Source organism: Schistocerca cancellata, chromosome 5, assembly GCF_023864275.1.
Source record: "Schistocerca cancellata isolate TAMUIC-IGC-003103 chromosome 5, iqSchCanc2.1, whole genome shotgun sequence".
NCBI classification, from domain to species: Eukaryota; Metazoa; Arthropoda; class Insecta; order Orthoptera; family Acrididae; genus Schistocerca; species Schistocerca cancellata.
This window is the reverse complement of record NC_064630.1, coordinates 322477870-322766227: the sequence shown is the minus strand read 5'-3', so window position 1 is coordinate 322766227 and position 288358 is coordinate 322477870. Positions and strand designations below refer to the sequence as shown.

The window sequence follows — 288358 nt, the reverse complement described above, 5'->3', positions numbered from 1 at the left end:
ATTGTCTCTGTTGTCTGCTGGTGGCTGATATTGGATTACATATCTCTTGCAATAGTGTTTGTGGTGACCGTCTTAGTAAATGTATCTTATATGCACTCTTACATGAGCTGTCTTTCGCTAGTAATCTCCAGTTCCTTTCGTGTTCCCATGGCGGTATAATAATTTCCTTGGTTGCTCTCTTAGTGTTTCCAGATTCCCCATTCCTTGTCACGAGTCATACTGGCATTTGTTGCTAACCTTGCCACTGGTGCACCCTGTTTGGCTTCTCGTACCTCTGCCCACTCATCCTGTATCCTAATTCTTCTGAGTGCATAGTCAGTTATTATGTGGTGCTGGTTCAAGAAATCTCATCCTAATAAGCCATCGAAGGATAGATCCCTGTTTGTTCTTATGACTTGGAAATCCTGTGCAAATTCCATCCGTTTCATCATGTGTAGAGTTATCTTAACTCTTCCTTTGGTTCGAATTTCTTTGTTGGCAGTACTACGAATTGTACCAAGCCTCCTAGGGTCTCAGTGTTTTCCCAGTTTTAATATCATTACTCTCAAGCTGTAGGGGCACCCTTTAAGCAGGTTTCTCTGTTGTTTACAGGAGTCTAGAGATCATAATTGGATGTAGTCGTTCTTACATATGCAGTGTATGGTACATATAATTCTAAATGCAGCATAATGTGACTGCTACATTATGCTCAGTGTCTGTTTCACTGTGAGTCTTACTTACGTATGGTGGTCCAACTGCTCTCTGTGCAGTCTTAGTGCGATGACATGTGAAACAATGCTGTGACTTTGCCTGCATACAAGGGGAACGTGCCTTGTCAAGTTACATTGAGTGCACCTAACTGGAAGGTGACATTCTGACCTCAGGCCATTTTCTCTGAAAGGCCAAGAACTGAAGTCCATTATGGGCTGCCTAGTTCATGCTTGTCTTGGTGTTTGAACCTGAGCACGATTAAGATTATGTAGCTGAAACCTTCGTTTACAGTCTCATGCTAAATTACCTTCTTTTCTGCAATTGAAACATTCTCTTTGTGGTATGTTGGCCTGTTTCAGATTTGTGGATACTTTACGTTTCTCCCAGCCAGACATAATGGCGCATTCCTCTGGAGAGGCTCATCACATAGTCCGTGGATGAAGACAACTTCGTCGAGTTTGGCTATCAAAGCATTGCTCCTGGGAACTTCATCCTCATTCATTACTCGTTTCATTGTTTCTCGCAAATGAAATTGCAAAGTGTCTACTCATGCGACCCATTGAACGACACACTCATTTCATCCTTGCCTGTTGCCAAACCTCTAGCAAGCATAAAAATCTAATGTCCTCTTATTTTCGTAATTCTCTATTGAGATCTCATGCACTGCAGACCACGTGTCTGTGTGATCATATACTAATAACATACTGTAGACTGATCTTGTGATCTGCCCTATTACATCCTTTAAAAATATCTTATTAGTGCTGGGGTCTCCTAACTCACGAACACTATCACAGTTGTCTAAACTTCCGATAGTTGTTCGCTATCACCATCGAATTTCCTAGGTATTAATTCAGTGGCCTCACTGTAACTCAATAACTGGCATTCAACATTGTCTAGTATCGTATTGTCGGAATCTATGGCAGCTTCCATGTCCACTAACCTCACGATGCTGTTGGTGACAAGTCAGTTGTGGTGTCTTCTTTCTTGCTTGCAGGTGCCCAGTATGGTGAACCTATAGTTCACAACAGTACCTCGGGTGTGTCAAATGCTGTCCTTAGTCTGGTAAACATCTTACTTGCAACGATGGATCAGTGGTGGTATCTGTAGCCATTGGTTTCGTGAGCCTCTAACTTATTATGGACTGTCCTCGGTGGTATCTGCAGTCATTGGTCTGGTGAAGCTCTAGCTCGTGATGACACGTCCGTGGTGGCGGCAGAGGTTCTTGTTCTGGTGAGCCTCTGGCTCACAATGACGCTTTGTCAGCAGTAGCTGCAGTCCTTGGTCTGGCAAGCCTCTAGTTCACGATGGCACTTCTGCAGTGCTAGCTGCTGTTCTTGGTCTGGTGAGCATCTAGCTTGCAATGATAACTGGATCACAGACTACTTACCTCAAATCCGTTAACCTGACTTGGGGCCTAGCTAAGTTCTTCAAAAACACTGTGTTTGCCTACACCTATGTACAATGTGGCGCACTATCGTCCTTCCCAGTATAAGCCGTCATCCCACTCGACCAACAGCCAATACAACCGCAAACCATAGTCAGTCAATGGTCAATACCTCACCCCACACAAGGCACCAACAATTTCTTGCTCGTCTCTCGTGTCCTGGGAGAAAGATAGAAGGACATCTTACGAAAGAGGCCGGCCGATGTGGCCGAGCGGTTCTAGGCGCTCCAGTCTGGAACCGCGCGACCACTACGGTCGCAGGTTCGAATCCTGCCTCGGGCATGGATGTGTGTGATGTCCTTAGGTTAGTTAGATTTAAGTAGTTCTAAGTTCTAGGGGACTGATGACCTCAGATGTTAAGTCCCATAGTGCTCAGAGCCATTTGAACCTTACGAAAGACAGGGGGTCTTACCTTAGTCAATACCACTGGGAACAGAAAGAAGCATGGGCTACTTGTAGTACTCCAACGGCTGTTGATCTATAAGATGAAAGTATTTCAAAGTACAGAATTCAGTGTACGTCTGAAGGAAGCATGGTAGAAATCAAAGTCAGAATGGATTCATGATAATGGAATTCAACTCCAGGCAGCACTCCAAGGCTAATACCTCCTTAGCTTATACTATGTCTAACTCTGAATTCATGCCCATAGATGCCAGCTAACTATTCCTTAGAATCTATCTCATTATCAGCGGAGTGCAGACCTGCTCCACTTTGGATCGTGGACAGACTCACACTAATATTGTTTTTTTATTGTTCTTCAAGGTTGCTTCCTTGAAGCATACAGTATTAGGAAGCATATTAGAACATCTTGTCTGACATCTGTTCGTGTTTGGCGTGGTTTTAGTCACATATGCAATGCAAGCTTCATTTTTTTTCTGTGTGCAAGCCTCATTTGTCACTCAGCACTTGGACATGTTCATTCAAACGATGTCGCAATGCTCCTAGCTGCAGCTTCAGGACATTTTCTGAGTCTGACACTCTTTAACTTCTTATAGAGTCAGGGTTTGTGACAACCGTTCGATCAAAGCTGCACTCATGTACCACAACATGACTTGTATGATTGCTCTACTTATCAGTTACCTGATAAACAAAATGCTTACATCAAAGACATAGCCGCTTCATCGGGAAAATTGGTTTTTGGCGAAGTGATACGTCTTCTGGGCGAATTCGTCGACACCAATCCTCTGCAGTCCGCCACGCAAGATCAGCCAGACTTTCTATGTCACTTAGTTGAGGACATCGTTTTTTTTTTTTTTTTCGTCCACATCAAGGTTCCATACATGACACATAACTCTGTTATGTGTATCACGACTTGGCCACCTGCTCACATGTAATGCTACGCACAGTGGTGTGAAATCTTCTCAGCAAGCTCCCTATGTGGACCCATACCGTGTGTTACAAAGACGTAGACATTTAATCCTTTGACAAGACCATGACTGTCTCCACTGACTGTGTCAAACTGGCATATATCTTTCATGATGCAGTCTCCTGCTGATATTTTGAGACGACATCTTCATCTCTCTGTGCTAGCGCTGCAACCATGAAACACAATCTCAAACTCAACTGCAACTGGAAGCTCAACAACCGTCTGACTCAGTTCCACAATCAATGTGCAACAAGCACTCTGGATGACACGTGCATCTCCCTGCACATTCCAGAGATGATGCTCCATTTACACAATGTGGGCTGATGTAGCGATTGTCATCTGCCATCATCGGCTGTGTGTTGTCGTCGTGTTTATCAAACATAATTGCGAGTTGCAGTACCAGTGTTCTTCTTCATTCCTTGCTTTTCGATTACTCTTGGATGAAGTGTATATACATAATGGCGCAACAAGGACAATACCCCACTCTGCATTGTTGCCAAATATATTCAAGATGGCAGGTCCAAGATGGGGGCTATAGATGTGGTCAAGTCACGATTACGTCATGATGAGAAGTTCAAATTTTGGCGGGAAAACAGGTCAACTTGCAACCTCCACTAATGTAACCCACACCCCTTCCTTCCCCCTCTCCCACCTCACCACTTCTCCCCAAGAAAATGGCGGGAAAATTTTGCCTGGAAAAAAGGTCACCTGGGCTACCTCCACTAATCCAAGCTATCCAGCCACCACCACTTCCTTGGAATTGGCAGGAAAAGGACTCAGTCTGTTCTGGGCTGCTGTAGACCCTATAGGTTGGACATAAGTCATTATTTTGCATGCATTGTTTATTCAAACAATTTACACAGTACCGCTACAAGAGGCCATTGTCGTCCCTCCCCTTATCCCCAACCATGATGTAATCCAAGATGCCGGTCTGGGGAAAAATGGCGGCAGAAGGACTCAGTCTGTGTCCAGCTGCTGGAGAGGAAAGAGTGTACTTTATTTAATTTTCAGTGGGAAGCTGGAACAATTGATTTAGGGATGGATTTCACATAGTTTGTTATTATGCTGATACAAAATGCTCGCCCTGGACTGCTTGGAGTCACAATAAATAGCTTACAGACCTGCAGACTACTCGTAAATTACCAAAGAAATGCACTACACTGATGCACAGACACGCAAACAATCGTAAATTGTCAAAATAATGCGTGTAAAACGCTCTGCAAACACGCTCACTAATTGTAAACTGTCGAAATAATGCATTGCACTGCCTACAGACAGGTCAACAAAATATTTCACTACACTGATGTACAGACACATTCACTACATGTAAAATTGTCAAAAAGTAATGCATGTATAACGCTCTGCAAACACACAACGCTTAAACAGCCGAAATAATGCAGTGCACAAACACTCACTGCATGTAAATACCCTTTTGAACTATCGTTAAGAATTTAGCCTGCAACATATCAGCGATCTGTTCCCTACAGTGGTCCAAGGTGGAATGATGAATGGATGTGTGTTGAGTGTGCACACCGCTCCAGCCTGTCCCATATGCAAGACGCCTCTGGCTGCACGCACATGTTTACCATTGCTGCTGCACTGATGCAGAGCTTTCATACCTGTGGGTCCAGCACTGGCCTAATGGCAAGTGAGATATTTGCATAACGACTTATCCTCACAGGCGCAGCTAAAAGATTGTCAGTGTTATACTGACATCTAATGTCTATGTAAATAACAGCCAAGTCTCCCTCCGGATGCGCTATGTAAACCTTTTGCGATGCTATCAGAAACAGTTTACGAAAATATCCCAGAACATCACCAAATGCATTCTTCCTGATGCTCCTAACGAGGCACCCCATCCATCATGTATTACCCTTCCAAGAAATCGTAACTTCCTTATTTCAACATACGTCTCAGAAACGGTAAACGTTCACTCATGCTCTAATCGCAAAAAGCCTTCGTCATGTCTGTGCATGCATACTAAAACCCCGTTAATCATAAAAGCAGTCTTGTTGTTCGGAAAGAGAGCACTGTCTAAGCACAGACGGGAAAATCAGAATAATTGCGCAATCAGAATTCGAAGCACTGTCCTGCAGAGAAGAACAATGTCTGGAATTTTCGGTGTCCTACAGCTGCTGATCAGGGGATGTCCTAATGCCACAATGGTAGATGAGGACAGTATCCCATCAGAGATGGATGGTATCCTTCAACTTGTCTTCAAACACTTCAACAAAGAAGACATCACGTTACTCTCAGAATTTTCCTTAGATACCTTCCCCCACCTTGTTCAAACCTGTCTGTAGGGGCCTCTATTGGGGCATTCTGATTGGCTCTTACTGAATTTACCCGCCAAATTGCTGTGCTACTGCCATTGTGGGAGCACTGTCTGCCATTTTTTCTGCAGACGAGACTTTCAGTGGCAAAACCAGTGTGTACAGATCGCCATATTGCACTGACAGTTAAACCCTGCAAAAGTGGTCTACAAATCTTCAAATACAGAACGACACTTCCTCAGCGACACTGCTCTGCTACTGTCGAGGAAAGCTTGAATATTTCAACATGGAGACGATCTCCAACCCCTTTCCATTCGAACGCCTCCTGCCGTAAGCCAGAAACGTGAATCGTTCCCGCCACATGCCACCGCCAATGCGCGGCACACACGCCGAGACAGAATCGTCCTAAGAAATGGGCCACATATGTATTTAATCGATGTATGTACAATTAAATATTACGATTACAGCCTCAATCGGACGACATTCGACAATGAGCAAAGTATCGGAAATACTCCCTCCGGACAACTGTGGCGCTGGAAATAGAAATATCTGTACCATTGTTATGACCTGACAGAATTTTCAAAGTAAAAAAAAAAAATCTTTCATTCCCTTTGTGGCTATTGCAGTATTCCATATCAACTCCATACCTTCCGTTACAACAGGACATGTTCGTTTTCTTTCGACATGTCCGAACATACACACACACATACTTTATAAGACTGATGCTCAATGCATCTCCTACTACTGACTATAATACTTCGCCAATAACTGAATGCTGGCGGTACGAAACAATACTGAGCGAAAATCAGCGTTGGTGGGCATGTCTTATAAGTTTTTCTAGTAGTGATACCACTGTGTCTTAGAAAGAGAGGCATAATCGCCTTACGAGCCACCAGATGTTAAAAGCACGATCGCAACGATCATGTTATTGTCACAATCAGTCTTGGTTCTACAGGTGCTCACAAGTATCGTTAACGATTCCCATGTTAAAAACTATACTAGCCTTATATAAATCGGGGTATGGCATTACCTCTGGATGAAGTGGTTTCCCCACACAAATACTGCGACACTGAATATAGAGGGTGATCGCCAGAGTGTGTATTAACAGACCGAAAGTGCGATTATACGTTTCCAACGGTGTAAGCTCATAATGAGATCACCAAATTTAGAAAGTGATTCAGTAAGGAACGTTATACGAAGCCAGCATTTTCAACTCCCTCATGCCACCACCAGATATTTTTCCAGTATTTGTCACACATTCTGTCTCAATGCCACTTCAGAGATTCTGCGGTATATCCACTGGGTTATAAGCGATGGTTGATTGAGAATGATCACATACAGTGATGGTGTGCTGATTTAGGTCCTAAGAAATGTACGCAGGCTTTTCAGATCTCTGGTGTTACGCTTTCTGGTAGAAATGCTGTCTGCAATTTGGAATCAAGTCTTTCCATTCAACCACCTACCTACGTTGAATCCTATGGAGAATTCTCTTCATAATTACAGCCACTAGTGAATCATATTTGTGAAAATTCCAACATGATTTCAGATAGTCCCTATGCATCTTGCAACTGCTCCTCAGTGATCGCTCCAATTTAAGTCGGAACTGAAGGAGGTCAGAGAGAGCTATATCTATCACATTCTGCAACCCGTGTAGAAACAGGCTAAGCTGACTTCGTGCATCAGGACGGTGTTTTGACCATTTGGTGGAAATGGGAACATATTGTCATACACTATGTGATCAAAAGTATCCGGACACCCCTGAAAACATTACGTTTTTCATGTTAGGTGCAGTGTGCTGCCACCTACTTCCAGGTACTCCATATCAGCGACCTCAGTAGTCATTAGACATCGCGAGAGAGAAGAATGGGGCGATCCACAGATTTCCCAGACTTCGAATGTGGTCACGTAATTGGGAGTCACTTGTGTCATACATCTGTAGGTGATGTTTCCACATTGCTACACAAAAGGGTACAGGCCGACCTCGTCTGTTGACTGACAGAGATCGCCGACAGTTGAAGAGGGTTGTAATGTGTAATTGGCAGACATCTATCCAGACGATCACACAAGAAATCCAAACTGCATCAGGATCCACTGCAAGTACTATGACAGTTAGGTGGGAGGTGAGAAAACTTGGACTTCGTGGTCAAGCGGTGTAAGGGGCGTAAACATTGGACGATTGAACAATGGAAAAACGTTGTTTGGAGTGACGAATCACGGTATACAATGTGGCAACCCGATGGCAAGGTGTAGGTATGGCGAATGCCTGTTGAGTGTCATCTGCCAGCTTGTGTAGTGCCAACAGTAAAATTCGGGGGCGGTGGTGTTATGGTGTGGTCGTCTTCATGGAGGGGGCTTGCACTCCTTGTTGTTTTCCATGGCACTATCACAGCACAGGCCTATATTGATGTTTTAAGAATCTTCTTGCTTCCCACTGTTGTAGAGAAATTTGGGGATGACGATTGCATCTTTTAACATGATAGAGCACCTGTTAATAATGCACAGCCTGTGGCAGAGTGGTTACACGACTATAACGTTCCTGTAATGGACTGGCCTGCACAGAGTCCTAACCTGAATCCTCTAGAACACCTTTGGGATGTTTTGGAACGCCGTCTTCGTGCCCGGTCTCACCGACCTCTCCTCAGTGCAGCACTCCACGAGGAATGGGCTGCCATTCCCCAAGAAACCTTCCAGCACCTAACCGAACGTATGGCTGCGAGAGTGGAACCTGTCACCAAGACTAATGGTGGGCCAACACCATATTGAATTCCAGCATTACTGATGGGGGGCGCCACGAACTTGTAAGTCATTTTCAGCCAGGTGTCCGGATAATTTTGATCACATAGTGTGGCTCCGCCAACCATGTACAATGTGTAAGGTCAGCGCCAAACGAAGCCAGACAGTATGAACAGTTACAGTGGCGTTTTTTATTGGGAAAATTAAGAAGACTCAGCATCACACAGGTACTGCAGTCCAAAGCAGACCCACTTCTCTCAGGGTCCATTCACGTCTATCAACCCAATATTCTATCATCGTTATTCTGTACCATCCAACAGAGAAAAATTACGAACAATAATAACTCCGCTAACTTAAAAAAAATGGCTCTGAGCACTATGGGACTTAACATCTATGGTCATCAGTCCCCTAGAACTTAGAACTACTTAAACCTAACTAACCTAAGGACATCACACAACACCCAGTCATCACGAGGCAGAGAAAATCCCTGACCCCGCCGGGAATCGAACCCGGGCGCAGGAAGCGAGAACGCTACCGCACGACCACGAGCTGCGGACCGCTAACTTCATCTGATAGAGAACTCGATGAGTTTTTGCCGCGTCTCTCTCTTTCTCTCTCTCTTCCGATGTATCGAAAACAAATACCATATGCATGCTGACATCGAACATATGTGGCGATTCTATTAAATATATAGTTATTGATCCATTGCACAGACCAGCGTAATGTGTCAATGCCTGTACTGTAGGAGGAGGAGGAGGACCGTATCCCACAGATTATCAGTCGCAAGAGAGGCTCCCTGTGACACTGTGTCGTTGTCTGAAACATTGTTTTTCTCTTCTGTCATACGCTTTGTACACTGCCACACATTTTGTTCTTTCTGTCAAGACTTCGAGGTCTATATCAGATTTTAATCTGACGTAAACACGTTCTGATCCATTGCATCTCACAGAAAACTAGACATCGCATGGTGTAAACCATGTTGCTACTGCTTCCACAACACGCACACACACACAAACACACTGAATGATTGAAATAAATGACAGTCACAACATAAGGAAAGTTGAAGAGTTTTGCAGCGTTGTGGAGCGTTTCCAAGCTGCTGTCCAAAGGTGACTGACGGCCTTTACATTTAAACTCATCTGTCACAGTGATGGGATACCTGATGGCTCTCTGTTCCATTTCGATTGATTCCTCATATTGCAGTCATGTACGCGATCACTGTTTCGGTGCTGTAGAATATGTGGGTGGACGTGACTGGATGCATTCGAGTACAGTGCTATACTATGCCATCTGACCAGAAAAATAGTGGCTTTCCTCTAGGAGTTGGCAGCTGTACTACACTTACAAGCAATTTTAGAACACAGAACGAGAAGTGATGTTATGATCGCATGGACAGAAATGACATAAAATTGATAGAATTACGAAAAATACATATAAATTGAGGAGAAAACTCCGAAATGCAGGGAAATTGAGGAAGTACTTGCTTGTCTTCTGGTTAGCGTAGGACAATTCTTGTACGTGTGAACGAGTACGCGACAGCAAGAGGTAAACGAGAAAACATTCCCATGGAAGCACTGGGAACCAGAGAAACAGTCATTTTTTTTGTCAAGGTAGCATTCTACTGTATGTGTATTGTAACAGTGATACACGCAATTTGACTGCTATCTATGATGCTTTCCTGAAAACAGAGAACCATCTGCCTCTAAACTTACTTGCATTTAGATAAATGATGACAGAGAGTGGATGGAGTGATTGGAGTTTTAGTGAGGTACAATTTAATGGTAAATTGATGATGCATTCTAGTGAGAGAGGGGGAGATGTTGCTGCAGGTCATTTGATCATTTTTTCCCATTGTTCTGTTAGGATGCATCAGTTTTGTGACATAACCTGCATTCGACTCGTACACAACGGCGTGCGACTTACAGCACTGTCTCCTAGCGATCGGTAACAGCAAACCTCTTGGTCATCAGTGGACCTCCATCTCATGTGTGATGAAACGTGACCATCCTGTTTCGACGCATTCCTCTAAACCAGGGCTTCACAACATAAGTGCTCGTGGAGCAAGCTGTGAGCAGCAAGGCGCGAGCACGCTACCCCCACTACCGGACCAGAGCGGAGAGTGGGGAGAGTCACGTGAGGCACACAACAGCTGCCGCCAGTCAATGTAAATCCGCGGCCACCTGCAGGGATGTCACTCACGAATTATTACTGCGACAAATGAAACAAATAAAGGAGAATGTTCACGTGTCACATAATTTTATTAGCTTAGTGTTGTATGCCTCTACATTCGTATTAATTTGTGAACTGTTATACAATAAAAGGTGTCACTGAAGTGTGGGATTCTCGGTTATCTTGCACTTTTTGCCCTTTACAATTGCGTCTATGTTCGGAGTAATTGTTCTTGTGCATTGTAAGCGCAGCGTGCAGTTTAAATTTCGATCAGACAATGCGTACTCAGGCGCGTCTTGTTACATTTCATTGCAGAGAACAGTTGTTCACAAACATATGTGGAACCGAACTTTGATATTATTGTAGCCGCCAGTTTGTGCAAGCGAGGAAATCTATCCTGAGGGAAGTGTCTGTAGAATTCCAAAATGCTTTTCTTGTTCTGAAAGTTGTCTCTGTATTCTCTGTCACACTGCAGGTCAATAATTTCTAGTTTCAGCTCAGGACGAATCTCTTCAATATTCGCTGAATATGGAGAGGAGAACAGGTAAAAATGACTCTCTAGTGCTGTCAGATCTTGAAAGCGTTGATCAAATTCTTCCTTAAGGGCAACTAAACTATGCGAATAATGTTCACAGTCTTTGTGAACATCTTGCATGGATGATAATTTAGGAAAATGAGCTAGATTTCCTGTTTCCAGCTGACTCACCCAAAGTGTCAATTTCATTTTAAAAGCTCGTATTCGATCTATGAAATGAGTAATTAGCAGATCTTTACCTTGTAGTGAAATGTTCAAAGGATTCAGACGGCTAGTTAAATCTGCTAAGAACGCGAGATCACATTTCGACGAAGGCTCTTTCAATTCAGGAACACACATGTTATTTATTTCCATGAACATATTTATCTCATCTAATAGGCAAAAAAATCGATTTAATAATTCGCCACGACTAAGCCAGCGGACCTCGCTGTAATAAGGCAGGCTACCCTACTGGCTTTCTACATCCTCAAGAAAGCTTTTAAATTGCCTGTGTTGTAGCCCATGCTTCCTTATATAATTGGTTGTACGAACAACACTCATCACATTTTTTAGGGTGATACTCTTTGCACATAAGTTTTCCTGGTGGATCACACAGTGAACGCCGCTTATTTCATTCGGCACGGTCAGTTTTTGCATTTTCTCCTTAAACAGCGCAACGAAACCAGATTTTTTTCCCTGTCATCGCTGGTGCACCGTCTGTAGACACTGAAACTAAAGAATTCCACGACAATCCTATATTTTCAACACTTTCTTCAACACTACTTAAAATATCACCTCCGGTTGTAGTGTTCTTCATGGCTACTACATCGAGGAGCTCCTCCCTCACCTGAAGATCTCAATAATAAATATGGCAAGCTGCGCTGTTCCAGTGATATCAACACTTTCGTCCAGAGCTAGGGAATACGCCATAAAATCTTTACAGATACTTGCAAGCTGGCTCTGGACGTCGTCTGCCATGTCCTGTATGCGTCGCATAATGGTCATGTTAGATAATGGCACAATCCGAAACTGTTCGACTTGAGATGGACACAAATGTTCCGCTGCAACTACCATTCATTCTTTTATTAAATCGCCATCAGTGAAGGGGCGCAGCGATTTTGCCAAAAGCAAAGCAGTTTTGTAACTCACTCTGCCTCAGTTGATTTTTCTTCGTCGTCCAGATCTTCTTCGGATAGCTTCCTTTTAAGTTTAATAACTTCCTGTGCACGATCTGGTCCATCACATTTTCCACTTCCGTAGTCTTTCGCGTGGTACGACATACAATGTCGCTGCAAATTAAATTTCCTAAAAGAAGTCAGCGTTTTGTGACATACTAAACATTTTGCAACACCCTCTTTTTCTGTAAACAGATACAATTCCTCGCAATGGGGGTTGAAGTGCGAAAGCATGGTTGGAGTTACACAACGGCGACTTGACATGATTCTTAATCAGCGAAGCGACTGTTAGAGCTGATCGTAGTACTTTAAACGTTACACAGTCGGCGCGAATTCAATAGGCACGCTGCGGCCCTATTCAAACTTGCGCGCGCATTTCCCCTCCCTCCCCCCCCCCCCCCCCCCCCCCCGGTCACTACACAGCGACGACCTTGCATCTGCTCGCGAGCACGTGCCTGAGCAGACGCGAGTACGAGTACTCGCGCTCAAAACCGGCCAGTTGTTAAGCCCTGCTCTAAAAGAACGAAGAGTCTTCAGCTTCATAACTAACGTGATTCTAAGTTAGCGATAGGTGTCTGTGAGGTACTGCAATCTCCGTGTATACATCTGCTTCACAGATGTCCTGTTTACAGAGTTAGTGGCAACATGACATGCAATTTCACATGTTAAATGCCGCTGCTATGTGTTTATCTGTTTCCTTGTAAGAGGTATTCTCCGTGATCATTTTCTATGGGAGTGATGCGAACATAGTACAATTTTTGAACTGTGATCGGATGTGAACAGTGGACGCTATAGACCACTGGAAAGCTATATTGTGCATGTACCACACGGAATCGATGTTTTAAGGAAGTAGCTTTTTCATTTTACAGTTTGTCACCATAGTTTATCGCAGAGAAACCTGAATGACGGATGTATGTCATGCACCCGAAATACATTTCTTACATTTGAATATTAACAGCTTTGCATTCCACACCACTAAAAGATCGGAAACTGCAACAGTCTAACATTATAGCCTATTTTAAATGCAGAACTGTGATCCCAGACACTAGAACAATACTTTAGAATTGATAGCGTACTTAATTTACGTAAAATGCTTCGAACTCCATACGTCTGTAGTTCCATTATGCATGAAAACCGACCATTTCTTGTTCTTCTTAACCGTCTGCTATAACATCACAACACTTTCATATCTATGCCGATAAGGGATGCTAACCTCATCTACATGCGAGCATCTAGAGAAATCTTATACACTTGAATAGGTGCGGAACAGCAATTATGGACTCAGCATGCTCCATTTCTGCACGAGACGCGGCGTGTAGCGATCTGCTTCTGATCAGTTGCAGATGAAAACGGTGGCAGTGCTGCAGGGCAGGTTGGTGAAAGACAATGCAAGCAGATCTTTCAATCTCTAACTTTATCCTAAGAATACGTGTCCATTGCTGGATAGGATGGACGTAAGTCTTTATTTTGCAGTCAGTCTTATTTAAACAATTTGAGGCAGTAGCTCCATCCACTGTGTTCACAATGAGGTCCAGAGTCCAACTGACCTACTACACAGTACTGTCACCAGAGAGCGCTGTCATCCCATGGTGTTGTGGGGAAAATGGCGGGAAAAGGACTCAGTCTGTGTCCAGCTGCTGGAGTGAGGAAGGAGTGTACTTTATTTATTTGGGACAATTTATTTAGGGACGGATTTCACGTAGTCTATTTCTGACACTGATACAAAACACTTTCCATGGCGTGCTTGGGGTCACACTACATAGCCTACAGCCATGCAAACTACTCGTAAATCATCGAAATAATGCAGTACACTGATGTACAGAAACACAAACAACTTGAAAACTATCGAAATAACGCATTGCACACCCTACAGATCTGCAAACTACTCGTAGATCACCGGAATAATGCAGTATACTGATTTACAGACAGGCGAACTACTTGTAAATTGACAAAATAATGCTCGTAAAACACTCTGAAAAAACGCTCACTGATTATAAACTGTCGAAAAAATGCTTACAATTTGTTTTGGGACAGACTTCACACAGTATATTTATTACACTGATACAAAACACTCACCCTGAGGTGCTTGGGGTCACAGTAAATAGTCCAAAGACCTGCAGACTACTCGTAAATCACCAAAATAATGCAGTACACTGATGTGCAGAGACGAAACAGCTCGTAAATTGTCAAAATAATGCATGTGAAAGACACTGAAAACACGTTTGCTCATCGTCAACTGTCGAAATTATGCATTGCACAGCCTTCACACCTGTTCACAAAATAATGCAACAGACACGAAAAAAAGTCGTCAATTGTCAAAAGCTAAAACATATGTAACGCTATGCAAACACGCTCACAACGCATAACCAGCCATAGATAATGCAGTGCACAAGCACTCATTGCATGTAAAATACACTTTTGAGCTATTTCCAAACTCAACTTATCAGCGAACTCTTCCCTACAAACGTCCCAAGGCACACATGCAGGACAGTGAGTTAACACTGGTCCAATATGTGAGACGCCTTTGGGCCACGTGCACCTGTTAACTATTGCTGGCGCGATGCCTCTCTACCTGCAGTCCAGTGAAGACCTAATTGCCGATCGACTCACCATCGTAGGTGCAGACGAAAGGTTGTCAGTGTTATACTGATGTCACAGGTCTATGTAAATAACAGCCAAGTCTCTCTCTCTGAACGCACAATAGAAATATGCTTCAATGCTTCCCAGAATAGCACAGGATGCATTGTTCCTATCGATCCTAACGGGACATGTGAGATGTGTCTAGCCATGCACATCTTTACCTGCCCAGCGTAGCTGATGCATCACCGTGGAATGTTCGCATAGTGACTCAGCATCGCAGGTGCAGTCCAAAAGGTTCTCTATGTAGGAGCTTTCGTGATGTCTCAGCTTGCCTGCGTGGAAATTCTTATCCTGAGAGTACCTGTTTACGAAAATAGTCCAGAATAACGCCGAATGCATTCCTCCTGATGGTCCTAACGTGGCACCCCGCTCCTATGTCCCAGCACAAAGGATGTCTTGCGAATGAATGGATCGTTCTGATCAGCTCTTACTGAATTTACCCACCCAATCAATGATGCTGCTGGTGTGGAAGCACTGTTCACCTTTTTCTTTCCGCAGACGAGACCTTCAAAGGCAAAACTATTTTGTACAAGTCGCCATATTGCACTGACATTTAAACCCTGCAAAAGTGGGCTACGGAAAGAGAAAGACTCTTGCTCAATTACTTTTTTATGCCACTGAGTACGGTCGCTTGAATATTTCAGCGTGAAACAAATCTCCATGTACAATATCGATGTAGTAAACACACAATTCGTAGCCTGCGCCATACAGAATCGCCCCTCTTGCGTCACGTATACAGCTATCGACCGCCATACACTCAACATATATCGCGAAGACAGACAGCATAAGCACATGCACCGTATATACACCTTGTGGCACTAGATATTTCCTGCGAGGTCCGGCGGTCATCCAGTGTAGCCGATGGTCACAAGTCATCTGCTCCCAACGCATGACCAGAGCGCCCTCAGTGGCAAAAGTCTCTCTCCGAACTGTTGTACAAAGTTGGGCTCGTTTCCACTCGGCACAAAGGAGTTACTGTTTCTGGCCCCGACCTGCATGCTTGCTTGCGGTTCTACACCCATCTCCAGACTCTGGGATTACAAGAACACATGTATTTTCACATGGTTTGCCAGGACATTATACCATTTACGCGATACTTCTCGATATCGAGCACACAGCAATATTGCTTGCATGGCAGTATCGCGCGCACAGTATAATGCCAAAGACATAGATTCGAAATTATTTCTCTAGCAACTCGAAACTTTAGCGATGTGGAGCGTGCTGTAAACTACTGAGTAATAGAAACTTATCCCGCCTGTGAAGACCTTTATGTGAAAACTCGAAGAAAATAGAGGAAACTGGTATTTCCACTCGCGAATACCGATGTCGGTGATGTAACAGATTCCAAATCACTCTTATAATTTACTAAGGTGTTTCTCATGTCTAGAGAACGAGCAAACGTGTCTTCCACCTGTCTTTCACCTGCTAGATGCAAACACCGCAATCGATGTCCCCTAAACTAAGTAGAGGGATGAAATGTGCAGAAGCAGTAAACTTGACAATTTACATGTGGGAGGGGGGGGGGGGGGGGAATAATGGTCCAGCACAAACACACTTCCATATTGAATCTTCTCAAATTTCCAGACGATCACGAAAGCTATCCAATACATACTAAGGATTAGTTCGCTATTCGGCCATCTAGAGGACGGCACGGTTAAGTCAGCTACATTCCTGCATCCCAACAGGCCTCTCCGTTCAGACGGCTCCTGCAGTTACTGGGAAACGTGAATCATTCCCACCACACACCCCTAGACAGAATCGTCCTAGAAAACTGGCCACATACATATTTGACCACTATACTTACAATTAAATGTTACGATTTCGGTCTCAATTGAACGACATTCGACTATGAGTGAAGTATCGGAAATACACCCTGCTGACGGCTGTGGTTCTGGACATAGAAATATCTGTACCATTCTTATGACTTGACATACTCTTCCCTTTGCTATACAGTTTTCCACATCAAATCCATACCTTCCTTACAACTGGACATAGTCATTTCCTTTGCACACACGTACTTTACAAGCCTGATGCCCAAGGCGAACCCATCGTGCATCCTCTACTACTAAGTATAATACTTCACCAATAACTGATTGCCAGCGATACGAAATAATACTGACCGAAAATCAGTGATGGGTGGACATGTGTCATAAGTTTTTCCTCTGAGTGGTACCACTGTATCTTAGAAAGAGATGCCTAATCGCCTTACAAACCGCCAGATGTTAAAAACACGACCATATTACTATCACAATCGGCCCTGGTTCTAAAGGTGCACACAAGTATCCATGTTAAAAGCTATACTGATTACCTCCAAATGAAGTGGTTTTTACAGACAAATACCGAGACACTGAATATAGATGGTGATCGCTGGAGTGTATATTATCAGACCAACAGTGCGGTTACAAGTAATAAAATTACCGAATTTAGAAAGTGATTCGGCATAGGAATGTGGAATAAAACCAGTATTTGAAATTCCCTCATGCTACCGGTAGATATTTCTCCAGTATTTGTAATGCTTTCTGTCTCAATGCCACGTCAGAGGTGTGGTGATATATCCACTGAGTTACAGGCGATCGTTGATTGAGAAGGATCACAAACAGTAGATGGTATGCTGATTGAGTTCGTAAGAAATGTACACTAGCTTTTCAGATCTATAGTGCTACACTTTCTTATGCCTCTTGCAACTCCTGCCATTTCTGCAGCTTTGCAGATGTGGTCGTTCCAGTTTAAGTTGGAACTGAGCAGAAGTCAGAGAGAACTGTATCTACCACCTTCTGCAACTTGTGTAGAATCAGGATGACCTGAGTTAGTGCGACAGGACCATGTTTGACCATTCAGTGGAAATGGGAACATGTTGTCGTAGCTCTGCTGACAGTGTACAATGTGTAGGGTCAGCGCCAATGAAGCCTCCTCCTGCAACACAAGGTAGTATAAATGACAGTATGAGAACTGGGAGAAGGACGAGGACTTTGCTACTGCATTGTGGTGCGTCCCCAAACTACATACTGACACTGCAGGCCGAAGCAGATCCGCATCCCTCAGGGCCCATTCACATCTATCACCCCAACATGATATCATCGTTATTCTGTACCATCCAACAGAGAAAAATTACGAACTATAAAAGCTTCACTAACTTCATCCGATAGAGAACTCGATAAGATTTTTACCGCATTTCTCTCCTCCCATGTATTGAAAACAAATACCGTCTGCGTGCCAGCATCGAGCACATGTGACGATCCTATTAAATATACAGGTATTGATCCAGTGCACAGAGGCATCTTGCATATGGGACAGGTGTGAGCACCCCATCCAGTATGCGTGCCTTGGAACCTTTGTAGGGAAGAGTTCGCTGATACGTTGTGGTCATGGATGGATAAGACATGTGCAGATGTAAAGGAAATAACTGAAAAAGCTGAAACTGGGATGATGGATAAGGGCAGAATCCTTGCTGAAAACCAATGTCAGAGTGCAAAATTTATGTAGATACAGTAGAAGAAGCTCTAAAAGTGAAAGAAAGTCAGTTTCTAGCTAAAGCAGATTCAAGTTTAAAGGAAGCACAGGAAAGGATACGATGCAGTATTGCTAAAACAACTGACATTCCAAAACAACATTTGACAGAAAACAAACCCATGCTTTTAGGGAAGTTAGATACATCCACTGGTTACCCACAATATGTGGCTACCCATCAAAGGATAACTACGAAGGTTGCAGAATGCAGTAACACTTGCCGGCAGCTGTAACTGTCGAGCAAGTGCTATTGCCATGTGCTACACCACAAGCAAACACAAACACAATTGTCACTGACAGCACAGCATGTTTGTCAAAATTACTTGAAGATGAGGGATTACTTAGGGATCGACAATTTCTGGTATTTGCCTCTGAAGCAAAAGAACAAACCCTGGGGGTCTTTATCATAGCATTTCGAAATCTTTCACCTCATATTTGGACTGAAGCCCGTAAAATTAGATTTGTTGTTGGATTCACACAGGGTGACGTTTTGCTATGGGCTAAGGACATGGCGGAACGTTGCCACTACTATGAACAATTTGAGAGAGCCTTCTGGATAAATATTGGTCTGACACCGTACGAGAGAGACTTAGATGTGAAGTATTCAACCCAGCTCCATTCAATAGCAAACATGGAAGTTTAAGGGCCAATTTTGAAAAATATTTGAATAAAACCATATACTGTACGAACCTGGTATCTCAAGCAGAGATGCTGAAAATTTTAAAAAGAAGTCCTCCTGCCCACATTAGGGAACAACTCATTATCAGTCTGGAACACAACACTGAATACTTTCTATCTGTACTGGACTCAATAGATTTAATACACGAAGAGAGACCAATAGAATCCAAGCCTGTCAATACACAGATATTGCCATAGAGATTCATGGACCAACAAGTGAACAACAGATTCGTAGTACTGCATGGACGGCAACCTTACCCCACACAGACCTATGATAATGGTAATCGTTATCACAATGGCAATGGAGAAAGGGTAGAACAAAAAGAAATGGGCAAAAATTTAATAAAAACAATTACAACAGTCAAGTAGCGTTTGGCCAGCCTGTACAGTATGTATAGACACAAGCTACCGGTAATAATCAGCCGATCGCTTGGCAAACACAAAACAATACCAGACTGCCGGATAATCCACAGACAACGGAATTCGGCCAGCAAAGTAACGCACATATGCCGAATAATGCGCAAATACGAAGAGAATTTCAATCAGGAAGCTCACAGGGTTCTAATGGACATAATCAAATACCGAAAGTCGATACAGTAGAAGTTACGCCTAACCCAGAGACCGATGTCACCGTAACGCCAGAAAACTTGAACCGGTCACGGAGGAGAGTGTGGGCACGAGCTTGATCGACACTTGCTTTATGAGATACGATCGTGGTAGTGATGTGAAAGATGAACTGTATCAAAGTAATGAGGGTACAGAGGAAAACTTGATACAGGGCAACGTACAAGCTACTATTAAGGCCAAAATATTTTACCTTGATGTACCCATTATGCTTGACACAGGTACTACGACTAATTTGATGCCACAGGGATTCCTTTAAGAACTGTAGAAACGTGGGACTTACCCATACTGCCAGTGCAAAACTGCAAGGTACAAACTGCGACTGGTCAGAAATCGAAAGGAGTCAAAATACAGGCCTTAATTCCCATCCAATTAGGACAGTTTTCTGTACAATCCAATTTTTTTGGTAATAGAGAAATTAATAAATGATTGTTTAATCGGTACAGATACATTTAGGACATGTTGTTGTTGTTGTGGTCTTCAGTCCTGAGACTGGTTTGATGCAGCTCTCCATGCTACTCTATCCTGTGCAAGCTTCTTCATCTCCCAGTACCTACTGCAACCTACATCCTTCTGAATCTGCTTAGTGTATTGATCTCTTGGTCTCCCTCTACGATTTTTACCCTCCACGCTGCCCTCCAATGCTAAATTTGTGATCCCTCGATGCCTCAGAACATGTCCTACCAACCGATCCCTTCTTCTAGTCAAGTTGTGCCACAAACTTCTCTTCTCCCCAATCCTATTCAATACCTCCTCATTAGTTACGTGATCTACCCACCTTATCTTCAGCATTCTTCTGTAGCACCACATTTCGAAAGCTTCTATTCTCTTCTTGTCCAAACTAGTTATCGTCCATGTCTCACTTCCATACATGGCTACACTCCATACAAATACTTTCAGAAACGACTTCCTGACACCTAAATCTATATTCGATGTTAACAAATTTCTCTTCTTGAGAAACGCTTTCCTTGCCATTGCCAGTCTACATTTTATATCCTCTCTACTTCGACCATCATCGGTTATTTTACTCCCTAAATAGCAAAACTCCTTTACTACTTTAAGTGTCTCATTTCCTAATCTAATTCCCTCAGCATCACCCGACTTAATTTGACTACATTCCATTATCCTCGTTTTGCTTTTGTTGATGTTCATCTTATATCCTCCTTTCAAGACACTGTCCATTCCGTTCAACTGCTCTTCCAAGTCCTTTGCTGTCTCTGATAGAATTACAATGTCATCGGCGAACCTCAAAGTTTTTACTTCTTCTCCATGAATTTTAATACCTACTCCGAATTTTTCTTTTGTTTCCTTTACTGCTTGCTCAATGTACAGATTGAATAACATCGGGGAGAGGCTACAACCCTGTCTCACTCCTTTCCCAACCACTGCTTCCCTTTCATGCCCCTCGACTCTTATAACTGCCATCTGGTTTCTGTACAAACTGTAAATAGCCTTTCGCTCCCTGTATTTTACCCCTGCCACCTTCAGAATTTGAAAGAGAGTATTCCAGTCAACATTGTCAAAAGCTTTCTCTAAGTCTACAAATGCTAGAAACGTAGGTTTGCCTTTTCTTAATCTTTCTTCCAAGATAAGTCGTAAGGTCAGTATTGCCTCACGTGTTCCAACATTTCTACGGAATCCAAACTGATCTTCCCTGAGGTCGGCTTCTACCAGTTTCTCCATTTGTCTGTAAAGAATTCGCGTTAGTATTTTGCAGCTGTGACTTATTAAACTGATAGTTCGGTAACTTTCACATCTGTCAACACCTGCTTTCTTTGGGATTGGAATTATTATATTCTTCTTAAAGTCTGAGGGTATTTCGCCTGTCTCATACATCGTGCTCACCAGATGGTAGAGTTTTGTCATGACTGGCTCTCCTGAGGCCATCAGTAGTTCTAATGGAATGTTGTCTACTCCCGGGGCCTTGTTTTGACTCAGGTCTTTCAGTGCTCTGTCAAACTCTTCACGCAGTATCTTATCTCCCATTTCATCTTCATCTACATCCTCTTCCATTTCCATAATATTGTCCTCAAGTACCTCGCCCTTGTATAAGCCCTCTATATACTCCTTCCACCTTTCTGCTTTCCCTTCTTTGCTTAGAACTGGGTTGCCATCTGAGCTCTTGATATTCATACAAGTGGTTCTCTTCTCTCCAAAGGTCTCTTTAATTTTCCTGTAGGCAGTATCTATCTTACCCCTAGTGAGACAAGCCTCTACATCCTTACATTTGTCCTCTAGCCATCCCTGCTTAGCCATTTTGCACTTCCTGTCAATTTCATTTTTGAGACGTTTGTATTCCTTTTTGCCTACTTCATTTACTGCATTTTTATATTTTCTCCTTTCATCAATTAAATTCAATATTTCTTCTGTTACCCAAGGATTTCTGTTAGCCCGCGTCTTTTTACCTACTTGATCGTCTGCTGCCTTCACCACTTCATCCCTCAGAGCTACCCATTCTTCTTCTACTGTATTTCTTTCCCCCATTCCTGTCAATTGTTCCCTAATGCTCTCCCTGAAACCCTCTACAACCTCTGGTTCTTTCAGTTTATCCAGGTCCCATCTCCTTAAATTCCCACATACCAAGTACAAATTGGTACACGAAATGGCCAATTTTATTTCACAGCAAATAACTGTTTATTTGCAATAGACCTAATTAGGGGATGTACTAATAGGTGTAAAACCGAAGTTACTCATGACTTTCAGGTTCAGTTGGTAAATTCCACCATAGTTACGTTTGTCAACACAAACAATAATGAGCAGTCGACAGCAGAAGAGGTAAACGTCGACACAGTGCACACGAAGGTAAGTGTATCAAAGTTCCTGTCTCAAGAACAGCAAGCGGAACTTAGGGAACTGATACTTGCTTATATACATGTTTTTGAAAAAAGACAAGGTATCATTAAGGATTTTGTGAACAAAATGGATGCATATCCTCACGAAACTTTTTGTTCTACTTCATACCCTATACCATGGACAAAGAGGGAAGCAGTAAGAAAAGAGATTAACAGGATACTTGAATGGGCATAATACAACCATCATTTTCCTCTTATTGTAGTCCTATTTTAGCCTTGAGTAAGCCAGATGCCAAGGTGCAATTGGTGCTCAATTCACGTAACATTAATAAGATTATTGAACCAGTCTGACACATGTCCAGACAATTTTGAGGAACAGCTTATGAAATTCCATGACGCTAGACTTCTTACCATAATCGATCTCTGGTCCTCATATTGGCAAATAAAACTGCATGAAGAAAGTTGGATGTATACCACATTCATATGTATGGGCAGAAGCTTCGAATTTCAAGTATTACCGTTTGGACTGAATGTAAGTGCAGGATAAAGTGCTATGGCCCGAATTTTCAGCAAGTAACAGTATACATGGACGACCTTTTAGTTGCCACAGTCACTTGGGCAGAACACTTCAGATAAATTGAACAAGTATTTAACCACTTTTCCGAATATCGAGTAACAGCAAATCTCAAGAATAATTATTTCGGACAAGAAAATGTAAAATTTTCAGGACACATAATCTCTTTGGAAGGCATACTGCCACATCCTAAAAAACGTAATGCTATTAGAAACTGTTCTGTTCCTCAAAACAAGAAGCAATTAGAGGCATACTTAGGCCCACTCTCATTATCCAGGAAATTCATCCCTAACCAACTTATGAACAGTAATGCTTTACTTAGTCTTCTCTGGAAGAACAGACCTTGGTTATGGGATGAACAATGTCGAACCGATTTCAAGAACATCAAGCATGCATTATTAAATGCTAATATTTTATGTCAACCTGAAATGAAGAAGGATTTTTGTTTATGCACCAACGCATCCTCTCAAGGTCTGGGTGCATGCCTTTTTCAGATCGTTTAAGAAGAGTGGAAACTCATCCCTAAAATAATTAGCTTCCCCAGTCGCACCTTATCCGAAGCTGAATGTTCATATGCAGTTTGGAGTTGGAGGGTTTGGTTGTAATTTGGCCCTTTAAAAAGTTTGAATATTTCCTTTGGCGTAAACACACAAAAGTATACCATGAGCATCATTCCCTAACGTTTTTGTTAACTTGTAAATTACTACACTGACGGATAGCCAGGTGGGGTATGTATCTTCAAGAATTCGATTTTGAAGAAGGGTACATAAAAGAAAACCAGAACATAATAGCTGATGCTCTTACTCGATTACCACAATGCTTAGAGGAATTTTAGGACAAGAAAGTTAAATAAGAGCTATGTTGATGGAAGACAAAATACTCCATACACACTATATCCACATGGAGCAATTACAGCAGAAAGACACACGCTGGGTTAAGGTAAGAGCGAAACTTACACAAAACGATGATGAAAAGTTAAAAAGGTTTTTCACTATTCCCAAAGGTGTTCTGTTCCATAGAAACCATCTTGTAAAAGAACTGTGGTGCATGTGTTTGCCAGAGGAATATGTGGATATTTTTTTCTTATACTCAGAGAATACTGGGGGCCATTATGGCGCTGCAAAATGCTCTGAGAAAACAGATAAATATCGTTATTTCCACAACCTTAGACGACGAGTACTACATCTGATAAGAAAGTGTATTGTCTGCCAAAAAGCAAAACATTCTAACATCTCCAAACAGATAGAGCTACATCTCACTGTGGCTAAAAAACCTCTAGAAAAGGTATAGCTGGATGTGGCTGGACCCTATGCCAAAGCTAAGGGGGCAGCAAGGTATATAGTAGATCTGTATGATATTTTCACCAAATACATAAAATTGTGTTTTGCACAGAAAATTACAGACAATTCAATTATAAGATGAATCAAAGAGGATTATTTTGCATGAGCAGGAAAACCAGAAGTCATATTAACAGATAATGCCTCATATTTTGTTGGAAGTAAATGGAAAGAGTTTGTAGATTAAAACCAAATCAAACGTATTTTAGTTTCCAAATTTCATCCCAAAGCATCCCCCATAGAAAGAGTGTTTAAGGAATTCAGCAGGTTTGTAAAGACCTATATACCTTGTAAACATACCAAGTGGATTGAATATATCACAACATTCCCCATACATCAACTGGATTTACACCAGATTAGCTGACGTTCAATTGCAAACAAGTAGACAAGTAGGAGAAACCTCTGTCCAAGGTACCAATACAGGAGTTATCACTGGACAATAAAATATGACAAGCAGTAATTAACCTTGAAATCTGGGCTAAATATAGGAAAGGAATTTATGACAGAAAGCTGAAACATACAACACAATTTTATAGAGGACACAAGGCATTACTTCGCACACATCCCAAATACACAAAAATTGCAAGACTGAACCATAAGTGGCAATTACTATACACCAGACCATACACAATTACTAAAATCCCCTACACGGGAGCGTACAAATTAGCACACGCTAATACAGGTAAAGGGCCTTTACCCATACAAAGACATGAGAATGTTTATATATTGAAGAAGGGCTATATACCCTCTAAGCTATATATATGTATAATAATACTAGATTTAGGGTGCTGGAAAGTCGCATGCCAGAATTTATGTTGTTAGTTGATAAGGAAAATTTTTATTTGTATTTTTTCTTATATGTCAAATGTGTAAACGATAAGGCTGTAACAAAGAAGAATTTTAGTTTTATGTGTCTAGAGATGATGATACTCTAAATTTCACTCTTTGCCTTGCGTGTAGACCAGTTGTAAGCAAATAAACGAACATGTGAAACGCAGAGCAAGCTACTCAACAAACCACAAGTGAAAAAAGTGGTCCAACTAAAACATTCATATTTCTTTATGTACTACACGAATATGTAACAAAAAAAGAGGGTTCCTATTTTTAAAAACGCAGTTGATATCCGTTTGACCTATGGCAGCGCCATCTAGCGGGCAAACCATAGCGCCATCTGGTTTCCCACTTCAAGCTAGACGAGTTTCGTTCTTTGTAGTTTTTTCGTTTGATGCTTATTTCGTGAGATATTTTGCCCTGTCACTATCAATGGACCACCATGTATACACAACACCTAAGGTAAATTGACGAGTTGTTTCGTTGTAAAGATAACGTTTTGATAGATCTGCATAAAAAAGAGGAAATACGGTCTTCAATTTATTAATTCCTATATCTTCAACTGTTTGTTTCTGTAAGTGGTAGTGTGCGGACGTATGCTTGGTTCCGACGTACCACCATTTTTAAAAAACGTGTATCTCAACCGTACATGAAAACTGTTGTAAAAATTTATTAGTTGGTAAAATTAATTCACATATGTGAGATGTGCGCCCCTGTGTATTCATCATTTCGCCCGCCGCCGAGATCCTGCACCTGGAGGTTCGGATCAGACAAGAGGAATTTGCGGGAGCAGTGGAGGAGAGATCCTGCACCAGAATTGTTATAATCAAGACTACGCACAATAGACTTAATGTGAAGCAGTACGTAATGAAAATTATGAATATTGACCTTTGAATGTATTGATACTGAAGGTCTGTTGATATTGGTATCAGTTACAGTAACCCAGGATTGTATACAGATTAAGAAATTACCTTCCAATTTCTTTCAACTGTTCTTTCCAATCAATTTTTGCCCAGTTATTCAAGCAGCAATTGTTAATCAGTTTCCATTATTTGCCTGCCTACATATGACACTATTCAAGCAACAGCCATCAGAGAAGGACTATACCTGAAACAATACAAGAAAGGACTAGGCCTGGAAAAAATTCTTGGATTCTGTGGTGTGTTTATGCAGGATACATTACAGAAGACTATGTGGAAACCGGGAGAATGTGAAATTGTGAATTTAGATTTTGCTGGAGCACCAGGAATGCACTGGGTGACGTATGCTAAGAAAATACAAATAATATAAACTATTTCGACTCATTTGGAGACTTGCAGCAGCCAGAAGAGTTACAACGACACTTCACTAGTAGAAGACGTGTGTTCTACAATTTTCATCGCTACCAAGACTTTAATACCTACTTATGCTTGCATCTGCTCATCATGTCCCTCCTAACACTTAAGAAGAAGCATGTATATAAGGAGATGCATGAAGCAGCCACCCATCTGTCGGGGTTCAGATGCAGTGTTGTATACTTTGACTTAAGAAAAAAACAATCGTTATTATTACGCGCCAATTACTTTCCGCCGATTGATTTCAGCAATGGGGAAAAATGGTTCAAATGGCTCTGAGCACTATGGGACTTAACTACTGAGGTCATCAGTCCCCTAGAACTTAGAACTACTTAAACCTAACTAACCTAAGGACATCACACACATCCATGCCCGAGACAGGATTCGAACCTGCGACCGTAGCGGTCACGCGGTTCCAAACTGACGCGCTTAGAACCGCACGGCCACACCGGCCGGCAGCAATGGGGAGTGGAGTATTGCGCTGATTGGACTGGAGATTTACAGCAGCATTCTGAGTATCACAGAGGCTAACAATAAACTTCACCTGGAAATTAATGGTGGAAAAGCAATTGTGGAAAATGAAACTAGTGCATACATTATTGAGGATTTAAACAAAGTTTTAAAACTGTCTGGAAAAGGGGTTGCACTACTTGCAAACTTCAATACTCATAAATCCGAAATGAAGAGAAGGAATGCAACGACTGACTTTAATCAGAAAGGATCAATAGGATGGTTACTGGATTTTAAGAAAGAACAGGTTTTGAGGAATAAATTCTAGAGATCTGACAAGTCAGTGGATGCACTACCTATTAGTACAATCCACGTTGAGTGTAACATTACAGCAAACTCTTATCTCAGCAACAGATTTGTTCATACAATTTATGGATTCTTCCCATCAGTGGGAAAAGGATATAGGATCACTGAGACCCACACCAACGGTATTTACCTCCCAATAACAGTTCACGCTTTGGACTATCTGGGGCTGTATATTGTGGAACAGGATAAGCAGCTTGTCGATTTTCGCAGGGAAGAAATCATTGTACAGCTACATCAAAAGCAGAACCAGCAGTGACCTTGAACGTGCAGAGACCAAAAAACGGCGACCGCCTTCAACCAGCCAGGACCTGTTGGAAGCAGAATCGACGACCTTGAACCTGCTGTACTGGGAGCGTCGGCAGCGAGTTCCAATCAGTCAGGGATCGCAGCAGCCCTGTACTGTCAACAAAGTCAGGATTGGCATAAGGCATGAAATCAAAGTGCACAACACACAGTGCTGCACGTCAGAACAGAACAGTAAAGTGATAACATGTGCAAACTCGAGTTTCTTAAATCAGTAGGTCTGAAGCCGAGCAATAAGGTCATTCGATATAATGATGAGTGTATCATAAGCCAGAAATACTTCTCATATAAACCTTATGTGTCGACCACATTTAACAAGAACGATGAAATTAGGATTGTCATCCAACACCAAGATGCTTTAATCCTCTCATGCAGGGATTTCATATATCTTATTGGATTCTTTATGAAGATGGATGGCATTGCTACAGTAGCATCAAACCTTCCACATAATGCTTTAGTGTTCATGTTTCATGAGATACGATGTAAACTTAATGGGATCGAGATTGACTGTACAAGCATTTCAGGCATATTATCAACTCTTAAAATGTATACCTCTGCTTCTCCTTCGGATTTGACCGATTTAGAAAATGCTGGGTGGTTCATAGACGAGGCAGCGGATAGAAAAGTAGAAGAATACAAGAGATTTATTCCTTTAAAACTACTTATCGGATACTTTGAAGACATGAGGCGAATTGTTCTGAATGCTAAACAGGAATTTCTTCTGGAACAGAGTGCAACAGATAACAGCTCATACATTCAAGGAGCTCAAGAGAAGAACGATATGGCCACAAATAAAGTAATACGAAAAATGCCACACATCACAGTAATGGATGAGCAGCTTTTGAAGATTTTAAATTCTGAATCCCAGGGTATTACTACCATTGGCTTTCTGTTCTTAGGAGATTTTTGATTACCTATTGATACTGACTGTAAGCAGGCAAACGTGGACTATTAAAACCTCCACTCAACTGCAGACGCCCAGGTTCACCTTACTTGCATTATAACACCAATAGGAAAGAGAATATAGGAAACGATTCCACCAAATTTGATAATTACAAGTTAACTAATGCCAGGGTCTACCTGAACTCCGAATTCTAACTGCATGATAATTTACAACTGCAGTGGGATGAAGATGTACGCAATCTAGCATATGACCTGCATGCAAGGTTCTGTGCTTCATACTATGAAGACGAAGGGTGTCCACTCGTTCCATAGAGACTGAAGGAGCTGGCGCCAATCATAGTCATAGAATGCCCAAAAGGGAATGAGATAATTAAATTTGGACCTATAGATGTACGAATTGAATTTGAATTTTCAGCAAATTGCCCAAAACACACTGCAACATATGTCTAATGCTACATGACCATGTGATTAGACACTGCCCACTCACCAGTGTTGCACAACGAGCTGTATAAATGAACAGGTGCAGCGTCATACCCAGAGCATTCAGCAATGGTATCTCAAGGTATGAACATCACTGCAGACGCTCAGGGTTTCTAAGATGATGAGCGCAGACAGTTCATATTTTAAAATGTTGTATTCACAGCGTACACAGAAGATGTGGGAATAATAGAGACATTCTCAGCAAACATTGCATCACCGACGTCTTTCAAGGATGTGAAGTGTGCTAAAACAAGGAAGAGTGCAGAGTGGTTAACACATTTCTACTGTGGATTTCACTGGGAATAGCCTGGCATACCTTATACAGATATGGTGACGTCACTTTGATTATTCGATCACATGGCTACCATCATCTACGTGAAGGGGAAGGAGAAGATCCCATGGATGCGTCGACTCTTCAAGTTAGCTGGTATTCAGGACCTGCAATTCTACAGGAGTCCTGCTCTCCATTTACTCACTAAGAAGGTGTGTGAAAATAGTGTTGCTGTGTCTGCTTATGAAACTGTAAAGTTACTTTTATGTTGGACGAGAAATAAATGAATGTTTACCTCATAAAATGTGTGTCCCTTTTTTTTAATGATTTCACCCAGTTCCCACTAAATAGTATAGAGTTTTACCAAGATACCATGCCTGTGGTTTTCTTCAAGCATGGGTGGCATAATTTTACACATGTTTGGTATATGTCTATGGAAGGGGCCACAGTCATGTGTCTCCTGCTCTTGTAACCCAATACGGGCACCACAATAGGCGTAATCCCATGCAAGCGTGTTGTTATCTTCCGTCTGAAACTTCACCTTCTTAGTAGCAGTTACCTACAGAATAACTAATGTCATTTGTGTCATATACATTCCATTCAGTTCACCCAGAAACAATTAGATTTTTTAAAAATAAAGTTTGGTTCTTGAGATACAGTTCAGTTCTTGAGGTACGAATATGTCTTGAGATACATTTGACTCTGATATTTCAATTTACCTGCTGTTACTAATAACTAGGGAAAAAAGAACCTCCCAACAGTACCACTGGTTGAGAATATTTCTTACATTTTTTCCTGTTGCATTGGATGAGCATATTCACCATTTTTTATAAATCTGCACTAAAAAACTACTGCAGAAATACTTTTTTTACTAAAGCTAAATTCTGCAGCCCTAATAGCATAGGCTGAACAATAATTGTGATGGATTGTAACTATATACCCTTGAAAACTAATTAGCTCTTGGACAGCTAGTGGCAGATGAAACATAAAAATTATCCTATGTACATGATGCACATGATGCAAAGACATAGTCTCATGTGCCTACACAATATACATATGCTGTGTATGAATAAATAAATATTTAGATGCCAATATTTGTTTATTTTTAATTTTTTTCTTTTTTTAGTTTTTTCAAAGCATGTACACACACACACACACACACACACACACACACACACACACAGATGTGTATGTGAGGGTGTACATAAAGTCCGGGAACACTTTCAATTATATACTGCACAAGAGCGAAACATTGTACAGATATCATACATATGTCGTATTGAAGAGAAACCTTGATAATTTTCTTTCATGTATACTGCCACAGCATAGTTAAGTAATTTGCTGATAGTCGGCGCTAGTTGCAAACATGGTGAGTGCAGGTGTGGAGCGTGCTTCTTGGGTGTTGGAGTTCTACAAAAACAAGTGTGCTACAGCTGTTCAGTGGACGTTTAGAACCAAGTATGGTAAGAAGCCACCAACAAGGAAGGCTATTTACCAATGACACAACAAATTCATTACAATGGGTTGCTTGTGCCCAGCAAAGAAAAGCAGACTTCCCAGTGTGAGTGAAGTGAATGTGGAGTGTGTACTAGAGACATTCATAAGGAGTCCAAAGAAATCGGTGCATCATGCATCACATGAACTCAAAATGGCTCTAGTGACTGTGTGGAAGGTCCTGAGACAGAATCTGTCTATGAAAACATTAAAATTGGAGCTAGTGCAGAAGCTCAATGATGATGACAAAGATATTTTGAATTTTGTTTGCAGTTGCAACAATTGAATGAGGATGGAGATGGCATTGTTGATCGCTTAATTTTTAGTGACAAAGGCGCGTTTCACACTAATGGGAAAGTGATCAGGCATAGTTGTCGACTCTGGGGTACAATTCATCCACACGAATGCATTGAATTTGAGCTTGATTCCCCAAACGTAAATGTTTTTTCTGCCTTGTCACGTCGAAAACTGTATGGGCCATTCTTCTTCACCAAGAGCACTGTCACTGGGTATCCCTACTTGGACATGTTGCAGCGATGGCTGTTGCCTCAAATGCAAGTGGACTCTCCATTCATCTTTCAGTAAGATGGGGCTCCACCCCATTTTCATTGTGAAGTTCGTGGGTACCTGAACAGAGAGTTGCCACATTGATGGATTAGCTGTGCTACAGAAGGGGACAGCTGTTTCATGAAATGGCCTCCCCAATCACCAGACCTCACTCTGTGTGACTTTTTTCTGTGGGGACACATTAAAGATCTGTACCACATCTACCACATGATGTAGCAGAGCTCCAGGAAACAATACGAGAAGTGGCTGCCACAGTCGACGATGCCATGCTGGGACAGGATGGCAAGAATTCGATTACTGTATTGATATCTGCAGGTCACTCGTAATTCACATAACGAATGTTTGTAAAACAAACTTTCAGTTTCTCTTCAAAATGCAATATCTATGACATCTGTACAAAGTTTAGTTCTTAGTTCTTGTTCAATAAATAATTGAAAGTGATCCCAGACGTTGTGTACACTGTGTTTATATATATATATATATATATATATATATATATATATATATATATATATATATACACTCCTGGAAATGGAAAAAAGAACACATTGACACCGGTGTGTCAGACCCACCATACTTGCTCTGGACACTGCGAGAGGGCTGTACAAGCAATGATCACACGCACGGCACAGCGGACACACCAGGAACCGCGGTGTTGGCCGTCGAATGGCGCTAGCTGCGCAGCATTTGTGCACCTCCGCCGTCAGTGTCAGCCAGTTTGCCGTGGCATATGGAGCTCCATCGCAGTCTTTAACACTGGTAGCATGCCGCGACAGCGTGGACGTGAACCGTATGTACAGTTGACAGACTTTGAGCGAGGGCGTATAGTGGGCATGCGGGAGGCCGGGTGGACGTACCGCCGAATTGCTCAACACGTGGGGCGTGAGGTCTCCACAGTACATCGGTGTTGTCGCCAGTGGTCGGTGGAAGGTGCACGTGCCCGTCGACCTGGGACCGGACCGCAGCGACGCACGGATGCACGCCAAGACCGTAGGATCCTACGCAGTGCCGTAGGGGACCGCACCGCCACTTCCCAGCAAATTAGGGACACTGTTGCTCCTGGGGTATCGGCGAGGACCATTCGCAACCGTCTCCATGAAGCTGGGCTACGGTCCCGCACACCATTAGGCCGTCTTCCGCTCACGCCCCAACATCGTGCAGCCCGCCTCCAGTGGTGTCGCGACAGGCGTGAATGGAGGGACGAATGGAGACTTGTCGTCTTCAGCGATGAGAGTCGCTTCTGCCTTGGTGCCAACGATGGTCGTATGCGTGTTTGGCGCCGTGCAGGTGAGCGCCACAATCAGGACTGCATACGACCGAGGCACACAGGGCCAACACCCGGCATCATGGTGTGGGGAGCGATCTCCTACACTGGCCGTACACCACTGGTGATCGTCGATGGGACACTGAATAGTGCACGGTACATCCAAACCGTCATCGAACCCATCGTTCTACCATTCCTAGACCGGCAAGGGACCTTGCTGTTCCAACAGGACAATGCACGTCCGCATGTATCCCGTGCCACCCAACGTGCTCTAGAAGGTGTAAGTCAACTACCCTGGCCAGCAAGATCTCCGGATCTGTCCCCCATTGAGCATGTTTGGGACTGGATGAAGCGTCGTCTCACGCGGTCTGCACGTCCAGCACGAACGCTGGTCCAACTGAGGCGCCAGGTGGAAATGGCATGGCAAGCCGTTCCACAGGACTACATCCAGCATCTCTACGATCGTCTCCATGGGAGAATAGCAGCGTGCATTGCTGCGAAAGGTGGATATACACTGTACTAGTGCCGACATTGTGCATGCTCTGTTGTCTGTGTCTATGTGCCTGTCGTTCTGTCAGTGTGATCATGTGATGTATCTGACCCCAGGAATGTGTCAATAAAGTTTCCCCTTCGTGGGACAATGAATTCACGGTGTTCTTATTTCAATTTCCAGGAGTGTATATATATATATACATATATATTCGGCAATACACCAATCTTGAACTACAGAAACTTGGCACCAAGTGCTCCAATTGACCGTGGGAGTGCCCCGTTGCCATTCTTCAGTTGACAGTCAGCGCTATGATTGTTGGTTCACACATGCAAACGTCCCTCACCTCATCACAGCCCCAATAGGCCTTGCTGTTTGTCTCCACCTCATTTTAGAGGTATTCACACGTAAGATTCGCTTCAGAATGCACATACGTCACCTGCGATTTAGTCATACAGTAAGCATGGCGGCACAGTATTCGTTTGAAGAACAACGGGATATGTCTTTGTTTATGGACAACGATGGTTGTATGAGGAATGGTAGCCAGCACGATGCCACCCACACCGGCAGATGTTTACAGCAATCACCAGCGACTTGGCAAAGCAGACTCATTAGCAGGATATCATGGTGATGCTGCAGACCTCGAATGCGATGGCATGCTGCGTTTGAAGAGACTGTTCTCATTAGAGATGGGGGATCCGCTCTTGAACTAATTCATAGAGTTGAATCTTTCAAAGGAGTGAACAACCAGTGATTCAGAAAAAAAGAACGGTAGCTCCAAACGTTTCCCACGGTAGAGAGAGAGAGAGAGAGAGAGAGAGAGAGAGAGAGAGAGACGGAGCATATCAGCAGCGCCTCTGCTGGTCAGAGCACAGTGCACGCCACACAACACAGCCAGCGCCGGCCTCTGCCCTGCTTCTACCTTGGCTGCGTGCATTGTGCAGTGCCCCATTGGATTTTGTGTTTCACATATGCCGTGCCGTCTCTGTGCGTCGTCTGCCGCGCACAATGTCTGGCGCAGCTTAACTTCGCGTCGCACTCTGTTGGCGATCGTTTCAGTCGCACATCCTGCCCTCTGGGCAGTTGATGCGAGCAACAGGACAGAGAGCCACCTAGCGGATAACATAGGAACTACTTGCAACAACCTGCTCGCAAGGGAACGGACGATTTGTCTCGGAGCGGGTGAGTTCACCGCTCTCCCCACCCTCGGAACTCGCCCGCTCAACGTTCACCCCACTGTCTCGACTCTAGCCAGAGCATTGAGCAAAGCGACGCAGGTGTCACTGTGGTCTCTGCGGTCTCAGCTCACGCAGTAATACAGCTCGCGGCTCGACCTGCTCGACTCAGCACCTCTGCATCGGAGTTCGTCCCTACTGGATATTGTTCTTCGCAGTAATACCGCTATGTATATTACATTATTATGTTATGTATACATCAATTGTTTTTATTTTATTTTTATTTGTTTAAACTGATTAGATTAGGTTCCTGATGACTCCTCTTACTATAGGATTTTTATTATGGACACTCGAATTTACGCTTTAATTACGAGCGAACTGATAAATGTATCGCAAAATGTGATACACCAATATTTTCCTTGTTTTATTCTGCATAAGGCTATATGCAGCACTTTCGTTTTACAGTCAAATTTATATTTTTTTTTTCTTATTCTGGTACGGATTTTGCGATTTTAGGCGTCTTCGGAAGGAAACGTTCACTTTAAAAATATATGGCTTGCGATGTATTTGTATGAGGTTAATGAAATTTTAATACATTATAGCCAAATATATTGTTAATGTAAATCTCAAGTTACAACATTTTCCGATCACCCAAAAAACCACGATAGTGCAAAATAAATCAATAATCAAAAACTTTGTCATATCGTGGAAATTTCAATAAACAATACAAAATTCTCACTCATTATCTGTGTTACTTCAAAATAGGATCAAATAAGATCAAAATACAGGTATAGTACTGGAATAAACCAAGTTTAAAGGGCAATGTGCCTTCCATTTATTTTCTATTGTAAAAGAGTGGTGAGTCATGAAAAAGAGCTAATTCATTTCAGGGAGTGAACAGATCTGATCCAATCTCTGAAAAGAACAGTTTTGCCCATCTCTAGTTCTCATGCGCTTCGAGGAAGCACCTACTACAAGTATTCGATTGTTCGGAATGTCATGGGGGTCATTCTTTGGTTACTATGGGATGTTGTGAGAGATGACAGCCAGCATCCATTTAGTTTCTGCACTGTCCAAGACCTAAATCCTGTGGCGGACTATGAACACAAGTTAGGGTTTTGACGGTGGTTTCTGCGATGTGTTGGCTGAGATCCCGGCTTCCCTGCCATTGTGTTGTTAACTCACAAGTGCACCTTCCATTGGGACGGCTTTTACAACACTCGAAATATTCATTACTGGGCAAGGGAAAATCCTCACATCACATATGTACAAGGACACCAGGAACAATTTTCGCTCAACATTTATGGACTCATTGTGGATGACCATCTGACTGGGACAGTGAATATACCTCCTCAACTTACCAGGGTAAATTACCTTCACTTCTTGCAAGAAACTCTACCTGGCCTGCTGGAAGATATTCCCTTGTACGTATGGCTACACATTTGGTTGCAGCATGATCAGATGCCTGCACACAACAGTTGTGCTGTGTGCGGATATTTAAATGAACTCTCTGATGGCCGGGTAATTGGCAAAGGTGCTCATAGGACACAGACCCCACAATCACCAGGCCTTACGCCACCAGACGTTTTCCTGTGGGGATTCTTCAACGTTACAAATTGTATGTTTGCTATATCGACACGGTATGTGGTGATATATTGTCAGGTGGAGATCGGTTTCACGCTCTAGTATTCAACCTTTCATCCTCAGTGGCAGAGCAGAGTAATTGAGTAAGAATCTTTCCGTACTTGACGATCTGTGTGCCGCTTTTTCAGGGTTTAACTGCCAGTTAATATGGCGATCTGTACAAAATAGTTTTGCTGCTGAAAGTCTCGTCGGCAGAAAAAAAATGTGGATAGTGCTTCCACATTGCCAGCATCAGTAATGTGGTGGGTAAATTCAGTAAGAGCCACTCATAATGCTCCATTCATTCACAAGACATTCTGTGTGCTGGCACATAGGAGCCTCTTTATGGTGGTGAGAACGTTTGCGTTTTGGAGATTTTTGTTGAAAGCAGGACTTAACGATTTCCAGGAAGGGTAACACGTGATTTACAGGGTGTTACGTTAGGACCATCAGGAGGAATGTATTCAGCGTTATTCTGGGCTGCCGGCCGCAGTGGTCTAGCGGTTCGGAACCGCGCGACTGCTACGTTCGCAGGTTCGAATCCTGCCTCGGGCATGGATGTGTGTAATGTCGTTAGCTTAGTTAGGTTTAAGTAGTTCTAAGTTCTAGGGGACTGATGACCAGAGATGTTAAGTCCCATAGTGCTCAGAGCCATTTGAACCATTTATCCTGGGCTATTTTCGTAAACAGGGTCTGTTAGGACAAGAATTTCCATGCAGATAAGCTGAGACATCACGAAAGCTCCTACAAAAGCGACCATTTACTCTCTCTGTAGCACTTTACAATTTCCGAGAGAGAGACTTGACTCTTATTTACATAGCCATGTGACGTCAGTATAACAATGAGAATCTTTTGGATGTGCCTCCGATGGTGAGTTACTAAGCGAACATTTTGCGGTGGTACACCAGCCACGCTGCACAGATAAATGCGTGCATGGCTAGACGCAGCTCGCAGGTTCTGTTAGGATCGATAGGAACAATGCACCCTATGCTATTCTGGGAAGCATTGGAACAGAATTCTATAGTGCAACCTGTGACGTCAGTATAACATTGAGAACCTTGAAGTTACATCTGCAAGGGTGAGTCGCTCAGCAATTAGGTCTTTTCTGGACCACAGGAGAGAGGCATTGCACCAGCAATGGTAAACATGTGCTCGTCCAGAAGGTGATTTGGCTCTTATTTACATATACATGTGACATCAGTATAACACTCGAGGAATTCTAACTGTATACCGGAAAATAGACAAGACAGCGGCCTGTGAACAATGGCTCACATCCCTGTGTTCATCTGTCCGGCAGTGGCTCGCAGCGGCGTCGCATGTGTGCACATTGGAGCCTCTGATACGTTGCGGTTGATGATAGTTCGAAAGTGTTTCCTACAAGCAATGAGTGTTTGTACACTAATTATTTTCGGCTGTTTAAGCATTGTGAGCGTGTTGGCAGACCATTATATATGCATTATTTTGACAATTTCATGCATAGTGGATATGTCTGTTGCATTATTTTGTGAACAGATCTGTAATCTGTGCTATGCATTATTTGGACATTTTAGAATTAGTGAGCGTGTCTGCAGAGCGTTTTACATACATTATTTTGAAAATTTACGAGTTGTTTTCATGTATGCACATCAGTGTACTGCATTATTTTGGTGATATACGAGTAGTTTGCAGGTCTGTAGGCTGTGTGTTGTGACCCCAAGCATTTAAGAGCGAGTGTTTCGTTTCAATGTAATAAATAAACTACGTGAGATCCATCCCTAAATAAATTGTTCCAAAATAAATGAAGTACACTCCTTCCTCTCTCCAGCAGCCCAGAACAGGCTGGGTCCTTTTCCCACCATTTTTCTCACAGACCGCCGTCTTGGATTATGTCATGGAAGGGACGACAACATCCTGTGGTGACGGTACTGTGCGCTAGGTCAGTTGGGCTCCAGACCTCATGGTGAACACACTGGATGCAGCTACAGTCTGAAATTGTTTAAATAAACACTGGCTGCAAAATAAAGACTTACATCCATCAGCCGGCCGCGGTGGTCTAGCGGTTCTAGGCGCTCAGTCCGGAGCCACGCGACTGCTACGGTCACAGGTTTGAATCCTGCCTCGGGCATGGATGTGTGTGATGTCCTTAGGTTAGTTAGTTTTAATTAGTTCTAAGTTCTAGGGGACTGATGACCATAGATGTTAAGTCCCATAGTGCTCAGAGCCAACCATTTACATCCATTCTATCCAGCAGGCCAGCACAGGCTGAGCCCTTTTCCCACTAATTCCAAGGAAGAGGTGGCGGTCGGATGACGTAGGTTAGTAGAGGTAGCCCAAGTGACCTTTTTTCCCTCCATTTTCACAGGTCAGTGGAGGTAGCACAAGCGACCTTTTCCACAAAAATTTGAACTTCCCGCCATTTTCTTAGTGTGGGAAAGTGGGAGGGGGGAAGGGGAGGTGGTTAGGTTAGTGGAGGTAGCCCAATTGACTTATCTTCCCACTTAAAATCTGGGCTTCCCTCCATGACGTCATAGCGGAATTGCCATATCTATCCCGCCATCATGGATTCGCCATCTTGAAGAAATTTGGTAGAAATGCAACATGGCGCCATATGAAGGTTGTCCCCCTACTGACGAACCAGGTAGTGTGAAACTACATTACTTTTTGTCAGTGGTAGGAAGTGTAGTTTTTTGCCTCATTGAGGAATTGTTCCCTAACACTACTCTGGGTGAAGTTTCCTATGAGAGGAAGAGGATGTAGATGAAGATGAAACGGGACATATGATACTGCGTGAAGAGTTGGACAGAGCACTGAAATACCTGAGTCGCAACAAAGATCTGGGAGTAGACAACATTCCATTAGAACTACTGACAGCCCTGGGAGAGCTGGTCCTGACAAAACTCTACCATCTGGTGAGCAAGATGTATGAGACAGGCGAAATACCCTCAGACTTCAAGAAGAATATAATAATTCCAATACCAAAGAAAGCAGGTGTTGACAGATGTGAAAATTACCGAACTACCAGTTTAATAATTCATGGCTGTAAAATACTAATACGAATTCCTTACAGACGAATGGAAAAACTAGTAGAAGCCGACCTTGGGGAAGATCGGTTTGGATTCCGTAGAAATATTGGAACACTTGAGGCAATACTGACCCTACGACTTATCTTAGAAGCTAGATTAAGGAAAGGCAAACCTACGTTCCTAGCATTTGTAGATTTAGAGAAAGATTTTGTCAATGTTGACTGGAATACTCTCTTATTAATTCTGAAGGTGGTAGGGGTAAAATACAGGGAGCGAAAAGCTATTTACAATTTGTACAGAAACCAGATGGCAGTTATAAGAGTTGAGGGACATGAAAGGGAAGCAGTGGTTGGGAAGGGAGTGAGACAGGGTTGTAGCCTCTCCCCGATGTTGCTCAATCTGTATATTGAGCAAGCAGTAAAGGAAACAAAAGAAAAGTTCGGAGTAGGTATTAAAATCCATGGAGAAGAAATAAAGAAATAAAAACAGCAAAGGACGGAATGGACAGTGTCTTGAAAGGAGGATATAAGATGAACATCAACAAAAGCAAAACGAGGAGAATGGAATGTAGTCGAATTAAGTCGGGTGATGCTGCGGGAATTAGATTAGGAAATGAGACACTTAGAGTAGTAAACGAGTTTTGCTATTTGGGGAGCAAAATAACTGATGATGGTCGAAGTAGAGAGGATACAAAATGTAGACTGGCAATGGCAAGGAAAGCATTTCTGAAGAAGAGAAGTTTGTTAACATCGAGTATAGGTTTAAGTGTCAGGAAGTCATTTCTGAAAGTATTTGTATGGAGTGTAGCCATGTATGGAAGTGAAACATGGACGATAAATAGTTTGGACAAGAAGAGAATAGAAGCTTTCGAAATGTGGTGCTACAGAAGAATGCTGAAGATTTGATGGGTAGATCACATAACTAATGAGGAAGTATTGAATAGGATTGGGGAGAAGTTTGTGGCACAACTTGACTAGAAGATGGGATCGGTTGGTAGGACATGTTCTGAGGCATCAAGGGATCACCAGTTTAGTATTAGAGGGCAGTGTGGAGGGTAAAAATCGTAGAGGGAGACCACGAGATGAATAACTAAACAGATTAAGAAGGATGTAGGTTGCAGTAGGTACTGGGAGATGAAGAGGCTTACACAGGATAGAGTAGCATGGAGAGCTGCATCAAACCAGTCTCAGGACTGAAGACCACAACAACAACATTAAACACTCAGCTTCAAAAAATGGTACTTCATACATGTACACTATAAGGTACTTCAACTAGCTACCATTTGTGTAAAGTAGGACAGTGAAAATAACTTGATATTCAAGGACAGTTACAAAGATAGCATTCCAGGCACTCCTTTCACATTCTATGACCATGAAGATTCAGTAACTAGTCTCCTGTTCTCCTTATATATATATATATATATATATATATATATATATATATATATATATATATATATATATATATATATATATATATAACTTTTCTGCTAATCTTACTGTTTTAAACTTTGCTTGAGTAAGCACAAATAGTTCGCAAGCTTCAGTGAATAATAATAGGTTAGAGACAATGTTGCTGCTCTGAAGCATTAATGAGCATGTGATCCACACAATTTCACTAAAGAGTGGAAAGTTGTTCTGGTGGTGTTACGGTGTTTACAAAAAGGTTAATTCCAAATAGAAAACAGGATGGAACTTTTTCCTATTGTAATGTGGCCATGTGAAATTGGGACACTACTCTTTTATCAAAATATTTTGCTACAAAAAATCTGTAAATACAAATAGTACCTACAACTGGTGTTATCTTACAATTTGGTTAAGTCTATTGTGGCACTGTGTGCTAAAAAAATGAAACAGTCCTTTCCGCTATTACAGCAGTTGTATTAAATGTCTGATAAAAAAGAATATTTTGTAATAACTCATCGTTTTAGTAAGACTAATTTGCGTAAATAATGTGACAGAATTCACAAAGTACTAAAATCAAATGATTATTGCTACAAAAATTTATTTATTTAGAGAGTGCTTTGTCAGTTTCCCAATCAAATACATTACTTTCACTGATTTTAACTATAGTTTTGCTAAGATAACTAATAAATTTTAGCCACAACATTTCTGGAAATTTACATCATCGTTACAAAATTTTAGATACTGAAAACTGAACGGATTTTATGAGGCATACATAATCTATGTACCTAAATTACAGAACATTTAATTGCAATAATTCTATACAATGGATCCATCATTTTATATATACAGTATAATACAGTCATATAGCACATATATATTCGAGATCCTGTTTTGTTAACATTTATAAAAAAAATTAACAGCAATAATACTGTAGAAAACAAAATATTTAGATAAAACAATGCTGTTAAGAAGTTAACACATTTTACTTTTTCTTTTTCTCTATACCTGTGTACATTTTTTAAGTGTACTATGCCTGTTTGCTTCAGTTATTTTCGTCTGAAACAAATTCTCTGACTAAATGAGTTTCTAATAGCAGTTATCTGATTGACTGTTTAACCTTATACTTCGATTTGGCATTAGTGATGGGTTGTGGTATAGAGTTGTACAACTTTACTGCCATATAACCATTGCTTCCCTCATATTGAGTTGTGTTATGTTGCAAAATTCTTAATTTCTTGGTGTTTCTGGTGTGTTGGTGATGTACATCTTCATTTTTGTTGAATTTATCTTTATGATCCCAAACAAGGAGCAGAATTTTATATATGTACAGGCTGCAGAAGGTTAGAATCTTATATTTTTTGAAAAGAGGCTTGTAACTATTTCTTGTTCTTTTGTTTCCTATTATTCTAATTGCTCTCTTTTATAATTTGAATATTTTAATTGCTTCAGTCCAGTGGCCCCAGATTTGTATACCATAGCTCATTATAGCATTGAAGTATGAAAAATACACTATGTACACATCATCTTCAGTTATTAGTGGCTTAATTTGTCTCTGCTAAGTTTATTCCTTATATTAGAAATATGATCTTTCCATCCTAAACAACTGTCCATGGTGATCCTTAAAAATTTAGCACTTTCAACTACTCTTACTTACTCTTGCAAATTCGTCAGTTCCTTTGTTTTTCTTTTTGTTTATAAATAGGATTGCATTAGTTTTCTCATAATTGAGAATTAACCTATTCCCTTCAAGCTAGTGGGTGATCATTTCAACTGTTTGGTTCCTTTCCTTATGGTGTCCTGCAAGATCTCACAATTACGCTTGTTATGTCATCTGTGAAGAGTATCAATTCATTGTCTACGTTACAAGGTAAATCATTTACGTATATAAGGAAAAGGAGGGGTCCTAGAATACTACCCTGTGGCACCCCATGTTTTATATCTTGTAGTTCTGATAGCTGTTTCCCTCCATTGTGTGACACTTCCTCTGCTTGTTTTCTGTTCTGCAGAAATGACTTTATGATATCAAGAGCAGTTCCTCTAATTCCATAATGGTGTAGCTTCATTATTAATATGTGGTGATTGACAAGATCAAAAGCTTTAGATAAGTCACAAAAAACACCAACCGGGATCTGGCCTTGATCTAGGCCTGCAGAGATTATATTAATAAGTTCAAATGCAGTTGATACTGTAAGTTTTTCCTTCTGGAACCCATACTGTCTACCACTTATGACACAGTTTTTATCAAAAAATGCCATTAACCTAACAAATATTATTTGTTCTAGGATCTTTGACAAAATGGAAAGGAAGCTAACTGGCCTGTAATTATCTGGGCACCTTTTTTGAATGGTGGTAGTGTAGTACTCTGGCAGTCTTCATTCTATCTGAGATTCCTTTTTCGACACATGTGTTGACTAAGTGACAGAGGGGTTTAGCAATTTCCTAGTAGTTAGCTTCAAAATTTTATTTGACAGGCCATTTATGTCAGTGTTATTTTAGAATACAGAGAAATAATCTCGCCTGTCAGTCACATGCTGCAGTTTCTAACATACAAGACAGAAAAGATGTAGTACAGCTTCCTCTGATACATGAAAGCCGGATACAAATTCGGATAACTGGGGCAAGAGCTTACTTTTTTCTAATTTTCATGAACAGTTCATCCCAAATCTCGTTATCTCTGTCTGAATCTATCACGATTCCTGCCATCTTAAAACTTATTCGCCTGTTAAGCTTTCTAATCAGACAGGAATCCCCGCTTATGTTATCCCAGGTTTATTCTTTGGTTAAGCTACATTTCCCTAGTGTGGAAATTAATTATAGCATGTTGCGGAAAAGGATTGTATCTTCTGCTTTCCGATTCAGGCTGCAAGATACTGTGTGAAACATTTTCCTAGGCGTGGGGCGGTGCATGTGAGAACATAAAAAAATGAAAATCCTTTCTTTTAAAATTTGACAACTGTACATGGTAGAGTAATATGAGATCCACCTTCTGAAACCCTTTTTTTATTTTAATGAAAATTTTGTGCTATTGAAATAGCGAATTAATTAAGCTTTTAAGAGAAGATGATTTTTTGCGAACTATTTAATATTTAACAGGCCTTACCTCGTAAACAATGTGTCATACAACAACATAATTTTATAGCTGCATTCAGTAACATCCAAATAGTTGGTAAGAGACAAACTTTTCCCCATTACATTTTTTGTGGAGGATGAAAGTGAGAAAAAGTTTCAGAAAGATTTGAATTTATTTTTACAATTTGTTGAAATTCGGTGTGTGCTATAGTTTCTGCTAAACGAGAGCAGTATTATGTGGTTCATTGGCTCAACACGTTCTGCAAGGAGGATTTTGCTAGCTGCGGGGCAATGCGGCACGACAGCAGTAACAGAGACAGAGAAAGGTCAAATATGCAGCGCAGTGCTCGAACTAAAAAGCTGTTAATTTTGGCACTCCAAAACTGCATGGAAGTTATGGAAGAGGAGAAAGACTTCATGTTATTGGGAAAAGTACTCAGGAGCCACTAAGCAGTCAGGCAAATGTCTTTACATCATGAGGAAGTGATGTGTATCATTTTACTAACAAAACATTTGCTCTATTATGCGGAGGATTGCCAGTTCCCACTGTCATGTGTCAGAAATTATTGGACTGCCCAAGGGCAATGTGATATCCTTGCTAGGTGTCAGCAGTTATGTTATCGCTTGGGGATTCACTGTAAATAGCGGATTCACTGACTAATTCAAAGAACAGAATTTTAATCGTCTTTAACAGTACTGATTACAATAACAACAACATCCAGCTCATTATAACTATGGTTAAACTTTCAGTACAAATATATTTGCAAATGTATTACACTGGACATAATCATAGTCATTTCTTCTTATTTGTTTCCTTCATTTTTCTTCCGATTTCTGTCCAAATTAACTCCTTTTTCATTTAGTTTTTCAACTCGGCGCCAGTCATGTTCCACAAAATAGGCTGCTCATCCTCTGAGACAGAGAAGCGGTCAGCTGAAATTTCTGGTGAATGTTTCAATAATTAGACTGGAAGAATTACTTACCCTCTTTCTGCCAGTGCAGGCGAAACAAATACTGTAACTGTCGCCTAATAGTTGGCTGCTGCTCACTTCAACTCCCCCACCCCACTCTAACCAAGCAATCGCTGCGAAGTGCGGGACAGACTCCTCCCAAAGCACGCAAGCATTTCCCGCACATAGAGCCTGCAGCGGCAATGTGTTGTCCACTGTGATCACAGTGGTATCGATACCGGAAGATTCTGCTGACGACCGACATCGGCAGAAGATGGCGGATCTTTTCAAATCAGTACGCCACTACGTGGGTGGTCACAATGCAGCCGACCTCATCGCCTGAAGATACAGATTTCGGACAACAATTTGTGAAATTCAAATCAATTTTTTTTCATAATGGCCAACACAACACGAAATGTGGGCTTTGGAAATCTGATAAATTTAGTCAAAGTCATCCTGAGAATGAAATACATCATAATTGAGATATAGTTTGGAATCTGTAGACTGAATGCGGAGTTTTATTAGAAACCACAAGCAGGCCAAATCTTTAGGTGTATATTATAATCGCGAAAAATAATTTGTTCAAGTGACAAGGATGGTGTATCTTATGATAAAATTCACTGTATTGGATCTTTTTGGGTTTGGTAGGTGGATGTTTGATGTCTATTAATCAAATGTATTGAAACAGACTTAAGTTAAACGTAACTTTAGAATTATTCTGGGTTCTTACAACGCATTTCTCACGCTATTCCGGGATTATAGCTTAACTGGCTACTAACCGGAGATTGTACAACCAGATCTTGACTGAACAAATAGCCGGTTCGAAACACGGGTCTCGCACTAGATTTGCGGCGATCTGCTGTCCACACGCTATGATTCGTCTTTGCAGACGTGGGTGATACCGAAAGATTTGAGCAATTTTGGTCAAATCCCCAACTCAGACTATCCGTTTTGCGCACATATCAAATGTACGCATGTCTTTTGTGCATACGCAGCGATACGTCTGCGCAGATATTATGTGAGGAAGCTTTTGCGGAGACAGTTCGTAGCGTTTGTACGTGCCTCACAAATGTTGTATTAGAGGTGGGCCAAACGGTTATTCTCGAGTAACCGTTATCACAGTTCCAGTTATTCTTTGATAACCGTTACTTTTAACGGTTATTAATAACAGTCAAGTTATTTTTCGCTAGCAAATACCGAATACTTCGACAGTTAAATAACGACATAGTTGGAATCCATCAGAATCCTTGAACGCCATGCTCTCTGCCTCGCCTATCGCATCCGTCTCCCCTCCCCCACGCGGATCCTGTATGATCTCCCCTTCCCCCACCTCCTCCTTTTCCTTGAGAGGATACGGATCCTGTACACCTCTCGCAAACTCGATCCTCCTCATCTGCTTGTCTCACCCACCCTCTCCCACCCTCACCCACTGCCGCGCCTGTATTCCCACATCCCACTCAGTCTCCATGTCTCCACCCTCCTTACCCTCTCCCAAGGTGGCTTCCGCCAGCTCCCCCTCCCTGATGATGTCCTCCTCCCCTCCATCTACCCCTCCTATCAACTTTGATTCTCCCCCCCCCCACTTCCTGTGTCCTTTCGTTTAGTCACCCTCCCTCCCTTCTCTCTCCTTTTCCCCCATCCCCCTTCCTCCATCCCTCTTCCCCTGGGCTTCCCCTCCCCCTTCCTCCCTTCCCCCTATCTCCTCTGCCCATGGCATCTCTGCTGTCCCCTCTCCCTCTTCCTCCACCTCTCTTGGCAGGTCCCCGGACTCGCACACGCTCCATGGACTTTTGCGCGCCGGAGATCATCGCCATCAGTGTCTCGTGTGTGTCGTCATGTTTAGTGTTTAGTGTTCACCGTCGCACTCCATCGTTCACCTGTGCCATCGCCATCTTCAGTGTTTGTGCGTCGTATCAACAGTTTGCCGTGTGGATTATCGTCGAGTGTGAACGGCTCCGTGTTTGTCTTTATGTGTCTACTGTTTTATTGCCCACCGTTCTGTAACTAATGTGTCTTCTCACTGTTTTTTCTCATTGTGTATTCTATGGCTGAAGTAGAGTGCTGCTGACAGCCTGCCTGTTGTACAGGTTTTAAAATAACAATAAAGAAAAGAAAAAAGAATCCATCAGTTTAGTTATCAGTATAACTGCGAGTAGTGTGAAATAGCAGGAATGTTGTATGAATCGTGTCATAACCTTAGCTTATTAACTCCGGGTACATTTTAGTTGATGTTAGAACGATTATTAGTGTTTCATATTATATGTTTGTAGGTTATCGGTCGCTATTAGAAATATTATCTTCGCAGCTGCGACAGAAAGTACGCGGAACTTCGCCAAAGCACTGTTTAAGTAAAATGTTAACAACGTGCGTTTTTAAGTATGAAGTAATATGTAAACTGAGTACGGTAGGTTAAATTCGAAGCTTAATTTCTTGTGCTGCTCACATAATAGAATAAAGTGTACAGCCTTGTAATACAACAAAAAATATACGTAATGTGGCAGATTCGTTTACTCCTGTGCTGTAAAAGCTAGTCCTATTGGGGAAAGCGTGAGTACGCTAATCCAAGTTTTATGTCAGATTTGGAAACTGCTCGATTTCTCCAGTTACAGTATGTTTATAACATATGAAGACATGCAGATCGAAAAGGTTGACAGTGTTACATTTCTGGGACTACAACTCGATAATAAATTCAGTTGGGAAGGGGCATACCACATTTTTTCATTCTATTATTTCATAAGGGAGCATATTCTGTGGTAACTTATCAAACGTAGCAAAAGTTTTTCGCATGTAAAAGCATGTAATAAAAATCGTTTGTGGTATAAATTCAAGAACATCATGTAGGAACCTGTTCAAGGAACTTTGTATTCTAACCACTGCTTCCTAGTATATTTATTCCTTAATGAAATTTGTTACAAGTATTTCCAACCAACAGCTTAATACATAATATCAGTACTAGAAATGGGAACAGCAATCTACATAAAAACCTAAAATCACTTACCTTGGTCCAAAAGGGGTCCAATATTCAGGAACATGCATTTTCAATAAACTGCCAGCAAGTCAGCAACCATTAAAAACTTGGTTTCAGATAAAGCACGGTTTACAGCGTGTTTGAAAGACTATTTGATACAGAAGTGTCTGATTCCACCCGTCATCAATATGCCGGAAATGGCTATTTTAAGTGTGTCTATGACGTCACTACATACACATGGCAACAAACACGAAGATACATATAAATAATACAATAACATAAATACAATCGAACCAACGGGACAACTGCGGGAAGTTGGGTGTTTTAGGGTGAGGGCAAGCTGGTAAAAAAAAAAACACACCATGATCCCAAAACACAAAATGAAGAACAAAAAGAAAAAAAAAATACAGCATTCTGCTACACCAACAAAAATCTGCAGGAATCGGACACTTTCATTGAACAATATAGATCAACCATAGGTGACCATACCAAAACACCAATACCCACAACTAAAAGTACGAAAATTGGAATCGGACATTTCCCTTGACCTAAATAGGTCAACCTCAGATGACGATACTGAAACATCAACACATACAACTATGAAAATGGGAATCTGTCATTTCCGGTGACCTATATAGGTCCACCACAGCTACTGATGCCAAAAAACTGCGAAAAATAAAACCACAATCCCAAAAGTCCACAAATCCCTACATAAATTAAATCTCATTCAGTACTTCATAAATACACAAAACATCACAGCTAGAAAAAAAATTTAATTACCACCAGCAAATTCCGGCACTGCAACCTAGATCGACAGCCCCCCCTCCCCCCCCCCCCCACACACACACACAAAAACCAACTCATAAACACCGTGCGTAATGACATTCACACACCACAACACCTTTATGTTGAAGCAGACAGGTGGAATCAAACGCTTCGATTGACCCCTCCGTCTACTCTGTAGATGAATATCGTAACAGAGACTGATAGACCAGCTTAGGTAAAAATTCTGCTATATTTCAGTTTTGGTTGCAACAGTCAAGATCGGGTATTCTGTGTATGATAAATTTATTAAAAGTGCGTAACTGTGTTTTATTCTGACTGTGTATCAATTCTGTAAATATTAGCAGTTACTGTGATATATTCACATATTTTGACAATCTCCTGACAAATGATGAGGATAATAATTATTATATTCCACTGTATTACGTTATACTTTCTGACAAGTTATTTGTCATTCGCGATGGCCATCGGCCATTTCCGAAGAAGTACGTAAATATTTGTTCGCTCCAGTAACTATCGTTTCTTTAATATCACCGGGGACTAAGACTGGAGTCACTGTATCAGGAACACAGACACACAGTTATTCCGTTACCAACTCCCAGGTTACTTGTAATGGTAGTCCGATAACTGCCAGAGAGCGAGAACTGTGAGCCAATAACCACGGAGGTAATTATTCTTACCTCCATGCCAATAACGATAACTGCCACAGGAAAATACAGATCTCTGACCGTTATTTCCATAGTCGCTCGAAATCCTTATGGTACCTCTCTTTATACAACCCGTCCAAGCTAAATTGACATATGAGGCGGTGGCTTAATGGAACAACCGTACTTGTTAATGCCTGTACTGCAGCTCCTATCAGCCACCGCTCGGACATTAACCTTATTTAATTGTTTGTGCTAAAAGTAACGAAAGCGCACGATATAGTACACAGTTCCTATCAACAGATGGCGCACAGTCTCACTGTTACTCCCATGGACTATAGAACGCCTTCCAAATGGTCTACCCTCTCCTTAGTTCCTACCCAGATCTCCGATGAGTTGACGGGAAAGCGTAGTACGACCTTCGGTCAACAGATGGCGCGAGGCACTGTTGACATTAGGCAGTTATTGAAATAACAGCCTGTATCAGAGGAACCGTTATCCCATTAGCTGTTACTTTTTACTAACCGGCTATTTCTATCAGTTATGTTATTTTTTGCCACCTCTATGTTGTATTAATGTTGGTGACACTGCAAATGACATGTGTGCAATGTTAAAACTAAAATAAATGGCGGTATTTAGAAGATAGTGGAGCTATGACACTTGTTTGTGTAGGTGATAACGATTTTCACATGTGTCATCCCGAAAATAGTCGTCTCTGGGAGAAATCATCAGTTACTGTTGCATCATGTCAGCTGCTAAAGACATTTACAATTTTAGTGCAATACAAAAGAGAGGAAACACAGAGAGTATCACACCTCATAAAGTAGCCGTCGTGCTTCTGGTACGGGAGTTTTGTCTGCTGAAAGTAAAAGGTAGGATAAAGTAAACTCAAGTTAATTACAAGATTATCATACTAAGAAACCTGTGAAACTAAGGAAATAGAAATAATTATTTTGCAGGATATAGTATTGTTTGCGTTTCCACAGTTTGTCTTTATTTCACTGTCATCAGTAAATTAGCTTACTATGCCTTCTTTCATTCACTGCTTTCGTATGGCATCATATTCTGGGGTAAAAATGGTTCAAATGGCTCTGAGCACTATGGGACTTAACATCAGTGGTCATCAGTCCCCTAGAACTTAGAACTACTTAAACGCGTGGGATCGGACACTTCTGTCGACCCAATTTCTGTTTTAGTTTATTATATTTATATTTCTGATCTGCTCGTTCTATCCCGTGAGATTTTTTTTTTAAAGACAAAAAACACTAATCAGCTACTGAAGCATCTTTATCTTCTATGGGTTGCAGGGGTTACAACCCCTGGGGAGGTGGGTGGGTATTCATGCATGGCTGTCTTCACTTAAACGTTGTAGCTACGCAAGGCGTCTAAATTTGTTTATATTTAGTTTGCCCCCCCCACCCAAAACACCCCATTTCCCGCGCTTGTCCCGTTAGTGTCAATAGGCTTCTTGTGGAAAGTGTGTGTGTTTGTTTTTGTTTCCGCCATATTTGTGACGTCATGGGTCAGAGCAGACTGGTGGGATCGGACGCTTCCACCCACCTCCCCAGGGGTTGTAACCCCTGCAACCCATAGAAGATAAAGATGCTTCAGTAGCTGATTAGTGTTTTTTGTCTTTAAAAAAAAAAATCTCACGGGATAGAATGAGCAGATCAGAAATATAAATATAATAAACTAAAACAGAAATTCGAGGAAACAGATAATTAAAATAAGTAATAAGTGTTTTGAAATTTAAAAAAAAATCTCACGAGATAGTACGAACAGATCAGAAAAGTAAATAAAATAAGATAAAACAGAACTGGAAACAGCCACACTCAAACCAAACTCCGTGCCATCATGACGTCACACACAACACTCTTACGTCACGGGTCAAAGCCGACGCGTGGGATCGGACACTTCTGTCGACCCCTTAAACCTAACTAACCTAAGGACATCACACACATCCATGCCCGAGGCAGGATTCGAACCTGCGACCGTAGCAGTCGCGTGGTTCCGGACTGAGCGCCTAGAACCGCTAGACCACCGCGGCTGGCTATTCTGGGGTATTTCATCATTGAGTAGAAAAGTATTCATTGCTCAAAAACGTGTAATCAGAATAATTGCTGGAGCCCACCCACGGTCATCCTGCAGACATCTATTTAAGGATCTAGGGATCCTGACAGTATATATATTCACTTATGAAATTTGTTGTTAATAATCCAACCCATTTCAAAAGTAATAGTAGTGTGCATAGCTATAACACGAGGAGAAAGGATGATCTTCACTATGCAGGGTTAAATCTGACTTTGGCACAGAAAGGGGTAAATTATGCTGCCACAAAAGTCTTTGGTCACCTACCAAACACCATCAAAAGCCTGACAGATAGCCAACTAACATTTAAAAATAAATTAAAAGAATTTATAGATGACAATTCCTACTCATTGGCTGAATTTTTAGATATAAATTAATGGGGAAAAAAACTTAAACATTAGTGTCATGCAATATTTTGTGTACTGTAATATCTTATACAGACATCTTTTATTAACCTGACACGTTCCACAACATTGCAAAGTGTCGTATTCATGATCTATGGAACAAGTATTAATCTAATCTAATCATGGTGAGAGTCACCTCAACCAATTATTGTGGGGGAGGGGGGGGGGGGGAGAGAGAGAGAGAGAGAGAGAGAGAGAGAGAGAGAGAGAGAGAGAGTCAAACACCACCAGCGACTTTTAAGACCATGCGAGGAAATTAACTATAATCTTAATAGGATTGAACTTTTTCTCCATCTAGCCTATTCTGATTTACGTTTTCCGTGCATTTTGTAAATTGAATCTGACAAATACGGAGACCATCTGTCGTCCACCTGTTTAACACAAGTGTATACGTTATTTTATTTAATTTAATTTTCCACCTTATTTCTTTGGTATTATAGTCGATACGTCAGAGTATGCATGACACAATTTTTCAAGTGTTTGTAAGATTTTGAATGTACACCATATAAATAAATTTCCATACATAGCCAACATACACAAAGTAGTATCATAAAATACATATACAGCATCTTTAGACGATTTTACATGGAATTTGTTGAAGAATCTCCTGTTTAAGGATTTTTGTGTACTTGAATCTAAGAACTCTCAATTGTAACAACAGGCTGAGACCAGGTAACATTTTAGATTTATAGGCCCTACTGTGTGGGACTTAAAATACACACCCAGCTATTTAGGATCTTTGTCACTGAAGTCTGTCCGTTACAGTTATTTTTACACATTTTTTTACAATTATATATATTTTCGTTCAGAAAAACTGTGCAGTTTATTTTTAAGAATATAATATATGTACAGAGCAGGCACTATTAGTGTTTGTAATTTGTTGAATATATTTATTATTGTCTGCATTCGTTTCCTATGTCATGAAACTGTCCACCATCAATCCCATGAACTTGCTACAATGAACTTCTGAAATACTTGAGTCGCCAAGCTCAATATCACGATCATCTGCTTTGACTGCCCTATTTGCTTGTAGCGTCGTGAAAGTTGTTTTACTTTAATTTGTAAAAAGGTTGCACCCTTCCCCCAAAAAATATATTTGTGCCCTATCCATTTGTAAACATGTCTTCATTTACTAGGTCCTTCGCAGATTTACTGGTGGCTTTAGAGATGTGTTATTGTTATTAATGTTTGTTTCGTTAACAGCTTCTGACATATCATTTGCAAATAGAATAAATAGTGATGGTCCCTATACCGGAACTTGTGGTACTTCTTTGAATGTTGAAGGCACAGTTTCCAATCTGTTGTGTAGGAAATACGGAAGTGTCCGATCCCGCCCGTTTGCTTTGATCCATGACGTCACAAATATGGCGGAAACAAAAACACACACTTTCCACAAGAAGCCTAATGACACTAACGGGACAAGCGCGGGAAATGGGGTGTTTTGGGTGGGGGCAAACTAAATATAAATAAATTTAGACGCCCTGCGTAGCTACAACATGCAAGTGAAGACAGCCATGCATGAATACCCACCCACCTCCCCAGGGGTCATAACCCCTGCAACCCATAGAAGATAAAGATGCTTCAGTAGCCGATTAGTGTTTTTTTGTCTTTTTAAAAAAAATCTCACGGGATAGAACGAACAGATCAGAAAGATAAATATAATAAACTAAAACAGAAATTGGAGGAAACAGACAATTAAAATAAGTAATAAGTGTTTTTAAATTTTAAAAAAAATCTCACGAGATAGAACGAACAGATGATAAAAGTAAATAAAATAAGATAAAACAGAACTGGAGACAGCCACACTCAAACCAAACTCCGCGCTGTCATGACGTCACACACAACACCCTTACGTCACGGGTCAAAGCCAACGCGTGGGATCAGACGCTTCTGTCGACCCATTGTGTATTTATACTGCACATTGTTGTCTATTTTTCGACAAAGGTCTTGATAATATTATGCTATTATTATTTGCTCTGCGTTATATATGGTTAAATTTTTCTAAAAGAAGACTGTGACACAAATGATCAAATGTCTTTGGTAGGTCGAGGAATAGGCTACAAACTTGGTGCTGTTTTTTCAAAGCAAATACTACATATGCTGTGAAATCTGCAGCTGCTTTCTTTGTGGGTTGACCTTCCCTGAAACAATGCAGTGTTTCTTTATTATGTTCTGTTTACTCATGAAATTTATCATTGTATCCTTTATGACTATTTCTGTAATTTTAGACAGCAGTTGTAATAGTGATACTTGTAGTTGCCACGATTCCCTTTGTCTCCATCTTTATGTAAGAGAATTTATTTTCTTTAGGCAATTTGGAAATACTTGTATTCCTTTCTCCAGCATATCACTTATAAGGCACTTGGAGGTTCTGTTAGGTTTTTAGAAATAGCCTACATATAATATTTTAGGAGACATGCCATCCAATTACTCTGAATTTTGCAAATACATATCTCGGGTTTGCTGCCAGATCATAGTGTGTGATTTACACAATACAATCCAGCGGGAAAACCCGAGAAATGTATTTGCAACAATCCATCGGGAAGGCCTGAAAAGTCAGTTTCTTTTTTTTTTTTTTTTTTTTAAAAAATCTAATTATATTTGACTTAAACCTCAACAGTTGAGAGGAACATATCATCTGTTACCTTTACGAAGCTGTTTGTATGTTTCAGTTTCAGACCAGCCTATCCATTATATGTATGTAATACTGATTGAAAATCCTACATACTTCGTGTGGATTATTTCCTTGTTCCGTCCTTTGGAATATGATGTTAACATAAGCTGGTACTTTTCTGTTATGCGTTTGTGTTTATGTGTGCCCGTACGGTGTTGGTGGCATTTGAGGAAGTTATAATTATCTGTTTATAATAGCTGGCTTTTGTCTTAGTTATCCTGCTGCAAGCTTTCTTTATATCTCCACAGATCTCACCCTGAAGGCCTACTCCATTTACTTCTTCCCTGCTCTGAATAACTATTGGAATTTGCGCAGCTGAATAAGTATTAAGGAGAAAAAAGGACATCTTACTAATAACTATATTTGCACATTCAAGAACAAACAAAATTACAGCGAACACAGCAGAATAATTAGCGCACACAAAGAGTGTTAGACAATGTCAAAGAGGTCTATTTTACACAGTGCACTTTGCGCCGTCACACACGAAATATATTGTTCACACAATTCCAACAATTACTAATGCTGTGATCAAACTTTTTACTGAACTTTTCTTGTCGTGTCTCCTATAATTTTGGACAGTTGATATTTATATAATAAATTATAGTTTCAAAGAAAATTGCCCAACTCTTTTTTACCATAAATCCCCTCACAGTTTTCTGTTTTCACTAAACTTCCAAGATATGTAGGTTTCCTGGTTTGGTCTGTCTTAGTTCTATCACTGTATCTTCGTTGCCCATGACATTATCATGGACTCAAATTGGACTCAAATGGTCAGAAGTTACTGTGTCCATGATTTGTGTGCTCAGTCTGTTCAAAGATATGTTAGTGATTAAATAATCTATAATAGTGTCAACTGAATCTGCACGTCTTATTGGGCTCTTTGCATGGCTGCAGGTTGAATGAGCATGTGCTATAAAGAACTGTTCTTGCACGGTCATTTCGTTGTGTTAATATTAAAGTCATCTGATATTATTAAAAATATCTTTAGACCTACATGTTATTTTTTTCCTTGTGTTTAGCTGACAAATCATACATCATTATAAAATGATCCATAGATGACTAAATTACTAAGTGTACTGAGCTACCAACAAGATCCTGTATAATGTGGTACAAATGTGTAAAAAGTAAGCCTCAAGCAAATATCAAAGAAATAAGAGTACAAAGAAGGTATGTCATGCAACAGTTATGAGAGAGAATATAAGAATTGGGAAGCATGACTGTTTAACCATTGCTTGTGTGAGACTCAATGACTGTACCAGTGATTTTCTTTCTTGAACAAGGTGTTTTTAATAAAGAACCATGTGATGTTTCAGTGTGTTTAGATGATAGACATCAGTCTCTATTCTAGTTGTGTGAGAATGGTAATATCTGCTGTAGGAACTCATTCTTTATTATATTGCGTATGGTGGAATTTTGGCTGATTTACTTTGGGAATTGATGTGACTAGTTTTTCAGTAGCAATTGCTGAAAACCATTTATTAAGATAATCTCATTTTCAAGATATCAAATGTTATGACACACAGATGGTACCGCATAACATAAAAAACTGCATTTGTTGTAAGTTTTTTGTAGTGTATCACCATTAACAATGTTAGAAGTTTAAGCCAGTACTTTGCACTCATAGTGGTAGGTCACTGTGTTGTGAGCTTTTGCTGGCAAGGGAATGTGGGACAGTGCATAAGCAGTTATTGGAGTGAGGATGGAATAGATAATAACTTGCTTTTACAATGTGGTTTCAGGATTGTTATTTGGTCCAGTCATCCTGCCGTATTTTTTCCCATTCTTTTTGTGAATCACAATAGATCATGGCATTGTTATGGCCATCTTTGTTGCCCATTGTACTTCATTAACCAAATATTTATTTTGTAAGATTAGTAATTATTCTCATTGTTGTTGTTGTGGTCTTCAGTCCAGAGACTGGATTGATGCAGCTCTCCGTGCTACCCTATCCTGTAGAAGTCTCTTCATCCCCAAGTAACTACTGCAACCTACATCCTTCTGAATCTGTTTAGTGTATTCATACCTTGGTCTCCCTCTATGATTTTTTCAACCTCCACACTTCCCTCCAATACTAAATTGATGTTCCCTTGATGCCACAGAACGTGTCCTACCAACCAATCCCTTCTTCTAGTCAATTTGTGCCACAAATTCGTCTTCTCCCCAATTCTATTCAGTACCTTCTCATTAGTTACGTGATCTACCCATCTAATCTTCAGCATTCTTCTGTAGCACCACATTTTGAAGGCTTCTATTCTCTTCTTGTCTAAACTATTTATCGTCCATGTTTCCCTTCCATACATGGCTATACTCCATACAAATACTTTCAGGAAAGACTTCCTGACATTTAAGTCTATACTTTATGTTACCAAATTTCTCTTCTTCAGAAATGCTTTCCTTGCCATTGCCAGTCTACATTTTATATCCTCCTTACTTCGACCATCATCAGTTATTTTGCTCCCCAAATTATGTGTGACATCCATCCCAAAAAGCTAGATCTCAAGTTGTTGTAGAATACTAATAGTATTTAGGGAAAAATAAAAATATTAGTTTGTTCTCTGTTTGGAGGGCACTGCTGCTCCATAGAAGTGTACTGAATTAATGACTACCTAGTCCTGTTACTAAAAATGTCTTTTGCTCTAGTTACTAGTTTTGGCTTTTATACTGAAGCAGTTTTGATTCTGCTACAAAAAGCTTCAGTATCAAAGCTGAAACAGTTCGGGGTGTAGAAATAAAGAAGTTTTTAGCATTTGGAGCAGATATTCATTAATTAAAACAAAACTGCCTCATTATAGCAGTGGACATTAATCTAAATGTCTGCTCAAAATGTTAAGTGCTACCACTGTATCTGCAAATACGTGGGGGGACTCAAAAGTAACCGGACTCATAATGCTGCACATCGTGTACTTGTAGTAGCAGGTTGCGCCACCAGAGGGCTGTAGTAGGAGCTCTGCTGAGTCATTCTGCCATGCGGCATCACCCAACAGTGAGAAGTGTGGTTTCTTTGGGAGTTCTTTGAGTGTGCGTACAGTGCAGATGTGACACGAGGAAATGGGTATTTCTTACAAACAACGTGTGGCAGTGAAGTTTTGTTTCTTGCTCGGCAAGAAAGCAGCAGAAACTGTTGCGATGATTCAGACAGCCTACAAAGACCATGCTCTTAGTAAGACGCAAGTGTACGAGTGGTTTTCTCAGTTTAAAAAGGGAGGAATGGTGGTTGAAGATCAGCCCCATTCTGGTCGACCATCAACTGCTCGAAGTGAACACAACATCGACAAAATCCATGATCTCATCCGTGAAGATCAACACAGGACAATCGACCAACTCGAGAACTTGTCCGTGTTGTCCTGGAGCTCAATTCAGCGCATCTTGACCATCGATTTGGGGATGCGAAGAGTGGCAGCAAAATTCGTGCCGAAGCTTCTTACCGGAAATCAAAGGGATCGTAATGTTCAAGCCTGTCTCGAAATGAAGGACGCGTTCAAAGGTGATCCACATTTTTTCAACAAAATCATTACAGGTGATGAGTCATGGTGGTATGGGTACAATCCAGAAAGTAAACAACAGTCATCACATTGGAAGTCACCTGGCTCACCTCGACCAAAAAGAGCTCGACAAGTGAAATCAAATGTGAAAACGATGTTGATCATTTTTTTTTTTTTTTTTTTTTTTTTGCCTCAAAGGGATCGTACACTCTGAATTTCTCCCTGAAAACCAAACAGTAAACCAACAATTCTATTTGGAGGTTATGAAACGGCTTCGCAGAAGTTTGTCGTGAAAACGTCCGGCTTTGTGGGATTCTGGCGTGTGGTTCCTGCATAACAACAATGCTCCCGCACACACGGTTCTCAGCATTCGCCAGTTTTTGGTCTCAATGAAGACTACTACCTTGACCCACGCACCCTATTCGCCGGATTTAGCACCCTCAGACTTCTTCCTATTCTCGAGGATGAAAAGAGACTTGAGATGGAAGCGTTTTGCGGATGTGGAAGACGTAAAACGCAATGTAATGAAAATGCTAGCAGGTATCAAAGAGGACGAATTTAAAAGGTGCTGCAAACACTGGAATGAATGTTTGGACAAGTGTATTAATGCTAATGGGGAGTACTTCGAAGGAGATTAAGGTTGTATTTGAAAACAATAAAGTATATGCTTTCTAAAAAGAAATTCTGGTTATTTTTGGGTCCCCCCTCGTATGTGATCTGTACCTTAGCTCATTCAAAAAAATCAGTAACACAATGTTATAATCGCTACTTTGTTTACGGCATTTCTCACGTTTCCTATGTCACTGATCAAAGCCGACGACTCGTATTAAACATTCCTCTGTATCCCTCCCCATGCTGCGCAGGGTGATACAAGACATAGCTACCTAAGTCTCCCCACCTTTAGATGCTGGTCTATGTGAGGTCATTAGTTTTGTGAGACGGGCTCCTGGAGTGGTGCACTGGGAGGTTCAGCTAGTCCCTAGATTGAGCTATGATGTTCATGTCACTGGATACCACAGGCCATTCCATTTGGCTGATTCCTGACTTCTGGACTATGTTTAAAATGTGTTTGGGAGGATGGTCATGCATTAGCGTTATGAAGGATGAAATCTTCTCTGTTGAAATGTTAACTGTAGGTCTGTACAATAGGGTGGAGGGTCCTATGCTGACACTCTGCAGCTCTCAAATTGCCTTTCATAGTGATAAGAGGCGTCCAACATCCGTACACAAAATGACACAGAACACAACTGACTCACACCCCTTCTGAACCTGTGAGACAGCATGCTTGAGATGTGAATTAGTAGCATGCCATCTCCACACTCTTCTGTGATGATCTTAAAGTGTCAGGTAAACCTTGGAGAGAACCTGGCACCATTGATCTACATTCCATTTCATGTGTTCCCTTGCACACCCCTTTTGTGCCCACGGGGCTTTTGTTCGTATTGGATACCTGAGGCCAAATTGATAGTGTGGATATGGTTACATACTAGGTTACATACTATCTAGGCCCACACAGCACACCCACTTACCTTAAAAATACTGCACACAATGCAGTTGCTTTGCCCTTGGAGTGTGTATGAGCCATTATTTGTAGGTTATGCTAATCTGTTGGTGCTTGCGACTGCAGATGACCACTTAGGCTTATCTTCAGTCATTCAGTATCTCATCATACCAACTGAATGTTAGATTGACGTTGCCGTGGTGTATAGAAGTTCAATGGGCTGCATCCCATGTTTACAACCCGTCTTGCTGTAAAGTGATAAAATATGCACAGCATAAGCTTGTTGTGACCTCTGAGGCAAGTTGACAAACTGAACAGGTTACAGAAGCCACATTGCCAAATTTGTCATTGGAGACATACTGAGCTGTACAGAACTGCACTAAGGACACATGTTTGCTTTTAACAATGTAGGAAAAGATAGATTGCTACTTATCATAAAGAAGACATGTTTAAGTTGTAGACAGACACAATTAAGGTACTCACAAAAAGCTTTCAGCCATAGTTTTCATCAGCAAAAGCGAGACACACCATTCATACATACAAGAAAGCACACATCATGCACATGACTGCCAGCTGTGCAGTTCAGGCCAGAATGCAGCCATCATTTGGGGATAGAAGCAGCAATCTGGAGGGGTGGGGAAGGGAAAGGGATAGTAGTTTATGGAGGGGGGGGGGGACGAATGCTGTCTGGCAGAGTGTGCAAGGACTAGAATGCTAAAAGGTGCAGCATCAAGAGGTTCTGGGCCAGAGAGGTGAGGAAAAAAGGAGCAAAAAAGGGAAGGAGTGGGGAAAGACGGAAGGCTCCATTGGCAGACTGTGGGAGATGAGAATGAGGAGGAGACAAGACAGAGAGGGTGGAAACTGTTGGGTAAGGGTATGGGGACAATATGTTACTGTAGGTTGGGGAAGGGATAATTAGGGGAGTGGTGAATGTGTTGTAAGGATAACTTCTATCTGCATAGTTTGGAAAAGCTGGTGGTACAAGTTAGGATCCAGATGGCTCGGGTAGTGAAGCAGCTGTTGAAATCGAGCATCTTATGCTTAGCTGCATGTTGTGCCACAAAGTGGTCTACTCTGCTCTTGGCCACAGTGTGGTAGTGGCTGTTCACCGTAGTGGACAGCTGGTTGATAGTCATACCAATACAAAAAGTTTTGATAGTCATACCAATACAAAAAGTTGTGCAATGATTGCAGCAGAGCTGGTAAATGACTTGGCTGCTTTCACAGGTGGCACAGTCTCTGATGGGGTAGGATAAACCTGTGACAGGACTGGGACAGGAAGTGGTGAGTAGCTGAACTGGGCAGGTCTTGCCCCTGTGTCTTCTTCAGGGATATAATCATTGTGGCAAGAAGTTGGGATTGGGAGTGGCATAGGGATGGGCTAGTTTGTTGTGAGGGTTGGATGAGCAATGGAATACCACTTTAGGAGGGGTGGGAAAGATCTCGGGTGGGATGGCATTTACTTGTATCACCATTAAACAGTTAACTGTATTTAGTGATTTCCTGTGATCAAAAGATGATTGAGAAAGATATTTAAACAATGGAAACTCCAGGTTGGACTATTAGCAGTGTAGGAAAAGATAGACTGCTGGTCACCATAAAGACGACACTTTAAGTTGCAGACAGACTAAAATTAAAATGCAATTACACATTAGCTTTTATCCGTAGCCTTAATCAGAAAATGAAAGAAAAAACACACCATTCATTCGCACAAGCAAGCACACTTCATGCACACATGACTAAAAACTCTGGCAGCTTGGATCCGAATCTTGTGTTTCTTCCGTTTTCTGACAAAGGCTGTGGTCATAAGCTTATGTGTAAATGTCTTTTAATTGTGCCTGTCTGCAACTTAACGTACCATCTGTATGGTAAATGGCAATCTATCTTTTCCTACATTGTTGAGAACGATATTTGCAATTAATCGAAAAAAATACACGATGAAAGTCATGAGGGTGGTGCAAGTGTTTTTGGCCAATTTATGTATTGGTCAGACTCTTCAGTGAATGGTGAACTGTTACTGCTTTAATTCTTAAATCTGAAGATCTCCTACACTGTGGAATGTTCCTTTCCTCTTGTCTTCAGAGATGCTGTTGCATCATGTAAAATCTCATTTGTAGCAGTGGCCAGAATCCGTGCACTGTGTTGTGTACCGCACAATATTGTCACATAGAAGAAGGTGTGAGTAGATGAATGACAAACACGAATTTCATTTAATGAAGGTTTATTCAGCACTTGCAAGAGCGCGAAGCGAACTGCCTCCGGCCAGAACACATACTTTATATATACAGCTAAAGAACATTCCAGTACAATGATTCTTGCCATTTGTGGATACTTCTAGAAAGTACTCGAACCAAATACAGAAATTAAATTGTTTCAGTTCAGGTGAGTTTTGAACTCACGACCCTCCATGGAATGATCTAGTATTGTAACCACTACACTATGGTGACTGCGCTACTCGGCTTCTTCTGCGACCTTGCTCCTTCCTTAAGAGAACAGCGTCTCAGTTTTATGTCCTACTAGTCTGGGAACGGGTCATCGGTCCTGCATACTGAGACACCCGATGACTGATGTTCGCCCTTGCGTTTATATTCTTAGACCTTCCTTTGCCGCTACACTCTTCGTTACCTTTCCGCTTGTTGCCTGTCGCTGGAGCTTCGAATTTACACTAGGTTGCACGATCCTTATAGGGCTTCATTCAAAGGATGTGTGCCATATCCCTGATCTTTCGTTGTCTTGTGTCAGAGTCAAAATCTTCAGCTTCATAAGTAACATCAGACAACTGTCTTACAACCTTATAAGATCCAAAGTAGCACCTGAGCAGCTTCTCAGAGATATCAACCTTCCGAACAGGAGTGAAGATCCAAACGAGGTCACCAGGCTGGCAGACAACAGGGTGGTGGCTCGCGTCATACCTTTGGTGATTGTTTTCTTGAGCCTGCAGCGTGCAGATTTGAGCTAACTGCCGAGCTTCCTCAGCTCTGGTTAACACCTGGCTGATGTAGTCATTGTCCACGTCATCAGGATGTAACGGGAACACAGTGTCCATCGTCGTCGTCGCCTCACGCCCATGCACCAGGAAAAAATGGCGTAAATCCTGTGGTGTCTTGTTTGGCTGTGTTGTAGGCAAACGTCACGAAAGGTAACACGTCATCCCAGTTGTTCTGCTCAACATTGACAAACATTGATAGCATGTCGGCCGAGGTCTTATTAAGGTATTCAGTAAGCCCGTTACTTTGCAGATGGTAGGCAATCGTCACGTGCTGAGTAATGTTGCACCGACGGTTTATCTTTGTCACAAGATTCAATTGAAAAACTTTCCCTCGATCTGTAATTAACGACCATGGAGCACCGTGTTTTAATACAATGTCTTCTACGATGAGTTTCGCTACCTTGAATGCTTCGGCTGTTTTCACGGCTTTTGTAATGGCATAGTGCATCAGATAATCACTGCAAACAATAATCCATCTGTCGCCATTAGAAGACGTTGAAAATCATATTAGGAGGTCAATCCCTACAAGTTGGAAAGACATTTCGGCTGGTGGAATTGGTATGAGTTGGCCAGGTGGTTTCTGAGGAACTGCCTTTCTCCTCTGGCACTCTCGACAGTGCGACACATAATGACAGACACTCCTAAATAAACCTGGCCAGAAAAATCTCTTGCGGATCCTATCGTATGTCTTAATAAATACTAAATGTTCGGCCTCAGGTGTGTTATGGAATTTCTGTAGAACATCTAAGTGAATGTGTTTAGGAATCACTGGTATCCACCTCTTTCCAATTGGATCAAAGTGTTTCTTGCAAAGTAATTCATTAACAACCTTAAATTGTCCTGTCCCAGCCTCTGACCGATTTAAGGCAAGCATAATTTGAGATATCTTGGTGTCCTCCTCCTGCTCAGCAGAGAGATCCTGGACTGCAGCAAGACAGTCACTACTTTCTTCAGAGTCGTGATGGTCTTGCACAGGGTTTCTTGAGAGACAGTCAGTATCTTGGTGTTTTATTTCACTTTTGTACACTATTGTAATGTCACATTCTTGTTGACGCAGTGCCCACTTGGCGAGTGGTCCTGTTGGATCCTTAAGACGTGTCAACCAATAAAGTGAATGATAGGCTGTAACAACTGTGAATGGCCTTCCATAGAGATACTGCCGAAATTTGCACATGGCCCAGATCACAGCAAGACATTCTCTTTCTGTAGTTGAGTAGTTTCTCTCGGCTTTTGTAAGTGTCCTAGAAGCATAGGATATAACATTCTCTTTTCCATCCGAAATCTGCACCAGGAGAGCACCGATCCCATACCTACTGGCATCTGTGTGTAGTTCTGTAGGTGCTCTCTCATAATACAGACCACGTACGGGGCCAGTCGTCAGAGCTTTTCACAGCACATCGAGAGAATCTTGTTGAACACCACCCCAGATAAATTTAGCATCGGCTTTTAACAACTCTTGGAGTGGCCTGGCTTTGATACAAAAGTCTTTGCTAAAACGGCGGTAATAAGAATACAATCTGAGGAAGCTTCTCACATCTCTAATACTTTGAGGAATAGGAAATTCCGTTATAGCTCTCACCTTTTCTGGGTCTGGCCACACACCTTCGTTTGACACAAGGTGCTCAAGTATTTTGATTTCTTTTGCTCCAAAGAGACACTTTCTTGGATTAAGTTTAAGTCCGGCTTGTTGGAGATACTTAATAATCGCCCTCAGACTTTTTGTGTGTTCATCAAATGTCTCTGAGAACCCTATAATGTCATCGAAATAACGAAGACACATTGTCCACATCAGATGCCTTAGAAGATTATCCATCATTCGTTCAAGAGTTGCTGGTGCAGTACACAAACCAAACGGCATTACCTCAAACTCATACAGGCCCTCAGGGGTGATGAATGCAGTTTTTTCACGATCTGCCTCATCTACTTCGATTTGCCAGTATCCCGAGTACATGTCCTTGGTTGAGAAAAACTTAACCCCCTTCAGACAGTCTAGTGTATTGTCAATTCTTGGAAGAGGTAAACGTCCTTTTTAGTTATCTTATTAAGCTTCCTGTAATCAACACAAAAGTGCCAACTACCATCCTTCTTCCTGACGAGAACCACTGGTGACGATCATGGGCTCTGTGAAGGCTGAATTATGTTATTCTTCATCGTTTTCTCAACTTCTTCGCAAATTATTTGACGTTCCGTTGCTGACACATGGTATGCTCTCTGGCTTATTGGTTGATGGTCTCCAGTGCTAATCCAGTGCTTCACCGTCAGTTTGTCTAATTTGCTCTTCACCTGTGGATTGAAGCATTCAGGGAACTCTTGAAGAATTTCATGTAGCTTCTTCTGTTGTTCTTCTGTGAGATATGGTGATAGTCGAGCTAGAAGATCTTGTCTCGTAGTGGTAGTGCTAATTTCTCCCACAGACTCGACATAGGTGGTTTCTATGATGCTCAGCTTTTCTGCAATTAATGGCTCAGCATTTGCTATGCACATGCGTCTTGGAAGGATCTGCGGTTCTCGGTGACAGTTAATTATCCACAATTCACTGAATCCGTTCTTAAACAAGATGACAGAGGCTGGGATGACAAAGTTATTCTTCAGTGGTATGCTTCTCCTACATTCCACTACAAGATCCATGGGTTGATGCATGGCATGACACATGATAATTACCTTTCTAGCGCTGACCGCAGGAATAATCACTTCATCCAGTATACATAGTCTCCACACACTCCCCCCCCCCCCTCCCCCCTGCGGGTACAGGAGTAAAAATAGGCCCGCAGTATTCCTGCCTGTCGTGAGAGGCGACTAAAAGGAGTCTCCAACGTTTCTGCCTTACTGTGATGGTCCCCTAAGGGGTTTGACCACTACATTTCAAAATTTTCCGTTAGTGTGTACCATTTGGGAAGGGCGCCTTACGTGGTGCATCTTAAATCCATCTTGCCCTAAGATCTGGCACACCCGATATTGTCATGGAGTTGGACTTACACCAAAGCTTCCAGCCACATCAGCTGCAGTGTGTTGCAGGTAGCATACATTCCCTCCATTGGGCACTTCCATCTTCGCCCTCGTGGTATACATGGATATTCGACACCCCACATCTAGCACGGTAGCCAGTCTGTTGTGGTGGGGTCATCATGTACCCTCTTGGTGGTAGCCACCTGACTACACAGGGATCACACTGCTGATGCCTGAGCTGCTACCTTCCCACTTATGCCGAGGAGTAGATGCCTATCCCTCTGGGGCATCAGGACTCCCGGCAAAGGCCATCCAAGTGGTCTTTGCTGTGGCTGGGTGGCGCCCGTGGGTAGAGCCCCTTGTCGGAGTGGGTGGCATCAGGGTGGATGACTTGCAATGAAGTGTGGTACATCATCTCTCGCTGGTGGGCCTCCACCAGCAGTCTCTAAGCGATCGAGGTCTAACCTCAATGGCAAGAAATATGATTCGAGATCATTTCCCTCCCTTGCCTGTCCATGGGAGGAACTTATGGCTAAAGACGGCAGTGCAGATTATTCACACCGGTATCTCGTCTGTACACAAGTTGATGGTGAATCATTTATGTCGACGAAGCCTCGGTTTTTTGTGGAGCATTTAGAGGACAAGTTCGGGGAGGTGGAGGGATTGTCCAAAATGCGCTCTGGGTCAGTTCTAATCAAAACAGCATCCTCTGCCCAGTCACAGAGGTTGCTCGCTTGTGACAAGTTGAGGAATGTTTCCATTACCATCACACCCCATAAGGGTTTAAACATGGTCCAGGGTATTATATTCCACAGGGATCTTCTTCTGCAGTCAGATGATGAACTGTGCGCCAACCTAGAACGATGAGGTGTTCACTTCGTCCGGCGTGTCCATCGGGGTCCGAGGGATAATCAGGTAGCCACCGGTGCCTTCATCTTAGCCTTCGAGGGTGATGTCTTACCCAAAAAGGTCAAGGTGATGGTTTATCGCTGTGATGTGAAGCCATATATCCCTCCTCCGATACGGTGTTTTCAATGCTGGAAGTTTGGCCATATGTCATCCCAATGTACTTTCGGCATCACGTGTCGAGATTGTGGACGTCCTTCGCATCCCAATACTCCATGTGCCCCGCCTCCCGTCTGTGTTAACTGCGGAGAACACCATTCCCCCTGCTCGCCGGACTGTAGGGTATTCCAGAAAGAACGGAAGGTAATGGAATATAAGACCCTGGACCGCCTGACCTACAATAAGGCTAAGCGGAAATATGAGAGGCTCCATTCTGTGCCAATGACGTCAACCTATGCCGCTGCTGCTACAACGGTTCTCCCATTTTCTGTGTTGCCACGTACGGTTGGCTCTATGATCTGTCAGAATCCACCTGCCCCCCTTGATTGTGGGGGTCACTTCACTCCCTGTTGCTACTTCTTCGGCTCCTCTCACCAGGAAGGGGTCCCTTGGGGTCCTCCCTTCACAAGCTCAGACCAATGGAAAAGCGGACACCTGCCAGTGGCTGAAGCAACCACAGGTCGCTGGTCATAGGGCTTCACGGTCGTCCGTCCCTGAGACTGATCCGGTGAAGCCCTCCCAGCCGGAACAACCGAAGGCTCAGTGTGAAAAGCTGAAAAAGAAAAAGGCTCCCAAGAATCCAGCCATATCGGTGGCACCCATCCCACCGCTTCCTATAAGCTCAGCGTCTGAGGATGAGGTCGAGATTCTGGCGCCTGCTGAGGACCTCGATCTCGCCGGACCCTCGGACGCAATGGATGTCACTCGCACGGGTACTGAATCGGTGGCAGCCAGTGACCCAGTGGCGTAATCTGTCTCCCCAGTCCCTTCACGCCTTTCTCAGCCATGGACAGTAATCCTCCAGTGGAACTGCGGCGGTTTCTTCCACCATCTTGCTGAGCTCTGACAAACTTGGTTTCCAGTGACGCGAACCCCCACCCTCCGTGGCTATCGGGGTTATTATAAGAACCAGGCAGCTTATGAACGGGTATCTGGTGGCATCTGCATCTATGTCCTTAACTCTCTTCACAGCGAGTCTGTCCCTCTACAAACACCTTTAGAGGCTGTCGCTGTACGGCTGTGGACGCCTCGGGCTGTTACTGTCTGCAGTCTGTATCTTCCACCAGATGGTGATGTCCCGCAGCATGTCCTGGCTGCACTGATAGCCCAATTGCCGCCACCTTTCCTGTTACTGGGTGACTTCAATGCCCATAACCCTATGTTGGGGTGGATCAGTGGCAACGGGCAGAGGCAGCACTATTGAGCATGTATTGGCACAGCTCGACCTTTCCATTTTAAATGATGGTGCCTTCACACATTTCAGTGTGGTGCATGGCACGTACTCAGCCATCAACCTTTCAATCTGCAGCCCTAGCTTCTTACCGTCTGTCCAATGGTGTGTGCATGACGACCTGTGTGGTAGTGACCACTTTCCGATCTTTCTGTGACTGCCACAGCGTCACTCTTCTGGGTGCCCTAGCAGATGGTCTATGAATAAGGCTGACTGGGACTTGTTCTCCTTCATTGCCGCTATTGAGCCTCTTTCTGATGAAGCCATTGATGCGGTGGTTCACTCGGTAACGACCGGCATCGTTACTGCCGCAGAATCTGCCATTCCCCGTTCTTCTGGGTCCCCTCGGTGGGGGACTGTGCCTTGGTGGTCGCCTGCGATCGTCGAGGCGATTAAAGATCGCAGGCAGGTGCTCCAGCGTCACAAGCGGCATCCCTCATTAGAAAACCTCATCGCCTTTAAACAGCTCCGTGCGCTGGTACGCCGCATCATTTGCCAACACAAGCAGGAGTGCTGGTAACAGTATGTCTCCACCATTGGCCTCCGTATCTCTCCATTGCAGGTTTGGGCCAAGATTAGGCGCCTCTATGGCTATCAGATCCCCGTCAGCGTCCCTGCATTGTCACTGAATGGAGCAGTTTGTACTGACTCTGACATAATTGCAAACCACTTGGAGCAGACCCATTTTGTTGTCAGTTCCACTTTTGTGAATTACCCACTGGCCTTCTGCGCCATTAAAGAGCGGTTGGAACATCGGAGCCTTTCGTTTCACACCTGCCATCCTGAATCCTACAATGTTCCATTCAGTGAGTGGGAATTCCACAGTGCCCTAGCCGCTTGCCCTGATACAGCTCCCGGGCCAGATCGCATCCACTGTCAGATGCTGAAACACCTCTCAGTGGACTGCCAGCTACGCCTCCTCGACCTTTACAACTGTATCTGGGTCGGGGGTGAGTTTCCGTCGCAATGGCAGAAAAGCATTGTTATCCCCGTTTTGAAACCTGGCAAGAACCCATTGGAGGTGGACAGCTACCACCCCATTAACATCACCAATGTTCTTTGCAAGTTGCTTGAACGCACGGTGAGCCGGCAGTTGAGTTGGGTACTCGAGTCTTGGGGCCTTTTGGCTCTGTCTCAGGGTGGGTTCCGTAAAGGCCGCTCTGCCGCTGACAATCTGGTGAGACTGGAGTCAGCCATCTGTACAGCCTTTGCCCGCCGTCAGCACCTCGTCTCTGTCTTTTTTGGCATGCAGAAAGCATACGATACGACATTGCGCCATCACATCCTCTCTACGCTTCATGGTTGGGGTCTTCAGGGCCCACTGCCGATTTTCATTTGAAATTTTCTGTCGCATCATACCTTCCGCATGCAAGTCGTGGCCTCCTATAGATTTCCCCCCCCCCCCCCCCCCCTCTCCCCCGAGCTCAGGAGAACGGGGTACCACAGGGATCTGTCTTAAGTGTCTGCCTGTTTTTAATTGCAATCAACGGGCTCGCTGCGGCGGTGGGAACGTCTGTCTCAGCTTCCTTGTATGCTGACGACTTCTGCCTGTACTATACCCCCATTGGCATTTCAGCTGCTGAACGTCAGCTGCAGGGCGCTATCTGCAAGGCGTGGTCTTGGGCTGTAGCGCATTGCTTCCAGTTTTCGGCTGCCGAGACCCGCGTTATGCATTTCTGCCGGTGACGCACTGTTCACCCTGAGCCGCGGCTTTATCTTGCCGGCGAACTTCTTGCTGTGGTGGAGACACTTTGGTTTTTGGGTGTGGTTTTTTATGCCCGGTTGACTTGGCTCCCACATATTCGGCAGCTTAAACAGATGTGTTGGCGGCATCTTAATGCTCTGCGATGCTTGAGCCACATCAGCTGGGGCGCTGACTGATCTACCCTCTTAAGGCTCTACCAGGCGTTAATCCAGTCCCGTCATCTATCTAAATGTTATATTATTCTTGAAGACTCAAGTTTGCCAAGATCACTAGTAATTCTTTTATTAGTATTACCCATTTCGGCAAATCTACACTGTCATCATCAGATCTGAAGGTTACAAAAACAAACATCGAAAGTGAAAGTGGCTCAGACACTCACTATTTCATATAACCACTGTGTACAATACCACAACATTAGAATGTACCTTATAACATTATTAGATAAACGTGCTTTATACAACACTGATGGTTGTATTATGTTATTTGAGATCTGTGATTTAAAATATTACGTAAATAGTCTTAAAAATATTTTAATGAGGTTGGAGCAAAGACATAAATGGAGTGTAGCACGTTTGTCGATATTTATTGATTATCGGACACCACTATGTAAATACCCGTATATTTACTTATTTGTGAAAATATTACACTGTCAAAGTCGCCATTGTGGTGTCAAGTGATTAGTGTATACTGAGACATCAGCACTTTGGTTGTATGTTTTAATTGTGTGGTATTTTGTTTGTGACATGCTGCTGTTCCCTGCCACTTTTTGTTACAGTTTAATACAGCATCACTATGTGCCTTTCAGTGTTGTAAAAAACCTCTTCATCTAATGATGTCACAAAGTACGTCCTAATGTTGCAGTAGTGTACACAGTGGTTATATGAAGTCATGTGTGTTTGAGCCATCTTCACTTGGGATGTTTATTTTGTAACTTTCACATTCAATGACAGCATGGGTCTACCAAGCCAGTAATAAAAGGAATTAGTAGCAATCTTGCCAGACTTGATTCTTCAAGAATGACATTCGCAAAAGCACTACACTTAAAATTTACATGGAAATAAATTTAATTTATTGTTTCCAGTTAGACCTATTCAGATCCATCACTTTTATTAAGCACCACCTCCAGTGAGGTCATACGGTGCCTGAAGAGGGTACCTTCCGCTTGCAGATGGAACAATGGAAAAACGATCTATAAGCTTCTGCATGAGCTCTAATGTCTCTAGTCTTTGCAGTCCTTACACGAAATGTATGTTGGCGACAGGATAGTTCTGCATTTACCCACTAATACCATTTCTCTAAGTTTTGTTAAGAGTTTTGTGAAAAGAATGCCAGCTTCCTCCCCAAGATTCCCAATTAAACTCGTGAACCATCTCTGTAATAATGATGGTTTGATTAAACTTGCGGGTAATAAATCTAGCAGCATGCATCTGAATAGCTTCAATGTCTGTCTGTACTCTGACATAGTGGGGCTTCCAAGCATTTGAGCAGTACTTGAGAATGGGTTGCACTAGTGTTCTATACGTGGTCATCCTTCACAGATGAACCACACTTTCCTAAAACTCTCCCAGTTAATGGATGTCGACTATTTGCCTTGCCTACTAATGTCTAGACATGCTTGTTCCATTTCATATCACTTAGCAGAATTATGCTTAGATACAGAGTCACCCAGAAAAATGTATACACTCTTTGTCAGGCTCTATCAAGATATCGATGTTGTCATTCAGTTTCAGTTAAGAGTGTGTTGTAGTGTGGTCTTTGGCTCAACACATTAGTACTTTCATCTCGGTATTGAGAAAACGAGATGGCTGGAGTGTGCTTGATATTCGAGCGACAAAAATGTATTGTGAAGTGGTTTTTTCAAGTTTGATAATGCCGTTGAAATGCAACATTTGTGGAGGTGGGAGTTTGGAACAGAACTGCCAACCCGCCTTAACAATAAAAAATGCATCACTGACAAGTTTGAATTGCATGGAATGATTTGGGATATTCACAAAGGAAGACAGCATACAGCTACAAGTTCTGCTTCATTGGCTCTCGTGTTAGAAGCGTTTGTTAATTCTCGATAGAAGTCTGTTACACAATGTGCATGTGAAGTGGCGGTTAGCAGTAAAAGTGTAAGAAGAATTCTGAAAGCTGCAAAGTGGGAAGTTTACATTCCACAATTACTGCACGCAATTAATGAAGATGATCCTGATCACCAAATGCAATTTTGTGAATGGTATCAACAAATGGTAACTGATGAGAAACAATTTGTGATGAAGGTAGTGTGGACTGACGGGGCACAATTGAAACTTAATGGAACTGTGAATTGGCATAACAGTGCACTGGACACCAGAAAATCTGCATGTTTATGCGAATAAAGTGGTCAATCTACCAGGGTTCATGTGTGGTGTGGACTGTCATCTAGGGGCTTAGTGGGAGTCTTTTTCTTTGATGCTACTGGCACTGGAGAAGCATACCTAAAAATGTTAGGCACATCAATTTTTCCAGGTGTACGTGAGCTTTATGGAGCGGGTGAAGAGGTCTTGTACCAACAGGACTGGGCATCACCACACGAAGTGGTTCCTTCATCTTTGTAATCAAATCAAAGGCTCAAGGACTAAAGTCGTATTACTGTTTGTTTTTGGAGCATCACCTATGACCAGCTTTGCAAAAGAAGCAGTGACACTTTCTGCACAACCCACCCATGATTTTGCACGACAATGCGCAGGTGCATACAGCGCAAGCTGTGGCTGCTCTGTTCGGATGATGGGACTGGGAAGTTCTGTACCATCCACCGTACTCCCTGGACTTAAGTCCTTTTCACTTTGATTTCATTCCAAAGATGAAGGAAACTTAGTGGCATTTGCTTCAGAACTGTTCCAGAGATTCGACAGGCAGTAGACCGCTCCATTCGCAGTATCAACAGAACAGGCTCTGCTAACGGTATACTACGTCTTCCACATTGCTGGCAACGGGTTCAACACAGTGTTGGTGACTACTTTGAAGGACAGTAACAGGTGCAAACATGTAACTCTTTTGTAACGGTTATGAATAAATAGTTGCCACTATTTAAGTTCCAACCCTCATAATTATAGGCTGATATTGTCAGTCTGTTGTAGAATTGTGAAATATGTTTTATACTCGGGAATTACTTGTATGACATCCTTGAGGAATGAAAAGCTCTTCTATAAAAATAAACATGGAATCTGCGAACAGAGATATTGCGAAAGTCAGCTCGGGTTATATACCAGTCATACTATGTTCCGGTCCTGACACATGCATCTGAAACCTGGGTTATGAAAGGAAGAGAAAAAAGCAAAGGACAAGTTAGTGAGATGAAATTATTGAGGAACAGTATTGGAGTGACAAAGATAGACGGGTTAAGAAATGAGAGGATCAGACAGTTAATGAAGGTTACAGGAGGAGATACAGAAGTCAAGGCTGACATGGTATGGGTATGTTAAGTGAATGGAGGAGAAGAGGACTCAGGAGGACACACGGAGATGAAACTGGAAGGAAAGAGACCAAGAGGAAGACAGAGAGACAGATGGCTGAAAGGAGTGGAAGAATGCGTCTGGAAGAAAGGAGAAGACTGGACCAAGGTGAAGATGGAGAGATGGCGGCAAGACAGAAGACAGTGGAGAGGCTTATGCTCCAAACAGACTCGGCCAGAAGCTGGAAACTCTCAGAGATGATGATGATGAACCTGAAACAAAAATATTGGAAGTCTCTGAATAGATTATTTGTACAGACTTTTTGTCTTCCTTTTGCACATAGGTGTCTGGGAATGTAAGCCTATAAAAGTTCATATTTGCCCTTTATCAATAAATTTTGATTTATTTTTAGATTTTGATTTACCTATTGACAAGTAGTGAATATTAAGTATTTGGTACAACTCTGGTTCACCTTGGGTAGGTTTATTCTTCAGCAGAAGACATAATGACAGTATTTTATCCATGGTGGTTTCCATAAATGTCATTGAAGAAATAACCACAACCAGCCACACTTTTTGATCGAATGATGTATTTCACCAGTGAAATAAATCAAGCATTCAAAAGGTGTTTCTGGCTCCAGCTTAGTTTTTTCTTCTGAGATACTGGCGTAATATGTTGGACTGGCTAATTCTTTCACAACTGGTCATGTACTTTGTTTGTTTGTTTGTTTGTTTGTGGCTGTTAATCTCCTTGATCTCTTGGTTTAACGCATCTGAGAATGTCCTTCAGTGTTTACAGTATTGTCAGTAGTTAAGTCCACAACTGGGATGCAACTGTCCTTCAGATTATGTCACAGCTCTCATTTTGACATTCTAATCCCATTAGTTATACTTACTGGTTATTTATTAGTACTGCAATTACACTGGCAATTTTTTAATGATAAAACTATATAAAAGGTGATTAAGATTTGCAGAAATGTGTTGTGTACATCATTAAAGGTGTCTGTGTTGTTGATTACTTTCAAAGACTGCCCTTAAAGATTGACCTCAAAGGTCTGAATTAAAAGTGAGTCCATCTCTTTCTTGTGTGTTTACTGCTTTGGGGTTTGATTCTGCTTTGACTTCTTTCTATGTAAATACACACATCAAAATAAGTGAAGCATATAATTGGTTCTCTTATTTTGAAATGAGATAGATGTCCTGTATTGTATTTTTTGATAATACAGAATATTGCGCAAATAAAAACTGCACTATATTTTCTCTTTGAACCAATTATGAAATGAAAAAGGAACATTATTTAAAAAATGAAAAAGTTGCAATGTCTCGCAGTGTGAAAAAAAAACATAAAATGGTGTGTTCAGTGTACTGTTCAATAGTGTGTTGGTCCTCCACAAACCTTCTGTCATTCTCAAATGTGACAGGGCATGCTCAGTACCAGTTCATTGCAGATGGCTTCAGACGTATTGTCACACTCTTCAGTGGCAGCATTCCGGAGAGCTTCAATTGTTAATGGATGATGTTGACAACTGGAAATTGGTCTTTTGATCAAGCTTCCTGCATGCTCTATGCAATTCGTATCCGGTGAACATGCTGGACACTCCATCCTTCAGATCCCACATCGTGCCAGATAATGACACACAACAAACACAATGAGATCAGGCATTATCATCCTATAGAGGGAATCTTTCCCCAACAGTCTGTGCAAAACCACAAAATGCCAGAGAATGTTGTTTTCATACACTGTAGCAGTCTTGTTGCCTTCAGTTGGAAAGAATTGTGTGCAGCAGCCATATGTGACACCTGTCCAGAATACAATTCAGCCAGCAGATTGTTGGTGATGTTCCACAGTCGTTGAGGGATGATTGCATTTCCCAGTTCACCCAATGTCCAAACAGAGTTGTTGCTGGGGTGCAAGCCTATTTGCACTTAGTGTGTGAACAGTGTTTTGATCCATTGATCTCATGTCCAATTTTCATGTACTGTAGTCCATCTTACACGAGCACCCCTCTGATGTGGGTGATGTGATGGAGTCAAGAGAGGTCTTCAGGTGTACAATCCTCCATCATGAAGTTTGCTGCGCAGACTTTGGGTACTTACGATAACCACTGGGGCTTCACGAGCTCGTGGTGTAGAGTAGTTATTGTCTTTGTAGGTTGTCTCCCTGCAGTCATAATTACATACTGGTTCTGAACAGTTGTAATTTTGCGTGGATGGGCTTCGTGGGGTCAATCTGCTATTGAAGGCATTTTGTGAAGCTTTTTCCTCAGTCTAAAGACAACACTTTAATTAATGCGAACAGTATTTGCAACATCAACTTGTCTCATGTTTTGTCCCATCAGTGTGATTATTTTGATATGGTCTGCCATAGCGAGCCTGTCACAAGGCACTGTGCTGCACTGCAAGGCACATAGACACCTGTGCATTCACAAGAAATCAGCTTTGGTGTACTGCATGTGTTTACAAGCCATGATTGCATGGCCCCTGAGACAGAGAGGCAACATTGAACAAGTTTGCATTATGTACACAACCATAAACAACCACCTTCCTACCCCCTTACGGGTCCAGGGATTAGAATAGGCCCGAGGTAATTCCTGCTTGTCGTAAGAGGCAACTAAAGGGAGTCTCAGACATTTCAGCCGAGATGTGATGGTCTCCTGTAGGGTTTGACCTCCATTTTTCAAAATTTTCCCGAAGAGCGAGCCAATTGGGTAAGGGCACCTTACATGGTGCATTGTGTCCATTGTGCCTTGAGATCTTTAGCCCACTTTCTCGTCGTCACACTGCAGTCCAGCTCATTCTCCATCTCTTGGGCGAGGATGCCTTCCTGGGTGTGTTATACACCATGCACTCTGCAGTGTTGCTTTTTGTGCTGACGATGACCATGGACTTCTTTGCACCTCATATCCAGCACGGTAGCCAGTCTGTTGTGGTGGGGCCGCCATGTACCCTGTTGGTTGTAGCCCCCTGACAACACAGTGGTCGCTCTGCTGAAGCCTGTGCTGTTAAATCCCCACATAAGCCATTGAGTAGATGCCCATATCCCTGAGACATCGGGACTCCTGGTAATGGCCATCCTGCCAGGTGGCCCTTGCTGAGGCTGGGTGGCGCCGTTGGGGAGGGCCCCTGATCGGAGTGGATTGCATCAAGGGGGATGACGTGCGTTGAAACATACCACGTCATCACTTGCTGGTGATCAAACACCAGCAGACTCTAAGCGTTCAAAGTCTCACTACAATCAAAGAAAGTATGATCCTACATCATTCCCCTCCTTGGCCACACCGTAGGAGGAATGCCAGGCTAATGATGGCAGTGACCCTTATCCAACCTGGTAGATCATATGTATGAGAACTGATGGGGTCTCCTTTGTTTTGATGAAGCCACAGTTTTTTGTAGAGCATTTAGAGGACAAGTAGATGGCTTGTTCAAAATGTGATCTGGGTCAGTCTTGATGAAAACAGCATCCTCTGCCCAGTCAAGGGCTTTACTCGCTTGTAACAAGTTGAGGGATGTTCCTGTTACCATCACACCACATAAGAGCATAAGTATGGTCCAGGGTATTATATTTCACACGGACCTTCTTTTTCAGTCTGACAACGAGCTGCACGCCAATTTAGAACACCGAGGTTTCATTTCATGTGGCACATCCATCGGGGTCCGAGGGATAATCAGTTTGCCACTGGTGCCTTCATCTTGGCCTTTGAGGGTGACACCTTACCCGAGAAGGTCAAGGTGACAGCCTACCGCTGTGATGTTGAACCATACATCCCTCCTCTGATGTGGTGCTTTAAGTTCGGCCACGTGTCTTCCTGCTGTACTTTCAGCGTCACATGTCAAGATTGTGGACGTCCGTCACATGCCAGTAATCCATGTGCCCCGCCTCCCATCTGTGACAACTGCATAGAGCATCATTCACCTTGCTCGCCAGACTGGAGGATTTTACAGAAAGAGAGGAAAATCATAATACAAGACCCTGGACCTACACTGAGGCTAAGAGAAAATGAGCACCTACATCCTGTGGCTATGACCTCCCCATATGCAGCTGCTACGAGAACAGTTGTTGCCCCATCAGTTCCGAGAATTCCAGTCAGCTCTCAGAGCCAGAGGGCTACACCTGCCCCCTTGATGGTGGGGGGCACTAACCCTGGTTGCTCCCCCACCACCTACCTCAGAAGAACTGCCCCCCCCCCCCCCCACCAACCATCGAGAACACTGGTCCCCACTTCTCGGCCGAAGAAGATGAGTCTTTATCGGCTCCTCTCGCCAGGAAGGGGTCCCTTGGGTCACTCCCTTCCCTGCTAGTGGGAAAGTTGACACCTGCCAGTGGCTGAAGAGACCAAAAGTAGCTGGTTGTAGGGCTTCACAATTATCCTCAGTCCTGGAGAGTGAATCAGTGAAGCCCTCTCAGCCAGAGAAACCCAAGGAGCAGCGAGAAAAGTCCAAAAAGAAGATATCTAAGACCAAGGAAATTACGGTGCTATCCACACCGCAACTACCTACAAGCTGTGCATCTGGGGATAAGGTGGAAATGTTAAGCTTTACACCTGCTTTCTGCATTGCCCTCCAGGAAACATGGTTCCCGGCAATGTGGACCCCTGCCCTCTGTGGCTTAAGGGATATTACAGGACCCATAGCGACTATAATCGAGTGTCAGATGGAGATTGCGTTTATGTCCTAAACGGAGTCTGCAGTGAAACTGTGCCCCTTCAAACCCCTCTTGAAGCTGTGGCTGTCAGAATAGGGACGACACAGGAAATAACTGTCTGCAATGTGTATCTTCCTCCAGATGGTGCAGTACTCCTGAATTTATTAGCTGCACTGATTGATCAACTCCGTAAACCTTTCCTAGTTTTGGGAGATTTAAACACACACAACCCCATGTGGGGTGGCACCATGCGTACTGGCAGAGGCAGAGATGTCAAAACTTTTACTGTCTCAGTTCGACCTCTACCTCTTAAATACTTGTGCTGCCACGCATTTTATTGTGGCTCATTCTAGTTACCTGGCCATTGATTTGTCAAACTGCAGCCTAAGACTCCTCCCATCTATCCACTGGAGTGCACATGATGACCTGTGTGGTTGTGACCACTGCCCCATCTTCCTATCACTGCCCCCGTGTCAGGCCCCCAAATGCTTGCCCCAATAGGCTTTAAACAAGGAGGACTGGAAAACTTTCACCTCTGCTGTCACCGTTGAATCTCCCCCACACGGTAACATCGATGTGATGGTTGAACAGGTGACTACAACAATCATTTCTGTGGCAGAAAACATCATCCCTCTCTCTTTAGGATGGCCCTGGCGAAAAGCAGTCCTTTGGTGGTCGCCGGAAGTCACTGAAGCAATTAAGGAGTGTCGGTGAGCTCTACAGCGGAATAAGTGGCACCCTTCCCTGGAATACCTCATAGCCTTTAAATGGCTCCGTGCCTGCGTTTGCCAACTTATCACACAACAGAAGGAGAAACTTCCTGGCAGATTAAAAGTGTGTGCTGGACCGAGACTCAAACTCGGGACCTTTGCCTTTCGCGGGCAAGTGCTCTACCAACTGAGCTACCCGAGCACAACTCACGCCCCATCCTCACAGCTTTACTTCTGCCAGTACTTCGTCTCCTATCTACCAAACTTTACAGAAGCTCTCCTGCGAACCTTCCTCATTGCTATAGATGGGCTTGTGGCGTCCTTCAGTCCCTTGGTCACCCCTGCTCTTTATGTGGATGATTTCTGCATTTGGGTTAATTCCTCTTTGATGGCCTCTACAGAGTGGCAGCTCCAGAAAGCTATACGGTGTGCCTCTGTATGGACCCCCTCATACGGGTTTCAATTCTCTCCTTTAAAATTGCAGGTGGTCGACTTCTGTCGCCATACTACAGTCCACCCCGGTCTGGAGCTCTACCTCGACGCACAATGATTACCTGTGGTCCCACAGTTTCGTTTCCTGGATCATCTTTTTGACAACAAGCTCACTTGGCTGCCTCATATCAGACTTCTGAAGGCAGGATGTTTCCGTAAACTCAATGTCCTTTGCTTTTTTGACCACTCCTCTTGGTGTGCGGAGCGCTCCACCCTTCTCCGTCTTTATCAGGCTGCTCCTTCCACACTGCGCCTCCTGGATCCGTTCCACCATTGTGGTATCTGTTTGGCCGCTGGTGCCTTCCCTACTAGCCCTGTTGGTAGTCTCCTGGTTGAAGCTGGGATCCCCCCCCACCGCTTTCTGTTCAGCGGTCCCAGATTCTGGTTTCTTATGCAGTTGCTGTCCGTTCCTCTCCCATTCATCCTTCCTATTCTATCCTGTTCCCAGACCAATGACGTCGCCCACCTGATTCCCTCCCTTGGGCGGGTTTACTGGTTGGGCTCTGCCTTGCGTCTCTTCGCCGCGATTTTCAGCTTCCTTCTTTGTCCTGTCTTCCATGTCCCACCCCCTCCCCCCCTTGTGGTTAGTTCCCCGGATTCAGATGGATCTCCGGCAAGGTCCAAAAGATTCTGTTGCCCCCAATGGCGTTCTGTTGTTTTTTTCCACCGATTTTTATGGGAGATTCGGGATGCTGTTGTTTCTTACACCGATGGCTCTAAATCTGCTGATCATGTGGGATATGCCTTCACGTCCTCTGTTGGCATGGAAAATCAGAAAATCATCTCCTGCCAAGTACATGTGGGGTGTTTACTGCAGAATTGATGGCAATTTCCCAGGCCTTTACCTTTATTATGCCGTCCCAACTCAACCGCGTTTTGTTGTGTATAGACTCAATGAGTGGCCTTCAGGCTATTGACCAATGTTTTTCCCGCTATCCCTTGGTCTCAGCCACCCATAACAGTCTCACTGATTTTCACCATGCTGCTTGTTCCGTTGACTTACTTTGGGTACCTGGCCAGGTAATGAGCTTGCTGATCGTTTGGCTGGGGGAGCAGTCACTTACCCCCCCCCCCCCCCTCCCACCTTCTCTGTAACCCCTCCTCCGGTGGATTTATGGCTTCACATCAAATCCCACTTCGCACAATCAAGGGCCAACTCTTGGGAGGCTACCTCCCTGTCTAATAAATTCCATGCGATTAAGGTGACACCTGTCCCGTGGTGTTCTTCCTTCCGCCTCTCCTGAAAGGACTCGACCACCCTTTGTCGTCTCTGCATCGGCCATACCAGGCTGACCCATGGTTTTCTTTTGTGTAATGAGCCACCCCCACTTTGTGGTTGTGGAGCCTTCCAGTCAGTAGCCCTTATTTTGGTGGAGTGGCCCCTTCTTTTGGCTGTGCGTACTAAGTACAGACTTCCCCACACTTTAATATTGGCAGACGATTCCCGGATGGTTGAACTCCTCCGTGAAAGTGGTTTTTATTCTCACTCTGGAGTAGGGGCAGGGCGGTGTGAGTTGGGGTGTCTCCCACTGTAAGCTGTGTTAGGAGATTCCTGACTCCCCTCCCTGGCCAAGATCCTCTTTCCTTTCCCTTTTACTCTGTTTTTATCACTTTTTAGATCTGGTTAGTCTCCTTTTACAATATGCACTTTTACATTCTAGTGGTTGAACGCTTTTGAATAGCAGGTGGTCTTGCCTGCACTACATCAGAGGTGAGGTATTTCCTGCCTCTAGCATAGCCTTAGGGTTGCTCACTTGCTGACTTCCCTCATTTTGTTTTCACCATTGACAACACGACTGCACTTTTATGTTTTTTTAGCTTTTTACCTTTTATCTTTTTGACTTTTCCGAGGTTTCTGTCTGTCTGAATGGACCACATTTGAAACAAGGGACTGATAACCTTGCTGTTTGGTCCCTTCAGCCCCAATCAACCAACCAATCAATGCTTGATTTTTATGGAAGAGATTTCAGCCCTCTATCTGGCTACCCAGTGCATCTGATGGCACAGGCTCTTTAATTGTGTATTATGTTCCAATTATTCTCTCAATGCCCTCCAGGGCCTCTGTACTCTATACACATACCACTCCTTAGTACAGTGAATCCAAGAATATCTCCACTCACTTGTCGATGATGGAGCCAACATGATATTCTGATGGATCTCTGATCACGTTGGAGTGTCAGGGAATGAAGCTGCCGAAGCTGTTGGCAAGGCTTCAGTCAGACTACCTAGGCCTTTCAGCTGTTCTGTCTCTTCAAATGATCTCTGTGATGCCGCATGTAGAACCATTGTCACTCTGGCGTGAAACACTGGTCTTCTCTATATGGGAACAAACTCCTGGAAATTAGACACCTCCCAACGGCTTGGATGATTCCCTCTTGGCCCGACGAGATACGTTTAGCTTGTCTGCGTATTTGGCACTGTCATTTTAATCATCATCATTTGTTAAGTGGAGACTCCACACCACTCTGTTCTTACTGCAACCAACCAATAAGTGTGCCATTTTCTGACCAGTGCTGATTTTATAACCGTTTGCATTTTAATGTATGTATGCCATCTGAATTATCAGATACTACAGCAGATACAATATAAGCTGTAGATCAAATTTTAATTTTTATTCATCATCGTAATATGGCGAAGGAAATTTGACTTTCAACCGTTTGAGCAACCTTCTCAGAGGGAATGTGATAGTTTTTAACTGTCCCTCTGTTCTGTTGATTAGGCTCTTGAGTATTATAGACTTCAAATTCATCCGGTAATTGATCCCCCTGCGGGTTCGGGGGTTAGAATAGGCCCGCGGTATTCCTGCCTGTCGTAAGAGGCGACTAAAAGGAGTCTCACATGTTTTGGCCTTACGTGATGGTCCCGGGTTTGACCTCCATCTTTCTAAATTATTCCGAAGAGCGAGCCAATTGGGGAAGGGCGCCTTACGTGGTGCACTGTATCCGTCGTGCATTGAGACCTTTAGCCGGCTTTTTCGTCGTTGCAATGGTGTCCCGCTCGTTTTCCATCTCTTGGGCAAGGATACGTCCCTGGGTGCGATTCCCACGCTGCACTCTGCAGTGTTTCTTTTAACTGCGACGACGACCTTGGACAGTTTTGCACCTAAGATCCAGCACGGTAGCCAGTCCGTTGTGGTGGGGCCGCCATGTACCCTCTTGGTTGTAGCCCCTTGACAACACAGGGATCGCTCTACTGATGCCTGCGCCGTTAACTCCCCACGTATGCCAAGGAGTAGATGCCCGTCTCCCTGGGGCATCAGGACTCCCGGCAATGGATATCCTGCCAGGTGGCTATTGCTGCGGCTGGGTGGCGCCCGTGGGGAGGGCCCTTGGTCGGAGTAGGTGGCATCAGGGCGGATGACCCGCAATGAAGCGTGGTACATCATCTCTCGCTGGCGGCCAGCCGCCAGCAGTCTCTAAGCGTTCTCGGGCTCAATTTAATGCTGAAAAGTACAATCCGAAAACGTTCCCCTCTCTGGCCACGCCGTGGGAGGAGCGTAAGTCTCAGGATGGAGGTAATAGTTATTCGCCCCGATTCTTAGTTTGTACGAGAGCTGATGGGGAGTCTTTTCTCTCCACAAAGCCTCAGTTCTTCGTCGAGCATTTAGAGGACAAGTTTGGGGAGGTGGAGGGCTTGTCAAAAATGCGCTCTGGATCGGTCCTGATCCAAACGGCATCCTCTGCCCAGTCACGACGGTTGCTTGCTTGTGACAAGTTGGGGGATGTTGCTGTTACGATCACGCCGCATAAGAGTTTAAATATGGTTCAGGGAGTTATTTACCATAAGGACCTTCTTTTGCAGTCTGCTGACGAGCTGCGCGCCAACTTAGAGCGCAGGGGTGTAAATTTCGTCCGGCGCGTTCATCGGGGTCCGAAGGAAAATCAGATAGCTACCGGTGCCTTCATCTTGGCCTTTGAGGGTGATACGTTACCGGAAAAGGTCAAGGTGATGGTCTACCGATGTGGCGTCAGGCCCTATATTCCTCCCCCGATGCGGTGCTTCAAGTGCTGGAAGTTCGGCCATATGTCTTCCCGCTGCACTTCCAGCCTCACATGTCGAGATTGCGGACGCCCGTCTCCTCCCAATACTCCATGTGCCCCGCCTCCCATCTGTGTCAACTGCGGGGAGCACCATTCACCTTGCTCGCCTGACTGCAAAGTCTTTCAGAAAGAGCGCAAAATTATGGAATATAAGACCCTGGACCGGCTGACCTATACTGAGGCCAAAAGGAAATATGACAGACTCCATCCTGTGAGAATGACATCTTCTTATGCAGCTGCTACGACAACTGTGCTAGCCCCATCAGTTTCGAGACTTCCAGCCAGCTTGATAAGCAGTAAGACTCCTCCTGCCCCCTTGCCTGTGGGGGGCTCTACCCAACCGGTTGCTCCTGCACCACCTACCTCAGGAGCAACCTCCTCCCACCCGTCGGGGACGTACGTCCCTGCTTCTCAGCCGGAGAAGCATCTAACTTCTTCGGCTACTCTCGCCCGTAAGAGTTCCCTTGGCACCCTCCCTTCCCAGGGTTCCACCAGCGGGAAGGATGACGGCCGCCAGTGGCATAAGTCCTCACCAGCGGCCGGGCATAGGGCTTCACGATCCTCCTCTGTCCCGGAGACTGAATCGGCGAAGCCTTCCCAGCCGGTGCAACCCAAGGTTCAGCGAGAGAAGTCCAAGAGAAAGACCTCTAAGGCCAAGGAACTTGCGGTGGCGCCAACCCCACCGCACCTTTCGCGCTCTGCGTCTGAGGATGCAGTCGAGATTCTAGCGTCCGCTGAGGACCTTGATCTCGCTGGTCCCTCAGACGCCATGGATGCCTCTCGTACGGGTACTGAATCGGTGGCAGTGAGTGAACAAGCGGCGTAAATTGCCTTCCCAGTCCTTTCACGCCTTTCTCAGCCATGGACAATATCATCCTCCAGTGGAACTGCGGCGGTTTTTTCCACCATCTAGCTGAGCTCCAACAACTTATCAGCCTTCACCCTTTCTTCTGCATTGCTCTTCAGGAAACTTGGTTTCCAGCAATGCGAACCCCCGCCCTCCGTGGCTATCGGGGTTATTATAAGAAACGGGCAGCATATGAAAGGGTGTTGGGTGGCGTCTGCCTCTATGTCCTTCACACTCTGCACAGCGAGTCTGTCCCTCTCCACACACCTTTAGAGGCTGTCGCTGTTCGAGTGTGGAAGCCACAGGCTGTTACCGTCTGCAGTCTTTACCTTCCACCGGATGGTGATGTCACGCAGCATGTCCTGGCTGTGCTGATAGCCCAATTGCCGCCACCTTTCTTGCTATTGGGCGACTTCAACGCCCATAACCCTCTGTGGGGTGGGTCAGTGGCAACAGGTCGAGGCGCCATCATTGAGCATTTATTGTCGCAGCTCGATCTCTCGATTTTAAATGATGGTGCCATTTCAGTGTGGCGCATGGCACATACTCCGCCATTGACCTTTCAATATGTAGCCCTAGCCTCTTACTGTCTGTCCAATGGAGTGTGCATGACGACCTGTGTGGTAGTGACCACTTTCCGATGTTTCTGTCACTACCACAGCGTCACTCTTCTGGGCGCCCTAGCAGATGGGCTATGAATAAGGCTGACTGGGACTTGTTCTCCTCCCCTGCCGCTCTTGAGTCTCTCTCTAATGATGACATTGATGCGGTGGTTCAATCGGTCACCACCGGCATCGTTACTGCCGCCGAATCTGCCATTCCCTGTTCTTCTGGGTCCCCTCGGCGGAAGGCTGTGCCTTGGTGGTCGCCTGAGATCGCTGAAGCGATTAAAGATCGCCGGCGGGCGCTCCAGCGTCACAAGCGACATCCCTCCTTACCACCTTATCGCCTTCAAACGGCTGCGTGCGCGGGCCCGCCTCCTTATCCGCCAAGGCAAGAAGGAGTGCTGGGAGCGGTATGTGTCCACCATTGGCCTCCATGTCACTCCTTCGCAGGTCTGGGCCAAGATTCGACGCGTCTACGGCTATCAGACCCCTGCCAGCGTCCCTGCGCTCTCACTGAATGGAGCAGTTTGTACTGACTCCGACGTCATTGCCAATCGCTTAGCAGAGCATTTTGCTATGAGTTCCGCTTCTGCGAATTACCCCCAGGCCTTCCGCTCCATTAAAGAGCGGATGGAACGTCGGAGCCTTTCGTTTCGCACCAACCACCCAGAATCTTACAATGCTCCATTCAGTGAGTGGGAATTTCGCAGTGCCCTAGCTGCTTGCCCTGATACCGCTCCTGGGCCAGATGGCATCCACTGTCAGATGCTGAAACACCTTTCAGTGGACTGCCAGCGGCGCCTTCTCGATCTTTACAACCGTCTTTGGGTCGAGGGGGTGTTTCCGTCGCAATGGCGGGAAGGCGTTGTCATCCCCGTTTTGAAACCTGGAAAGACCCCTTTGGAGGTGGACAGCTACCGCCCGATTAGCCTCACCAACGTTCTTTGTAAGCTTCTCGAACGGATGGTGAGCCGGCACTTAAATTGGGTACTGGAGTCTCGGGGCCTTCTGGCTCCGTCTCAGGGTGGGTTCCAGAAAAGCCGCTCCGCCGCCGCCAATCTGGTGAGCCTGGAGTCGGCCATCCGTACTGCCTTTGCCCGCCGTCAGCACGTGGTCGCTGTCTTTTTCGACATGCGGAAGGCGTACGATACGACATGGCGTCATCACATCCTTTCTACGCTTCATGGATGGGGTCTTTGGGGCCCTCTGCCGATCTTCATCCGCAATTTCCTGTCGTATCGTACCTTCCGTGTGCAAGTCGCAGCCTCCTATAGTTCCACCCACGTCCAGGAGAACAGTGTGCCACAGGGTTCTGTTTTAAGTGTCTGCCTGTTTTTAATAGCCATTAACGGGCTCGCTGCGGCCGTGGAAAATTCTGTCTCTGCTTCCCTGTATGCTGACGACTTCTGCCTTTATTACAGCTCTACTGGCATTGCAGCTGTTGAACGTCAGCTACTGGGCGCTATCCGTAAGGCGCAGTCTTGGGCTGTAGCGAATGGGTTTCAGTTTTGGCAGCCAAGACCCGCGTTATGCATTTCTGCCGGCGCCGAACAGTCCATCCTGAGCCGCGGCTTTATCTTGCCGACGAACTCCTTGCTGTGGTGGAGACCCACAGGTTTTTGGGGGTGGTTTTCGATGCCCGGTTGACTTGGCTGCCTCATATCCGGCAGCTTAAACAGACGTGTTGGCGGCATCTAAACGCTCTGAGATGCTTGAGCCACACCCGCTGGGGCGCCGACCGCTCTACCCTGTTGCGGCTCTACCAGGCGTTAATCCAGTCCCGTCTGGATTATGGGAGCCTGGCTTATGGCTCAGCATCCCCATCTGCGTTATGGGTGCTGGACCCAATTCTCCACAGCGGGATACGCCTTGCCACTGGTGCTTTCCGCACCAGCCCTGTGGACAGCGTACTAGTGGAGGCAGGTGTACCTCCACTGCGGTTCCGGCGCCAACGTTTGCTGGCCGCTTATGCTGCCCATGTTCTAAGCTTGCCCGGGCATCCAAATTATCGTGTCCTGTTCCCGCAGTCAGTCGTCCATCTGCCAGACCGTCGGCCCCGGTCGGGTTGTCCGATCGCCGTACGCTTCAAGGAGCTTCTCTGCGGGCTTGGGTTTTTCCCTGTTCCACCTCCTTTCCGGGCACCTCTGCGTACACCCCCGTGGTGTGTTCCTTGCCCTTGCCTTCGGCTCGACTTGGCACAGGGCTCGAAGGACTCGGTCCCTCCAGAGGCCTTCCGCCGCCGCTTTTATTCTATCCTGGCCACGTATCAGGGCTCTGGAATTGTTTACACCGACGGTTCGATGGTTGCTGGTCGTGTCGGGTATGCGCTAACTCTAGGGGACCATTCCGAACAACGGTCCTTGGCGGCTGGCTGCAGCGTTTACACTGCTGAGCTAGTCGCCATCTTTCGAGCCCTAGAGTATATCCGCTCCTGCTCAGGTGAGTCCTTCGTTATCTGTAGCGATTCCCTGAGCGGTTTACGAGCTCTCGACCAGTGTTTTCCTCGTTCTTGTCTGGTGATGGCTATCCATGAGTCCCTGCATACTCTTGCGCGTTGCGGCCGCTCTGTGGTCTTTGTGTGGACCCCCGGTCATTTCGGTATCCCGGGCAATGAACATGTTGACCGCCTGGATGTTGGCCTCCCAGAGGCTGATTTGCGGGCAGTCCTCCGCCGAAAAGTTTTTGCGCTTTGGGACGCTGAATGGCGCGATCGGATTACACCCAATAAACTCCGTGCCATTAAGGAGACGACGACTGTGTGGCGGTCCTCCATGTGAGACAACCGCAGGGACTCAGTCGTCCTTTGTCGGCTCCACATTGGCCACTCCCGGCTAACACACAGTTATTTACTGCGCCGGGAGGACCCTCCTGTATGTCGCTGCGGGGCGGCTTTGACGGTGGCCCACATTCTGTTGGCCTGCCCCCTTTTAGCTGTGGTCAGGCAGACATTTGCGCTGCCTGATACGCTCCCTGCCGTTTTATCTGATGACCCTGTTATGGCTGCCTTAGTTTTACGTTTTATTAGGGCAGGGAGTTTTTATTCTTTCATCTGAGTGTTTCTGTTTTATTTTATTTTTTGTGTTGATTCTGGCCTTTGGCCTATGATTTTAAACTGATCTTTTAATGTGTTTCTAAGTGGTTGGCTTTTCCTTTTTTATTTCTATGGTCGGCCAACCACTGTCACACTCTGTGTGGTTTTAGTTGTCCTTGTCTCCGTTTCTCTTGTTCTGTATTGTATGTGCTCTATTCTGTTCCTCGTTTTTATTCTCTGTGGGTGTTCTTTGTATTTGGAAAAAGGGACCGATGACCGTAGCAGTCTGGTCCCTTTCATCCCCCAAACCAACCAACCAACCATCCGGTAATTGAATTTTTTAAGTGAAAACACAGGTGCTGATTTTTTAAAGTGAAGACATGGGTGCCTATCCCTCAGCTGTTTTGCATACTAAAGCAACAAAAAACAACAAACTGACAGATGCCTCCATTTGTTGTTAATTGCAGGACGGTGACCATATTCATTGTTGTGAGGCTTGCTGCACTGCTTTACCTCTCTTAGTATCCCCTCCTGGGAAAATAGATATTAATGACGTGCTTGTGCAGAGAGAGAGAGAGAGAGAGAGAGAGAGAGAGAGAGAGAGAGTGTGCGTGCGTGTGTGTGTGTGTGTGTGTGTGTGTGTGTAGAGGTACTATCCAACCTAAAAACATGTGGCTTGTAATAGCTATAATTGTTAACCTCCAAAGGATGTAAATACTGATGTAATGTTGTTAGTACACTTTCCTCAGTGAGCAATAGCAATATCTACATGTGTACCTATTACTGTGGTGATTGACTCATAATTAAGGTTTACCATGTTCATCCCTTGAAGACTGATTCACAGCATCTCATATTCACAGCCCGACCAGAGAGACTGATGGATGAAGGCAACTTTTACTCAGTGAAACCATCCCACCGCAGAGACTTCTGCATGTTAATACTGAAACTGATCCAGGTACGTAACTTTTATATGAGAAGTGAAATGTCTGTGAAGCTTGCCACTGACATAGTCAGAAATGCAAAAAAAACGTCTTGTGTTTCCTACTGCTTCAATTTGCTGAGAGACTGCAGTATTTCGGAAGGGATACACTCTCTTGCCATATACTGGGACAGTGATGGTGTCTCTCAGTGAGTCCTATTCCCATACACTTTTATAATCACCCTGATGTGAAGAAAAATTGTGAGCCAGAGGGAAGAAGTACTTTCAAGGAATGAAGAAAAAGCTGAAACAAAAAACAAAATACACACACACACACACACACACACACACACACACACACACACAGAGAGAGAGAGAGAGAGAGAGAGAGAGAGAGAGAGAGAGAGAGAGAGAGAAGGAAGTGTTGATCACTAAATTCAGAACAGGCATTGTTCTTTGACCCACAACTGTCCTCTTTCCATAAAACAACAGTATGCAATGGTTTAAGGATTGGTCAAACAGGCAGCCCACGTGGGCAGTGAATGCAGCCCTCTGTGAGTTCTGCCTTGCATGCTGTGGCAACATCCTGGTCAACCAGGAGGAGACTGCCCACATTATACCACTCTTGCTCATGGTGGGCAGCTGGCAGGCTATAATTTTTCTGCTGTGAATAAGGCAGACAAGTGTGGACAAGCCTGAGATATGTCAGAAGATACTGAAAGATTGGTTGGTGCACACAAATGTTTTTTTCTTCCCCCCTTCACATAATAGAATCCATTCCAAATACAAAAAGGTGGCAGTGGGGAAGGAAAAAGGCACAAACCAAAACCAAATAGAATTAACACCCTACTGCTTAATTTATAAATAAATGAACACTTGTGTAATGTATTGTACTGTATGTTAACTGGGGGCCTAGAAATGATGGAGAGGCTCCGTCCCCGCCGCAGCCGCAGTGGTCCACAACCCCACGATGACTACCACAGTCCACTTCACCCCTCCGTTGCCCCACACTGAACCCAGGGTTATTGTGCGGTTCGGCCCAACCAGCAAGGGGTCCATGTCAGTGTGACAGGAGGAATTACGTGTGCATTACATGTAAGTTGGGAGTTCACAAGAGCGGACCACATTTATGAAGGTCACAGTGAAAATTCAGAATTCTTCTGTAAGAGCTGGAGCTTTCGTCTGTATATGTCACTGTTCATCTCATCGGCTAAGAGAGAGGGTGGAGCAACTCCTACATCTCCCCTCCCACTCCCCCTGTGGGTCTGGGAATTAGAATAGGCCCGAGGTATTCCTGCCTGTTGTAAGAGGTGACTAAAAGGAGTCTCTCATGTTTTGGCCTGTATGTGGTGGCCCCCTGTTGAATCTGACCTCCATCTTTTTAAATTTTCCCAAAGAGCCAGCCAACTGGGTAAGTGTGCCTTATGTGGTGCACTGTGTCCATCGTGCTAAAGAGCCCACTTTCTCGTCATCGCACTGCAGTCCCGCTCATCCTCCATGTCTTGGCGAGGACACCTTCCTGGTTGTGCTTTCCACAATGCACTATGCAGTGTCGCTTTCTGCACCGAAAATGACCATGGACTTCTTAGCATGTCATATCCAGCATGGTAGCCAGTCCATTGTGGTGGTGCCCCCAGGTACCCTGTTGGTTGTAGTCCCCAGACAACACAGGGATCGCTCTGCTGATGCCTGTGCTGTTAACTCCCCATGTATGCACTGGAGTAGATGACCATATCCCTGAGACATCGGGACTCCCGGCAATGGCTATCCTACCAGGTGGCACTTGCAGAGGCTGGATGGCGCCTGTGTGGAGGCCCCTGGTTGGAGTGGGTGGAATCAGGGTGGATGACACACCATGAAGTGTAGTCCATCATCTCCTGCAGGTGGTCTTCCACCAGCACTCTCTAAGCGGGAAAAGTCTAACTTCAGTGCTAAGAAATATGACCCCAAATCATTCCCCTCCCTGGCCACACCATGGGAGGAATGCCAGGCTAAGGACGGCAGTGAAGCTTATTCGCCGCGGTGCCTCTTATGTACAAGAGTTGATGGGGAATCTTTCATGTCCATGAAGCCTCATATTTTTGTGGAGAATTAGGAGGACAAGTTTGGGGAGATGGAGGACTTGTCCAAAATGCGCTCTGGGCCAGTCTTGATAAAATCAGCATCCTCTGCCCAGTCACGGGCATTACTTCCTTGTAACAAGTTGTGGGATGTTTCTGTTACCATCACGCCCCATAAGAGCTTAAATATGGCCCAGAGTATTATATTCCACAAGGACCTTCTTTGGCAATCTTATGACAAGCTGTGTGCCAATTTAGAGTAGAGAGGTGTTCATTTCGTGCAGCGCGTCCATTGGGGTCAGAGGGATAATCAGGTTGCCACTGGTGACTTCATCTTGGCCTTTGAGGATGACACATTGCTCAAGAAGGTCAAGGTGATGGTCTACCACTGTGACGTCAAGCCATATATCCCTCCCCTGATACGGTGCTTTAAGTACGGGAAGTTCGCCTATATGTCTTCCCGCTTTACTTACAGCATCACATGTCGAGATTGTGGACATCAATCACATCCCAATACTCTATGTGCCTCGCCTCCCATCTGTGTCAACTGCGGAGAACATCATTTACCTTGCTCGCCAGACTGAGGGTTTTTCAGAAAAAGAGGAAAATCGTGGAATACAAGACCTAGGACCGACTGACCTACACTGAGGCTAAGAAAAAATGTGAGCACCTACATCTTGTGGCTATGATCACCTATTAAGCTGCCGCTATTGGAACAATTGTCACCCCATCAGTTCCTTGCATTCCTGTCACCTCTCAGAACCAGAAGACTACACCTGCTCCCTTGACAGAGGGGGCCACATTCCTCCCTGTGCTCCCACACCACCTACTTCGGGAGCAACACCCCCCCCCCCCCCCCCCCCACCCTCAAACCATTGGGGATATCAGTTCCCACTTCTGAGCTGGAGAAGTGTAAGTATTCTTCAGCTCCTCTCACTAGAAAGGGGTTCCTTGGGTCATTCCCTTCCAAGGTTTCTGCTAGTGGGAAAGATGATGCCCGCCAGTGGCTGAAGAGACCAATAACAGCTGGTCATAGGGCTTCACACTCATCCTCAGACCTGGAGACTGAATCAGTGAAGTCCTACCAGCCAGGGAAACCCAAGGAGCAATGAGAGAAATACAAAAACAAGATCCACAAGACCAAGGAAATTGTGGTGACACCCACACCGCTGCTGCCTACAAGCTCTGCGTCCGAGAATAAGGTAGAGATTCTGGCATCCGCTGAGGACCTAGATCCCACCAGACCCTCGGACACAATGGATACAGCCTGCTCAGGCAATAAGTCGGTGGCAGCAGGCTACCCTGAGGTGTGAACTGCCTCATTGAATGTTCCATGACTTCCCAGTCTCATGATGACGTCACCCTCCAGTGGAATTGCGGCAGTTTTTTCCACCATCTGGCTGAGCTACAGCAACTGTTAAGCTTTACACCTGCTTTCTGCATTGCCCTCCAGGAAACATGGTTCCCGGCAATGTGGACCCCTGCCCTCTGTGGCTATAAGGGATACTACAGGATCCATAGCGACTATAATTGAGTGTCAGGTGGAGTTTGCATTTATGTCCTAAACTCTGCCTGTAGTGAAACTGTGCCCCTTCAAATCCCTCTTGAAGCTGTGGCTGTCAGAATAGGGACGAACCCCCCCCCCCCCTCCCCCCATGAACCATGGACCTTGCCGTTGGTGGGTAGGCTTGCGTGCCTCAGCGATACAGATAGCCGTACCGTAGGTACAACCACGATGGAGGGGTATCTGTTGAGAGGCCAGACAAACGTGTGGTTCCTGAAGAGGGGCAGCAGCCTTTTCAGTAGTTGCAAGTGCAACAGTCTGGATGATTGACTGATCTGGCCTTGTAACAATAACCAAAACGGTCTTGCTGTGCTGGTACTGCGAATGGCTGAAAGCAAGGGGAAACTACGGCCGTAATTTTTCCCGAGGGCATGCAGCTTTACTGTATGATTAAATGATGATGGCGTCCTCTTGGGTAAAATATTCCGGAGGTAAAATAGTCCCCCATTCGGATCTCCGGGCGGGGACTACTCAAGAGGATGTCGTTATCAGGAGAAAGAAAACTGGCGTTCTATGGATCGGAGCGTGGAATGTCAGATCCCTTAATCGGGCAGGTAGGTTAGAAAATTTAAAAAGGGAAATGGATAGGTTAAGGTTAGATATAGTGGGAATTAGTGAAGTTCGGTGGCAGGAGGAACAAGACTTCTAGTCAGGTGACTACAGGGTTATAAACACAAAGTCAAATAGGGGTAATGCAAGAGTAGCTTTAATAATGAATCGGAAAATATGAATGCGGGTAAGCTACTACAAACAGCATAGTGAACGCATTATTGTGGCCAAGATAGATACGAAGCGCACGCCTACTACAGTAGTACAAGTTTATATGCCAACTAGCTCTGCAGATGACGAAGAAATTGAAGAAATGTATGATGAAATAAAAGAAATTATTCAGATAGTGAAGGGAGATGAAAATTTAATAGTCATGGGTGACTGAAATTCGAGTGTAGGAAAAGGAAGAGAAGGAAACGTAGTAGGTGAATATGGATTGGGGCTAAGAAATGAAAGAGGAAGCCGCCTGTTAGAATTTTGCACAGAACATAACTTAATCATAGCCAACACTTGGTTTAAGAATCATGGTAGAAGGTTGTATACATGGAAGAACCCTGGAGATACTAAAAGGTATCAGGTAGATTATATAATGGTAAGACAGAGATTTAGGAACCAGGTTTTAAATTGTAAGACATTTCCAGGGGCAGATGTGGACTCTGACCACAATCTATTGGTTATGACCTGTAGATTAAAACAGAAGAAACTGCAAAAAGGTGGGAATTTAAGGAGATGGGACTTAGATAAATTGAAAGAACCAGAGGTTGTACAGTGTTTCAGGGAGAGCATAAGGGAACAATTGACAGGAATGGGGGAAAGAAATACAGTAGAAGAAGAATGGGTAGCTTTGAGGAATGAAGTAGTGAAGGCAGCAGAGGATCAAGTAGGTAAAAAGACGAGGACTAGTAGAAATCCTTGGGTAACAGAAAAAATATTGAATTTAATTGATGAAAGGAGAAAATATAAAAATGCAGTAAATGAAGCAGGCAAAAAGGAATACAAACGTCTCAAAAATGAGATAGACAGGAAGTGCAAAATGGCTAAGCAGGGATGGCTAGAGGACAAATGTAAGGATCTAGAGGCTTATCTCACTAGGGGTAAGATAGATACTGCCTACAGGAAAATTAAAGAGACCGTTGGAGATAAGAGAACCACTTGTATGAACATCAAGAGCTCAGATGGAAACCCAGTTCTAAGCAAAGAAGGGAAAGCAGAAAGGTGGAAGGAGTATATAGAGGGTCTATACAAGGGTGATGTACTTGAGGACAATATTATGGAAATGGAAGAGGGTGTAGATGAAGATGAAATGGGAGATACTATACTGCGTGAAGAGTTCGACAGAGCACTGAAAGACCTGAGTCGAAACAAGGCCCCCGGAGTAGACAACATTCCATTGGAACTACTGACGGCCTTGGGAGAGCCAGTCCTGACAAAACTCTACCATCTGGTGAGCAAGATGTATGAAACAGGCGAAATACCCTCAGACTTCAAGAAGAATATAATAACTTCAATCCCAAAGAAAGCAGGTGGTGACAGATGTGAAAATTACCGAACAATCAGTTTAATAAGCCACAGCTGCAAAATACTAACACGAATTCTTTACAGACGAATGGAAAAACTAGTAGAAGCCGACCTCGGGGAAGATCAGTTTGGATTCCGTAGAAATACTGGAACACGTGAGGCAATACTGACCTTACGACTTATCTTAGGAGAAAGATTAAGGAAAGGCAAACCTACGTTTCTAGCATTTGTAGACTTTTGACAGTGTTGACTGGAATACTCTCTTTCAAATTCTAAAGGTGGCAGGGGTAAAATACAGGGAGCGAAAGACTATTTACAATTTGTAAATAGAAACCAGATGGCAGTTATAAGAGTCGAGGGACATGAAAGGGAAGCAGTGGTTGGGAAGGGAGTGAGACAGGGTTGTAGCCTCTCCCCAGTGTTATTCAATCTGTATATTGAGCAAGCAATAAAGGAAACAAAAGAAAAATTCGGAGTAGGTATTAAAATCCATGGAGAAGAAATAAAAACTTTGAGGTTCGCCGATGACATTGTAATTCTGTCAGAGACAGCAAAGGACTTGGAAGAGCAGTTGAACGGAATGGATAGTGTCTTGAAAGGAGGATATAAGATGAACACCAACAAAAGCAAAACGAGGATAATGGAATGTAGTCGAATTAAGTCAGGTGATGCAGAGGGAATTAGATTAGGAAATGAGACAAAGTAGTAAAGGAGTTTTGCTATTTGGGGAGCAAAATAACTGATGATGGTCGAAGTAGAGAGGATATAAAATGTAGACTGGCAATGGCAAGGAAAGCGTTTCTGAAGAAGAGAAATTTGTTAATATCGAGTACAGATTTAAGTGTCAGGAAGTCATTTCTGAAATTATTTGTATGGAGTGTAGCCATGTATGGAAGTGAAATATGGACGGTAGATAATTTGGACAAAAAGAGAAGCTTTCGAAATGTGGTGCTACAGAAGAATGCTGAAGATTAGATGGGTAGAACGCATAACTAATGAGGAAGTATTGAATAGGATTGGGGAGAAGAGAAGTTTGTGGCAAAACTTGACCAGAAGAAGGGATCGGTTGGTAGGACATGTTCTGATGCATCGAGGGATCACCAATTTAGTATTGGTGGGCAGCGTAGAGGGTAAAAATCGTAGAGGGAGACAAAGAGATGAATACACCAAGCAGATTCAGAAGGATGTAGGTTGCAGTAGGTACTGGGAGATGAAGAAGCTTGCACAGGATAGAGTAGCATGGAGAGCTGCATCAAACCAGTCTCAGGACTGAAGACCACAACAACAACAGGAAATAAGTCTGCAATGTGTATCTTCCTCCAGATGGTGCAGTACCCCTGAATGTATTAGCTGCACTGATTGATCAACTCCGTATACCTTTCCTAGTTTTGGGAGATTTTAACACACACAACCCCATGTGGGGTGGCACCATGCTTACTGGCAGAGGCAGAGATGTCAAAACTTTTACTGTCTCAGTTCGACCTCTACCTCTCAAATACTTGTGCTGCCACGCTTTTTATTGTGGCTCATTCTAGTTACCTGGCCATTGATTTATCAATCTGCAGCCCAGGACTTCTCCCATCTATCCACTGGAGAGCACATGACGACCTGTGTGGTAGTGACCATTGCCCCATCTTCCTATCACTGCCCCGGCATCAGGCCCCCAAACGGCTGCCCCCGGTGCGCTTTAAACAAGGCAAACTGGGAAACTTTCACCTCTGCTGTCATCGTTGAGTCTCCCGCACTTGGGAACATCGATGTGATGGTTGAGCAGGTGACTACAACAATGGTTTCTGTGGCAGAAAACACAATCCCTCCCTCTTTAGGGTGCCCCCGGGGAGGGTAGTCCCTTGGTAGTCTCCGGAATTCGCTGGAGCAATTGAGGAGCGTCGGCAAGCTCTACAGTGGCATAAGTGGCACCCTTCCGTAGAGCACCTCAAAGCCTTTAAATGGCTTCGTGCCTGTGTTTGCCAACTTATCAAACGATCGAAGCAGGAGTGTTAGGCGAAATATGTCTCGACCATTGGGTGCCATACGTCACGTTCCCACGTCTGGGCAAAGGTGAAACATGTTTTCGGGTACCAGACCCCAACAGGTGTCCCTGGCATTAACATCAGTGGCATGTTATTTACCGATGCAAATGCGATAGCTGATTACTTCGATGAGCACAACGCTTGAGCCTCAGTGTCGGAGAACTCCCCCCCCCCCCCCCCTCTCCGCCAACCCCCCCCCACCCCCCACCCTCCCCAGCCTTTCGCACTCTCAAATGGTGGCTGGAAGAGAAAGCCCCCTCATTCACTACACACCACAGTGAATCTTATAAGGCTCCATTTACAGTGTGGAAGCTCCTCAGTGCCTTTGCTGATTGCCCTGATGCTGCTCCTGGGCCACATCGGATCCACAGTCAAATGTTTAAACATTTCTCATCTGGCTACAAGTGATATCTCCTCGTCATCTTCAACCGGATCTGGTGCAATGGCGTCTTTCCATCGCAATGGTGGGGGAGCACCATCATTCCGGTGCTCAAACCTGGTAAAAACCCGCTTGATGTGGATAGCTATTGGCCCGTCAGCCTCATCCACGTTCTTTGTAAGTTGCTGGAACGTATGGTGTGTCGGCAATTGGGATGGTTCCTGGAGTAATGTGGCTTTCCGGCTCCCAATCAGGGCTGCTTCCGACAGGGTCGCTCTACCACAGATAGTCTTGTCTCCCTTGAGTCTGCCATCTGAACAGCTTTTTTCAGACGCCAACATCTGGTTGCTGTCTTTTTTTATTTACGAAAAGCGTATGACACGACCTGGCGACATCATATCCTTGCCACATAATACGAGTGGGGTCTTCGAGGCCCGCTCCTGAATTGTATCCAAAATTTCCTGTCGCTTCATTCTTCCCGTGTCCAAGTTGATGCCTCCCGTAGTCCCCCCCCCCCCCCCCCCCCTCCCATTATCCAGGTGAATGGGATCCTGCACTGCTCTGTATTGAGTCCCTCTCTATTTTTAGTTGCCATTAATGGTCTGGCAGCAGCTGTTGTGCTGTCCGACCACCTTCTCTCTATGCAGATGACTTCTGCATTTCGTACTGCTCCATCAGTACTGGTGTTGTTGAGCGATGCCTACAGGCAGCCTTCCACAAGGTGCAGTCGTGGGCTCTAGCCTATTGTTTCCAGTTTTTGTCCACAAAGTCGTGTGTTATGGACTTCTGTCAGTGTCGTACCATTCATCCAGAACCAGAACCTTACCTTAATGACGATCCACTCGATGTAGTGGAGACATATCGATTCTTAGGACTGGTATGCAACATCCGACTGACTTGGCTTCCTCATCTCCATCAGCTTAAGTGTAAGTGCTGGCAACACCTTGATGCTCTCCGCTGCCTGAGCAACATCAACTGGGGTGCAGGTGGCTCTACACTGCTGCAGCTCTACAGAGCCCTTGTTCAATTCTGCCTTGACTATGGGAGTCTGGTTTATGGTTCGGCGGCTCCCTCAGCATTGCGTTTACTCAACCCAGTGCACCACTGTGGCATTCGCCTAGTGGCAGAAGCTTTTAGGACGAGTCTGGTGACCAGCGTCCTTGTGGAGGCCGGGGTTCCTCCATTGCAGGTTAGGCGTGCACAACTGCTGGCCAGTTACGTTGCCGACGTTCGGAGTTCTCCTGCACATCCGATTTGCCATCTCCTGTTCCCACCCATGGCGGTTAATCTCCCGCATTGACAGCCCATGTCATCAGGGCTTCCAATTGCAGTTCATGTCCGATTCCTTCTCTCTGAACTGGAGTCCTTGCCTTTACCACCTATGCTTGCGGTCCATTCACATACACCTTCATGGTGTACACCCAGGCCGCGTCTTCGGCTGGACCTTTCACATGGCTCTAAGGACTCAGTTAACCTTGCGGCTCTCCACTGCCTCTTCATCTCAATTCTTGACATGTAAGAATAAAAAGGCCACGAACTGGTTTACACCGATGGCTCGATGGCTGATGCTCACGTCGGTTTCACATATGTCCGTGGAGGACATATTGAACAGCATTACTTTCCCGATGGCTGCAACGTTTTTACTGCCGAGCTGGTGGCTATATCTCGTGCTTTTGAGCACATCCGTTCATGCCCTGGGGTGTCATTTCTTCTGTGTGTCATTTCTTCTGTGTGTCATTTCTTCTGTGTACTTACTCCTTGAGCAGCCTACAAGCTATTGACCAGTGCTACCCTCGTCATCCTTTGGTAGCGACCATACAGGAGTCCATCTATGCCCTGGAACGGTCCAGTCGTTCAGTGGTGTCTGGACAGCAGGTCACGACAGCATCCCAGGCAACGAACTTGCCGACAGGCTGGCTAAACAGGCTACGCAGAAACCTCTTATGGGGATCGGCTTCTCTGCAACTGACCTGCGTTCAGTACTATGCTGCAAGGTTTTGCAGCTTTGGAAGACAACGTGGAATAACCACAGCACGCACAACAAACTGCGTGCCAGTAAGGAGACTACAAATGTGTGGCAGTCCTCCATGCGGGCCTCTCGCAGGTACTCTGTGGTTCTCTGCCATTCCACAGTGGCCATACTTGGGTGACACACGGCTACTTCCTGCGCCATGATGATCCACCTCAGTGTCGGTGCGTCGCCTGGCTGACAGCGGCCCACATCTTGGTGAGCTGCCTTGCGATGGACTCTTCAGTTACCGGACTCGTTTCCATTTATTTTAGTTGACAACGCCTCATCAGCTAATTTAGTTTTACTCTTTATAACTGATGGTGGGTTTTATCATTCTATATAAGTTTTAGCGCATGTCCTTTGTCCCTTTGTGTTCTCCACTCTAATGCTTTTAGGATGGATATTTTAATGTGTCGCAGAGTGACTGGCTTTTCCTTTTTATTCTCGTGGGCAGCCAGCCACAGTCATCTGCTCTCTTGTTTTTACCCCTTCTACCTGTTTCTTGCTTTTCTCTGTGGTTTTCTTTTCCTGTTTTGTCCCTGGTAGTGTTGGTTGCCCTTGTCATTCTTCTGATTCTTCCCATCTCTTGAAGATACACTTTGTGGTAGTTTATACACAGAATGACATCTTGCTGTGGGCCACTGATAATGCAGAAAAATGCCACATTTACGAACAGTTTGAAAGGGCATGCCTAGACAAGTTCTGGTCCATTGCAGTAAAAGAGAGAGTGAGGCACGAAATGTTTAACTTGGTGCCAGTTAGCAGGAGACAGGAGGGGGTTGGGGGAGGGGGGGGGGGGGCTCAGTAGATATTTTGTGAGGTATCTAAATAAAACCCATTACTGGACAAACCCGAGATACATGTACATTTCCTAAAATTTTTGAAAAGCCAATTACCGGTTAACATACATGACAAATTAATGACCACTCCTGGGCACAATAAAGAGAAGTTCCTCTCAGTTCTTGATTCCATTTATCTTATCTGCGAAAAGAGACCTGTGCAACCTCAAAGTGACAGTGAGCAACACAGTGGAAATGGCAATAACAACCAATGTGGTTGGCAGCCATATCCCCCTCACAGCAATACCAACAGGAACTAATTTGGTAACAGAAACGGACAAAAATTCAAGTAAGGATATCAAAATAACCAAGTACAGAATTTCAGTTGGTCAGGATTCAATGGCCAGAGAGGTTATAGTTGGCAAGCGTACAATCAACGCCCCCTATAGAGGAAAGCCTGAGCGCATGCTCAGTGATGTCACGCACAGAGTCTGGTGCTGGTGCTTGCAGTTAGTTTCGCCGCAGCAGTAGACTAAAGGGATCCGGATGACAAAAATTCGTAAAGAAATCTGATATACCTCTCTCATGAATTAAAAGATTTCCTTTCTTAAATGACCCAGTTCCTTTGTCTGTAACTTACTTCTGCATACCTTCTGGCCCCAACATAAAAAGTGGCTGTAATAACTTTCACTACCTGAGGCATCAAAACTCCCAAATGAGTGGACCCATTTCATTGTAGTTTGTTTTATTTTATTTTATTCTGGTATTGTTACATTCCATCCTGGATTTTCCATTGTTTGATTTTATTTTATTTTAAAGTTGCTTTAATGGGGATTGTCACGACTTGTTTGATGACAGTCTGGTTAGCCGTTCAAAGATCGTCAGCTATCCAAAGTGAAAGTGTTTGCCGCCAGTGTGCTCTTTTCCAATACCATTCCTAACACTGTAAGTGCTTTAGTATAAATTGTAAATTTGGAAAAGGCCTAACTAAATGTCTGCAACAGTATATATTTATCTTTTATGGCTGACCACCATTCACCATTCTTCCATTTTGTAGTTGCTGTGGAAGACGACTTTTAATGACAAAAATTTTGATTGAAAGCCACCCGCGAAAGTGTCTCGTATGCTCTCATGGACTTTCTATTAGGTTTTCAATTTTTTTTTTTTTAAGTTAAATATTGCATCATTCTGATGCAGGTCTAATAATGTGGATGGCATTTTGCAAAGTAGCACACTGGCGGCTAACATTTTACGGACATTGTTCACTGTTAATGCCATTGCTTATTCCTTATGTAGCAAAATCTTATTTCAAAACCTGGTCAGATGATATACCTGTGAATTAAAAAAAGAAATGTGAAAATTGGGCAAATAGTGGCCGAATTATAACAGCACCCCCTATAGAGGGGCATTGGTAATAAGCAGTTGTATGAGTTGTTTCAAAAACCAACACTGCCATGAAAGAAATGTTCTACATACGTTTTAGTCCGCCATTCAGCAACCTTGTATTCATGCTTTTTTTAAATTTAAAGAAATTTCCCCTGTTAATAGTTTTGAAATGAAATGCAGTTCTAATGAGTGAGATGATCTCTCTTCTCAGTTTGTGCACCTTTCCCTAAGAAACTTCCTTTCTATTAAGGAAATCTCACTGGCTCAAGATGAGTATGTAATGGTATTGCCAGAAAGTTTTGGTAAGCCAATACAAATTTCAATGAATTCTCTTTTCTCCTTAAGTTAACTAAATTTCAATGTATGTATTCAAATTATATGAGGTCTCAAAATACAAATTACCAGGTTAGAATTTCCCTGCTCTCTAAACTGAATACCTTTGAAGAAAGAATGTTTCTGTACTTACAAATATATACTTTTGAAAGAAACTGTTTGCATGAATTACATGTAAATAAATTTCAACTACGAAGTAAGCTTTCAGTTCATCTGTTGAGAAGTTTTATGAAGAGATGTGACCTGTGATGAAATAATTGTGGAAAAATGAACACTTACCTACATTTGGATCACTTTTGAGCTACACTGACCAGTGGCTTAGATACTTCATCCTTCCATAAGTTGGGGGAAAGGGGTGGGGGTGGTGGTTCTGCTCTGTTTAGTTGCAATACATTAACAGATCATCATTCCAAAATATATGTACTGGTAAACTGTTAGAAACAGTTTAATTGTTTAGAAGTGGAACACAAGTTGCATCTACTGACCGTGCTGATGTGAATGAATGCAAATGAAAGTAGAAAAATTCTGTGTATGAATGAATTTATTTATTTCTTGTATTCATCTTCCATATACTCTTGTTGTCAATAATCACTAACACATGGAATGAGAAAAATATTGGATTATATTGGTTCACAATAAAAAATAATAGACGTACAGCATGAATACTATGTAGGTACAAAATAATTAAGACTTATGGACACAAAGTCAAAACATTAACAAAAAGCACATTCTTGAGACAGAAGTTTCATAATTTCAGGAGTAATAATGATAAATTTTGCACAACATTAATTAATAAATTGTTATTTGATCATCTCCAGGGTAGTAATGGAAGGTCTTTAAGTAACTGGGACACTAAAAGAATGCAAATAAAACACTGCACCATAAAGTTATGTGTAGGAGGAATGCATTTGAAAGCACTGTAGTAGAAAAATGGGAATGCATATAGACATTATATTAGGTCACTCTGTAAATTGCAAGTAATTACCATCTCTAAGTGTATGTTATGTGGCAAAAATGTGTCTAGTGGTGTTGGAATATGATCAGTATTGCATAAGTTGGATCTGGACACATTAATTAGATTAGGTGAGTGAAAAGCAATTGTGATCGGCTTAAGCTTTGTGAATATTTTTTTATAAACAAAGATAGTCAAAAAGCCAACAGGAGGGCATATCTGACAGTCCACCTCCAATGTTTTCCTTCTCAGCCAAGATGAGCCAGCAAGAAGGCACTTTATGGCTCAGAGCAAGCATCTATTTAAAGAGCTCAGTCATTAGTCGGCATGAGGATTAGTAGCACTCAATAGTGCCTGTAGTGTAATAGAAGTGAGAGCTGTCCCACAATTACATTACTATTAGATGAGGAGACGTGCCAATCATCATACACAAAGAAGGCCATGAAATTACTGCAAAGGCCTCCCCTACCAGCTTCTCCATTTGTAATGGTAGTAAAATATTCACAAACATGATCTACAGAAGAAAATGTTTTTAGAAGAATGGGAACTATAATTAATCACCAAAACAAATTAACCTTCTTTGCAAAAGAAGTGGAGTCTGCTATAGCACAGTTTGTGTAAGTTGTTTTTAAAATAATAAAAGAAGATGATCAAAATGGCATTGTCTTGGCTTCATCAAAGGCATGTGGCATGTTGGACCACATAACTTTATTACACAAATTAGAAATACTATGAATAAGACCTGTAGCAAATAAGTGGTTTAAGTCATACTTGGAAAACCAAGTGAAATTATTTTTAGGTTTCACATACTATAAAAAGATTACTATTGGTCCTCTCTGCCTGCCATACCCCCTCTCCTCCCCCCTGTATGTATCATTCACCAGTCAAACTTCAACTGAGAAAGAAGTAGTGTAAGATTCTTTATATTAAAGATTAATATCTTCAATATATTAAAATATTTATAAAAACTCTCAGCCATAAGTTGCAATTAGGTCAGTTTTATTGCTTGACTAATTTCAGATTAACCTAAGTAGTTCAGCTTAAGAGGCATTTGTTGATGTGGCAATATTACTGATGACAGGTGTTGTATTAATGATTTAAAAAGAATGGAAGATAAAGATTACAAAATTATGTCATAAGAGTTTGCAGCTTTCGCTGATTGTTTTTTGAATTTTTTTCCATTAACCTTTTTACAGTAGTTATTTAAAAATATGTTGACACCAACCCAAACAACACTTTTCATTATTGCCTGGGGTGAATGTCCATTGCAGCATAGCCCATCAAATAATAAAAAGTCATTTTTGTTAAGAGTAGCAAGTGCTACTGCACAGGCAATAGCACGTTTATTCATACAGGCAAGAAAATCTCTTTCATGGTCTTTGAGAAGTCTGCTATCGACAGTATAAGTGTAGACAATCATATTTAAAATAGTGTCTGATGGGTATTTTAGTCCCCCATGGTCAAGTCTTTTTATCAGACTAAAATGTTCATTTACTGGCAACTCCTTTTCAATCACAATTTCATTGAGGCAGCTCTCGCACTTCAGATTCTTAATCACTGCATGAGCAGAGTAGCCTGCAATGAAAGTTAAAGACGTTGCAATATCTTTCACTGAAAGAACATCGTCCGCATTTACACTGACGTCTATGTTTAATGTGTCTGTTTCTTCAACTTCAGAAAACATAAATTTTTTTATAGCCCTTACTGTGATATTGCCATAGGAAGGAGAACATAAAACTAAAGGCATTACACTTTGAATTCGAAGCTTCTTTTCTGCTTCATAGACTTGTCACTGGAACATTGTATTGGGAACCTGCAAGCTGTCTATACTTTCCAAAATGCTGCTCAAGCACATCTGTTTGAAGCTAGGCTGTCAGTAAATAGCTCATACCTAGCTCTTCAGTACAATATTGAGCAATTTCTACAATGGCATATGTTGTATGCTGAACAGCAAAAAATGTTTCTTTTGTGAGAAACCCACTTGACAGACCCTTTGCTTACCACATGTCAAGCCAGTCTAGAAAATCTAGCAAAAATTTAATAGAAACACTATCAGTTGTCAATGGATACATATAAGGATTCTGCTTGTGTTTCCCTTTAAACACTGATTTTACATTGATGACATCAAACCATTTTGTTATTATTCGAATGTATTCCGCTGTTGATGGTGCATGTCTCAAATCAAATTTATCACTAGCTACCTCAATGCCCTCTGACACATGTCGATTGAATATCTGCAACACTAGTTTCATGCTCTGTTTTTCTAACGATGTAGGGCAAAGCGATTTGAGAGGCAATGTGTGACAATATTTTACTAAAGAACTGGAATCTATGTCATAAATCTGTTTCAGCACTTTAAAAGAAGCTACAGAAAACTTATTTTCTTCCACTTCTTTTCTAACTGGAAACTGAGGATAAAACATATCTTTACCACAATTTTTTTGGTTCAACCACACATTTCTAACGCATTTAACAATGTGTATTGCATCAAGTAAAAAGAAAAGTGGTTGATTAGGATCAGATGGATGTTTAAAAACTATATTAACAGTTTCATCCACAGAAAACATGGACATGGTTTTGCTATTGATTTTGTTGTTGTCAGTCACCACACAAAAAACCCTATAATCTATTAATTCAAGGCCATTTATTATAGCCAGTAGCACATCATATAATACATTAGATGAAGTGGTTTTCACTGGTAAAATGTGAACATCATCCCTGTATACAGTCTTGACAGTCTGCCACATAAATACAAACGCTGAATTTGCAGCATGTTTCGAGTTATATGACATGCCCAAAACGCTACCTTCTTTATATTCCAAATAAGAATTTAGATGAATTTCATCTACACTCAAAACAACATCGACATCATCATCGCTGTTCAAGTATTGAAATTTGTGTCTTGCATAGGACAGGAAGTTACTTCCCCCAAGCCTTTCATGAAATGGATTCACATTAAATTTGCTGCAGATCCTATGCAGAGTGCTTGGATGTGTCATTTTCATTAATGAACTGCTACATAAAAATTTATAAACATGAGAAGAAATTGAAAATAGCAAACAACACAGTATCATAAATGTAGAACTAAACCTATGGTTAAAGTTCTTGACATTTATGAGACTAACTTGTTCATATATAAAGTCTAACAACTCCTTTTCACTCTCCTGTACACTGTCTTTCAGCACTCCTAGACTGTCTTTCACTATTTCTACAATACTATCTATAGAAGCTTCTGAGTGCCCACAATCTGTCTTTGAAAACTCATGCAGTACACTGACAATTTCATGGATATTGGTTACAATTACAGGGAAAGATCTTTTTCCTAATGTCTTAATTTGTACATTTTTCTTAAACAATGAAACATTTAAATTACTATCTATTATGACAGAATGTGTACTATCTATTATGACAGAATGTGTAACGAATGGTGCTGGTTTTCTTGTTATCTTCAAAAAACACACAAAATCTTTGTTTTTTTCAATCACACTCCACTCATTGGGCAGTTCCACTTCCTTCGTATGTAACATCAACTCTTCTAAAGAACTGAATCTGAATGTTTTTGCATAGTCCTTCTGTGACCCTAAACGATATTGTAATGCTGCAGCTAACTGCTCATTTTCAATCCTCTGCTTTTTCTCCTCTGGCCCTTCACGTCTGCTTTCTTCCTTTGAAAGGTAGGAAGGACAGTTTTTGGGAGTAGTGATGGAACTGCATCTGGTCTTATATGTGGTTTTCGAAGGGGGCTCTTAATAACTGACCAGTCCTTTCATCCACAGTTTGTGTTTCCCAAATAACATCATCCTTGTGGAAGTGAACATGACATACCTGTAATTAAAAATGAAAAAAAAAAATGAAAAAGGTGCCTACAAATGAATGTGATGACAATATTAATAGTGTGAAAACAATTTATGTATATAAAATTAGTTTCTAGTTCTAAAATACAAATAGACTCCCAGCTGAAATGCAGAGGAATACTCAAATGATAAATGTGACCACGGCACAGTAACTCCATAAAACAGTTACACTACAATATCACAACACACGCAGTCACACGTCATGGCAACAAGCTCTTCAGCAGATGGTGAAATGAAGAAAGTACTTGCCCCATCAATAATTACAAACATTGACTAAGGTTTGTAGTATAATTCAATAACGGTGATAATTTTTTTTTTTGTAATTTAGCCTTGAAGCTCATATATTTACTAGAGGGGTGGGATTTTTGCTTATTCTCTTGCTCTATTGCGCCCCCCCCCCCCCCCCCCCCCCCACACACACACACACACACACACACCTCGAAAACAAGAAACCACGACGACGCCAAACTCACACAGGTGTGGACTATAGAAGCAACTGTTAAACAGTAACAGAATAATTCAAAGTAATTCTCAGACTGTGTATTCTGTAGTACTATGAAATACTTAATGGTAGTGCTTTTTATGAGATAGACACTGTTTTGCTTTTGTGTTTCAGCTGCTATTCCCTAGTCAATATATCAGTTCATAACTTACATAAAACTGACAATGTAATGACCTAATACATTGCCAGTTATGTGCTACCTATTAGGCTAAACACTAAACATGAGCACACAATTGTGTTCAGGTACTTTAGTTGTGTATCTGTAAGACAGCTGTGTAGGCCACTGGCCTGTATCTGAAATTCCAGACCCAGAATGTAAGAATTTGTAAAATACACAAGTAATTTTTTTTTCATGTTCTCACAGTTTCTCCCTTTGCATTTTGTGATGGCCTATTAATCCATTCATGTACTCATTCAATTCTCCTGTATATGGTTTTAAAGCAAAATATTAATTTGTGCATCATAAAGTCAAAAGCTCACTATATTCACTAATAGTGACAGTCCTTGCATTGAACTTCAAATTCCATCAATATTTTATTAAAAACAAGCGACTGGGACACTGCTTTTACTTAATTTTCCTTGTTGTTGATCAGGCAACTTCCTGAAGACTTTTGCAGCAGAAATAAACAGAACTAAATACTAGAACCAGAATACATCGAAAGTTGTCTGTATCTTAAGTGCATGTACTTAATCATAAACAGACTTTTATTCCTAATAATAAACAGTAAGTATAAAGATATACTTAGATATTTAACTACTTAAGTATGACTGTGCTTAGGCTATACTACTTGAACTTGCAGAATACAGAATTCGTATAACCTAAGCCAGCTAAACTGTAAAATTGCCAGGACAAGAAAACGAAACACTGTTTTCTTTGGCACTTATGCAGTTAAGATGTGATATATTAGTCAAAATGTCACTGACCTTCCACACTGCATAAGTGCCTATTCTTTGTTAGCACACTTAACCTCTTTTAAGAAATAAATAAAACAAATACTCACTCTTGAACTTGAAGAAAGAGTAAAGTTATCTCAACGAATACTTGACAACCATTTCTTCCTCATTGCTTCATCGTCTGGAAATTTAAACACAGTTACGTTTGGTCCACCGTCATAATTTCCTCTACAATTCGACACAGAGCAACAAAACTGCATTTTGCAGACAACAAAATTTTCACAGGCAAGAAAAACAGATCACCAGTTTAGTACACAGAAACTAAACAACCAAATCACGTACACTAACGCAGGAACACCATTCACTATAATAGTAAACTGACGCAAAACTTTCCGCACGACTGTTCACAAGCACTGTTCCATGAAACTGTTGAAGAGACTAGATGTGCAGCCATCTTGTGACGTCACACAGTAGATGAACAGGCTTTCTTTTACAGGGGGTGCTGGTACAGTGCGCCACCAACAGAGGGCAATGACACAAACAGCAACTGGGAAGGGCAGAATGCAACCAAGTGACAAAATAATCTGCCACTGCCTGACTCTAATCATTGCAACCAAAATTACATTTCGAATAGCAACCAGGGACATTGAAATTTCGAATAGAGAGCCACACAATATACTAACTGTCGAAACCAGATGTATAATGTGCACATTGTTCAGGTTAACCCTAATGAGGTAGTCAGTGCTCAGTGTGATTTGGAAAACTCGAACCAGTCCTGATAGGTCCCTGTTCGATGACCAGTAATAAGGGTGCGGGCATGGAACTAGTTAAAAACTGTTTTCTTAGACACGATAAATGTGATTATATCAAAGACAACCGGTGGCAGGAAGATATAACCAACTGTGTAGATTAAAATGAAGATGGTGTACAAACTGTAATCAGTGCACAAATACTTGATTTAAGGGTGTCCATAGTACTGGACAATGGAGCTACCATGAATATAATTCTGCAGGGTCTGTTTGACAACGTACAAAAAACGAGGACACACAGGCCTACAGATGCTTCCAATCCAAAATTGTAAAATCCAAACAGCTATCGGAGGCAAGTCTAAAGGCATAAAATTGCAGGCATGGATTCCTATTCAAATTGATAGTGACTCTTTACAAGCATTTTTCTTGTGGTTGAAAGGCTAACAGTAAACTGCCTTATTGGCATGGACACTTTTAGGAGGTACCAAGCACAAATTGACATTGGTAATGCGAAGTGTCAAATGCTAGAGAAAGTAAACCAAAACACACTGCTGATGTTAGAATACAATTCTTCTATCCTGCCGTCATGTTTGTAAACAACTGGGAATTGAGCAATCACGGGAAGAGGAAATAGGCCCCGAATTCGTGCGCACCAAGGTGAGTCAGTGTGTGTTATGAAAGAACAAAAGGAAGAACTATGGGAGCTTTTAATATGTTATGCTTATGTTTTTGAATGACTCCTTGGTATAATCAAAGGATACAAATGCAAAATGGAGGTGTACCCACATGAAACCTGCTTTTCACCTTACCCATTCCATGGGCCAAGGAGGAGGCTGTGAGGAAAGCGATCAATGCAATGCTAAACTGGGAAATAATACAACCATCCTTATCTCTGTACTGTAGCCCCATTTTGGCCATAAGATGGTAGTGACCGCTTCATGCTCGACACATGAGGAATAAATAAAATTATTGCACCTGTCAGGCTGCGGCCTGACAACCTGGAAGAAAAATTTCCAAAATTCAATAGCATTAAGTACCTCACCATAATAGATCTCCCGAGCCTCATACGGGCACATTGCAATACATGAAGATAGCCGTAAGTTCACTGCCTCTGTACATGGGGGTAGAAGCTACGAGTTCTGTGTTCTCCTTCTTGGTTTAAACATCTGTGCAAGTGTACTATTTTTGCTTTAGATAGAGTCTTAGGACCCGAATTGTTAAGTAGAGTCTCTGTGCACATTGATGATTTACTGACTGCTGATGATTTGCTGATTGCTACCCCCACATGATCAGAATACTTAGGCTCTTGGCTCAAATCTTGGATACAAATCTTGGAGTCACAGCCAACCTAATGAAGTTGCATTTTGGTAAGGAAAGGGTTAAATTTCTTGGACACACAGTATCAGCTCAGGGTGACCCTAAGAAGCTCAATGCTATCAGACTGTCCCCTGTACTTCAAAACAAGAAACAATGATGCCTTATAGTTTCTACAGAAGAACCACCCCTGGTTATGTGCCAAGCAATGCCACACTGATTTTGACAACATTAAAGCAGCTCTTTCGAATGCCAACATCTTAAATCATTCTGACATGACCCACAATTTTTGTCTGTGTACAGACGCGACCTCTCAAGTATTGGGCGCTTGTTTATTCCAAATCACTGACACAAATGGGGAGCTTATGCCCAAGGTATTTAGTTTTGCTAATAGGACTCTATCTGAAGCTGAACGAGCATATTCAGTGACCAAATTGGAAGCTCTGGCAGTAACGTGAGCTTTCAAAAAGTTAGAATATTACCTGCGGGGAAGGCATACTAAGGTTTATTGTGACCTTCAGTGTTTGTCCTTCCTTCTGCCTTGTAAACTGTTACACAGGAGGATCGCTAGGTGTTGTTTATATTTACAAGAATTTGATTTTGTAATTGTGTATGTCAAAGGTAATCAAAACGCAATTGCTGACACCTTATCAAGGCTTCCACAAGGTCTACACAAATTCATGGAATTCATGGAGAGCAATTCAGAAATCAGGGTTTTGTTGATGACAGGTAAAACACAACAGCCACACTACATAAGGATGTGTAAAAGCATGGAGCAACGCAGCAGAAGGATCCCAGATGGCAAAAGGTAAGGCTAAAACTGCCTCATAACAATGGTGGCTGGTTGAAACAATTTTTTATGATTTACCAAGGTGTACTGTTTCATCAACAGCACCTAGAGCAGAGCCAGTGGTGTGTTAGACACAGCACATGGAAGTGGCAAACTAGAGTGAGGACAGAACTGCGCAAGTGCAGTAGCTAGCTTTAAGGTTTATAACATCCATGCACCTGCACAGCACAGTGTAAGCCAGCGGATCACCACCAGGTGCCTATCGTTACATAGCAAAAAATGCCAGGTGATCTACACTTAGAGAAACTATATAATGTGGATTGAGTTCTAAAGGAATAAAATGTCTACAGTACCGAGGTAACCTAAGATTAAGAAATTAGGTAGACCTATCCTAAGGAATACATATACAGAGACCGAAGTAAACACTACCTTCTGAAAACTAGCTACACACTATGTTACTATATACAAACGATTTACATTTATACAAGTGGCTATTTACATGCCACATGAAAGGGAATATCTACATTAGGAATGGAGAAACATAAACTAAGCCTCTGAATATACTAAGAGAGATATGATCATGCCCCCCCCCCCCCCCCCCCCTACACTTTCCTTTCCAGGTGCAAAAACGTATGTCCAAACAACAACAGCAATATAAACATGTGTACTCTTATAACTCATAAAAAGATCGATAGGGAATAAATTGCGTACTGACAGAAACTGACTCTATGGATATTGAAAGTGTGATGCGTTAGTAGCCAGTGAGCAACTATGCACTTAGTTTTAAATTAATATTAAGTGTACGTCCAGCAAACGATGCAGAGTCATGTCCTGGCTAAAATAGGGAACACAATAGTTAGGTGTTTGGTACCAAAGCAGAAGGGCTGCACTGAAAATAAATAATTACATGTATAAAAATATGCGAGAGTCTGATGGTATGAATGTGTGTAAAAAAAGGTACAGTACACTGAATGTATAAAAAGGTTGAACTTAGGTCTTGTGCCAATGAATAAAAATAGGTCAGACCAAGCATTACAGGTCCACATGACTGAGAAGAGTGCCAAACAAGAGTTACTACAGTACATTTGCACATGAACAATAGTAGTCGCAACATTGTTTTACACTTGTTCATTGCCATAATTCTCGTACAGACATATACAACAAAAGACACAACTGTGATATGAAGTAGCAAAAGGAAGTACATCACAGACACTGAAGTACACTGTTTAGAGTCGATGATGATTGTTGTATAGGGGTCATTCCATGTCAATTCAATGCACCTCTCAACCTTGACCCTCTCGTATTTCTTTCAAATTTGGCGCATTCAATGACCCAGATAAGAGATGGAAAAATACCATTTTGCAGATGTGTATTACAAGAAAGTTACAGGTCTGGAAAGTTTGGAATTTGTGCTAAATTTACATGCATATGTCACTACACAAATGACTGTAATTCTGGTTCTAATTCAGTTACAGCAATGAAAATGGTACCATTGGAAAGCTAACGGATAGACCTTTATATTGATCTGCCTCATGGCAGATTTCCAAGAATTTTCATACTGAAGGTCATTGACCTTGACCTTTGACCTTGAATATCTCACAACACATCATCTTCAATTTTTTTGAAAAAAAAATTAATTGCTCCAGTATGTTACTATAAATATGGTAAATATCAAGATGGCACACCAAAGGCATCATGCACAAAAAATTATTTTGTCAACGTATGTACGCCATCAACATGCAATAAGCAGCTATGTATCCAGTTTTTTCTATAACACCAGCCAATAGCAGTTACTTTTATTCAGACCAGTTCTTTAATATTTCTAACTGTGCACAGCCAGTGAGAGAGACTTTTATTTCAACCAGTCAACATTAGCCTCTTTTAGTGAACAGCCAATCAGAGAGACTTTTATTTCAACCAATCAACATTGGCCTGTTCTGGTGAACAGCCAATCAGATAGACTCATTTCAACTAGTCAGCATTAGTCCACTGATATCTATATATTATGCAAATTTTGTTTCATATGTTTTACGTCTGTGGCTTGTTTAACAAAGTGCAGTGTAAATGTGTCATAAAGTAATATTTAGTACAAAATGGATTTCAAGTCAAAATTGTATTGTTGCAATCTGTTTAAACACTGCAGATGTTACCTCAGTTGTGCTGAACTTCCAAAGAGTTCGAGTATAAGGAAAACTATGAAATAATTTTCTGCTTCAGATTACGTGGTACAGAGAGCAAAACAGTTAGTAGCAGAACATGGTATATTAGTGACACCAAATCCAAAGCCAGGTAAGACATTATGTGAGAAAACTGTTCAGTGTGTGGGTGATTTTTACTGTGATCATGACGTGAGCTGTATGATGTCAGGAAGAAAAGACTTTGTGTCTGTGGAAGAAAATGGAATTACAGTAGATAAACAAAAGCAACTAGTGTTGTACGATCTTAAGGAACTGTATGCATATTTCAAAGATAAATAATCTGGATATAAATATTGGCTTCTCCAAATTTTGTCAGTTGTGGCCAAAGCACTGTGTTCTTGCCCATGCCAGTGGAACCCGTGCTGTTTGTGTGTGTGTGTGTGTGTGTCTTGCCCCAGAATTTCAAGTTAATGGTTGTAAACTTAAAGCACTAACAAAGAGTGAAGAACACACATTACCATCATAAAAACACTGTGTACCTTTTGTTACATATAATCCTGCACTACCAGCATGTTTCTTAGGTTCATGTCCCTATTGTCCAGGCATGACAAGACTAACAGATTATCTGTATGGTCTGTTTGGTAAGAACTGCATTGACAAAATTGCATATAAGTGTTGGTTAACTACAGGCAGCGTAGTTCTAGAGGCTATAACAAAGCTAACAGATGATTTCATTGAGGTGTTTGCATCAAGGTTACAACAGCTCCTACTGCACTCATTTATCTCCCAGCAGCAGTCACATTTCAGTAAAATCATTAAAGAAGGTCTCAGAGTAAATGAGTTTCTTGTTCTTTGTGACTTCGCAACAAATGACTCCTTCACCATTCAGGATAAGGTACAAGGATTCCACTGGAAAAATTCACAGGCCACATGCTTACTACAGAGACTCAAGCAGCAATGAAATGCGACATGTGTCATACATGGAAATAACTGACTGCCTTCAGCATGATACAGTGTGTGTTTATTCTTTCCAGACAAATTTCATCAATTTCTTAAATTGCCAGTTTTCAGATCCAAAGCACATTTATTACTTCTAGATGGATGTGCTGCCCAATACAAAAACAGAAATAACTTTATGAATCTGTCATACCATCAAGAAGATTTTGATGTTACAGCAGAAGGGCATTATTTTCGCTACAGTGCATGGTAAAGGACTTTGTGAAGGGGTAGCAGAGACTATAAAGAGATTAGCAAGACTTGCCAGCCTCAAGTGACCTTATGAAAATCATATTTTGACATCACGACAGTTGTTTGAGTGGTGCAAGGAAAATATTCCTTCATGTGTCATCCATTATACATCGGTTTCCCATCATGATGAAGATACGGCCAAGCTGAAACAACGTTTCAAAAATACAAGGACGATTCCAGGTACCCATAAGCTTCATTGCGTAATACCTGTTAACAAAGGTTTAGTAAAGATAAAGACATATTCTGGTTCTTTAGTGAGTAGAGAAGAGTCAGTGATTTCTATGGTGAATGAAATGCTGTTAACAAATATACATGGATTTGTTGCCTGTATGTATGACAGTCATTGGTGGGTTGCGTGTGTCTTACAAACCTGTGAAGAAACGAATGAAGTAAAGGTCAACTTCTTGCATCCACATGGACCATCTACATCATTTGTGTTTCCTGCCAAACCAGACACTTGTGTCATCAGAAAATGTGACATTATCACAAGAGTTGAGGATGGGATGTTTTCAGATATTCAAGGTCAAAGGTCAAAGTCAATGACCTTCTCAGAACCTTGCCATGTAGCATATCAATGTAAAGGTCTATTCGTTAGCATTCCAATGATACCATTTTAATTGCTGTAACTGAATTAGAACCAGAATTACAGTCATTTGTGTTGTGACATACGCATGTAAATTTAGCACCAATTCTAAACTTTCCAGACCTGTAACTTTCTTCACAGTTGTAATACAAATCTTCAAATTGGTATTTTTCCATCTCTTATCTGGGTCATTCAATGCACCAAATTTGAAAATGTTACTTTACTGCGTTGAATTGACATGGAAGGACCCACAACACAATACTGTACTGTCAGAATGTATCGATAGATAGTAAACACAAAGTAAGTGGATTAACACAAATAGATAGTCGTGAAATGATATATTCAGTAGTTCTCTCATGATGAACGAAGGATTGCAGTAGTAGAGTAAAAATGAATGCTTCTTCCTGTCCATAACATTTCCTGTAGACCAGTATATACATCCTAACAAACTTGTCAGAGGTGTAGCTAAACATAGTTGTGTAGTCTTATCATGATTTTATGTTTTGAAGCTTTCTTTCCTCAGCATCTGTAACAATGAATACTTATGCCAGATGCAGTCTATGAACACACAAATTGTGCACATCATGTGAGAAAATGATATTGAAAAAAAAGCAATCTGTGTAGTGGTAAAATGAGATGAGACTATGAATACAGATTGTTCTCAAATGAACATTCAAGAGGGTAATGCCCAAGAGCAAAATGGGTTAAAAACAATAATGTAAAAGCTGAAAGATGTCCAGTGATGTAAAATCATAAGAAATGTACATAATATTAATTGTTCTTGTAGGTATAATTTCTGTACAGTGTTTATGTGAATTTTTGTAAAATATTTGTGTAAATAAATGTAAAGGCCATATGAAAATATGCATGTATGGAGTAAGAAATATGCAAATCTGGCATTTCAATGTATTTTAAAATGTAAGTGAGGTAGGTTACTGTAACAATGATGAAATGTAAAAACTATGTATATGATGCCATGAAAAGCTGAATGTTTTTCCGGGACTGCATATCTGAACTAATTACTGTAAATGTGCTATGAACATTTTGTGAGGGTTTGAAACCCTTAATTCTGTATGCTCCTGCAAATAAACATGGGCCAGTGCTGGGCAGTAATGGAACATTTATATCCTCAGTGGGCTCGGGTATGGATGAGACCTTCTACCACAGAGTGATTATGGAAGCTAATAAAGGCATTGGAGATGTAAGTTAAAACCATTCAAGTGTCTTCAGGATGCTGGTAGTATGAACCTGGTTCAACCACTGAAACATGTGGATTAAGACAGAAACAGTTGTCAGGGCCATAAATTAACCTCCTCACCACAGCATCAATGGTTCCACTATGCACACCATTTTGCAGCTATGGGATGAACACTTTTATTGACTTGGGTAGATAAGTGAAATTGTAACACACTCATGGACAGCTCAACTTAATTACAGCATTAAAAAACTCAAGTGCATGCACAGCATATGTCACATGAGGTGTGTCTGTGCTGGACAGTGCTGCAGTAGCAGCAGTTTGATTCCTGTAATCAAACAACAGACTCTGAATTCAAAAATAGTAATGATTTGTAAAGTGTACATTAAACAAAATTGACCAAAAACAGATATATGTTATGTAATGACACTTCCGGGAGTAAAAGAGGTAAACTTGGCCATGAATGAAGGTCTCAGTACCCTGACAGCACAAGTGTTTAAAGCACAAAAAAGGTGCAAATAGTGTAATACACTGCCGCTGTACACTGATGTCCAGTGATACGGATCACGCCAGTATCCAGTGGGGGGACCTGCACATATAAATAAATATTTGTAATGATTCTTATTTGTGCCATCGCCTTGCAGCAAAGATATTACAGAAAGGTATGATCATATCTAGTAATCTGTCAGAAAATTGAAAGCTATACTATCAGTTTTTTCATGTACATCAATTGTTTTTTCTTTCTAATCTGTGTCTGTCGGTTTTTGACCTGATGCAATAAAGACATATCTACTTGCACTCTCTCAGTATTGTCAGTTAAAAATTATAATATACGGAAGTCACAAGTTTTCATTCTCCTACTGAGATACATCCTAATTTCCACATCCCAATGCGATAAGTACATTTGTACGTGGACTTTTCTGGAGAAGTCACTGTGAAGAGAGAATAGCTGACAGAGCCACACAGACATTGTTGCACATCATTGGGGGGACGAGGTAAATATCTAGCTGTACACCAAAACTCAAAGGACTTGATCTTCAATCAGTGCTCCAGAATTGCCACAACCTTTCTTAACCCACAAGCATCCATACCTGTGTGTGTCTCTGGGCATACAGTTTCTGCTGCAGCTAAACGTACATTAGCATTACTATGTCAGCTCTGAACAATTCACATTACCTTTCTCCCTAACCACTGTAACTTCCACTATCCCTTTCCCCAACTGCCTTTTCATTGGATGGTTTTTGTAGTGCAGATCCTGCTTGGACCCGGTCTTGTGATCGGGACCAGAGTTTCCACTTTCATAATTTTCTAAAACTTTTCATTAAACAAACAAATGGTTCCCATTGTTGGATTTGACATGCCACCAATTTTCAGAATTCTCCTGAAGTGTGGGTCATGCAGGGAGGGTCGCCCAATGTGGTGTATGTTCCATCTTTGTACCTTCCCAGTTTGCATCCTTCCCTATAATAAGGTAATATATCCCAAACCCAGCACATTAGCCACCATGTTGTTACGGGGATTATAAAGTACCTGCTCTGTGGCAACCCCCTGAACACGCTGGGGTTACACTGTTAGTGCCTGGGCTGTAAACTCCCCATGTATGCCAACGAGTATGTGCTAGTCGCGACAGGGGCACAGGGACTCCGAGCAATGGATTACTGGCCACGTAGCTGTTGCTGAGGCTGGATGGTGCCTCAGAAGAGGCCCTCTTTATAGTAGGTGGCTCCATGGCAGATGAACCGCAGATGAAGTGGATGAAGTTGATCTCCCACTGGTAGCCGTACAGGCCCAGCAGTCTCTATGAAAAGACAGTCCTCTTTTAATTTGGAGAGATTTGACCATAAGATGTTCACTTTACTGGCTAGGTTATGGGAGGAATGTAGTGCTAAGTAGCTAGCAGAAAAATACTCCCCCCAATACTTAGTATGCACAAGGACTGATCAGGATTCCTTCTTGGCCAGAAAGGCTTTATTCTTTGTAGGAATAGGACAAGTTTGGGGAAGTTGTTGTCATCTCCAAAATGAAGAGGTGCATCAGTTTTGATCAAAACAGCGTCCCCTGCCCAGTTGTGGGCCTTGCTCACGTGTAACAATGTGGGTGATGTACCTGTGACTGTTGCTCTCCATAATAGTCTTCATACGGTTCAGGGCATCATTTTTCACTGAGACCTGCTCTTAAAATCTGATGATTAGCTACATACCAGCTTGGAGCAATGGGGTGTGGCACTTTTTCCATCATGTATGTAGAGTGCCAATGGACAATAGGGTCACTAACGGTATCTTCATCTTGCTCTTTGAGGATGATTCATTGCCTGAAAAGGTCAAGGTGATGGAGTACCATTGCGATGTGAAACCATATGTTTTTCTCTCTCTCTCTCTCTCTCTCTCTCTCTCTCTCTCTCTCTCTCTCTCTCTCTCTCATGCAGTGTTTAAAGTGCTTTAAGTTTGGGCGCATGTCTTCATGTTGCAACACTAGCCCTCCTTAAGAGTTTGAGGGCGAGTGCTGCATACAAACGCTCCTTGTGCCCTCCCCATCCGTGTCAACTGCGGAAAGCACCATTTTCCCTGGTCACCAGATTGCACTGTTTTCCAGAGAGAAGAAAATACAAAACTCCTGAAAAAACTAACTTACCAAGAGGCCTAAAAGAAGTATGAGCTGCTGCACGCAGGACATATAACAGTATTGTATACTACAGCTATGACGACATCGCCCCTTTTGGCGATGGTACTCCCGCCGCAACAATGGCTGTAGTTGTATTCTTGACTGCTTTATTGATATCTTCACACAGCATGGAGCCAAGGGCAACAGCAGAGACGAAAGCATCCCAGTCAGCACTGCTGAGAGCCAGTCTGGGCAGGCATCCATGGGACTGATGCTGAGGGGACATGAGGATTGGAAAATGGTCACTGCCACACAGGTCATGATTGGCTGTCCAGTGGAAGGATGGATGGATGGGAAAAGACCAGGGCTGCAAATGGAAAGGTCAACACCTGAGAAAGTTCCGGGTGCCACACTGAAGTGTGTGGGGGTACCAGTATTCAAGAGGCAAAGGTCAAGTTGTGCCAGTAAGTTTTCGAGGTCTTTACTGCAGCCAGTGATCATGGTTCCACTCCACAAATGGAATGGCCTATGAAATCACCCATGATTGGGAAAGGTGGAGGGCACTGAGAAACCATAGCAAACAGTATGTTCTAAGAAATGTCACCATTGGGGAGATAAACATTGTAGTGCCATTACCCTAAAAGCCACAGCCTCCTAAGGTGTACTAAGAGGCACAAGTTCACTATATAGAGTGTCGAGAACATATGTACAAACTCTGCCCGACACACTGTCATAGGTTGCACAATTCTTATAATATCTCCAGTATCCAGAAGGGCCAGTTACACTTCCTATAGTGGGCCTCCAGGGCCACTCAACCATGCCTGCACCCCAGCCTCTTCCCCAACTGTTGGGAACTCCCCTCTTGCTGCTTCCCCCCAGACCTACTTTGGGACCAGTGGCTTCCCACCCTTTCGGACATTGGTCCCCACCTCCCAGCTGAAGACAAACCGCCATCCTTCGGCTTCTCTCCCCGGAAGGGGTCCCACAGGACACTTTCTTCCAAGTTTTCCTATGGTCTATAACCGGACACCAGCCAGTGGCTGAAGGTGCCACAGACTGCTGGTCGCAAGGCTTCATGATCATCATTTTTACCTGAAACTGATTCAGAGAAGCCCACATCATCATTGAAATCCTCTTAGGAGAGGAAAGTCATCCAAGAAGAACATTGCAGTGACCCCCATTCCACGAGATCCCACCTGTTCCACTCCTGTGGCCGACGTGGAGATTGCAGTGACCCTGAGGCCCCAATTCGCGCCACCCACTGGAACCCAGAACTTATGTATATTAGTGCCATAACTCCTCAACCAGTGGCAGCTGGTGACCCTAGAGCATAACCTCCTTCCTTCGTCCCTTCATGGCCGCAGGGTACATCGACATTATCCTCCAGTGGAATTGTGGTGTTTTTTGTGTCACCTGACGGAGCTATGACGTCTTTTAAGCACATCACCTGCCTTCTGCATTGCCCTTCAGGAGACTTGGTTTCCAGCAACACAGACCCCGGGCCTTCGTGGGTACCGAAGATATTATAAGAATTGTGCTATCTGTGACAGGGTGTCGGGCAGAGATTGCACATATGTTCTTGATACTCCATATAGCAAACATGTGCCTCTTAATACATCTTTGGAGGCTGTGGCTGTTAAGGTAACGGCACTCCAATGTTTACCTCCCTCCCGATGGTGAAGTTTCTCAGAACATACTGTTTGCAATAGTTTCTCAGTTCCCTCCACCTTCCCTAATCTTGCATGATTTCAAAGGCTATTCCTTTTGTGGGATGGTACCATGCTGACTGACTGTTGTAAAGACCTCGAAAACGTACTGGCACAACTTGACCTTTGCCTCTTGAATACTGGTACCCCCACACACGTCAGTGTGGCGCCCCAAATTTCTCAGCCGTTAACCCTTCCATTTGCAGCCCTTGTCTTCTCCCATCCATCCACTGGAGAGTCCACGATGACCTGTGTGCCAGTGACTACTTTCCGATCCTCGTGTCACTTCCTCAGCATCACTCCCCTGGATGCCTGCCCAGATGGGCTCTCAGCAGTGCTAACTGGAATGCTTTCACCTCTGCTGTTACCCGTGGCTTCCTGCCACGTGGAGATATCGATAAGGCTGTTCAGAATAAAATTACAGCCATTGTTGCGGCAGCTGATATTGCGATCACCTTTCCTCAGGCTCATCTCAGCAGAAGACAGTATCTCGGTAGTCTTCAGAAATCGCAGAGGCCATTAGAGTTTGTTGGTGTGATCTCCAGTGCCATAAGAAGCATCCATTGATGGAGCACCTCGTTGTCTCAAGCAGCTCCATGCCCGAGTCTCACCACCTAATCAAACAGTGGAAGCAAGAATCTTGGGAATGGTACATTCCAGCATTGGACCATGTACCTCTCCTTTACAGCTTTGGGCTAAGATCAGATGTATCTATTGATACCAGACAAGGTGTATCTGGTATTACCTTGAATGCACTGTCCACACTATCCCAGATGCTGTTGCCGAACATTTTGCTCTGCTCGTGTCTCAGCATTATCAACCTGCCTTTTGTGTTCTGAAACAGTGGGCGGAGCAAAAGCATTTATCTTTTACTATATGCCACCTGGAGCCATATAACCCTCCATTCAGCGAGTGGAAATGCTTCTGTGCCCTAGCCCACGGCCTTGATACAGCACCAGGGCCAGACCGCATCCACTACCAAGTGATAAAGCACCCACTGGTGAACTGTCAACATTATATCCTTCCCATCTTCAATCACACCTAGACTGAGGGCGAGTTCCCATTGCAATGACGGAGAAAGCATCATTGTCCCAGTGCTGAAACTGGGAACCCTCTGTAGATGGACAGTTATTGGCCAATAAGTCTCGCCAATTTTCTCTGTATGTTGCTTGAATACATGATGAGCTGGTGGCAGTGTTAGCTCCTTGAGTCTCAGGATTTTCTGGCTCTGCCTCAGGGTGGTTTTTGCCAAGGCCGTTCCACTGCTGGTAATCTGATTTACCTGGAGTCTGCCATCCGAACAACTATTGCCTGATGTCAACTCCTTATAACCATATTCTTTGACTCTCAAAAACGTTTATGACAACACATCCATGCTACCTTACACAAGTGAGGTCTCCAGGGCCTGCTCCCGATTTTTATCCAGAACTTTCTATCACACCGTACATTCTTATTTAGAGTTGGTGCTTCCCACAGTACACTCCATATCCAAGAGAAAGGGTTCCCCCAGGGCTCTAGGACTCTGTACTGAGTGTCCCTCTCTTTCTAGTAGTCATCAATGGTCTAGCAGCAGCTTTGGGGTCCTCAGTATCACCGTCATTGTACGCTGTCAACTTTTGCCTCTACTATTGCTCCTCTAGTGTGGGCATCACTGAACATTGACAGCAAGTTGCAGGCATGGACCCTCACCCATGGCATTTGGTTTTCAGCTGCCAAGACTTGGGTCATGCACTTCTGTCAATGTCATACCATACATCCACAACCAGAACTTTACCTCAGCAACCTATTACTCAGTGTGATGGAGACTTACAACTTCATAGGACTGATCTTCGATCCTTGGTTGACGTGAATTCCCCACCTTTGCTAGCTTAAGCAAATGTGTTGGTGCCACCTTAATATATTTCTCTGTCTGAGTAACATGAGCTGTGGTGCTGATCGCACTACCCTTCTGCCATGTTACAAAGCCCTGATATAATTCTGTTGTGATTACAGGAGTCTGGCAAACGGTTCAGCATTGTGGATACTGGATCTGATACACCACTGCGGTTTTGACTTGCTACTGGAGCCATTCGAGCTAGCGTTGTGAACAGCTTACTTACGGAGGCTGGGGTCCCTCCTTAACATATCATGCGGCAACAACAGCTTGTCAGTTATGCTACCCATGTTCGCAGCACCCCTATATGTCCTAAGTACAATCTTCTCTTTCCCAACATGGAAATCCATCTCCAACAATGGCGGCCCAGATCAGGGATAATGATTGCAATCCATGTCTTATCAGTCCTCTGAACTCCAATTGTTTCCTTTTCCACCCTTCCTCTGGGTCCACATCTTCACAGTGCATCCCTCAGCCACAGCTTCATCTTGACTGATCACAAATTCTGAAAGAATAGGTCCCTCCTGAAGCCCACTGCCACCAATTTTTCTCCATCCTAGGTGCACCCAGGGGTTCAGAAGTAGTTTATACTGATGGCTCGATGGTTGCTGGTCACGTGCACTTAGCTTATACTCACAAGGGACATATTGAACTGCATTCCTTGCCGGTGTGTATTCAGTGTGGAGTTGGTAGTCATCTCTTGTGCTGTTGAGCATATCTGTTCGTGCATCAGTGGTTTCTTCCCCATACACAGTGACTCCTTCAGCAGTTTGCAAGCATTCGACCCATGTTACCCTTGCCATCTGTTGGTCATTGCTATTCAGGATTCCCTGTACACCTTCGAACAATGTACGTGCTCAATGACCTTCACCTGAAACTTGGGCCACGTCGAGATCCCGGGAATGAACTCACTAATAGCCTGACCAAACTGGCTACCAGTAAACAGACTCTTGAGATCAATATTCTGGAAATAGGCCACTGGTCGGTATCATTCCTTCAAGTTTTAGGAATCTGGAATACGGAATGGCCCACTATGACTTCACCAAACTAACTACGGGTGATAAAGGAGACTATAAATCTGTGGAGGTTCTCCATACAGGCCTCTCACAATGACTATACCAACCTCTGCTGGCTCCATGTTGGCCATACCTGGCTAACTCGTGGTCATCTACCATTTGATGGTAGTCCACATTTTGCTGGGCTGTCTCAACCTAACCACCCTGAGACGGACTCTTAATCTCCCTGATTCTCTTCCCCTGGTGTTAGGAGATGGTGCCTTAGAAACTGACTTAGTTTTACGTTTAATTGTGAATGGGGATTTTACCACTCTCATTAAGGGGGGGGCCACTTAACCTTATGGTCGGCAGGTCACTGTTGACTCCTCTGCCCAGATCAGGCTGCGGCTGTCTGAGCTTCATGGTACAGCCCAATCCTCAACCTACCTGCTCTTATACCCTTCTTCCCACTCTCTTGTGTGGTCTGTTAGAGTTGTCCATCTTTTGTCTCTTTGTGCTTCTCTTGCCTGTCCATGCTGCTAGTCTTTCCTAGACAATTTCTGAGTGGAGTATCTGTGGTAAGTGGTGGGGGCTGGGGATGTGTGTCCCCCCTCCACCCCTCCCCTCCCTCTCATTGCACCCTGCTTTCAAGGGCTTTCGGTTGCTCTTTCTTCTTTCTGTCCCTTATTTTGACTTCATTGACATTTTGTAGACATTGGGGTTTTCTTCCCCATGGTTTTGCGCAGTAAGCTGTCCCTGATCTACAGTCATGTAGACTTGTCTGTTTGAGGAAAAAGGAGCTCATAACCTAGTAGTTTGGTCCTTTTACTCATCCAACCAACCAACCAACCTCGACATATTTACCTAAATAACTTAATTTTTGTTCACAGATAACTGATAGTAAAAATGGCCATATCTAAAAAGAAATGTAGACAATACAGTGTTGGATATTTTAAGTTTAATCTAATTCAAACATTGCCAGGCAAACAATTACCTGTGTGACGTTTTTGGAGTAAAGTGTTAAGCAATGAGGCTATGAAACCATCCAAGTTTGAAGATCATGTCAGAAGGTGTCACCCTGATGAATGGGCAAAGATTTGAAACATTTTCAAATACAAGGGAGGTTCAATAAATAAAACAACACTTTTTTTTTCCTTAGGTAGTTTTGGTTGCAAAAATGAGGAATTCATTTTGGGACTTTGTGGAATGTGCCCGCATCAGCCCTAATAGTTTCATGAAATTCTGATAGGTGGAGGGCTGTATGTAGCCTTCAAAATGGCATCTGTAATGGAGATGAGTTTCAAGCTGAGAGCTGTCATTCTGTCATTGAGTTTCTTTTGATGGAAAACCAAGCATCGCAGGTATTCATAGATGCTTGCATAGTGTCTATGGAGACGTGTCACTGAGCAAAAGCATGGTGAGTTGTTGGGCGAAGCGCCTGTCATCATCGCAACTAGGTTGTGCAAACCTGTCTGATCTTCCGCGACAGGCAACACATAACTGTGACTCCTGCAATGTTCAAATGTGTGGACACTCTTATTTTAGGTGATCGATGAATCACAGAACACCTCAATGCGCAACCCTGTGTGTCTGTTGGTAGTGCTGACACATTCATCCACCAATTGGGGTATTAAAAGGTGTGTGCCTGCTGTTTCCTTGCCACGTAACAGAAGACTATATAAAGCAATGAAGGATCGTCAGTGCGGAATTGATTGTGCAATTTGAGGCTGATTGTGACAATTTTTTGTCAGACATTGTCCCAGATGATGAAACACGAGTTCATCACGTCGAACTGGAAACAAAACTACAATCCCTGGAGTGGTACCATACCACCTCTCCTCCAAAGAAAAATTTCAAAGCCACACCCTCAGCTGGTAAAGTCATTGTGATGGTCTTCCGGATCTCTGAAAGGGTTATTCTGTTTGATGTCCTCCCTCATGGTGCAACGATCAACTCTTAAGTGAATTATGCTACCCTTAGGAAATTAAAAATCAAGAGACTTCACCATTTTCATTGCTGCAAAAATGCAAATGAACTTCTCCTCCTCCATAACAATGCAAGACCTTACGAAGGTCGGCACAACCAGTTCAACTCACAAAACTACTTTGGCTTGTTCGTCCTCGTCCACCTTATAGCCCAGGTCTCGCATTTTCCGACTTGTATCTTTTTGGCTTAATGAAGGATTCAGTGGTAGATGATGGGAAGGTTATTGATGCAACAATACATTGGCTCAGACGCCGAATAGTAGAGGGCTACCGTGCAGGCATGGAGGCCCTCTCAATAAAGGTGGCATAAGGCCCTCACATTGAATGGCGATTATGTTGAAAAATAGGGTTTTGTAGCCAAAAGAGGGGTATAATATTGTGTATTGGGATCGCTTTCAGAAGAAAAAAAAATGTGTTGCATTACTTACTGAATGCCCCCCATACTTCAAGAAAAACTTACAAAAGAGACCCCACAGTAGGCATTATGTTCGTTTCGAGATCACAGGCAATGATTGTTTACTGGGTCTTAAAATAGCTTGCTGCTTACAGCAAAATCTGGAAAGTTTGTAGTAGCTGGGAACAGTTAGTTTTTCCAGTCACTGAAGGATTTTAAAAACTGTTTACACAAACCTACTTATGATGTACCCTAAAGAATTCCTTTGAGCAACATCACAGTTCTAAGACATATTGATGAAATGATTAAGATATGGAAAACATCTTGTGTAATTATATGGGAATGGTACATTTCTCCATACAACTGGACTAATCAACAGTATCTGGCAATGAAGCATCATTATTGACTTAAGTTTGTTTTGTTGTGGACCAAGAAATCCATGAAGAATTGCTCTTCATGAGAACTGTGACAAGACACTAAAGGTGACTCAATATTTATTATTCTGAACAGCTATTTTATAGAAAAAGTGATCCTTTTATCAGATATATCAGTGGCAGCAGTGGCATGGTTTCTCCTCGTCGTCCTCCTCCTCCTCCTCCTCCTCCTCCTCCTCATCCAAAATTGCCATGTATCCCAGAAATTGTGGGTGTATGCGATTTAAAACAAAATATATGTGGGGTGTTTGCAATACAATGTATCATCCATTGCAAAACATTGTTGCTAAAAATCTAAGTGGTAGATTGCATCAGTTGCTTCAATTTGTCATTAAAGCACTAATCAATGCAACATGTTGAATTCTGGGTTATATGCACAGTCGAAGTAATCTGGCTGTCAAAAGGCGTGTATTTGACAAGGTTTTTCTCACTTTTTGAGACTATTTTACAGTTTTTGCATGTAAAGATCCAATATTAAAAGAAAATTTAATAAAGAGGAAAGCAGACATTGCTTATTTAACAGGTTTGTGTACTAAATTTAATTAGGTTAATTTTAGGTTACAAGGTGACACTCTAAATTGATAGAAACATAGGCCGTCATTTCAGCTTTCCTTGCCAGAATGAAAATAATAGAGCAAGACATTGGATGATGCATGTTTTCCCAGTTTCCCAATTTTTCATAGGCAGACAGCTGGGATGATGATTCAACATTGTTCAAAATTTGAAAGATCTGCACTTAAAAACTTTGGAACTGTTTGGGGATGTTTTGGCTGTGGAAATACTACAGTGGGTTATTGTTCCATACACTAATGTTTAAGAAACAGATTATGAGAGCAACTGATTGGGATAAGCACTAACAAAGAACTTAAAATACAGTTTGGAAAGAGATATCAGTAATTTTGGCTTCAGGAAGACATACATATTACTTAACCTGTGTTTGGACTACTGCGAGAAAGTTTTAGATAGCTTTGTGTCTTTATATGTTGTGGAAAGGAGTTTCAGTGCAGTTGCCAATCTTCTTAAAGAAACAGATTGGAAATCGCTGACTAATGAGATTTGAGGATAAACCTTACTAAATTGGAGCCTAATGTTGAAAATTTCCTAATAATAAAGATCAGGTATATTGCTCCCATTAAAAGCATTTATGCATTAATTCTACTAAATTTGTATTTAGTGTTGATTATGTTAACAAATATATAAAATTAACATTTTTTAGTTTTTCACTCTACACTTATGCAGTTAAACCTACACTGACAAGCCAAAACATTATGACCGCCTGCATAATAGCTCATTGGAACATCTTTGTAACGCAGTATGTCACCAATTCTGTGTATCATCGATTCTACAGTTCGCTAGGAAATTTATGGAGCTACGTGGCACCAAGTGTATACACACAAGTCATGTACTTCTTCTAAGTAATGGGCCACTGATGTGGTTACACAGTAATGGCGCTCGACAGTGACCCAAATGGGAACTATTGGATTCACATCAAGCAAATTTGGTGGCCAAGATTTTAATGTGAGTCCACTATCATGCTCCTCAAATCACAGTTGCACAATTCTGGCTTTGAGACAAAGATAGTTACACTGCTGAAAGATGATGGTGTTGGAAGACATCAAGCATGAAGGGATGCAGGTGGTATGCAGCTAACCTTCTGTCTTAGATTGCTATCTGCGATACATGGTCTAATCTCGATAATCCTGACTCCACTGCAATTGTAATTGATGATGTCATTGGGGCAACGTGTGGACATGCAGGGGTTGTCTGCTGTGGAGCCCCATGTTCAACAATGTGCACTGAATAGTGTGCTCCGAAACGTGTGTCCACCAGAATTTTGCTCTTTCACCAGAGGTACCACAGATCACCATCTGCCCTGCTTCACAGAGCAGACAAGCCTCCAAACCCCATGTCCTGTGAAGAGTCATAAACATCCAACCACTCAGTGCCTAGTTGTAGTTTCACTGTCCTACCACTTTCTGTAAATGTTCATCACAGTAGCTTGTGAAAATTGGACCAACTTTGCTAGTTTCAAGCTTCTTGTTCAGACTCTGTGTAATATTAATCTGCCCTTTGGCAAAGTCATTTATCTCAGTGGATTTCCCCATTCGGAGTGCATATCTTTGCTAGGGTAATCGCCATCCACCTCTGCTTGGCTTACATACTTTTCTTACTACATCATGTGCCCACAATTCCATGAGGAGGCACCCAATTTGTGCAGTGGGCAGTGGTCATAATATTTTCACTTATGAGTGTATAAAAGTGAATATCTTTGTAACAGCTGACAAAAAAACACATTTTAAGTTGATAAAATTGGAAAAATTCAATATGTGAAAGTCAGGGGTCTAAAAAAAGAAAAGGAAAAAGGAAAAAAAGTGCTCAGTCTACGAGACTCATTGTTTTTGGACCTCTTTACTAAATACATGTATATATTCATATTCAGCGAAGGTACTAATAACCATGCCATTGAACATCCTGAAACAGGCATCATTGATGTCATATGCTTCCTTCCTAATGTTACATTCTTTTGGTATGGATTTGATTTCTTGCTTATTAATTAATGTTTGAATATGCAGTCACTGATGTAACACAAAGATTTTTAAATAATAGTCATTAATATCAGTTAGTTAACAATCTGACTTTATAAAAACTAAATTTTGTTATTTTCCCCCTGTTGTCACAGTACCGTATGCTCTTTTAAGCGCTCTTTGTTATGAATAGCACCAATATTCCACCAGCGTTTGTTTTCCAGCAATGAAAATGAATGTTTGGGAGGATTGGCCCTCCCCACAGGTTTTGGCTGGAGGGCTTCCCTAAATATCAATATATCCAGGTGATCTAAATAAATTGATGACTCATAAAAGCTGTATGATACTACAGTAATCTGAATTCATTATCATCTTTGATATTGTCCTCCTCCTTTCAATGGACTGACTGGTGATGAGAAGGAATGTTATGGAAAGATCCCTATGTGAGACAGAATTAGGACAGACTGTTGACATTTGCAGAGGTTATGGGGAGAGTCAGCCTGGTTTATTCACACAGTGGGAGGAAGCTTTCACTTCTCTTTGGTTACTATTTTTGCTATATCTAGTTTGCATTTTTTGCCAGCACAGCAGACGAAAAATGTGTAAAATCCAATGCTTACAAAGTGTGTGTTTCCACAGGGTCCTGATCTGGAGCTGAAGGTTTTCAAAAAGCTTCTCACAGAGGGGAGATACTCACTACTTCCTTCACTTTATCGGAGCTTTGAAAATGAATTACTGGAAATTTACAAGAAGGGAGTTGGCAGCATATTAGATTTAATAAGTAGTGTAGGTCGGTTGATGCTAGAACCTTCCGTTATGATGCCAATTGTGAACAAGAGCAGTGTAATTGGTAAGTTCTTGACACACTAAAATTGTTCAGATAAGTTAGTTTATGAAAACATCATGTAGTTGCGATTTTTATAAAAGAATACATAATGTGAGGTTTATTGAATGCTTTCATAAGTTTATTGAAGTTTAATACTTTTAGTCACTATAAATGATAGATTCAATAATTTCTCTACCATTGTCTTTTGAAGTGTGAGATGTAGTGATGATCAGCATTACAAGCAATTCTAAAAGTGAGATGCAAAATGAATATGATGTATCGAACCTGTAACAGCTATGTACACAAACACTAGTACGTGAGTATACAGCTGTAGTGTTGTTAGATTTGTTTATTCAGAGGGGTCCTCCTCCTCCTCCTCCTCCTCCTCCTCCTCCTCCTCCTCCTCCTCATCCAAAATTGCCATGTATCCCAGGAATTCTTCACTTCCACTACCACCTCTCAGTCCTGAAAAAAAAATCACTCAAACCTTAAACTGAGTTCTGAGCTATCCATGAACTGAAACCAAACCCACTATCATTATTTTTCTTGTGTAGAAGACTCCACGACTGTGATACTTGATCACAAATTGTATGTGTCACAGGTACTTCATCAACTCTCAGATATGTTGACATGCAAAACTGTTCCTAATGATCCCGTTTTTTGCTTGCATATGCAGAAAATCCTGGAAACAGTGGACACTTAACAAGGTCTCACACCTCCTTCCATATAACATCTTACTTCTTGTGCTCCATGTATCCCCATCTTTTGCCTACATCTCAAAATACGCTAAATAATCACCTCAGCCATTCAGTTCTAGCAGCCTTCAAACCCCTTAACAAATGCAACTCAGCCCTTCAGCACTTCCAGCGTATGCCACAGAGCCAACCATCATATGTAAAATAAGCAAACTGCTTTGTAGGATGTGTGAAATCCATTCCTATCCCTTTTCCACCTCGAACCCTCCTTTTCATAATCAGTGGAATCTTGCTCTACATTAACATCCCACATACACATAATCTATTAGCTCTAGAACACTAGCCCACTCTCTACCCAGCTAAAACTCTTCCTAAAATCTCATCTGTCGCTCTAACCAACGTCATCCATACCCACAACTACTTCATATTTTTGAGGGCTGACCTAAAAATAAATCATGATGACCACTACAGGAACCAGAATGGCCCTGTCCTGCATAAGTCTTTTCATAGGTTGTATGCGAGAGGCATTCCTGAAGAATCGGAAGCTGTCCTCCCTTGACTTTGTATTAGTTCACCTATGACATCTTGTGACCTTACTCACTGTGAACAACTCCTCACATCCTGCAACAGCATAAATTCACTTGATCCTTTTAAAAATCCAAAGCCATCATCTTTGATCATCGGGTCATTTCCAAACCTCAGTCTATTTGAAACCATTCAATTACCAACAATACATCGGACTCTTCAACTATCTGAAACACATCTATTTGGTCTCAGTACTATCTGATCTACTTAATCTGGCCTACTTAATTAATATCATAATAATACTTCTCCATGATGAAATGAGGATTAATGTATTGTATGTAATGTGCTTTTGCCTGAGCTTTAGCAAGCGGGCGCCGGCTAATATGGTATGTGGCCCTTCAAAATGTATTGTTGCTTTTTGTGCCTCCAGCACTCTTGGAGTCACAGTTGTAAGGCACCTACTGTAGTGTTACTACTGAATAAATTATCAGAACCAGTCTTCAATGAAAGATGCTTACATACCCTCTTCCAGTGCTCACAAACCAAGAATGTACACCCATGGAAAGCATCTCTTATGGAAACCATGTGTTCTTTGTTTCTTCAGATGCATATCTGATGCCCAGAGTGCACCCATTGTTAAATTGTTATTCTGTGTGATCCTCTGTGTTCTAACTAAAGAGTTGGAAATGGTTGATAAATGAAAAAAAAACTTGTAGTATTTGTTGATCAGAAACTATGTGCTGTGTAGTGTAACTGAACTCTGGGTAGCAGCTAGAACTGTTTGTTTGGTGTTATGGGTAATAAAAATTACTGTTGGGGGCGGGGAGTGGGGGGGGGGGGGGGGGGAGGACACATTGAACAGAAATTGATAGTGGTGTGCTTTCCAAGGTAGTTGAAGTGGAATAAAAGTAAGGAAGACAGTGTTGAAAGGCACGCATAAAAAGGTTGAAGAGGCTTTATTTTTGTGGCATAAATAGCTAAGAGGAAAAGGTTTGTCCATTATTTGGCTGCCATTGTTTAAAAACTATCTTTCGAAGTTAATTGACGAGGAGGGTATTACTAGCAAACATTTGTACAACTGCGACGAGAGTGGTTTAAATTATGAGAGTTGAATGAAAAGTAATGCCTCCACCTTCATTAATTGGGTTTGGATGGGATTATTTTAATAACTCAAATGCAGAAATAATCCTCAGAATGTGATATTTAATTACCAGTATTCACTTTTCCACATAATCACCAACCAATTGGATACAGTTCTGCCAACAATGAACAAGTTTTCTGAAGCCATCACGGAAGAAGTTGACACTCTGTTTCCACAACCACAGTCTCTCAGTTCTCTCAACGTCGGTTTCCACAACCACAGTCTCTCAGTTCTCTCAACGTCTTCATCAGAAGCATAATGATGTCCCCACAGATTGTCTTTCATTTTCAGGAACAGATGGAAGTCAGATGGTGCTAAATCTGGACTGTGTGGAGGATGCCGTATGGTGGTGAGTTTCAGTCTCTGAAGTTCTGCTGTGGTGGCATGTGAAGTGTGTGGTTTGGCATTATCATACTAAAGGAAAACATTTCCCTTTTTCTTTCGGACCCTAGTTAACCATCGTTTCAGAATTCTCAGCATTGTGATGTAACGCTCTGAATTTATTGTTGTTCCACGATCAAGGAAATCAACATGGATAACACCATCTGCATCCCAGAGCACTGTAGCCATGATTTTTCCAGCTGAGGGCTACGTCTTGAATTTCTTTTTCTGGGACAAGTCTATGTGTCGATATTCCTTAGACTGACATTTCGTCTCTTGTCACAGTTGAATGGAGAAAGGTGTCACCTTCATTCTCGTAATGCAAGAGGAGTTCCTGGCAAATTTCAAGTCTGTGCACTTTCATTTCAGGAGCCATCATCCGGGGTACCCATCGTGCACAGATCTTCTGATAGCAAAGCAAAGCAATAATGTGACCCACACATTCTTGTGAAATGCCGATTGTGCTTGCAATTTCTCTTTGAATGATGCGACGATTGTCCTGAATCAATCTGTCAGCATTTTGTTTGTGAAACTTGGTGGTTGCTGTCACAGGATGTCCAACTCTTCGTTAGTCACGCAGGTCACATGTTCCTGCCTCTACATCTTTAAGCATGCTTGCCCAACGATGCACAGTACTCACATCAACACAATCACCATAAACTACTTTCATAGTTTGATGAATCTCCTTTGCGGTGCTGCCTTCTGCTGTCAAGAAATCAATGACTGCACGTTGCCTAAATCACTTTGACCGACCGTCTGTGCAGAGTTCCATACTTTACGCTGTAACAACACAACTGTTCAATGCTAAGGCTTCCCACTAACTGGAGCTGTAGAGAAGAGGCTACAGAACAAGCCAGTACCTGCCACATACCAGCGCTGTCAACTGTTGAAGAGTTACAAAGGTGGAGGCATTACTTTTCAGTCAACCCTTGTAGATGTTGCTCCCTGCGAAAATGCATCAAAGAAGGAAGCTGTGGCATGTGGATGCAATAAAAGCAAGGAATGAGTTACCATATTGGCTTGTAGTAATGCAAGTGGGAACCATAAGCTTAGACTTACATTAATAAGAAAATCACAGAAACCTAGAGCTTTCAAAAACCTGAAGAATCAGGATTCGCTATCTCTACATTGCTCTCATCAAAAGACAACATGGATGAATTCAGAAATCTTTAAAACCTGGTTCCAAAATGATTTCATACCAGCCGTAGAGAAATATTTGAAACACAGCAGTTTACCAATGAAAGCTCTGCTGCTTCTTGATAATGCACCTTCACATTCAGCCAGTTACAATCACTTAGATGGACATATTTTTGCCACCAAATGTCACTGCTCTTCATCGGCTGGTGGACCAGCGCTTCCTTTAAATGCTAAAGAAATAGTATCACCACTATCTTCTCAGTTCGTTGATATCAGTGGTTGATGGTAATGAAAACTTTGTAGCCATTCTGAAGAGGATTGACTTGCTAGAAGTCATGAGATGGTTGACCAAAGCATGGGAAGAGATTCTAAACGTATCATTTATAAGGTCTTGTAAAATTCTTTCACCACGGAGGTGGTCATTTTAACTTTGAATCCATGTGTGAAAGTGGAGTAAAGATGAAAACGGTGATATCATTTAGTTGCTCAAAAATGTACCAGGCTGTAAGGATGTTGATGTAGAGGACGTCACAGAATGGATGGTAAATGATGAAGTGGATCAACTAACTGACAATAATATTGTGGAAATGGTGATGCTGGGGGAAGTAATACAAGAGGAGGGGGCAAACGTAGATTACAGGAGAAATCTCATCCCATATTTGGAAGGGGTCAAGAAGATTGACTGACTGATGCAGTACATGGCGAGTAGGAGAAAGCTATGTCAGATGGTATCATCTGATTGCACCTACATTGACATTTGCATCTGAACTCTGCAAACCAGAGGTTGTCATGGCAGAGGATACACCCTATTGTATCAGTTATTAGGGTTTCGTCCTGTTCCATTCACATATAGAGTGTGGAAAGAATGATTGTTTGAATGATTGTGTGCATGCAGTGTAATTAATCTTACCCACACGATCACTATGTGGGGGATACATAGGGTGTTTAGTATATTGCTGGAATAATCATTCAGAGCCAGTTCTTGAAACTTTGTTAACAGACTTCCCCGATATAGTTTACGTCTCTCTTCAAGGGTCATCCAGTTCATTTCCTTCAGTATCTCTGTGACACTCTCCCATGGATTAAACAAACCTGTGACCATTCATGCTACCCTTCTCTGTATACTTCCAATATCTCCTGTTAGGAGATATTGGAAGTATACAGGTCCCACACTTCAGCAATTCTAGAACCTGTCGCATGATCGATTTGTAAGCAATCTCCTTTGTAGACTAATTGCACATCCCCCATATTCTACCAATAAACTGAAGTCTACCACCTGCCTTACCCACAACTGAACCTACATGATCATTTCATTTCATATCCCTACAAAGTGTTACTCCTGGATGTTTGTAGAGTTGGTCCATTCCAACAGTGACTCATTGATATTATAGTCAAAGGATACTACTTTTTTTCATTTTGTGAAGTGCAAAATTTTACATTTCTGTACATTTAAAGCAAGTTGCCAGTCTCTGCCCCACTTCGAAATCTTATCAAGATCTGACTGAATATTTATATAGCTTCTTTCAGATAGTACTTCAATACAGATATAGATAGTACCTCATTATAGATAACTACATCATCTGCAAAAAGTTTGATTTTCCTATTAATATTGTCTGTAAGATCATTAATATAAAAAATAAACAGTGAGGGTCCCAAATCACTTCCTTGGGGCGCACCCAAAGTTACTTTTACATCTGACGATGACTTTCCACCCAAGATAACATACTGCGTCCTCCTTACCAAAAAACCGTCTATCCAGTCACAAATTTCACTTGATACCCTATATGAGATCTGTTCAAAAAATTCTGAAACATTCGTAATTTCGCACCATTGTTGTGGTGGAGGCGCATGCCTGTGTTTAATGTCTGCCTATTATTGTTCAGTGCCTTATTGAATAGAATGTTGTGTTGCACAGTTTGTGAATTTCGAGATGGCAGAGTTGGAGGAGCAACATGTCTGCATTAAATTTTGCATAAAACTCAAACTTTGACAGAGACACACCAAATGATGCAGGAAGCCTATGTTGACGAGTACTGAAGCCATACTCGATGTGAAGAATGGTTCACACAGTTTAAAAATGGCCATACAAAAGTTGAAGATGACTCTTGTTCAGGATGCCCTTTGAAGTTCACTGATGATGCTCATGTCAGGAACATTAACAAAATTGTGCGTGCCATTCAAAGACTGTCTGTCCAAGAGATTACAGAAGAATATAACATTTCAGTTGGATCAAGTCATGAAATCCTGACACAGCATCTTAGAATGCATCGTGTTGCCGCCAAGTTCATCCCACAGCTCATGAGTCAAGACCAGAAAGACCTTTGCCTACAAATCTGTGAAGAGCTATTGGATCATGCAAATGAGAACGATATGTTCCTTAAGAGAATTATAACTGGTGATGAGATGGGGGTTATGATGTTGAGACCAAGGTTAGGTCTTTGCAGTTGGTTGGGAAACATTCTCCAAGACGAAAACCAGGTTGTCAGGTCAGGTCAAGTCAATTGTCAGAGTCATGCTGATGGTATCTTTAGCTTTGAAGCGTTAGTTCATCATGAATTCATTGCAACAGGGACAAACTGTTAATCAATGGTACTGTCTCAATGCCTGTGAGAAAATGTGAGAAGAAAACGGACTGAAATGTGGTGAGACAATTCATGGCTCTTGCATCACGATAATGCATCCGCACATTCATTTGTGTTAGTGTGTGACCGTTGCACAAAAAACGAAATCGCTGTTCTGCCTCATTCTCCGTACTCTCCAGACCTGACCCTGCAGACTTTTTTTAAATTTTTCAGTTTCATAGTTGAAAACCGTGTTGAAAGGACTAAGATTTGCTATGATAGATGAGATAAAAGAATGTTCGCAGATGGTGCTTCGCGCATTCCAGCAAGAGCCATACCAAGACTGCTTGTGGAAGTGGAAACAGCATTGGGAGCATTTTATCAATTGTGAAGGAGAGTATTTTGAAGGTGACCATTCACAATAAGCAAGAGGTACGCATAGAAAAATTTTGTGGACAAAGTTCTGGAATTTTTTGAACAGAACTTGTATAATTGTGCTTTTGGCAATAAGTGTAGGTGTGCTACCGAGTCAAATGCTTTTCAGAAATCAAGCAATATTGCATCTACCTGACTGCCTTGATCCAAAACTTTCAGTATGCCATGAGAGAAAAGTGTGAGTTGTGTTTCACATGATCGACGTTTTCAAAATCTTTGCTGGTTGGCAGAGACCATTCTGTTCAAGATACCTCATTATGTTTCAGCTCAAAATATCTTCTAAGAGTCTACAACAAATCTGTGTCGAGGATACTGGACAGTGGTTTTGTATATCACTTCTACCACCCTTTTTGTAGACAGATGTGACCTGCGCCTTTTTCAAGAGTTTGACATGGTTTTTTGTTCGAGCTATCTACGATAGATTATAGTTAGAAGAGGGGCTAACTCAGCTGCAAATTCAGTGTAGAAACTGACAGGGATTCCATTGGGCCCTGGAGGTTTGTCCAATTTCAACAATTTCAGCTTGTTCTCAACATCACTGGCACTAATACTAATTTCATTCATCTTTTCAGTAGTAGGAGGATTAAATTGGGGCAATTTTCCTGGATTTTCTTTGTAAAACAATGTTTGAAAACGGAGTTAATCATTTCAGCTTTAGCTTTTTTCTACCTTCAGTTTCAGTTCCTATCTCATTTGCTAGCACCTGAACGCTAACTTTGGTGCCACTAACAGCCTTTACATACGACAAGGTTTTTGATGGCTTCTGTGACAGATCATTTGACAGTATTCTGCTATGGTAGTCATTGAGGACATCATGAATTACTCTCTTGACAGCCAAACACATTTCATTCAGCATCTCTCTGTCCATAGCCCTATGCTTTGTTTTACACTAATATCTTTACAGTAATATCTGTTTCTTTGGAAGTTTCTTTACAGTGACTGCGTACCATGGAGGTTTCCTCTCATTATGAACTGTTCTTCTGGGTACATATCTATCCAGTGCATGGCCAACTATTTTTTAAACTTGAGCCAAATGTTCCTCTACATCCTCCTGCCCTGTGCTGAAAGTTTAAAGTTCCTCATTGAGATACAACACTACTGATTTTTCATCGAGTTTACTGAACATATATATCTTTCTACTTGTTTTAGTTGTTCTTTGTACTTTGTTATTAATTGTCGCCACGGACGTGTCATGTTCATTGATACGAGTTTTGATGTGGACATCCTCAAAGAGGTCAGGTCTGTTTGTTGCAGTTAAATCCAATATATACCCATCTTAAGTGAGGTTCGTAACTACCTGTTCTAGATAGTTTTCAGAGAGTGCATTTAGTAAAGTTCCACGAGATGTCTTATCACAGCCACCACTAACAAAGCAGTAATTTTCCCAATTAATTGTTGGACAGTTAAAGTCTCCACCAATGATTATAGTATGGTTAGGGAACTTACGTACAAGTGAACTAAGGTTTTCTCTCAAGGTTTTGGTTACATCAGGAGATGAGTCTGTTGTGTTATAGAAGGATCCAATTATCATTTTATGCCCACTCCTGATGCTGAGTCTTGCCCAAACAGTCTCACATGCAGCTTCAATTTCTACCTTGGTGGATTTGAATTGCTTGTCTACTGTGACAAATACACCAATTCCATTTCCCATTTACACATCCTTTTGATATACACTTAAAGTTTCCCCAAAAATCTCCCTGCTATCAATTTCAGCTGTACCTAGTATTATGTGAGCTTCACTGCTTTTCATGAGCGCTTCAAACTCTGGCACTTCGTTGCAAATGTTTCTGTAGTTTACCATTAGGATTTTAGTACTCTCATCTGTGAGAGGCATTTCTTTCGATCCTACACTGATACTTTTGGGTTTCCTACAGCTATTGTTATCTGGATTGGATGGAAAGTTGTTTAATAAAAAAAAAAAAAAAAAAAAACACCTTTTGTGCACCCCACACGCAGTCAGTTACCTAAGTAGCTGCCTCTGATGTGTAGCGCACACCTTACCCATTCAGCAGGACCCTGCTGTTCGCAGCCTAGCTCGTCGCAGAAATTTCTCGTTCACTTATTCAATTTGACTCAGAACCAAAGAGCCACAATCGGTGGAGGGATATTACAGCACAGAAGAGGGTAAAACGAAGGAAAGAGTCATCTATCAGAGATTTTTGTAAAACCTCGGGCCTTTAATCCTTTTTGGTGTGCCTGGCTCTTCACATGTGTGTTAATCATACATTCTGGATGTACAATCCAGATTGTTTTCTGTAATAATATTTGAAGGGTACATTATTTGCATAACAAACACTTATAACTAGCATGTATTACATAAGAAGTCAGAAAATATTAATAATATTGGTACAAAAGGGGATTTTGATTGGTATAGGTGGGGTAGGAAGGGAAAGTGTAGAGACTTCCAGCCTATCCAGCGTTTTTGTTATCCGACTTTATCTTCTGCCACATTAAGCCAGGTAGTCAAAAATCTGCTCCTTACGTCCATTTGACAGTCACTATTTCTAACTCATCAAATGCTCCATTCTACATAGACTGGGCATCTGTGACAATTGTATCTGCTCCATCACTGAATCCTTGAAAACCTGTACCAAAAACCTCTTTCAGTCTTACCTCTCCAGCAACTACCCCACAGATACTGCCCACAAGCAAATCTCCCGAGCAGTATTTTCCTCAGCTTCTGACAAATACAGCTTCCACTTAAAAACAAAAACCACCTCAGAAGCACCACCCATACCACCCAGCTCTATCCAGACATTGAACACCACAATACATCAATACGTTACTTCCCCAAGGCTATGAATTTCTCAAGTCAAGCACTGAAATAAAGTTACTCCTCCCCAAAAACCCTTCCCACACCACTCACTCTCGCTTCGTGCCACACTGCTAACTTCCACATTCAAATCACATGATGTTCACAGTTAATTATTCCTATCCAGAGCCACTCTGTCTGCATTTGTTCCATTGTAAAACCTTCCCCATTAATCTACCTCTACCACTTACTACAGCCCCCTCACTAGCAACGTGTACACCAAAAATAAAGCAACTTGTGGAATGATGCATGTGTGAACCAGATAACATTTGTTCACTGCACAGAGTTTTATGTATGTAGCAGTGACCACAACTAAACTAGTTGGGGTAAGTGTTTAACTGTTATTTCTTTTGACAATATTATGAAAAGGATAAATTGCTACTCACCACATAGTGGAAATGTTGAGTCTCAGAGAGGCACAACAAAAAGACTACTAAACATGTAAGCTTTCGGCCAAGGCCTTCTTCTCATAACATATGCACGCACACACATTCATGGAAATGCAACTCACACACGTGACCACTGGCTCTGGCTGCCGAGGCCAGACTGTGAGCAACTGTGCATGATGGGAGGAGCAGTCTGGATGGTGGGGGTAAGGAGGAAGCTGTGGCAGGGAGGGAAAAGGAGAGCAGGGTACAAGTGGGGGACGGTAAAGTGCATACAGAGATGAAGTGGAAAGAGGGTGGGGCAACTAGGTGCAGTCAGGCGGTTAGATGGAGGTTGGGGTGGGGGCAGAAATGGAGAGAAGTAAAAAGATGTGTGGGTGCACTTGTGGAATAGAAGGCTGTGGACTGGGAATATGGAAGGGATAGGTGGGTGAAGGGCACCAACTAATTTCTCTATTGTTACTGTTCTCCATCCATACCCTGCTATCCCCCTCCCTCTCCACCCTAGCTTCCTCCTTACCTCCACCACCAGGATTGCTTCTCCCATAATCCACAGTTTCTTGCAGTCTGGTCTTGGTAGCCAGAGATAATGGTCAGGTGTGTGTGTGTGTGTGTGTGTGTGTGTGTGTGTGTTTCAGAAGAATGCCTTCTGGCCAGAAGCTTGTGTGTTTAGTAAGCTTTTTGTTGTGCCTGTCTGCAGCTCAAAACTTCTGCCATATGTTGAGTAGCAATGTACCGCACATACGGGCCCACACACACACACACACACACACACACACACACACACACACAGAGAGAGAGAGAGAGAGAGAGAGAGAGAGAGAGAGAGAACGTTTTTTCTCATCTCCTTTTCTGCTAGTCTCCTTGTTCTTTTAGGTCTCACAACAGGTAAGTTCCTCTCAGAGGAAACAACTAACTGTTCTGAAAACTAAGGTAGTTTTTTGTACTTCTATGCGTATGTGTAGGCAGTATTGGCATCTCACCTCCTGAAGGTATGTACTGGCCCGACATTCTATAATTGTAGTTTTTTCAAGTGAATTTGCCCTTGTCATACAATTATTTTATGCTTAATACTTTGTGTGTAACATCATGTAAATAAAGTAAATCCTCACTAATTTGGAATTCATGATAATTCAGACTCATTGCAAAATGAAATGCTACCATATCGTATCGGACATCTCTTGCACTCAGTTCATTCCTTGTAAAATTTTAAAATACATCCGCTCCCTTCCCATTCACTTCACCTGTATGTGATAATGAGTAATTTATGTATCATTCTTGAATACAAGCACACAACAACAACAAAAAAAGCCTGCTCAGTTTACTTGCTGAAGCCTGTATGATGAATAAATCCCATATTAATAATCACTTATAAGTATGTTAAAGAGACATACTGGACAACACAGTAACTGAAGTGAATGTTAGGAGTAAATACAGATCCCTTTAATATGTAAAATAAAATGAGAGCACATGTTAAAATCTAAGCCACTGCTTCTACCCATAGTGTTATGACAGAGTCTCTCATCGGCAAGTCGATTTTTTATGACATCAAGAAAAATTACTATCAAATTTCGTACTTTGTGCTAAAACAAGATGAACTAAAAGGAAAACAAAATGAGGAGCAACATCTAAAGAGACCACTGTGGATGTTACCCCATGGGAAAAACAGGCTTCAATGTTAGTATGGGATGGCTATTTAGATTCTATGATCAGCACAATATCTCTAACACAGAAGCATGTGTGACAGTTTAAGTGCAGATGTTGCAATTGTAAAGAATTCAACAGTTTCAGAAGAGGAAAATTTGTCTTTGGATGCATCAACTTTGTAGACATTAATGCATATTACCAAAAATATTATCTTACACTAAAAGAGACGTAATAGCAAGTGATAAAAGAACAGACTACAAAAAAGTCACAACCACAATAAGTACTTTCTTTTATCCATTAACAATGGATATTGACAATGAAAATATTTCTACGGCATCAGCAACAGGCAGTTATGCCTCTTTAGCTGCTGTGGACCACATCATTGTAGATGCAGACAACAGCAGGAAACAATTGCTGATTTATATACCATTCTACAGTAAATATAGCACATAAATTTCCAATATAGTGCAGAATTCAATTTTTTTTTAAATAAATACAGTAATATTTCAACTGAATATTTATTCCATCTTTAATTTATTTAATTCTGTTGTTCATTACTGTGATATCATTACATTAGTCACTTTTTGCTGTATACTATTTCACATAATATTACAGCTCATGTAGTGTTCTTATCTCATTTTTATTAGATTGCGTTTTTCTCTGTCTGTATGTCAAGTACAAATATTCATTTTAAACTAACTTCCCTATAAGCTAGAGACTTGAAACTTTCAACATAGTGCAGAGCTGGATTACAATGAAATATTAATTCACTTTCTTATCTGGTGTGTGGTGGAGGGTACTTTGTGTACCATTGTCATTTCTCCGTTTTCCTGCTCTAGTCGCAAATGGTTGGGGGTAAGTCTCTGTGAGCTCAAATCTTTAATTAACTTTTATCTTCACTATCTTTTTGTGAGATATACATAGGAGGAGGCGATGTATTGGTTAACTCAGGTGAAGAGAAACTGAAATAAACGTGAAATTTGCCACATATCTCTGTTGTAATCTCATCAAAATGTTTGGAAATTATTGAAAAATTTCACACACACACACACACACACCCACACACACACACACACCCACACACACACACACACACACACACACACAAGGAAAAAAGCAGAAGTAACTATTTAAATAAAAATCAGTTTTTCATATAGCATAATTTTACATCAGACTTAAAAATGCAAAATAAATTTCTCCTAGCCCCACACAGATTGTTAACACGATACAGATAGTCTTGAAAATGTGTTAATTATGAATTTTTAATAGGTATGAAAGCACCTTAAAGATTTAAAATGAAAAACATGGGATGCATTTAATGCATATGTGATGATGCATGAATTGTTAACCTCCTTACTATTATATATTGCATGTGCCCCACATTTTTTCTTTTAAATCTTACAAGTATTTCCATAGCTATTAGAAATTCACTGTAACAAAGTTTCAGGACTATGTGTATGACGGTAGGAATCTGTATGGGACTGAGAGACATTATGAACTTCCAGCAAGCTGGAGTAATTGCAGGGCAGCAGTTTTGTTAATCAGTACAACAGAAAGACAGCCAATGTTACAAATATCACTTTTATTTACTCGAGACTAGTTTCAAGTCGGGGCTCATTTTCAGATCATCCATATAGTCAAAATGGTAATTCCCAAAATATAAGAGCCATGTCAAGATAACAAACGTACACATATAACAAAGTGCAAATGAACAGTTACAGAGCGTACAGATGTCTTTTCATCCTGGCGTGGTTTTCATATTTTGGGAAATGCCATTTTGATTGTGTGGATGATTCAAAAATGGGTCCCAATCGAAAGCAATTCAACAAGTAAATAAAATCGACATTTGCAACTTTGGTTGTTTCTCCATTGTACTAAGAGAAATTATTACTTTTTAGTCAGATTTAAAAATGTGGCATATTGAAAACAGAATTTTATTAAAATAATTGTTATTTAATTACTACGTGCACTGTAAGTTATAATCCTTTTTATGGCATCAGATAACTATTTCAGAAAACATTTCTCTAATTTGGGATTTCATATAGTCAGACTGGGACTCACTCCAGTTAGTGTGAGCTAGTTAAGATTTCACTATAATTATCACAGAAACGTATACAAGGTGTGATCAAAAAGTAATGGGAATTTTTTAATTTTGCATGCATATCTGATTTTCAGTTGTTTTTTTTATCTTGTTGGTACGCATGTTCCTGATTTATGTTTGGTTTTGAGTATTTAGTTTATTGTTGACAGTCAAAAACACTATGCATATTTTAGAGTGCTCGATGAATTTTTACTTTTGAAAAAGATGGGTCAAAGAATTTACATAAGATTTTGCCTGAAAAATGGAATGAAGTGCTGCACTGCATTCGAAATGTTGACTGTGGCTTTTGGTGAATCTACTATGAGTAAGACAAGAGTTTACATGTGGTATAATCATTTCAAAGAGGATTGAGAAGATGTTGACGATGATGATGACTGTGCTGGACGCCCTAGCATATAATTACTGAAGACAGTGTGGAAGAGGTAAAAAAACGTGGTTCTGGAAAATTGCCAAATCACCATCAGAGAGGTTGCTGCTAATGTCAGCATGTTCTTTGGCTCATGCCAAGCAATTTTTGTGTTTTGGGCATGAAATGTGTAGCAGCAAAGTTGGTTCCAAAATTGTTGAATTTCGACCAAAAACTTCGTAGCATAGGCATTGCTCAGGAATTACTGCATTAGGGGTTCCTACCTTATGCTCATATAATCAGTAAGCGATACTACTTGGAAGTTACGTGCCATTTACGTGAAGCAATCTGGAGAAAGCAACTGGAGTTGTGGCAAAACCACATGTAGGAATTGGATCACAATAGTGCTCCCACTCTTATGTCAGTGCATTTCGTGATTTTTTGGCAAAAAACTGTTATATTGCCTGAACCACTGTATTCGCTGGAAATGACTCCCTGTGACTTCTTTCTATTCCTGAAGCTGAAGAGAATCATTGAAGATGTTGTTTTGCCACCATTTATGAGATAAAAAGAGAATCACTTAAGGAGCTGAACAGCATAGTGAAAATTGAGTTCCAGAAGTGCTTCTAAAATTGGAAAAAGTGCTGGCACAGGTGTATTATATCTGAGGGGTTTACTTTGAAGGGGTAAAAGTTGATGTTAACGGATAAATAAAGATTCTTTAATAAAAACAAAATGTCCAGTTACTTTTTGATTACACTTCATGTACTTTATTTTTGGCTTTCATTGGAAAAAGAACTGTAGTTTTTGAGAAGCCCTAATGACTGAGCGACCAGTTGGTGCACATTCTGATTTGTGATTAGGGGACCCATCTTACTTTTTCCTAATGAAAATAACACTTCCTTCATCATATTTCAATATTATAAGTAGTTATACTAATTTGATGCGGAAAACATTACATATACAGGTTGTCATTTATTTGTTGCCCATGGCATTTCTGCTGTTTTTACAAGAAATTCCTTCAGAATTTAAATGATGATAATTTCTATAAAATTTTATCCACATCAATGAGCAATGTTTATTGTCTGCCTTTTGTGGCTACAGAATGCAGCAAACAGGGTATCTTGCTGTACATGACAGATTTTAAAATTTGTGAAGCTCATGGTGAAGACTGTGAGAACATTCTGTCTCAAAATTTCAGTGCCTTGAAATAATCACAATGATTAAATTAGTAAATGACTCCAAAGCAGTCTACTATTTGCAACAAAAGTTGGTTTTATTCAGCATTTGACCATGGCTTCGATGGATGTAAACTAGTCTTCAGAAATACATGTAATTAAAACTAAAACATCATCATATACATTGACATGCACCAACAGCATATTTCCACTGAACGAATGTCAGATCGATTCATTATTTGGTATTTTCCCAATGCAAAATTTTAATTACATGTATTTTGAAGTAGTCTTGTTTACATTCATCGCAACCATAGTCAAATGTTGAATGAAACCACCTTTTGTTGCAACTGGTTGGCAGCTTTCAATTCATTTACTGATCTCTAACCATTGCTGAAGTGCAGATGTGGTTAGAATATTAAAAATAATGATTAAATTACAATATTAAGAGGCATGCCAAGACAAAATGTGGTTATTTGTACAGTAATTCTGCGAATATAGTATGAAGTCTGTAAAGTCATACTAGTGTCTCTTAAATTGTATCACAAACTAGCTACAGTTATGTTGGTGTAGATGGGAGGGATCTTTGTCAAATTGGTCCTATTGTCTCAAAATAATGTATCAGTTTCTTAGTATGAAAATAAAAATTAATAATATGTCACACTTTATGGCAATCTGCTTTGAATTAGGTTGCTTTGTAATTAATGAACAGATGCTATGGTGTTCCCGTGTCAGAGATTTGATGTGCTATGAAAAATATTGTATCTGATGATCAAATATGGTGCAGAGGATGGGAATGAGCACATATTAATTTTTGTCATAGTTACTTAAATTAGACAGTTTACTTAGGTATATCTTCCTGACTAAAACACCATGATCAGTATATGAAACTGATCCCTAACTTTTCTTCACTGACTGCAGGAAGCACCTTCAGAGGTAAAACGGCAACTTGATCAGGTACTCTTTATAGAGCTGTATACAGAACCCCACCATTTGTAACATGATGTTGATTCCTTAATTGTATTCAGATGGCACCATTGTTCTTGATTAAAAGTAATTGATTGTTATTTTATTGGCGTAAATTCAACATTTCTATTTTGTCTAATGGAACACATTTTTCCTTTCTGTTAAAATTATTGCAGTGTTTGTATACTTCTATGGCCTCTCTGTATGTGCGCACGTGATTATGTCTTCTTGATACGTATCAGTAGTATCAACCCAAAAATGCAATTTACATTGGAAAAGAGAACACTGGACAACTTAATTTTTCTGGAAGTGTCTGTAATTAAAAAAGAACGGCACTCTGGGCCATACATTGTACAGAAAAGCTACAGTCACTAATTGTACGCACACATAAGGACTCCACCCATCACCTAAAATCAACAAGATGTGTAACTAAAACCTTCATGGATAGGGCTAGTAAAATTTGTGAGCTAATCTAATTACAAGATGAGCTCAATCACTTAGTCAGCTTTCAAGAAAAATCATTACACCAGTAATGAGGTGATCAGGCACACACTATCCAAGAAGAGAGAAAGCCAGAACTAATGAGGAACAGTGGTTGCCAAATGGGAAAGGTTTCCTCCCATTTATTAACAAAGTTACAATCACATTGGGAAAGTGTTGGCTGAGTATGGGGTTGAAACTATCTCTACATCCAATAAGAAGATAAAAGATGTTCGGCATCTGTGAGCAATACCTGGGCGATGTAAAATTCCTTGTAATTGTGAGTGAATGTACGTTGAAACCACAAAAAGAAGTGGTGATACCTATTTAGCCAAACTAAAGGAGCTGTCACCTGGGGCATACTGACAAATCAGCCATAGCAAAACATATTTTCCAAGATAGAAACCACGTGAAAAAATTCCGAGAGGTGAACATTTTAACAAAGAATGTCTTATCATGGGCACATGTATAGAGACGCCACAGATATCTACAAAAATCATAATAATTTTAATAGAAAAGATGATGTTAAGTTAGATAAAATATGGATGTCAACTTTGCACCAACAGAATGATAATTGATTACTTTTAATTGAGGACGATGGTGGCATCCAGAGATAATTATGCAATCAGTAAACCTGAGGAATGGTGGTGCCCTTGATGCAATTGATTTTTTTTAACTCCAAAGATGTCACTTGCAGTCAGAGATAAGACATTAGGAAATAGTTTTATATATTGACCACAGCCTCTCAGCCTGTAAGTTTTAACTGAAGTAGACTGAACACTGTCCATCAGTGTGGCGTATTTATTTATGTACATATTTTGTGTTCCAGGGCTTTACTTGAGACGCATCATATTGCACTTTGAGAAACTTTCATTCTCCCAGGTTGTATCAGTCTACCAGGTGTTCAAGGAGTATTGTCAAGGAGCATTTTCTGGCCGACTGACTGTAGAAAGTGTAGACAGCTCTGTCTCTTGTCAGACAACTTTTGATACTCCTGTGACCCCTCTCGGTACAAAAGGACCTAGAGCAAATTTTGAGGACATAAGCCTCAAGGATATTGGGTAAACATACAATAGAATATATTTTCTTATTATTCCTGTGTTTGTTACATCAGGGGTTTTGGAGTTGAGTTCATGACTTTTGTGCAGTTATAATTTTTTATTGTTTGTCTTCTGTTCCCACATGTGAGCTCACAAATCTCTCATGAGTATGTGTGTGGCAAGCATGGGCTCAGAGAGACGGCATTTCTTGTTACCCCATGCCACTCTGCCTCCTTCCCATCCCCTCCATTCCCTTCCCCCTGTCTATTCTTCCCTTCCGATCCATGAAAAGTGGTTGTTTCTTTTTGTGTAGACAGTATTCGACCCAGGTCTGCAAATTTGGTCGTTCTTCCAATCCCTACATCAGATCATCATTTTTGGCTAATAAACTTTGGTTCCTGTTAGCACAGGTGACACACAAGCTTTGAAATTTTTGATCAGTAGCATGATTTGTGTGGGTTAGGTTGCTCAATATGGCATGCATCCCACCAGGTGTGCTGCTGGCATGTGTGATATACATATGTTCCCAAAACTCAGTATGGTAGCCAACACATTGTGGGGTGTCTTAAAGTACTTGTATGGCTGTAGCCCACTGACCACACAGGAAATGCACTCTTGGTGTCTGAGATGTCAGCTCACTGTGAATGCCTAACAGAATCAGTTCAATTTAATGCAGAAAGATTCAGTCCCAAGGCATTTGCTTCCTTAGCATTGGAGAATCAAAGTGAAACAACAGCAACACAATATTTGGTCTTTACCAGAACAGATGCACAGTACGTGATTTAAAAAAGAAAAACACCTTGTTCTTTGTAGAACAAATGAAAGACTAGTACAATGAAGTTGCATCAATAGATATATAGAGAAATGAAGCTATATTAATCAGGTCACCACCTGCCCAATTGTGAGTGCTACTGTTATGTAACAAACTTCATGATATATTTAAAAAGAAAGATGATGAGACTTACCAAACAAAAGTGCTGGCAGGTCGATAGACACACAAACAAACACAAACATACACACAAAATTCTAGCTTTCGCAACCAACGGTTGCCTCGTCGGGAAAGAGGGAAGGAGAGGGAAAGACAAAAGGATATGGGTTTTAAGGGAGAGGGTAAGAAGTCATTCCAATCCCGGGAGCGGAAAGACTTACCTTAGGGGGAAAAAAGGACAGGTATACACTCGCCCACACACACATATCCATCCGCTTATACACAGACACAAGCAGACATTTGTGCTCAGAAGTGCACTTCATAAGACGTTCTAACTGGTGTATGGGATGGTTTTTCATTTTGACTTTTCATTCCAATGGATGAAACACAGAGAGTTCACTATGTCCACAGGATCCAGAAGGCCTAAAAGATAAGAGGCTGGACACTTATGCATTCATTCTGACCTTCAAATATTCACTCTCAGAAAAATGAAAATAGTTATCTAGCATTGTGGTTTCAGACTGTATCTACTGCCTCTGATGCAACATTTCAAATGCATGATCTTTGGCCCTGTCATAACACCGCTATACGAGCAAACCAATCAGTGTAGATTGTGCTGATACACGAAAATGCTCCATATAAAAAACAAGTGCTTTGTATTCTTTCTGAGTATCAAGTTACAGTTAATTCTGACATTTACAGTCTGTATACATTACATCACATTTTTCACAAGTAACAACCAATGTATCACTTACAACAAGAACTTGTCCCTCTCCAACACTAGGCCCAAATGGTCTCACAAGTGTGACTCAGGAGAAAAAACAGCAGATTATTCTGTCGTATTACCCTTTCTAATCTGCAGCAAGGACCTCGGCCACTTCCTTAACGGAGCAGTATCCTATAGGACAGATTTCTCTTGGCTACTACAGGGCCCCAGCCTGTGCAGCATTTTTTCCCTCCCATGCTGCATGGCTATCCTCGTGCTATTCCTTTTCCCTCTCCCTTAGCAAACATGTCTGGGGTGTTTTTGGGAATGTGTTCCATTTTTTCAGTAGCTGACACAAGAACAGTCCCACCACTGTCTTTCATTCCTCGTTTCCTTACTTCATTCACCTTCTCCTATCCTTCCTAAGTTTCAGCGTTTGTGGCTCCTCGTTTTCTTCTTCCTCCCTGTGCACTCCTAAAGGCCAGCCCACATGTCTGACGCGTATGTGTTACCCAGTCGGGTAACACATAATTCGTAGCCCCGGGTCGACAGTTAGAGTTCGCACATACCCCCTGGTACAGGCCAGGCCCAGGGAGGAGTGATTGCCTGAGTTCCTTCATCTTTCCAAATTGCCAATTGGTCCCTCTGTTGGGTGTTCTGGAAGTGTGACCTGAGGTGCAAACAATCACCTAAGGCAGGTGAGCCACCCTCTGAACAGGGCACTCAGTTGGAAGGAGCGCACCATTGGAGATGCTGGCAATCGTGGAGAATTATCTCACAATGAGCCAATCATCATCTTTGCAGGCCACATCTACCAGATGTAAACGGAATGAAGCTCCCAATTCAAAGGCCTTCCCAGCTACTTCAGAGATCCTCGTGGTTTCACGTACTGAAGACAGTCAGTCCTTTGCAATGGAAATCCATTGCTTATTCAGAAAGGTGTTGATACGAGTGCTGGCCCTCTGAAATCCTGCTGTTGTTTACAAAATGGCACTTTGCTTTTGGAGACTACTTCTGATTCTCAAGCACAACAACCGCTTATCTCAGCGGCTACCCTGTTCGTTTCAAGGCCCACAGATCTCTGTATTCTTCCAGAAGTGTTATTTATACTAGGCTGCTCGATGGTCTGACCAAGGCAGAAATCCAAATGTACCTCTTTGGACCTATGCTTCTGCACTGCCCAGCTTTCCCATCATCTCGAATGGTCCATTCTCTCTGACACATACTCGAGTGACCATTTCCCGTGTGCTATCTGCCTGCTGACTCCGACCCCACCTATGTGTGCACACATATCCATTTGCTGACTCCTACCCCACCTACGTGCACACCCAAATGGCAGCTTACTAAGGACAGCTGGAGGCTTTACTCCTCCCTAGCGACCTTCAACGAGTACCATTTCCCCGGTTTGATCACCAGGTAGAATATCTTACAAACATTATCCTTACTGCTGCAAAATGTTCCATTCCTCACACTTCCTCTTTACCACGCCATGTCCTGGTCCCTTGGTGGACTAAGGCATGCTGCAACATGATTTGTCCGTGGAAATGTGCTCACTGCATTTTTAACTATCATCCTATGATGACAAACTGCATTCAGTATAAACAGTTGCATGCACAGTGTCTTCACATTCTTTGGGATAACAAAAAAGCTAGCTGGATTTCATTAGACAGTTCTTTTAATAGTTCCACTCTCTCTTCCATTGTGTGGCCCAACCTCCGTTGGCTCTCTGGGACCAAGATCCATTCTCCAATTTCCAGCCTGACAGTAGCAGATGTCATCATAGAGGACCCTATTGCTATCTCCAACACCTTGGGCTGCTATTTTGCGGAGCTTTCAAGCTCCTCCCACTATCACCCTACCTTTCTCCATTGGAAACAATCGGAGAAGGCTTGGACAGCCTTTTCTTTTCAGAGTCGTGAGTGTTACATTGCCACCTTTACTATGGGGGAGCTAGATCCTGCTCTCACTTCATACCGATCCTCTTCCCCAGGGCCAGACGATATTCACATTCAGATGTTGCAGCACCTTTCTCTTGCAGGCAAGCATTTTCTGCTTCATGTGTACAACCACATCTGGGCAGGGGGTGTGCTTCCAAGTCACTGGCGTGAAGCCTCTGTCATACCCATACCTAAGCCTATTAAGGACAAACACCTTCCTTTTAGCTACTGCCCCATTTCTCTCACCAGCTGTGTTTGCAAGGTGATGGAATGTATGATTCGTGCCTGGCTGGTATGGTGGCTCGAGTCTTTTAATTTACTAACCACTGTGCTGTGTGCATTTCGAGCATGCTCTTGACCGTCTCGTCACTGTCCAACCATGTCATGGATGGTTTTATGTGGAAATCCCAGACCGCGGCTGTGTTTTTCAATTTAGAGAAAACCTGTGACACCTGCTAGAGGACTGGTATCATCCGTACTCTCTACAAGTGGGGCTTCCATGGCGGCATGCCCTGTTCCTTCAGGAAGTTTTAAGGGATTGAGTTTTCAAGATATGTGTTGGTTCTGCCTTGTCAGACACCTTTTTCCAGGAAAACAGTGTGCCTCAGGCTTCCATCCTGAGTGTCGTCCTCTTTCCTATTGTCATTAACCCTATAATGGCCTGTCTGCAGCCGGGCATCTCTGGCTCTCTTTTCGTTGATGATTTTGCCTCCTATTGCAGTTATCCACAGACTTGTCTCATTGAGCGATGTCTTTGCTCATGAAGCATCGACAATGGCTTTCGTTTTTCCACTGACAAAACCATTTGTATAAATTTTTGGCAGGGCAATTGGTTTCTTGCAGCGTCTTTACGTCTTGGGCCTGTTGCTCTTCCATTTGTTGAAACTACGAAATTCCTGGGGCCCATACTCGATAGGAAACTTTCTTGGTCCTCCCAAGTCTTACCTAGCCACCCACTGTATGTGGTCCCTCAGTGTCCTACTTGTCCCCAGTGGTACTTCCTGGGGAGCAGATCACACCACCCTCCTCCATTTGTACCGGTCCCGTGTCCATTTGAAACTGGACTATGAGTGTTTCGTTTATGCATTTGCACATCCATCCTTCTTATGCTGTCTCAATACTATCCATCATTGTGGCATCCATTTGGCCACTGGCGCCTTTTACACTAGCCCGGTTGAGAGTCTGTATGCAGAAGCTGCCGAACTACCACTGTCATATCACCATGCCGTTTGTCTGCCACATGTGGTCACCCATCCTATGCCTCCTCCTTCGATCACTCCTTTGATTGCCAGTATGGTGTGCGTCCCTCTTCTCTGTTATCTCCTGGCGTTCACTTTCGGCTCTTGCTCCAGCAGCTTAACTTCACGCTACCAACAACTTTCCCAGTGGGTGAGAATCCTTCACCACCTTGGCTTCACGTGGCTGCCCATGTTCACCTTGACCTTTATTCGCTTCCAAGGAAACTACTCTAGCCTTGCTCTATCACTGTCAGTTTCACCACCTTCGCGCAGAACTTTGCGATAGTGCCTTTTTGCTCACTGATGGCTCTCTGACTGACCATGGTGTCAGGTGTGCCTTCGTCATTGGCACCGAAGTTTTCCGTTATCGGCCTCTGGAGTCTTTACAGCAGAGTTCTTCGCCCTGTATCAGGCCAGGCAGTATATCTGGTGACACAGGCTTTTCAATTGCGTCATGTGATCCGACTCTCTCAGTGCCCTTCAAAGCCTCTGTGTGCTGTACACCAACCATACCTTAGTTCAACGGGTCCGGGAAAACTGTCACTTGCTCACTCGTGATGGAGCCACAGTCATAGTTATGTGGGTTTCTGGTCACGTCGGTCTGTCAGGAAACAAGACCACTCACACTGTTACCAAGGCTACAGTCCTCATACCTCAGTCCACTAGTTCTTACATTCTCTCCGATGATCCCTGTGTTACCATCTGTCAGCAGGTGGTGTTACCTTATTTCCACATCCCTATTTTTAGCTGTCTTCTCTTCCGTCAATTGGGATTAAAAAGCAGTCATTTTTAATTCCTCTCTTTGTCTTTGTGTTCTATAGTTCTGGCATGGGTGTGTTTGACCCTAGTTGTTTTTTGGACCCTAAAACAAAACAAAACAAAAACAAAAACAAGGACTACACGTATTGACTCTTCGGGGTTTCCTGTCAAATTTGTTCAGTATATGGCTCTCAGTTTTGCCACTGCATCATTTTGTGTAAATCCCACCATTTTTCTTCGAGGCAACTGCAAGACAACAGGAAATGGTGACTGCCGGCGAGTAAGTTGCTACTTGCTAGCAGTAACCAAATCCACCACCTTACATTGTCAATCAGTTGCATTAAAGAAATATTGGGGGGGGGGGGGGGGGGGGTTACACAATGTGATCCAGTGTCAGACCTGAGAGCCATAAATTGATCCTCATATCGTCTTCAACAAACTTTGAACCCAGGCCTGCTGTCTAATTAGAATGCAGAGGAAGGAATGTTGTGAAAGATTTGTAACTATTGTGGTGACAAGTATCTCTTCCTGTTGTATATTGGACAAATTACACAGTATTGATGGCTACCTGTAGAATGCTGGAATATCTATCAAGATGCCATCAGTCTGATCATAACCCTCTTGCTGTGCATCTAGCAACACACTTAACATGAATCTCTGAAAGTTACACTCCTGCCTTCCAACTTCGTAAAGGCCAATGGAGAGGACTTATTCAGTTCTCAGCTACCAGAACCATACCATGACTAATGCAATGAATGGGAACTCCACCTTCATTGGTGTAATTCCATACATGGCCAGGTCGTGATCCTGTACATGTCTGGATGCTGTATTGTTTATCCTTAATAAAATACAGTGGTCATATTCTTGCACTTTTTAATCGCATGTGGCATAACAAAGAGTACCCTCCTCAGTGGGCTAGAGGCATAATTAGCCTGATTTTGGAACCAAGAGAAAACTTCAGGTGTTGGACAGCTATCTACTCATATGCTTTACAAATATTTTATGCAAGTGGTTCAAATGATTTGTGAACTAATGAGTGATGTGTTGTCCCAAAACGAAATTACACTGTGAATTCTAAGAAGGTTGATGTACAAATGACCAACTGACCATCTAATTTGTGTGGCATCTGCCAGCTTCACCCCCCCCCCCCCCCCCATGTGAAAGTGTAGGACACAGGCATCACATGACAGCTTCATATTGTTCATTGTGGAGTTTCAGAGGTGCCCTCCTGGTTTTTATCTGGAATTTTTTGTCTCAACAGTCATTCTGTGTTCCAATTGGCACTTTTCACAGTCTTCCCCACACACAGGAAAATAGAGTTTCTCAAGGCTTCATTTGAGTATAACCATTCTTTAAGTTAACTGACTTATAGATGCCATGGGCTCTCTACAGTCTCACCTTCCCTAAATGTTGAAAACTTTTGCATCTGTAATAGATCTTCAAACATGAGTTGTGGAAAGCTATTGACAGGGTCCAATGAGGGAGGCGCAATCTTTGGCCCTCGCCTATGGCCTCCATTTCACTACTTTCACAACATGTGTAATGCACTTCAGCATTTGCTGAACATTGTATCCACTACTGGACCTTTATTTACGTAATGAGATGCTTAAGTAATAAAGATGTGTCACTTTCTAGGACTAGTAGTCAGTGCTATTATCTTATCTTAGTCATTTTATCTGATGACTGCTTCATGTACTCCATTGTAAACAGAAGTTTCAAACAGAACTTAATACACTACAGTGTCTCGCCAACACTTCCTGGGGCATCTTTTGGACACTCGTCATAAGTAGTCTCTTCACAAAGGTAGGAATAAAGCCGTGTTTCTTTTTCAGTATTTTTAAATACAGTATTGGTGACCATGTCAAAGGGGGGGGGGGGGGGGCAACTAATGTTGATACTGCTGCAATGTGAAATATAATCTACATTAAAGTTTCGTTAATTTTGTCTCTTGATTGATTTAATGCCATAGTCTCAACAGTATTACAGTTTGCTCAGTGTAGCTAATTAACATCAGAACATTTTTTGTTGGAAAAATTGACAAAAACTGTTACTGAAAATCAAACAACAGTGATTACACCACATCCTCAAGTATATGAAAAAACAAAACAACAGAATCAGTTCTTATGAAAATACTAGTAAAATATATTAAACGTATAGCATATTAAATTACTAAACATAATAAAATTTGATGTTACCTGTGATTATGCAAGCAGGAGGATTAAGATTGCCAGTGTCAACAATTTTTTGATGCGGTAATAATCCTTGTATGGGTTTAATGATTCCAACTAGTACCTAACCATACTGCCCATGTATTTTTCTTCAAAGACCATCTGAACCACCATATGCTTTTCCCATTTAAAAGGACAGAACTCTGACAAAAATTCCTTTCATCTGGCATCCTCATGTTAGCCCATCAACAATCCATTATTTCCGAACTACATGTGACCTGCCTGCATCCTCTCCACTTGTACATGCCAAAAGATATTACTGATCCATCAGTTCTATGTCTATTGTTTCATTCAATGGTGAGAGATTCCTGAGTTTCGAAATGATGTACTACTGTAAAACTAGTTTTATATTCATTTCTAAAGTAGAGGTACTTGAAGCAAATAGAAAAGAAAGAGAGGGAACATCATTGTCAATGGAATACACCATGTATACTATGTATGATATAGCTTTCAGTTTTTAGTCCTTAAGGTAAATTAAATATATTTTTACATCTAGCCACACAAAAATTTAATCTTCATCACTCTGTTTAACTCAGGTCCATGAACAGTGTTTACTGGTCACGCAGACAAGCTGAGCTCTTCATTGCACAGCAGGCATCGCTTATGCAGAATAATGAGACAGCAGCACTTTCCCCATCTCGCCTGCAGGAACAGATTAGAAAGCTACTGCAGACTAATCCGGACTATGCAGAAGCGGTAAATTACTATTGGTTGCCAGCAGAATTAAAAAAAAAAAAAAAAATGTAAAATTAAGATTTGTTAGTGAACCCCTGTTTCAGACTCTTGAGTATTGTGACAACTGATTCATTCTTGTTATTCATCAAACACTATTACATTCACTGTATAACCATGCCATTTGTAAATATATTGGGCTATTTTACTGCATTTTAGTAAATTTCAAGTGTCTCCATTAGGGGGCTATAATTAATAGCTAATTCAAACTGTTAGCTAAAAGGCATGACTTGTTGAACCATTTCTGTCACTTAAACCAAATTGGACCCCAGTTGCAACAGTATTTAAATTTTTAACCTGGATCTCCAGTTACTGTAATACAGTTTATATATTGTGGTGTGTCCGGCATGTAAATTCCTCTCTGCTCCAAATATACCAGCATACCACACTGTTGCTCATCCATCCCTGGAATGCCTTATCTCCAATTGTCCATGAGTGACAAAGCCATTTGTGATCTGCATGCAGTGTGTGCTAGCATCACTTTTGTGTGGAGTGAGTACAGCCCCAAATCCAGGGTTTTAACTGCCTGCCACCCTGGTTACTTCAGAGGCCCAAATTAATTTTAGATTTAGTGCAGTACAGGAGAGGCTGCTCTCCTGCATGTGTTTTTAATGCATTATTTTATGACAATTTATCTGAGCATCACAACTCTGTAGCTGGATATAAGCTTGAGTCTGAATGGGGACTCCATTGGTTACTCTGGTGTTTTTCCATAATTTTGGCAAGATCCAGCTGCCTCAAGACCTTACTGCTTTCGGCACAGAATTATACATGATCTTGCGCGCACTGGAGCAGATGAGACGTGTTTCGACTGCTAAATTCTGTGCCTGTTCTGACACCCTTTGTGCCCTTCACACTCTACAATGCTTGTAGCAAGCAAATAAAATAGTCCAGAATATCTAGAACACTCTCCTCCACCTACAAAGGCTGGGACGAAGGTATCTTTCTATTGGGTGCCGAGGCATGTGGGTATTAAGGGGAATGAAAGGGCAGATGTATCAGCCAAGAAGTCCTAACCCTCAGATACTTCAGTGGGCAGTCCCCCTACACGATTTCACCTCGCTGTTGAAGCACAGAGTCATATGTCGATGGGAAGACGAGTGGCTGGTAATAAAAGACAATAAGTTGCATCTAGTAAAGTTCACTGTGGCCATGGTGTACCTCCTTTCAGTCAAACAAGTGGGGTGAGGCCCTTCTCGCTTGCCTACGCATAGGCCCCATCCTGAGTGGGCATTTGTGGGTTTGGGGCTCTCAGCAACAATTGTCCAGCTTGTTCCCTAAAATTTTAGTATGATGTTTTTAATGTGTTATCAAGATGGCTATCTCATCCATGGTTTTTTCTTTTTTATAAATGATTAGCCAGCCACATATTCCTGTGAATCTATTTTAGTTTTCCTCTGGTCTTATATAGATTTACTTAACAGTTTTAAAACATCTTAACAATTCTAATGCTGTCTTTCATGATGTGAGCTACTGTGAGCGGGTTATCATGGATGAGATTGGGGGAAAGTGAATGCAGTTTCATATCAGATTGCTTTTTTTCGCCTTTTCTCCATTTTAACTGCATTTGTTTCCACTAATTTTGTATGGGCGCTGATAACCTTATTATTGAGCACCCCTAACCCAGAAGTGCCCCCAACCCAGAAGTGTGTCGCCCACTCCCCACCCCCAAAAGGGCACACAGTTTCTATGACTATTGTGGATAATAGTTTAGTGTTGGTTAAACACTGTTTATGTGCAGTCAAGAACATAGATTGGAGAGACAATCACAGTATAAATGTGGGTAAAAATTTCCAAACTGCTTTAGAAATAAGATAGGCATTTAATTAACAAGTGCACAAGATTTCTAAACTCCAAACATATCCAACGTAATTCTGGTTAGCAGTCCAAGCAGGCCAGTTTTACAGATGCACAATTTTTTATGTTGAAGAAACAGCATTTATTTAACAAAAATTACAACACAAAAATAGTACAAAGTGGCATTGCACTGTATGGGACATGACCCTCAGTTAAGAAATCAAATACCAGTAGCAATCTTCATAATAACAAAAGATTTAGTGTAGAGACCTTATTATTCTACTTGAGTGTATTACAATAGCAAGCAAGACCTATGTAACCTAAATCATTATGATTTATCAACCTTGCTGTGTTTGTAAAGCCAAATGGATGAATGAGAACAATACATACATAGCTGTTTATTTGTTTATGTTTAATATTTTATTGTAGATTTGCCAAATGTTGGTTAATGATCTTATTTTTATTTCATCTTTTTTTTTTAATTTTCAAATTATTAGAATTGCCAAACTGATCTTTCTTTAATGATTTGCAGCATTATTTGAGTTACCTGAACTGTGCCCGAGTGAATGAATTTTGTGGAGCTGTTGATAGTTTGTTTCATTGCTTTGACAGAAATACCAATACAAATGATAGCAAAACAAATAATCAAGATGAGAAAAACAGAGGATTCAGATTTGCTGCTCTGAATTTAACCATACTCTACGCACACTTTGGCTATAGGTGTGTGTACATTAGAATTTGGAATTACTAACAGGAAAGCAGAAACTTTTTCCATTTCTACGTTTACTTACAAATATTATGTAAATGTCATGTAATAATTTCAGCCATTTTGTAGGAAAGAGGCACTGTCAGCACTAAAGGAAGCAATTATGTTAGCCCAGGAGGCTAATGATAATATTTGTCTACAACATGCTCTTGCATGGCTCTACAATTTGAGTGATGAAAATAAGGTTTGTGAGTTGCAAAATGTTTTTGTTTTAGTAACTTTCTGTTACACTGGCATGATTGCAATGATTGATTTGTCTTTATTTTGACAGGATATTTTAATAGCACGATCTATAGCAAAAAGTAGTGACTTGTCTTTGAGTTACCTAACATCACTTGGCATCCAATCATTTGCCCAATATGCAGCAGTCACTGCTGGGAAACCCTCTTTGGTTTTTGAAGTAAGTATGAGATTCTGTAGGCCTTAATTTTGGTGACCTTGAATATGTATTCTTGCTTCCTCCCTTATGTCTCACTTCTTTTTGTCCCTTCATGTTAAGGTTGGTTATAGATGCTAAGTTTTGGTGCATAAATTCAATATTTGATAGAGGATCCATCACTTTTCCATGATGTCAGACTCTTTTATTAGTTTTTTCATTAACTCAAATGCTTTGGCTTCTGGACAGACTAGTTAAACAGCTGCATATGTTGTTGTACAGTATATAGATTATAGTTACTGATTCATGCAACAATATGTAACATACACCAAAAGTGGTTTATCTATTTGCCAGTATTCCAACAATTTCATTCTCCCCACACAGTCTGGTGTTGAAGAAAACGAGAAACTGCCCAGTAAATGTGGTTTGGTATGAAACTAGTTCACATTAACAATGAACATAAATTCCTGAAATTTTTAATTCCTCATTCAAAGAATATTCTGAGACACAATGCGTATTGGTTGTCTGTAGTGTCAAACGGTGTACAGTGGCTCAACTTTAACGTTTTATTCCTTTCATCTATTGTATTACACACTACTAAATTATTGAGTCGCATCAGTGGGCTTCTGTAGATTTGTTTTAACTAAACTAACATAAAGATATTTGCAACTACTGCTCACCTTAAAAATAAAGAAGTTAATGGCGGGTGGACAAACAAATGAGATGGCAGATGGACAAACGAATGAGATGTGATGTCATCCTTCAAAGTAGAAACTTTACATGCACAGACATACACTCACATTTTGGATATAACAACTTAAGTCATGCACTGCTATAGGACGCACGTGCATATACTGGGGCAAATTTCTGGTCTAAAGAGAGCCTGAGCAGCCATCTCACTTTTTATATCGTGAGGGTTTTCCACACTGCGATGGAATACATAGGGCCCATATCTCCATAACCAGTTTTATAAGAGACAAAAATTTCATTGTGTGTCTGTTTGCCATTAAAATGTCATCTTAAATGTGGGTGGTGATCTGACTCGTTGATCATTGTTTGTATTCCATCAAGTTACTTCTACTATAATAATTTTTGTCACCAGACTCTCTTCAATCTCGCAGTCCCATGTTGGTCACTGTTAATTGCTATAATTTGGGTTCTGTTTTTGTCATTTGTTATTTGTCAGTTCTTTCTTACTCAGTATAAACAGTTCTCACCTCTGTAAAAGATGTTCACTCTAGCATCTGTGGGGCAGTAACAGGTCAGTGGATGTTCACTGTACTGCCTCACCGTTTTCCTCAAGTGCCTACAGTTTAAACATTTCAGTTTTTCAGTTTACATCTTGTATTCCTATAGAATATAATTTTCTTGTCTCTCTGTATGTTCTTTTGCATTCATGTTTGATCCAGACCATACTAGTTCTTGCAACTGAAGGTATTAGTAAAGCTTATTGTGTTGCTTTCAATATTCAATTCTTCATCGAGCTTAGTGAGCCAGATGTACTGTAAATGGTTTCTAAGTGAATCCCTTAGAATCAACATATATCATCCTGAATCATGTTTATAATTACTTTCTTGCACTTTTTCATTACAAGAGATTCAGATTCTGCTCACTTCCCTGTTAGGCTACACTCACGTCTTTGCTGTGTGAAAGATTCCAGTTAGTTTCTACCATATGCAAGATAATCAGCAAGCAAAATGTGTTCCTTTCCCTTCCCCACCTCAATTACATAATAAAACCTTTAAATACTTATTTTTGTTCGTGAAATTATTGGTTAAATGCTTTGATGAAATGAAAATTCTAATAAAAAAGTTCTCAGGTTTTATAAATTTTGCTTTTCTTCTGACAATCACTGAAGCAAAATCAATTTCCATTTATAAATTTTGCTTTTCTTCTGGCAAACAGTAAAGCAAAATCAACTTCCATTTACTGTGGCATTACAGTAATTGTTGTTGTTGTTGTTGTTGTTGTGGCCTTCAGTCCAGAGACTGGTTTGATGCAGCTCTCCATGCTACTCTCTCCTGTGCAAGCTTCTTCATCTCCCAGTACCTACTGCAACCTACATCCTTCTGAATCTGCTTGGTGTATTCATCTCTTGGTCACCCTCTACGATTTTTACCCTCTACGCTGCCCTCCAATACTAAATTGGTGATCCCTTGATGCCTCAGAACATGTCCTACCAACCGATCCCTTCTTCTAGTCAAGTTGTGCCACAAACTTCTCCCCAATCCTGTTCAACACCTCCTCATTAGTTACATGATCTACCCATCTAATCTTCAGCATTCTTCTGTAGCACCACATTTCGAAAGCTTCTATTCTCTTCTTGTCTAAACTATTTATCGTCCATGTTCCACTTCCATACATGGCTACACTCCATACAAATACTTTCAGAAACGACTTCCTGACACTTAAATCAATACTCGATGTTAACAAATTTCTCTTCTTCAGAAACGCTTTCCTTCCCATTGCCAGTCTACATTTTATATCCTCTCTACTTCAACCACCATCAGTTATTTTGCTCCCCAAATAGCAAAACTCCTTTACTACTTTAAGTGCCTCATTTCCTAATCTAATACCCTCAGCATCACCCGACTTAATTCGACTACATTCCATTATCCTTATTTTGCTTTTGTTGATGTTCATCTTATATCCTCCTTTCAAGACACTATCCATTCCGTTCAACTGCTCTTCCAAGTCCTTTGCTGTCTCTGACAGAATTACAATGTCATCGGCGAACCTCAAAGTTTTTATTTCTTCTCCATGGATTTTAATACCTACTCCGAATTTTTCTTTTGTTTCCTTCACTGCTTGCTCAATATACAGATTGAATAACATCGGGGAGAGGCTACAACCCTGTCTCACTCCCTTCCCAACCACTGCTTCCCTTTCACGCCCCTCAACACTTATAACTGCCATTTGGTTTCTATACAAATTGTAAATAGCCTTATGCTCCCTGTATTTTACCCCTGCCACCTTCAGAATTTGAAAGATAGTATTCCAGTCAATATTGTCAAAAGATTTCTCTAAGTCTACAAATGCTAGAAATGTAGGTTAGCCTTTCCTTAATCTAGCTTCTAAGATAAGTCGTAGGGTCAGTATTGCTTCACCAGGCAGCTTCCTCTTTCATTTCTTAGCCCCAATCCATATTCACCTACTATGTTTCCTTCTCTTCCTTTTCCTACTGTCGAATTCCAGTCACCCATGACTATTAAATTTTCATCTCCCTTCACTACCTGAATAATTTCTTTATCTCGTCATACATTTCATCAATTTCTTCATCATCTGCAGAGCTAGTTGGCATATAAACTTGTATTACTGTAGTAGGTGTGGGCTTCGTGTCTATCTTGGCCACAATAATGTGTCCACTATGCTGTTTGTTGCAGCTTACCCGCATTCCTATTTTTTTATTCATTATTAAAGCTACTCCTGCATTACCCCTATTTGATTTTGTATTTATAACCCTGTATTCACCTGACCAAAAGTCTTGTTCCTCCTGCCACTGAACTTCACTAATTCCCACTATATCTAACTTTAACCTATACATTTCACTTTTTAAATTTTCTAACCTACCTGCCCGATTAAGGGATCTGACATTCCACGCTCCAATCCGTAGAACGCCAGTTGTCTTTCTCCTGATAACAACGTCCTCCTGAGTAGTCCCCGCCCGGAGATCCGAATGGGGGACTATTTTACCACCGGAATATTTTACCTAAGAGGATGCCATCATCATTTAATCATACAGTAAAGCTGCATGCCCTCGGGAAAAATTATGGCTGTAGTTTCCCCTTGCTTTCAGCCGTTCGCAGTACCAGCACAGCAAGGCCGTTTTGGTTAGTGTTACAAGGCCAGATCAGTCAATCATCGAGACTGTTGCCCCTGCAACTACTGAAAAGGCTGCTGCCCCTCTTCAGGAACCACCCGTTTGTCTAGCCTCTCAACAGATACCCCTCCATTGTGGTTGCACCTACGGTACGGCTATCTGTATCGCTGAGGCACGCAAGCCTCCCCACCAACGGCAAGGTCCATGGTTCATTCATGGGGGGGGGGGGGGGGGGGGGGGGGGGGGGGTACAGTCATTATGCTGTTCATTTATATTTACTTGGTAGTCTTCACAGGCCTGCCCCTCCATCTCGCTAAGTGATTTGTGGGCCACCATCTGCCACAGCATTTGCTTGAAAAAAGTGTCTTAAGCATAAAAACTCAAATCGAGCATTAATAACATTAAAAACCAAATTACAAATCATAAGACATGCTTACTTTCTTACTTTCTCATTGCCCACCTATAACGTCTAGTGATTGGTGTTTGATTCTCTGTGATCACCTCAGAATTTTCCGCATTGGATGTTCGGGAACTGGACCCACTCAGCCCCATGAAACCAAGTGATAAGCTGCTTAATAAAGTTAGTACTGAAATTGACGCTCAAGTAGCCCAATTGGTGTCATATCTTTGGTGTCATATATCTCTCCCTCTCTCCTCTCTCTCCATCCCCCCCTCTCTCTCCAGTTTCTCCCTCCCTCCCCCCCATTCTTACCATTGCCAACAACCCCATGTAAGTATTGAATGTTCAGAATTTTTAAAGCTCTGTGGGTCTGTTGGCTCAGAAAATTTCTAGGCTGGCTCGCCCATTGTTACTAACAATAATAAAAGTAATTCAGCTGATGGTGTGATTATTTCATTGTTATTGTGAAATTCTGATAATGAAGTTCGCCTCCTTTTTCAGAAATTCCTATCCCCTGTAAACTGATGATGTCATCTTACTTATTTATAAAAGATGTACATTATCCCACAATTCTCTCTCCCTTCTTGTCCTCCCCTGGATGTCATTGTACATCCTTGCTACTTGTAATTCAGCCAGTTTCCGAAGCCCTCCTGAATCTAGTCAAAAATCAGTCCTGAACATATTTCCTGGTATTCTGTTTCTTATATACCCAAATAATAGACATAATTATTTTACATATACATCTGAAACCCATTGTTAAAAAATAAAACTAAAAAATCTCTGTGCAGTATCAAAAGCTTAAAAAGAAGTGTGTGTAATTTTCTTGTCTGAAAACAAACAAGAAATCATTGTCGTGACCTCTGCATTTTAATGTTTCTGTCTGCCATTCAGTGGTGTTTCCATTCTTTGATTGATTCACCTAGTTACTAATGGTGTTAATAAGCCTGTGTTATTGTAAGCACCTTCTTTTAATATAAGTTCAATATATTCCAAAGGAAAACTTTTTTATGTTTTGTCTAATAATTAACAGCTACTCATGAAAAGTGATGTCCTGAACTATCAACATTCAATCATTGATTTAATAGCAAACAGCTATGCACAGAAAGCTGGACTTTGGTGTCTTTATGGTAAAACTGAAATGACACTAATTTCAAGCCAGCTTCTTTTACATCTGAATATGTCTCATCCAGCCCAAGGCGTTCAGTCTTACAGTGGTGAAGGCACATGTTTGGCAGTCTGCAATGTCATAAATTTTCTCACAGAACAGGTAATTAAATCTCCTTGCTTCTGAAATTTCAGTGCAAAACGTGTAAGATGCTTTCTTAAACCACTTGTATTAGAATTAACCTACATAACTGTTCAAATATATTTTCAGGGAGAGTATAATGTTGCAACATTACTACTCGATTTTGCCCGTGAAAATTTTCCGCATGAGCCAATATCTCATGCATGGATATTTTCAGAACAAATTTTAACTTTCACACGAGCAATGCACACAGGAAAATGGCAGGAAGCTGAGCAGGCTGTTTCTCAATTAGAAGCAGTAAATAAATGGGAAAGCAGACTAAGGTCAGTGATGGTTTAGTTATAGACTGAGATTGGTTTGCTAGTGTTTCGTTAGACTGAAAGAATATCAATGTGAGTGTCTATTTTTAATGATTTCACTACAGTAGTATAAGCCACATTGAATGAGATGTGACACACCTCATAAAAACAACCTTCCACCCTGTAGCCACCTGTCATATCCACATGGCATAAGGTAACATTTCCACACTGGGCTTAATGTAGTAAAAACAGTTCAGCAAAGCACTTAGTACAGTACTGTAGACATAGCAAATGAGCCAACAGTGTCCCAAATCAAGGTTCATACTTAAGATTGAAAAAAGAAAGAAAAAAGACCTTCTGATTGACAGGTAGTAGCAACAGAGAAGTGTGGTGCCGTCTGGGTTGCAGCCTGCCATGAGCTTATGATTTGTAACTGCACACACACTACAGATGAAAAAAAAACTATGTACTTACAGCGTTTTGTTGCCGCCATCTTTGATGGAAATAGGTATTTCAGTACTGAAAGAATGATTTAACATCCCTTTGATGACAAGATTGTTAGAGATAAAGATAGAGGAAGGAAATGAGTCATCCTTTTCAAAGGAACCATCCTGTCATTCACCTAAGTGATTTAGGGAAAGCATGGAAAACCTTAATCTATATGGCCAGGCTAGAATTTGACCTACCAACCTGAATGCTAGTTTAATATGTTACCTCTGCTCCACCTGGCTCGCAAGTTCAGTTGTGGTAATGGTAGTAGTAGCTGAATCTATAACTGCAATGAGTTCATCAGTATTGTAATTATACTTTAGAGGAAAAGGACAATTAAGAGTAGCGTTTAGATACAAACTATAAATCAGGGTGTATATGACCCGGGACAACCGGGAGATCCGGGAAATACCCGGGAATTTTTATTATCCGGGAGAAAACAGGGAAAAACCTGGGAATTTTTTAGAATTCCAGGAATTTTTTGTTGTTTTAATTTTCAGTTAGTTTTTTGTAATTTTGGCTGGTAAGAACCGTTAATCCAACAAAGGATATGATTGTATCCCACTACTGCACAAATTTCAAGCTTTCGCAACCCGAGGTTGCTTCATCAGGAAAGAGGGAAGGAGAGGGAAAGACGAAAGGATGTGGGTTTTAAGGGAGAGGGTAAGGAGTCATTCCAATCCCGGGAGCGGAAAGACTTACCTTAGGGGGATATCCATCCGCACATATAAAGACACAGGCAGACATATGTAAATGCATTTACATATGTCTGCCTGTGTCTGTATATATGCAGATGGATATGTGTGTGTGTGTGAGTGTATACCTGTCCTTTCGTCCGCCTAAGGTAAGTCTTTCCGCTCCTGGGATTGGAATGACTCCTTACCCTCTCCCTTAAAACCCACATCTTTTCGTACACAATAAAGACAGTGCTCATACTAGTGTTTGCCATCAGCAAAATGTGTAGAAAAAAAAATCAAACGGCTCTGAGCACTATGGGACTTAACAGCTGAGGTCATCAGTCCCCTAGAACTTAGAACTACTTAAACCTAACTAATCTAAGGATATCACACACATCCATGCCCGAGGCAGGATTCGAACCTGCGACCGTAGCGGTCACACGGTTCCAGACTGAAGCGCCTAGAACCGCTCGGCCACTCCGGCCGGCAAAATGTGTCAAAGGATTTAGGAAGACTATGCAATGCTTCGCGACTACAAATTACCTCCGATGAGCGTGACGTCACAACTGTTTACATTCGATTCGTTTAAGCAGTTACGAGTGGGATCATTCGCATGCGCAGTTGAGTCGCGTGTGGGTAGTACCTTCTCCCACTTCTGTCTACAGAAATGTCGCTGTTGGTTGTGTCTGCAGCAAACCAGGGTATCTGAACCGGGCGGCAATTTCGGAGTGAGGGGGGCAAATTTGTATTCTTGAGGGTGGTGGGGGGGGGGGGGGGGGGGGGGGGGGGAACCTTGTTTCACAAAGCACGTAGCATCTAGCGCACGCTAGTCTATTGATTATTCAAATGATTTTGAAATGCATCCCTGTTGCTTTTTGAATGCATGCATAGTGTACATGTTGTCCATGCTAGGGGAATCCTCGTCGCATCTAGAAATAAACATTCCTGCAGACAAAACGGGACAGGGCTATACGAGCTGAGTGGAATAAACCTGAACGGGTGAATGCCGTTTGTTTATGTGATTGATTGGCTATGTGAATGATCAGCATTGTTATAATTACTAGCCGCATCCATAGATTAAGACTACCAGAGTGGAAATAAACGACTAACAGGAATAACAGGTAAGAAAGATTACGTATCATCTTCTCGGTGTATCCAACAAAACGAAATTTTGACAGAAAATTTTTGGCCACATCGATACAGTAGAAAGGGCAAGTTGTACATTTCCCGGCTAGCAGCCCCTAAGTTCTATACTGGGAGTAGCACAGAAAACGCGTTGTACGAACACGCAGTAATGCCTAACCAGAGAATAATTGCTGGATAACTAACTAGGTGATTCTGGCAGTGTTAGTAGAGTTAACTGGAGAATGAGCTTTGACAATGATAGGAATAGTTACAGAATTAGTGATGAGAAGATAGATTGGTAGAACGAGGAAGGAGAAGAAACGGGGACATCACACAAATTATGGAATAATATGACGATTCCAAATTTCTACAAACATTTCGTACTATTACTACTTTTTGATCTCGTGCTTCAAAAACTGGAGCGTGTGAATGGAAAGTGCAACCATTTCCTAACATAAAGCATTTTGCTTGTAGTAGGCCAAATAGGCATTTCATATTGTTACTTCGCGAATTATATTCTGCCATATTATAAAAATGACCATTATTACCAAAACAGTCTCGCTTATTTGGTGTGTGTTACAGTTGCTGCAACATTAGAAAGGCCTGCTTTCTTTTGTCTAGCAGACAGTGACGAAATAGACGTAATCAGATCGAGAAACCACACCAGTCTTGGGTACTATTTGTATTAACAGCTTTTTCAGTATTTGACAACGGCATTTGGATTTTTCATGTAGCAAAACATTTGACAAACTTTGATGAGGTAATAGATTCTTTCGCAGAAAGGAAAGCAAGACATGTAAAGCTGTAGCAAGATTAGAGGGGGGGGGGGGGGGGGGGGACGACGCTAGGACTTAAGGATTGAAGAAATGTGTACTGTCTTGCTTGTCTCTTGTCTTACCTGGTTTTGTGTATCCTGTATTTCATTTTATGCCACACAGAACAGCAAACTGATAGGCAATAAAGAGTCCAAATTTTCTGAGGGGTTCTTGTTCTTCCGGTTACAAATAATCCCATCCAGTATTAATTGTGTGTGTGTGTGTGTGTGTGTGAGAGAGAGAGAGAGAGAGAGAGAGAGAGAGAGAGGGGGGGGGGGGCATGATGTCAAATCGGCCGACTGGGAGAAGGAGAGACACCACAGGACATTTTAATTTCCACTGCCCTGAATATAGTTTGATGGCATCCATTACAAAAGATACACATTTGAGTTCCACAGTGCGAAGTACAGTGACGTGCGGTAGAACAATGCTGTGTGAAGAGGCATGGCACTGTACTTTGGCACACTTAAAACCAAATAACATTAATTACATTTCCTTGAAGTTATATGTTTTATGCATCAGACTCTTCAGAAAGATGTGCACTACAAAATTATCATATTGAACATATTTTTGGAAATCTTTAATTTTTTGCATCCTATCTCAAATGCTCAAGGGGGGGGGGGGGGGAGGCGCCACCATCTAGTGTTGCCTCGGTTCGAAATATCGTAGATCCATGTGATCTGTGTTTACATTTAGTGATTTTGCTGCTTCCTCTTCGTTTACTGCTCTCACGTGAAATGGAAAGAAAAGTGATTTCTGTGGCTGGGAGCTATCAAGTGAATTAAAATACATCCACATAATTATCGAAGGCTACAATATGTTGTTAGTTTCAGATTTGATTTTATTTCCACCTTTCTGACAGTCAAGCATTAATTGCCTTGCAGAACAATGAAGTTATTTTTGTTGCTTTGCTAAAGAAATTTGGCTTTTATTTATCTTTTCACTGAGGCAGCCAGTTTGTTTCAAACGAAGTGTTTAATTCCACGCTATTGGCTATTTTCAACTGTTCACTGTATTTCAAGAGCATGTTTTCATCTTCTACCAGGTATGGCATTATACCATACTAAAGAAACAAACATGAGACAATACGGTACTGGTACTCCAAGAAAATTTACATCCCAAAAACCACACAGAAAAGCTTAGTGTTAGATCGAGGCCTACTTCGTTGGAAATCTGGACATACAAATGTGCACTTTAATGCGAAATATTCATTTCAGTATGGTTCAAGAAATTCCGATTCTCGTGGAGTATCCTCTGATGTCTTGTTTCTTTTATGACATAATGTAAATCTTTTAATGTTTTACTCATACGAACGTAAGGGCTCCCTACGTCATCGTAGCTGCGCAAGCGCGGGGATGCCTCTTATGTGGCACTCTCTGGCAACTGCTGGAACAAATCTATTTGTAACAGATCTCGGGAAAATATTGCGAATTGTGGTTTGAAAAGCATTATTTTCAAATTAAATTTCCTTTTCCACAAGATGAATTATGTGCAAGAATGTACGATGAATTTCTTAAATCACATAGCGTTTGACTCTCATTTAAAAATCAACTCTTTGATGACAAGCCATTTAGAAGAATTTAGAGCCCAGAAGATCAGAGATTTATGTTGGTATTAAACATTTTACTGGCACATTTATGTGATGTCTTAAAGTGTAAAACGTGCAAAAAAGATAAACATTATATGTGGAAGCTTGGTTTCTCTTTTAGCTTATTAATCTTCGCGACAAATATTAAAAATGAAATCTTCGCTTTTCCTGTCGAAACACAGTGTATATTAATTTAAACCGTTAACTTTTCCTGTTTGTGTGTTTGCGCTACTGTGATGCTGTTGGCTGACTACATCACATTACCTATGCTATGAATATCCGCTGTCATTGGCTAGCGAGATCACGTGACATGAGCTATGACTGGCTTACAAAAGTGCATCGCAATCTCGATTTCAATGTTTCGGAAAGTAACATGCGGTTTTTGGTGCAATTCGAATTTATACTTTCGTAATACAAAAATATGCAGCGTATATGTTGCTGCACATTAAAGAACGTTCCAAAACCTGGTTTTCTGCCCTGAGTTTCGTTTTCTAAAGTGCCGGGAAATTCTAAGCCACTGTATGAAACCATAACCATTCAAATGATTGATAAATTTTACTGCCCCGAGGGAACGTGTACTGTCACTTAACACGGGAAAAGTGTATTTTCACCCAGGAGAAAGTGTTTCCCACTCAGGAGAAAGTGTATTTTTAACCGGGAGATCCGGGAAAAATCTGGGAATTTTTTTTCCTTGTCCACGTATACCCCCTGTAAATGTTTCAAAGCAAGAATAATCTATTAAATAAGAAAAAAGTATATGAGCACAAGTGAAGAAGCTATGGTACAAAATACACCACAACTATTGTCATCCATCCTGTCACTACAACTGCTATCAGGATTAAATGGAACAGTGCGTACTCATTGTTATTTTCCACCACACAACCACTCTCCTACATTTTCATTGTTACGTCTGTTGTGTGTTTCACTAAATTAACACTTTGACATTGTGACACAACGTGCTATAAACTGAGCTGGAGCAACTGTTTTCGAGTGCAGCAGTTGGAATTACACGTGCTGTGGCATGAAGGCTAGTATGGCACTGCAGGTGGTGGTGGCGGCCATGCAGTGGCATGGCCGGGGACATGTGGAACTATCAAATCTGTGCCCACCAGTATGATATCCCACCCTTCTGGCTATAGTCACAAAGAGATGAATGGCTCTCTAATCTGTGGCTATGTAGATATGCTGTGGAGATAATGTGTGATAGATGTCACACTAGGAGGAAATTGAGATGTATATAACGTGTGTGGTGCGGCCCAGCATGCATTTTTGTAACTCGACAGTACTTCGTGGGAGGTGAGGCAGGGAGGGGGAAAGCAATTCTGCCATATGCTCACTTCGGCATGGCACTTATAGACAGTGGTAGTATTGGCCATCCAAAAAATATAACCTTTCTGTGTACTGATTTTTTATTGTCACAGAGTAGTGTTTCTTTTTTCACCATTCAAGCACTCCATCTTTTTTCATTAGTTCCTTATATTTTCCAGTTATTTATATATATACAGTTTTGTAGTTTTATTTTGTTATTGTTTTCTTTGTCAAGAACAATGCACAGTCCAGTGACTGGTGAGCCATTAGCCACTGGCATTATATGTTTTGCATCCACAATGTCTTGAAATTGCAAAAAGGAACAGACAGTTCATCGTAAGGGCAGTGAAATAGGAAGTAATATTATAAAATCATGTGATCAAGAAGCAAGACTGGAAATTTTAAACGTTATATAGTGAAACATTCATGTCGACATGCTGCCTGTGCTGATGACAAAAATTTGAAATGTGGGAATTTCCATGGATGTATCCCCTTTGCACTCGTGCAAAAAAGTGTCCAAAATCTGAAGAATATGAGTTTCACTGTGATTTCTTGGATTTGAATGTAATAAGAGACTTCATAGTACATGCATGCAGAAATCATTTTTCACTGTAAGCTAAAAACAGTTGCAAAACCCACCCACCTGAATGACAATGTTTTAATTGGTGTTTAATGCAGAGAAAAAAAGCATTTAACTGGTTGCATACACAGTATCATCATTGATAAATTAATGACACAATAGGCTGCACAAATGTAGAATGCAGTCGATATTATTCTGAAAGTAGGAAGTGTCCTGGAAGAGTCTGGAGGTATGATATAAATAATTTACTGAACTCTGTTGCTGACAAGGCAGGCCTACATTCACAACAATGTTTCTTCGAATGACATGAACTCCTCCCCACTCAAGGCACATCTGGCTAGCTCTAGCTTCCACATTCCTCTCACACACACTATTCTCGGCTGCTGGCAGTATGCTGTCCGTCGCGTGTTTTTTCTTTCTTATCCTTTTTTTTCCCCTCTCAATAGATCAATTGTTTATTATTCTCAGTATTTTGGTAAGTTTCCATTCCAGTCATTCAGTGTTAAAAATACGATAGGTTATTGGGATTCAAGCAAAATTGCAACAAAATTGGTAATTTATTTTTGTGTGAATTTTTAACCTTTTTTCATTTGAGGAAGCATCACCAATTATTAGTGACGGCTACATTTCTCTTGTTGCCAAGTTTAATTGTGCTTCTTGCAGCAGCTATTGCGACAAAATTCTGAAACGGATTGTCTCATTAAACAAGCAGTTGATGACGAGAGAGATCAATAGCTTACAGAAAACCTCATTGTGTCAGTTTGCTGTAATGTAAGAGAAGAAATTTCATGTTTATTTTCATGGTAGGAAATTCTCATTTCACTGGCTATCCATGATTCTTAAAAAAATTACGGTCGCTGGAGAGGAAAAAAATTAAATAAAAACTTTAACTTCTGATATATAGTCATATATAAGAATATTCTGTGTGTTAACAATCTGGCAAAATGCTCTCCTCCTTTTGTGCTATCATTTGCCAAAATCTCATATCTACACCTCGTGTGGTTTAGGAGATAAGGATGTTATGAATATTTCATTCTTGCGGAGATGTTATGAATATTTCATTCTTGCAGGCATGTGATCAGGAATGAATGCGCTACATACGATCCTCTTTCTCGACATTGGAGGCAGATAGAGACATCCTCCCAAGTCTGAAGAAAAATTCAATGTGTCAACTAAATTTCAAAGAGAGCAACGTATGGTGTAACATGCACCAAATGCAAAATCATAGTGACTCGTATTTTTCATTCCAAACTTTTCGAATTTTGCGCAGTGTCTTATTTAAAGGGGTATATCACAATAAGTATGACCATTAGTGAAATGATGAGCACTTCACCACGAAACTGATACACAATGCTAGGTGCAACCCAAATATCAAATATTTTTACTGGATAGTTTCTGTATCATTTTTTGAGGAAGATTACAGGGTGGGTGCGATTCGATTCTGCCAGCACAGTGCGTCACAAACTGCCGCATGCAAAGAATATGTACACGTCTCTGTATATGCAGGACCAGCACGGGATGTGCAGAATGTGCACATCACACTGCAGTGTCATGCCATGTCTCACATGGAATACGCGTCTCAATTGGCGTTTAGCCGTACAGTGCTGAGAAGGTTCTTTTACTGGAATTTCAGTAAATAATTAATAACTTTTTAAATTTTCTTGCACAAAAGAGATCAATCGATCAAATAGTAGTCTTCATTGACATCAACTGAGCTAGTTACATATTCTATTATCTACTATTATTTAAATAATTAACCTGAGATAGAAATTTTAAGTGAACTGTTGCTTCAAATTGGCACAAGTTACAAACCGAAACAGTTTCATTATCAGCATGGCAGTACGTGTGGGCAGATGTAAAAAACATCACCAACAACATTTAGTTTATATGATTTATGTGACTGTTATTTTTAATTAATTGTCAATTTCTGTAAGAAAGAGATGCCATATATCTGGCAGGTCGATAGACACACAAACAAACACAAACATACGCGCACACACACACATATCCATCCGCATATACACAGACTCAAGCAGACATTTGTAAAGGCCTTTACAAATGTCTGCTTGTGTCTGTGTATATGCGGATGGATATGTGTGTGTGTGCGAGTGTATACCTGTCCTTTTTTCCCCCTAAGGTAAGTCTTTCCGCTCCCGGGATTGGAATGACTCCTTACCCTCTCCCTTAAAACCCACATCCTTTCGTCTTTCCCTCTCCTTCCCTCTTTCCTGACGAAGCAACCGTTTGTTGCGAAAGCTTGAATTTTGTGTGTATGTTTGTGTTTGTTTGTGTGTCTATCGACCTGCCAGCGCTTTTGTTTGGTAAGTCTCATCATCTTTCTTTTTAGATATATTTTTCCCACGTGGAATGTTTCCCTCTGTTAGTAAAGATATAGAGAGCATGAACTGAATTTGAGTGCTGGAATAAAAATATGCATTTGTTTAATTTGGGGACAACCTATTTTATATAGAGCAGAGTACGGTATGTCATTTTGTTCAAATGTGTTGTGCTCATCTTATGTCACATCCAGATTTAAAAGTGCACTATTGTATAAAGAATTGTTAAACAAGGCTGGTAATTGTTCTGAGTTGTTAAATGACATAAATGCTTGGTATTTGTGGAGAAGAGGTGCCAGTTTTATATAAGACGATGGCCATCTTGCCTCTTTTGCACTATTCTGGACGGAGTTGTAGAGACAAGACCTCTGCTGGTTTGGGTACTGGTGTAGCTGCCTGCTTTTGGGACTTAAAAGTTTTTCCAGGATGTTGGTCTCAATACTTAGAGATAGTCCACAATAGTTCCATGGGACTTAGAAAAGTCTGCAGTGTTGAGGACTCTGATTTTATCCATGAGTAGTTGAGTGAAACTTTATGGCTTGTTAAGCTGGATCGGACTTTGAATTATTTACACTGAGTTTAACTTCAACTCACTTAGCTAGTTGGACTTGGTTGATTTCAATGCCGGTTAATACTTAAGTTTGTTAGATTATGTGGTTATCGGACTTACATTCTATTGTAATAGTGTTGATCTGCCTTTGAAGAATTTTAGCAGTGAGCATTTGTGGCTTTTCTTTATGTTTTAGCTTTTTATGTATTTTTAATTATGTGTGTTTGCCAACCATTATATTGGAGACTGAAGCTAACTTCATGTCGCTTTACTGTGTAGTGGAGTTTAATCACATGTCTTCATTAAGTATGCGAGATAAATAACTATGAACACCTCTCATCTTGGGGTCTAAATGACATGCCTTCCTTTTTAATCCTTCCCAGTCTATCCCTCTCTCCTGCCCAAGAAAAGAACTATTAGTTCTGAAAACTACGATAGTTATGCACATATATATATATATATGTATATTGGCAGTACAGACAGTTCTGCTGAAAGTAAGTAATGGCCAGCAATTCTGTCTCTTAATTTTATAGTATTCTTAAAGAAATTTTCCTTTTGATAGAATTAATTATTTTTCAATCAAACTTGCAGGAGGGCAGAACTCCTAGTTGCAAGAGGAGATCTGCCAACAGCTAGCAGATGGTTGTCACATGTTTTAGAACAACCGCTACTAACATCAGACTTTGATGAGCCTCGTAGCTGCCCTGCACTCAAAGTTCGTGCATTGATTCTGGCTGCTGAGCTGCAGCCACCAGCAACAGCACTTTCTCTGTTGTCTCAAGCAGCTACATCTGCACAAGTGCACTACCTGTCATATCACTCTGCAATCATTGCTTTGCATCTCGCCAATCTTCAGGTATTGTATATTGAGGATTAATCTGAGGGCAAGCAGAAATTTCTCAGCATGCCAATAGTGTTGTTCATATAATTGAAATCTTGTTTATGTTGTTAGTGTTTGGCACACAGTAATGTAAGCTGCATGGTAATTCGATGTGCTTTTATTTATATAGATTTTAAAGTTGCCACTGTGCATTCTGAAATGGATAAACTTTAATACCACATCATCATAAATGGTTTTTGTATGGTTTTAATCAAGTTTTACCAGCAGCCTGCTGCTTTATTTTTAACAAATAAGAGAGGGTTAACTGAATTAGATACAGACCATACATCTCTGTTAGTGAATCAAAGAGAAAAATTTGCCATATCTCCAACCACAATGAAAACGCTAAGAAAGTGCATGAAATGGTATTAAGTGATTGATGTATGAAGTAGCTGATTGCGTAAGCATGTCAGATGGAAAGTACAGTTCATTTTAATTGAAGAATTAACTACAATAAAACTTCATGAAAGATGATGTTGCATTTGTTCGATGGTAACCAATACCAAATCAAAAGATTGTTTTTAGCAGTGTTAGAGTCATTTCTAAAATCGAGAATTTTTTAAGTTTTTTATTGTAGTTTGGTGCTATGACAGGCCAGCAGTTCGTATTAGAAATAAAACTGATACCAAAGCAGTGGTTAGAACCTGTTGGCTTTGAGTGGAAATTTGTTGATGGAAGAGAGACAAGCTATCCGATGACATCCACACATCTCAAATGGATCATTTTAGCAGGCTTTCAAATTATTTGAATTTCATTTCCGTTTTTATGAAAGAATAATGAAATTCAAGATGAAAAAAGCATGTTATGAGCATAAAAAGATATAATTAAACATTTAAGAATATTTCCGGAAAACGGCCAAATACCTATTATGGATTGCTATAGAGGCAGCATGGCTTGGTGAGACAACATGGATCAGTATTTCTGCAGGGGATTTCCAATGACTTGGTTGAGTTCGTACTATGTTGAATTGCTGCATTAAACTGGGCAAAAGGAGGTCCGACACAGCATTAGAACGTTTCTCGTGAAGTTTGTCACCTCAGTATATGTTTAAGTTTGTTTGCTTATACATATTACTCATAATGAGGCATAAATGTTAACTTTTGTGGTAATGCCACCACATTGTATTATTTTAAAGAAATGTAGTGATGACGAGCAACAGCCACACCGGTTGTCAGATGATCAGCTTGTTTGGCAGACATCGACAGGGTTTACACACTGGCCACTAGGAGCACTGTGAAATGCTTTCTCCTTGCTGCGGCACGAAGTTCAGCAACATAATATTACAACTTGTCCTCTGGATAGATGTTAATACACGAAGTTAATTTGAAGAGTGTCTGCTTCGCAGGAGAAACGAGTTTGGCAGGTTCTCGCATAAGAGTACGTCACCGGCAGGAAATCATCCCAGTACCTCTGTCATTAAAGGAGCAAGGTTGATGCATGCATGGTGCCCAATTTGTTACTGTGTACATTTTAGAGTAGGCATCTGCCAGCACAGGTGAAGGCCACTACAGCATTACAAACAGAGATGTCACTCGATGCCGTAACAGATCTGGCACACAGGATTCAGTACACAATCATACAGACCTCCTGTACAGGAAGTATGATGGCATGTAATAGCTCCTCATTGGTAACATGAGCGGATTATGACAGTCTTTTGAACAAACTTGACAAGCTGAGTAAGGAGATGGGTGAATTGCTCTACAACCAGAAATATGGAGGACGGTTCGGGAAGATGGAGAAGTTGTACGTCAGCGAACTTCCCAGTAGCCAACTATTCAGCCTGGACAGACCTGAGTTGGTTCCACAAGAAGTTTGGAGAACAAACATGCAAGTGAACCTCTTCATGTACCTACCTCAGTGGTATACAACATGTGGAATTAATTGTTCCAGATAGCCAGTCGTCATCCTTGCACCTCTTCCATCACAGACCATAAGACAGGATGCAAGTTTTTGGTGGACACAAGTTCCAACCTAAGTATTTTGCCATGGACCCAGTGACACAAATATCAATCAGCCACCTCGCTTTGTCTTTTGGGCTTAATAATTCAACCATTGCAACATGGACATGGAACGCAACACACTGAGCTGGACCTTACACCTCAATGCTCCATGGTGTGAAATTTCACTGTGTTGGCTGTAACCAAACCAGATTTTTAGCACATTATCGTCTGCTGCTGAACTTTGCCAATGCTCATCTAATAGACAGTGTCACCAGACTATCTGCTGACGGTTTCCATTGTAGCGCGGCCGTACACGACACCAAATTGATCCAGCCCAAGGGCAGTGGGTACAACAAACCTCTATAACAGTTCCTTGGTATCATATAGAACAGTTTCCTGGCATCACGAAGCCTTCTGGGGTCCCACATAAGGTGTGTCACTACACTGTACATTATATCAACATTGCTGCAGGCCTACTGATTTCATGCAGGCCCAAGCTTCTTACCCCTGACTGATATGCCATTGCCAAAGAATAATTTGATACAAGGTTGAAGGAATGCACCGTTCACCCGTCTAGTGGATCTTGATTGTCACCCACATTTAGATCAACAGTGAACAATTCAGCATGGTCATGTGGTGATTACCATACCCTGAATATTACAACAATACAGGATCACCCCACTGGTTCTCTGTTGAGATATTATAATTATGTATAATGTGGGAAAAATGTATTTAGCAAACTAGATTGCACAAAAACATATGCACAGATTGCTGTAACTGAAAGATATATTTGGAAAATGGCTGTTGTAACGCTGCTTGGACTTTTCAAAAAGCCCGTTTATAGCATTCGGATTGAGAAATGTTGCTCAAACATGGCTGAGATTTGTAGGTTCAGTTTTACAAGGCTTGCAGTGTTGCTTCGCATGTCTTGATGATATAATCATTTTTTCAGCAACCCTCAGACGAACACAAACAGGACCTGATTGAGGTACTTAAGCGCTTTGACATATACGGAGCAGTGCTGAACACCTCAAAGTATGTTTTTGGCCGGGCGGAGATTACCTATTTAGGCTATCTCGTTTCATCAGCCAGATCTGCCATTACAAGAGGAAATCAAAGCTATTTTCAGCATTCCATGGTTGGAAACTTCTAAAAAACTGAAGATTCCATGGAGTTCTTAACTTTTATTGACATTGACCGCATCATGTGGCAGAATTCAGAGCGTCTTACTGCACCATTAGCTGGTCCTAAGATTAAAGGCAAAACGCCAGTGTTTTCGAAGCAGATAAGAAAATTATAGCTGATGCATCTTTTCTTGCTCATCCAGCTTCAGAAGCACCTCTCGTGCTCGTAGCAGCACTATCCAATCAGCAGTCAGTATTGAATGGAGTGCTATTGGCAATTGGCAGTTTACAAATCCATTAAACAATTGGAAGTGAGAGATTTCGTTATTTATACAAACTATGAACACCTAACGTGTGCCTTTCAACAAAATGATAATGAATGTTCCACAAGACAATACAGTCAGCTAGAATTCAGAGCACAATTGACCATTGATACATATATCAGGAATTGTCACTGTAGTGGCAGACTGCCTGTCCTGGGTGAGCAGTATCATGAAGACAGTGGACTTAAGGCAGATAGCTCAAGTACAAGATTCTGACTGGGAATTCCAGGATTTTTTAAAAGATACTACGTCTGGTCTTCAACTTAAGCTTGTTGATGGTCCAGCCTCAAATGAGAAGTTGTACTGCAAGATTTTGTATGGGAAAACTCACTCATTCATTTCTTTGGAACTATGTAAGCAAGTCTTTGAAAGATTACATAACTTACGCCACCCCAGCGTGAGGGCAACAATTAAACTAATAGCTAGCAATTTCGTGTGGCCTGGAATACAAAAGGATTGTTGAACCTGGCTCCCGTTTGCATACAATTCCAGTGCAGCAGGGAATCTTGCCATGTTCCTGTGCCGATAGGAAATTTTCCAGAACAGCAGCATGATTTGCATATATTCATTTTGATGTAATAAGTCCACTGCCTCCTTCAGTAGGACAACATTACCTACTGACAGTAACAGACCTTTTTACATGCTGGGCAGAAGCCATACCGGTGGATAACATTTCTACTGAGACACTAGCCACTGCACTTGTGTTGCGCTGGATCTCTCATTTTGGGAGCCAACTCCACATAACGACAGAAGACAGCAGTTCAAAACCACTCTATTTACCCAACTGACTAATTTCACACCACTATCCACCACAGAAGAAGTTACCACCCTGACAGAAATGGAATGCTAGATGCTGGCACCGGTCGCTTAGAGCCGCGCTACTGTGCCATGAATCAAAATGGACATCTGCCTTACCATTGGTTTTGCTCGTCCTACACAATGTGTGCAAACTGGAGCTGGATGTCTCACCAGCAGAGCTAGTACATGAGGAAGTCCTACAGCTTCCCAGTGAGCTCACCCATCCACGTGCATTTTTGATGGACAGCATTAATACACCAGAATTCACCACCCACCTCAGAGAAAGGATTATGCAGATCTGGCCACGACAAGCATCATGCTTTTGTACTCCACAATCCTTCAAACATTGAGAGTTATTTTACTGTACACGTGTAATGTTGCGAACAAACTGCCGCTGACATCTGGTACCCTTCACTTCATTAACGGAGGTGAAAAAACACTCGAAATCCTTGTAAACAGCAAGATGAACACTGTTCCCATTGACAGAGTAAAGCCACCAGCATTTGCCATATAAGGATGTTCACACCCACATCTCCCAACCAGATGAAACCTCTACCTGTCACCAAGCAGCCTCCACCAGAACCTTCACCGACTCTGACTCAGTGTCAATTGCATTGTGGATGACAGGTACACTTCCTGTTGCGGTTCATGGATGGCACTCGGGCATCAATCGAGGACATTGCTCCGCTTTCCCAAAGGAAGCTGTGTAGTGATAACAAGTGACAGCCATGGCTTCCCTTGTTTATTCATTTATTTGGTTACCTAGCAAACAAGACTTGATTGCATATGTTTTCGTGTTAGAGAGTATATTATTTTTTCTAGTTATCATGTTGAATGTGAAGTGCTATTTCAAGCCACATATTCATTCGTATCTGATTGTCACCACAACTAAAGCACAACATTGAGTTTGCAAGTCTAACAACCTGTGGTTTTGTCACTGAAATAATGGGCAGTTTTGCCCAGGGAATATTCACCAAGTTTGAAAGTGAGTGAGCTCATTTGTTTCCTTGCTATGGTGCTCATTTCTACCTTGAAACCTACATTTTCTCACGTGTTGTGATACCACCAGAGTAGTCTTATGGACCTGAATTCTTCTGAACCAGTCAGAAGTAAAAGAAAATCTATATCTGTGCTAGCAACCCTGCAATCATCTCTGCTAATTATTTCTAATTTGGCCTGTTATGTGCTAATATTAAGAATATTTGCATCTGGCAATTCAGGAATAATCTTCTATAATTATTATTTTACAAAAGAATTTGATTAGGTTTCTGTTCCTTGTTACAGAAATCAGGTGTCACCTTACTGAGAGCACTTATTTATTGTTAATGTACAGACTTTTGGCGAAAAATATGGACTTATTTATGCTCAGATAATTTTTATTATATGGATATCACCAGTAATTACTATAAACATTCACAATACTGTAAAAAAAATTTTTTACGGGTCTGTGACAGTATTGTCAGTGTGTAAAAAATTGAAGTTGTGCACATTTAACAGTATGGTCACAGATCCAGAAGAATTTTATTGACTGTGACAGACACTACAGAAGGCTATGCTTCCATTCACATTACTGGTTTCAGCATGTTAACTGCCACATTCAGATGTAACAATAATCCACAATTAGTTTAGTCTTGATCTACAAACACGAGTTACATGCACACTGAACATCAACATTATTTAAATAAAAAATATTTTTAAGGTAAGATGATTTTGAAACAGACCAAAATGTATAAAACAATTTCTCCTAGCCCCATATAAATTATTAACACCATGCAGATGGACCTAAAAATTTGTGGCTGTGAATTTTTAATAGCTGTGACATTACTTGTTAAATGTCAAATGAAAAATGCAGGGTGTGTGCAATAGGTAATTGCTCCATAAATAGGTCACCTAAGTCACTAAGAATTTCAGTGCACTGCAAATGACATGAACTGTTGTTTGATTTTTCTTAACAGCAGCTACTCTCTATACTCCTTACTATTATTATCTGTTGCATACATCCCACATTTTTCTTTTTAAGTTTTAAGGTCTTGTCAGTACAGAACTCTGTGTTTGTGAATTTTTAATACCTATTTGTATGGGGTTAGTACACTGTGGGGCTAGGACAAATTATTCTACACTTTTTAGTCTATTTCAAAAACATATTGTATTAAAAAAGATTTTTAATTAATTGAATATTTTTCTGCATTTGAGTCTTGTGTGTGTGTGAAATTTTTCATTCGATTTCAAACATTTTTATGAGATTACTACAGCATATGTGGTAAATTTGAGAGTTATTTCAGTTTTCCACATGAGTGAACCAATATACTGTTTCTTCCTACTTATATTTTCCAAAAAGACCATGAAAGATTAGATTAGATTAGATTAGATTAGATTAATACTAGTTCCATGGATCATGAATACGATATTTCGTAATGATGTGGAACGAGTCAAATTTTCCAATACAAGACATAATTAAGTTAATTTAACAACATACTTAAGTTAATATAACAACTTTTTCATTTTTTGTTTTTTTATTTTTATTTTTTTTATTTTTTTATTAATAATTTTTTTTTTTTTTTTTTTTTTTTTTTTTTGTTTTTAATTTATATCTAAAAATTCCTCTATGGAGTAGAAGGAGTTGTCATTCAGAAATTCTTTTAATTTCTTCTTAAATACTTGTTGGTTATCTGTCAGACTTTTGATACTATTTGGTAAGTGACCAAAGACTTTTGTGCCAGTATAATTCACCCCTTTCCGTGCCAAAGTTAGATTTAATCTTGAATAGTGAAGATCATCCTTTCTCCTAGTATTGTAGTTATGCACACTGCTATTACTTTTGAATTGTGTTTGGTTGTTAATAACAATAAAAATGAGAGAGATTGTAGCTCACAGGGTGTCTTACCAGCAATCCTTATTACCATGAAATTTTCGTGACTGGAACAGGAAAAGAGGGAAATAGCAGTGGTACACAGAGTAACCTCTAAAAACAATCAATTATTGACAAATTATTTAACTGGATAGATTTAAAAAAACGCACTCACCGAGTGGCAGCAGCTTTCGGGGCCAGTAGCTCCTTCTTCAGGCAGAAGGGTTGAAGGGGAAGGAAGAGGGGTGAAAGAAAAGGACTGAAGAGACCCAGGAAAAGGGGTATATTTCGGGAAAGTCACCCAGAACCACGGGTCAGGGGAGACTTACCGTACAGGATGAGAAGGAAAGCTTTTGGTGCTATGTTGAAAGTCTCAAGTTTCAGGCTTATAAGAAAGTAAGTTCAAATCAACTGCAAAACTGAAGAAACGGATAAAAAATGACCCAATAAAAACTTGGTAAAAATAATACAAAATATGTCAATAAAATGTGCATTCATTGTGCCTTCACATGCAAAAAGAGACTGAAATGAAAATATTTTTGTTTTCCCTAAAAAGGTTTTAAGAAGAGGGGAGGGGGTGGCAATAGCTCCATTTCTTTCCTTAAAAGTTTTTGGCTAGTGAAGGTTTTCAGAAGAGGGGAGGGGGCGGCAATAGCTCCATTTCTTTCCTTAAAAGTTTTTGGATAGTGGTATCCAGTACATACACAGTTGTGTACCTCACTCTATCCATTGCAAACGATGATCATGAAAGATGTTTTCAGTTCACTGGAAATGTAAATGTCAAATTATGAATTGCATAGACTTCAACACAAGTATTGAATTCTCAATTCTCTTGATTGTCAGTGTGTTCCTCATTGGTGCCAACCAAAAAATTTTGAAGGTGGTGAATATTGTATGTGTACTTGTTGACTGACTTCAGTGCCCACCATTTCTGTGTGGCTGCCCCAGATATTTGATGATGTAGAGGAGTACCTTTGGCAGCATTATTTTACCATAAATAGAGGCACATGGGTAAATTTTCTAATGTCATTTCAATTACTGCTTTATAAGCTATTGAATGTGGAACAGTATTTAATGTTTCATCAGATCCCAGACAAATATTTCATGCTAAAAACAAGCAGCAGTACATCCTTTGTGCATGAAAAACGTTAGTCAAAAACCGAGTAATTAATCTTCAGGTAAGGGAAGGAGTAACTTATAGTTGAGGCATTGAATGGGTAGTCAGCAGATACTCAAAAAAATTGAAAATGTTGATCTCTCTCTCTCTCTCTCTCTCTCTCTCTCTCTCTCTCTCTCTCTCTCTGCCCCTCCCTCCCTCCGTCCCTCCCTCCCTCCCTCAACCACACACACACCTATATTATCTCAGTACTACATTGCAATGATGGGGAGTAAAGATTTGAGGGGAAGGAGACTGATGGCTGAGAGGTAGTAAGGAAATAAGATTGCAATTTGAAAGGGGGGAGGGGGGAGGTGGGATTGGGGTGGCAGGGGTTGTGAAGCAGTCATTAAAGTTCAGTATGTTGTGTTCAGCAGTTTGTCCTGCCACTGCGTCATCTTTGATTGTGGCCACAGTTGGCAGAGGTCTTTCATTTGGGTGGATGGCAACTTGTGTTCCTACTCACATAAAGAACAGTGTGGGGTGGCAGGTCTGTTACTTCATTTGTAGACTTCATTAAATATAGATGTAGGTTCAATACGTGAATATGCCATAAGAGCTTGTAAATTAAATAATGGAAAATCTAGGATAGCATGTAACAATATTATGAGGAATATTAGAGAAATCTTTCCTAAACACCCAGAATGCCAAACCTCTCACTTGGTTCAGATTCATTGAGGACGTCTTCATGATCTGGATCAAGGTTGAGGATGTCCTATCCACATTCCTCCAGAACCTCAACACCACCTCTCCCATTCGCTTCATGTAGTCCTAGTCAATCCGACAAACCACCTTCCTCGATGTTGACCTTCACCTCAAGCATGGCTACATCAGTACCTCTGTCCATATCAAATCTACCAATCACCAACAATACCTCCACTTTGACAGCTGCCACCCATTCCATACCAAGAAGTCCCTTCCATACAGCCTAGCCACCCGTGGCCATCACAACTGTGGTGACGAGCAGCCCTCTTAAAATGTACCGAGGGTCTCACTGAGGCCTTCACAAAGCACAGTTATCTTTCCAGCCTTGTACAAAAACAAATCTCTTGTGCCTTATCTTTCCAGTTACCTACCCCCTCCCAAAGTCCCACCATCCAGCCACAGAGGAGCATTCTCCTTGTGGCTCAGTACCACCCAGGATTGGACCAACTGAATCACATTCTCCACCATGGTTTCAACTACGTTTCGTCTTGCCTTGAAATGAGAAATGTCCTACCCACCATCCTTCTCATTCCTCCCACAGTGGTATTCCGCCGCCCACCACACCTACACAATATCGTTGTCCATCCCTAAACAACCCCTGCTCCCAACCCCTTACCTCATAGCTCATATCCCTGCAATAGACCTAGATGCCAGACCTGTCCCATACATCCTGCTGCCACCACATACTCCAGTACGGTTACAAACACCTGTCCCATAAAAGGCAGGGCTACCTGTGAAACCAGTCATATGATTACAAGCTAAGCTGCATCCTCCGTGCTGCAGTCTATGTGGGCATGACAACCAAAAAGCTGTCTGTCTGCAAGAATAGCCACCGACAAACTGTGGCCAAGAAACAGCTGGACCGCACTGTTGCTGAGCATGCTGCCCAACACAATGTTCTTCATTTCAACGGCTGCTTCACAGCCTGTGCCATCTGCATCCTTCCCTCCAACACCAGCTTTTCTGAACTGCACAGATGGCAACTCTCCCTGCAATATTTCCTGTGTTCCTATGACCCTCCTTGTCTCAACCTTCATTAGTCATTGTCATTACCCATTTACCCCTTTCCTGTTCCAGTTCCAGCACTACACCGCCCTCTATTCCATCAACACAACCAATAGTTTTACTTCTTTCCTTTCCCACCCTCCTTCCAATCGCCTGACTGCATTCATAGATTTTTATAATATGGGTGGATGACTGTTATGATTTTTCCAGTGGAAGCTTAGTGGGCTTTTACCTATTAACTGTCCTTTGTAGTATTGCTGTATCTTTGAAAAATCAATTGCCAGCACTGTAATTTTGTACATCCTCATTAATTATTATATTGCATAATGTACTATATTTTCTATACTCAGACTTATTTTTATCTAACAGATTAAGCTGCTAAGTTTTCCATTTTTTGTTTGTATTTTTAAATTCGATTTTCCTTTTCTTTAAAAGTACAGAAGACAATTTCACCAAACTTTGTACATCTTATTTTTACATGAAAATGCAGCTTTGTATCTCTCTCCCTTGCTGGATGTGAATATATTTTTATTTGTGTATAAACTACATATTGGATTTGGCTCAAACTTAGTATTTCATACATCTGCATCATCCTACACTATTCTATGAACATATTATAAAATTCTACCAATATTTAATTTCTGTCTTACACAGTGGTGCAATTTTTTCTCTGCTATGAGTACATACAGTGCCTCAGCATGACCTTGAGGCAGGGTAGGTGAGTAAGGGAAGTACCTCTCTCCTGCTCACTGACCACCGTTACTGTGCGGTAAAATTGGTTGCTTTCCCACAGCTCTGTAGGAATTAAGAGCACCAGTGAGACATGACATGACAGCTTTCACACATGTGACTGGCTCTGATAGTACATGTAATTCCTGTGATGGGTATGGAATAAAATGAGCTATGTGGATGCATAGGAATGAACTTGCACTTGGGTCTTCCACTGAGATGTGACCCATGTGGCAAGGGATTTGGAGTAAGTGTAGCATAGGGCTGATCCAGGATATTTCATAGATTGGGTAGGCTGCAGATTAACACTTGTGGAGAGGTGGGAAGTGTTGTGGAAAGAATATTCATTTCATATTACACATAGCCCTAGCAGTGGATGTGATCAAGTTGTTCCCCAAAGAGCTGGAACTGTGTACCAATTCTGCTGTGACTTCTGCACAGCCTTTCATATTATGGGTCTGATCATCAGCCAGTGGTACTCTCCCCCACATCCCCATTATGCTGTCCTGTCCTCAATATCTTCTAACCACCCCGGTCTCTCACCCACTTCCAATCCCCCAACTCCATGGCTTCAGACTCCAGTCCATTAATACACCATTATCTCTTTTCTCAAAGCAGTCTCCCTCTTCCTTTGTTCTCATGACCAACTCTCACCCCCCCCCCCCCTCCCCCCAACCTCCCAACTTCCCATGCCACCACTCTAATTCATTCCACAAGCAACCATAGTGAGTGGATAGCTTTACTACTTCCAATATTTCTAGTCCTCTCAGGACTTCCCCCTTTCAGATAAAGAGCACTGAGTTGATTAGATTTCTTTTGCAATTCTAAGGATACTATGTGAGTAGGCATTCCATAATATAGGGTGTATAAGATGTCGCAGTAATCCCTGTTATGTCGAAAACCCTGCAGGAATGGGAAAACCTTGAAATTGGCCACCTTTAATCTAAGTCATTTTTTTAAATGGAAAGGAGGCCATGTGACCGAATAACATCTGCGTTTTCTGACGGATTGTGTCCTTGTAAACAGATTTGAAGTAGCAGTTAGCAGTTGTGGTTCAAAAGTTGCAACACTTTTTTTGTTGCAGGTAACTGCAGATGGCTTTGGCCAAGGAGGAGAGAACTGACATCATTTTGATGTCTGGAGAACAGAGTTTTCATTTAGTAGCGGCAGATTTTAACAACCTGCACCCAGAAAGACCTCCAATTTCACACAACACTGCCGGGTGCTTAATATCCGAATTCCGAGAAACTGGGACTCTAGCCGACTAGGCAGCGAGTGGCTTTCCAAAAACTGCTACTGATGAGACAATCTCAACAATGGTTTTGGAACCCTTCATGAAGAGCCCACACTTCAACACACAATGTTTGTCAGCAGAATGTTGAATCAGCCAGTCACTGATCATACAAATCTTTTATTCTTATGAGTGGAATCCATTCAAGATTCAGCTACTCCAGCACCTAGCAGAAAATGACCCATTTTCATTGACAACAACCTAAATTCTCAACGCTACCTGGAAATGCTGCAAGGAGTGGCATTGCCCTTACTTCTGAATAAAGATGGCAGCTTTCCATCTTATTGCCAACAGGATGAGGCTCCACCACATGGAACAGTTGTTTGTCAGAGGTTAGATGGTCAATTTCCTGGTCATTGGGTTGGCAGATGTGGTTCTGTGGAATGGCCACCCAGATCACCTGATTTCACACCAACTGACTTTTATCTGTGGGGTTGTATAAAGCAGCTTGTATGTGCAGAGAAAATAAGAAACAGACGATATCTCAAGCAAAGCAATGAAGAAGTGCATGCCAGCATTTCTGCGAAAAACCCTCTGCGAGTGCATGATGATTGGATTGAGCACCTTTAATTTGCTTTGACTGAGAGGGACATCCTTTATGGAGAACACTCTAGCCAGTAATTCCAACCAAAATGTGTAGTAACTTTTGAACCATAACTGCTACTTCGGATATGTTTGCAGGAAAACTTGTCAGAAAATGCTGATGTCATTTGATATATCACATGACCCCCTTTCCATTAAAAGACTTAGATTAAAGATGGTGCTCATGTTCAGTGCATACCGTAAAAGATAGACCAGATCACCCATTCCTTACTAGAATATTCAGGTTTCCCAATTCCTGCTGGATTTTTGACATAACAGGGTGTACTGCAACTTTTGACTCATCCTGTATAGCTTGTGATAGTGTTTTAAAAGAAATTTCATTAAGAGTACAGCCGACATTGTTTTCAGAAGCCACCATTTAGTCTCATTTGAAACATGCATAATAAATAACAAGAATTTACAGCACATCAAGTAATAGGATTTCCACATTACGTCTTCCCCCTCCGCCGCCTCTTTTTTTTCCATGTTGTTCCCATACATTGGGGTTTATGGCTATTAAACACTTCCTGTGGAGGGGATTAACTAACTATTCCTATAAGGTCTGAGTTATTACTGTCTAAAATTATGAAGTTTAGAGCCATTAACAATTATGGAAAGGATAGATTCTACTCCTTGTAAAGAGGACACATTTAGTTGTAGACAAGTACAACAAAAAAAGACTGTTACACATTAATCTTTCGGCCAAAGCCCTCATCAGAAAAGAAAAATTCACACACAGTCACACCTCACACACACGTGGCTGCTCTCTCAGGCTGCTCAGGCAGGCTGGCCTGCGATAGTACTCGTGTGTGTGAGGTATGCTTACTTGCGTGACTGCATGTGTGTGTTCCTTTTCTGATGAAGGCTTTGGCAGAAAACATAATGTGTCACAGTCTCTTCGTTGTACCTATCTGCGACTTAAAATGTCATCTTTACCATGAATAGCGTTATACCCCATCCATGATTGTTGATATTCCAACCCAGACTTTCCATTGTTTGAAGTATAGAGGGAAATTAACAACTGATATTGATTTGTAATTATTTCTGATCTGCACTAAACACAAGGAAAATTGCAGTATGTGTGTGCCATTAAGTTTTAATGGAGTGTTAGTTGCCGCCACAGCACGCAACTGTTAAAAGTTGCTGTAATCCGCATTAATATTTCTACCCTGCTATTGCTGGTAGCGCCTATAAAGATTGCAATAAACTTGCAACTGTATAGAAAGCTACTGTTTCTTTTGCAACTGTAAATTGCAGTATTTAACACTAACTAAGTATGCCGACATCATCAAAGAATAACAATTGCATACAAGATAGCAGCCCTGTTTACCTTTAACATTGTTACTTGTCATGCCATGAATAGGAGTTATTAATTCAAAGGGCTAATAAAATACATTTTGAACACCATTCTGAAGCTCTAAAGATTCCAAACTTCTTGTTTTGTGTGGGCCTGCAGTTTAAGATCTTAGCATCAGAATACAAAACCAACAAGGTCCTTTTGGAAAACAGGATACTTTGCATTGGTTGGATGAGGATAATGATGTCTAGATTAATGAAACATAACATTTCACATTTTCAAATTTTATTATAAAATTGAATATTCTCATTCAAGTTGAAGAAACTGATGTTCAAGCATATAGACATTCCACACTAACTCAAAAAGATAAACAGCTTGTTTGCACATCAGCTTTTCCGGTAACATAAAATTGTGTGTGGTGGGTCAAAGGTTTCAGCACACTACAAAAGGAACTGCCATACGACCCATTTAGTAACTTTTTAGTCATATGTCTTCTATTTTGAATCACGATGCAAAGCCAATGATTTTCTGAATTTTTTGTATCGTTCTGTTGTTATCATACATACAAAATCTGGTCGGAACATTAGATGGACAGACAAAATCTAGAAGGAAAAGTATGTTATAAGGATGAAACTTCCTGCTACCCCTGGGTGTGTGTGTGTGTGTGTGTGTGTGTGTGTGTGTGTGTGTTCCCTCAATAGAAAAAGAACAAAAGAATTCAAAAGCTAGTGTTAACTATTTCCTATTACATGTTTCTGTGCATGATGCACCAATCCTCTACAATTAAGTGTTTGCTTTTTCTCTTATTTTAAGTATCTTTCCATACAGGACTTTCCATTATTGCTATAAATCTACAAGGAATTTGTTTTTGTGCTTTGAGTTACAGTTATGTTAATTGCTTTGTATTTAAAATTAACATATATTATTAGTTATAAATGCTGTTGCTGCTGCTGTTGCCTTCTGTCACGGTCTGGTTTCGTGCAGCTCTCCATGTTATCTATGTTTAATGTAGTCAAGCCTTAGTGTTCCTCTATAATTTTTATCCTGAAAATTTCCTTCCATTAGCAAATTAAACATTACTTGATGCCTCAAGCTGTGTCTATCAACCTGGCCATTTTTTTGTGAAGTTGTGCCATGAAGATCTTTTCTTCCCGTTCAATTCAGCACCTATTCATCTGTTATCTGATCTACCCATTTGCTCTTCGGGCTGCTGCTGTAACAGTAAGTTTAAAAAGCTTGTACTGCTTATCGTCCACATTTCATTTTAGCGTATGGCTACGTGTCTTGCACATAATCTGAGGACGGACTTTGTACCACTAGAAGTTTATTTTCACTGTTAACAAATTCCTCTTTATCAGAAATGCTTTTCTTGTTACTGACAGTCTGCATTTTATGTCCTGTTTACTTTGCCAATCACAGCTATTTTCTTACTAATTGTAAGAGAGCAAAATTGTGATATCCCCTTGTTGCCACATCTACTGCACTGAAGCCACACTAGCTGCGAACACAACAAGACATAGGCCGCTGGCATATCTTGTTAAAATTAAACTCACCTGCACTGGTGCCTGGCGGCATGGGTCAAGCTTCCAGGCATTGACACGATCAAGCAGTGATAGCAGTATCGCAGCAAGGTCAATACGCACTGTCCACGAACAACACTACCTAGCAAATCGGACTAGCAACCTACCTATTGTAATCCTGAAGCATAGGGCTCTCTTCCTCATTCTGATACAGTTCATTCGTCTGCTCACTTGAGTCCAGTCTCAGGACACTTGTTACTTGTTTGGACTCGGCTTAGCAGTTTACATGGACTCTGAATGGAACTTACGATCAGTGTTTTGATTAAAGTTATTTCGTTATTCCATGCATACTTATTTGCGTGCCTCACTGCACAAAACTATATCACAAATTTTGGTGTCTAATTTCATAATCTTAATTCCATCAGTTTAATTGAACCACACTCCATTAGCCTAATTTTACTTTTGTTGGTGTTCATCTTATAACCTCTTTTTAAGAGGCTATCCATTTCATTTAACTGACCTTTCAAGTCCTTTACCTTCTCTGAAAGAGTTACAATGTCATCAGCAACCAGTAAAGAACATTAGAATTATAATGCTTTAGGAAGCAGCACTTAATTTTTACATTGTTTATCCAGTGCCAAAGATTATCTGCATTCAAATTGAGATAGAGATTTCAGATAAGACACTACTTCTCACTTCCTGTATTGAGTTTCAGTTACGCCATTGATGTTAACTGTGAGTGAACAGTTTGTAAACAATGTGATTCATGTGAGCTACATTTGCCTGTATGACAACAGATTCTACTCAAAGCGGTATTATTGCCAACTATTGCAGATCAGCATTCATCTGTAGTGGTTCTGGTGAGATCGTGACTTGTCTAAGGTGACATAAAATCCCTAGATTGTGGCAGAGAAATTCTAAACAATATCCGTGGTTAAGATATTCTATTCCACTGTGATGTATATGGAAACTTCAATGGTGAAGGCGTTTTGACAGATTGCGTACCAGTATGTCTTATTATTTTACTTTGTCAGAGAGTTTAATTACAACATAAACTATAGTCTGGAATGAAAGGTTCATTCTATAAGACCTGTTTGTAGTTATTTCTGTAGACACCATGCCCCAGATGACTAGTTAGTATCTGTCTGTACTGGCATAAACAAATATACAGGGTGGTCCATTGATCGTGACCAGGCCAAATATCTCACAAAATAAGTGTGAAACGAAAAACCTACAAAGAACAAAACTTGTCTAGCGTGAAGGGGGAAACCAGATGGCGCTATGGTTGGCCCGCTAGATGGCACTGACGTGGGCCAAACGGATATCAACTGCATTTTTTAAAAATAGGAACCGCCATTTTTTATTACATATTCGTGTAGTACATAAAGAAATATGAATATTTTAGTTGGACCACTTTTTTCTCTTTGTGATAGGTAGCGCTGTAATAGCCACAAACATATGGCTCACAATTTTAGACAAACAGTTGGTAACAGGTAGGTTTTTTAAATTAAAATACAGAACGTAGGTACATTTGAACATTTTATTTCAGTTGTTCCAATGTGATACATGTACCTTTGTGAACTTACCGTTGCTGAGAACACATGCTGTTACAGCGTGATTACCTGTGAATACCACATTAATGCAATAAATGCTCAAAATGATGTCTATCAACTTTAATGTATTTGGCAATACGTGTAACAGCATTCCTCTCAACAGCGAGTAGCTCACCTTCCGTAATGTTCGCACGTGCATTGACAATGCGCTGATGCATGATGTCAGGCGTTCTCGGTGGATCACGATAGCAGATATCCTTCAACTTTCCCCACAGAAAGAAATCTGGGTACGTCAGATCCGGTGAATATGCGGGCCATGGTATGGTGCTTCAACGACCAATCCACCTGTCATGAAATATGCTATTCAATACCACTTCAACCGCACGCAAACTATGTGCCAGACATCCATCATGTTGGAAGTACATCGGCATTCTGTCATGCAGTGACACATCTTGTAGTAACATTAGTTGAACATTACGTTAGGAAATCAGCATACGTTGCACCATTTAGATTGCCATCAATAAAATGGGAGCCAATTATCCTTCCTCCCATAATGCCACACCATACATTAACCTGCCAAGGTCACTGATGTTCCCCTTGTCGCAGCCATTGTGGATTTTCCATTGCCCAGTAGTGGTTTACATTACTCTCTTGTGCCCAGTGACAGAACTGTACACGACATTCAAAGTTGTCTCCATCCTGGTGCATAGAAATATGGTACGGGTGCAACTGATGTTGATGTAACATTCTCAACACCGATGTTTTTGAGATTCCCAATTCTCACGCAATTTGTCTGCTAGTGATGTGTTGATTAGCCATGACAGCAGCTAAAACACCTGCTTGGGCTTCATCATTTGTTGCAGGTTGTGGGTGATGTTTCACATGTGGCTGAACACTTCCTGTTTTCTTAAATAACGTAACTATCCAGCGAATGGTCCGGTCACCTGGATGATGTCGTCCAGGATACCGAGCACCATACATAGCACACACCCGTTGGGAATTTTGATCAAAATAGCCATACATCAACACGGTATCGACCTTTTCCGCAATTGGTAAACGGTCCATTTCAATACGGGTAATGCATCACGAAGTAAATACCGTCCACACTGGCAGAATGTTACGTGATACCACATACTTATACGTTTGTGAGTATTACAGCGCCATCTATCACAAAGCAAAAAATGTGGTCCAACTAAAACATTCATATTTCTTTACGTACTACACAAATATATTCCTATTTTAAAAAATGCAGTTGATATCCGTTTGACATACGGCAGCCCATCTAGCGGGCCAACCATAGCGCCATCTGGTTTCCCCCTTCAAGCTAGACAAGTTTCGTTCTTTGTAGTTTTTTCATTTGATGCTTATTTCGTGAGATATTTGGCCCAGTCACTATCAATGGACCACCCTGTATAGTGACAATCTGAGCTTGTAATTACTAATCTGTGTGGTGACCATCAGTCTTGTTGCATGCATTGCAACAAATTCAATTGGTAAAACTGAACTTTGGATTAAAAATCTTTTGATCACATCACTGGCACACATTTTTTTTATAACAGAACTATAATTGCTGCTCCATCAATACCCTGCACACCATGTTCTTCAAAGTGGGCATTTTGCATGAAAGTAAACGGGTGTTTATTGAAACTTTTTCACAATACCCAAACCACTTTCTCAAATTATATTATGCAAACAATTATTTGTGCAGAATCTTGGCCAGCTCTGCATGGCTTGAATGCCCTATTTTCTCATAATTTCCTCTCCATTGTGATAAATTTCTTCCAGTGGAGATAAAACCTGTTAAAAAACATTTTTCTTTGCATTTGTCAATTTTCTGGACTTGGCATGCTGCTATGCTATACATAAAATCCATGTCTGCAAGTTCCTGCTACAAATAATGTTCCACCTTCAACAAACAGTCATGAATCAAAAATAGTAACAAACTGCTCTGTGGGCACATCATAGATGATCGTGTGTTGTTTTTCAGTGTATTTCTGCACATATCAAGACAGCAGGTAGTTGCTAATTATGAAATGTAAGAAGTTGCCAAACATGTATCACACATTGCTCAGTCAAGACTGTATCATCTTTGGTTCTGTATGTCAAAATAGTCAGTTTAGGATCCTCTACCATCAGTATTATTTTTACTATAAAGGTTTGTACAGTGCCATCAACTACATGACTTAATAACCACTTGGCAGTGGCCAGAGTACCTTGAAAGCTCTGCTACATGGCTATTAGCAAGAGAGATTTTATTAAGGAAATATCCTGAACACTAAGTTATGTTGTCAACCAACCTAATGATGGGTGAAGTAATAATAGTAAGCGTGGATAGTTTATTGGGTGGCATATGCATCTTTTCCATAGTCTCATTTGAGTTACGTTAGAAACATTCCAGTGGCAAGGCAAGGAATGCCTGCTAGATCGTAATCTGAAAAAAGATGTGAGCTGTTCTTGTATCAAGCAGTTTAATTTTCGTGCCTCAAATCTGGAAGATCTCCAAAGGCAGCAACAGTTTGTCATTGTACAGATTCTACTTGTTATGTTTTAGTAGCTCAGAAATTTACTAAATTCTTGACAAGTCCAAAACTCATGGTAACAAAGTGGCTAGCACATTTTAAAGCTTCTGGTATTGTTTTCAATTAAAGCTCATTAATTTCAGATTGTCAAGTCAAACACCTTTTAGCCATCTAATTTCCAAATTGTTATTTTATTAGGCTTCCAGTTTTGGCAATATATTACACCACCTTCAGGTCCCGTGACTGACATGTAGGAAGATTTCCATCTCTGGTCCTGTCACAATAGGGGCCAGCATTCAATAACTGGTATCCGTAGATTTTTTGAGACAGCGATCAGCTCAAACATCACCTGTCAGCAGGTCTCGCAATTATCGGTGAAAAATGGACATACAGAGGCTTATTAATTTAGTTATTAGTGCACTTGATGTAAGGCAGTTGCAAATAACTGAGCCACATATTGGCCAGATTGGTTGTCAGTAGAATGTAGACTTTCAGTAGAAGTAGGTCTTTACATAATAAGTACAAGAAAGTTCAAAATTCCTGTTAGTGAAAACACTCTTCCAGCCATACATGCTTTGAATATAGCTCAAAGCTTCTGTCTTTTCTTATTAACACAGCAGCTTCCTTCCACATACTGTTGGTGTAACTTCCTTAGGTGGAAGGTGTGGTCATTAAATGGCTTAACCACAGTATCACGGCAATCTTTAGAAAGAGAGATGTACTGGTGGTTTGAAGCTGTGTGTACGATATTGAGGCATGTTTGCCTGATTCAGTTGGTACAGCATTTCACATGAATACCAAAGATCAGTGTTTTATTTCCTATCTGACATATAGTTTTAGTATCACAAAAGATTCACATCTGTACATATTCTGCTGTAAGATGAAGCTTAATTTTTAGAAACAATCCGTAGGTGATGGTCTTACATTCCCTTGGGTGTGTTACTCCAGCGGAATACGAGGAAAAACCTCTGTACTGTTAGAGAATTAGTGGAAAGGTGTGACAGATTAAAACTTTGAGTCAAGTTTTGAACATTCATGATGACAAAGATGGTAGTGGTGTTGACAACTTCAAGCCCTGTTCTAACATATATTAATCTGTCAACAAAGTGCAGATGACCACAGTTTGCTACAGAATTAGTTGAATTCTGTTTAAAAATATTATTTAAATATTGGTACCTGGGATAGTTTTGCCTGTGAGGAATGGAAGGGACTTCCTATCACTTCTTCATTTGCAACTCATTTCAAAATGAAACAAAGCATAATGTTCCATTCACTTTCTTCCAGGAAAGCAGGAGAGTCCCTTTTGACTACTTTATTGCCTTTCTCCATTGAAAATCACAAGTGGTACTGCTTCCATTTCAAAAGAATGTATTTATGGACGTATTATAAACCAGAATGTGTAGCATCCTTTTTAAATAGAAGTAGAAGCGAGTTAGTTTTCTTCTGTGCTTGTCCCCATGATTCCCTTACTAAAAGAAATTGTGATTGAATTTAACTGGCATATCTACTAGGTCTACAACTTTGCTTCCGCCATTTTCTCTCAAAGTTCGAGACTTTATTGCGAAAAACTTACAAAAAATTTACGATTCAAAGTATTGATCATCATTGGCCACTGCTTTCTCCTAGCTTTAGTGCAGCATAAGAATCCCGCAGTGTATAAACTGGGCATCTTTTGAGGGGAGCCACGAATCTATCCAATTTTACACTTGTTCATATGACCGCAAGTGCTAGTTAGCTAGGTGGTGTGTCATAGATGGAGAAAGGTGGCAGTCAAAGGGAGGAATATCTGGAGAATACAGCAGGTGGGATAGAACTTCCCATTTTGCCGTTTCCAAGTATGCTTTGACAGGATTTTCGACATGGAGTCCTGCACTGTCATGCTGCAAAATCATTTTTTCATATCTATCGCTGTAGTGTGGCTGTTAGTCTTTCAGTGCTCAGCTCAAACACATCAATTGCTTTCATAATGATCTCCTGTGATTGTTCCCGTCTGTTGCAGTAGCATCGAAAGCTTTCTCTCTTTCACAAACATGCCGATCTTCAGCATCAAAATCACCATTCTTGAAGCCTGGAAACCATTTCCCGCAAAGTTCTGTCGCTAACAGGTGTCTCATCATAGGTCTTACCCAGCTTCTTATGAGCGTCAGCTGCAGATTTCTTCATATCAAAGCAGAAAATTAAAACCTCCCGCAGATGACGATAACTGGGCTCATAAGGTGACGTAATAAGTCGAGAATAACTTTATGATGCAATCAAAAATTGACTGATATTTTGATGGTGTTATGTTCTCAAATGCCTAAGCTTACTGTATGACACTTATGACAAATGATCTGCACCACTACTTTCCACTACTGCCGTTTATTGCAAAACGGCGGAAACAAAGTTATAGACCTAATATTTTGTACAGTCGTTTCAAACGGTTCATCACTGATAGGATACAATACTGCAAATTCATGGTCCATCATCAGTTTACATTGGCCACTGGGCACAACTCAGCTTGTATCTGATACTCATGGTAACACTGAAAAGTAGTTAGTACATTAACTAAAGAGACCACTTGTTACCAGGCAGCCCCATGGATCTAAAGTCACTACATTTCTCACACCAAGTGAACAAAGTGGTGCCACGGTGCAAAACGTGGCATCTTAGACAAATGAGCCTCAGGGAAGTGGAAGTTAATTTATGCACTGGACAAAGACTCACAAGCAATAGTTATTGTTTTCACCACTCAGGTTGGAGAAGCATGGTCTGTGACCCACAGGCAACTTTAAAGGAAAATTAGAGCAGCTCAAGGTGGTGCTTTTATTGGCAACAGAAGATTGGAAACCATACAAAAACTGCTTTCATGAAGCGAGAATGGAAAAAAAAAAACTTCTAAATCTCGTAACAGTAACATATTGTTCAAACTGCTATCATCATATTGTTAACATTTGTAGTCAGTTGTAGCACTTGTTAAAAATAATGAAAATATTTAAGAAGAAAAATATTTAGTTGCAGATGGCTTTGCCTTCTTTGGCACTTAAATTAATTGATGAAGCGCTACCAGTCGTTGTTGCTCACGGAGGTTCTTATGACCAAGCCAGGGGTCTTCTGCTACATGCCAAATGTAAAATAGCTTCAGCAGCCTCAAAGCCTCCTAGTGCACGGGAAGCTATCCTTAACAATGCATTACAACAGCTACATAAAGCACAAAATGGATTTTTCAAAATAGAAGCATACTCACGGATGAAGGATGTTGTATATCTGAAAGTAAGCTGTATATTCTCACTATCATGAGTATAATTTCTTGCAATACTAAAGTTTCATCTCTCATTATTTTCTTGTTTCCAGGCCTTGCTGTATAATGAACTAGGTTATGTTTCTGAAAGAAAAAAGTGTGCTCTCCAGTTCAGACAACTGGATGAACAGTATCCAACAAAAGTTGCTACAACATTGCTAACAAGACTGTAGTAGTTGTTGTAAAATGTGGAGTGATATAGATGTACAGTGCCTACTTGAGAAATATAATGAAAAAAAGCACACTAGCAGAATCAGTTGTGGAAAGTGTAACATATTTTCTTCCCATCTTTGCACTACTCTTCTTCCTTTTATGCACTATGTTGTTACATAGAAAGGTTTTTAATGTAAATATGTCTCTGTACAAGTGTGTAAATGAGACACATCATTGAATGTATTGTTATATTGGTGCCTTAACTTTGCTAAACAAATACGAATGTCATTATATCAAAACTATGTAAGTAAGTATTGGAATTTATGATTTGTGGAGTAGAGATCATAATGATGAAACAGGGATGCCTTGTAAAATTTGTTTCTTACATAAGTTCTGGAAATCTCTTAAATTCATTCAGTCTCTCTCTCTCTCTGTAAGTTGAAGTGCATAGAGATCAATTGTTCATCAGTAAAACTATGCATACTACTGTGTATCATTGATAATGTACACCTAACACTGAATGAAAAAGAAACCTGGGATAGAACTGAGCAGTATAGAATAAAATTTTGAGAGCGAAGAGTAAAGTGGGTATTAGTTGTCAACAGCAAGTACGGTGAGTGAATAGAATAAGTTTGTTTCCAAACAACACAAAGTGCACATCATTGGCATTTGCACTGTTGCACAGGTATTTTCAGTGCAGTATAGATACAACAATATAAATGAAGGAAAGAAAGCTCACATAATGCCAAAGCTCTGTAATGAACCACCAGAGACCACAGGCCCCTTGTAGTAAAATACTCAGAAAATGCCTCTGAACCAATTCCAAAATTTTGGTAGTGGAGTTTAAAATGGCAGTGTTTGTATTCACCCTGCATACAGCCATTATGCATCTGAAGTAAAAACCTAATTTATGTGAAAGCGCTTCAGCAGAGTGTGCTGTATCTCCAATAGTGAAAGCACAATGTGGTTTGTGTAGATGTTCAGTCTATCAAGATGCCTTGCAGAACCATTTCAAACCTAGCCCATGCACTCATTGCCACTTAATGGCAAAAAAGGCTTGTCAGTATGGGAAGTTGGTCACTGAATCTGCATACTTTACGGCAATGAAATTTGAACATTAATCCACAATTGACAGAGACAAAATACCAAAGATCTGCTTAGTACTGATCAACTGCAGACAACAGTATCATCTTGATGATCACGACCCGTAAACTGTGGCTTGTAAGTACCCCAAGCAGAATGTAACATTTTGTGTACTGCTCTTTTCCCAGACAATTGAGATGGCTGTTTTGACCCAGACAGTATGCAACCGTTTCCACACAATCAATTTGACCTCCAGCTGTTCATTATTATAAAAAAAAAAAATAAAAAAAAAAAGGTATGATCACCCCCTTCTCCCCTCCCTCCCTCCCTTCCAGACCTGTGGTGCGTGAAAGAGGAGCACAAGTGAACACTTTTAAGGATCCCTTTCTACCCAACCAGTTAGTGCAAGATTGTTGTAGAAGTGTGGCAATGTAGTGGTGAACTTCTCAAGAATGTATTCCCATGGATCAAGAGGTCAGTTACTCTTGTTTTGGGCTTGTGAGGATCCTATATCATCACATGTCAAGATATTTGCTATTATCAGTAACATTTGAGGGTAAATTTGTCAGTCTGGTTGGTTGCAGTGACTATGATACAGCTACCTCTCATTTCACCGATGTAGAATTTCAAAGTAATCGCTACCAGCTGAAAATGTTTTGAATAAAGTCTGATTGTTGTGGCTGGGTGTTTGCTCTTAGTGTGGTGGTAGGCAGCTGGCTGTCTGTGGTTGAATTGTGAAGTTGGATTGAGCATCTGAACTGAATGGTCAGCCTGAGACTATGCTCAAGTCGGTATTGATATTACTAATTTATTTATATTATGATTATTTGGTATGGTTTTGTTCAGGTTTGGGTTTCAGTGTGAAAAGATCAGTGTTGTATGGTGGCATACAGAATGTTTCTAAATTGTGCATATTTCAAAGTGTTTGCTTTGAGGTGTGCTTTCAAAAATAAATCATATTGCTAACAAAAACTGTTATTCATTGTAACTGACATTATCCGCTCCATAAATCGTCAGTCATTGGATTATATGTGTCTCAGTTAATTTAGTTGAGAGAGGCAGCAGCATCATGGTAATTTAGTAAGCACCCAACGCCCTTATTATGTATGGAAACTGGTTACAAGGATGTTTCATCCTGCAATAATCTTCGGATCTGGAACCCATCTGCCAGTGTCAGTGTATGGTGAGTGAATTTGGCATTTTCTGTGGCGCCTCAATTTTCAAGGAACACTGAACAGGTAAAGAAATAGACACAGTGAATAGTTACTTTGGCTTCCCTCTGACAGCCATGCCTCCATCCTTGCTACCCTCCCTGTTTTCCTTTCCCTGTTGCTTCATAACCTGGGTTGTGAGTAACTGAATCCACTGTCCCTTCTTCCCTTTCTTTCCCCTCTCTCCTCCCGATGAAGGAACATTTGTTCCGAAAGCTAGGAACGTAAATTTTCGGTTCTGTTTTTTGTGTATCTATCGGCTGTACTGAACTGAGGTAAGTACTGGCCAGCCCCTCTATCTCTTTGTTAGTATTTGTTTCACATTTTTATATGAGATTTTCCATTAATCATTTAAATCTAGTGATACAGTTTTTTGTGGATTTTCATATATACTATGTGGGCCAACAGCACAGATAAATCTGACTCACCATAAGATCAACAGATTTCAGAAGCATAAATAAATGCTGCAGTCTCACAATCAACGGTGACATGCTTTAGGCCCTTACAATTCTCACAAGGGAAACTCCCCATCGCACCCCCTTCAAATTTACCAGTAAGAGAGCCCAGTGGGCAGCCCGTCAAAAACTGATCTCAGAGCAAGCATGAAAACAGGAAGAAGATGTACTGAACTGTGGAAAGAGAAACAGCAAAATAGAAACAGTGAATGGTCCAATCTCTACAAATGCAATATCGAACACAGACAAAGAGCCCAGATGTCGTGAATTTTTTACTCTTGAATTCCTTTGTTGTAAATTGTTCACACCTTTTTATCTGTTTTCATTTCTGTGAGATGTCTATGTGCTATTTCACCTGCTCTCACTATTAATCACATTTACTTGTGAAGTAGTGTATTCTTATCACATGACTCATATTCTATAACCAATGTATAGCATGACAGTTGCCAAGACTACAGAAAAAGAGCAAACATTTCAATGATCAGACGGGTGGTTGATAATTTTGTGGAAAAAAAAAAAAAAAAAAAATATTCCCTGAGGGAATTTTGAACACTGCTCAACCGCTTTGCAGTCCAACACAGTGACCACTTAACCATGACACCGTGGCTATCCTAATGCGCTCAGTGTTGTACTTCTTAAGCTTGGACCATTACTGTTTCTATTTTGCTTCTTTTTTTCCCACATTCCAGTTGACTTTCTTCCTGTTTTCATGCTTGATCTGTGTTCAGTTTTTGATGGGCTGTCCACTGGACCATCTTAACACTAAATTTGAGAAAGGTGCAATGGAGAGTTTCCCTTGTCAGCACCTCAAATGGATTACTGCATGATAAACTTCATAACTTAATATACTATAACTCATCCAGAAACTCACAAAATAGGTTTCCTGACCGTACAACTTTAACATTTACTGATGTCCAAACTAATCTTACAACAGTGTACAGTGAGTGAATTAACATATCTGAGGAGTGTGCTATTATCTAGCAGGATTTATGCCAAGCGAACGGGGTAAAAGTCTGCCGCAGTGTGCTACCACCTGGTGGTACCGACATAAACTTCTAGTTGAGTGGCAAGGGCTAGCTGTGCACATCATGAACCATGCACATTGTTTATCAAATCCATATGTATTTGGCCCGTAAGGCAGTCGTGTCACACAAGCTGCACATGGGCAAAAGCTCCTTAAAATGTGCACAACTGAAGGTGTGCTCGCAACCCTGATGCCAAGTTTCATGGAGTCTAAAAGAGCAGTAGCACAGTACATATAAATGCCATATCTTTCAGATTGCAGCATCTATGTTATGCTTAACAGCATTCAAAGAAAAATAACCAATAAATCCGCAAGGTGGCAAAAGTTAGGGTCTTCACATGCTTTTGTGCTCTTACACAGCAGCCACCACTGGCAGCAGAAAATGAGAACTCAAATTTGAATGTAAACATTGAACCACATGAGACAGTGATAGATAACAATTGTGTTGATGCTATAGGGAGAGAGGATGTACTAATGCACTTTTTTAAAAAAACAATGCAGATATTGAAAAGTTAAATAATAATAATAATAATCAAAATAATAATTTGAACAAAAAACTTAATGACAGTACACAGGGTTTGGGCAAACGTCTCAACAATACTATTGAAAAAAAACTCCCTGTTACTAAACAAGAAGTAAACACAAATCTTAACAAAATAACTCGCTGAACATCACCAAGAATTGGACAAAATGTTGGATCAAAAGGTAGCAAATCTTTGTAATGACCTGCAGAGTCAGTTCAGTAATTTTTTGCAGGAATGCAGTAAATTGCTTGACGAGAAACAATCTGAGTTCATGTGCAAGGTCATAACGCATTGTCAGCAAATAGGAGCAGATGTAGCTAAAATACAAACACAAGTAAACTCAGTGTGTGCGATAAAAATAAAAAAAATCCGTTATTAAAGTAGTATTGGGGTGCAACAATAATGTTCGGATTTGGAATCAAAAGTGCAGGAATTGGAAGAGACGGCAAGGAATGTAGAAGTATCCAAAACACCAAGGAATGTAGAAGTATCCAAAACACCAGTTGATACAAATGTTATCTGACAAGAAGTAGAAACACTAATGCAGGAAAATTGTTGTATGGGTTGAAACTTTCTAGCGGATTAAAACTATGTGCCAGGCCGAGACTCAAACTCAGGGCCTTTGAAGTTAATGGGCAAGTGCTCTATCAACTGAGCTATCCAAGCACAACCCATGACCCACCCTCACAGCTTTACTTCTGCCAGTATGTCATCTCCTACCTTGCAAACTTCACAGAAGTTCGCCTGCAACACTTGTAAGACTAGCACTCCTGGAAGAAACAATAGGGAGACATGACTAGCCACAACCTGGGGGCAGGAGAAATTTCTTGAAGTTGGGAAGGTAGGAGATGAGGTACTTGCAGACTGGCGGAAGTAAAGTTGTCAGGATGGGTCATTAGTTGTGCTTGGGTAACTCGATCATTGCCTGCAAAACGCAATGGTACTGGGTTTGAGTTTTAGTCTGGCACATAGTTTGAATCTGCTAGAAAGTTTCATATCAGTGCACACTCTGCTGCAGAATGAAAAATTCATTGTGGTACAGATTATATTACAAATAGTCCGCAGCTCGTGGTCTCGCGGTAGCGTTCTCGCTTCCCGAGCACGGGGTCCCGGGTTTGATTCCCGGCGGGGTCAGGGATTTTTCCTGCCTCGAGATGACTGGATGTTGTTGTGTCGTCTTCATCATCATCATCATCATCATCATCATCATTCATCCCCATATCGGTCAGAGGAAGGCAATGGCAAACCACCTCCACTACGACCTTGCCTAGTACGGCGGCACGGGTCTCCCGTGTCATTCCCCTACGCTCTGTAAAGAAGTATGGGACTCATCATCATCATCATCATCATCATCATCATCATCATCATCATTGTCAGTAACATGTTGGTCAAGGACTTTTTCAGGAATTTGATCCACACAAACAATTACATTCCGTGGATTTCAGGAAACAAGTTAAAGTTGTGTTTGTATGACCTCAGAATGAATCAGAAAAATTGATATTGTGTGAGACACAGGAGTGTTGGTACTAGGACATGGGAAAAACAGCAAAGTATCAAAGAAAAATTATTTTCAATACACAATTACAATCACCACGAAGGGTCAATGCTTAACTTTCTTCAGAAGCACTGGGAATGTAATAATTGTCTGGACGACCCTCTTAACGACAGTGATTTAATCGTAATTTTGATAATGTGTTTACCATTGGAAGTAAGAAAACAGCAAACATTTGACAATTTTGATGAGCTATAAATAGTTGTAGATCATTTAGAGGAGATTGGCAATGAAGGAACACCTGTTGGATTGGAACAAAATACATGATGTCACAATCGACATTATCATTGGCGCAACACACTGCAGCAACATAATTTTGGATACCTGCAATGGAATCAACGAAGTGGCAGTCAACAGTGGTACAATGAGATGCGAAGAGTTGAATCTCAAAATTATGTGCGTACCAATGATGAGATTCAAAATGATACGAAGAGGGAAAATGTTCATAGGCAGAACCGGCAGGTAAACGGAAGAGTTCTCAATTGTTCTCTACTTGAAGATCTGGGTGACAGGAGCCAATGACGTGTGCAGTCACTGGTAAACTAAAATTAGTTTTGATTGAGACCCACTCCAGAACATGTAAACACTTTAATGGGCCAGGTGTAAGAATACAAATGATAAGTGTGTAAATGAAGACATTAAAGCTGAAGTACTGAGAGACGATTTGAAAGTTAAAGATGAGACGTTGAATCCAGTGATTTAACTCAGTGCAAACAGTCAGAAAATTACAGCAGTTTTAGATACTGGAAGTGTAACTACAGCAGTCTACAATTGTTTATATGAACAGCTTCATGAAATAGAAGAGGTACTAGTTTTCCCAGGCAATAATGTGTAAATATTCACTGCAACTGGGTGTAGGAAATCGTGCTGTTACTGGTCAGGCACTCATTACAAGCAAGCTTTTAGATAGATATTTTGATGTGATTCTGTTGATTCTTGATTCTTTGACTGTGGACTGGATTTTGGGAACAACTAGCTGTCAGTAAGATGATGTAGTATGGATTGTGGAAGAGGATGTTTAGGTGTTTGTGATCAGTGTATAGAACTGGCAGTTAATTTTGTCGGAGAAAAGGAAGGCATGTCGGTAGGGTTAAAAATTAGAATTATCAAGAGAAGGATAGACAGTGAAATTAAAGTGCTAGTATATATAAAGGACAGTGTATCCACAGAAAAAAGATAGGAAGTTTGGGAAGTTGTCAAAAATTCAAGAAAAAAAATGATGATTTGAGTAATTTGCCCTCCTTGCTATAGAGGAATTGTGAAAAGGTTTACATATGCATGCTGAAGTATTTTCAAATAAACCTGGGCTAATGAAGGGATGTGAATGTTGTTTAAAATTAAATCATTTTGAGTACCACAAGCTAGAAGAGAAGCTCTAGGGAAGCAGATTAAATGTATGATAAATCATGATATGACTGAGAGATCATATAGTGAGTATTGCAGTCCGATACATTCAGTAATTAAAAAGGACAGATTAGTCAGACTTGGTTTGGACACTTGAACTACCAGTCACATTATTCTGTCCCAGTGGGGTCAGCCTGAAAATATCTGAGAAATTTGCCGGTATGTGTTACCTTAGTAGCTTGTATATGACAAGTAGTTATTGGCAGTTGGAACTGGAAGAGGGAATCCAGAAGTTCACTGTGTTTTTGCAGAAAGAACAGTGTTACCATTTCAGATGAATGCCATTCAGTTTAAACATTTCATCAGCAGCATTTGTTAGAGCTTTGGATTAGATTTTTGGCGGAGAACTTTTACAGGATGTGGTAGTGTACATCGGTGATGTTTTGATTGTGTCTGTGCAGTTGAGCCACATGGTGGGTAGCCTACCAAGCCTGCAACTGCCTGTGACCAAGCTATTGGGCATCTGGCAGTGCTTGCATCCTATGGGGCAGTGTTGGAACCGTATGTAATTCAAGTATGCAGAATTATCTGGCCATCCCTTGTCATGGTTTCTTTTATCTGGGAGAAATGTGTTCTTGAAAGTGGCACAGCATGGCTAGATAAAAGATCGTGAAAGGGATATCAGGACCAGCTACACCTCTGAAAAGTCACACAAGGATGCATATCTTATTTCTTAACTCTAGACATTAACAATATTTCTGTAATTACACCAGCTAATACTTTCCCTGCAGATAAAGGTATGTTGAAAATCACACTGCAAACTGAAGCACAATTCATCTGAGGAGCACAGTCATTCCTGGCCAATCTAAATTTTGCTTCACAATAAATGGGTCCACTCTTCCACAGCTCAAAGCCATCTTCATTGTGAAATCATATTTATTACAGTAGAACCCCTCTCATCTGCCCTGGGCTGGTCCACCACTCAAGTTGATATGACCGTGCTCAAGCCGAACATGCCCCAACTTGTGGCAATGACTCACTAACAATTGCACCATTGTTTACTGTGTTGTTACTGCTTGTCCATTTTAGTGCTGTGCCATGTTTCATATCGTTTCTGTCATTATACGTGTTTTTTTTGTTTTTTTTTGTATAGTACTGCTCTGTTAAATTTGTAGTGCTTACTGTTTGGTGGTTTTATAACGTTGTTGTTCTGTGTTCATTGCAGTTCTGTATGTATTTGTTGTACATTATGTATACTGTACAGTTTTGTGCATCAACATGTTAGGAGTGAAATGTAAACACATTAATCTTTCATTAAATGAAAAATTTGCAGTTCTACGAAGACTGGACAGAAGGGAATCACTCCAAAAGATTTCCAAGAAACTCAATGGAGGCCTTACTACAATAAAGGATTGGAGAATAAATCGGAAAGACATTGAATCATGTACAGTGATGATAGGTGATGAAAACACTCTTAAGAATTGCAAAACATTGAAAAAGCCTAAACTCAAAATGCTCAACAATGTATTGTGGATGTGGTTCCACCAAGAAACAAGGAAAAGAACCATGATATCTGGGCCCACTGTAAAAGAAAAGGCAACCGCTTTGAACAAAAGACTAAGTCAGAAGTAAGTTCGCAGCTATTGTAGGCTGGATTAATCGCTGGAAAATCCATCACGGTGTCCAGTTTGGTTCAATTTCTGGTGAAAAACTATCTGCTGTGCCGAGGCAGCTAAGGAATTTCCTGTGAAGTTTCATGAAATTGTCAAAGAAAATGAGATGTTACCTTGCGAAGTCTACAACATAGACGAGACAGGACAAACTATGAATTGCTGCCACAGAAAACACTCACTGTTTCAAATGAAACAGTGGCAGGAACAAAGCTTACAAAAGATAGCTAATTGCTACTATTTGCAGGAATGCTGATGGTACACACAAGCTTCTCCTGTTCATTTTTGGCAAATTTAGGGCATTCAAAAACATTACTAACTTATCTTCCTTGCTGGTTTATTACAGCAATGAAAAATCGTCTTTTATGGACTGCAATCTTTTCATATCTTGATTTTTTGACAAGTTCATTGCATCTATTGAAAAAAAAAACTTTAAACAAAAAAGTTCCCTGTTCATGCTCTATTGCTGTTGGATAATACACCATCACATCCATCTGAGGAGGATATAGTGAAAGGGACAAAAAAGCTATCTTCCTTCAGCCAAATGTTACATCACTTATCCACCAATGGACCAGATCATGACAGAAAGGCAATATATCAGAAAGTACATCAGCTCAATTTTAGAAAAGTCCCAAGAAGGTTGTAGCATACTTGAAGCTATGAAATCCCTCAATGTCAAAGTTGCTATCCGTATGATTACTGAGTCATGGGAGGAACTAAAACCTGACACACTGTGAAATCTTGACATAAGCTTTGACCAGAAGTTATGAATGAAAGTGACTAGATCAAAGGTGAGCAAAACGATGACACACAGGAAATCATTAAAGGTCTACAAACTGTACAGCTGAATGTCCCTATCATTGAAGTTGAGGAGTGGATTGCCTAATGCGAAAAGACTGTGAAACCAGTAAAGAGCTCAATGACAATCAGATTATTGCCACTCTCTTGGAAAAAAATTGTGAAGAAACTACATGAGGACTCTGACTGATGATGACAGACCCTCTACCCGGATTTCACATACCAATGCCAAGAATGCTTTTGATAATGCTGTTCAGTACATTGAGCCAAACTCAACCGCAACACCTGTGGATATTTTGTGGGTCAAGAAATGGAGGAACACTTTTTCGCCATTATACCGTACTACTGCAATATTTATCCAACTATTACCACACAGCGCCGCATCAACTTTCGTAAAGGTAAAATTCAATACACAACCACAAAACATGGAGAGGCCCTGCAACATAAATCTAGCTCCAACACCACTAACTGTAGTAATCACCAAATCGTCGATAGCTTTGTAAACAGCCCTACAGGAATGTCTTCTAAATCTCCTGTAATGCGGCATCTTGTGTGAGTGATCTCAGTGCTGTTGCATGAGTGGCTGAACGAAGATTTATGCCTTCTTAACAAAATAATTACTTATATAGGGAAAAACGTTGCCTCTTGAGCCCCTGGTTCTCTATGTACACTGCACGATCAATGTGTGACTTCATCTCCAAGCACAAAATATTCTACATCCCGAAAGTGCGAGTGACTCGGCAAGAGGAAGACTAGTTGCCGAGTCGCGCATCTGAGCAGTGGTTATGTAATCACTGTGAATACAGAGGTCAGATGAGTTCAGAGGTGGTTTATTTTCATTCTGTACTGTACTGTAATGTAATTTTCATTCTGTACTTTCTGATAATCTGACCCATATCACAGTCACAAGGGTGAGAGATTACAGGGGTTGTAGTGTACAAGGTATTACAAGATGTGAGCAATAGGAAATTACATTGTCTGTCCAGAGTTGCTCACAGATGGTCTAGTCCTCAACATGCCCTAAAAAAGAATGGAGCCATGTTTTGTTTTCTGGCTAATAATTTACTTTAAGCCCTACAACTGATGTGTGTGTAAATTTTAAAAGCATTTGCTTGATACTTTCAAAGGAATAGAAGCAAGGTGATCCAGTCAGACAGCTTCGAACTCCTGGCTCACAAAATGTATAACATAGTTCGAAACAGGTTATTATTTGTTCATGTGTATTAAGGAACAAGGCAAATTATTGCCCCAAGGATCTTTGGGACTTGCTGCTGGTTGGAAACTTTCATTGATAAATCTGCAGTTACCTGGAACTTATTAGCAGCCAGATATCTGTCGTTCACAGGCTACACATAGCACTCTCAGTTCTTGCACCCGTTGAGTGCTTCAGTACTCTGTGAACTTGTGCAACTATCACACATTGTATGTGTGTCTGTTCATAAATCATAAGATTATGAGAAAATTATTCAGTATGAAATTTCTTGAAAGATGACATTTCTCCCAAGATCTTGTGTTCAGTGGAATAACTCTTGGATAATGTCAAGTAGACAAGCCATTGTTAATTCATGGAATTATCCACTTTAAAATGGTTATGCAGCCAAAATTGTCAAATAATTTTAATCTGGTTGGAAACTACAATCACCAACCAAACTGATTGCATGGGCTAGTGTTGAATGTGCATTGAACCATAACGTGAGTCTGGAGCATATGATTTTTTAAATATTTTTTCCTTCCATAAAGTTAATTTTTTGTAAAAAATCTGTTCAACATAATAAGCACTCGTTGCATTTTTATTTCACTAACTGTTAATATAAATACTTAATTTCTTTATCAGACACTAATAGTTTGTATATTACAAGGCATGTTCAGAAAGTATGTATCAATTTGGAAAAAGCTCGAAAAGTTTCTTTTTACAAGAAAAAGCTTTTATTGGTCTATTTTTCTGCATAGTTTCAACCATTGTCCAGACATTTGTCACAGTAAGAAACCAAGTTACCTATGCCCTCTTCATAGAAATATGCCACCAGTGAAGACAGCCACTGCTGAACAATGGTTTCTTTTTATTTTTTGCATCAGTACTGCTTTCAAAGTTGCACATCTCAAATATTAAACTTAACACAACATATCAAAGATGGATATGAGAAACGGCTCATTATAGGTGCTGTCTTTATCGATCTATCTGCAGCTTACAATACGATCAACCATCGGCTCCTTCTGAATAAAGTTTATGATATAACTAAAGACTTCACACTCCTGTGCAATATTAGGAAACTTCTCCAGAACCACAGATTTTTTTGTGGAATTTAAGGGTAAGAAAAGTAGATGGAGAACTCAGAAAAATGGGCTACCACAATGTAGCGTGCTTGCGCCGCTATTATTCAACATGTATACCAACTATCAACCTATCCCTGAAGGAACACTAAGCTTTATTTATGCTGATGACGGCACTATCACTAATCAGGCTCACTGTTTTGAGACTGTAGAAGATATTCTATCAAAATCTTTGGAAGAATTCACTGTTTACTATCATGGGAATTACTTGAAACCTAATCCTGCCAAGACTCAGACCTGCACTTTCCAACTGAAGAATAAACAGGCAAATGGATCCTTAAATATATCCTGGGGAGGCATCATACTCTAACATAATCCTACTCTCAAATATCTTGGAGTAACTCTGGATTGCGCGCTAACATATAAAAAGCATTGCCTACAACAGAAAGAGCCAGCCAGAAGTAACATAGTGCAAAAATTGACAGGTAAATCATGGGGTGCTGATCCATGCACTGTGCACTCAAGCGCACTTGCTCTATGTTATTCCACTGCTGAATATGCATGTTCGGTATTGTGCAAGTCCAGTCATGCCAGGAACATAGATGTGGCTCTAAATGAGTCTTGCCTGATCATCACGGTTTGCTTAATACCTATTCCTGTGGACAAACTCCACTGCCTCACTGGCATAGCTCCTCCTGAAATCAGACATGAGGTAGCTGCGAGATATGAGAAAAGTAAGGCCACAACGAAGGAAGCACATCCACTGTATGGTCGTCAGCCCACACACCCTAGGCTGAAAGTAAAAAAGAGCTTCTTGGGAACTACTGAGGCTCTCATCGAGAATCCACATACGGCAAAGACCTCGCGACGGCGGGAGAAATGTCAGTATTTGGGAGAATGGATGTCTCCAAAGGAAGAACTTCCCCCTGGACATTTGCAGAAGTGATCAATATGGAGGTCACTGAATAAATTACAATCAAACAAGAGATGTAAGACCAATCTGCGGACTTGGGGTTTCTCTGTGGATTTAGTTCTTTGCCAGTGTGGCGTTGAGCAGACTAACAATCATTTTCTTCAGTGTTCTTCATCACCAACCACCAACCCTATGAGAGCTACACCAAACGTACTTGAAGTGTCCAATTTTTGGTCTTTTGTGTAAAATTATGTCGTCAAAACACACACACACACACACACACACACACACACACACACACACACACGCATGATATTTCTGCACTTTTGACACAATACGAGGTGCATTCAAGTTCTAAGATCTCCGATTTTTTTTCTAATTAACTACTCACCCCAAATCGATGAAACTGGCGTTACTTCTCGACGTAATCGCCCTGCAGACATACACATTTTTCACAACGCTGACGCCATGATTCCATGGCAGTGGCGAAGGATTCTTTAGGAGTCTGTTTTGACCACTGGAAAATCGCTGAGGCAATAGCAGCACGGCTGGTGAATGAATGTGCGGCCACGGAGAGTGTCTTTCATTGTTGGAAAAAGCCAAAAGTCACTAGGAGTCAGGTCAGGTGAGTAGGGAGCATGAGGAATCACTTCAAAGTTGTTATCACGAAGAAACTGTTGTGTAACGTTAGCTCGATGTGCGGGTGCGTTGTCTGGATGAAACAGCACATGCGCAGCCCTTCCCGGACGTTTTTGTTGCAGTGCAGGAAGGAATTTGTTCTTCAAAACATTTTCGTAGGATGCACCTGTTACCGTAGTGCCCTTTGGAATGCAATGGGTAAGGATTACGCCCTCGCTGTCCCAGAACGTGGACACCATCATTTTTTCAGCAGTGGCGGTTACCCGAAATTTTTTTGGTGGCGGTGAATGTGTGTGCTTCCATTGAGCTGACTGGCGCTTTGTTTCTGGATTGAAAAATGGCATCCACGTATCATCCATTGTCATAACCGACGAAAAGAAAGTCCCATTCATGCTGTCATTGTGCGTCAACATTGCTTGGCAACATGCCACACGGGCAGCCATGTGGTCGTCCGTCAGCATTCGTGGCACCCACCTGGATGACACTTTTCGCATTTTCAGGTCGTCATGCAGGATTGTGTGCACAGAACCCACAGAAATGCCAACTCTGGAGGCGATCTGTTCAACAGTCATTCGGCGATCCCCCAAAACAATTCTCTCCACTTTCTCGATCATGTCGTCAGACCAGCTTGTGCGAGCGCGAGGTTGTTTCGGTTTGTTGTCACACGATGTTCTGCCTTCATTAAACTGTCGCACCCATGAACGCACTTTCGACACATGCATAACTCCATCACCACATGTCTCCTTCAACTGTCGATGAATTTCAATTGGTTTCACACCACGCAAATTCAGAAAACGAATGATTGCACACTGTTCAAGTAAGGAAAACGTCGCCATTTTAAGTATTTAAAACAGTTCTCATTCTCATCGCTGGTGGTAAAATTCCATCTGCCGTATGGTGCTGCCATCTCTGAGACATATTGACAATGAACGCAGCCTCATTTTAAAACAATGCGCATGTTTCTATCTCTTTCCAGTCTGGAGAAAAAAAATCGGAGGCCTTAGAACTTGAATGCACCTCATAAATAAAGTGCCTTCCTCCAAAATTACACTGAAAGTTCTAGAACAAGACAGTGGTAGTCAGAAGGTGTCAGATCAGGGCTGTATGGCGGGTGATTGAGCTGCTCCCACCTGAATTGTTGAATAAGATTTAGAGTGACAAGCACAATGGGGATGAGCATTGTTATAAAGGAACACATGCCTTGACTGAGAATTCCACACCTTTAATTTTGAACCGTGTGCCAAAGTTCTCTCTGTGTTCCCCAGTATCGTACTGCATTGACAGTTTCACCTATGGGAAGGAACTCAACAAGTGGGAAGCCTTGTGTGTCCCAGAAGACACTGCAAATATTTTTTTTGTGCTGACAACATTTTTAATTTTTGTTGTTTGGGGTATCTTGAGAACCTCCAGTACATTGGCTGTTGTTTTGACATAAGAAAAACACATTTTTATCATCAGTCACAATTCTGTTTAAGAGTACTTGAATTCACCTTCCTCATCACTGTATCTGGCAAGAAATGTTAAAGCAATGCCCAGTCGCTTCATTCTGTAAGCATTTTTGGAACCCAATGGGAATATAATTTGTGAAAATTTAAGCAATTTGTGGCAATCTCTTGCCAAACAGTTTTTGAAATTTATAGAGACTCATCACAGAGCACTCTTATTGTGAATTTCTCATTCACCTTCTCAACAAAACTATCACTGAGAACAGGAAGCTGCCCATTCTGTGCTCCGTCATTTACAATGGTTCATCTATCATTGAACTGTCTCGCCCACTTTCTCACCATTCCATCAGTCATTACATTTTCACCATAAATCTCTTAAGTTCATGATTATTTCAGCTGGCATTCTTTGCATTCAAAAATCTTATAACAGAATACAATTCAGTCATCAGGCTCATAGATTGTCAAACATTTTGAATGATGGCTAACAAATGTTAAGCACGACACATTCTAGCTGTAATGGCACCAGTGGAAAGTCAGTGAACCAGAGAGACGAGTGTGAATGTGCAGAACTGCAATGCTAGTCTTGTGGTAGCAGTAGAATGAAACGGTATTTACTTTCCAGACATGCATCTTACAATAAACCTGAAGTACATATTCCATAGTAACAACTTATTTTTTAACTTACAGATTCTGTATTTCACAAGATTTTGGATGGAACCTGGGTTAAAAATAGTGGATACACGAGACTGCTACACCAAGTACAGCAAATGAATTTTCCGCACTGGCAGCCCTACATCAAATGAATAAACCTATATATACTAATTACTGTATTCAAAAAATTATATTTTTACATGACCAGGTTCCTCATATCCATAGCACACATCCACCACTGACCCAAATCACCTGTTCACCAAGAGGTTGTCAGCATTAGGGCTCAGGCAACACGCCAGATACTCTCCACTGATTTTCTCAAAAACTACACTATTGAGGCAAAACCCAAAGCAGGTGTGTTATCTTTTCTCTCAATGACTAACATTAGTGCACAATTGCACAAGATTCTGTGACTATGTGGTGGTCTCTCCAAGCAAGATTTCTGAGGACATTCTGTACAGAAGGCTTCAGCAGGAGATACCTGCTGGCCATTACAGAGAGGGAAAAAGGAGAAGCTGGGACAATGTTCCTGAGAGAGAACTTAACTAATGAACATGGGTTGAAACACATTCAGGAACTCGTGCTCAGCTCAAAGGTGATGCAGGATTTTATGTCCTCCATTTCTTGGCCCACAGGTGGTTGCATACAGGAGTGAAATGACGACGGGATCAAGCTGAGATTTTTCAGGTCTCTCTGGTTGGAGATAGTACAGAATGACTCTGCTGTTGCACTAAGGACATCAGTATAGTGGTGGTACAGAAATGAGACTGAGCTGACTTACTAGTTTATTTTTATTGCTTCTTCACGTGTTTGCTTTGAATATGCAGATCACAGACACTGGTTTATAAATTCTTATATCTTCAGTAAGTACATGAAGTAATTTTGGAAATACAGGTCGAAACCGTCAAAGTGTCAGCGTCTATTGCTCTAATCAAACACTTAGGTTAAAGTACTTTTCACTGTGAAGTTGAATATAGACATAGTTACACGTAGACAAATATATGATGGAAGTCAATAACACCAAACCAGATGCACACACAGGCAAACTTTGCCTATCTTTCTTAGTGTACAAGCTTAACTGAAGATAATGCTCACTTTTATATGATTTGCTGTTGGCTCCTGGTCATCCGAGGTAACTTGGTTTGGAACACTGGTGCTGACTGCAACACTCAAACTCTGCCTTGCTTGGCATGGCACATGATTGGGTCACTTTTTACCTCCAATTCACAATCAGTGAGTGTGAAATCAGCGGTTTCTCAATGTGGGTGACCTCTTAATGGACTGATGAAAGTAGCTTGCGTTGTAAGACTACCTGAGTTAGAAGGCTTACAGCTAATATTCATACTTACACAAATTCTCTTTTTTCTGGCAACCCTTCACGATTTGGTCATTAAAACTGTGACAAACAGTGCAGCCAAAGGTGAGGATACTTGTTAAGGGTTCCAAGCTACCACATGCCCACAGGTGGGACCAGTGGCATAACTGCTACTTTTATTTCACCCCCTCCTCCACACAAACACCTACCCACCTTCCTACCTTTCTGTAAACCCATTTCTGTCTTAAGCATTTTCACAGAGTGATCTGGGAAATTTTTTCCTTGGGTGTCCTAGGACCTACAATGAATAAAATTGTAAATTTTCTACCCAGTTTGTATAAAAGTGAAAGCCATGAACAAAAGGTTGATTTAGACAAGTTTATTAGACATGAACAGTGATAGAATTTTCTCACTTAACCAGAGTCCAAACAAGGACACAACCTTAATTTAACAGATACTGAACCAACAAGCTTCACACTGCATTTGTCCACGCAAAATATTGTAGTAGACCTTTTATGAATTTCTTACTAAACCTCTCAAAGTAATCCTCTACATTCCTTACATAAAATTGTGGCATATTTCCATTTTTCCATGTGTGTTCGTGTTCTGCCCTAATAATCTCAAGGATAGTGGTATGTTAAATTAACCTTCACTCTATTAGTGCACTCATATGAAGTAATTTAAATTTCTACAGTAGAATCATCAATCTGCCTAGTTCTTAACTATGCCATCACTAGTGTTTTCCAATGCAGTTTTATTTACCATACAATTATGTGCAATGTATTTTTCTTATTAATACTTGGAAAGTTGCAGTGAAACCAGTGATCTCCATACTAACTGGATGTACATCTTCTGTCTTTAACCATAGCACTTATCTGTGCCGTCTCAGGAGTGTTTGTTTATATCATCCGCCATCTTTTAGTTAGGCAAAAAGTTTCTCTTGGTGTTAATGAAGTGTATGTTGTGAGTGTAAAATGGTTCTTTTGTGCTCCGCATACAACTGTACGAACCGGTGGAACAAGGAAAATAATTTAACTTTCCACAGGTAATAATTGAATGTCAAGAAATGACAATCTTGTAAATATCTTGGTCGTTGCCTTGCATGATACAATGTGTCTTTTATTTTGGACAGGTTTCCTCTGCAAAAAGGCGATTAGCTGAGACAGTGGGTCATTACCACTAAACGCAAAGGTTTCACGCCTGCAAGGGCTAGTTTCTTGTGTGGAGATCACTTCTTGGAAGAAGATTATTTAGTAAGGCCTGGTACTTTGAGAAGGCATCTCAAGCCTGATGCAGTGCCATCACAGTTTGTGTTTCCGATGCATTTAATGCCCAAGGAAAAGCAACCAAGGTGACAGATTGGAATAACAACTGAACAGCCTACTGCAGAAACTCATGATTATATTGAACAGGTTAGTCAATTCACATAAACATGTTTTCTCATTAGTACTTGCCAAACTGTTTCATGCCTGTACTACTTGTATTCTATTCTTGTTTCAGTTTTCTCAGAGTTACGAAACATCTAAGGAATGTGGATCTCAAACACAAATAGAAATGATTGACAAGGCCACTGACACATGCAGTTTCTTTACCAGATGTGGAGGCACTGGGAAGGAAAAATCAAGAGCCTGCAGGAAAAAATTAGGAGAAAAGAGAAGAAAAACTATTCAATGAAAGAGAAGGGTCATCTAACAGAGAAGCTGCATGAATTCCTGAATCAACTAACAGGGACTCAGGTGGAATTAGTGTGCAATTTGTTGAATAATAGTGTGTCATCCAAGGGAAACAGGTACAAAACAGACAAAATGTTTGCAATGACAGTGTAGTTTTACTCTCCTAAGGCATATGGATATTTAGACAGACAGACATTAATGCCTCTGCCTCTCAAATCACTGATTTCTCGTTTGGCAGGGACTGTGAATTGTGATCCTGGCTTTTTAAGTGATGTGTTCAGGTACTTTGAGTTTAACCATCAAGTGAGGACTGAATTTAAAGATTCTAGCCTCATAAGAGACAGTATGGCAATTAGAAAACAGGTAGTGTGGGACCAGGAAACTAAGAGGTATACAGGTTTTGTAGATTTTGGAGAAGTTGAACAATCAAAAGCAGCTTCAGAGGCATTATATTTTATGCTTGTGTCCATAAAAGGTAAATTTAAGTGTCCTGTAGCGTATTTTTTAGTGAATGGCTTTAATGGTAGTGTACAGGTAAAGTTAATAAACTCTGCTCTGGAGAGGCTAAGCAATTCAGGCAGTCACTTGTAATGGCACAAGGACAAATATAAGTACCCTTCGTTCATTGGGATGCAGCATTAATTTTCATCAAAAAGTTTCTTCTTCTCAGTTCCTTCGCCCAGTTTCAAACCACAATGTTTACTGCATTTTGGATATGTGTCATTTAGTGAAACTTGCTTGAAATGCAGATTAGCAGAAGTAGGTGTTATAGAGTCTACAAATGGCCATATTAAGTGGCAGTACTTAAAAGAACTAAATGAGTAGCAAATTGAGGAAGGCATGACATTTGCTAACAGGTTGTCAGGACAACGTATTAATTATGTTAATAAAAAGATGAATGTCAGCTTAGCAGTTCAAACATTCAGTTTGAGTGTTGCAGATACTATAGATTTTTTGAGAAGAGCTGGCAATCCCAGATTCCATGGTAGTGAGGCAACAGTGGAGTTTGAGATTTATAGACAGAATTTTTGATGTCTTGAACTCCAGCAATCTTCTACCTTCAGGATATAAAGCCAGCCTGAAACTTAGTAATCAGACACATTGGCTTGATATTTTGCATCAGACATAATCTTATATAAGAAGTTTAAAAGTAAATGGTGTTTCTCTCGTGCAGCATCCGATTAAGGCCATTGCACTGGAAATAATGACTAGGGAAATTCTCATGTGTGAGATCTAGAGGGGGTTGGAATAACAACCCAAATTCATACCAGTTGGAGTGTGCTATGCGCAAGTTGCTTTTAGGCACTAATGTTAGCATTGTTGGGGGATACTCTGCAAATTTTAACATGTGTTCAATGGTACCTGTAGGACTGTATGATTTCCGATCACAAAAGTGTCCTCCTGTAGATGAAGTAGAAAAATGGTGCTCACTTACTGAAGAAGGTACTATGTTGCCCTCACAATTTCAAAACAAGTTACATGTAAGGACTGCCTCTACATTCTTAGGCCACGCAACATATGCACTTCTTAGTACTGCAGAAGAGAGCTCATTCACAAAATTTGTAAGCCGAGGCAAGCTTATTGAAACAAATAAGGCTGTATACTCTGTGGTGGAGCACTCAGAAAAATTGTAGTGACATTAGGCAAAAGCACTTACTAATTAAGATTGTCATGTGTTTGAATTATTCATACCTTAAACTTAACCATGACTTTCATAATGAATGCAGAATTTAAGATTTGCATGAGAGAGAGCTTGTACGTAAGATTACATTCAGGTGCAGCTGAAAACATATGGGGAAAAGGGTTTCAGTTGAGAAAATAGGTCACAATACAACTAGTGTAAGACAAAAACTCAGTAAGATTATTCTATTCAGTAATGTGTAGTGTTGTGCCTGTAACGTTGGGAATCGACACAGAATTCATCAACCGACCACGGCATAACAGCCCGGATAATTATAATGGACATGTGCGTGTAACATTGCAGCAGTGGTTAAAAATGTATGGAAATGACAAAAATAAATTTCATATTTAGTGTTTCAATGTGTGTTCTCATTTCAATACCCTTGCTCATGCTTAATGTTTACAGTATTCATCATTTTACAAATGATAAAAGTACATAGACATAGGAAGGTGTTCCTTGGGACATTACAATCCGGGTAACTTAACTAATCATGGTATCTTTGTGCCAATTGCTTAATCTTGTTTCAAATGGCTGGTGTTCCATCTGTTTGTATTATTTTGTACCAAATGTAAAGTTTTTATTACCCCTCTGATTCATTCAAATGTCTTTCTACCTCCCTAAAAGCTCTTAGGTTTGTGATTTTTCTTCTGACAGTGATTTAAGTTTAACACTGCCAGGTTGATATAAAATATCTTGATATTTCAAAGTAAATCTGGAAACTGAATCAACACTGTTTTTACTTCTTATTAACACCTGATTTCCTTTTGTTGGGATGTAAATTTATTCAGAACATTAGATATGGTAATAATACTATTTTTAAGACTAAAGTTACCCAGAATGACTAATTTTGCACCAGTATTAAAATAGAAATTTTACTTCAAGAGAGCGTCTCCAGTACATATTTCCTAATTGCCAAGCACACCTTAGCAATATGGGTGAAATTTTGGTGTCCGTTGTGATGTAGATTGTGTGTGCAGTACTTTCAAAAAGACGGAAAAAAGTGGTGCAAAGTTACCCAGATTGACTAAACTGTTTATATACGTTAGTTCTCAGTTAAATATGCACTTTAAATTAACTGATTTCATCGCAATTTCCACGTTGGTACATGTGAATTAGTTCAGCAAAAGAAGAACAATTTTCGTGTCAGTGTCACATGTAATTTTGGTTGTTTCATACGGTGCCTAACAATAATTAGCATATTGTTGTGGATATCCAAATTCACATTTAAATAAACCCCATCACTTTTTTTGCCAACGCCAAAGATGATGTCGCCACTGATAAGTGCATTACATATGTGAATATAACTGTTCCTTATGCCTGGGAAAAATATTGTTTCGCTTTTAAGTACTTTATATTTACGATATTACAGGAGACTTTAGTGTTCATGAGCGTAAAACAAAACTGGTAGTAAGTTGCTTTAATGTTAAACTAGTTAGTTTTATTATCGTCAAGAATGTAGATACTTTAAAACGAGTGCCGCCTTTAACTGAAATATTGCATACAGTTTCTTGCCTAACTGCAATATTGGCGGCGCTAACAGATGATGGCACGCTGTGACAGCCGAAGTTCGCCATCCAGTTAGTATAGATATCACTGGGTGGAACATAAGTATTTATGAGTAAAGAACACCACTCATTCAACAGTAGTGGCATTGAGCCATCGAGGGGGAGGGGGTGCACCCAGCCAAAACAGCCAAGGAGCTACCAAATGTTTCATGCTCTTTTGTGCCTTCCAGTGACTAAATGCCACTGCTATCTGATGATTGCTTTCTTTTAATATTCACATATAACCTGATGAGTTAGAACTGCATGTCATGCCTCAAAAAGTTAGAAGGCTGTGTGACTAGCATCTTTTACCTTCACATGAGGGTGTAATCTATTTCAGAAAATTAAGTGTGTTGTTGCAAGATGAGCTCATGTGAGTTTGAGGAACACTTTACTTTTTTGACAACATAATATGTAACAATTACAAACATTTTATTTATCTTCCAAAATTTATTAACACATTTTATATAATTTGTTCTTATAAAGTAGAAGTACCAGGTCTATTTCCTCACAAATTTAAGAAAACAGTTGTGCACTTCGTTATTAAGATCTGATGTATTTACATGTAATGAAGAATTAAAAACAACATGGACAGACAGGACACATTACAACAGAATGTTGTAAACAAAAAGGAACACCTAAGCATATTTACATTTACTTGGATGTACAGAATACCATGGGATTAAAATAGTTACAAAAATGTTTTGCATGAAAGGTTGTTAATTAAGCATAGTATGTCTGTCGTATATGTTCCTCCGCTGTTCCCTAACTTGTCTTTTCCACTTATCTTGCTGATGGCCAACACGATTCAGGACATTTCCTCTTACACCCATAGCATGTGAGGTAGTTCCATCAACACTAGTGCTGGGCTCATCCTATACAAAAGAATTAACATGTACATTCAGACAAACAAACACTATTGGGGAACTGTAAAGATTCTACCGCATAATATATAAAGGATGAAAATATATATTTGCAAACACAGCTACATTTTTCTGTCTTTTATGCAAGTCTGTAGTACTCTTAAGGTAAGCAACTTTTAGTATATGAATTCATGATACTATACCTCTTCATTATTGTGTTCTTGATAGCTGCCTTTTACACGTTTGTTCAAGAGTGGATCCAAGCAAATCAAAAACAGCATGTAGATGACAAGGAGGGAAATTATCCAAATAACTATTATGACTACATACTGCAACAAACAGATACTTTAGTATATTCAGCTGCTCCTCATCTATAATCTACCTACCTTAACAAACCCAGTTCATACCTTAATTATTGATGTATTTCGACTTTCATATTTACATTCACACCTGGGACAAAATTCCTGCTCCTTGCCCTTAATCTCATCTCCTACTTGGGGCAGGATCACATTGTCGCAATTGCTGTAACAGATTCATATAAGCAGACAACTTAGCAAAGCACGTAATCACATCATCTCAACCTTATGATTACAGAATTTCATGCATGTTAATTCAGTAATGGAAAGGTAGGTGTGTGTGTGTGTGTGTGTGTGTGTGTGTGTGTGTGTGTGTGTTTTGGAGGGGGGGGGTGGGGGGCTGCTGCTCAATGCCTATGCCACTTGCCACATACAGAGTGTGTAGCTTCACCACTTCTACAGTTTATTGCATTATAAGCATAGCTAATTGCATTATAAGCAGTTTAACAATGAGTAGATTTACAATGAACACACTTCCATAACAAAAAGAGCATTATTATGTTTGGACACAGTCCATTACTGCAATATCGTGCAACCTGCCAACTGCCTCATGGAAGCTATTTTCTTGGTACTATGCACAACACTCAGCATTCATTCATAGATCTAACATTAAACATGACGAGTTAGTATTAGATTGCCTATGCTGTTTACAAGAGTGCCAAATTATTGATATGTGGGTTTTGGAGGTTTTACAATGAACTATGTTTACTGCCATTTCAGCCAAGCTTCTGAATATTTGAGTTACATTTCATCAATGGCAATGATACTGTTGAAGAACTGCTCATCTTCCCCGGAACATTATTTCATACGTAAATGGCATATGTTCACTGTAATTTCTACATGTGGAATTTATTACATCCTTTCATCGTAGTCTTATTTCATCAAGCCTTAAAGACTTATGTGCATCACTTCATGAAATACCAGCAACATCAACCATCTGCACCTGTTCTGCTCAAAAATTGGCAAGTGGTACAAGGGCAATACCAGTAAGGCAAAAGGTAATCATGGATGCTCCAGTCAACACTTCCTAGTATCTGAGGCTGGAATGTCTGTACTGCTTCAAAATAGCTTAGTGTGTGAAAGTAAGCCTTTCTAAACTCTGAAGCATAATCTTTTCCTAATCACAGCTTTCTACACACCAGTAACACTTCATTTATAATCTATTTTGAAATACACTTATCATATGCCAACTTATGTTGTTTAAGACTTCAGGAATCAGAATCACCTTTAAATTTGTATTCTCATATTCTCAATTATTGATTGAATGCCCTGTTTATTTTTTCGTTTCTTCTTTAAGCTGTAATGTACATATGTAACTTTTACTACTGTATAGAGTACTTTTGTAAGTCTTTTTATCTTTACTTTTCCTTTTGTTCTTCTTGCTGTAGGCCTTAAAGGGCCCGATAAGGCAATAAATGATGATGATGATGATGATGATTCTCATATTCTTGTGTTCTTTTCAGGTACTTTCATTAGTGTCAACTTATCTTGGATGCCAACAAATTTATTCCACACTGTACAATATGATTAAAATAACTAAAAATGAAACAAAATATTTAACTGGTGAGATTATGTTTACATCTCCATTTATTAGATATTTTTATGAAGGAACTCTTGCTTTAATAATTATACTTTAAACATAAATGAAGTCAGACTCTTTGTGAGATGCACAATGACACATCCAGTACAGGCTACATTATCTACTTAGTGTGTCCCTGATGCTTTTTATAATTTCACCCCTCTCAGTGAATACTCCCACACTCCAATTATTACTTCGAATCCACCCCATATAGACCAAGTTCCATGCTCCTGTCTGGGACACCTTATGGTAAAATTATATCCTGTTGCAGTGGCAACCCTTTCTCCTGGAGGAAGCATGGAAAGAGATGGAAGTCTAACAAACCATCATAATGGCTATGAAGGCTGTCTTACATCAGCATCGCTGTCTAAACTACAAAGGAAGATCTGGTGTCACCTAAACAAGATAACAAGATACAAACAGGCCATGTCAGAACTGGGACTAGCCACATAGATGGGACATCATCAGTAGCCCTGAATGTGATTGTGGAGCAGCAGAGCCCACCGTAGGACATGCTGTCCAGTAGTGCTCCAAAAGCAGATACTCTGTGAAATGGAGTAATGTCCTGGAAGCTGTTAATTGAAGCATTTAATTAGATATCAAATACTGATGTAGGTCTATGAATGTGCAGTGCTGTGTCAAATTGTTTTTCATAAAATTTGTGATTTGGAACTGTTTCTTTCTAGAATTAATGATCTGTAATTTTTTCTTTCTATTTGTAATTTGGAACTTTTGGATCACAGTTTGCCACACTGCAAATAAATAACAATTTTCACTTCCCTCTACAACTGTATTATGTAAATTAAAAGGCTGCACTGTCATTATTTTGCTTCCTGGGATTTCCGTAACACACCCACTAGTGTTCTATAATGCTGCAGATATTCCTTCCTATAGGTCAATCTGTGCATCACTTATAAACAATTTCACCTCATTTCAGATTGTGGTGCCTGCCATTCATGTGATGGCTGCTCTCTGCAAGGCAATCTTAAATCTTTCCATCAATAAATCCTCTAACGAGGCAAGGCAGTCGCAAAACTGTCATCTGATAACTTTCCTTCCTACTTATCTAGTCCAACAACACCCTGCAGCTACTTTTACTGTGGGCGGATATGAAGACATCCGATGCTGTGGGTGAAGCCTTCTGTTCCATTAGCTATAATACCCCCACCCACTTTGTGTATTGTGTTGCCTTGCACAATGTTGAATTCAGTTCATGTTTCCTGTGCAAGGAAATTTAAAGTAGACAGTAACCAAAGTAAATTGTCTGGGGTAGTTTACACACAGGTGGAATCTAACGAACTGTGGGTTGGAAGAGAACCACAAATTGGGAAGACTTAAGACACTTTAGAAGCCAGTAATAGTTCCCATCATCAATGGAACACACTATTTCTGCTCAACAGCCCAAAAACAGTAATCCCAGAAGATTTATAAGGGAGGAGGCTTAACAAGAAGGGCTGCAGGCAACAAAAGTTAGCCAATTAGTCAATAATCTGATGTCACTCATTGCTCATATGCCAAGTCTTCTATTACATCACCACCAGCAGACTTGCTATCATGATTGGCGAACAAACATGACATCTTGATGCAGAGTGACAAGCATCCCTCTATCAACACTATTTGCAGCTTCAGTCCCAAAGGCTACAAGCAAACGAAGAGTATCTACCTTCTCCCTCTTCACAATGGCCAGTGCCTTAGCTGCTTGACGCAGGTTTATAAGGTATACTTTAAAAAGTATACATTGATCTGTATTCAGTGTCCCATGAGAAATAATTAAAGGCAATTATTCAATTGCTTTGTTGAAATTACTTTACTGAAATTGTTTTACTGTATGCAGTTCTCAATTAGTCATTTCTTTCAGGTAATTGTTTCCAACTCAATAACAATGATCATTGCTTGTTTATTTTCAGCAATATGACTACCACTAAAAACTTATGATAGCACAGGAAGGTCACTATATAAATGGTGCCCGATGTGGGGCTAATGAAAATAGCCTCTATATAGTCTGTCCTCTATTGGGTTGCTATTTAATTCTGCTCCCATTGTATCCTTACAGCCCTTTACAGCTGATTTCAAAAGCTTATGTCTATCTCTGCAGCGATACGATTTAATTAGGAGAGCAATATTTAATTTGATATGCACTTTACTTTTCCTTTAAAGCTTCTCAATTAGGTTTTAACCAGAACATATCTTTACCAATTCTGAAATACCTACATCTTGTATATTATTATGGACATTGAGCAACCACTTACCTGAATTTCATATGTTTTGCTCCTAACCCCCCCTCCCAAAGAATATTTCCAACTGAGATTTTCACTCTGCAGTGGAGTGTGTGCTGATATGAAACTTCCCGGCAGATTAAAACTGTGTGCCGGACCAAGACTCGAACTCGGGACCTTTGCCTTTCGCGGGCAAGTGCTCTACCAACTTGCCTGCAAAAGGTAAAGGTCCCAAGTTCGAGTCTCGGTCCAGCACACAGTTTTAATCTGCCAGGAAGTTTCATATCAATGCACACTCCACTGCAGAGTGAAAATCTAATTCTGGAAACATTCCCCAGGCTGTGGCTACGCCATGTCTCTGCAATATCCTTTCTTCCAGGAGTGCTAGTTCTGCAAGGTTCACAGGAGAGCTTCTGTGAAGTTTGGAAAGTAGGGGACGAGGTACTGGCGGAAGTAAAGCTGTGAGGACGGGGTGCGAGTCGTGCTTGGGTAGCTCAGACGGTAGATCACTTGCCCACGAAAGGCAAAGGTCCCGATTTCAAGTCTCGGTCCAGCGCGCAGTTTTAATTGGTTGGTTGGTTTTGGGGGTTGATGGGGGCTTAACACCGAGGTCATCAGTCCCCAGTTAAAAACAGACATACTTGTAAAAGACTTATACAGTAAAAGCGTAACCTCTGCAACCAGAGGGAGGGAACACCAAGAGGTACAGAGCTAAAATGAACGCCGCAGTAACACAAAATAGAGGACACTTAAACGGAGCAGAGCAAATGGTTGACTACAGCAAAACAGACTACAGTGGTTGATGGATCAGGTAAAAGGTCAACCACTCAACTACAAACAAAGAACCTCCAGCTGGAAAGCGTTGATAGAGGTACCAACACAACTTGTTACCATAAAAGACACTATTTTGGTATCCACGTCACAAAAGTCACTGGAGTGGGTGTAGCCTGAGAGTGCCCACACTAGAGCGAGTAATAAAATCCAGCTGCACAGATAAAACTGAGTCAGCTATAGAGGCATCGTCACCGAGAATTAAAGGAAGTGCAGCTGGTAAATTAAAGGACTGCCGCAAGGGGGCTAAAAGGGGGCAGTCCATCAGAAGATGGACCACTGTCAGCCCTGCATCATAGTGACACTCAGGCAGGTTCTCACGACGAAGGAGATAGCTGTGGGTCAACCGAGTACGTCCAATTCGGAGACAGCAGAGAACAACTGAGCCCCTACGCGTGCTGAGTTCCATACGGCCGTGGACGACTTGACCATGCGGAGCTTATTTGGCGTGTTCAAGACAGACCATTCAGAGCTCCAGACATCACAGACCTTGCGATGTAGGGCTGACCGGAGGTCTCTTTACACGAGACCAAGCTCCAGGGGTGGCGAAGTTGTGGCCTGCTTGGCCAACCGATCGACACGTTCGTTTCCTGGAATGCCGATGTGGCCCGGGGTCCATACAAACATTGCTGAACGACCACACTCGGCGAGAGCAGAAACAGCATCCTGAATACCACTCACCAAAGGGTCACGAGAGAAACACTGGTTGAATGCTTGCAATCCACTCAGGGAGTCATTGCATATGACAAATGACTCCCCAGGGCAGGAGGGAAGGTGAGCGAGTGCACGATAAAGAGCAACCAGCTCCACAGGGAAAACACTGCTCCATGTAGTTGTCGTGAATGAAAGCAAACCATGTTGAGGTGCCGCCAGCACCATTGTTTAAGCTCGCAAAGATGAGGTGTCCAATTGAGCTGAGCATCAAACAGCATGCCAAGGAAGTGATGCGTCTCCTCAATATGAAGGAGTTCATTGGCAAGGTAGAGATCTGGACGGAAGTGGACCGTTCGATGACAACAGAAATGCATCACTCGGGTCTTAGAGGCTGAGAACTGAAAACCATGGTTGGATGCCCAAAAATGTGCCTTATGGATAGCTCCCTGCAGCCGCCGTTCAGCGACACTGATGCTTGGGGAACTGTAATAAAGACAAAAGTCATCGGCATATAGAGAGGAACAGACCGATGAGCCCACCGCAGCCACACGACCATTAATCGCCACCAAAAAGAGCGGAACACTTAGAACCGAGCCCTGCGGGACACCATTCTCCCGAATATGAGCAGAGCTAAAATATGTGCCAACTCTAACCCGAAAGGAGCGATTGAAGAGAAAATTCCGTAGAAAAATCTGAAGTGGACCCCGTAAGCCCCATTCGTGCAGCGTAGCAAGGATATGATGGCGCCAGGTGGTATCTTACGCCTTCCAAAGATCAAAGAAAACAGCAACTAGATGTTCTCGCCGAGTCAAAGCTGTTAGATGTTCTCGCCGAGTCAAAGCTGTACGAATAGCTGACTCTAGTGAGACTAAATTGTTAATCGCTGAAGTGGCCCTGGCGGAAGCCCCCCTGTTGCTGGGCTAGGAGGCCCCGAGCTTCAAGGATCCACATGAGCCGCCAACTCACCATCCGTTCCAGGAGTTTGCACATAATGTTGTTAAGGCTGATAGGGCGATAGCTATCAACCACCAGTGGATCTGCACCAGGTTTCAGCACTGGGATGGTAATGTTATCCTGCCAAAGAGTTGGAAAAATGCCCTCCATCCAGATGCGATTAAACAGGGCGAGTAATTCACCCTGACAGTGCGCCGAAAGATGGCGAAGAAAATTGTTGTGAATTCAGTTTGGACCTGGAGAGGTATCAGGGCAAGCTGTAAGGGCACTTTGGAACTCCCATTCACTATCATTCCCAACGGTGCATGTGAAACGACAACTGTGTATGCTCAGCCTGCTCTTTAATGGCATGGAATTCTGCGCTGTAGCCTGCTGTCGCGGAGATGAGTAAAGTACTCTGCCAGATGTTCGGCGATGGCGATTGGGTTAGTACAAAGTGTACCCCAAAGAGAAAGGCAAGGGACAGACACATGAGGGCAAAAGCCAAAAATGCGCAGATCCCGCAACCACACCTGAGATGGGGAGGTACGAGAACCTATGGTGGCAACACATCACTCCCAGCAGTCCTGTTTGCTGCCCTGGATTAACCACAGCCGTTTAAAGGCAACCAGATTCTCTAAGGAAGGATGACGCCGGTGTTGTTGCAGGGCTCGCCGGCGGGCGGACAGCTTCTGCAATCTCTGGTGTCCACCAAGGGACTGACTGACGCCTTAGGATACTGGAAGAGCAGGGGACAGTTGCCTCGGCAGCAGAAACAATGGCCATAGTGACCTCGTCCACCGCCAAATCGATGTCACCAGGAAGCAGAGCGATGGCCATAGTAGCTGAGGTGTAGGCTGCCCAATCAGCTCCACAAAGAGACCATCATGGCAGCTGGTCAGGAGGTTGGGACTGAAGAAGAGAAATCAGGATAGGAAAGTGGTCGCTACCACAGAGGTCGTCGTGGACCCTCCAACTGACATATGGAAGAAGACCTGGTCTACTAAGAGAGAGGTCAATGGCAGAAGATGTGCCATGAGTCAAGCTAAAATATGTGGGAGCACCAGTGTTAAGGAGGCAAATGTCCTGCTGAGCCAAGAGAGCCTCAACGTTCCAACCATGGTCCGAGTTCTGGGCCCCATCCCATAAAGGGTGGTGGGCATTAAAGTCCCCCAAAAGGAGGAATGGCAGGGGGAGCTGGGCGAACAAGGCAGCTAGGTCAGCAAGAGGGACAACCTTATCTGGGGGAAGGTAGAGGGAACAGATGGTAAGCTCTATTCCTGCCCGGACTCTAACAGCCACAGCCTCGAGAGCTGAGTGAAGTGGCCCTGGGGCACTAGGAACAGTGGCAAGAACATAAACACAGACACCGCCAGACACCCTGTCGTATTCTACGCGGTTCTTATAGTAACACCGGTAGCCACAGAGGGAGGGGGTCCGCTGAACAGGAAACCAGGTTTCCTGTAGGGGCAGGGAAGTGGCACAAAAGCTGTTTCAACTTAGCAAGGTGGTGGAAGAAACCACAGCAATTCCATTGAAGGATAATGGTATCCGACTGAATACATGAAAGAACCTGGGGGGGATAGGTCACGCCTTAGAAGCACTCACCACCACCGATTGCGAAGTAGCCTGATCAACTTCCATAGGAGATGCGGGTCGAGCAACATCTAGCTCCTGAGGGGACACTAGATGCTCCACATCTTCAGGTGCAGTGGTGAACTTTTCTGTCTTTATGTCCTTCTCCTTTTGCTTTTTCTTCTTTTTGGTAGGGTCCCATTTGTCCTTCGGTTTATCAGGCTGGGTGGGATCTTCCGACCCAGTCTCATGGACCGAGGAAGACCTGGAAGCCCTATGGCCCTCAGGTGGTGGCTTTTTCAGCCACTGGCTGACATCTGGAGGGGCAGTAACTGTGGAAGGGAGGGCACCAAGTGATCCCTTCCGCACGAGGGGAGCCAGAGGAGGCGGGCACTTCTCCGGCTCAGAGGTGGGGACTGAAGTCTCCAAAGGAGGAGGGGTTGTTCTACATCTACATCTACATTTATACTCTGCAAGCCACCCAACGGTGTGTGGCAGAGGGCACTTTACGTGCCACTGTCATTACCTCCCTTTCCTGTTCCAGTCGCGTATGGTTCGCAGGAAGAACGACTGTCTGAAGGCCTCTGTGCGCGCTCTAATCTCTCTAATTTTACATTCGTGATGTCCTCGGGAGGTATAAGTAGGGGGAAGCAATATATTCGATACCTCATCCAGAAACGCACCCTCTCGAAACCTGGCGAGCAAGCTACACCGCGATGCAGAGCGCCTCTCTTGCAGAGTCTGCCACTTGAGTTTGTTAAACATCTCCGTAACGCTATCACGGTTACCAAATAACCCTGTGACAAAACGCGCCGCTCTTCTTTGAATCTTCTCTATCTCCTCCGTCAACCCGATCTGGTACGGATCCCACACTAATGAGCAATACTCAAGTATAGGTCGAACGAGTGTTTTGTAAGCCACCTCCTTTGTTGATGGACTACATTTTCTAAGGACTCTCCCAATGAATCTCAACCTGGTACCCGCCTTACCAACAATTAATTTTATATGATCATTCCACTTCAAATCGTTCCGCACGCATACTCCCAGATATTTTTACAGAAGTAACTGCTACCAGTGTGTGTTCCGCTATCATATAATCATACAATAAAGGATCCTTCTTTCTATGTATTCGCAATACATTACATTTGTCTATGTTAAGGGTCAGTTGCCACTCCCTGCACCAAGTGCCTATCCGCTGCAGATCTTCCTGCATTTCGCTACAATTTACTAATACTGCAACTTCTCTGTATACTACAGCATCATCCGCGAAAAGCCGCATGGAACTTCCGACACTATCAACTAGGTCATTTATATATATTGTGAAAAGCAATGGTCCCATAACACTCCCCTGTGGCACACCAGAGGTTACTTTAACGTCTGTAGACGTCTCTCCGTTGATAACATGCTGTGTTCTGTTTGCTAAAAACTCTTCAATCCAGCCACACAGCTGGCCTGATATTCCGTAGGCTCTTACTTTGTTTATCAGGCGACAGTGCGGAACTGTATCTAACGCCTTCCGGAAGTCAAGAAAAATAGCATCTACCTGGGAGCCTGTATCTAATATTTTCTGGGTCTCATGAACAAATAAAGCGAGTTGGGTCTCACACGATCGGTGTTTCCGGAATCCATGTTGATTCCTACATAGTAGATTCTGAGTTTCCAAAAACGACATGATATTCGAGCAAAAAACATGTTCTAAAATTCTACAACAGATCGACGTCAGAGATATAGGTCTATAGTTTTGTGCATCTGCTCGACGACCCTTCTTGAAGACTGGGACTACCTGTGCTCTTTTCCAATCATTTGGAACCTTCCGTTCCTCTAGAGACTTGCGGTACACTCCTGATGTTGATAACAGGGGAGCAACAGAAGAGGGTGTTCCCCAACTACCTGGGGGGCAGGGATAGATGGCTGGGCTGGAGGACCCACAAAAAGCGGCTGAGATTGGGGGCTCATCACCAGGGATGACAACATCGAAGCTGCTGCAGCAAATGTCGATGAAATGCGCACAGGATGAAATCAGTCGTACTTGCGTTTAGCCTCTGTGTGAGCGAGCCTGTCCAAGGTCTTATACTTCATAATCTTCCATTCTTTTTGATAAACCGCGCAGTCTGACGAGCAAGGTGAATGTTTTTGTCTGCAGATGACACAAACAGGGGGGCAGCGAACACGGGACGTTGGGGTGGGAGGCACGTCCACAATCCTGACAGATAGGGCTGGCGTCGCATCTCGATTACATATACCCAAAACTCCAGCACTTAAAGCAGCGCATGGGAGGAGGGACGTAAGGCTTAACATCACATCGATATATCATCCCTCGAAAGCCAAGATGAAGGCACCGGTGGCGACCCTACTATCTTTAGGTCCCCTGAAGACACATCGTACAAAGTGGACACCGCGGCATTCCAGTTTTGCACGGAGCTCGTCTTCAGACTGCAACAACAGGTCAGGATGAAAAATAAGTCCTTGAACCATATTGAGGCTCTTATGAGGCATAATGGAGACTGCAACATCACCGAGCTTGTCACAAGCAAGCAATGCCCGTGACTGCTGAGGATGCTGTCTGTATGAGGACTGCTCCAGACCTCATTTTAGACATGCCCTCAACTTCTCCAAACTTGTCCTCTAAATTTTCCACAAAAAACTGAGGCTTTGTGGTCAGAAATGAGTCTCCATCTGTTCGGCTGCAAACCAGAAATCGAGGAGAATACGTCTCACCAAGTAATTTAGACCACTGTTCCTCCCCTGGTGGGGACAGGGAAGGGAACGACTGGGGGTCATACTGTAAAGCATTGAACTTTCCTTTCTTAGAGACTCACGCTTGCGCACTATTCTATTTCGTTTCATGGTGGTCCCATGAGCAGCTAGGAGAAGGAATGTCCACCCAGACAGAGCCCCGCTTGCCTGGGTAATCCGAATACAACTGGGAGGGCGGCAGGATCCCCAGAGATTGCCCGCTAGCAACTGTTCTACCTCAACAGCCATGCGTCTCCTCTGCGCGCAGCACACCTTGAGATTGAGGTTTTTTTTTACAGAGTTTTATACCATCCTTGTGACCCAGGCAGTTAAGCCAAGATCCCCAGGCTCTGGACCGTACAACGTTCCACCGTCACACCTTACAGTGGTCATTGAAGCACGCTCAGAGCTTATGCTATTGAGGACTGGTGGCGCTTCCCAGTCCCCAGCTCAAGGACCCCCGGGTTGCCAAGCCCGTACCCAGCAATTAAATGCTGAGCCCCCTGAGGGGCAATTTTAATCTGCCAGGAAGTTTCAATATTTCCAACTACTGTACAAGATATAGTAAAACTGCTGTACTTACATTAGTGTCCCTTTGTACTAACATCACTGGTGATTAACATTTAATGAGTCCAAGAGGACAGAGGTGCTTATCTAATGTAATAGACGTGTCATTTTCATTCCCAATGTGCTTAATTTTTTTCCATAAATAGTACCCAAATATGTTACTAAATTGACTCCTCATTTCAGTTGATTCTCAGTTTCACATTCCAGAGATCATCATGATCATGTGGAATGAGCCATTTTAATTCCGCATGATAAATTATTTTATAATTACATCTACACACTTAGCATTAACAACAGATTTTTGTATGTAAAAAAGAAACCATGCGCATATCAATAATTCCTACACACTATCTCTTACATATTACAATAACAGAAAAAATTGTTCAATGGAATAGAAGAAGTTATCAAGAAGAAACTTTTTCAGTTCATTTTCCAGTTTTACTTTGCTGTCTCTCACTGGGCAAGGATCAAAAATTTTGTTTGTAGCACTGTGCTCCCCTTTTTGTGCTAAAGACAAACTTTATGAGGTGAAATGAATGTAATTTCTTCTTTTATATCTAAAAAGAAAGATGATGAGACTTACCAAACAAAAGCGCTGGCAGGTCGATAGACACAAAAACATACACACAAAATTCAAGCTTTCGCAACAAACGGTTGCTTCGTCAGGAAAGAGAGAAGGAGAGGGAAAGACGAAAGGATGTGGGTTTTAAGGGAGAGGGTAAGAAGTCATTCCAATCCCGGGAACAGAAAGACTTACCTTAGGGGGGAAAAAAAGGACACACACACACACACACACACACACACACACACACACACACACATATCCATCTGCATATGCACAGACACAGGCAGACATTTGTAAAGGCAAAGAGTTTGGGCAAACTCTCTGCCTTTACAAATGTCCGCCCGCATCTGTGTATATGCGGATGGATGTGTGTGTGTGTATGTGTGTGTGTGTGTGTGTGTGTGTGTGTGTGTGTGTGTGTGTGTGAGCGCGCGAGTGTATACCGGTCCTTCCCCCCCCCCCCCCCCCCACACACACACCAAGGCAAGTCCCTCCGCTCCCGGGACTGGAACGACTCCCCACCCTCCCCCTCAAAACCCACATCCTTGGATCCCTCCCTCTCCCTCCCTCCCCCCGCCGAAGCAACCGTTTGTCGCGAAAGCCCGAACTCCGCGTGCATGCCCGTGTGTCCATCGACCCGCCAGAGCCCCTGCTTGGCAAGTCTCATCATCCCTCCCCTCAGACACATTCCTCCCACGTGGAATGCTTCCCTCCATCGCACTCGCACTCTCGCTCTCTCTCTCTCTCTCTCACACACACACACACACACACACACACACACACACACACACACACACACACAGATTTTATATAAACACAATAGAGGGAAACATTCCACGTGGGAAAAATACATCTAAAAAGAAAGATGATGAGACTCACCAAACTAAAGCACTGGCAGGTCGATAGACACACAAACAAACACAAACACACACACACACACACAAAATTCCAGCCCTTGCAACCAACGGCCGCCCTGCCAGGAAAGAGAGAAGGAGAGGGAAAGACAAAAGGATTCGGGTTTTAAGGGAGAGGGCAAGGAGCCACCCCAATCCCGGGAGCGCAAAGACCCACCTCAGGGTGGTTACCCAGGCCTGCCAACCCAAAGTTTGGTACAGATTTATTGATGACATTTTCATGATCTGGACTCGCAGTGAAGAAGAACTCCAGAATTTCCTCTCCAACCTCAACTCCTTTGGTTCCATCAGATTCACCTGGTCCTACTCTAAATCCCATGCCACTTTCCTTGACGTTGACCTCCACCTGTCCAATGGCCAGCTTCACACGTCCGTCCACATCAAACCCACCAACAAGCAACAGTACCTCCATTATGACAGCTGCCACCCATTCCACATCAAACGGTCCCTTCCCTACAGCCTAGGTCTTCGTGGCAAATGAATCTGCTCCAGTCCGGAATCCTTGAACCATTACACCAACAACCTGAAAACAGCTTTTGCATCCCGTAACTACCCTCCCAACCTGGACAGAAGCAAATAACCAGAGCCACTTCCTCATCTCCTCAAACCCGGAACCTTCCACAGAAGAACCCCAAAAGTGCCCCACTTGTGACAGGATACTTTCCGGGACTGGATCAGATTCTGAATGTGGCTCTCCAGCAGGGATACGACTTCCTCAAATCCTGCCCTGAAATGAGATCCATCCTTCATGAAATCCTCCCCACTCCACCAAGAGTGTCTTTCCGCCGTCCACCTAACCTTCGTAACCTCTTAGTTCATCCCCATGAAATCCCTAAACCACCTTCCCTACCCTCTGGCTCCTACCCCTGTAACCGCCCCCAGTGTAAAACCTGTCCCATGCACCCTCCCACCACCACCTACTCCAGTCCTGTAACCCGGAAGGTGTACACGATCAAAGGCAGAGCCACGTGTGAAAGCACCCACGTGATTTACCAACTGACCTGCATACACTGAAGCGTTCCATGTGGGAATGACCAGCAACAAACTGTCCATTCGCATGAATGGACACAGGCAGACAGTGTTTGTTGGTAATGAGGATAACCCCGTGGCTAAACATGCCTTGGTGCATGGCCAGCACATCTTGGCACAGTGTTACACCGTCCGGGTTATCTGGATACTTCCCACTAACACCAACCTGTCAGAACTCCGGAGATGGGAACTTGCCCTTAAGCATATCCTTTCTCGCTATGCGCCAGGCCTCAATCTCCGCTAATTTCTAATTTCAATTTGCCGCCGCTCATACCTCACCTGTCTTTCAACATCATCTTTGCCTCTGTACTTCCGCCCAGACTGACATCTATGCCCAGACTCTTTGCCTTTACAAATGTCTGCTTGTGTCTGTGTATATGCGGGTGGATATGTGTATGTGTGTGTGTGTGCGCGCGTGCGCGAGTGTATACCTGTCCTTTTTTCCCCCTGAGGTGGGTCTTTTCGCTCCCGGGATTGGGGTGGCTCCTTGCCCCCTCCCTTAAAACCCGAATCCTTTTGTCTTTCCCTCTCCTTCCCTCTTTCCTGGCGGGGCGGCCGTTGGTTGCGAGCGTGCGCGCGTGTGTGTGTGTGTGCGCGCGCGCGCGCGCGCGCGCGCACACGCCCGCGCGCGCGCACACGTGTGTGTGTGTGTGTGTGTGTGTGTGTGTGTGTGTCTATCGACCTGCCAACGCTTTTGTTTGGTGAGTGTGTGTGAGTATGATTGAGGGAAGCATTCCACGTGGGAGGAATGTGTCTGGGGGGAGGGATGATGAGACTTGCCAAGCAGGGGCTCTGGCGGGTCGATGGACACACGGGCATGCACGCGGAGTTCGGGCTTTCCCCCTAAGGGAAGTCTTTCCGTTCCTGGGATTGGAATGACTCCTTACCGTCTCCCTTAAAACCCACATCCTTTCGTCTTTCCCTCTCCTTCTCTCTTTCCTGACGAAGCAACCGTTTGTTGTGAAAGCTTGAATTTTGTGTGTATGTTTGTGTTTGTTTGTGTGTCTATCGACCTGCCAGCACTTTTGTTTGGTAAGTCTCATCATCTTTCTTTTTAGATATATTTTTCCCACGTGGAATGTTTCCCTCTATTATATTCATATCATTAATTTCTTCTTTTGATATTTTAGTCATATACACTTGACAGCACAAAAAGCAGGCCACCCCTGAATTCCAATGTGTAGGCAGCACCTGACTGTATACAACCAACACAGCATAGCTGTGTCACAGGTCCTTTAAACCCTCTACAGTACAGTCGTTTGACTATACACAATTGTTATCACAAGCTATACACAATTGTTATCACAAGAGACCACTACAGTACACTGACAGCAATCAGCCCTGATTTAAACTAATATCGCGATACAATAAATATTAGGAAACACATTATTGGGGATGAGGCAGTCCCTAACGCTTGTAAATTAAAATTCATTACAATAAGTGACACTTCAGAAGTCACTATCACACTAATTAAATGACATGACCAGTTTTTGTTCACAATCATATTGAAGTTTTCACAAGCAGTTTACAAGGACGAATGTCCAAACCTGGAAATAAGTGACGATACATTTAGCCCTGCACTGGGAACCACATGAAGCCAATATTGGCTCTGAGAAGTAACAAAAAAAAGTATCTAATAAAGTCCAATACCCAAGTGTGAAACAGCATGAAGTAAAGTTGTGATAATGGAGGGGCGCAGAACCAAGTACCTAGACAAATTGTTAACTAAGCACAATTAGATGTCAGCTATTAAATATGTTCAACTATAGCGTGATACTGGAATCTGAAATGACGATGCAAATGGTTTTTTTCGGGCAGGGATTTGAACCTGGCACCTTTAGATAGATCTTATAGCAACAGATAGACATGAAATATTTATTGTTTTTTCACCAGTAGTGAGATTTGCACACGTTTGGCTAGAGGTAATGCAACGAATAGTTCTGTGCTATCTGGGACTCCAACCCCGCACATATTTTCGCCTTTCACCAGCTGTTAGGAGTGCACTATTCATAGGGAGTAGTTTGGCATTTTGAGAGAACAACAAAATGATGAGGGTTCATATCCACATAAGAATTGGAATCTGATCTCTAATCCCAGTCCAATGCCAATATTTTCAAAATCTCAAGGTCACTTACAATAAGAAAGGAAGGTCCTATGACCTTACTTGACTGGTTCGTGAACTAAAACAACATTACTAATGTAAGAAAGCTTACTAGAGAGTTTCTGCAAGCAGCAACTTCTGCCGAAACTAATCCAACCCTGTTCCAGTCAGTAGTGACTGGACATGTTTAATGTTGACTTAGAACCATGGCACAGTCCTGCATTTTTTTACTTGGCATAACTGGAAGTGAAGAGGGTGTTAAAAACTGGTACCCCCAGCGGGAATCTATCTCCACCTTCGCCATTACACGCTAACCTCAGTCCAACCAACCACCAAATTTCACACGCGTTATCACGTTTTTATCATAATAGTGTATGCAGCACATGGTACAAGAAGTGTTGACTCACTTCTACTCTTGTGAATAACCTATTCTTGATCTAGCAGTCAAGATCACGCAGTGTGAATGCAAAGCTGTGATATCAAACCCACCTTTTTCCTTTCTTTTTTAAGCTGTATTACATCTATCTGCTAAGAGCATCAATCTGACAGAAGGTCAGAGACATTTTCGTTAATTTTCTAACCAGCCAGTAATAGAAAAATCTTGCGGAAACATGTCTGTGAAAGGGCTCATGGGTGTCTGTAACAATAAGACCAATTTCAGTGCCATCAGCCAGCAGCCACTTGATACAGACTGGCATCCACCCAAGTGATTGCAACACAATGGGCATGGAGCCTATGATTTCCAGTAGGCTTTTATGTGCTCGAATTATCAAGTATAACATTATGGAATGTTGCGTATCATATAATATGTTTCAACATGCCCTGTGGCAATTTAGTTTAGCACATTGCTATAATCATATTTTACTATGGTGTTACTTTATTGAAGTTAATAGTATAGCTTCTCATTTTTTACCTTCTGAGGAGCATCATTTATGCACAAGAAAACTGAGTCTAAAACCAAATAAGGTCTAACATTTGTGACATTGTGTTTAGTTTGTGTTTAATAAAAGGGCGAAAGCAGTGGAGGCAATTCAAAACAACTGTGCCCTTTATGGAGTGAGTGCTATCGAGAAAGACAAGTTTTATCATTTCAAGTAAGATCATTTTGGGATAAATTAATCACCGTAGTCAGGAAGACAAACAGGCATTAATGAAAGACGTTTCTGCGATTTACTACTACGGTCAATGACACTGTATCTGCTAATTGAAGGGAGGAAGGTTATAGTACAATGTATTGTCAAAAACAAGATTAGACACAAAGCAGAATTGTACACTGGAATGGGAGGGGGAAATAAGTCATCTGTGCCCTTTCAAAGGATTGATTTGGGCATTTGCTGTAATAGATTTCAGGTGGTCACTGTAAACCCAAATCAGTGTAGCCTGATGGTGATTTGAAGTACCATATGGTAACCTCACAAGTAGAAAATAGTGGTTAAGTCTTAACATGGTGATACTTTTGTTTCAATAAGTCAGTAGTGAATTATTACAGGCAAGGTCATTTTCCGGAGTGTAGCGGAAGTTACTGATTTTATGCAGTTTCTTCAACAATTAATACTCTAAGTTTTCTCGTTTGAAATAATTTAGAATTATTTTGCTGGTGCTTTCATTAGGGCCAGACAAAAAGTCACCTAACGTACGAAAATTTTCTTACAAGCATCAACAAATTCACACACTATCAATTACAAAGGCAACCTCTTCTGTGCAATACAGCTTCATAATACAGCAAAAGATTATGGTCTCAATATCTCACTATGCCTCTCAGCATCATCACTTTATCTGCTACCACTTAACTCCATACTCACCATTGGTTAGGAGGTACATTGCGAATGTACAGCTTTCGATTCGACTGTGTCACATTAACAACTGAAGGATTTGGGCATACACACTTGCAACGAACGTCTTCATATGATTGGCTCTGAAAATAAAAATTAATTTCAATAAATGCATTCAGAGGAAAAGTCTGGAAGTTAATGTTAAAATTCAAATTCAAAACAAAACAGCATGTTCCTGAAATGCAATATACTCTCCAATTTGATAAATGCAAGTAAACACAATATATGAAATTCTTTTAGTTAGTTCATTTGTCCACAGATTAAATTCATCACAAAAATTATGATGTGAAACCTCGACAGAACAAACAAAGAACTCTCATATACCACTTAAAAATATGTATAAAAAATAATATTTAATGGTTACATGCTGGCTATTTGCAGTTTTTTAGTGACTATTTACCTCTACTCAAGAATTCCAAGGCTGAAGACAGTTACAGAGTAAAGAATGCCTTCTAGCCAGGAGATTCACAGTAGTAAAAGTATGGGCTAAAAAGATAACGAACATCAGCTGGACCAAGATGACAGAAACAATCAGATCAGTAGATGGACGTGCCTATACAAGTGTTCCCCACAGCTCTGCAGGTGACGGGCTGCCCATCTCACAGTTGTTCCAATAGTGATACTTTGTAGTCAAAGTCTTAGGGAAGGGGGAAGAGCATCAGTGTTACCCCTAAAACTGAAACTGCTTTGTGACAGAAAAAAAAGGGGGCTAACCACATGTAAAAGAAATTAAAACAGAGTAAAAGAGCGATGACCATGGCAACTGGCAAAGGAGATAAGACTAGGGTTCCCCAAGGCCGGTATGCGGCTGCAGTCCCAACCCCCCTGCCCCTCTCCAAAACTATTTTAATAAGTTATATCTGCAAACAAAAACCACTTTCAGGGAGAAAATGAGTCATTTGGCAAATTAGTGGCAAAGAATCAAGAAAGTCACGCTCAGTGTGGAGAAGCAGGAGTAAGTGACATTTCACCAGCATGTAAGGCTCCACAACCATAAACTGGCAGTGGCTCATTACATAAAATGAGACTATTGAATCTGGTATGACTAATGTGGAGGCAACATAGGACAGTGGATTCTTTCTCAGAGGAACGGGAAGAGGAGTGCCATCAAGTAGTAGTCTCCATGATGGTGCAAGGTTTTAATAGAAGGGGCAGTAGCCCATCAAATGTTGTTACATATCTAAGTGTTAAGAGGTCTTACTTGAACCCACAAACCTGCACTTGAGACTGTCAAAGTAAATAACCACTATCTAGCCAGTCAGCCTTTTCATTTCTGGGGATATCCACATAACTTGGGATCCAGAGAAAGACAACTGAGCAGACAATACCTCTAAGGTCAGAGAGGGTGATAACAGTAACATCCATCAACAGCTTGAACGCTCATCATAGAGACACTAAAAATTAAAATGAGTGTGTTTGATAAAACATAGGGCTCTGTTAATGGCTATCAGCTCCACTGTACACACACATTACATGTTCCTGGCAACAAATGATGTTACTGAACAGAGGGAAATTTAGCATTCCCCATCCCATCTATGGTTTCAGAACGATCAGTGTAAATGATGGTAGCACCACAATACTCCTGAAGAATAGAAACTGAAAGATCATGGGAGAGACAACTTAAGTTCTTTGAAATAGGTCAGTTCTAATTTGTGGGCCAGGTACTAACTGAGGGGAAAGATTTCTATGAAGGTTAGGCAAAGGTCCCAGCCGAGGGTCTCAAGGCACATTCCAAGTGTTAATCCCAGCTACTCTAAATGATGAATATGAGGCATCCACATCAGCTTTTTATCAAAGGTGAGACCCAAAAATTCGGACTTGTCAACAACATCGAAGCACTGGGCACCAGAGTATAGTTTTGGATCAGAATGGGCCATGTTACAATGAAAAATGCATTACTAACATTTTTGTGGGAGAGAACTGGAAGCCATGGAAAGGGTTTAACTGGAAGTCTGTTGCAACGTGCCTTGGAGTTGGTGTTCAGCTGAGGCTATAGGTTGGGAGCTATACTATATGCAAAAGTTGTCAACATACAGCATTATGGTGACCAGTAGTTCAACAGAGGGCACTAGCCCACCAGTAATGATGAGAAAGAATGTAGCTCTAAGCACGGAGCTGTGTGGGATGCTGTTCTCTTGCACCTGTGGAGAGTTGAGCAATGTACAAACTCTAAATCAAAACAACTGGTGGGATAGAAATTAAAGATCAGAAATCAGTAGGAAGCCCCTACAGTCCCACTCATGGACAGTAAGTAAAATATGATGGTACCAAGTTGTATTGTACACCATATGTAGATCAAAAGAGACTGCAATGATCTGCTGCCTGTTGGATTGCTGTTTCCAACTTAACCAGATGGTCAGCTGTAGATCACTCCTCCCAGAAATCACACTGACGGGGAACAAAATGCTCCCACAATTTGAGAACTCAGCATAATTCTCAGGCTGTATCCTTTCAAGCAGTCTGCAGAGCACATTGGTGGGCTAATTGGTTTATAGTTGTCAATGGACATTGGGTTTTTGCTGGCTTACAGACCAGAGTGATCATATTCTCACCACAGTGAAGGGAAAATACTTTCTAGCCAAATGTGGTTAAGCATCCTGAGTGGGTGGAATCTTTAAATAACATTCAGATAATATTATTAATCATATCAGAGCCTTGGGCTGTATCATTTGACAAGTAAAGGGTCTGAAAGGTGTTCCCAGTAGTGGAAAGTTCATCATACAATTAGTCACAGGAGGGGAGGGTAAAGGATAGGGAGTTGTCTTCACTGTTGCAAGGTGTTTTACACAATGTTCAGCATGAACCAACGCACTGATAAAAATCTCATCATGAACGAGGAGACCCAGGCCGGTTTTTTACCTTCGGAGACCCTGTAGGCTTATGGAGCTCGGCCACACCATGAAGAGGCATGCATTCCCAAGGAGACACAGAGCTCCCAGCATTCCTCTTAATGTTTTTCATTAGATGGTGAGCCTTAACAGAGAACTGCTAAAAAGTTATCGGACTGGTAGTGAAGTACGTTGTGGAGCCCTTTAACTATGTCCAAGGAATTTTCCTGACCTTGTCTTTTGATCTATTTGATCCTCTACTGTCCTCTATTTCATTTCTCGAAGTTGCCTATTCATCTTCATTGTTAAATTTTAAATTCTTTATAACCAATTCTTCTTTCACCTTATCCAGGTCCCACCATCTTAATTTCCCAACTTTCTGCGATTTCTTCATTTTTATCTGCATTTCTTAATCAACAAATGAGGGTCAGAATTTACTTCTGCCCTGGCAACACTTGCAGCTTAAAATATGTTTCCTAGATATGCTGCTCTGTGATGTTGGATCAGAAACTACCATCAAAAGCAGAATAAATGGCAGTATAATCAAGACCTGTCCAGTAGAAAGTTCAAGAGTGATGTTGCCCCACCACAATCTTGTGGTGACAAAGTGATCTGTAGCACAGCATGAAATCTCCATCTTCATTCCATATTTAATACATTATCCATCATTTATAACAAACTGGAAGTGAAGTCAGAAGAGCTGTATCATGAAATAAAAAGAGTCTCCAAACAGTATTTTGAAGAACATTACATAAACATTCAAATATGATAACTGAAATTCCTGGTAGTATGTAAATAATTTAGGAGAAAAGTGCTGGAATATTTCAGTTCTACAGCTTTACTTGAATGAGGGATTGTGTTGAGTAGAGTGGAGAAGGGGAGAAATGGGACAGGGAGTGGAAGGAAGGTTTGAAGTATGGCGACTGACAGATGGGAGGGAGCCAGCGTGTGCAAAGGTTAGGAATGCAGGAGGGAGAGGTGATAGATGGAAGAAGTACGAAAGCAACATGGGCACTGGCGATGTTGAATTAGCGCAGCACATAGAGGAGTGGATTTGGAGGGGGCAGCAGAACAGAAGGGGAGAGTAGGGAAGATGGCTTGAGCGTAGGATGCATGAAGGCTTGGTCCTCGGGTTGGGTGCTAGCAGAGATTGAGACAAGGAGGAGTATGGGAACAAAGGATGCGTCACAATGATAAGTCCCATCCATACAGTCCACAGCAGCTGTTGTTGGACAGGAGGTGGCAGATGCCACAGTCTGTGAAGCAACCACTGAAATCCAGATTGTTGCTCCCAGCAGAGAATTCCTCCAATCTTGGCCACATTTGGGCAATGGCCTTTCATTGAGGTAAACAGCTGGTTAGCAGTCATGTTCAAATAAAGTGCCGTGCAGAAACTGCGACAGCCCCAGTACTTCACAAGTAGCCTTGCCTCTAGATGGGATACAATAAGCCAGTAATGGGACTGGAGTAGGATGTTCTGGCTGTATGTCCCTAACAGGTCTTGCACCTGGGTCTTCTGCAGACATATGAGCCATGTGGCAAGGTGTTGGGAGTATGTGTGTCATTAGGATGGGCCAGGACATTGCATAGAGTGGGTGGGCAGAGGAATACAACTCTGGAAGGGGTGGGAAGAATGTTCCTCGTTTCCAGGCATGGCAAAACATAGTCGAAGCCCAGGTAAAGAGTATGTTTAGTTGTTCCAGTCCAGTATGACACTGAGCAATGATGAGAGATGTTCCTTAGCAGCTGATTCCTGGGGGTGGGGGGAGGATTAGGGACATGAGGATATGGCCCACAGAATCTGTCTGTGTGCTGGGTTTGCAGGATAGTGCCTATCTGCAAAGCCCTTAGTGAGACCTTCTGCATACTGAACAATGGAATTCTCATCACTGCATTAACCATGCATGGCCAGACTATATGGGAGTGATTTTTTGGTGTGGAAGGGACGATCACTATCAAAAAGCAGGCATTTCGGTGGTTAGTGGGTTTGGTATGGATAGAGCCCTCTGAGGTGTAGATCAATGTCCAGGAATGTGGCACTTTGGGCTTAAGATGACCAGTTGAAAGGAATGGAAGAGAAGGCATTGAGGCTCTGGAGGACGAGGATAGAATGTATTGACCCTGCATTTAGATTACAAAAATATCATCAACCTGAGCCAGACAGAGGGTTTGGTGCAGTTAGGAAGGTTTCCACTAGATCTGTTTGTACACCTTACCCCCAGAGGAGTAATTATATGTAAAATTTAATTAGTTAGATGATAAGGAATGAGATGGTGGATTTGGGGTCTGAAGGACGTTACAAAAGGTAGTGTTTGAAAGTGGCAAGGTCATGGGCATGGAGGATTTAGAGCAAGGGGAGGCAGTGGTAACAGCGATGAGTAAGGGTCCTGGAGGTAATAGGATGTCTACGTAAATCCTTACAAGAAGACGATAAAGAGTGAATACCATGCAGGTATTTTTCTGTTTAACAGTGTACAATATGGACAAACACAGATTTTTTTCTATTTTTCAATATTATGTTTCTGAATTTATATTACAATTTTAGTTATTCACACATGAAAGTGTATTGAATTTGAAGCAAATGTTACAGACAATGAATTGGGTTCTTGGGCTATGCTATAGACCGCTCTGTTATCACAACCTTCAGTTATTTTTTCTTTTAACCACTTTTGCAACCTGTTCCAGACCTCAGGCTAAGCTGTACACCATGCCAGCCCCAACAGTCAGTAATTTTAACCCCTGATGATGGAGATGGCCACCGAAAGCCAAAGTGTTTTCTTCTAATTTGAAGAATTCTCGGGTATCCGACCAGGTAGTGTCTTAATTTCTTCACAATATTTCAGCAGACGTACATGCTGCCATCTTCAGGTGGTTCCTGACCATTTGTCAGGAACCACCTGAAGATGGCAGAGTATACGTCTTCCGAAATATTGTGGAGAAATTACGACACTACCCGGTTGGATACCCGAGAACTGTTCAAACTGGATACGCCGGGAAAACTTCAGATTGGTTTCTTCTAACTGACAGAGCTGGCAACCCAAAGAGATTTTATTGAAGTTTAGAGGAAGTGGGATGAGGAGATGGTAAGTCAGTACATTCATTCATCCATCGTGTTCTGTAGACCTCCAAGAAGAACCTTCAAGGATGTGGACCTAATCAAAATATACATTAACATAAGATGAAGACATCATAAAAACTTAAACTGTAGGCCTATACTGTGTTAACAAGTTACTATCACTATTTTTACAGTCATAAATACCAAGTACTATTTATATTACAGTATTGCCCTGCAGCTTCATGCTACAGCTACTTGTCCTGCAGTTGTCCTCTCATTCCCTGGATTTAAATCAATAATTTGTGGGGAGAATGGCTAATAAGTACTTTTTTTAACTGTTAAGAGTCCCAATTCCTTGCTTTTCAGTAAGTGGTAGATAGTTGAATACTTTATCCACAGGGGCCATAATTACTTTCTGAACACAGGACAAGAAGGCAAAGTCTATCTGAAAATTATTCCCTGCTGGACAAAAGGAAGACAACTGGGAAAAGAGGAAGGAAGACTACGATTAATGTCCAACTGACAATGAGGTCATCAGAGATGGTGCACAAGCTTAAACTGTGTCAAAGATAGGAAAGGAAATCTACTGTTCCTTTCAAAGCAACCATTCTGGCATTTGCCTGGAGCAATTTACAGAAATCTGGGAAAAGCTAAATCTGGATGCCTGGACACAAAACCAAAGTGCCATCCTCTAATGCAAATCCAGTTTGCTAACCACTATGCTACCTCACTTTCTTGCCAATAATTATTTTTATTGTGGATATCAAAGGTCATCTGAAATTGATTTTATCAGCAACATACATAATTTTTGAGTAAATGTATTTGGAAGTGAGTAAGGATTCCAAGATCTTTAAAAAGGTCTCTGCAAGATGTACACTTACCTATTTCCCACAAAATTCTTACTGCTTGCTTCTGCTGAACAAATGCTTTGTTTACTTGTGCACTCCCCAGAGGACAATTCCATAAGCCAGTGTGAGTATATGCAAAATAAACCAACACACTTATCTTTAGATCAACCCAATGAGACATACTTTTAAGGGCATAACATGCTGAAGTGAGTTTCTTGATTAGTTTATCCATGTGATTAAGCCATTTGAACTGTTATCCAGCTGGAACCCAAGGAATTCTACATACTATACTTGATTTATTGTATACAACCATCGATGTCTGCTTCTGGCGCTAGGTCAGTATTACCGAGTGGGGCAGCAGTAAAATACTCTAACTGAAGAACACATACGTAGAAAATTTGCCTTGGCAGATAAACAGAAGTAACATTCAAAATACACTATTATAAAATTTACTTAAAGTGCAAAGCCACAGCAAGCAGCTGGCAGCATGCATGTTGGGGAATAATGTAATTCATGTGCTCTTGCTGAGAAGGGAGACAAGAAAATTTAGAGAATAAACTTTAGTTATTTTAGTCCCATCATGAACTGAATACAGCAACTTTAGAAACGTTTCGTAATTTAAGGAACTGATTACAAAGAAAAGAAGGTTCCATGAACATACCTAGCAAATGATTTATTTCATATGCTGCACAGGGACTATAATATGAGAAGTATGTTTTTGTGGTGTAGGTTGGCAGTCCAGTCAGCAACTTAGATAAAAACAGCCTTTTTTCCCCAAATGTAAAATATGGGCAAGAGTTACTCAAAACTATTACGACTTATAATATCTTTTATAGCCGTCACATTTGTTGACAAATTCTGTATGTGCCGGGTAACTTTAATAGACCAGGATTTGATATTATGATTTCAGAAAACGGATTTAAAAAGGTTGCAGAAGTCGCAAATTAATGTCAGTACTCCACAGCACGGCAGGTGACGATACGAATGAATGGACAACATTCGTTATTTTACTGAAAACCTTTGACATACTCAGCCGGTTAAGAAATGAGAGGGCGTGACAGTATTAAAATTAGTGTGTCAGCCGACAGATTAAGGAGACGTTCAACGTTTTATGCATATTGACATTAACAATTCGTTTCCTTTGAACTTCTGACGCACTTCTTCCCGTCTATTGCCTAGAAGAAAGGCATGTGGCTCCAACCTGACGATCGGATAGTCTAAAGAAATAATATTCTCTGTGGTGCAATTTGCATTTGCCTATAGCGAAGGCTAAAGGTGATGTGATATGATTAAGTTCCACAAAAAGAAGCCATCGAAGTCTGTACCCTACCACCATTCAAAACGCAAACGAGACAAAAACATTACAAATAATTCTTCAGCTTATACCAAACACTATACGTTATGAAATAGATTTAATGTTTTCACGCAAACGAGACAAAAACATACTATAATTCTTCAGCTTATACCAAACACTATTCGTTAAGAAATGGTTTTAATGTTTTCAATCATTTAAGAGCGTAAATTAAATATAGGGCAACATCCATACGTCACTTATTCGACGTATAATTAATCTAAACAGGCCCTTACTAAACACTACCTTTCTAAAGACAAGTGTGAACGACAAACCTGTGCACATTCTATACAGCTCAGTAATATTAAGCACCAACAAATTACTGTTCTACACAACATTTGAAATAGCTGAACAGTTCTCGCTATCCTCTAATCCCCAATCATAACACTTTGCACAGCAGCTGTCATACGCCTTCCTATTCCCATAGATTATACTTCTAGCGTACAGACTACAGAGATTTAAGCCGAGTTCGCACACACAAAAGGTGTCGCCACAGATGTTGGCACACGGCAGTTGCAACGCTGTTGTGGGTGAACTTAAAAGTTTTTAGTGGCGCAACTTAAAGGTCGCAACCACAAAAAGTTCAACTTGGTTGTACTTAATCCGCCACTTTTCTTCCACCACTATTCCCTGGTGACATATTTCGAAACACGAGCATTCTGTCGCAGTTATCGTGAAGTAATTGCAGTTGTATTGCATCCGATTTCATCAGTGGGTTATCATTTTATTACTGAAAAAAGTGAAAGCAGTAGTCGGCATGTTCACAGCTTCTGGAACTACAAGAACAGCAATTTATGTTTAATTTTTTGCAGCAGTGCGTGTGCATGGCGGAGGTGGCGGAGGGGGCAATGTTTCCAGACCAATGACGTATCCTACAATCTTAAAAGATTTTTGAATAAATAAACTTAACATATGAAACCTAAAAAGCGAGTCGTATAAACTTCGTGCTTTGTGAGACCAAACATTGTAATTGTGAATTTATGTGCAAGAACGTGATGTGGCAGCTGTTAAACTACAAATTAATTATTCAAAATGTCTATATCAACGAATGCAATAAAATTCTAAAATCTTGGAACAGTGGTACGTTTGCTGATGATATTTAAATGCCAGCTGCTGGATAGTTTGCCATTGGAGATTTATTCGACCACGTTCAGATCTAGCGAGTTGGGGGAGCAACACATCACTTGGAACTCAACACTGTGTTCCTTGAAACACTTCATCGCTCTCTTGACCTTGTGACATGGAGCATTATCTTGATGAAAAATGCTACTGCGATCAGGCTTGGCTCTGAGCACTATGGGACTTAACATCTGTAGTCATCAGTCCCCTAGAACTTAGAACTACTTAAACCTAACTAACCTAAGGACATCACACATATCCATGCCCAAGGCAGGATTCAAACCTGCGACCGTAGCGGTCACGCGGTTCCAGACTGGAGCGCCTAGAACCGCACGGCCACACCGGCCAGCTACTGTGATGAAGAAACATGATCGTCATGAAGGCATGTACGTAGTCAGCAAGCAGTGTACGATACCCCTTAGCCATCAATGTGCATTGCACAAGCTCGATTGAACCAATAGACGTCCAAGTGAATGTGACCCAGAGTATAATGGAGCCGCCACCAGCTTGTCTCTGTCCTGCACCTGCTGTAACGTGTCAACGAGCTGGTCCTCTGGAAGACAACGGATTCGCGCCCTCCCATCAGCGTGATGAAGAAGGTATCAGGATTCATCAGACCATGCATTACTCTACAACTGCGTCAACGTCCAGTGCTGATGATCAGGTGTTGTTGTCATGTTGTTAACATTCACACATGCATGGGTCGTTGACTGTGGAGGCCCATCATTAGGAGTGTTTGGTGTTCTGTGTACAGACCCACATATACATTGCCCAGATTTAAAATCTGATTTTAGCCACCTGTCCTCTTTTACCAGTGTGCCTAGCCTACGACATCCAACTTCCGTAATGAGCGGTGGTCGCCCAGTGTCGCAACGTCTGGATGTGGTTTCACTTTGGTTTCGCCATATGTTAAATACATTCGCCATAGCATTCCTCTAACACCCAAGAAGTCGTGCAGGTTCCGAAATGCTCGTGCTTAGCCTCCGGGTCATCACAATCTACACTCGGTTAAACTCAGATAGATTGTGTGCTTTCCACATTTTACACACAGACAGCACACTCACTGATACTACATTCACCGGTGTGTGTCTGACTAGCAGTCATTCCTAGCCAGGTGATGCCAGGTGACGCTGGGTTTATATCTACAGAAGGTCAGTGATCATAATATTCTGGTTGATCAGGGTATGTACCCAGTAGAACAGTTGTTAATGAGGGGTATCCTCCATGGCATACTATCACTGTAAAGAAACTTCTGAAGAAACAGAGTCTGTTGGTATAACAGGTGTAAATAGTGATGGAACAAAGACTCTTTTTACAACTCATTGGTCAGTCGATTGTTTTTTCGTTCAGTCGATTTTCACAGTCAAAGGAAACAACCGAATGAAACTAGTCTCTGCAGCTGTGGCAGCTATATGAATGTTTTTACTCACTCATTGGGTTTAAGTGGCTTCACTCAATGTAAGACAACCGACTGAAACAAGTCTCGATCAGTTGTGCTCATTGTATGAGTGTTTGCACTCTCTCACCAGGTTTGAGTGATTTCATTCAATGTGAGACAACCGACTGAAACAAGGCTCCACCAGTTGGGCTATTATATGAATGTTTTCACTCATTCACCGGATTTGAGTGATTTTATTTACCTAATTTTTCGGATTTTTCTATTATACATTAACCATGAATAGAGTTGACAACTTTTTCAGATACAAATAGATTATCTAATTTCAAGTAGATGTGAATGACAGTTGTATTTATCAAAATAAAGTATGTTCAAAATATATGTAGTTACTTACTGAAATACGAATTTTCGTACTTGTGGCATTAAATATCAGTTTTTGGTTGGTTTTAGAAGTTTTATAGCTGGTGCTGTACTGCCATTTTATGTATCTACAAGTATAAATGAAGTCACATTTTAACAGATTTTTATTAGGTCGGATTCTTGTCTGTTTCTGTTTTCAGTACAGATTTTACTGTTGATTTTAAATAACTTCCTTATAAGCTAGATACTTGAAACTTTCAACTTAACTCAAAACTGGATGACAAGCCAATATTAACTCACTTTCTTTTGTGGTGTGTAGCAAAGAGTAGGTACTTGGAGTACCACTGCTATTTCCCTGCTTTCTTTTTCCAGTCGTGAATGTTTCATAGTTAAGAAAGATTGTTGATAAGCTTCGTTATGAGCACTATTCTCTTTAATTTTGCCATTCGCGGTCTTTTCGTGAGATATGCATAGGAGGAAGTGATAGATTGGTTGACTCAGTTGAAGAGAAACTGAAGTTTGCCATATATCTCTGGTGTAAGCTCATCAAAATGTTTTGAATCAACTGAAAAACTTCACACACACAAGACTAAAAAGCAGAAAACACCTATTTAAATAGAAAACTTTTTAATATAACACCGTCCTAAAATGGACTAATAAGTATAAAGCCTCTCCTATCCCCATGTAGACTCCTAACACCATACAGACAATCCAGGAAATTTGTGCTTTTGAATTTTTAATTGTTATGATACTGCCTGTAAAACTGAAAACGTTTTGCATACATAGATAACCAATGAGTAATTTTTTATACAAAATATTTACCATCCACACAAATAAATGGCAGAATATTCAAATGATTTTGCATTTGTGGACATCATCACATGTTGCCCATAAAACGGAATGCAAACTGTCGCTAAAACGAGGCAAGGTGGTTCCTCACTTCTTCATTTATCCTTGATGGAAGCATTGCACTGAGCTTTGTACCCCCAAGTAGGTCTGCAGTACGTCAAAACTTAACAGGATTGCTCCTACCTTGAGGACGTCCAGAGGCTTATTGTAGGGATGTCTGTACGTCTGTCTGGGGTAAAATCGGACTTTTTTTGGTGCCTCAGGAAATTCTATAAATTGGAAATAAATAGATTGTAATAAACCCTAGTTAACATTAATTAAATGGTGACCAAACAGTAGATAGTTCCTTCATTTTAGTCTGTTCAAAACCCAGCAGGAAGCACACCTAGACGCTCCTCTATACATGTACAGTATGTTCCAAAACGATCTTTACAACTGTTATCACGAATATTTCAGACTTAGGAATAGGTAGAAAGGTATGGTTTGCAGTATAATGTTCACACACATCTAAAGTTATTTTTTTCTCATTTTCCCATGTTAGTTATTAACAGCCCTAGCCCCTCAGCGGTTGGTACAGTGTGTGAAATTGTTGGTACAGACCAGGTCTAACTGACACCCAAGTCATGCCAAACATAATTACATTTTTCCTTTGGTGGGGCTAGCATGAACTGTGAGCTCGTATCAGAGCAGCAATAACACACATTAATGAGGGCATCTCTTAGATATCCTGTGTGCTACAGCTGGCACACACATTTAAGGTGATCATCCATTTTCAAAAGCAATTTGGGAGTCCTATATATCGCATATTTAACAATTATGAAACGATTTATCCTGAAATAGTCGTTCGTTTCACATGTATCGGTATGCTGTCACTGAAAGCGCATTTTCCCAAATGAGTAATGTATGGAACAGTGACAAAACACAGTTTGTTGTACAAACTATGACAGCAACATTAGTGACTAAAGTGAATTATGATGAAACTTGAGTTGAATGTTCTCATATGCTGTTGAAGAATACAGATATGCTGAAGAAAATTTACAGCACTGATGAATGCCGTACATCTGTTCACACTCTTTCATCTTAGAACACACTAATAAAGCATAAATTAATGTGCTTTTATGAAAAATTAAAGTGATAGATTGCATTTATTACATCCAATTAAGACTTTTCTCTTCAATATCAAAATTTTTAATGTGTCGCGTATCTGGGTATAGAAAATATGGTCACCTTAACACAGTGAACTCTGTTAACCAGCTTCTAGAACATTAGGTGTGTATGAACATTATGCCACAAACCGCACTTTTTTATCTACCCCCATTTCTGAAATATATGTGATCAAAGCTGTAAAGATCACTTATGAGCACACTGTATTTTCCATACTTCCTTCTTGAAACAACAAGATGCCACCAACAATGCTCGACTACATGTACCATGATGCCAACTCGCCCACAAAGAAAATGAATATTTTAAATGTCATTTGCCTTCTACTCGCTCTGTTGTATTAAAACTGATTTAATTTATGTTCATATTCCCTACTGTAGATGAGTACTATGTTTGAAAATGAATACCTCTGCACTGCACTTTCACAAAACCTTGTTACTCTTGTGCAAAATTTGTATCTGCCAATAAGTAAGACACACCCATCTGCTGTCATTGTTAGTATCGAATTCAAATGAGGAAACATTCTCCCTCTCATGTCCCTACTCCCTTCGATACTTCATGGCCAGTGACCAACTTTTGTGTGTCTGGGAAAATAATTCGATATCTGGGGTTTTCGAAGTTTTTCTTTGGGGTCAGGAGTTTAAGTGATGGCAGGTCTACTCCAGCGATACGCTAGCTTAATCAGTTATGTGTTAATGGTACCTGGAACAATTAATCCACAACAATACTTGAATCAGTCTTAAATGTTGAAAAGCAAAATTACTCCAGCCAGTGCACACTTAAATGAACATGTATGCTGCTTATTTTAACTTTGGCATACCCCTGCGATACATCTTCAGTTAACTCTGGGGGTATAATATAGCACTGCTTTAGTTCAACTAACTAGAGTATTGCAGGCTAGTTTCACTCAGAAGAATGAATGGATAACTCAGTCAGCTAAAACACTAAGGAATTGTTTCAGTTAAATAATGAATACATGGTTCAAGTGACAGTAAAACTACTGATTGTTTTCAATTGAAAAGAAAGAATGAATAATTCAGTCAATGTGAAAAGTTACAACACTGTCGAATCTTGTCATTCGGTTGCTCCCACTGTCTGTTTTCACTCTTAAAATAAATAAATAAATCAATGAATAATAACCCAATTGACAGGTAAAATTACAATTGACTGATATGTTCGTTTTCATTCAGTTGCCTCCACATACTAGTTTCATTCAAAAGAGTGAAAGAGTAGTCCAACCAGCTGAACGATTGTTTTTATTTGGTTGCTGCCACATACCGATTTCACTAAAAAACATAATGAATAATTCAACCAATATGTAAAACTACAACTGAATAAATCGATTATTTTCCAACAATCGATTGAATCAATTGTTTTCATTCGAATGTTCTCATCACTATATGTAAAAGAAAGTTTAGGACTGTACAGGAAGTTTGGACTATTCCCTTTATTAACTTCTAGGACTTTTAGAGAGTGGTGAGTAGATAATATTTTGAGTTGGAACCCATATCCAGAAACGTACCGTTTCCATGCTACAAGCAATTGAAAACATGCTTGTAAAGCGACAACTCTTCTAAGTAATTGATTAGGTGTGACCCAGTACATCAGGTGTTTTACAGTTCCACTGATTATTAGATAAGGAAATTGCTCATATAAGGAAATTGCTTGTATATTCGCTGATAGGTTCGCCTAAACGTGATACAGAATGGCCTCTTCCAATACGGGCGTGTGGTATCTCCTTAGAGCACCAAAGTCACGCCTGCTAATGGTGAAGGTACAATTTCTCGAAGCTACTGCGTCATTGTGGCGAAAAGGGTATGCAATTTAGTCAGACATTTTGGAGAATGATCTTTATAAAAGCAACGAGCAGCTTTTCCATTACTGTGAGCTCCGCCATTCAGAAGGATGATGCAGGTGTATTCTGCAAATATGTACTCAACCATGTTGCTGTAACACTCACAGACATGTGAACGAGGCACGAACCAGGTCAGAGAGGATGGATGGACGTCAGATGATATCAGCCAATACCACATAACCCCCCCCCCCCCCCACCACCACCACCACCAGCATGACTGCACTGTTGCATATCTGCCAAGCAAACATGTTATCGAATGGCTGTAGCATGGTAATGGTATATTTATGGACATGGCTTCCTCCTCAAAATATTAAGTACTCACTCCGCTCTATCAGTTCTAGAAGTTTGTAATGGGTATTGCTGAACACACGGTAGATAGAGAGATACTGAATGAAATGTGTTTCTCTAACAAGCAGAATATTGTCAAATGGTCTTTCATGGAACACAAAGAAATTATGGTTACATGTAAAGGCTGTTAGTGGGACCAGAGGTAGTGTTCATCCACTCATGAATGAGACAGGATCTAAAATTGGCAGTGGCAGATCAAACTTTAAATTCTTCACTCTGTTTCCAAATTTTCCATTACAAAAAAGGGGAAATGGCTCCAATTTAATACTTGTACCACTGAAAAGATGAGTAATGTGAATACTAGAGTCAGCGCTGTTCACAACTAAGTGAAATCAGATTATATACTGAATTTCCAGTTGAGTTAGTTCCTGTTATAACTGTAATCTGTCGCAGGTTCCGCGAACGAAAGAACTGTGTCCAGCTTTTACAAGAAAGCACAGGTCACACCCGTATTCAAGAAGGGTAGTAAAAGTGATCCAAAAAACTACTGTCCAATATCCTTGACATCGATTTGTTTTAGAATGTTATAACACATTTTGAGCTCAAACACAATGATGTCTCTCGAGTAGAATGACCTCCTTCATGTCAATCAGCATCAATTCCAAAGAATCGATCATGCGAAACCCAACTCGCGCTTCTCTCACATGACATATCGAAAGTTTTGCATCAAGGCAGTAAGGCAGATGCAGTATTTCTTGTTTTATGAAAGGTATTTGACTTTGTACGACATCTACGTTTATTGTCCAAAATATGACCATATGGTGTATCAAGCAAAATTTGTAACTGGTTTTTCTGGTAGGGAGCACACAGGATGTTATCTTGGATGGTGAGTCTTTGTCAGGTGTAAAAGTAACTTTTGATGTGTCCCACAGAAGTGTGTTAGGATCCTTTCTGTTGATGTTGAATATGAACGACCTCATGGACAAAATTAAAATTAAAGTAGCCTGGAGAACAGAGTTCCAGGGTATGAGGAAGACAGCAGAGGGAAGGAAATACACTACTAACCTGACTATAGCAGATGTTGAAAGTGACCACGACTCTTGACACTTCTGAGCCCTGGTCAGCAAGTTGCTGAAGGCGGATTGTAGCTGAACTGCTGGAGTTTCTGCAGTATCATCTGCAACATTCTACTGCAATTCTTGAAGACTATGAGAGTTGTTGCGATACACCTTAGATTTGAGGGCTCCCCACACAAAGTAGTGGCACAATGAGAGGTCAGGTGATCTGGATACCCAGCTAGGGGTGCCACCAGACTGTCCTTTGCTAACAACTCTGTCAGGTATGAAGATTGTATAAATGTGCTCCGAGGTTCGGCCAGCTGTATGGGCACTTGCTTCACCCTGTTTGAAGTAACTGTAGATCTTTTCCTACTCTCTTAACGTTGTAACAAATGGTTTCAAAATGTTAGCAATGTAACGCGCCGACGCCAGCATCTGGTGAAAGAAGATGGGGCCAATAAGGGGGCATGCAGGCACTGCAAGGCAGCACTAACTTTCTGATCATGTAGTAGTGTTTTGCAGGAATTATGCAGATTCTCTGGTGTGCAGAACCTGTGGTTCTGTGAGCTGACATAACCACTCAGGCGAAACCAGTCTTAATCACACGTAAGGAAAAGATACATTTCCAAGCCATTCATTGTTACCTCAGTGAATAGCTATTCACAAAACTGGAGCCGCTGAGAAGCATCTGCTGGTTTTAATACATGAACAACAGACACTTGGTAGGGATGCATGTGGAGGTACATCAGGTGGATGTGGAATATTCATAAGCATGATCAACACGACATGCTGGTCTCTTGTGACAGGCGTTGGATTGATTTGGTAGGACTCTGAAGCATTTTCTGGAGAATTGTAGTCACATTTCCTGGTGTATGAGCACGTTTCGGAATTTTTTTGACTTTTTCGAAACAGGTCCTATCTGACCCCCTTTCAGAGAAGGTGTTGCATAGCACTGTTTTCTGGCACTTTTACACCATTACATTTCTCAGAAAACAACTGACCACAGTGTTTCCATGACTTTGCTATCATGTAACTTTCCACGACAAACACTTGTTGGTCCACAATGAGTACCATCGCCCCCTTTCCACTACTCCACTCACACAGACAGAGCCCATACTACGCTCTGAACTGGTGTCAATCACGTGCTGGGGGTACCAGTCGTGTGTGCGTCACGAGGTGCACTTATATGCATACACTCACATCCAAACGTATCCACTCATCTGGGCCACTTTTATTTGCTCTGCCCTGTGGTAATCTCAGACTTTTTGTAGGTTATGCCATTATCTGTAAAGAAGTACAGTCCAAAAGAAGCTGGACGAATATTCAGTCAGATCTTTATAAGTTTTCAAAGTGATGCAAAGATTGGCAACACGCTTTAAGTGTCCAGAAATGTAAAACTGTGCATTTCACAAAACGAAAAACCTAGTAGCGTATGACTATAATATCAGTGAATCACAGTTTGGTATGAAAAGGAATGATCACATAGGCTCAGTATAGGGCAAACCAGGTGGTAGACTTTAGTTTGGTGGTAGATTACTGGGTAAATGCAATCAACCCACAAAGGAGTTCTAGTGCTACCAGTTCTGGAATACTGCTCAAGTGTGTGGGACCCATACCATTTAGGACTAAGGGGGGATATTGAATGTATACAGAGAAGGGCAGCACAAATGGTCACAGGTTTGTTTAATCCTTGGAAGAGTGTCCCAGAGATACTGAAGGGAGTGGACTGGAAGACTCTTGAAGATAGACTTAAACTATTCCAAGAAAACCTACTTAAAGAGTTTCAAGAGCCAGCTTTAACTGAAGACTGTTCGAATACAACAAATTCCTATGTACCACTCACAAGTGGATCATGAGAATAAGATTAGATAAATTACAACAGTTATAGATGCAATTAAATAATCATTCTTTCTGTGCTCCATACATGTTCAAATGTGTGTGAAATCTTATGGGACTTAACTGCTAAGGTCATCAGTCCCTAAGCTTACACACTACTTAACCTAAATTATCCTAAGGACAAACACACACACCCATGCCCAAAGGAGGACTCGAACCTCCGCCAGGACCAGCTGCACAGACCACAACGGCATCGCCTTAGACCGCTCGACTCTGTACATGAATGGGATATGAGGAAATGCTAACAACTGGTACAATGGGACACACTCTCTACCATGCACTTCACTGTCATTTGCAGATTATAGTAGAAGATGTAGACACAAACACTGTCTGCCAGCTGCACCTACTGCTGCCAAACAGAGCTAGTTCTGGTAAAGTCAGAGCAGGGTGCTGATAAATTTTGACCGGACTGCATCTGCCAGATCTATTGCTGCCCAATGAGCTGCTATTGACACAGGCACAGTAAGGTCCTGCATGACGAAATAATAGCAAAAAATATACCAGACACACTGCCTGAATGTCTTATATTCGCACAAATATGGGCCTTGGTGATAATTCTTAACAAATGTAATGATTACATTTACATTTCACTCTGAGGCGATAAGTTCACTTATATAAAGTGCACATGCTGTTATTATTCAGAGATTCTCTGAGCGATCAAATCAACAGTACACATGGGACGTATCTGCTTAACAAAAATTAGATGACATATCTGACAAGAGAACAGGTCTCTACAAACAGCTAAATGGAGCAGCAGACAGTGCACATAAAACACTTCACTACACTTCAGCAATCTTACACTCTACACTGCTGATAAAGCAGAACAGCCCAGATCAGCCCAACCTAAATTAACACACTGCAACAGTGGCAGCAGGACATCCTGCCAGTGTAAGCATATCATGTGCTAACCAGGGCACTTTACGTTCCAAATTTCATTCATGCACTGCAATGGATGCCAAGAAGTGTGTCAAGTTTGATGATTAACGTAACACAGTTCATTGAATGATTCTGTGGGTATATGATTACTGAGCCGCACATGTCGGAAAATGTAAGTTATAAGCACATGACCGACACTGCTTCAAAAAAACACATTCGAAAATTGTCCAAAATTCTGCCTGCGGTACTCGAACCAGTTCATAGGGAACATACGTGGTTGAAACAACATACATACCATGAACAAAAGATTAATTCTATTGTTGCACAGGGGTAATAGGAAAATCTGAATAAGTCAAATGTATAATTTTTTTAACTATCGCTTATTAGTCATCCATCTGAAAATTAATTTCACGTTATCTGAAGTAGACATAAGGCCAGTTCTTTTCTCTTGTTCTTTTCCACACATCTGCTTGCATTGGTGGACTCATGGGCAACTGTAAGACTTGAGATTTGCAGATAAACGTATTCTTGAATATTTCTCACATCCAACATGCCTTCTCACTGGCTTTGATATAAAAGACATTATTGTTGCGGCCGAAAATCCGAAACGTTACCAGCATATGTTCGAGAGATGTTCCACGCTCAGTCCACTTCGCTGAATGGTGATAGTGTATCAGCCATAATATAGACTTAAGTCCTCGCACATTTAATGATTCTAAAGGGTTTAGGAGCCGCATAGTTGCAGGTAATGTCACTATCATGCATCCAGTCATCATAAAAGCAAGAAATGCCACATCCTTAAGCACAAACCATCCTCATTATTTGTGGAACTCTTGAGTGTTGTGATAATGATTGCGCTCAAAATTGTCATCACGAAATGCTGGAGACGAGATGCATCACTTGTTAATTTATAACATTTATTGTATGATCCCAGTCAGTAAGTACTACTTGATTACGTGACCACACAGCAATAATTCATATGCAGCAGTTTCTCTAGCGTAATAGATTCTATATGAACATCAATCAGTCCTCCATTGATCAATTCATTCTGTCTGGAACAGTCTCCAGCAGCAATAGGCATTAATTCTTTAAATCTCTGTGGGCTGAGTATGCGTTCTAATCCATCATCTCCTTTATAATTGGAAGGACGAAACCTCAAATACGTGCCACATAAGAGGCTGAACACAATATTACTCCAGTTTAGCTGTTTATTGTATTGATAAAACTCAGCATTGAAGAACACTTTGAAATTGGTAAGTTTGCAGTTGCCAAATACACTCGAATCCTCCTTCAAGCTTCCTTTCTTCTTCGTCTGCAGTGCCAATAAAATGAATACAGTTGTCTCTACTTGAAGTACCATTTTAATCATCCGTGATTGCCTGAATGTAGTCAGAATAGTTGGATAATCGTATAGTTCCCATGAACAGCTGAGGAGCAGAATTCAGCATCTTCAGAAAGCTCAGGTACTTCTCCTCTGTTGCTGTAGTATGTTACATTTTCCAGATCAACTTCTCCTGCACTATTTTATTCTCTTCAGAATTAGTTTCTCCCTGATAGTATGAATTGTTAGCCATCACAGTTCTCGTTAGAGTATGTTCTTGTTTCAGGTATACTCTGACTCTTCGCATATCTTCAAAGAACCCCATAAGCATCTGAAGTGGTGAACACACACGAAAGTAGTTGTATTCACTTATTGGTCTGCCAGTGTATCAGCCCATATTCTGTAGATAACTCACGTCTCAAGTCAGTGTAGAAACGTATTGTTGTAGGTTTAACGTGTTTCTCACTTTGCACCTGGGTCGGTATCTTTTCCATTTAGTTCATGTCTTATTTCTTGAAACAGAAAGACAAATGCGTTATGTGTGAGTTGCAGTGCCATCTTCTACATAAAAGAAACGGTTGCTCAGAATAATAAATGTATCCTGGTTTGAATGAGGATTCTTGTCTCATCGTTATTATTAAGTGTTAAAGATTGTAAATAATATTACAAATTCATATTTGTTTTCTGTTACATGTGTGCTAGTATTTTTGATGTATTTGTTCATTGTATTAGATATCTGGGAAGTTTTAAAAAGTATATAGTTGTTCTGTTGCTGATGTTACATTAAGTTCTGGCACTTTAATAAATCTTTGCGCAATCATTTAGACGTTGGATTTATATCTATATTTGTTTATCCTAACATGGTTGCAGAGGAGCGTGGTTCCGATTAGCATTGATTTGATATATAATTGAGTCGTGCTTAATAGTGTCAGAATCGACTAATTCAAGCAGATGGCTTGTGACGCGATCACCCTTTTTGCAGACAGTTTACGAACTTATTCGACATGTTTGTAAGCGTAAAAAGAAAAGAAGGGCAAAACATCATGACTGAAGGAAAACAAGAGGTAGAAAAATTAAATGGCGAAGAAAATTGGACTACCTGGCGTATTCTCATGAAGGCTGTCTTGGAATGTGACGCTCTTTACGCTGTTGTATGCGGAGCTTTTATGAAACCGGAAACAAATGTTGGAGGTTATGTAACGACATTAAGTGCTTGGACGAAAGCGAATTCAAAAGCGAAGAAACGTCTTGTTTTGTCACTAGAAACAAAACTGCTACTTCGAGTAGCTACTGTACATGTGAAACTGCAAAAGATGTTTGGGATAAATTACACCAGATTTATGATACTCAGTCTGCTGAAAATATCGACTTGTTGCGACATGTTGTTGTTGTGGTCTTCAGTCCTGAGACTGGTTTGATGCAGCTCTCCATGCTACTCTATCCTGTGCAAGCTTCTTCATCTCCCAGTATCTACTGCAACCTACATCCTTCTGAATCTGCTTAGTGTATTCATCTCTTGGTCTCCCTCTGCGATTTTTACCCTCCACACTGCCCTCCAATGCTAAATTTGTGATCCCTTGATGCCTCAAAACATGTCCTACCAACCGATCCCTTCTTCTAGTCAAGTTGTGCCACAAACTTCTCTTCTCCCCAATCCTATTCAATACCTCCTCATTAGTTACGTGATCTACCCATCTTATCTTCAGCATTCTTCTGTAGCACCACATTTCGAAAGCTTCTATTCTCTTCTTGTCCAAACTAGTTATCGTCCATGTTTCACTTCCATACATGGCTACACTCCATACAAATACTTTCAGAAACGACTTCCTGACACTTAAATCTATACTCGATGTTAACAAATTCCTCTTCTTGAGAAACGCTTTCCTTGCCATTGCCAGTCTACATTTTATATCCTCTCTACTTCGACCATCATCGGTTATTTTACTCCCTAAATAGCAAAACTCCTTTACTACTTTAAGTGTCTCATTTCCTAATCTAATTCCCTCAGCATCACCCGACTTAATTTGACTACATTCCATTATCCTCGTTTTACTTTTGTTGATGTTCATCTTATATCCTCCTTTCAAGACACTGTCCATTCCGTTCAACTGCTCTTCTAAGTCCTTTGCTGTCTCTGACAGAATTACAATGTCATCGGCGAACCTCAAAGTTTTTATTTCTTCTCCATGGATTTTAATTCCTACTCCAAATTTTTCTTTTGTTTCCTGTACTGCTTGCTCAATATACAGATTGAATAACATCGGGGAGAGGCTACAACCCTGTCTTACTCCCTTCCCAACCACTGCTTCCCTTTCATGTCCCTCGACTCTTATGACTGCCATCTGGTTTCTGTACAAACTGTAAATAGCCTTTCGCTCCCTGTATTTTACCCCTGCCACCTTTAGAATTTGAAAGAGAGTATTCCAGTCAACATTGTCAAAAGCCTTCTCTAAGTCTACAAATGCTAGAAACGTAGGTTTGCCTTTCCTTAATCTTTCTTCTAAGATAAGTCGTAAGGTCAGTATTGCCTCACGTGTTCCAACATTTCTACGGAATCCAAACTGATCTTCCCTGAGGTCGGCTTCTACCAGTTTTTCCATTCGTCTGTAAAGAATTCGCGTTAGTATTTTGCAGCTGTGACTTATTAAACTGATAGTTCGGTAATTTTCACATCTGTCAACACCTGCTTTCTTTGGGATTGGAATTATTATATTCTTCTTGAAGTCTGAGGGTATTTCGCCTGTCTCATACATCGTGCTCACCAGACGGTAGAGTTTTGTCATGACTGGCTCTCCCGAGGCCATCAGTAGTTCAAATGGAATGTTGTCTACTCCCGGGGCCTTGTTTCGACTCAGGTCTTTCAGTGCTCTGTCAAACTCTTCACGCAGTATCTTATCTCCCATTTCGTCTTCATCTACATCCTCTTCCATTTCCATAATATTGTCCTCAAGTACATCGCCCTTGTATAAACCCTCTATATACTCCTTCCACCTTTCTGCCTTCCCTTCTTTGCTTAGAATTGGGTTGCCATCTGAGCTCTTGATATTCATACAAGTGGTTCTCTTCTCTCCAAAGGTCTCTTTAATTTTCCTGTAGGCAGTATCTATCTTACTGGACTGGACACATTTCGAAAGACTGCAAAATGGGCATAATGTGTTTTAAATGCAAAAGCAAAGGTCATATCTCCAGGAACTGTCCTAGTGGTGGTTATGCAATGCTATCAGCTTTGAAAACATAGTCACGAGAAATTCCAGAAGAAACGTTGTTGAAAGTAAGTAATTTACCTACAAATGTAGATGTATCAGAATATGGCGAATGGTATATTGACAGTGGCGTGACACATCACGTTACAAATCGTCATGACTGGTATGTTTTATACACTCCTTTTGATGTACCACAGAAAATGTACAGTGCTAAAAATAATGTGCATATCGAAATATTTAGGAGTGGTCGTATTTATGTTGAAACTTTTAAAGGAGGAGAGTGGACCAGCCGATATTTTGAAGATGTATGGTATTGTCCAGATGGTGCTTGTAATTTATTTTCTGTTAAAAACGCCAGAGAAAAAGGTATTGATCAAAGTATCAAAAATGATGGTAAAATATGGTCATTTTATAGAGACAATATTCCAATTGCTATTGCTCTGTCTAAAGGCAAGAATGATCTATATCGCTTGACAGTGAAAGTGATTAAGTAAGGAAAGTCCTGTGTAGTAAAGGAAGTTTCTGATACTCTTCAGTTGTGGCATGAAAGGTTTGGGCACCAGAACAAACTACATGTACAATCATTTTTGACTGCTCATGATATCAATGTAAGGTTAAACGATGACTTATGTGAAGGTTGTATGCTAGGTAAACATCATAGGCTAGTTTTTGGTTCATGAGTTGACAAGTTAACTAGCCCAGGTGAAATAATCTTCGCTGATATCTGTGGTCCAATGGAAGAAAACGATTTAGCTGGCCATAGATATTTTCTTGTTTTTAAAGATGACTTCTCAAGCTTCAGACATATCTTTTACAGAAAAAGGATGATGTAAAGGAGAAATTGCCAATATTTATTGAGTTGGTGAAACCACAAGCTCAACTGTGGACTGATGGTGGCAAGGAGTTTGACAATAATGATGTGAGAAGATATGCTGTGTCAACTGGATTGAAACATTCTTTGACTATGCCATATACACCACAGCAAAATGGAGCTGTCGAGCGTGAAAACAGGATTCTCTGTGAAATGGTACGTTGATGGCTTCCGTCAGCAAAGCATATTCCAAAAGCTTCAGGGAGAGAAGTTGTACTTGCAGCTACTCATACTCTGAACCGAACTCTGTCAACTAAGGTCAAAGGAAAGACACCAACAGAATTATTTTTGAGAAGGAAGAGTCAGTTTAATCATCTGAAAGTATTTGGAACAAAATGTTTTGTCTGGATTCCAGCACAGAAACGGAGAAAGTTTGATGCCAAATCTCTGAAAGGTTATGTAGTTGCTTATGATGACTTCGGCTATCGTGTATACCTTCCTGATAGGCATTCAGTTATTGTTAGCTGAGATGTAAAATTCAATGATGAAATATTGGAGCAATCATTGAAGAGTGATGTTACCAAATTACACTACTGGCCATTAAAATTGCTACACCAAGAAGAAATGCAGATGATAAACGGGTATTCATTGGACAAATATATTATACTAGAACTGACATGTGATTACATTTTGACACAATATGGGTGCATAGATCCTGAGAAATCAGTACCCAGAACAACCACCTCTGGCCATAATAACAGTCTTGATACGCCTGGGCTATGAGTCAAACAGAGCTTGGATGGCGAGTACAGGTACAGCTGCCCATGCAGCTTCAACCCGAAACCACAGTTCATCAAGAGTAGTGACTGGCATGTTGTGACGAGCCAGTTGCTCGGCCACCATTGACCAGACGTTTTCAATTGGTGAGAGATCTGGAGAACGTGCTGGCCAGGGCAGCAGTCGAACATTTTCTGTATCCAGAAAGGCCTGTACAGGACCTGCAACATGCGGTCGTCCATTATCCTGCTGAAATGTAGGGTTTAGCCGGGATCCAATGAAGGGTAGAACCACGGGTCGTAACACATCTGAAATGTAACGTCCACTGTTCAAAGTGCCGTCAATGAGAACAAGAGGTGACCGAGACGTGTAACCAATGGCACCTCATACCATCACACCAGGTGATATGCCAGTATGGCGATGACGAATACACACTTTCACTGTACGTTCACCACGATGTCGCCAAACACGGATGCGAGCATCATGATGCAGTAAACAGAACCTGGATTAATCCGGAAAAATGACGTTTTGCCATTCGTGCACCCAGGTTCGTCGTCGAGTAAACCATCGCAGGCGCTCTTGTCTGTGATGCAACGTCAAGGGTAATCGCAGTCATGCTCTCCAAACTGATAGTCCAGGCTGCTGTAAACGTCGTCGAACTGTTCGTGCAGATGGGTGTTGTCTTGCAAACGTACCCATCTCTTGACTCCGGGGTCGAGACGTGGCTGTGCGATCCGTTACAGCCATGCGGATAAGATGGCTGTCATCTCGACTGCTAGTGATACGAGGCCGTTGGGATCCAGCACGGCATTCCGTATTACCCACTTGAACACACCGATTCCGTAATCTGCTAACAGTCATTGGATCCCGACCAAAGCGAGCAGCAATGTCGCGATACGATAAACCGCAATCGCGATAGGCTACAATCCGACCTTTATCAAAGTCGGAAACGTGATGGTACTCATTTCTCCTCCTTACACGAGTCATCACAAGAACGTTTCAGCAGGCAACGCTGGTCAACTGCTGTTTTTGTATGAGAAATCGGTTGGAAACTTTCCTCATGTCAGCACGTTGTAGGTGTCGCCACCGGCGCCAACCTTGTGTGAATGCTCTGAAAAACTAATCATTTGTATATGACAGCATCTTCTTCCTGTCGGTTAAATTTCGCGTCTGTAGCACGTCATCTTCGTGATGTAGCAATTTTAATGGCTAGTCATGTAGTTGCCATATCAACTATGAATTATACAGAAACATCTGATTCTAATGATGACGAAATATCAAAAGAAAATATTACAAGACTGGATCATCAAGATCATGTAGAAACGACTGAAAATACAGATGCTCATCTAGTTTTGAGGGACAGACAATCAGTTAGAAGACCAATATGTTACCTAGATGAACCTCTGCGACGCAACATGATTCTGAGAGAAGTTCCAAGGTACTATGATGAAGCAGTGAAATACTCAGATGTAGAAAATTGGGAAGTTGCAATGGATGAAGCACTGGACTCACACCAAAAGCTTGGTACTTGGAAATTAGTTCATTTACCAGCTGGAAGGAACGCTATTGGAAATCGATGGTGTTTGCAATTAAATTGGATAATAACAGTGACATTGTACAGTACAAAGCAAGGCTAGCTGCAAAAGGGTTTAGCCAAAGGCCAGGGCTTGGTTTTGCTGAAACTTTCAGTCCTGTGGTTAGGTTTGAAACTCTGAGAGCCCTCTTGTGTGTTGTTGTTCAAAGAAATTGGAACTTTAAAAAATCTGACATTAAAACAGCATTCTTGAATGTTAAACTGAAGGAAGGAATTTACATACAACAACCACAAGGTTATGATGATGAACATGTTTGCAGATTGCTTCGAAGCTTGTATGGACTGAAGCAAGCAGCAAAACGTTGGTATGAATGTTTAAATTTATGCCAGCTGTTTGAAGAGCGACCATCAAGTAGCCAGATGCTATCGGAGGAAAATTTTCTGGCGCTGTCAAGCTGCCAGTTTCGCGCATGCGCATAGTTAAATGGCTTGTAGTGAGGGTACCTGGCCGCGTTTTTTCGATTGTCTTTCAATAGCCGATCACATTGGTTCACTGTTTGCTGATCTTCGATAATTGTAAGGTAAGGACTTTATTTGTTCTTGTGTTTTATTTTTATTTATTCTTATAAAATCACCTGTAGATGTTCAGCTGTTCGCCACTCGGTGATATTCGATCATTAAATGCGTTCGAAGAACCCAGACACCAAGCACGGGCTCTTGACGTCAACGTTGACGCGCATGCGTAGTAGCGCCTGTTTGCAGGTTTTTCAAGTAGCTTCCTGACAGCTCTTCGAACGAGTCTAAGCGTAATTGTTACTGGTACTCAACAATGTAAATAACTAGTGCAACAGGTACGTAAGTATGGAAATCTCAAACTTTATTTTGTATAGCCAATCTGCACTCATACAGTTGGGCATCTCAAAACATCTCTGTTCATTACGTGTTTCCCTTCTCACTGGACGGCAAAAGGAAAGTATTTCAGCATTTAGGGACTTATTGCAATTATTAGGAATTTAGCAATCGGACTACACATTTGTCAATAATCCCATAAAAAGAGAAATAATAGATTTGGTTCCGATAGCGATTTTCATGGACATTTTAATAAGAGACAACATTTTGATAACCAGAAATTGAGGAGCAGCAACAATATCAGAATTTCGACGCCAACAGCCACAGTTTCCAACAGCAATTGTTGCCGCGGCCCCAGCAGCCCAGAAACATTCAATAACAGTACGATCTACAAGCTCAACCGAACTTCAGTGTGCCGCCACCTGCTTTGCCAGTACAGCCCAGTGTAATAATTTTACTGAACTGCAAGGGAATAATTTCTCCCGCAAAAGTCATTGGTCAGAGTCACAGCGAAACGACCAACAGCAAAGTAATTTTCACCAGAAATATAAAGGGAATAACTAACAATTTATGTGTAATTACAGCAACAGCAACTTTCATCAGAATCAGCCTCAGCACTCGCAGTTCATTCTTAACGAACCGGGTGTTTGTTTCCATCCACCGCAGGATTCTGCAGTCCAAAACAACCGTACAGTACAAATAACTGAACTACCACTGCAATCTTCTGCCGCCAATCAGCCCACTAGTAATGCATGACTAGAAACTACCGACATTGTTCAATTGGACAATGTATAATGCCATTCTACTACTCATTCCACTGTTCAGGAAAATGTCATAACTTTCGCTGAATTAGGGACATAGAGACACCATACTGAAAAGAATATTTCTCATCTTATAGCTGAAATTAAAATTGACTTGTATTTCTTTTCTGCAGTGATCGACTCTGATTCACTTGTCACGGTGATAAATGAAACAGCATTTCAAAAATTTAGCGCCGACAATACGTGTCCAACTTTTCCACTTCGTAAAACAAAAGTTTGAGGCGCAGTCTCCAAGGGAGTAGATGTGAAACTGCAAACTCGCCTACCTTTTATACTTGCTGACCACACATTTCATGCTAATTTTTGGATCGTTCCCCTCTTAACAATCGACGTCACCCTTGGCATGGCTTTCCTTGTCGAATGTGACCTTGTTATCAACTTTAAGAAGTCATTGTTTATGTTGAAATCTGATTCGCAAAAATTAGCTGTTACTTTTGAGAATACTTTGTCAGCTGAGGAGCAAGACATTAACACAGTAAAGGTCATTTCAGCATCTAAAAATACCAATTGGCAGATGACATTTTTTCAGTCATGTATTTCCATAGTAACAATATCCCTGATGAATTTGGTTAAGACGTTGTGCAAACGATCAACAGTAAGGTAAGTGAATGTAAAGCTTCAACCGACGATGAGCGCCAACAGTTGCTGACTATTCTTTTACAGCACTCCGAAGTATTTAACGATGTACCAGGAAGCATGTCCAGTTTTGTTTACAAAGTCCAAGTAAAACCGCATGATACATTCAAGGCAAAACATTATTCCATTGTGTTCATCTACAGAGATAAAATAAAGCAATAACTTCAGGATATGTTAGACCAAGGTATCACTGAACCATCCCTTAGTCAGTAGATTAACCCTCTTCACATTGTTAACAAGAAAGGTGGCTCATTTTATCTTGTGTTGGATTCATGTCAGATCAATGAAATCATCATACTGAAACAGATCGTCCACAAACGGATGTAGAGCTCTCGCAACAATTTCATGGGACGTCAATCTGTTCTACTTTGGACCTAAATTGTGGCTTCTGGCAAATTCAACTGTACCCCAATTGCAGAAAATACTCTGCATTCCTATGTTTCGGTAACTGCTACCAATTTTGTAAATTGCCTTTTGGTTCAACAATCAGCTCTGCTGCATTCATCCGCGCGATGAATGCTTTACTTCCACATGAATTAAAAGACAGAATCACCACCATCCATTGACGACACTCAAATTGCCGAACCTTCTTCGTTGGAACATAATTCTGTTCTTCGCATGTTACTGCAAAGTTTTCTTACAGAAGGTATCATCGTGAACCTCAGTAAATCTCTTCCTGGTCGAACATAATTCTGTTCTTCGCGTGCTACTGCAAACTTTTCTTACAGGTGTCACGTGAACCTCAGTAAATCTCATTTTGGCAAAGCTTCCATTAAATTTCTAGGTCACGTAATTTCGGCAGACGGCATTGCGCTCGATCCCGACACACTCGAAGGATCTGTGACATTACAATTCCGTCTACCAAAAAACAACTTCGCAGCTTCCTCAGTTTGGTCAAGTTTTCGCCGTTTCATACACCACTCAGCACTAGATACCCCTAGATTGTGTCATCTTACTGGTAAAAATATTATGTTGTAGTGGAATGACCAAACACAGTCCGTGTTTCTCAATCTGAAAGGTGCGCTACTTAACACTCCACTTATATCACATCCTGATCCGACAAAGAATTTTACGATTGCTACAGACAGCTCCAAGACTGCTCTTGGCGTCCATGTGTTTCTGGAAATGAGGAAAATGGTACAACTGTTAACAAAAACGTAGCCTTTGCTAGTCGCATCCTCACATTGCCTGAAAGAAATTAATCTACCACCGAACTCGAAACATTAAGTGTTGCTTGGACTTTCACAAAGTTTCGTCACTTTATCTACGGCAGATACACAACAACTTACACAGATCACAGAGCTATTCAATTTCTTTTATCAGCTAAATTCATAAATGACAGACTTAGTCATGGGTAACTTTATTTGCAGGAATTTGATTTTACGATAGTCTACATCCCAGGAACGCAGAATACTGTAGCAGATGCACTTTCAAGCTCTCTGTGCAGTAACCGGCAAGAAATAGCCGCTAATATTTCTCAAATCAATTTCAACCTTCTTTACATTAAACAGGTAGCTTTTTAAAATTTTATTTCAGGATTATTAAAAGACATAGCCAGAGAGGGGAGCAAAGAAAATGCCTGGAAACAGATCAAATTTCTATGGCGTGACATGAGCCACACTACAATCAGAACTTACGACACCGTGCACAATAATATTCTGTTTCTCTGCAGACGCCCTGACAGAGACAACTGGACGTCTGCATATCGGAAGAACTTGTTAACAAGTTAATCTGGTATACACATTTGAGTTACGCCAGTTATGGTGCTCGAAAATGCTTTTTGATACTATGTCAGAATTGTTATTTCACAAATATGGAAAAGGGTATTCGATGAGTCTTGGCGACATGCAGAATTAGCCAAAAAGCTAAATCTTTTACAGTATCTCACATTACCCCTTTGAACCCCATTGTACACATGAAATTAAGACATATGGTAACTGTTGAACTATTTTGATTCATTCCAAAAACTAATACAGGTTTCTGTTATATATTTGTTGCTGTAGAACTAACTTCAAAATTTGTATCTTTCACTCCGTTACGAAAAGCCCTGCTAGAACTATTTCTAAACCTTTTCCTAAACATTTTTTGCCTCATGTTTGACATGTTCTCCGACAGTCGACCGCAATTTCGATTAGTAATATGGAAACACACTTTGCAAACTAGAAATATTACATCCATTTTCATCTCTAGATACTGTGCTTCTTCCAACCCATCAGGGCGCATCATGAAAGAGATTGGAAAACTTTGTCATATCTCCTCTCACAAAAAACATATTGAGTGGTACAAGCACATTTCAGATTTTCAGGACGTCATCATTCCATCCCAAACCACTTCCCATTGCTATCGCCATATCTTGTGTTGAAAATATAGATCCACCTTACAAAATTCGTGAAACTGTTTCTTTTCCTGCTATAAGAATATTATATCACCATGAAATTATGGAATCGCACTTAAAAATATAAAGCGCTCTGCACAGCGCCGCAAACGTCAACAAAAACAGGTGAGTAACCTCCAGGAATCTTGCATATGACAAAAAGTGTTGGTATGCACTCACTACCTATCCAATAGAGAGAAACGTCGTTGCAGTAAATTTGAACTTTTATATTACAGACCTTTCAGGATACGCGATCTTCCCCCATCCCAATGCAATTCATATTGAAACTTTACAGACGAGAAATCGTGAGGAACTCATCACATCAGCAACGTTATGCACTTTATAGAATAACTTTTGCTTTGGATCATATCCGTCACTAGATAGAATTTTGATGAACACATACCGCAACTATAGGCTTTCTGCCCTTCAGCCTCATATATACAATATTTTGGTACTTTTCAGGCAATATGATACTTGGCATTTGTCTTGCAGAAGTCGTTATTTACATCAAAGTAAATCTCAACTTATGCTTATTTTGGTTCTACATGGGAGTCCACGTACCTATAAAATACACCAGACATTTTGACACATTTCCCATCCTTGTACATATTCTATTGGTACCTTGGTTTCACACACCTTGTTTTCAGCATTTAATCAGATGGCGACATGCCCAGTAAGGAATCTTGCAGGTCAGTTCTCGTGCCGTACACCTAGGCCTTGCATGTTTTTGTGTTTTCATAAAAATCTGTATGAAAACCCAACTGAGGGGGATGCTTTATTTTCTGCATGTGCACAGCAACTCATACTCTTCGGATGGTCTGACCGCTGTACAGTGTAATCCAAACCACTTTTTTATCATAACAATTTGTGTCATTTTGTATATGATCTGTATATACCTTTTGTTCACTCATCTTTGATGTCATGTTGTATACCTTAATTTCAGTTATATCTGATGTTATTTTGTCTTTACTGTTGTCATGTAATATGCCAATTTTCTGATGTTGTACTACTTCAATTTATTGTACTGTACTCTGAGCAAAGGTTCTGTCAATACTGACATTTGTGATGAACTTACGCTATCATCTGATTTTTCACAATTCTTTTACTAGGCTAACTATTCTTTGTATTTTCTGAGGTTGCTATGTTCCATTTATGCTCTATTTTGTTATGGAGTTCTGTATTTGATGATGTCACTACTTTATCCTTGAAGAGTGGAGGGGCCACACGGTTAGAGGAGCCATGTCACGCATTGCGCGCCCTTTCGCTCCAAGGTTCGAGTCTTCCCTCGGGCATGGTTGTGTGTGTTGCTCGTAGCGTAAGTTAGTTTAAGTAGCGTGTAAGTCCAGAGACCAATGACCTCAGCAGTGTGATCACTTAGGAATTCACACATATTTGAACACATTTAATCTTTACCAGTGTAGATTTAAGAGATTACTGCACCTTGTAAATCAATTCATTGCACCTACTCATCCAATTCATATTTTGCAGAACTAAATACGCAAAAAAATTTCCACCATATCAAAACTAATCTATAGGCTCATTAATAGCCACTATAATGAGCTTCATTTGGGCACAAAAGTACAGGACAGAAAGAATGATGCCCCATTCGAAGGCATACAGAAAAGCCCTATATAAAAGCATGATGTATGCAGACTATGAAGAGAAGACACATCACTTACACTTACGTCACTGTTTCTTGGCAGCGATTTATATCCAAATTTTTTTCAGCATTAAGAGTATGGCCCGTAAAGTTTAATATTAAGTATTTTCTTTGCTGTATATATTAGTTTTAAGAATTATTCTGATGTATGTGAAATGTGTCAGGCTTTGTGCTGCACGATTTTATGGTACAATGAAATGGGAATTTAACTGTGTTTGTGCACTGAGCTGCAGAGAGATAAAGTGAGATATTATGACATTATGAACAAATTTTGCTATGCTTTGCTATCATGTTATGTATGTATATATTGTGTATGCCGTGACCTTTCTAGGCTAATTTGTCTTACCTGTACTTTTCAAATTAATGTGCTTGTAATGAAACCTAAATTGAAACATTGTATTTAACACTTCCCATTTTTCCTTATATTACTGCAGATGTCATTGTCTTGTAATGTGTGACGCTATATAACTGCATCTCCTTTCAGCCTAAAAACGTTATTTCCAGGTTACAGATCTTGTAACACTCTCATTTTCACCTACGTATCTCGTTTATTTGCTATTATATGGTGCCTTCTTTAGTCAGTAAGCAATCCTATGCTTAGCACTATTTTCTTTTTTTTGGTATAGCTATACTGTACTCAAATTCATTATATGTTCTAATTTCACCATTACGTGACGTCCTATGACTGACGAATGGCTGCCAATCGTTTCTTTTCAGTGATCAAGTGCACTTTCCTTACAAATCTGTTCCATATCCTTTCCTATAGTTATGCACATTTTATAGAATTAGATCATTTGTCAACCAGCAATGTACACAGCCCCGAGGGTGCTATTCAGTGTACAAATACTGTATCTCTACTTTAACAGCTATTATGCTGCACTTGATAGATGAAGCTATTTGTTGACCTGTCTGCATAATAACGATTAATCTTGTGTTACACATAAAGATGCAGATAAATGAATTTATTTTGTTTCCTAGACTAGAATCTATTCTATGTCAATTGGCCACTGCGAGCCAACATTCTGATTCTCATGACATTTTATGAGGATTCTGCGTAAGCATTTATGTCAAATGGCCATTGAGAACAAGGAACTTTAAATTTACACTACAATTTTAGGTGTCTATGTACCCATGCATACTCTATAATGGACACTTGTAGCCAACCTATGACTTTCCATTAATATGTATACTTTATATAATGGCCACATGCAGAAATATCATGAGTATTTCCTATTATTTTTTAAATATTTTATACTGTGTAAAATTAACTTGTAGCCATCTCACTATTTTTCTAATATGTCTAACCACTGCTATATGCATTATGCTAGCTGTATAGGCCATTGTAGGTCACATGTAGAACTATGCATTACCAATAATTTTGTCTTGCCTTGTTTCCTTAAACCTTTATGTCTTGTTTATTTAGGATGTATGCTAGTATACATGGAAGAACCCTGGAAATACTAAAAGGTATCAGATAGATTATATAATGGTAAGACAGAGATTTAGGAACCAGGTTTTAAATTGTAAGACATTTCCAGGGGCAGATGTGGACTCTGAGCACAATCTATTGGTTATGACCTGTAGATTAAAACTGAAGAAACTGCAAAAAGGTGGGAATTTAAGGAGGTGGGACCTGGATAAACTGAAAGAACCAGAGGTTGTACAGAGTTTCAGGGAGAGCATAAGAGAACAATTGACAGGAATGGGGGAAAGAAATACAGTAGAAGAAGAATGGGTAGCTTTGAGGGATGAAGTAGTGAAGGCAGCAGAGGATCAAGTAGGTAAAAAGACGAGGGCTAGTAGAAATCCTTGGCTAACAGAAGAAATACTGAATTTAATTGATGAAAGGAGAAAATATAAAAATGCAGTAAATGAAGCAGGCAAAAAGGAATACAAACGTCTCAAAAATGAGATCGATAGGAAGTGCAAAATGGCTAAGCAGACATGGCTAGAGGACAAATGTAAGGATGCAGAGACTTATCTCACGAGGGGTAAGATAGATACTGCCTACAGGAAAATTAAAGAGACCTTTGGAGATAAGAGAACCACTTGTAAGAACATCAAGAGCTCAATGGAAACCCAGTTCTAAGCAAAGAAGGGAAAGCAGAACGGTGGCAGGAGTATATAGAGGGTCTATACAAGGGCGATGTACTTGAGGACAATATTATGGAAATGGAAGAGGATGTAGATGAAGATGAAATGGGAGATACGATACTGCGTGAAGAGTTTGACAGAGAACTGAAAGACCTGAGTCGAAACAAGGCCCCGAGAGTAGACAACATTCCGTTACAACTACTGATGGCCTTGGGAGAGCCAGTCCTGACAAAACTCTACCATGTGGTGAGCAATATGTATGAAACAGTCGAAATACCCTCAGACTTCAACAAGAATATTATAATTCCAATCCCAAAGAAAGCAGGTGTTGACAGATGTGAAAATTACCGAACAATCAGTTTAATAAGCCACAGATGCAAAATACTAACACGAATTCTTTACAGACGAATGGAAAAACTGGTAGAAGCCGACCTCGGGGAAGATCAGTTTGGATTCCATAGAAACACTGGAACACGGGAGGCAACACTGATCTTATGACTTATCTTAGAAGAAAGATTAAGGAAAGGCAAACCTACGTTTCTAGCATTTGTAGACTTAGAGAAAGCTTTTGACAATGTTGACTGGAATACTATCTTTCAAATTCTAAAAGTGGCAGGGGTAAAATACAGGGAGCGAAAGGCTATTTACAATTTCTACAGAAACCAGATGGCAGTTATAAGAGTCGAGGGACATGAAAGGGAAGCAGTGGTTGGGAAGGGAGTGAGACAGGAATGTAGTCGGATTAAGTTGGGTGATGCTGAGGGAATTAGATTAGGAAATGAGACACTTAAAGTAGTAAAGGAGTTTTGCTATTTGGGTAGCAAAATAACATGATGGTCGAAGTAGAGAGGATATAAAATGTAGACTGGCAATGGCAAGGAAAGCGTTTCTGAAGAAGAGAAATTTGTTAACATCGAGTATAGATTTAACTGTCAAGAAGTCATTTCTGAAAGTATATGTATGGAGTGTAGCCATGTATGGAAGTGAAACATGGACGATCAGTATAGTTTGGACAAGAAGAGAATAGAAGCTTTCGAAATGTGGTGCTACAGAAGAATGCTGAAGATAAGATGGGTAGATCACATAACTAATGAGGAAGTATTGAATAGGATTGGGGAGAAGAGAAGTTTGTGGCACAACTTGACCAGAAGAAGGGATCGGTTGGTAGGACATGTTCTGAGGCATCAAGGGACTACCAATTTGGTATTGGAGGGTAGCATGGAAGGTAAAAATCGTAGAGGGAGAGCAAGAGATGAATACACTAAGCAGATTCAGAAGGATGTAGGTTGCAGTAGCTACTGGGAGATGAAGAAGCTTGCACAGGACAGAGTAGCATGGAGAGCTGCATCAAACCAGTCTCAGGACTGAAGACCACAACAACAACAACAAGCTAGTGTTGATATACTCACAGACAGACTGATGCCACATTTCTGAAGAATTGTTATACTTGCAGGCAGATGGTTGCCATACTTGTCATTGTATTGTATATAGTTTACATGTCATAATGTACAGCACTATGGCTTAGCCCAGTTTGTGATCTTGATAGGATATTGTATCTTTACTGTTCACTTGTCCCACATTTACTAGAAGTTGTCATGTTGCAACATTCAGTATAGGTTGATTTAGAACTTACATTGAGATTTTGCTACGTTTATTGGGATATGTTCCACCACCTTATCTGTCTTACTGCTTCCCATCTTCCCCTCATCCAATTTACTTCCTCTGCTCATGGCATTGGAGCTATTGGATATCGGCATTCATACTAAAATCAATGTCGCTAAGCACACTATAGATCGACAAAGATTCTTCAATTTAAAATGTTGTGCTGATGATCATCATCACCACACTGATGTACTAAGATTAACCAACTTCGTGTGTTGGTAAATATGATGTCAGATACCAACTGTACCTTTGTACTGGAATGATGTGCTTAGATGTTCTCAGGCACTGGACCAACCCACTAAGGGTAATGATTAGATGTGAGACTGCAAAGAACTTTATAATGGAGCCACTGCTACATGGTTATAAGCTTCATTCATGCACCAAACTTTCCTTAACCATTTTCCCTTTATTTTATTGACAACTTGGGATATACCTGTCTCCTACTTTCACTAGTGTTATCCATCTTCTAGCAACATGAATTTAGAACATTTTGTGTATGACATGACCAGACCTTAAATTTACTAATTATGCACCAGAACATCAGTTTGTGCTGTTACGTTGGTCACATGATAACATATTTCTTTCTATGGTCTTTAGGATCATATTGTAATGATTAAGTAATGCAAATTATTCATATTGTAAATGCTGATGTAAAAATTTGCCCTGCAGTTGGTATCCAGTGCATAGCCAAACCGTATGGAAAATTTAACAAACCGTGCTGGAGGGTTGTGTGATGGGTGCACTTGTACGTGGAGCCAGATTTTGTAATATAATTCATGAAAAGTGACTTGAGACAGTTGTCATATGTAGAAGAGATTGTATCTTTGACATGACTGAACCAAAGATGTTGCCTAAGTGGCAGAATCGATTGTAAGTAGGAGTGTGCAGAATGCAGGAGCAGTTGCCATACCAGTCTGTTATAGGTAGGATGTAAGACTTAGAGCTAGTTTCTAACTGTAGAATTTAGTTGTTAATCTATGCATGTAGTCTAATACAGAAATTACAAAATGAAGTGATGAATGATATTGTTTATGCTCATACAGAGCCAGTATATGTTAGGTTGTAGTTATTTCTTCAAAAGTGTAAAGTGTGGATTATTAATTTGTGAGGCTATAAGATTATCAAGAACTGAAGTCGTACTAATCGGTAACAAATATTGAGCATTGGCCCAGGCAATTACACAAGAGTAATGAATTTATACTGTAGCTCAAAGGGAAAGCAACTGGAACAAATCTGTAAGATAACGAAATTTTGTATATTTAGTGTTAAGTATGCAGCAATGCAATATGTTTATTTGTCTGAATTTTACAATACTGACCCTTGAATGTAGGAAGCAAATATTTTCCATCAGATTTAATGTATAAGCTGACCAGGTGTATTGGATATGTAATATTTTGCGTGTTTTGTAATCCTGATACAAAGAAGTTAAATTTTGGAATCTATTTTGTCAAACTATGTCAGGTTTTTTCTCATGTAACAATCGAAGTCTTTTTAATTATGACAGTAAGGGAGAATTGTAGAACAGTTGAGAAGGTCACTTATTTTGCAGTTAATGTAAATTGTTTAATATCAGACTTTGTAAATGTGAAACTTTATTTTGAACACAATGTCAAACTGAAGCATTCGGTCTTAGCATATCCCCCTATCAGTACCTCATCCTCTTCCATTACATGTTTATTTAAATACTATGAATATTTTCTAAAAGAAATAATTTTTCAATCAGAATCAGAAAAATATTAATGTTTGTAACACTTTCAATGTGGGGAGCATTGCACAGCATTGAGTCAATATCCAGTATTTTCACTAAACATTTGCAAGGTTTCTCATTAAATAGCCAATCCACCAATATTATTTGTCTGAAGGTATTTTATGCCTGGCATAGCACTTCTCTGTGGCCAGAGAGAATTTTTTTCTATGGCTACTGTGGAGACGACAGAATACCAGGATACTATCTGTTGCGACTCTAGAGCTAAGGAAAATTTATTTCATGGTTTATTTACACAGGTGCTCCACAGAGCGGTCGTGTGGATTGAGGTAGCATGTCATGGATTGTGCGGCACCTTCCACCAGAGCTTCGAGTCCTCCCTCTGGCATGGGTGTTTGAGTTGCTCTTAGCGTAGGGTAATCTAAATTAGTTTAAGTAGTGTGTATGTCTAGGGACCGATGATCTCAGCAGTTTGATCCCTTAGAAATTGACACACATATGAACACTTTTTTTATTTGCAAACGTTATTTTGTCAGTTTATTGTATGGAACTATACAATACGGTGCTCACAATACTGAGCAAATTTCAGAGGGACTGATTTCCTTTATGTGTATTGGTTTTCCATATTAAATTGTTTATTTTTTTGATTAAGCATAGCATTTGTTCAACAACTCATCACACAGTAAATTTGTATAACACTAACATCATGCATTTCACATTCATTGGCAAAGAGACACTCAAATGTTATAAAAAATGTAACACTTTTTTGAAGAATGTTACACTTTTATAAAGAATGTTACACTTGAATTTTTTAAAGAATCTTACAATTTTTCAAAAAATGTTACAAGATACCATAATAAGACGTTTAAGAGAGTCTTTCCCTTCGATAATGGACCACAGTTTACAAGTAATAAGTTTAAAGAATGTTTAGGCTGGGAAGGTTCGAAACGTGTAGATATTTCGAAATATCACTCATACTCGAATACTTGTGAATGCATGATGAAGGAAACTGGATGCTTATGTCGAACCTATCGTTCTACATGTACTCAATTAATTCTATAATTCCAGAGCATATAAAATGAATTACCTCAGATGTCTACAAGTCTATCACATTTAGAAACTATGAATAAAACTTATATGATGAACAAAGGTTAAAATTGTTTTGTGGCTGCCATCAAAAACCATTATGGTTGAAGAATTATAGAATATGCTAAAAGGAAATTTAGCAAAGCGAGCACAAAATAGATTAAGAAAATCCGATAAAAATTGAATTATGCAGGTTAATGATATGGTATCAGTCAAGGATTTCTGTCCTAGTTCTAATTTAAAAAGAGAAACAAGTAAATCTTCTCCAAAGTACAGTGGACCACTTGGAACAGTGGATATTCCACAGCCAAAAGCACTGTTTTTAATAGACCCAGAAACAGGGCAAGACAAGGGAGTCTGTAATGTTGACATGATAAAAAAATTAAGTTCTCAGGAAACGCTCTTTTGCAGATTAGGCTGGTTGAGGACCACCAGGTTCTCTTGTCATTGCTTTATTACTTCATTCGTGGTTTTCCATGGAGCAATTTCTTCCTTTTCAAAAATCCTATTGTCTAAAATTTAAATTTATTATTATTCTATCTTGCATGATGTACTTTATTTGATTACATTAAATGTAATTTCGTACGTTTGTTTGCAAAATTTTATACTTTTCCTTCCTGATTATGAATAATTGATTGGTTTTTATTATCTATTATAGGGTAGGTAAGGAAATACAAAATATACTGTACTATAAAATAGTTAACTACATAAAATACAATACACACATTTTATGACAATAACAACTGACTTAGAGACTGATGACTATACTACTGATGATATACATGTTACCACTTGGTCTCTTCTGACTATACATAGGGGTGTAGTTAGGATCAATTTTTGGGTGTCATATGAGTGAAGCCATGACAAATCAGTTCTGTCTGGCACGCCAACCACACTTGATACTCCAGCATCTCAATGGATAACTTATCGGAGAGGGTAGCTTGGAGTAGGGGGTGGTAAGGGATCTGTCTTTTGGGAGTATCAGTTCTACATTCCTTCTTTCCATATTCATACATTTCTATCACTGAACCTTTTTCATACTGTCACATATTATGGTAATTACAACCTTTTTTTCACATGTAATGCTGAGAGATGAGACAGAGTAATACAGCACAGACAATTAATTCCTTTTTTGACACATAGACAAACATAGCGTATTTGTTATGTTAATCTGAACTATTAGTAGTGTCAACTAAACAGGAAGAGAAGGAAAGCGACAACAATAACATAGAAGGTGAAAAGTGATGTACTAACAAGTTTGCTAAAATGGAATCGCATAGCTTGCAATGGTTTTGCAGCTTCTACAATAGATGGCAGCAGCAGCATTCACGAGAAGGCAGTGTGAAAGAAGTGTTAAAGAAATAAGGAAAGAAATTCTACATTATCTCTGGCAAGCACACCTGGTACAAAATATTTATGTAAGTGTAAGAAAATGGATAGAGATGTATTATATATTTTAGCGTAAAGTGCAACAGTTTGAGAGCCATTAAATGAAGGTTTCATACATGATAACTGGTAAAAAGGTTAACTAGACATTAACAGCGAAGATAGGAGGGTTCTCGGCACAATGTGACAACCATACCAACATATACAGTCAGTAACTGTTCAATGAATGAGGTGTGAGCATGGCTACTACAAGGATAGTAAGCCGTAATGTGATGATGAGTCATGCTAATAAAGTATTCTCAAATAATGAAAAGCAAATAAACTTACATTGGAAAAAGGTTGACTTACCACAAATCTGAGATTTGAAGTAGTGGAAAGTAGCAAAGAGTAAAGCAGCATTTGTATCTCCTTATAATAAAAGAAGTTAAACTCTTTCCTTCCAAATACAGTTGAAATATTAAAGTTTTGCTTTGAGAACAGTTTTATTTAATAATTTCACTGATTTTTAAATATCTGTTTTTTACCAGACATGGACTGTTTTGAATTGAGTTCTTTGCTGCAATGGAAATTTATTATCGTTGTTTAGCACTATTCTGCAGACTTCTAACAAACCAGTGTGTATTTTTATCTATGAGAAACGTTTGTCATTCCTAAATAAGCGACTAGGTTATGGGTCCAAGTGTACTGCATAATTATTTAAAGAAATTGAAGAAACACAATTAGAAAGTTTTGTATATACATCTACATGGATACTCTGCAATTAACATTTAAGTGCCTGGAGGAGGGTTCATCGAACCACCTTCACCTCTATTATTCCAATCTCAAACAGCGTGCGGAAAGAACGAACACCTATATCTTTCTGTAGGAGCTCCAATTTACCTTATTTCATCATGGTAATCATTTCATCCTATGTAGGTCGGTGTTAAGAAAATAATTGTTCATTCACCGGAAAAAGTGGGTGATTGGAATTTCGTGAGAAGATTCTGTCGCAACGAAAGACATCTTTCTTTTCATGATATCTTTCCCAAATCCTGTATCATTTCTGTGACACTCTCTCCCATATTTCGTGTTAACATAAAACATGCTGCTCTTTTTCGAACTTTTTCTATGTACTCCATTAGCCCTATCTGGTAAGGATACCACTCCGTTCAACAGTATTCGATGGACAAGTATAGTGTAGGCAGTCTCCTTAGTAGATCTGTTAGATTTTCTAAGTATCCTGCTAATAAAACGCAGTCTTTGGTTACCCTTCCCCACAACATTTTCTGTGTGTTCCTTCCAATTTAAGTTGTTCATAATTGTAATTCCCTGATATTTAGTTGACTTTATGGCCTTTAGATTTGACTGATTTATCGTGTAACCGAAGTTTTAAGGATTCCTTTCAGCACTCATGTGGATGACCTCATACTTTTCGTTATTTAGGGTCAACTGCCAATTTTCGCACCATTCAGATATCTTTTCTAAATCGTTTTACAAGTTGTTTTGATCTTCTGGTGACTTTATTAGTCGATAAACGATAGCGTAATCTGCAAACAACCGAAGATGGCTGCTCAGATTGTCTCCCAAATCGTTTATATAGATAAGAAACAGCAAAAGGCCTGTAACACCTCCTTGGGGAACGCCAGAAATCACTTCTGTTTTACTTGATGATTTTCCGTCAATTACATCGAACTTTGACCTCTCTGACAGGAAATCACAAATTCAGTCACTTAACTGAGAAGATATTCCATAAGCAGGCAATTCCACTACAAGCTACTTGAGTGGTACAGTGTCAAAAGCCTTCCGGAAACGCAGAAATACAAAATCGAACTGCAATCCCTTGTCAATAGCACTTAACACCTAATGCGAAAAAAGAGCTAGTTGAGTTTCACAAGAACGATGTTTTCTAAACCCATGTTGACTGTGTATCAATAGACCGTTTTCTTCGAGATAATCACAATGTTTGAACATAATATATGTTTCACAATCCTGCTGCATATCGACATTAACGATATGGGCCTGTAATTTAGGGGATTACTTTTACTACCTTTCCTGAATATTGGTGTGACCTGTGCAACTTTCCAGTCTTTGGGCATGGATCTCCCGTCGAGCAAACGGTCGTATATGATTGTTAAGTATGAAGCTAATGCATTGGCATACTGGAACTTAATTGGTATACAGTCTGCACCAGAAGACTTGCTTTTATTAAGTGATTTAAGTTGCTTCACTACTCCAAGGATATTTATTTCTACATTACTCAGGTTGACAGTTGTTCTTGATTCGAATTCTGGAATATTTACTTTGTCTTGTTTTGTGAAGGCATTTCGGAAGGCTGTATTTAGTAACTCTGATTTGGCAGCAATGTCTTCGATAGTAACTCCATCACTAACGTGCAGAGAAGGCATTGATTGTTTGGGTCTAGTGCAGCAGGGGATACAACCACCACCACCTAAAGAGAAGGCCGCGGCGCGCTCTTGTGACGTCACGCAAAGCGGGCCAGGGTTGGCTTGGCGTTGCGCTTAAAGAATCGAGACGCACGGCCTGCAAATCTTTGTCAAACGGTTTTACAGAACCTATTCCGTAAAAAATAATTAATTTCTGAAATACTTTTAGCTTTATATGGCAGCTTCATGATGAAGTGCCAATCATTTCGATAATGGTCATAACTATTGTGGTATTTCACAGATGAGTATCAAATTTGAGAACGTTGCCATCAAAAATAGGGGTCGCTATGAATTTGTGTTTGATGCATATTACACATTCTATTGCTGAGTATGAAATACAGATGAGGTTTTGAAATTTTCGTAAAACTTTGGATCAATATCTGCTTCCAATCTCGAAAAAATTGAGCATCTGCAGCAACTTACTTCCGATCGCAACGCGCGGGAATGAAATATTCATAACGCCTATCATATCTCGTAAACCGCTGGAGATAACGAAACGAGATCTTGGCAAATTATACCAAGATAAGAGGAGAGTACTTTGCCGAATGGTTAAAATAAGTAACTTTATCAATCGCGATATAGCAGAAACTATAGTTTATAATTCTTTTTTACCGGTAATGTAATTGCATAAGACTTATCAATAGCCAGTGAAAACGTACGAGTGCAGGATGTAAATAATATTGCGATATACATAGTAAAACCAGGTACATTTGTGAAAAATGCACTGTGATAAAGTACATTCTTTCTGGACCAGACAACTATTATTTACACTCACTTGAAAAATTCTGCACTAATACAGTGTATAATATTAAATTCCTCTGCCTTCAGTATCCTAAATAAATATTGTGTAACTGTTTATAGAGCTCCCTCAGGAAAGCTGAGTACATTCCCCAAGCAAACAATCACTTTTAACTCACCTCACAAAAACAATTATGCGTTGTTATTGTAATGTAAATTTTCTTTCCTGTAAAAATATGGCAGATTTTGAGCATAAGTCAACAGTGAAAATCTACAAATCTTCAGCAGACATTTGCAGCAGTTGGAATGAGACAATGTGTCAAGCTAAAAACGTCAATAATAAATTTGACCTTTATCTAGATTAATTTGTTCCATTGTTTGACACATCGAAAAATAACACAGATATGTTTCATACAGAGAGATCGCTTTTGAAACATGAAAACAGCAGTTTCAACATTTGTTAGCACTCATGCTAACTAATGCGAGAGTGAAAAACAACACCCACTCACAAACAGAGAATAAAACGTATCGGTAATGCGTAACAAAATACGAACTGCAGAGAAATTTAAACACGAATAAAAAGTAACATGAGCCATAAATTTATATTTCGTTTTCAAAATCAAAATAAAGCCACTTGATAACGAATACTAGGCCTATTTACTGTGAACTTTTGCTCACAATTTTAGTCAAATGTATCCAAAATGCAAGATATTCCACCAGAAAAAAAATAATTGTACTAGGTATATAGTTTTTACATACCTTCGTGTGCTCAGTGGGTTGGAAATAAGCCCGATGAATCGCTGAAAGACATTTTCAACGCAGATTCGCATCTTTCGGAAAGGAAAACATTACTTTCGGTCGAGTTCCGTAATTCCCACGACACCTTGGCACACAACACTTGTAAACCATGTTCACAGTAGCTTCACTACACGTAAACACTGTAATCGCTAGTTTTAAGCACGAATATAGCACTCGATCCAACAAACGTGTAGATAAACAAACGCTTCGAAACACAACATGGTGGCCCGCTTGGAGTGATGTCACGACCTGCTATGAATTTCGCGCCGCGGCCTTGTCTCTAGGTGGTGGTGATACAGCCTGTCCGCTTTGAACAATGACGTCACAAGTCGCCAGAGACCATGTATTAGAAAGATGAAAGAGCTGAGGAGAATGTTGAGAAACAAAGGAATGCGAGAGTGATAAACATTGATCTTGTCAAAAGCCGAGAAGCGATTCTTCTTAGTGTTGTAGCTCCCTTCAGTAGCTAATAAGTGTTTTTTGGCTTTTTTTTAAAAAAATCTCACGAGATAGAATAAACTGATCCTACTTTATAAGCAATAGTGTTTTTTGGCTTTAAAAAAAAATCTCACGAGATAGAATAAACTGACCTAAGATACAGATGCTTCAGTAGCTGATAAGTGTTTTTTGGCTTTAAAAAAAAATCTCACGAGATAGAATAAACTGATCCTACTTACGAATAGGTGGAAATACACATACGTTACATTTGCAACCTGTTTCATTTTATATGTTTTGATTGTTTATTTAACCTTTGTCTTTCACTTGTCTTTTGCTGTTATGTTTAGTTTAGTTTTTTTATTGATTGCTTAATAAAGTAGGATCAGTTTATTCTATCTCGTGAGATTTTTTTTAAAAAAGCCAAAAAACACTTATCAGCTACTGAAGCATCTGTATCTTAGGATCAGTTTATTCTATCTCGTGAGATTTTTTTTTTAAAAAAGCCAAAAAACATATATCAGCTACTGAATCATCTGTATCTAATATCAAGCGATCGCTTTTAGATTCACATTCAATTATTTTAATGATAGCGCTTATTAGAACACAGAACTGCTTTATTATCTATGCCTCAAAGTGAAGACATTACTATCTATGACTAAGGAATGACGTCATTGTTCAAAGCCGACGGGTTGTATCCCCTGCTGCACTAGACCCGATTGTTTCTTTCCACTAACATACTTCATATGCGACCAGAAACTCTTTGGATTTTCTGCCAGGTTTCGAGACAAAGTTTCATTGTGAAAACTGTTATCAGCATTTTCTGTAAAAGTACTCGAATCTTAGGGATTGTGCATCTCTTTAAATTTGGCATGTTGTTTGTGCAACAGCATTCTGACCCGATTTGTGTACCAAGGGTTTGTTAATTTATTTGGTACAAATCTCTCAATTTATGCTGATACAATTTCTTTGAATTCAAGCCAAATCTGGTCTATATTTATATTATTAATTTGTAAGGAGTGGAGACCTTATCTCTGGAAGGCATCAAGTGAATTTTTATCTGCTTATTTGAATAGGTATATTTTTCGTTTATTTTTGGAGGATTTGGGAGCTACAATATTCAATCTCGTTACGACAACCCTGTATTCACTAATCCCTGTATCCATTTTGATACTTGTTATTGACTCAGGATTATTTGTTCCTAAGAGGTCAAGTTAAGGTAGGTAGTTGAAGTGAAGACATGGGGAGGGGGGAAAGATGAATGTCACTTTTTATCAAAATTTTGTTTATGCTTCTGTTAGACACGTTGAAGTCCATGTCGTCTGTTGGGATATTTGTTTTATCGAAAAGTAATGAGTATCAGCAGTTATAAACAAATTTAGAATCATACGACACAGGAAAAATGATGATTGTCACTTTTTTTTGCAAAGTAATGATGAATATATTGCATCTGTTTGAATATTATTAAAATCTGGTTCATGTGTGTATTTCAGTGCTAGTAGTGCTGGATATCAGTTTAAAGTATTTCCATTGTTGGTTAGATTATTTCATACTTTAATTGTTTAAAATTACAATAGGTTCGAGAGCTACACAGATGAGGTGTAAGATTCTTGAAAGACTCATAGTGGCAAGAAGTGCTATTTTGTCAGTGCAAAGGTGTTCTTTGTCGATTTCTACAATGGATCCAAATCAAAATGCTGCTCCAGAGCGGAAAGTTAATCCAAAGAAAAGGCAGCAGTATGGACGAGTATCAAATGCTACTAAGAAGATTAGAAACCACAGTTATGAAACTGGGAAAAACTGTGAGTGTAGTAGATTAAAATGTAATGATAAAATTAATGAAAGTGAAAGGCAGACTATTATAAAGCATTTTAATGTGTTATCCGATAGGAATGCTCAGAATTTACATTTATCTGGGCTGATAAAAGCCCATTTCATCAAACAAAGATGGAGTCTTAAGAATCATGCCGAGTCTGATACTCATAATCATTCGTACATACACAAAGTTTGGGTAAAAAGAAGTGAATTTTTAAATGAAGAGCGTTTATGCTACAAAGTCTTCATATTCTTTCATGGTATAACCCTATGACGTCCGCGATCTATTCAACAACAGCTGACAATGTATGGTAAGGTGCATCATGATGGAAGAGGTAAACACGATAACAGACATTACACTATAACTAATGGAACACGATTAAAGATCAACGAACATATTCAGTTTCTCAAAGGTCGCTGCTCTCATTACTGCTTGGAAAAAAAATCTAAAATATATTTACCAGAGGAACTCAGTAGGAGGAGACTACATAAAATGTATCTGGAAATTAGTCCAAGCAACACTATTTCGTATGATAGCTACTTACGCTTTTTTAACATAGAGTATAACATTTAATTGGTTATCCTAGGTCAGGCACTTGTAGTGAACGTGATTCAATAGAGGCACAAGAGAAACAACTGCATGAAGAGTTGTCACTTTTAGCAGAAGCTAATGATCCCAGTTTAGTCAGCCAAAAAACAAATCTTTTAGAAAACCTTGCCATAAGAAACGAGCTCCACTTAAGAAGAGCACAAACATTCTACCATAGAAAACAAAAATGCTGACAAAGGTGTTCAAAAAGTGATATAGAAGAAGCTACTCCTATGGACTTCCAAAAGAATTTGTCTGTTCCAAATATATCATGCAATGTTGTATACTACAAACGCCAGCTGAGAATACATCTGTTTAATATCCTCGTTCTGACATCTGGTGATTCAGTGTTTTACTATTATGTTCAAACCATTGCAAAGAAAGTATCAGATGAAGTAGTATACATGCTTCACCATTATATCTTCAATATTCTTCCACCTAAAGTGAAACAGCTCACATTTTCTGTGACCCTTATGGTGGACAGCATAAAAATTACACCGTTTTCCGCTACATTCATTATGTAGTAACAACATGTCACCATTTAGACAAAATCACAATGACATTCTGTGAAAGGGGGCACTATTATTTGGAGTCTGACAAAAATATAGAGCTCATTCCACAGAAACGAATTACTGAAGTTCCTCAAGATTGGTATGCCATTATTAGAGACTGCAGAGTGAAGACTTACATTTCAAATTAAATGAACGTGACCAAACCTTTTCAAAGAATGGACAAAATTCTTTTATCTTTGAAATTTGTACTAGCCAAAATTATCTATACGTTCTAGACCACTGAAAGAGTTAAAACTGACGTTCAGCTGCAATGCTTCCTTTCTCTGAGGTCAGGAATCTACAATGGGCCTTGGGTAACTACAGTAATGACCATGAAAAGAAAAACAACACAAGATTAACTAGCTGATGAAGAATTCATGTTACCTGGCACATCATACTCTGATTTCATTACAGTTCCACGGTTGACATGGAAAGATCTTCAGGTAACTGTTCTCAAATATGTGCTTGCATATTTCTATAAACTTATTTCTACTATTCTAAACGTAATTTATACATATTTTTTCAGGAAATTTCAAGACTTCTCTCTAGTGAGACATGGAAAAACTATTTTAAGAATCTACCTCATTGAAGAAAATGTGTTAAAAGTGTGAACATGTTGCATTGTTTTACATTCTTAGAAACTTAAATTTGAGTATTCTAATACTTCCATAAGTTAGAAACCTCATTAACATAAAATAATTAGCCCAATGAATACGAACTCTGTCAACAAAAAAGAAAAACCATCGTTTTTTCCGATTCTAAATGTTCATCAGTTTAAAAAAAGTTGTCATTGTTGTTATTATTACATTGTACAAAAGAGTCAATACTGTGTTTAATATGCATACTTCATGTTAACCACAACTGAATCAGAATTAATAACAAAATGCTCACAAAAGATGGTTTCAGAGATTAAAAATTGTTTCTCTCCTTAATGATAAAAAGTGACATTCATCGTTGCCCCTATGTCTTCAAGTGTAAATTTTAAAAATCGGGTATTGAAACTTTTGTACATCGGTGTAACTTTTGGAGTGCAGCTCGACTTTGTATACGACAAGAGTAATAAGCACTGGTTTACTGGTAGGGCAATCAAATTGGATTACATGGAAATACACATCAAATGTCCATGTATATGGACTGGAGCACTTGACGTTTCTGAAGGTAGGTTAGTTAAACCCGTAGAACATGTGGAAGATGCTACTGCTCAAGTAAACAAGACATATAAGAATGCACTAAATAATTATCTTAAGACTGACAACAATGCTTTAATTGTATCGACTACCAACATAACAGAGGAAACATTTCAGGAAATAATCCATCTTAGCGCATCTCGAGAAGTATGGGCAGAATTGCATAAATTATTTGTTAAGCTTTCGAAACGTGGTGCTACAGAAGAATGCTGAAGATTAGATGGGTAGGTCACATAACTAATGAGAAGGTATTGTATAGGATTGGGGCACAACTTGACTAGAAGAAGGGATTGGTTGGTAGGACGTGGTCCGAGGCATCAAGGGATCACCAGTTTAGTATTTGAGGGCAGCGTGGAGGGTAAAAATAGTAGAGGGAGACCAAGAGATGAATACACTAAGCAGATTCAGAAGGATGTAGGTTGCAGTAGCTACTGGGAGATGAAGAAGCTTGCACAGGATAGAGTAACATGGAGAGCTGCATCAAACCAGTCTCAGGACTGAAGACCACAACAACAACAACTTTTGAAGGTGTTTCTGAAGATAACATTTATGATCTTTGTTAACGATTTTTTGATTATATGAAAAATTATAGTGATAATGTACCAACTGATATATCAAGCAAATCTGTGGAATGATCTGAAGTAAGAATAGGCCAAAGATGTAGAAAATACTCCAAAATTACCCTATTTATTTTCAACCTGTATAATTTAAGCACGTTAACAGATGAATATTTTTCATTTAAATCAAGTTGGGTGCTTATGTCAAAAAGTGATAGGACTGCTGAACACCTGACAACTCAGAGTTATGCATATGAGAAAGCTTTGAGGAGATTCTACATCTTATAAGCAACTGAATGAAACATTCTTCTAAACAACCACAGTGGAAAAAGAAAGTTGTTACTGTAAGAAGCCAAATCATGTGTTCAAGAAATACCGACAGTGGATTGTGGATGGTCGACTACAAAAGTCTCAGAAAAGTGATGTGTCGGAAGCTGCTGAAACTTCAAATACGAACATGGTTCTCTTCACTGAAACGTCGGTTGTTATGTCATCTGAGTGTGATAATGGTAACTGGGTTGTAGATAATGGTGCAATAAGTCATATCACCAATATTGACAATTTGTTTAAGACATTTGAACCATTTTCTACGACACATACAATTACATTAACAAATGGTGATACAGTTGAGGCTGTTACAATAGAAATGAAAGCGGCAGTGAATGGAAAGTGGCACAAAATCACTTAGTGCAATGTATGGTACTTACCAAAACTTAGAAGGGAATCTGTTTTCAGTCTTAGCAGCACAAGACAAAAATCCAAAAAGTACATTTTTATCCACAACAGGAAGGTGTTGTTTTAAAATCGATGAAGTCACAAAACTAGTTGGCAATCGTGATCGTTATGGAGGACTGTTTAAATTAGTGATGAGAAGCATGAAATAAATAAAAATTAGTCGAAAAAAATTACTACGACTGTACCACGAAAGATATGGACATCAAAATAAGCGACATGTTAATCTCCAAGATCTTAGACATAAATGCGTGATCGGACTCTGGTCTCTATGAAGAATGTATTTAGCATATCTCCTTCCATTTAGCACCTATGAGAGAGCATCTGGACTGGGAGAGATGATTCACACAAATGTCTATTGTCCTTCTGAAAAATCCAGTTCTGGGTATCACTATGTGTTCAAAGACGAGCTGTTTACTTTGTCAAGGAAAAGTCATAAGTTCCTAATAAACTGAGACAGTTTATAACTGAGGCAAAGACTGCAATAATGGAGAAGAGTTCAACAACAGGAGGGCATATTCCAACGTTTTACTATACCATTCACTCCACAGCAAAACGACTGCAGTGAAATAGGAAATCATACTCTTACTGAAACAGCGATGGCTATGACACATGCTCATAGAAACATTCCTCAGTCGTTTTGGGCTGAAATGATAAATTCTGCAGCATATGTCCTGAATTGAATGGGATCTTCCAGCATTTTAGGGACTTCTCTAGATGAAATATGATATTGAAAGAAGCCTGGCGTGACGCATCTACATGTAATAAGGTCTAAATATTATGTTCACGTTCCAAAACAATTACTGGTGAAAACTGATCAAAAAGCAAAATAAGGGATTCTGATTGGCTATGACCAAAACGATGGTTATCCGATTCGTGTCAGTTGATGAGATTACAGGATATTTTTGGAGGGAAAATTATGCAAAAGTAAAGTCCAGTAGTTCCTGTGGATCTTGATCGCCCTCATCAGAACTCTCAAGAGACATCAGACGAAATTAAGAGCAAAATGAAATTTAGTTTTCCAAGAGAAAATGAGTTTGATAATTATGATGATATA

General features: G+C 41.0%; 2 protein-coding genes and 1 long non-coding RNA gene across 4 annotated transcripts; 2 read left to right on the top strand and 1 right to left on the bottom strand.

The window, feature by feature from the left end:
- Positions 1-49424: 49424 nt before the first annotated feature.
- LOC126187377 (anaphase-promoting complex subunit 5) lies at positions 49425-197444 on the top strand. 2 transcript variants are annotated; one of them, XM_049928425.1, is made up of 13 exons: positions 49425-49761; positions 87617-87711; positions 127659-127869; positions 145463-145694; positions 154006-154165; positions 156531-156718; positions 156834-156948; positions 157036-157164; positions 162391-162627; positions 162736-162929; positions 172965-173229; positions 195635-195892; positions 195974-197444. In XM_049928425.1, exons 1-13 carry the CDS (start codon positions 49635-49637, stop codon positions 196091-196093), a joined length of 2331 nt encoding a protein of 776 aa, XP_049784382.1. In that variant the 5' UTR covers positions 49425-49634; the 3' UTR covers positions 196094-197444. The 2 variants fall into 2 exon arrangements, with proteins under 2 accessions (XP_049784382.1, XP_049784384.1); XM_049928427.1 differs by lacking the exon at positions 87617-87711 and having other exon boundaries at positions 49639-49761.
- A 13449-nt stretch (positions 197445-210893) lies between these two features.
- Positions 210894-216681, top strand: LOC126187379 (uncharacterized). Its single transcript, XR_007537718.1, has 3 exons — positions 210894-214013; positions 214101-214380; positions 214469-216681. It is a non-coding gene; the product is annotated as an uncharacterized LOC126187379 (long non-coding RNA).
- Positions 216682-218240: 1559 nt separating this feature from the next.
- On the bottom strand, positions 218241-245153 carry LOC126187378 (uncharacterized protein CG1161). The gene is made up of 5 exons (XM_049928428.1): positions 244975-245153; positions 236588-236700; positions 219137-219251; positions 218933-219058; positions 218241-218741 (listed from the first exon to the last, which is right to left on the bottom strand). The coding sequence occupies exons 1-5, from the start codon at positions 245035-245037 to the stop codon at positions 218586-218588; spliced, it is 573 nt and encodes a 190-aa protein (XP_049784385.1). The 5' UTR covers positions 245038-245153; the 3' UTR covers positions 218241-218585.
- Positions 245154-288358: the final 43205 nt, after the last annotated feature.

Excerpts from the sequence above, each read along its gene's own strand:
- LOC126187377 (XM_049928425.1), top strand. The coding sequence starts at position 49,635 with ATGTCAGCTGCTAAAGACATTTACAATTTTAGTGCAATACAAAAGAGA. Across the intron at positions 127,870-145,462 it reads GAACAAGAGCAGTGTAATTG|GGCTTTACTTGAGACGCATC; the intron begins GTAAGTTCTTGA and ends TTTGTGTTCCAG. Across the intron at positions 195,893-195,973 it reads AGGATGTTGTATATCTGAAA|GCCTTGCTGTATAATGAACT; the intron begins GTAAGCTGTATA and ends TCTTGTTTCCAG.
- LOC126187378 (XM_049928428.1), bottom strand. The coding sequence starts at position 245,037 with ATGTTGTGTAGAACAGTAATTTGTTGGTGCTTAATATTACTGAGCTGT. Across the intron at positions 219,059-219,136 it reads GAAATACATCAATAATTAAG|TATGTAGTCATAATAGTTAT; the intron begins GTATGAACTGGG and ends TGTTTGTTGCAG. Across the intron at positions 218,742-218,932 it reads AAGAACACAATAATGAAGAG|GATGAGCCCAGCACTAGTGT; the intron begins GTATAGTATCAT and ends TCTTTTGTATAG.